Source organism: Balaenoptera physalus (assembly GCF_965194825.1).
Source record: "Balaenoptera physalus genome assembly, chromosome: 19".
NCBI classification, from domain to species: domain Eukaryota; kingdom Metazoa; phylum Chordata; class Mammalia; order Artiodactyla; family Balaenopteridae; genus Balaenoptera; species Balaenoptera physalus.
Window position 1 is genome coordinate 58,103,396 of NC_138900.1, and position 288,358 is coordinate 58,391,753.

The 288,358-nt window shown below is 44.6% G+C and overlaps 4 protein-coding genes and 1 long non-coding RNA gene across 8 annotated transcripts in view; 4 read left to right on the forward strand and 1 right to left on the reverse strand.

Moving 5' to 3' along the window:
* NUDT7 (nudix hydrolase 7) overlaps positions 1-175 on the forward strand; it is an 11,864-nt gene extending 11,689 nt beyond the window's left edge. For both annotated transcript variants that reach the window (XM_082439223.1, XM_082439224.1), the window contains exon 4: positions 1-175. This exon is cut by the window's left edge and continues 1,212 nt beyond it. The gene's annotated coding sequence lies outside the window, so the exon portion shown is untranslated.
* Positions 176-38,951: 38,776 nt separating this feature from the next.
* On the forward strand, positions 38,952-190,430 carry VAT1L (vesicle amine transport 1 like). Of its 2 annotated transcripts, XM_082439104.1 has the most exons (9): positions 38,953-39,302; positions 66,535-66,664; positions 71,041-71,256; positions 105,037-105,179; positions 112,856-112,959; positions 115,115-115,170; positions 118,793-118,987; positions 185,898-185,981; positions 187,873-190,430. In XM_082439104.1, exons 1-9 carry the CDS (start codon positions 39,076-39,078, stop codon positions 187,969-187,971), a joined length of 1,254 nt encoding a protein of 417 aa, XP_082295230.1. In that variant the 5' UTR covers positions 38,953-39,075; the 3' UTR covers positions 187,972-190,430. The 2 variants fall into 2 exon arrangements, with proteins under 2 accessions (XP_082295231.1, XP_082295230.1); XM_082439105.1 differs by lacking the exons at positions 185,898-185,981; positions 187,873-190,430 and adding an exon at positions 122,332-122,358 and having other exon boundaries at positions 38,952-39,302.
* A 30,327-nt stretch (positions 190,431-220,757) lies between these two features.
* Positions 220,758-238,584, forward strand: CLEC3A (C-type lectin domain family 3 member A). The gene is made up of 3 exons (XM_082439232.1): positions 220,758-224,635; positions 229,642-229,725; positions 231,389-238,584. Exons 1-3 carry the CDS (start codon positions 224,521-224,523, stop codon positions 231,778-231,780), a joined length of 591 nt encoding a protein of 196 aa, XP_082295358.1. The 5' UTR covers positions 220,758-224,520; the 3' UTR covers positions 231,781-238,584.
* Positions 238,585-262,357: 23,773 nt separating this feature from the next.
* The window catches only part of WWOX (WW domain containing oxidoreductase), a 969,100-nt gene continuing 943,099 nt past the window's right edge, over positions 262,358-288,358 (forward strand). Inside the window, exons 1-4 of one of the 2 annotated variants that reach the window (XM_082439107.1) lie at positions 262,358-262,788; positions 268,152-268,216; positions 271,079-271,136; positions 274,035-274,213. In XM_082439107.1, the coding sequence (XP_082295233.1) occupies positions 262,682-262,788; positions 268,152-268,216; positions 271,079-271,136; positions 274,035-274,213 (409 nt within the window). In that variant the 5' untranslated portion in view covers positions 262,358-262,681. The remainder of the gene's footprint in view (positions 262,789-268,151; positions 268,217-271,078; positions 271,137-274,034; positions 274,214-288,358) is intronic. The other variant, XM_082439106.1, reaches the window with a different exon arrangement.
* The window catches only part of LOC309649365, a 634,437-nt gene continuing 625,058 nt past the window's right edge, over positions 278,980-288,358 (reverse strand). Inside the window, exon 2 of the long non-coding RNA XR_014257060.1 lies at positions 278,980-281,224. This is a non-coding gene — a long non-coding RNA (uncharacterized lncRNA). The remainder of the gene's footprint in view (positions 281,225-288,358) is intronic.

A 288,358-nucleotide genomic window follows, 5' to 3' on the forward strand; every position in this document is an offset into this window, starting at 1 on the left:
CCAGCCTCGACTACACAGATGAAGACAATTCCTGCAGGAAAGTTAGAGCCAAAAGATGGTAAGAGCTTGGATCTCTGAATGACTCTGTGGAGCAAAGCAACCCACCATCCTGGACTGTTCACTTGGGACTGTTACTTGGGAGAAAAATAAAATTCTGTCATTTCTGCCACTGTAATTTGGGGTCACTTTGTTACAGCAGAGCTATAGCCCTAATAATACACCATAACACTTGAAAATGGTTGGATGGATATTCACCGAAACTTGAGGTGTTGCCAGCAATTAGAATTCAGGATGATCTGCATTTAACATATGAGCTCTGGGACATGCACAGGACAGCTTTGGGTGTTGGTGGGGTTTGGCAGTCATCATCCAAAATAACTGAAATGAAAGAATATGAGAGGCCTACAATCAGGAGAGATAACATTATCTGTCTTAATATGATAGCAGAAAAACACTGATTTCAAGCACAATCCCCAAATCAAAAGCCAAAGAGACAAACATTCTGAATCGCATGCCTTGAAATCTACCACATCTTACATGGGCATCACCATATATCATGCTTTAGAGTTAGCAGGGATTTCTTCATTTAATTATGGTATCAGCTGTCCTGCACCAGATCAGGGGCGAGGGGGGCGGGTCTTGAATAAAGCCACGTAACCTCAATTGTATGATGGCACTTTCCCATCTTCCTGAGTATTATTAGATTTTTAGAAAGCCAGACCATTTTTAATAAGACTGTGTTGTGGCTGAAGATGTGGTGCCCACAGTAAACTCATCAATCAGCCATGCAACTGTCCATTGCTGCTGAGTTTTGATTTTCCGAGAGCTGGCAGAGGAAAACATTTGATCTGCTGCTTTATACCCATAAATGTTGAAATGGCGCAAATCTGGCTCCAACCACGAAAGCAGATGGTGGGTGAGTTTCCCCATTAATATTCTGTAACTAGCCCTGCATGAACAGGCCTAAACTGTTTCCGAACAATTTTGGAGGCATTTGCAAATGTGTATTTACAATCTGACAGTGGTGTAATTGCCGGGTAGATGGTTGACCTCTCTGGCAGTGTGGAAAGCCACCTTTCTGAACTGTTGGTTTATGCGAACGCCACAGACCTGCCTGGTTTCTAAGAGGAAGTGGCCCAGCTGAAGTCTACACTCTGAATGACACCCATGGCCACCCACTTTAAGGGGCTTAGTGATGGAGGTGTTGCCCCCACCCCCCTTTCAGTGGTGTTAAATATCCTGTTACAGGGACAGACATCTAGGAAGTCTGGCTCAAATAAAAGAAGTTATTGGCAGAGTACTGACCTCACGGAATATGCAAAACCACTGAAAAAAATCAGTCTCAAGGAACACAGCGATGGGGATCAACCCCTACCTCAAAAGCAAGAGGATGTGAACCTTTACTTCTGCATCCTGTCGTTATTATGACAATAACCATCCTACTGAGTTTACTGATACAGAGGAAAACAACAGAAACAGTGCTTCAGTCCCTCATTCCTCAGAGGAAACTCCATTTGGCCTCGCTTGGGTAACCTGGCAGGTTTCCAGGAACCTACAGACATGGTCAAGGGCAGGGGTCAGAGTTGGGGCCACAATTGCATGTGTCTCCCTAAGTCCCCTGAGTCAGCAGGCTCTGGGTGGGAGCATTGCTGAAGATGGGGGGGGTGCTGGACAAACATGCCCAAACAGCTACTGTCTCTGGTCCCTAAAATTTGTAAGGTCTGTGGATTCTGCCAGCCAGGCATCTCAGTTCTGTCTCCTTCTTTGCATCCCGGCGGCCTTGGTAAGCAGGTGGTTAAGTCTGAGTCTAGAGTCAGGATGCCTAGATTTGAATCCCAGCTCCAGCATCTAAGGTCCATTCGGCGACCTTTAGCAAGTTACTCATTCTCTATAGGCCTTAGTTTCCTCTTCTGTAACATGGGATAGAGAAACTTTTTATTTTAGGGCTATTGATGGGATTAAAAGAGTTAGTACATGTGACCCCTTTACTTAAAGCACACCCAAATGCTCAGAATAATGCCTGGGAAACAGTAGCAGTATTACTGTTAGCTAGTAATTATGGCATTATTATAACTGTGACATTATATTATAACAATAATAATAAGCATTGCTATTTCTCTAGTTCTGAATATTATCATTTTCCTATACCAGAAGTTCCTGAATTTTCTTGGTTCACAATGAGTACCCTTGGCATCTCAGTAATTTTTTCACAGTGCATCCAGGCCAAAGGAAACACCTAATAATTTGGTTTGTTATGTTATTATAGACAAACAAGTTAACAAGTGTTTATGTCCTCCTAACTTGGTAGCCGTTTGAAAATACACTATATACTAGAAAAATACTATTTTCATTTCAATCTTAAAAAAACACAATTGCTTATTGATGGGATGTGTGCACCAACTGGTCACCCAAGTAAATGGAAAACTCAAACACAGTCACATAATGGGAATAAACACACAGTCACAGAGAGGAGGGACAAGATTTGGGACTCAGGGAAGCCATCCCAGAAGAAGTGGTGGTTGAGCTGAGCTTTGACGGAGAAGGAGATGCTACCCAGGTGAACGGGATGGTGGTGGTGATGACGGGGACTATTCTCATTAAGCACCGTTACATACCTGGCCCTTCACTTTGATTATTTCATTTAACCCTCCACCAACTGTCCGCAGTGAGTACTATGATAATTCCCATTTTTAGGTAGGAAAATTTGAGGATCAGAGAAGTTCAATATTTGCCCACGGTCACAGAGCCAACATCCAAATGCACAGGTATGAATTTCAAAGCCCATACTCTTTCTACTACACCCACTGACTCAACACAAGACTCATTTCCTAGGGACAGAGGCAAGAATAGAAGGTTAACTTTATGTTTCCCTTGAATTACCACGTGGGAAAGGGAAAGCAAGACTAAATAAATTGGGAGAGAGCAGAGTTTATTTTTGCCTTTGTCATGTCCTCCAGCTTATTCAGCTGGTGTTGCACACAGTGAAACGAGTGATTAGCTACGATGATTTTAATTAAAATGGAACATACCAATAAATAAATGAGAGTGCTGGCATCCTTGCTCATTTAACAACTCCCTTCACGGTGCCAGCTTTCCGGTTAAAGAAATGAGATGGGGCAACGTTCCTCCACCCTTTAGACAAGATGAATAAATACAATTCAAGTCCTTTTCTTGTTTCCAGTTGCTTTCTTACCTGAGACTAGCACAAAGTTTTGATAAAATTGCTGCGGTAATCAGCCCCTGGTCCAGCTGTCTTTGATGTGGCATATTGGGGTCCCTCCTAGGGGCTGTGTATAGACTCCATTCAGAAATCCTGATTGCCCTCCCAGCATCACTCAGCCACCTCCCTCTGCCTTCGCATGGTTGCACACCACTCAGACTTAAGAGTCAAGTCCTCTATGCCAGCTCCCCCAACCACCCCTATTTCATAGCTCGGACACTGCTTCCTCTCACCCCTTTGCGTACCTGTTTAATATATGTATGTCCTTCTGCTTATTCCAGCCATGACCCTGGAAGGAACAGATCCACAAACCATGAGACCCCCTCTGTCTGACTTGCCCTGGCCTCTGGTGAATGGACCAAGGATCCATGGTCAACCCAAAGGTAGCATCTAATTTGACGGCCAGTAATCTATGACTTGTGTGGTCTACTTAAATAGCTGAGCTAAGTCCATTAGATTTTCCAAAGAATGTGAACCATGCCAGAAGATGATAGATGCTCAGGAACTATTCTGACCCACATGCATGCTGAGGAGTAAGCCCGAGAAGTTAGAGTTTAAAGCTTAGTTGGACAATAATTGGTGGAAATGTCTTTGATGTAGGTAGTAGTTGTCATGTCAGAGATTCCACTAGAAACAACTGGAAGAAGAAGAACTATTTCCCGAAGCAACTTAAAGATCCTTTTTAAAGGTCTCGTATTCAAGTCCATAAATTTTTATTTTCTAGATGTAGCCTTGGTTTGATATTTCCTTGACTATAACTTCCCTCATTTTTCATTTTATATGTTTGAGCTTTTGTTCCTTACTTCATCATGATTGTCAATGGTACCTCTGCTTCCACTTTTTCTTTTTCACTTATTTCCCACGTGAAACTTGAAGTTTTTCTTCCGGTGATTTTGTTCTACCTTCTTAGTTCAATTCTGTTTCTTTATTAATTTGCGAACAGATTCTGCTCTGGGCTCATTTCATGTCCTTCCCCAGCCTGGAGTTTTTCTTCTAAATCTGCTACATCCCATGGATCCCATAAAGCATTCTGAGAAGTTGCCTACATTTTTTTTTTTCTGACTATAAATCCATATGGCTTAACATCAGACCAGATGATAAACTGAAGATAGTTTTGCTAGAACTCCTAACCTGTGTAAACATATACCGATCCTAGCCCTCTGTAGTGAATCGAATAGGGGCCCCCAAAAGACATATTCAAGTCCTACCCCCCAGTACCTGTGAAGGTGACTTTATTTGGAAATAGGGTGTTTGCAGATGTAATTAAGGATCTTGAAATGAGATCATCCTGGATTTAGGGGGGGCTGTAAATCCAATGACTAGTGTCCTTATAAGTGGCAGGAGAGAGAGATTTAAGACACACAGACACAGAGACACAGGGAAGAAGTGTCATGTGAAGATGTAGAAGAGATTGGAGTGATGCTGCCACAAGCCAAGGAACACCGGCAGCCACCAGAAGCTGGAAGAGACCAGGAAGCCTCCTTCCCTAAAGCCTTCAGGGGAAATGTGGCCCTGACCGTACCTTGGTTTTGGACTTCTGGCCTCCAGAATTATGACAGAATGCACTTCTGTTGTCTAAAACCACCAAGTTCATGGTCAATTGTTATATCAGCCCTAGAAAACTAAAACCTGCTGCTTCTGAAACCACCCCCCAGTTTGAGGGCTAGCTCTCCCCTCTGTCTCAGGAGTAACATAGAAAGAGCCAACTGTTCACTGCCCTGGATTGACACACAGCCTAAACTCAGTTAATCAGATTTATTCCCTCAGTAATTCCCTTGAGATTAGGACAAAGCAGGCAGAGTCTATGTGCCTGTTCCCTGGAGAGCAACCTTGGGTGTTCTCACAAACTAGCTCAGTTGCTAGACTATACATTCCCTGAAGGCAGGGGCATTCCCAGGGTCTGGTAGGGTCTGGCATGCAACATTTTCCAATGTTTCTTATCTCGGCAGCTCAACCCAGAAATCTAAGTTGCCTTTGACGCTCACCCTTACCCGCTACAGCAGACTCAGTCTGTGCCCCAACCATATCCCTTGGGCCCTACCATTGCCATGAGCTCCAGACCACTTCTAACAGCCAATTCGTACATCTCTGTTCTTGAAGACTTTTTCTAAATCCGTATCAGGCAGGTTGGGAGTGCCAGAAAATGAGTGTTCCCACATCAGCCTTCAACCAATGACGGGTGGAATTTGGTGTATCAATAGCCCAGCTTCTTTACCCCTTGAGTGGGATAATTCTGAGACATGATTCTTCCCTGGCTCCCAGAATGAACTAAGCCCTAGTCCCGTCGCTCACTACAGTAACTGGCTTAATACCTCCTTTGTTAGTGGCTGCCTTCCCTCCTTTGTCTCTTTTCTCCACCCCCATACCAATGTGCCCTGTATATTCCAATGTGTTGAGTCTTTGGCTCAGAGTTCATTTCTGGGTGAACCCAAACTAAGATCCTCCTATATCCAAACTTTCACCAAACTCTATTGAATTTACCTTCAGAATATCTGTCAAATCTAGTTCTTCCTATCTCTACTGACATTAGCTTAGTTTAAGCCATCACAGACTTGTGCAAAATATCTACTTAGGAATTACCATCGCTCTGCACCATTTTCCTGTACAGCCAGCGTTATTTTTTCAACCTTTCAATACGATCATATTTTCCTTGAGACAACTTGATGGTTCCTCATTGGTTTTTTTTTTAACATTTATTTTTATTGTATTTATTTATTATAATTTTTTAAAATTATTTTTGGCTGCATCAGGTCTTAGTTGTGGCATGCAGGATCTTTGTTGTGGCACGTGGGCTCTCTCACTGAGGCACGCAAGCTCAGTAGTTGTGGCGCGTGGGCTTAGTTGCCCCACGGCATGTGGGATCTTAGTTCCCCGACCAGGTATCGAACCTGCGTCCCCTGCATTGGAAGGCGGATTCTTTACCACTGGACCAGCGGAGAAGTGCCCTCATTGTTTTTGTGAGAAAGAGGAATGGAGCTTGTAAGCCCTGTGTTCTGGCTCCTGTGTGTTGTACCATGTGCCTCTTCCCTGCTCACCCCGCTCCTACCACACTTGCTTCAATTCATGGATGCCACAGGATTCTTGCACATGCTAACTGCTCAGTCTGGAATGATTTCCCATTTGCCTTTGCCTATTGTTAACTCTTACTCATCATTCAGATCTTAGCTTCTCAGGGAAGCCCCCTATGGCACCTTAACTAGGTATGTTTCCCTGGTTCTATGTTCTCTTGGTACCATATACCTCTCCTATAACTTCCATCACAGTTACAATATCATATCCCTTTGTCTGATTCTTTGATTGAGGCCTCTCTTCTCCTCTAGACTCTGAGCTCCATGACAACGAATCATGTCTCAACAGTGGTCCATCACTGCACTCAGAGCACTTGCTGCAATGCTTGGCAAAAAGGAGATGCTCCATAGATATTTATTCCATGAAAGAATGAAAGTAAATAAGTAAAAATGCAGCTATTTCTAATCAAATAGCCAATTCAGTAGGCCAAGGAAAAAATTCAGTCTCTTCCCAACTGTCTACCTGACAAAGGTTAACCTAAGGTGGCCCGATATCATTGTGAGTCATTTCCCATTTACTGTGTGAAGTATATTAAGTGCCCTACCATGAGTCGACATGAGTAGCTCCTACCTTTAACCAATTTTTGCCTTGTACCTTAGTTATTTCCATACCTAGCTGTCTGATGTACTTTCCTAAGAGCTACCAGAGGACAAGAATTAGAGCCTCTTCCTCCTTCTATCCCCAGTGCCTGGATATATTTGGGGCCCATGCCCCTTCAGATCTAGATAAACTTGACTGGAATCCCCATGGTAATTCCAATGCAAACTCAATTGTCTCCCAAGATTTATTCAAACCCTTGAGGGCTTACATTTCTTCTAATCACCTCTGGTTCAATTTCCAGCTTCAATAAATCTTAGGTCTGCATCCTATACCTTGAGGTTTTGCCCCACCTCCTTTACTGTAGTGTCAACCCAAATTCAGGATGGAGACCACTTCTTCTTGTTTTTCCCAAGATTGCCTTTTACATAAATCTCTGAGTGACTTTAGTTGGAGACATAGGGGTATCAGCCAGGTAAACATAAACTGCAGAGCTTATATTTGAATATCGTGTTTTCTTGTTCTTAAAAAGTCTTGTCCATTTCTGCCAAATCAGGTTTCAGGCTGACACTGTGTTTCTTAGTGCTCTCACTCTGGCCTTTGTCTTCTCTAGCTGCTCGCACCACCAATGAGGCACTCATTTTTTCTACAGGAGAGTTGAATCTACCTATTTGATTCCTTGCATCTCATGCCCACTAGGACTTGTCTTCCATATCCAATAAGCCTAGCAATGAATTTTCCTAAATAAGAAGACTTTATCTATACATGGTATATTAATTCCAATAACACCTTTTTCTCACTCCACTGGATCTTTTTCTTCCTTCCTTCCTTCCTTCCTCTCTTTCTTTTCTTTTCTTTTCTTTTCTTTTCTTTCTTTCTTGAAATGACTGGGTGACGTGAGGACAGCCTTATAGCCAAACCCATGGGCACTGGATTAAAAAAATCCATTTGTGCAAAACACATTTGATGTGTAAATGCATTGATCTTGTAAGGAGACAGATGAGCCTGGGAAATGGTGATGGGAGTGAATGATAAGGTGAGAAGGACTTGGAGTAAGAAGCTGCATTTGAGGAGTGGGCAAGCGGAGGATAGGGATGAACAATAAGGATCAGAGACTGAGACTTGGTTGCAAAGGGTGTAGGTGAAAGAGAGTTCGATGTGAAGAATTTATACTGAAGGAGTAGTAGGGATGACTTTTAGGAGAGAGGTGGTGAGAGGAACAACCTTGAAACAGAGACACCATTGGGTCACCAGCCAGGGGAAGTGAGCATTGGCCCTGGCACTGCCCATTAGTACACTGTGTGGTGGTGGGACAAATTGGGAGATTGGGATTGACATATATATACTACTATATAAAACAAATAACTCATGAGAACCTGCTGTATAGCACAGGGAACTCTACTCAAGAGCGGATATATGTATACGTATAACTGATTCACTACTGTACAGCAGAAAATAATACAACATTGTAAAGCAATTATACTCCAATAAAAATTAATTTAAAAAAAATACCATGTGACCTTAGACACATAAATCAATCTTTCTGAACCTCAGTTTCCTTATGTGTAAAGCAGACTTGAACTAGATGGTCTCTAAACAATGTCTACTTCTGAAATCTCGAGTTCTGGACTCTCTCCAACTCTATTTGAACACATACAGTTAATTAAGCAGTTTTGCTGAATGTTTTACAAAGGAAAAATCTGACTGAGAAAAAGAAAAGAACTGCTTTTTGTCTACTGTTTGAAGCTAGCAGCATGCAGAGAGTTCATTATGTGAAAATACCATTTGGGGAGATTAATTAAAAATTCTGACATTCAGAGCAGGGATTTGGGGCAGGAATGTACAAGTCCAGAACTCTGGGTAGAATTAGGCATCTAAACATTGCACCTTATTAGGTATATAGTCAGGAGTTAGGAGGGGGACATGTGGAAGCCAACATTCCAAACCCAAGTGCTGGTAGGCTTTATGCATTTTGCTTGAATTATTGCACGTTTAATAGGATTTAGCTACAGTGCCTCTGCTCAGCAATCTGTTTCCTTGGCAATGCAATCCTCAGAGGGGCAGAGGCCATATGGAAAACAGGGGTCATTTTGTAATTTAGTAAGTGAGGTGAAAGGAAGAGAATTTCATTCGATGGACATCTTTGTATTCCCTCTACACACACAGTAAGGGAAAGAGTGACCAGCACATGGTAGGTACTTAACAAATGGGATGCACTCATTATTATGAGAAAAAAATTCACCTTATGCATCATATTATAATAGATGCCCAAACATGCTCTTTTTCCAAAAAATGCTTGGCAGACACAATAACTATTCTCCATAGTTTCACTGGCTCTTTTCTTCCTACATCCCTCACATGCATTCCATCAGCAAGTCTTGTTCATTCTGTGTCCAATTCATATCCCAAGTTCATCCAGGTCTCCCTGGCACTGTGGCAGGTGGTCCAGTCATTATCACTTCTCACCTGGACCTACAACAGTCTCCTAATTTGTCTATTTTTGCCCCCTGCACTCCATCCTTCATGGAACATCTAGAGTGATCATTTGAAAACATGAGTAACATCATGTCACTTCTCGGCTTAATACCTTCTGGTACCTTCCAATTGTGCCTATAATAAATTGCAGGGCTTCCCTGGTGGCGCAGTGGTTGAGAACCTGCCTGCCAATGCAGGGGACACGGGTTCGAGCCCTGGTCTGGGAAGATCCCACATGCCGCGGAGCGACTAGGCCCGTGAGCCACAATTACTGAGCCTGCGCGTCTGGAGCCTGTGCTCCGCAACAGGAGAGGCCGCGATAGTGAGGGGCCCGCACACCGTGATGAAGAGTGGCCCCCGCTTGCCGCAACTGGAGAAAGCCCTTGCACAGAAACGAAGACCCAACACAGCCATAAATAAATAAATTAATTAATTAATTTAAAAAAAATTGCAAACTTCTTCCCTGGTTGACAAAACTGGCACATCCTGGACCCTCCTTACCTCTGACCCTTCTCATCCTGGGCCACTTTTCTGGCTTCCTTAGTGAGCTAAAATGTATATGGCCTTCCTTGTCTTCCTGAAACATGCCAAGCTCACTCCCACCACAGGGCTTTTGCACTAGCTGTCCCCTCTCCCTGGAATGGTCTTCACCCCTGGTCTTTGCATGGCTGGCATGAGTTTATCATCAATTCTCAGTATACTTGTCCTTTCCTGGGAGAGTCCCACCCTATTCCACTCTCTGTTACACACCCATATTTTAATTTTCTGCACACCATTTCTGTATCTGATATTTTTATATATTTATTTACTTGTTTTTTCCTCTCTCTCTCCCTCTCTTCAGAACATAAGCTCTGGGAGTGTGGGGACCTTTTATTACATTTTATTTTCTGCCAGGAACTCAATAACTATATCTTGAATAGATAAGTGAATTAATTTTGTCTAAAATTAATGGTCAAGTCATGTTGCCACAAAGAAGTAGGTCAGCACAATAATGAAATAATATCAGTGATTAGGGAAAAAGTCTGCCTGAGCACTTCAGTTTTTATTTTTAGTACTTTTTAAAATTGATAATTTGTTTCACTATATGACAACTTTATAACCATTTATGTGTCTTTAATTATGTTTCATAATTGTTAATTTTTTTTTCTTTTTAAAAAATATCTAATTTATTCCAGCTAAGTAGCCCAGCTCTACATTTGTATACATTAGGAAAAAATAAGGACACTCTAGACACCCAACAACTTGTGAACTGTTTAAATAAATTATGATAAATTATAGAAAAACATATCTAACTCCATTTTGTCAAATAATTTTGTCCATACCTCTCTATTTAGAAGGACGTTCACTGAGCTGTTTAAAATTCTCTTCTCAGAGAGGGGGGCTGGGATTATGACTATCCTTTAAAAGAAAAACTTTGAAAGGCTATAAAATATAAGGGCTTGGAATGTTTGAGTTGTAGGAGAGAGTGTTTCACTTAAAAAAAAAAAAAACCAATCCCTAAGTGAAAAAGAAAAAAGACAGGAAGTAAAAATTCAAATTCTGAAACCAAGATTTTCTATTCGCAAATTCAGCTGGGGTGCTCAGATAACGGTAATCCTCAGGACGTCTTTGCAGGCACTGGCTTAGCTGACCGGGCAACAGCACGACAGAACGCTGATGGCTTTGAGACCACTTCCCTTTTGTTCTCTCTCCTACTCCGTCCCTCTCACGCCCCACAGCATCACCCGTCTACACCCCAGCAGTGTGCTATATTCATGTGCCTGCACTGCAAATTGGCTACGTGTAAAACACTCAGAGAAGGTGGAGAAGGTTTTCTACATGTGGGCTGTGACGGCTCCTTCTCTTGGGCATCTGTTCTCATCTACTGAGTCACATGGGGTCTGAGCTCTGTCCAGGGAAAGTAAACTGGAACATGCCAGCAGTGGGAACCAGCAATGCACAGGCATGTCAGGGCTTGGTGGAACAGACCAAGTTGTCAGGAGAAGCTCAGGGCCCCTAGGAGAAAATCAACCTGCAAGAAAAAGAGTCTAGAATAACAGACTGAGACTGGGCAAAGAACCAGAGGTTTCTTTGGAATTTTTCGAAAGGGAAACATCACACAAGATGGACAGGGGTACGTGCGAATCCCCCGGCCACTTCAGCAGTGCCCGTGAGCATGCCTTCATGGAAGGGGTCTGAGGTTCTTGACACTTACTTGCCTTAAACAATGTTGATGTATCCCTATTACAAAACCATCCCCTAGACTGGTCCACCAAGATGGGGGAAAAAGTTTGTAATCATGCAAAATTTCAAGGCCACGTGACAATCACAAGCTTCCTGAATTGAAGATATGGGTTTACATTATGGTCAGATGTGGGTAATTATTTGAGAAAAAAAAAAAAAAGTGTCTGAGCCTTCACGTGCAGAAGACACTTGCTTCTCATTCCACAGATACTTTTTTTTTTAATATTTATTTATTTATTTGGTTGCACCAGGTCTTAGTTGTGGCAGGCAGGCTCCTTAGTTGCAGCTCCTGGGCTCCTTAGTTGTGGCATGTGAACTCTTAGTTGTGGCATGCATGTGGGATCTAGTTCCCTGACCAGGGATTGAACCCAGGCCCGCTGCATTGGGAGTGCGGAGTCTTATCCACTGCACCACCAGGGAAGTCCCCTACAGATTCTTAATATAAAACTAAGAGCAGGTCCTTTCGTGGGATCATAGATTTTGAAAACCTTCACTCCTCTGCCCACAATGATCAGGCAACTCTTCTCCTGTGGCCTCCTCTCCCACCCACTCCTCCTGGAAGGAGTTGAGTCTAAAAGGACGCAGATAATAGATGGAATGAATAGTTGTGTGTCTTTACAGCGCTTTCACGCTGCTTCTTGTTTAGCAGTCCTTACAATCCTATGTGTGAGACTGGACAGGTTACCCCTGTGGTACCCCAGGAGTATAAGGGTATTTGGTGATGTTCAGTGCTTGCCTAAGAACCCGAGGCTATTTACGTGAGGGTCTCCACAGCAGAGCCGATTCCCCAGTTCCACCTCCATCAGATTTCTCATGAAAGACAAAGGGAAGAGAAGTTGTGCCTCTCACCAGCGGGCTCTGTGGTAGCTACGCTTGTGATCTGCCCCGCATGTTTTCCTTTTGCCCTTGGCTATCGGTCATTAGTGAATGTGCCAGTTGCATCTGTCCATACAACTATTTTTTGCTTAAGCTGGTTTGAATCGGGTCTCTGTCTCTCATAACCAAAGGAAGCCTAACACCAAATGCATTAACGACCAACAGCTTTGTCTTGCCCCAGTCACTCCTTTTGAGGTTCCTGTCATAGAGCCCAGTGTTGCTTTGCTCCTGTTTGGGCAGCAAAGTTTCAGATATTTTAAAGGATATTATGGAAGTAGGGGGAAATACAATACTATTCAATCTTGTGCCCTGAGAATTCCAGGCAGTGTTACGTTCAGAAGATCCCTAGGAGTAACATTAAGAAAAAACACTAAGCAGATGACAGAGTGGAAACTGACTGCCAAAAATTCTATCCTTTTCTATCTCTACTGGAGGCAATCTGAGAAAATTTATTAATTTTGACTTCCAGCTAATAACATATCAGGAGATAAACTCACTGATGAACTTTTTCATTTGGAACAGAAGGCCATCGATGTTCAGAGGGCATGAGACACTGTTAACCCTTGTGCTCTGCTGGTAGGACCAGAAAGTTGTGCTTCTTGGACTAATCTCATCAAATAAATTCTCTTGGCCTCAGGGACAGACAAAAGTAAACAATGAGATTATCTTGATCTACTCACACTTTACAGTGAATTGTTCTGTATAAAATTTCCCTTCTCCAGCTCTCCACTTGAATCTTGGCTGTGCTATTAAGAGAAATGAACCATGCTGTCTATTATTTATTTCTCAAATTATCCTCAGTTACTCTAAGATTGATCAATAAAAATGAAATCATTAAGGGGCCAACATATTAAAAAAGCAATATCCAAAACAGTTGGATTATAGGATTCTGTTGTCAGATTTAAAGCCCAAAGGAAAGAATCCCCCCTCTCCCTACTAGCACTTCTATAAAAACAACTACTGCAAAGAGGATAAAAATGAATGGGACCAGCCCCAATTTTGGAGAACCTGGTAGCTGAAAGAATAAGGATTAGGTCCATATCATGATGCTTCTAACAATGATAGCAAAGAATCATAACTGCTATTACCACTTTTGAAGGCTTATTGCTACTGGGTTTTTTTTGTGGTGATCAAAATTTTATTTATTTATTTTTTAAATTGAAATTAGTTGATTTACAATGTTGTATTAGTTTCAGGTGTACAGCAAAGTGATTCATATATATATATTTTATATATATTAGTGTGTATATGTAATGTTCTAAAGCAGAGAATTACAAACTATGGCCCAAGGCCTGTTTCTGTCAATAAAGTTTTATTAGAACACAGCCACACCCATTCATTTACATATTGCCTGTGGCCACTATGGCTCTACATTGATAGAGTTGAGTATTGCCACAGAGACCTATAATCTACAAAGCCCCCAAATATTTACTCTCTGACCCTTTATAGAAAAAAGTTTGCTGAACCTGGTCTAATGCTCTTCTAGCATTTTCTTACACAACCCTCATAAAGACCATGAGGTAGGTTAATGCTATTTCCAGTCCCACTTTACAGATGAAGAAAAAGGCCCAGAGAGGATTAAGTAACTTCTTCAAGTAAAGCAGAGCTCCATCCACTTCTTTTTGTAAAACTTACATTCTTAATGAATCCACAGTGCTGTCTCCCTAATGCAAATAATACCATTGTCCTCCACTAGCGCCCTCTAGAATGTATAAAATCTGCTGCCCAGGCAAGAAAAAGTAGCCTTTGGCACAAGGCTCTAAATAGTAGATTGAGGGGGTGGGTGCAGGAGGAATTAGAGAGAAGGAGAAGGCCCTTTTGTATCATGCATTACATAAATATCAGTCAGCAGTCAATGATGTCACCACAAAATTAAAATTTCTCTGCTCAAATGTACTCTCTCCTTTCTCCTCTGAACCTCTGATGATCTGGAGTAATTTAGGAAAAATTCAAGGATTTCCCTTATGTTCTATGCCATAGAACAATACAAAAACAATGCAAAAAAAAAAGAAAAAAAGCTTGTTAATACAGGACTTGGCCATTCAGAACTTGGAGGAACTCTGTGGGAAAGTCACATGTTAGGTCATTCTCTTCCATCTGGGACTATAAAACCAAGAGCACATCAAGACCAGCCACAGACATCTTGGCTGTTTGAAGGAATCAGGCATTTTCATAATGGCTGGAGAATGATGGAGATTTATGTAGATTAGTTCTGATCATCACCACACCTACAGCATGGCTATAACCCTTCCTACATACAGGTGAGGAGACCCGCCCAAGCCACAGACCCGATGAGGGGTAAAGGACATGGTCTCCCTCTGTGGCCCCTGTTTGGCTCCCGATACCATTACTGTTCCATTCTAGTTCTGCATCTGTGCTTTCTTTTCCCATTTTAGCCCTGTTCCCATCCCTTGAGTTTGCCAAATGCCCTTGGCTTCTCGGATTTGACCCCTGGAGACAGCCCCCTTTAAGGGCTGGCCCACACTCAGTCCTCCACTGTCTCCTCTACCCACCAAACGGAAGAGGATGCCTTGTATTTCTCTACCCCTGATGCCCATGCTTTGCACCGGACTCTGCCCACTCAGCATCGGGACCGTCGCTTTACCTAAGAGGATGCCCTGGCAAAGGCTCTGGTCCCTTCACAGCCTGGGTCTTGGCAAATACAATTTTAATCCCTGTAATACGAATATATTTCACTGGGGGATTTGAGGACCTCCACTGTACATATATATTACCCATTACTGAGAAAAGGTGGTGGAGGAAAGGAGGGAAAAACCCTACTCGTTTTGGAGTTAGATACTTCTGGACCTATCACCTCTGACCCCATGTAGGTGTGGCCAAAGTCCTTTAATCCTGTAGGCCTTCATGCACTCATTCACCAAATGAGTGCATTAAGGTGTCTAGTCTGCAACATTGTTGGAAGTAATAGAGGCAATAAAAGTGAGCAGCTTCCAGACTGCCCACCAACAGGGGCACTGAGTGATAAATGGTAGCATCACACGCCCACCGGGGTCATCACGGCACACACTCCTGCCCATCAGATTTCGGTCTCCAGAGTTCTGTGCCCACAGCTACCTCTCCAAAACTCTTCATTCCGATCAGTCTAGTTTGTGTTCACCCCACGGCTCTCTAGTCCATTTCTACTCAAAGTGTGGTCCCTGGACAAGCAACGTGGTCCTCACTCAGGAGCCTGTGAGAAATGTAGAATTTCAGACCCTTCCCCAGACCTAGTGAATCAGAACCTGCATTGTAACTGTTCCCGGTGATTCTGGTACGTATTAAAATTTGAGCAGCACTGTTCTGTTTTGCTCTTCCCCTGTAATTATCATCTGTAAATTTTCTCCCATAATACATATTATCTGATGGATTAGATTCCTATTGCTGCTGTAACAAATTATCACAAATTCAGTGGCTTAAAACAACACCAATTTATTCTCTTGAGCTTCCGCAGGCTGGAAGCCCACAGGCAGCTTCCTGGGCTGAAACCAAAGTATGGGCAGGGCCGTGCTCCCTCCAGAGGCCCTCAGGTAGAATCTGCTCTGTTGCTTTTTCCAGCTTCTAGAACTGATTCCTTGGCTTATGGCTTCCTTCTCCATCTTCAAAACCTTCAGCAGCAACTTGCTTCAGCCTTCATATTGCCTTGTCTCTCTCCCTCTGCTGCCTCTTTATAAGGACATATGTGATTACATTTAAGACCCAGCCAGACAATCCAGGATTCCCTGGATTATAATTTGAAGATTCTTCACTTACTCACATATGCACAGTTCCTTTTGCCATATAAGGTGGTATTGACAGGTTGCAGGGGGTTAGGACATGGATATTTTGGAGGCCCATAATACATTCTATCATACCTGGGTCTCTCTTTTTTTGGCACTTAGTAGGTCTTTAATAAAAGTTGGTTGACATTTTTGTTCGTTTAGTGGATGTCATAATTAGTAGATGCCTGCCTGGAGATGCTTTCAGGGAGACAGGCAACTAAATAAATCGACTATAATTTATCATAACTGAGTATTTGGGAACATATCCCTCAGGTTCATATGTTTTCGATGGAAGAGGTAATTAACCTTGAAGCGTTCACAAAAGAGGTGAATGAGTCCTGAAAAATGAATAGAAATTCAGCGGGTGATCGAGACAGGGAGAGACATTCCAAGCAGAGGAAAAAAGCATGGAAACAAAACAACAAAGCCTGTTTAAGGAGCTGTAAGTATTAGGGGAATTAGAGTGTAAGTATAAAGCCAGAATCAGAAGATGAAGCAAAGGCAGTTGGTAAGGATCACATCAGGAAGGGTTTCGAATATCTCACCAAGGAAATCAGTGTCTCTCCTGTAGAGAACAGGCAATTATTAAAGGGTTAAAATCAGGAGACTGAGAAGATCAGAGCATCGTTGAAGAAAGATCATTCTGGTGAGAGTGTAGAGGCTATTTTGCAAAAGCTCGGCGCAATTAAATTAACTTTTCAGTTTATGGTAGGTGTTTGAATACATTTCTGCTCAACGTCCCTGCTATGCACCATCACGCTTGTCAACACACAATTTAAGTGAGGGAGAAATAGCACCACAGAGACAACATAATATAATGGAACGTGTGCTGACTCGACCACTGGAAGTTTCTCACGTGCTCAACCCTCATCCCTGACTCCTACTAACCTATTCCAGCCTCACACCACTCAACTGTACCCGGGGCTCAATGACTCGCTTGACGCCAGCAAACATCTGTCCCTCCTACTAGTTACATTAAGGATCAAAAGTGCTAAGTCCCTTTGTAAACATCAGTTCTTATTTCCCATTCTTGAAAAGCTCACTTTGCAAACAAGATGGACAAATTCAAAGCCCTTAGCTTTGTCCTTTCACAAAGAAAGCAAATAGGAAAGTTATGGTGTTCCTTCTTTCAAAAAAAAAAAAAGGGTCTGACACAACAGGGCATTTTGCCAAAAAAAATCCTGTTTCTTTCCAATAAAGGAAATGAAGCTGTCTGGTCACCTCGTTGACATGTGCCCTGCAAGGAGGGCTAGTCTCTTCCAGGGCCACTGGGGATGTCAGTGCTGGTCCCTGGATACCCATTCCCACTACCACTCACCCAGGAAAGACAGAATATTAGATACAAAGTGCTCCTGGGCTGGGAAAGTTTGTCCCTCTATTCACGCGACTTCTGTCTGCTCTCAGCTCTCCAAATGATCCCTGAGTCTTGAACACTAGAGGACAAAGTGGCAGAAGATGTGTGTGGCAGGTTGCTGTGAAGTGAGAAATATCAAAGTCCAATATCAGAAGGGAGATCTCTACAGAATCTTGAAGAACGGGCCACAGATGGACATACACCAGAAAGTCTGCCAATAGAGCCAGACGAGATGGGCGTGCACAGGAAGCACCGAACGAGACAATGCTTCGATCGTGCCCCGTGCTGTCCTCTCCCCGCCAGCCTCGTCCCCTGTAACGTCCATCCCCCGTAATGTCGGCTCCACGCGACCAGCTCACCCAAGTCCTGGCCATCCTTCAGTGCTGCCTCACCTCTGATGACACTAACATTTGATCTTTCTCTTTTTCCCTTTTTTCCTTTCTCTCTCTCTCTCTGTACCCACTTCTCTCTCTTTTGTTCCCATAGTACTTTTCCGGTACTTTAACTCAATTCAACAGAAACATAGGTTCCAAGATTGCAACACACTAAATTCCTTAATAAACATAACTGTATAAGAAAAAGAGTGTGGATGCAAATCTCACTCTGCCTCTTACCAGCTTTACAAGCATATCCCTTCACTACCATTCCACATAGGCCCTGATGGGATAAAACCTGGGATCTGGGGCCACGGTACTGGGTTTTAACCCTGCTTTTCGGAGTAACAGCACATAGCGTGTGGTGCATGTGGGCGAGACACCAACTAAGTCTCAGCGTCCACATCTGGAAGTGGAGGAAGTGCTAGCACCTGCTTCCCGGTGTAGCTTTGAGGATGGGTGCGTTTGTAGGACGTGCGTGATGACACAGTCGCCATCCCAGGGCTTCCCTGGTGGTACAGTTGTTGAGAGTCTGCCTGCTAATGCAGGGGACACGGGTTCAAGCCCTGGCCTGGGAAGATCCCACAGGCCATGGAGCACTAAGCCCATGCACCACGGCTGCTGAAGCCCGTGCGCCACAACTACTGAGCCCACGTGCCACAACTACTGAGCCTGTGTGCCACAACTACTGAAGCCCGCGCACCTAAAGCCCTGCTCTGCAACAGGAGTAGCCACCGCAATGAGAAGCCCGCGCACTGCAAGGAAGAGCAGCCCCCGCTCACCACAAGTAGAGAAAGCCCGCGCATAGCAACGAAGACCCAATGCAGCCAAAAATAAAATTAATTAATTAATTAATTTAAAAAATAAAATAAAATAAAAGGTATAAGATGAGTGACATTTAAGAACAGCAACGACAAAAAAAGCGCCATCCGAGGCTGTTTCAGCATCGGACTGTTGTGAGGGTGGAAGGAGAGGCGGTGCGGGAGGTCCCTAGGGCTGCCCGCGCACTAGGAGTGGCGTGTATCTGCGCTCCCTGTCCTGGGCTGGGAAAAGGGAAACGCTCATGCTTTCTTGTCCATTCTTGAGGGCCCCCCTGTGCCGTACAGTGTGCTTCGTGCATGGCAGCCTCCTGGCTAGCATTTGTGAGGAGCAGGTGAACCAAGATCAGGCCAGATCTAGTCTCCCAATGTGGGTTCCAGGAGGGGAGAAGGTACCACAAAGCGTCAACTAGTAGCTCGCTGAGGAATGTGCAGGAGATGTGAGGGCGGGGCACTGCAACCAGAGTTTGGCAGACGTTCCCTTCCCATCTCCCTGAATTCATTCATTCATTCATTCATTCATTCACTCACTAGCGAATGAGGCTACTCTTTCCTTCTCTGAGTTTACTAAACCCAAGGAGAAAATGCGTCTTCAGCATCTCCCTCTGAAACATCAACTTGGCCAGACTTAAAGGCCTTCACTGCAGCAATCCAAAAAACCAGAGTCACGAGGACGGACTGCTCTCGCCAGGCAGACTGCAGAGTGACGAGCAGGGCCAGAGCTGACGTGGCGTTTCCTCTGCACACGACGCAGCCAGGCCCATGGTCCTGTGGAAAAACACGGGGCACAGGGCCAGGTGCCTGCCCTCTGGTCCCAGATTTTCACCCACTCGCTGTGTGTCCGTGGGTGAGTCGCTTGACCTCTCCAGGTGGAGAACGATATGCGTGCTTCTTTATATGTAAATATGGCGCTACGATGAACAGACCCCCACTCTCAGTCCAGTCCTTTGCATTCCTGATCTCATTTCATCTTCACACCCACCCTGTGTGGCTGGAATTCCAACTAGAGTTGGTCTGACTCCAGACACTAGGCTTTTCAGCCCCGAGTGTTTCATAAAAGCCAGTCGGCTTGTGTACCATCTCTGTGGCTTTTGCCACCACCGTGTCCCACTTCTACTATTATTTTCAAACTGAAATACACTTATCTTAAAGGGAAAATATATTTCACTGCTGTGGAAGGAAAACCAATATCACTTGCCGCTGAGAGGAGATAAACTCAAATTGAGAAACAAAACAATGGTATAAAATTCCAGCCAGAAAGCAGTGTTTACTCGTCTGAGTCCAGGGCTCGTCAGAAAACAGAGGACAGCCTCAAATGGGGAAACTGGGGAGAGTTTAATGGGGAAACTGTTAAAAAAGATGTGCGCTGGGTTAAGGGAAACTAACAAGGGGCTGGAAAGAGTTGAGAGCAATTACTAGGGTGGGCTTCATAGACTTAGCCAATAAAAATACAAGATGTCCAGTTAAATTTGAATTTCAGAAAACAACAAACAAGTTTTTAATATAATTCTGTCTCGGGCATATTTTGTACCTACTTGCACTAAGATTATTTGTTGTTCTCTGAAATTCAAATGTAAGTGGACATCCTGTATTTTTCTGGCAACACTCCTCTAGGAGGGAAAGAGCAGGGGAAGAAGTGGTTATTGGAACACACAGGGAGAGCAAGATCTGTAAAAGAAGGGCTGCCTGGAGAGAGCTGTGGCCTTTGTCAGAAGAGCATAACCAAATGCGGCAGGGAAGGGGCTGGGGGAGAGTAAGGATGGGAACTGTCTCTCCTCCTCCAGGCTTCCCATCGCCTGCTGGTATTTCCCAGAACTAGAAACTAATAGTCAAGTAAGCCTGTTCCAATGGTTTCCATGAAGATCAGCCTCCCAGGGCACAGAACTTGGTAGAAAAAAAAAAAGGGAGAGTGGGTGTGGAGGGCAAATAGAAGATACTAGCACACCTCCAGCTATTTGAACCCAGAGTCTAATCTCTTTATTGTTAAAAGATTAGCAAGTGTTAGAAAAGTATCAAATACTTCTGCCACCCAACCTGCTACTTTCTACTTAACTTGCTCAAAAGGTCTGGAAAAAAAATGGGAAAATGGAAAAAATCCCTTTCTCATGAAGTGGCTAGTGTTATTTAGTGTCATGGCGACGGACCACCTAAAATTACCTTGTGTGTGTCCTACACCTCCGGAAACCTTGCTGTAGGTAAACCACCACTAGGGTCAAGTGAGGGAGGCACCCACCTCAGATGCACAATTTCGGGGGATGACAAAAAAGTAATCAAGGTAAATAATATTCTAATGCATGATCTCTAGAAATCACAATGAACACAAAAATCCATGATAACCAAAATGTCAATATTTTAATAAAGACCAGATCCACCCCTGCCTTTGCAAAACTCAGCCTCGCTTGCCCCACTCCAATCCGGGATTTGTAGGTGGGTGGGGTAGTCCTGGTACTTTTCACATCTAAGAGCCCTCTCATTCCCAAGACATTATTAGCATCTTATTTGCATTATTAGCATCTTATTTGAAGTTCCCAACCAATCCATGAGGGATCCAGAAAAAGGAAAGTCATTCTTGTTTTACAGTCGTAGAGTGGTGGTTTTAGTCTGAGACACCTGGGTTCGAGGCCTGCATCTGCTGTTTAGAAGTGTGTAATGTAGTACAATCTGCAAATCCACCTTCCTGGAGCCTCCAGGCCTTCATCTGCCCCACTGCCTTCCGCACTGTCCCCCCACTGCAGAGCCTACCCTGCACCCACTGAAAGGCACTTCAAGAACTTCGAAAGAGAAAGTCTCTGTTTTTGACTCTTCAATTCCTAAACTCATGAGTTTTAAACTCATTCCACTGTCATTCACCAGAAAAGGTTCCTACTGGTTGACTTATTTCCTTTCTTATTCATGAAAAAAGTTGAGGGAAGGTACTGAGGGTCAAAACAATCATTTTCCACCATATGCTCAGAGAAGGGAAAAAAAGGGGGGAGGGGAAAAAGCCAATTTTCAGACAGAAGCAAAGAGAAAACAGCCCCCAAGACTGAGCAAACGGCAGTCTGAGTTCCAAACGCCCTCCTTGTTCAGCTTCCCCATCTGCCCTTGGTGTCCTTCCAAACACCACCTCACTTTTTCAAGGTCACTGTTAAAGGTTTTCTTTTACTATGAAACCGCTTTCATAGTGAATCTAGTTAATTCACTTATAGCTCTTCTTGGAGTTTTCAGTGCTTCTCCGTTCTGGGGTGAATTTTCTCCGCTCCCGACCAACAGGTGAAATTGAATTATGTAATTCACAAAATATGCCAAATAAGTGTCCATTACTGCTTCATCTGCTTATTCAGAATCACTCCTGGAGATGTACAGATTTACTTGTACAGACTCTAAAGCATATACTATTTGAACTGCTCTGTACTTCTTGAGCTTCGAAGAGTGCAACAAAACACACCAAAGTGTATTTTTTCACTCTCTCAAAGACTGTGGTTTCTGTGATCATGAACTAATTGTGGGTTCAGTTACTGAGAAGTGTTACTCTTTAAAGAAGATGGTCTGGGGATTTGCAAGTCAGACATAGGCTACAATTCCAGTTTTGCCTCTTATTTTTTGTGCGGTCCTGGGCAAGAAATTTAGTCTCTTTGGATCTTATACATTTGAAATTTATAAAGTGGGAATAATATCTTCCTGCCAGGAGTTCTGTAAGAATCAAATAAGATAGTATATATGAAGGGGGAATGAATTTAGCTTCCATATACAGGATGTAAGAAATGTCACGTTTGTTTCTCGGAATGAAATGTGACCTACTAACAGCCTTCTGCATCTCAGCTATAAAGAAGTAAGTAAATAGAGGGAAAAAAATCTATGCCGATCCCCCACTCCACAAGGATGGCAGAGAGTAAACTAAAGGGACTCCCTCCAGCTTGTGAAGGCCCTAGAGCTCTTCCAAAGAGCAGAGCAGTCATTCAGGAGCCTCCGGGTCCTTACTGATACGCTCCCAAAGGAGGATTTTCTTATTGCTTCCAGGCATGGTGTGAGTATGGGGGCTTTGCCGAGGCTGAGGGTCCTGGTACCTGGGGCTTGGGCCCTTATGAGCTTCCTCCCCACAGCCACTTTCCTCTGATGTCTGTCACCTCCCTGGTGCACTGTGAGGGAGTGAGGTGTGGGTCCCCATCATTCCTGGAACCTGAGGCCCTCCCTCAGCCTTGGGAAAGGTTCTCCGCACCCATCCATGAGCTGGCGGCTTCCACGTCCCCCAAGCTTCTAACCCCAGCGCCCTCTCCTTCCCTTGGGGACTTTTCAACTCTATGCACAGGCCAGAGATGATACATTCACAGCTCACGGATGTGTTTTATTCTATTTTAAAATTTGAGTTTAGTGGTCAATATTTTAAAACTAGAGAAGAATAGTAATCTTCAAAAAAAAGGATAAAGCTTGATATATATTATTCTAAAGGTCTGTGAGTGAATAAGCTTTTAAATATCTTTCAGACTATTAAATATATCTTTATATTAAATACATCTCTGTATATCTTCCAAATTAGTATTGGCAATGGTGTTTTTCCAAGATGTCAGACTGCTGCTAATTTCAGGGCTTTTATTTAAATGTTTTCTAAATAAAGTCTTAATTAACAGCAACAAAAAAAACCAAAAAGCAAAAAATCAGGAAAGAATAAACCTTGGTATTTACACACAACGGATTACTAGGAAGCTGTAAAAAGAAATAAGGAAGATCCCTATGAACTGCTTACAGAGTGATTTCCAGGAGAGATTAGGGGCAAAGAGAAAGGTGCAAAAAGGCATATATAGAATGCTACCTTCTGTGTTAGAAGAGGAAAAAAAGAAAATGTACATAAATATGTGCTAATCTACCTCAAAAAGAAACACAAAGGAAAACCCAGAAAACGATGAACTTGGTTACCTTTAAGGAGTAGGCAGGAGAAACAGGGTGGAGGGGGTGCCGAAAGGAGAAACACTTGTCTGAGTATACCATCTTGTATTGTTCTGACTTTTGGAAGCATGTTAATGCTCCACATATTCAAAAAAAATACAGTTAAATCAACACGGATGAGAAAGGAAGAGTGAGCAGTGCGATCCAAGGTTAAACCCCTAACGTCAGTCGGTCACTCACACACTTCGGGTCAACGTGAGGTAAGGTGTGACATGTGCCCAGCAGTCCTTTCTCTGGGGTTTGAGTTATACCATCCAACCCATACCAGCCCTAGGGCCAATGGCTCCCCTAGATCTTCAATTTGGCCCAGCAACTGAGTAGAGATGGGACTTCTCATCCAAGCACTTGCGGCTATGCTTTAGCATCACCTATTTTGCAGTTAAAAGATTAAAAAATACTCTTCGCCTTTGGAAATTCTCTCTGTTCCTTCCCTCCACTGCCCTTGGTATCTCTAATGCTTTAGGTCTCCCCACCCACTTCCCATTCATTCACTCATTCATTCATTGCGTTTCTCCTGGGCCGGCTCTCCGGGGAGGAGCATGCAGGATCTTCTTGGACCTGGCTGGTGAAGTATCTCCAAGGCATCTGGGCTCTACACTGCCACGTGCAGCCTTTCCTCTGTGCTGTCCCAGAGGAGGCTGCCTCTTTCTGCACCTGGTGTCCTGTCACCAAATACTATCTACTTTCTTAGACTTGGTGTACTCTCTGCCCCAGGAAGTGGGGCAACAGGAGAAATAATCCTACCTTGAGGGTAAATAGTTGTTGGGTGTTCAAAATCTGATAGACTAAAATCTTGCCTCCTTTTTTTTTTTCCCTCTGAAAAGGAACGTTGGTCTCTCAAAGCCAATTTGAGGACAGAATTCTGGGAAATGAAAAGCAGGTGTAAGAGTACTCAGGAAGACCCTTTGGGATCTGGGTGACAGTGGGTGTGATGAATGTATGTGGATTTGGGAACCAGCCACCCTGGGTTGAACCCAGGGTTTCCATTTTCTAGTGGTGTACACCTCAGTTTCTTGTAAATGGGAGTAAAATTAAAATAAAAGCACTTTCTACCTCATAAGATATTGTGGCAATTAATGAAATGATGTATATAAAAACATCGAACACCACGTAGCCTTTCATTTACTTATTAAAAATTCCTTCTCCCGTCAAAAGAGCTGGAAGGGAAGATGTATGCTATATTTTTTTTCTTAGAACAAGTCATTTGAAAATGTTTAAGTATAAAAGCAATATATGTTAATTGTAGAAAAGTTAGAAAGTACAGCTATGCATAAAGAATAAAAATTTCAGCATATTCATAAAATCATCAACCGGAGATAATCATCATTAAGAACGTCCTTGACATTTCCACACCTTCTTAGTATCAAGTACATATGTACATGCATAGGCATCACTCATCTGGATGCTTCTTCAACCTGCTTAAAATATCCTTCCATTGATGGTATTTTCAAAAGTCCCATGGTTTTCGACTGTATGGCTATGGGAGAGAATCTCTTATCGTGACTCTTGTAGAAATTGAGATTTCCAAGTTTGTGGTATTATAATTAATGCTGCAGTGAAAATGCTTAGAGCGGAAATATTTGCATATGTCTTTAATAATTTTCTTAAAATCTCTTTCTAAAAAGGGAATTGCTGAATCAAAAGTTTACATCTTCTAAAGGCTTTTGTTTCACGTGCACTAATTCCCCTCTCAAGTGTTTGTACCACTTTACACCCCCAGAAACACTCCCTGTGGATCCTTTGCCTTATACCTAAAGTCACACCGGCTTGCGGCATTCAAAGACACACACACACACACACACACACACACACACACACACACTTCTCACACACTTTTCATGTTTACTGGCAAAAGAAAGGAAGTCAGCATTTAAATTTGTATTTAAATTAAACGCTTCCAGCTTACTCATTGGAACAATCTTAAATAAATCACTGCCCTGTCTAGATTGTCTGTCTTGGGCCTTTTCCATGAATAGGGATGGCCTTCTCACTTAAGCTGTGTTTATCTGAAAAATGACTTTCATTTCTGGGCATATGCTTTTCCATGAAATCCCAAGTTAATACCCAGATGCCCAAAAACACAGATGGAAAAGTCTTGGATAGATTATGCAGCCCATCTGTTTCCAGTACTCTTCTTAGGGGAATAATTTTATTTTTACATAATTAGAGAAAGTTGGTAAAGTAAATTTACCTGGGACCCTAGAATGTTTTACCAAAAATAATAAAACCTTCATTTTCCCCCCATAGATATTCTGGTGTGTTAACTGAAGTCATCCAAAGCTGCTGCTCAAGGGGTCTTGGTTTCCTTTGAGTTTTATTTCCAGGGCAAAGACTGTGGAAAGCCAAGTTACCCTTGAATGTTTCCCTTAAGCACTTTTTCCTCTAGAACATTCAGTATTCTTATAAATACTTTGGTCTGTCTTGGTTTTATACCATGGTTCTTTCTTCAAACCATAGCTGAGTTTCCCTGGGCTTCAAAACACCTTTTCTTAGACCCTCTTCCCACACCAAATGGCATTCTTCTCTGCTCTACCCTAGAAATTGCACTTCTCAAAAGCGCAAGAGCTAAGTGGCTCCTGCTAACTCAATGCCCCGACCTATTCATGTTTAAGAGCTTAAAACCTAATGTAAACTGTTTCCTCCCCCCGCCCTGACGCCACTTGACACCTCTTTCCCCTCCTTTAGTCAATAATTTAGCCTATAATTACCCACAAAGAAAGAAATAAGACATAACCCTTGCTTTCTAGGATGAGAGGTAGTAACAGGTGCAGAATTAAGACTACCTTGCCCTCATGTACTGAGCACTTCCCATTTCTCTATTTTGGGAACTTTAAAACATTTTTTTAAAATTCGACCACTTTGACAATCTTTTGGGATAACTTTTAGTGGACGGTGACCAGCTCACCTAGTTTTTCTTTAGCCTCTTTAAATGTGACATACTAATAAGAAAAGAAAAAAAAAAACTGTAGTGGACACTAGTCACCTTTTTTTGGCTACACAGCATCTGAACTTTCTTCCTGTGTCTGGGGAATACCCCAGCCTTGAACCTCGGAGGTAGGCAAACCCCGAATCCCACTCTAGAACCTGATGACACCAGATGTCTGCTTTGCCAGCTTCCTTCCCAATGAGGGTGCAGGCTCATGGTCCAAGCTCCACTAATCAGATTCACACCCGAACTGGGCTTTGAAGCAAGGTAGCAGAGAATTGATTCTGAGGATGGCTGGCTGGAGCAGTGGCAGGAAAGTCAAGATTTTAGCAGCAACAGGGTGACGGAGCAGCAGTGGCACCCGATGTCTGCTGCTGGTGGTGGCGGCACAAGCAAAGCGGTCCCATATTTACCAGAAATGGCAAGAGCAGTGTCCTCACGAGACAGGTTCCGTGGCCTGATTTCAGCGGGGCTCCCGGCTGCTTCCCAATTTCCATGATTCTACAGCCTCCCCAGGGACCCTGTGAGCTGCCCAACACCCTCCAATTAATTCCTTTCCTTTACATGTTAACTCAGTTTCAAGTAATAACCTTGACTGATAAAAGGACAATACAAAATAATGCACTTATGTCCTATGAAGACCAGATGACCTCATAGCTGCAGGGCTGACTTTTTGTAGCAGCGGGAATTTAGAAAAGTTGGGAGAAAATCTAGTTATCACAAGATGTAACTGCAATTCTGGATTCAAAACAACATGCTCGGGCTTCCCTGGTGGCGCAGTGGTTGAGAGTCTGCCTGCCAATGCAGGGGACGCGGGTTCGAGCCCTGGTCTGGGAAGATCCCACATGCCGCGGGGCAACTGGGCCCGTGAGCCACAACTACTGAGCCTGTGCGTCTGGAGCCTGTGCTCCGCAACAAGAGAGGCTGCGATAGTGAGAGGCCCGCGCACCGCGATGAGGAGTGGCCCCCGCTTGCCGCAACTAGAGAAAGCCCTCGCACAGAAACGAAGACCCAACACAGCCATAAATAAATAAATAAATAAATAAATAAATAAATAAATAAATAAAATTTAAAAGTATGTGTCAAAAAAAACAAAACAAAACAACATGCTCCTTGGAAGTCAGGATCACACTTGCATTACAAAGCTTGACTTTATCTGACCAAACCACACCACCCATCACACAGAGTTATTATTGTAATTTTGATTTATATGGCTTTTTACTGCTTAAAGATATAATATGTAAGCATGTTTGGCTTTTATGTAGTTGTTTATAAGAGCTATAAGCATAAGGATATTAGAGTTGGCTTGCATTCACATAAGTGGTAGGATGACAATAATAATTTAAATCAATATGCTACAGCAGCTGCCAGCACTGCACACCCCTCTGCCCTTAACACTTAGCTCTGCACTCCTAAAGCTGCTAGCAGTGAACACCTGCTACTCTCTGCCTGAGGGCTTTTGCTGTGGGAGCCTGCTTGGCCTGAAGGCAGGGCAGGTCAGCAGTTCTGAAAAGTTAATGCTTCTGAAAGCAGCTCCCAACAGATTACAGAAGGGGAATTCCTGGTGGATAAGTACCCTAGCTTCATCAATGACCGTCTGGAATGACTCAGAAGCACGTTCTACACTCTGCCCTCTATGATTCCCCGCTGGGGATGAGCCCCAGGTGCCACTTGATTGAAAATGTACACATTTCCTGTTTGCTCTCAATCCCTAACTCTCCCACTCCATTACCAGTGTTTCCTGGGATCTCCTCCCAAATAAACTGCTTGGATCAAATTCTAGTCTCAGGGTCTGCTTTAGGGGAAACCATAACCAAGACATCTTTACAGCAGCCAGCATTGTGCCTTGACCTGCATTTCAAGTGTGTTAGGAGCCAGCAGAGGTTGTATGCATTCACTCATACACCTGCCATACAATTAGATTGATTTCCCAGCTCAGTAGGCTAAGGAGACAGGAAGTTATTGGAAGAGTGATTGCCACCCAGAGAAGGGGCAGATGTAGCAGTTTTGGTGCAGTTCCTCTGGCCCCCAGAACCCTTAACAGGGGCACAGCTGCTGATGACATCATCCGCACCGCGTAGAAGTTTCGCTTTGCCACTGCGGGTGTATCCTCAGGTTCACACCGTCATTCCAGAAGAACCAGCCCTAACAATCTACACACGTTGTTGTTAAAGCAAACGGTGCAAACACTTGGCTCTCCTGGTTCCTGAAACTCAGCATCACCAAAGGCACAACCTCCTCTCTCGGGATCATGGGGAAAAGGGTCAGGGCCCAGGAGTCCCGCAACAATATCCCTGCTTCTACCTCTGCAGGATCGCAGAAAGCCCTTTCTCCCTAGTAATTTATCTCTTTGAGAAACCCTGCAGCGCGCTGGGGGAAGGAGGAATGATGTCACAGGCGGGCAGCCTGTGTAGTGGGTGAATCAGTACCTGGAGATGGGGTCAGAGTTGACATTAGCAATAATGTGCTGGGTGTATCACTGGAGACTCCAGGCTTCTTTACCTTCATTTACTCTCTGTCCCAACCCCCAGCCATCATTGCTTATCCTGGTCAAAGCATCTACCCTGCTCCACGCACCTCATCCTGCAGCCTGCCTCAATTCCACTGAGGGCATGATTGAATTAAATCCTTAATCTTAAAACAAAGAACCAAAACACTTTGCTCTTGACAACCAACTGGATAAGCAGGCTCGTGCGATGCCAAAACTCAAAGTCAATATCCGAGAGACTCTCTCTATTTGGAAAGGCATTGGTATATTAGATTAAAGCATGGCCTTTGATTTTTGCCTTAATAAAATATGAACGGTCTCTACAACAAAATTGCCCAGGATGATTCAGTAGCTTCTAAAATCAGCTACCAATTTATTCAAGTGTATGGAGTGAGACCTGCAGGAAACAGGCTTCTGTACTCATCAAAAGGACAAACAGTTTTCCAGGTTGGAAACATTCCCCCAGTGTGTGTTGTCATTTCAGTAGCTATCATTTCCCATCAATGTCGTCTCTGCAGAGACAGCCCGTGTGCCAGGCCACCGCCAACCTTGAGGACTGATGTGACCTCAGCCCCTGGGCTGGAAAGTCCCTTGAGCATCAATTAGTCCAAATATCTTCTTTTACCACCTGGAACAAGGACATTTCCAAGGTCACACAGGCGGCAAGTCAAAACCATGGACTTCCTCGCTCGCAGGATCTAAGGATTCATGGCTTAGAGCAGGATTTCTCGACTTCAGCAATATTGACATGAGGGGCTGAATAATTCTTTGTTGTGGTGGCAGTTCTGTGCCTTGTAGGATTTTCAGCAGCATCCCTACCCTCCACCCGTTAGATGTCTGTAGCACCACTTGTGACAACCAAAAATGTCTCTAGACGTTGCCAAATGTTCCCAGGGGGCCAAAATCATCCCTGGCTGAGAACTCCTAGCTTAGAGCAAAAACTGCAAATTGGTGCCACATGGGCTAAATATAGCTCACAGATAGGTTCTGTTCATCCTATGTAATATTTGTCAGGATTTTTTAAATTGGGGAGATTTCACATAAAAATCCAGACTTCGGGCTTCTCTTGAGCATTTGGAAGACCTGGCAACACTAAGCACACGTCCTCACATGGCAATGATAGACTGAAGTTGAGTTTAGAATGGCCATCTGCACCCCTGTTTGCCACAGTCTCCACTGCTCCCTATCGTGCCCCCCATCAGACCCACTTTATCTGTTTCATAATCTTTCTGGGTCCCAGTTTAGTGTTTAAGGCTTCTCAAAACTGTTTGCACTTTTCTGTTCTCTCAAGTACGCCTCTCAGCTCATTGAGGGCAGATCATGCTATTTTCTCTTTCTCTTTCCTCTACAGTGGCTATCCCTGAGCAGCCACTCAGAAACAGTTATCCATTGATTTGTCTAGAGCATCTTTTCCCAAACGACATCCTGCAGAATGCTAGTCTTCACGGGAAAACGGCTGGAAGTCAAGCAGTTTTGGGTGAAGCTGCATTCAGTATCTCCATTTAGAGAATCAAAAGATTTGCATGTCTCTAAAATGAACTACATTAAAGAAAGAGGCTTAACTGCACTACAGAGACACAAGAAAATTTAATCACAGAACTCCCTTTTACCCTAGCATCAACCAATATCCCAAGAAACTACTGTGTTATTGAATAAACTTTGTAAAAGGCTGGATTGGAACTCTCTACTTTATGAATTAAACACAGTTATTGAAATATTAAGTGCGATGGCAAAGGCAGCTACAAATGTGTAGCTGGAGAGTATTTCTTTAAGCATAGACATTTATTTGGATTACTTCTTTAAAATTTCTTCTAAGCATAGACATTTATTTGGATTATTTCTTATAAAGAGTATTTCTTCTAAGCATAGACATAAAGAGTATTTATAAAGAGTATTTCTTCTAAGCATGGACATTTATTTGGATTACTTCTTTAAAATTTCCCCCACAAATCTGTAAAATTGGTGTGATCAATATCCATATCTTACAGATTAGAAAATAAAGCAACAGAAAAGGAATTAGCCCAGATTTCACAGCTAGGAAGAGTTCAAGCCAGGACTGGAACACAGCCCATCCAATCCCACAGCCTATGCACCTATTCTCTATCTGCACTGTACTGCCTCCCTAGGACATTGTGTCATGTTGTTTATGTGTCTGTCTCCCTCTCAGGACATGTACCAAGCCTTACCCATGAAGGAAGCAGAGAGGAAATTACTGTCCATTCATCAACGGCTTTGGGTGGGAAATAATACTTGGAAGGATTTGGCATGGTATCTCATATAGTTTTCACATCCTGAAAATTAGGTCTTCTGATCCTTATTTAATGTGGGCAACTCTCTCAATCTCTTGGAGCCTAGAGGTCACATAGCTAGTAAACAGAACACTGGGATATGAACAAGTTCTGGAAACAAGGTATGTGTTCCTTCCACTTTGCTTATTGCCTTGTAAGAATACAGGAACTGGATGGATGGGTGGATGGATAGATTGATGGATGGTTGGATGGATGGATGGATGGATGGATGGATGGATGGATGGATATTATTTCTTGCCCACTTACTTTGTGTAAAGCACCCCACTAAACTTTGTGAAGAGGAGAGGCATACTAAAAGGAAAAGGGTAGGATGCTTGCTCCTGAAGAGATTTTCCCTATTTCCTGGGGTTTGATCCTTCTAATCTCAGAACAGGAAAGGCAAAATGTGCCCTTCTCATATTGAATATTTTCACTTTACATCGAGATCTTGTAGCTTCACACAGTCATCACTCTGAGAAAGCCCCAACCATCTGGATATGGGCCAATCAAATAATGATGGAAACAAAACCCTCAGGGGAATCAGCTCTTAGCCCAAACCAGAGACATCAGGGAAATAAGAGACTGAGTTAGCTGGAGGGTTAATTCATCCTGATTTGTAGTATGATGTTCTCAGCTTGTAAGAAAACGAATGGTTGGGATAGGGTCGGGGAGGGAATTCTCCCCCTTTCGGGTTTCTCTTGGACTCCATCTGAGGAGTAAATGCTTTGTTTACTTCTGAACCTAAATTTTTCATCCCTATCACATTACCATTATTCACAATGATCTACAGCAAAGTACTCTGGGGAAAACACAGCTCTCTGCAGCATTTGAAAGAAGCAGACGGCACCATTGCAGTGATGATGCACACGAGAAATCATGTAGCCTCACATTAGGTGGAAAACCCTTGATAAAATTCAGAGGGAGGGGTAAAATAAATCACTCAGAAATTACCTTTTAGCATGAACAAGGCTTCAAAAACATAAGCTACTTGATTGAAATTTTTTACTCACTCTTGTGCAGTATACTGTTCTCCTCACTTGGCTGATCGTGTATACCAAATAATACTAACTGATAAGACCATGTCTCCAGGGATAACAGCTACTTACGGATAAAAGAATAAGAGCAGGTGAAATGTTTCTAATTGTATTCATACGTGATTGGGCTCATAAAGAGCTAAAATGGTCTTCAGTGTCTCATGACTAGCATTTTTCGGTTATGGAAAGAGAATTATAAGTTTTCTTGTTAACTTTCATTATAAAATGACAGTCAAAGTCCTTTGAAGAGAAAAATCCAAAAGGGTGAAAAGCTCTCTTAAAGGAGTTATTGAGAGAGCAGGATTGAGTCACATGATTGAGATCCTTGGATAATGCTGCACTTTCAGATGTTATGAGGATTAACCTCCATTCTCCATAATATCATTCATTTATTAAAAGCCCTTCAGTGACATCTCTATATACCACATCCCAATATTATCTTTCCTATTCCCCATCAATTATCGAACCCTGACTCTCACCTCCAGCGTTGTCACTTAACTAAGAAAAAAACGACATTTCCCAGTTTCCTCTGAAGCAGGATATGGCCATGTGACTAGGCTCTGGCCAATAAGAGGTAAGTAGATGTAAATATTTTGGTGGTCTCCTCAGGTTTCCTTAAAAAGAAAGATGTGGGCCTTTCTCTCCCATCCCACACGTCTCGCTCCTGCTACCTGGAACATGGGTGTGAGGGCTGTATCTTGAACCATGAGAATGCAGGCCAATCCTTCATCTAGTTGAAGTACAAAGCTGGAAGGAACATTGATCCTGGTGACTTTGTGGAGACACCATACCATCCTTAAGTGTATTCTACTTTCTTTAAGCTACTTCTTATTTGGGGGTTTTTGTTATTCATAGCTGAATCTAATACTTTATCATCACTTTCATAGTGAAGCCTTCTCTGACCTTCCAGACAGCACCTTCTATTCCTTCTTTACAGTGCTTACCATACTATGATTCTTTTGGTTTCATATGTATAGCAGCGATTGTTTTTGTTCCACGTACACCTTCTTGGAACACACCATTGCCGTGCACAGTGACCCAATGGCTTTAAATCAAGACACCTGCAACTCTTTCAGGATAGCTTGGTCTAACGGCCAATTCCAAAACAATCCATGTACAGGGCAGATCAGAAAGGGTAGGTGGTTAGCAACCCCCAGAAAGAGCCCTCGACCAACAGGACTGGAGGATGGATAGGAGTTGATGGATGCTCCATTTACCTTGCTTCTTGATTAGGAGACCTTTGAGGTGTGTTCTACACTGTCATCTAGAGTTCTCCAGCAGGATTTAACCTGAGTTAATGACAGTGATAACCTGCTAGATAATGTACCTTGCACTGACTTCTTTCCCTTCCCTATATCAATTCCACAGACGCCTACTTCCTAGAATCACCACTCAAATAAGCCATTTGTACTCAAATATTTGAATTAAGAAAGATTTGCTTCTGGGGAACCCAACCTAAACCAATATATTTCTCCTTAGTTAGAATGCTAGCTCCATTGGGACTGAGAATGTTTGTCTTATTCACCATTCTATCTCCAGTACTTAGCAGTAGTACAAGGTCAGCACTCAAAAGGTGATGAACAGATATCAGTTCATTGTTTTTTCCTCTGACACATCTAGAGTTAACCGTCTATGACTGGTCCTACGATATATAAATAGGAAGTTTATTCTACCACCTTCAGGATGGGCTGCACACCTATCCAGTACTTCTCTGAAGATAATGCTGTATTTGTGTCAATCATGCTTCATTACCTTTTATTTATTTTTTTTTTTTATAGCTACTTTATTTATTTATTTATTTATTTTTTGGCTGTGTTGGGTCTTCGGTTCGCGCGAGGGCTTTCTCTAGTTACGGCAAGTGGGGGCCACTCTTCATCGCGGTGCGGGGACCGCTCTTCATCGCGGTGCGGGGACCGCTCTTCATCGCGGCGCACGGGCCTCTCACTATCGCGGCCCCTCCCGCTGCGGGGCACAGGCTCCAGACGCGCAGGCTCAGTAGTTGTGGCTCACGGGCCCAGCCGCTCCGCGGCACGCGGGATCTTCCCAGACCAGGGCTCGAACCCGCGTCCCCTGCACTAGCAGGCAGACTCTCAACCACTGCGCCACCAGGGAAGCCCTCATTACCTTTTAAATTACATCAACCCAAACTATAAGAAATTATAGCATACATCCTTGAATATGAGTTCTTGGATTTTACTGAGATCTTTCAGTGGCTATCAACTACTAACCATTCTTCATTACTGACCTTCTAAATTTTTCTCCTTCCTCTCAACCTATTCTATGGAATTTCTGAAACATATAACAGCTTATAAAACCATAGGCATTAGGCATAGTGGTTAAGAATCCACATTTTAGAGTCAAATGCCTCCCACTTCAAATCCCAGCTCTGCCACAGACTAAGTAGGTGACCTTGGGAAAGTTACTCAGTTTCTATTAAATTTTCTCCTGTGTCAAATAAGGATAATAGTACCTATGGCACAGGATTATTTTTAAGATTAAACAATGTATTATAATAAATGACTCTAACTGTTTTGAGGAAAATACAATAGAAGAAATCTTACTGAAGGATATAGTTTCAGACATTGACTGTTTGCTCCAGGTAACCTATTTCTCTGGAAAGTTACTGAACCATTCCAAGTTATTTAGAAAACCATTCTGAAATCATGCTAAGATTGTTTCCCATATATTCTTGCTCAAAGATCTCACCTCTTTTGTGTGACACTCCCCTAAGATGGCTAATACCTTGAGCAGTTCCTATTTTGACTGTCTATACTCCTCCCACGGGGACACACACCTGTTCCCACGGCATATACGAGCTAATAGAGCTGAGTTGTAATACTGTATTTCACCAACAGTGGCCGCTGTGTGACATTGCCCTACAACGTAAGATATTTCACCACTGAAGCTCTAAATGAGCTAATGCCCAGGGGATCAATTTTATAAATTGAAAATAGATTTATTATGCTTATTTGGAGAGATGCCTTGCCGCATGGCACTTGTCATATTCCACCAGACAGGAGAAGATTTGGGAATACTTAATGATCCAAATGGTGGTATATAAGACTCAGAGGAAGGTATTCCTCCCCGAGCAGCACAGATTGTGGTGTGTTTCCTCTTAGTTGTTGTCACAATCGGCTGCAAACCAATTATAATCTGGGGTTTGTAAACAGCCAGAAGATTCCCTTGGAGGAAGTAATTATATCCCTTTTAACATACTATAAGGCAAACACTTTCTCTTAAACATGCTGTGTGCTGAGTGCAAAGTAGATTAACTTTCTGTTGCTAAAGGAAAACCCTCAGAATCAAGGCAAGGGATCTTAGTGGGACAGAAATATTAGGAGGCCAATAAAGGGAAAAAGAACACCAAAAATGCCATGGAGTATTACCAATCAGGGGAAGGACTCATTTGACCCATCCAAATAAACATGCATGGTGACATGTCAAGAGCACCCACTTGGTGTCAGTTGTGTATCACACCACAGTCACTGTGTTCCTTTGAGCAGGATAATTCACCATGTTAAGACTCGGTTTCCTCTTCTGTAAAGTAGGAATAATGATGCTTACCTAATAAGGTTACTCTGAGAATCAAATTACAAAACATACCTAAAGTGTCTAGAAGAGTAGTCACCCCCAAAACAATACCACACCTTGCAGATGTTGTCAGCGCCAAGCCCATATCCCCTTTGAACACACCATTCCCTGTCTAAGGTGATGGCTTCCTACTGAGAGCGTCCTGACTGGGGCATCTCAGCCCAGGTACCTGGAGCAGGCTGGAAGTGCCAGGGAGTTAACAATTCCAGAAACAGCCTTTAGCTGTTCCATCAGCAGAAAACTTACTTTAAAAATACCCATTTCCTTACTCCCTGGGAGGGATAACTCTAAGGCTTGTTCCACACTGTCTCTGGGTTTGAGCCCCATTTGTCCCCGTGGTAACACACCCTACACTGGTTTCTATTGCTTCCCTGCTCATTTTCTGACTTCCTGATGGGAGCTTCCTGGGATTACCTCCAAAATAAACCACTGGCACTCAAATTCTTGTTTCAGGGACTTCCCTGGTGGTGCAGTGGTTAAGAATCCGCCTGCCAATGCAGGGGACACGGGTTCGAGCCCTGGTCCGGGAAGATCCCACATGCCGCGGAGCAACTAAGCCCGTGCACCACAGCTACTGAGCCTGCGCTCTAGAGCCCGCGAGCCACAGCTACTGAGCCCGCACGCTGCAACTACTGAAGCCCGCGCACCTAGAGCCTGTGCTTGGCAACAAGAGAAGCCACCGCAATGAGAAACACACACACCGCAATGAAGAGTAGCCCCCGCTCGCCGCAACTAGAGAAAGCCCGCGCATAGCAGCAAAGACCCAATGCAGCCAAAACTAAATGAATAAATAAATTTATGAAAAAACAATTTTTGTTTCAGGGTAGAATCCAGCCTCAACGTTATATCTCACAATGTCAACAGGCTTAATAGTTTGGACGATTGGGTTTACAATAAAATGTTTAATTCACTAGCCGAGCCTTGTCTATTCAGCTTCCTTCTAATCTCCTCTCTTCCACCCCACAGCCATTGCCTCAGTTGAGCCTCTTATTTACTGATTGATTTATTGATTTTTGTCTGTCTAGTCTCTAACTGATCTCCACGCTTCCAGTAACTCTATCCTCTAAACCATCACCCCCTTACTGCCAAAGTTGTTATCCTGAAATGCAGTCTGGTGATGCCATTCCCTTGTTTTCGTTTTTTAAGCCTTCAGTGATGCCCATTGCCTCCATGATTATGTCCTAAATGTTATAACACAGTATGTAAAAATCCTCAAAAGCTGGTGCCTACCAACCTTTCAGCCTAGTCTCCAGTGACTGCCAAACAGAGCCAATGCTCAGCTCACACAGACTAAGGCAGCGTCTTCCCAAAAGTCCTATCACCTGCCACCTTTCTACGTGTTTGAAGGTGCTTGAGATCACCTGCCTGAGGAATCTGGCTCATCTTCAAGGCCTGGCTCAAGCCCCCCGCTCTCTGAGGTCTTCTTCAACTGTACCCTCCTCCGGGTTCCCACGGTAGCATCTGCATTCACAAACTCATTCATTCATTCAACAAGCATTTCTCTGAGTATATTCTACTATGTACCAATCATGTGTTAACCTCCCAGGGAAACCATGCTGGATAAATAGCAGAAATAGCTCCTGCTCACATGAAGACCACAGCTGGAAAAGGGAAAGACATTAACAGGTAATCATATAAAAGTGTGTTACAAACTGTCATGAGAGTTTACCATACAGGACAGCCAACATACCCTGGGGTTGGGGAGCTTCTCACTAGGAATGGGGGTTTGAGTTGAGAGTGAAGTAAGAATTAACACAAGGGGGTGGGACATACATTCCAGGCTTGGGGACAACATCGGGTAGGAGGGAACCTAATACTCTTTTTGAGGAATAGAAGGCCAGGGCATTAAAGCAGAGAGGCCGAGGGAGAAGAGGCACTGACACTATTCATTGTGTCCTGTCGATTTGTTGACTGTGTCCTCCCTGCCTCACACTCTGAGAATGAGCTCCTCCAAGGTAAGGACCATGAGTTATGGAAAGTCATGTCCAGCCCAGCATTTAGCACAATGCAAATAAACAAAATTAATGTACCCATTTTATGGATGAGGAAGCTGAGGCTTGAAAGACTGAATGAGTCATCCAAGATCCCAAGGCTGGCTGTGGTTGCACAGTAACTAGAATATACACCTATCATTCCTCAACTGCATCTTTCCTTAAACTGCCGTAAGGCAATCCCCCAACTTTTTTCCTTAAAAAAAAAAAAATCTAAGATTTTCCCGTTAGCTCTTTTTCAAAGGCCTCGATAACAAAAGACAAAAAGCCAGTTATTGCTGCGCGCGCGTGTGCGCACACGTGTGTGTGTGTGTGTGTGTGTACACGACTGTGTTGTGGAGGGGTGCACACTGATCTGATCTTCTGGCGTGGGGGAGGTCAAATCAAGAACAGGACCGCTTTCTGGTACTGATTTCTTTTTGGAGCCTCTTTAACGGCCCCAAATGGTGCGGGTAGTGAGAATTAGCCATCAGAAGATGCTCCTGGCGATGCTGTAAGGAGCATCCGCGATAACCCTGGAGGTCCTGAGTGCGAAGACCCTGGATTTGGACTCCTCGGGGCAGCGAGAGGGATTTCTAGTTTCCAGCTTCCAGAACCTCTCCTCTCTTCTAGCTGGGACTGATGGTTTGGGAAAAAGCACCATTTCCAGTCTATCCCGCCCGCCCCCGCATGTCGGTGGGAGAGGAGGCAACCTTGGGGCGGGGAGGCGTCCTCCAGACCCAGACATTCATCTCTGTCCATTTCAAGGCGCCCAGCCCGCGCCGTATATAATGAAGTATTGCGCCCACAGCGGAGAACAAGGCGTCCTCTCTTCATGTTTAATTCACGAGTTTGGGGCAAATCTGGACTCTGGGTCTACGATCAAGAGCTTGATTTGACACTGGTTGAGAAACTGGAGTTGAGGCTTTGATCGGGCAGGGAACAGCGGTGGGGAGCGAGGTGGGGCGGACAGGGGCGCGGCTCTTGGGAGGATTACGGCGGAGGCTGTGGACCGCGGCGCTGCTCGCAGAGGCTGCAGCCATTGCACCGCTGAGCATCCCACATTCAACAGGAGGAACCCGCGGGAGAGGAGCCCCGAGCCCCCCGCGCCTCAGCCGCTGCAGCCCGTGCGCCCCGCGCCCGCGCGCGCCATGGCCAAGGAAGGCGTGGAGAAGGCGGAGGAGACGGAGCAAATGATCGAGAAGGAGGCAGTCAAGGAGCCGGCGGAGGGCGGCGGCGGCTCTCACCGCCTCGGGGACGCCCAGGAGATGCGCGCCGTGGTGCTGGCCGGCTTCGGGGGGCTCAACAAGCTGCGGGTCACCAGGAAGGCCATGCCCGAGCCGCAGGACGGCGAGCTCAAGATCCGCGTCAAAGCCTGGTCCAGTATCCGCGCCTTTCTCTTTTTCTCTCTTTGCGCGCTCAGCGCTCCGGGGAGCAGGTGGGGGGAGAGCCTCCGTGGACAACCCCCTCCGCGCCCTCACGCGGGTCTCAGAGCCTCCCCGGGGCCCTGGGCCAGCTGATGCTGGGGAGGGTGCTGAGAGGCGGCCCTCGCCCTCCCCAGGCCGGATCTCGGGGTGACCGGAGGAGCCTGTGAGAGGGGAAGGGTCGATGTGGCGCCCCGCGCTCAGGGTCTGGAAGACTGCGCGGCGGGAGCTCTCCGTGGGGTTACAGCTCAGCTGCCAGGAGAGGGGGTTTGACGATAACATGCTTAAAAAATAACCGTCGGCTTACGGTGTACGAGCTATCGTTTTTTAGAGTTTTATGTGTGCGATCTTATTTAATACTTCCTGGGACCCAGTGAGTTAGGTACCATCATTGTCCCCCCCATTACAGGTGCGGCAACCAGGGCTCGGAGAGTGATTTGCCCAAGATCATTCGGCCGCCACTAAGTGGCATGGCCAGGATTTGATATTGGATCTTTTCAGCCTCTATGCTATTGTCCTGGTGGGGCTGGGGACGAAGTGCGGGGCTGGGGAAATGCGTCCTTCCTCCTCACCGCTGCACTCCCGTCCTTGTGGTCTGATATGGGGAAAGGGACTGGGAAGCATCCTTAGGTACCCAGCATCTAAGCCCCGTGAGGGGTGAGGCCAAGACTGCTACTTCATCCCCCCTCTTTCCCCACAAGCATCTTCTGTGTTTCTCTGAAGAGGAAAAACACAAACAAAACAACTGAATCTTCTCCTAACTCCTGCTGCCATCTCAGGAGGAGCTCAGCAATCTGAGTGCCCTTCTATTCCCCACTCCTCCCCGGGGAACTTCAGACTGCCGCCTCCCTCCTCCCTTCCCCCTCCCCCCGCCCCCCGAACCGGTTGGGATTCCTCCTGGAGTGTCTAAGCCTCTCTTGTGCTGTTAGTATATGGTCATTTCCTTGGAATTCTGGGGAGGGAGGGCTCACCCAGAGGGCTCACTGGACCACCACTCTTGACTTGTCCATGCAGCGGCATGGGAGGCTTTTCAGGGTAAGCTGCTGTTAGCACAGTGAGATGGGCCCACCCCTTCCCATGGCGGTTTTTTAAAGCCCCCAACAGACACTGCTCCCTAAAAGCAGCAGCCAGCTCACCGGTTCCCAGGTTAGACCCCCAAACTCAGAATCTGGGAACAATCTGGAGGCAAGAAAAAGGCAAAGGAGCTTCCCCTCCCCTCTGCCGCTTTGAGAGCAGACGCGGGTTTCCTTCGCCAGACTGGGAGGAGGCTGGAGAGAGGCGGTCGCTGCTCTCTGGCTCACGCATCACGCATCACGTACGGGGCTGTTCATGCTTGACTCTAAACACGGGGGCCTCTCCCTGGGAAGTTCAGGGCAGGGGACAAGGCATCGGCCAGCTGGGGGATCCTATCCGGTTCTATTCTGTTAACTCTTGCTGAACCAAGCTGGCTGATCCCAGAAGGCAGAGCTTACCTCTGCCCTGCTCACCAATAAATTCCCAGTGCCCAGCGCAGAGCTTGACACCCAGTATATCCTGAATAAGCTCTTGCTGAATGACTAAGTTACTGCTGGATGAATGGATGGAGGAAAGACGCCTGGAGGGGGATTGTTGAGTCATTATTTTTCTTCACTTGCTGGTGGAAGAATGTCTATCTAGTAACATTAAAACTGTGTATTGATAATTCTCCTTCCTAAACCACCCATCAAAAATACTGTGTGTGTGTGTGTAATTTATGACCCTCCATTCAAATTGAGGACCGGGTTCTAGGACTCTTCGTCAGAGTGTATTTTCAGAGAGTGAAAATGTTGAAGCTACTTTTTAAGAGAAAAGATTGTCATCTGCAGGGCAAATAGGTCTGGGTTCTCCAGCCTTTTGCTTACTGCACAAATGCTGAGAGGATCTGAAGCGTTTGGAAATAATAAATGTCAAGATGAAGGCCGGGAGATTGATTTTCAAAGCCAGACACTGAAGCCTGTTCTTCACTGGAGCCGTGTACACACACACACACACACACACACACACACACACACACACACACACACACACACACACACACACACACACACACAATGGAATCACTGCAGATCCCCCACCCCAGTTGTTCAGAAAGCTAGCCAGCCATGGGGGGTGAGGGGGCGGATTTGGAATACAGTATTGCAAAGGCCCAGATTGATTTTCATTCCCCGAAGCTGGAAGCAGAGATAATCGGTTTTGCAAGGGGGGACTGGAATGGGTTTGTGAGCACTGCCCGCTGGGCCCTTCTTTCTCCACTAGGATAGGATTGGCTGGCCAAAGATGCTCATTGATTGTAAGTTTAGCCTTGGGAGCCAGGATGACTCATTCTGTAGTTTTATGAATCAGCTGATCGCCTCCTGGATGAAGGTTTCCCTCTTATCTGTTCTCCCTCTCTCTCTCTCTCCTTCTCTATTTTTAATGTAAACCTTTTATCATCAAATAGGATATGCTTTTTGCTAGAGAATAAAGCATAGTTTATCTGAACTAGTAGTATTCAGACCTGGAATGAGGGTCCAAGTTGGTTACTGTATACATTTTATGGAAATGGAAGAGAAGAGGCAGGGGAAATACATATTTTGTCTCATTTACCCCTCTCGTCTGTGGTCTAACGCAGTAGGTATTACAGCAGAGCAAACTGAGGCTTGGAGATGTTCAGTAATTTGCTAAAACATCACACAGGCGGTAGAGATAGGATTTGAATCCTGGTTTGTTTCTCCTTAAAGCTCTGCTGTTTTCCTTTTATTCTATTTTGTCTCCCTCTGTGGAAAAGCCACAAGATATGTAATTTACTTCTCCGGACCTTTGGCACATAAGCTGGCTTTCTTTCCTTTCTTCAGTGACTATGGCTCCTTTGATCTGTTTATGTCTGGCTTAAGGAAACATTCTCTGGCCATTCCCAGAGTACTATGACTTTCCCCCCAAAGTGGAGGCTTGATGGTCAAACGCGGCTCAGAAAGAACCACTGCGGGGTGCGCAGGGCGGGAGGGATAGCCCTGTTTTCCATCTAAATTGTTGCCAGAGCATCAACTTTAATGGGGAATCTGTTTCATCTACCATTCAGTGAACCATTTACACAGCAAGCGATTTAACTGGCTGAAGGGAAAAAGCGCCTGGCCTTTGGAGAAAGATGTATCCGTGTAGCCACGGTGAGCATCTCTCTTAACTTCTCCACGATTTTTGTGCCTCTACTGCAAAATGGGGATACTAAGATGAACTTCATGGTGTTGAGAGGATCAGATGCAGGAAAGAGGCCCAAAGTTGGCACTAAGTAAACGGTAGTTGTTGTGACTGTTGTCATATCTATGCCTGTATGACATTTTTCCTGGAGACTTGATGACTTGGAGGTGTATAATATAAGCAGTGTTATATCACATCTGCTTAGGGATGAAGAGTGAGACCTTCCTAGACATGAGTCCCAGCTCAGCCACCTGCTAACTGGCTATCCTAGGACTGGTCCCCTGGAGGCAGAGCCTGGGACAGGGATGCTTTTTGAAGTGGTTGATGTAAGAGGTGCTCTCGGGAGACTGGGAGCAAGGGAAGCAGGATGGGGCTGGGGAAGTAGCCAAGCAAGAGCTGGGTCTCAGCTGGATCCCACCAGGGGTTCTGGAGCATGAGTTGTACCATAGAGTCAATCTGACCTTGTAGCAATGGGGGAAGCCTTATGGCCCCCACACCCCCCAGCCCCTGTCATCAGTCGGTTCTGGGCTCTGGGCTGCTTTCCACGTGGGGACGTGGAGCCTCTGTTCCCCGTGGAAGAGGGGACGGGGACTGCCCTGACCCCTGAGCAGCCAGCTCTCCCAGCAGCCGGAGGATGGGTGCACCGCCCAGTAAAAGGGATCTGAGTGAGGCACAGCCAGCGCCCTCTACACTGGCTGACCTTGACCGTGTCGCCCACTGCTCTGAACTTCAGCTTCCTGCTCTATAAAATGGAGATAATAACAGCACCTCCCTTCAGAGTGCTGTGAGGGGGTTTCTGCTGAGTCACACTGAGCCCACGGTGCATCAGGACCTTTATGGTGATGCGTGGCGCAGAGCAAGTGATCAATGAATGCTAGACATTATTATTATTACCATAAACTATTATTCTTGGTTTCCATAGATACCTTTTATAGTCTATCATTCAGGCCAGCACTCTTTGGAGAGTGAAAGGGGGACACTGCTAATAATTAGTCTGGGATAGCAGGGACAAACTGGAACCGTTCTGGACAAACTGGAACCGCTCTGGACAAACTGGAACCGCTCTGCACAAACTGGAACCGTTCTGGACAAACTGGAACCGTTCTGGACAAACTGGAACCGTTCTGCACAAACTGGAACCGTTCTGGACAAACTGGAACCGTTCTGCACAAACTGGAACCGTTCTGGACAAACTGGAACCGTTCTGGGCAAAAACTGGAACCGTTCTGGACAAACTGGAACCGTTCTGGACAAACTGGAACCGCTCTGGACAAACTGGAACCGTTCTGGACAAACTGGAACCGTTCTGGGCAAACTGGAACCGTTCTGGACAAACTGGAACCGTTCTGGGCAAACTGGAACCATTCTGGGCAAACTGGAACCGTTCTGGGCAAACTGGAACCGTTCTGGACAAACTGGAACCGTTCTGGGCAAACTGGAACCGTTCTGGGCAAACCAGGGTTTGTGGTCTCCCCCGCCCTGCCCCCCGCAGGTGTTAAGGGTCCGATCTATGCCTTTGCTGCCAGCAGTCTTGTAACAGTGGAGGTTCTTTTGCACAGGAGCTGGTGGGATTTGAGGCTGAGGGTCTCCAGACTGGGCTGCAGGAATGTATTTAAGTGGCCATTAAGAAGCTGGTCTGTTTTGTGGCTCAAATTGGCTTGTGGTGGAAAGGCACTAATGGACTGGGGACATTTATTTTCCCAGACTGATTTACAGCAAGAGGCCACATGAAACTGCTGGAGTGAGACCAACTGGATGAAAAATAGTTGCAGCCATCAGCCAATGGCTCCATTGGCTGATCTGAAAATGGGCCGAGGGCAGGCCACGCTAGAGGAAAGCCAACAGATTGGTAGGATCCTAATATATCATGAGGGTAAAGTGCACTGGAGATGGGGAGGGAACTCATATCTATTGGGCACTTGTTAGGAGCCAGCAACTGAACTGCCTGCTATACACTCTTTGTTTCATTTTATCCTAATGGCAGCTCAACAAGGTCAATGTTATGATCTCCATTTTAATAATGGGGAAACTGACATTCAGAGACAAGTTAAGATCACAAACTGTTAAGTGGATGAGCAGTATAAAAATCCAAGTCTGTCTTGTTCCTGGACTCTTTACATGTGGGAGTCTGATTATCAGAGAGACACAGTGACAAAGGCACAATGGACAGAGAGACAATGAAAGCCAAGAGACAGAGAGAGCCAGACAGACACAAAGACCGGAATCGGAAATACAGAGAAAGAACCATGGATGCATTTGACTGATTTGAAGTATAGCTAATAAGACTCAAAATTGCATGGTGCCATCTTGTCTCCCAAAGTGGCCATTGTGCTTCTGAACCACATTCACTTTCCATTTCTGTCCATTTCTGTGGTCTGGGATGCTTTTGGGATCCACCTAGGATCACATTGCTATGGCTGTTGGCCCAGAATACCCGTGCTGATTCGATATAATCATCACTCAAGACACTGAGTTCCTTCCTCTGCCCCTGTGGCCTCCATTGGGCTATGGCTACATTGGCAACTTGAGTGCAGGATGTCTCCAAACAACACAGCATTAAAGTGTCCCTGACAAGGCCAATCCAATGAAATACGGCCAATATGATCTTCCCTGAGTTTATTCAAATAAACAAATGGAGTGTATGAGGTTAAGTGACACAGATGTTTGTAAAACTGAGAAATTCCTTGGAGGGTCTCAAGACCCAAGCCCGGAGCCACTGTGGCACAGAGACTGGAATAAAGTGTTCTGAGTCGCTCTGTGTTGGATGGGGCCATGAGGATTTGATAGGAAACGATGGCTCTGCTGAGTCACACTGAGCCCCGTTTGGTGACGAGAAGGCAGAGATGCTGCTTCTGGGGTCTTTCTTATTCATCGAAGTTTGCGTTTTCCCATTATCTGTGTCCTCCCTGGCGAGGGCTGGTGATGGTGACAATGTGTGCTCTTGATCCAATAATGGAATGGACTTCCTGTCTCCCCAGCAATTCGAGGAAGAAAGGAAGCCCGGGATCAGTGTTTCTTCTATTTCATTCAAAAAGGAAATGTAGAACATCTTATAGGACATCCGACATAGAGCAGGTTCCCATAAACAGCTGCCTGATCTTAATTAGACAGAAGCCAAGGGCAGTGGCTCATGATGGGCAAAGGGAGTGATGACTGATACTCCAGCTCGCTCTACCCTCCACCGGCAGCATCTTTGCAGCAATAAAGCCTATCATCCTTGCCATTTTTCATCTGCCGCTCACCCATGAGTTTATCACCTTTACTTGCTAAGAAAAAGGGACTCAGAGATGAAGTGGAAAGAGTGAGAAGCTACAACAGATCTGAGTTCTCACCCTAACCCTTCCTCACCATGGCTGTGTGATGGCAGGCAGACAGCGCTTTCGCCTTGTCCGTATCCTCACGCTGGTAATAACACCCTCTTTTTGGTATTGTTATGAAGACTGGCTGAGAGGCTGTGAAAGTCCTCACTGCTCCTTGCACATAGTGGGCACTCAGTAAAAGTTATCTTCCTTCCTCTGTTACCGGGGCTGCAGAAGACAGAACTGGGACATGACCCCATCCTCCCGTTCCCTGTCCTGATAATCTCCCACCAAACTACGTGGGCAGCAGGGAGTAGGGTGCTGGCTTTTGAGTCTTATGCCCAGGGTTGGGAATGGATTTGGACTGACGTACTGCTACCCTAACACCAGCTCTGCGCACACTTATTTGGGGGTAGCAGCACGGATTTCTCTGATAGGTGGGTGTGCAAAACAGCCCAGCCTCTGGAGTTTGGTTCACACTCATCCAGAAGAACCCAAAATCCCATGACCCTTGGGCAAATCACTGACATTCAGTGCCAACAACAAAGCTCACCCAGACATGGGGAATAGCGCCCCCGTGACCCCAAGTTCCTGCCACTTCTTATTCTTCATAGGGATCTTTTTTGGCATCTTGGCATTTGTCATAGAAGAAAACGTTTAATTAGAAACAAGAAGACGCTCTTCCTAGGAAAGGGCAGTGGGCGTGTAATCTCAAATTAGTTTGATTCCTCTGTGTGTGATCTCACACAGAACATCGGTTGGAGCCATGGTATTAAAATGAGTAAATGTAATGTTTGAAGGCCCAAGAGACAAAATAGATGCTCCAGTGAAAGGGGCTGTTTCATCTTTAAATGTGATATTTTCTTGATGACAGCCTGCAGTGAGCTTCTGTCCTCAGTCTCCTTCCGTCAGTGACCCTTGATCCCTCAGCCTAAGCCTCTTCCCCAGCACTGTCCTGGGGGCAGGAACATGCGAGTCAGTGGTTCCCCAAACAGAACCCCCTTGGCAAGTTAAAGCACTGGCTCCTCTTACTCCTGACTTCTCCAAACACCTGTAGTCCCCAGAGCCCATTGCAGGGTAATTATCTTCTGTGAAAAGAATGATAGTGATTCATTTCTTGGGCTGGCACTGACGAAACACCCAAACTGGATGGGAGGCAGGATGCTTTTGGTCATAAAAGAGTTAATGTTTGAAGTGAAACAGATGTGGATTCAAGTTCTGAATCTGATCATTTTAGCAATCTCTATAAACTTGGGGAAATGACTTACTCATTTGAAACCTCAGTTTGCTTATCTGTAATATGAGTATAATTATAGTCCTTATGGGATAATTTTGTGTGTGTCAGGATCAAAAGAGAGATCATGTCTAAAGTATTTAGCAATGATGTTGGTATATTTAATATTTGTTGAATGAATGAAGTCCTTGTCGTACAGTGTATGTTTAATATATATTAATGGTGTGGTAAGGAGGAGATGCAAAAAAATAGGACATTAGAAAGTCCCTCCATGTGTCATAAAGGTTTCTGAATGGAGTCCCTATTCAGATTCCACATGTCTTCCCCAAAGGGTACAAGACCCTAACATCAAAAGTAGCCTGGACAGAATGTGCCACCATGGCATGACGTAAACAAGAAGATCCAGATGAATTCCTGAAGGAGCAAGAGAGGAGATGGAACCAAAATGTATCAGGCTCCTACTGTGTTCCAGAGGCTGGGCCAAGCTTAGGGATCTTCAAAAAGAAGACCAGTCACTTTTGCTCTGACCTCTCTTTCCTTCATTTCAGCCTTGGTGACTGTCATGATGAACTTGTCCCTGGACTTCTAGGCTCTCCCCTTTCCTGACCCTTCCATCTTTTATCTTCTCTCTCCTCATCTGTTAGCTTCATGTGCTCCTACTGCAATGAGCTGCCTTCTTGAGACTTGGAAAGATGGCGGCCTTTCGCCCCAGCTGCCTTCTGCAAGTTTAGCAAGCCCCAATGCAAAGAGAACTTTGTTCTCCCAATTTTCATATATCACGGAAGGAATCTGATTGGCCCTTCATGAATCACATCCCAGCCCCTGGATGTCCCTCTCTCTGTTTGGCCCAAGGGAGTGAGGTGCTGTGATTGGCCACATTTGTGCCCCATTCTGTCCTATTCTGACCTAGAAGAATGGAGCCTCGTGATTGACAGCCCCACCAGGAGCTCATGAAGCGTGTGTGTGTGTGTGTGTGTGTGTGTGTGTGTGTGTGTGTGTGTGTGTGTGTGTGTGTGTGTGTGTGTGTGTGTGTTCGGGGTGGGGGTGGGGTAGATACTCTAAATGGAACGGACGGCAGTTATCAGACGGCACAGGTAAGACACACACTGGACTGATCAAAACGGCAGTCATCATGGGGGACAGGAGAGGCGTCTTCACCCAGGAAAAGTGAAGAATCAGGCAGGGGGCTGGAGAAGGCAGCTCCATTCTCTGTCTTGGGACTTTACATCTCTCAGCACCAAGTTACTGAATCGTATTAAATAACATATATAATATTTTCAACTTTGAGGCCCATCATCTTTTAAATCTCTGGTCGTCTTGGACATTCCAGAAACTCTCTCTGTTCTCATTTAAGTGATGAACACCAAGCCTGGGGCTTGGGTAACAGTAGGTGCTCAATCAGTGTTTGGGGGAATGAGTGAATATATTGGGTTGGCCAAAAAGTTCATTCGGGTTTTTCCGTACCATCTTATGGCAAAGCCCAAACAAACCTTTTGGCCAGCCCAATGTTACCGACTTTCCCCAAATTGTTAGTGTACATTTTGGCAGAAGCGGCAGTGTCACTTGTAAATGTGATGTTCCTAACACAAACAGTGGCCCGTCCACGCTAGTGTGCCTTCAGCCTCCCCTCTGCCATCTCAGCTTTCTCTGACAAAAGTCTACATCTCTCCAGCACGCAGGTCTTTGAGTGGGGACTTGAAAGAATACCAAAGGAGCTATGTTTTTGGAGAGTTTTACTTCTCCTTGACACAGTCTGTTCTCTTGAAACTAGAGATCACTTTTTTTTTTAAAAAAATTTATTTATTTATTTATTTTTGGCTGCGTTGGGTCTTCACTGCTGCACACGGGCTCTCTCTAGTTGAAGCGAGCGGGGGCTACTCTTCGTTGCGGTGCGCGGGCTTCTCATTGCGGTGGCTTCTCTTGTGGCGGAGCATGGGCTCTAGGTGTGCGGGCTTCAGTAGTTGTGGCACATGGGCTCAGAAGTTGTGGCGCACGGGCTTAGTTGCTCCGCGGCATGTGGGATCTTCCCAGATCAGAGCTCAAACCCGTGTCCCCTGCATTGGCAGGCGGATTCTCAACCACTGCACCACCAGGGAAGCCCCTAGATATCACTTTTTGAACCCTCTAATAACTACTTTCCCGAGGCTGGGAAATGTGGGCCTCTGACTTCTCAAGATGCTCTATAATTTCCTCCGTATTGCCATGCGGCTCCATCGGGGACCGGAGGCTAGGGCTCTCGGAGAGAACCCGGTGTGCTGCTTCTGATGATGGTTATTCCAAGAGCACTTGAACTCAAGTGTTCCTGCGATGCTTGTACACCTGGGGACGCCAGGCCCTGCCAGCCTGGGTGTTCAAACAATATTTCACTAAACTAAACATATGGTGGTAATCCTTGTGTAAGATACACACACATCAAATCATGCTGTACACCTTAAATTAATATAGTGTGTCAATTACAGCTCAATAAAACTGGAAAGTAAATGAATAAATATTTCAAGCTATTGGGGAAAAAAAAAAGCCCCTTTTAAAACAGTATGTTGGGCTTCCCTGGTGGCACAGTGGTTAAGAATCCGCCTGCCAATGCAGGGGACACGGGTTCGAGCCCTGGTCCGGGAAGATCCCACATGCCGCGGAGCAACTAAGCCCGTGTGCCACAGCTACTGAGCCTGCGCTCTGGAGCCCATGAGCCACAACTACAGAAGCCTGCACGCCTAGAGCCCGTGCTCCGCAACAAGAGAAGCCACTGCAATGAGAAACCTGCGCAGTGCAACGAAGAGTAGACCCCACTCGCCGCAAGTAGAGAAAACCTGTGAGCAGCAACGAAGACCCAATGCAGCCAAAAATAAATAAATAAAATAAATTAAAAACAAAAAAACAAAAAAACCCCAGTATGTCCATGACTCTGTTCCTACCTTCCTTTGTAGGTATCAGGCCCCCCACCTTCAACACCTCCCAGATAGTTGCAAGGGTTTCTTAGGGGGTGTAGCTTGGATGCTCAGAAACACAGTTCTGGCTCCCCATTGATTGTGACCCTCTCCTGCTGCTCTGTGCTGCTCCTCCCAAAAGTCCAAAGCCACCCAGCATGTTTCCCCATTTCTTCTCCATCCCAGGTGGAGCCTGGCCCTCTGCTTAGGCTGTGGTCCCCTTTCCACCCAATACAGGTTATAAAGCAGCATATGCTACCTTCTGTATTAATCCTCCTTCTGTTTGGAGCTAATGACACTCTTGTCATTAATTATTTATCATCATTATTATCATAATGACCTTTACTGAGTGATTTCTGTGTGCCATGGGCACCTTTAGGTCCTTTAGAAATTTCTATGATACCAAACATTTTCCAGATGAAGGGAAAGGATCAGAGAAATAAGGGAACTTGCTAAAGATCACACATCTCATAAGACAAAGAGAGCTGGGATTTCAGCCAGGGTTTGCTGAAATCAAACTTCACTCCCACTCTTCACTGCTCAGTCCTAGACACAAGCCCCTGAAGTTGAAGGGCAATCTTCACTGCTCAGTCCTAGACACAAGCCCCTGAAGTTGAAGGGCAATCTTCACTGCTCAGTCCTAGACACAAGCCCCTGAAGTTGAAGGGCAATCTTCACTGCTCAGTCCTAGACACAAGCCCCTGAAGTTGAAGGGCAATCTTCACTGCTCAGTCCTAGACACAAGCCCCTGAAGTTGAAGGGCAATCTGAGTTGGACCAAACACCACATTCAGAGTCAAACCTTCCTCTTGCGTTGCCACAGGCTTCCTCATCTAGGCTTCTGTTCTCCAACTCAGATTACCCTTAGGATGAGTTTTTCTCTTTCCCCCAGAAGGCTTATCTACTCTTCATCCAAATAGATACATAGTGGGGCTCAGACACTCTAAATTCTACAGTAAACTCTGATGAAACTTTCAAACTGCACTCTACAAAGCCTCCTCCCCTTCCTCCCAATGCAGACATACCTGCTTCTTAAAATAGACAATCCATCAAGTAACAGACTTGAAAAAATAAAAAATAAAAAGATCCCTGTCTAAGATCAGAAAGAATTGCTTTTCACTTATCTATGCTACACATAGTTCAATCAGCTAATGGGGAGCTATTAAACCCATTGTTCCTATGATTGGTCTGAATGATTTCGTAATTGGATTCTCTGTATCCTCCAGCTAAACTGAATAAAATTGTTCCAACTGGGGACCTTGTAATAAACTCTGACTCAACGTTTCTGCAGCCAGAACCCAGGATGCGTAATACAGCTAAAAACATGCCCACCTTCCCAAAGACAGCCCTTTCTGCTTTCAGATCCTGGAGAACATTTCTGTCTGACCGCAGAGGAGACGTCCCATGCCCCTGGGACTGCTCCTTCGTAGGAAATAAATAGCAAAGGCAATTTGCACCCCCTTACCCACTGAGTCCACATCTCTGCCCTCAGCCAACAGCGTTTATGGGACACTTGACTTCTTCTTTTTGCTCTTTTAACATTTTTTGTTCCTTTTCCTATTCTTTTTTCCTTTTGTATCCTAGATTTAGCTGGCATGATTCACCCTTGAATAGAAACCCAGTTTCCAATATAACTGAGAAGCACTGTCAAATTCTGTTGAGTCCTTTAGAAAACACCAAAGCTGGATTCATCCATGCAATGGAGAAAAACTTCTCGAAAAACTTCCCTTCCCATTTAGATCCCCTCAATGCCTCCTGCTCCCTCCAGACTCTCCCTGTGCTCTTTAAACTCTCCCAGATTCTCAGCCCCTGCCCTTGCTCTCTCTGGTCTTTTGCATCTATCTTTGCTCACCTTTCACATCTATTCTTTTATCCTCCAGGATAAATATTTGCTCTTCCCAAAGCACATCAGTCAAGCAGGTCTTTGTACTTCTCAGCTTTCCCCTTGCTACACGATAAGGCTGCCAACCAATAATTCCCTCTAGCAGAAGGAAGGAAAGAGCTTGAATCACTCCTCGGTATTTTCCTACGTACACCTTCAGTGGAGGAATCATCGTTGGCAAGGCTAGAATATACCCTGGGCTAAGCAGAGAACGTGGAAAAAATGGATTTGAAGGCAAACTCTCTGCCTTGGAATTGCGCAGAGTCCATGAGGAAGACAGCAGGGTAGTGACTGTGCTACTGCCTCCTTCTGAGGCTAATTCATTTTTTTTTTTGAAGTAGAGTTGACTTACAACGTTGTGTTAGTTTCTGATGTACAGCAAAGTGATTCAGTTTTACATATACATATTATTTTTCATTCTTTTCCTTTATGGTTTATTACAGGATATTGATATAGTTCCCTGAGCTATATGGTAGGACCTTGTTATTTATCTATTTCATATACAGTAGTTTGTATCTGCTAATTCCAAACTCCTAATTTATCCCTCCCCCACCCCCTTTCCCCTTTGGTAACCACAAGTCTGTTCTCTATGTCTGTGAGTCTGTTTCTGTTTCGTTAATAAGTTCATTTGTGTCATATTTTAGATTCCACATATAAGTGATATCATATGGTATTTGTCTTTCTCTTTCTGACTTACTTCACTTAGTGTGATAATCTCCAGGTCCATCCGTGTTGCTGCAAATGGCATTATTTCATTCTTTTTTATGGCTGAGTGATATTCCATTGTATGTATATACCATATCCTCTTTATCTATTCCTCTGTTGACGGACATTTAGGTTGCTTCCATGTCTTGGCTGTTGTAAATAGTGCTGCTATGAACATTGGGGTGCGTGTATCTTTTTGAATTTGAGTTTTCATCTTTTCTGGGTATATGCCCAGGAGTGGGATTGCTGGATCATATGGTAGTTCTATTTTTAGTTTTTTAAGGAACCTCCATACTGTTTTTCCATAGTGGCTGCACCAATTTACATTCCCACCAACAGTGTAGGAGGGTTCCCTTCTCTCCACACCCTCTCCAGCATTTGCTATTTGTAGACTTTTTAATGATGGCCATTCTGACTGGTGTGAGGTGGTACCTCATGGTAGGTTTGATTCACATTTCTCTAATAAAGGCTAATTAAATTTAAATACTAATTAAGTAAAATTAAAAGTTCAGTTCCTCACCCACACTAGCCACGCTTCAAGTGTTCAGTAACCACACGTGGCTAGTGGCTGCCATGTTGGACAGAGCAGACGCAGAACATTTCCATCACTGCAGAATATTCTTTGGACAATGTTGCTCTAGTCTACCTTATTCGTTTCCCCCTTGAAACAACTGTTTTAGGAAGCATAGTTTTTATCAGCAGCAATGACTTAGGAGACAGCTGTCATGTTACAGCAAAAATGGACTGTTTCTCTGGGAACCCTGCCCCTCTGGGGCTCCAGTGAGAAGTCAAGCCGTAAGCGCTTTGCACTGTCTCATAATGCTTTCTCCCCTCATGGAGAGGTGGGATGAGGCTGGAGAGCTTGGGAGAATGGAAGCAAAGGGCGCAGCCATGCCTAAGTGACACTTAGCTGTGGAACCTCCATGACTCCTGCAAAGTGAGTTAGTAACAGCCCTCCCTGTGCTAGTTGTGACCCGTCTCCCACTGCCTGTTGGGGAATTGTCATACTGTGAAGTCATTTATTTCGTTGATCTCTGAACTCTTGGGAACCAGAGGTGTCACTGTCACTGTTGTAACATTAGTCCTGAGCCAAGTCCCAAATCATGGAAGGTCTGTTGAATTTAAATTAAATTAGTTTGAATGTTCTACACAACCAGTCACTGCCAGGCACCTGTTTGAAGTCAATGACTCCGTCAACATCTAACCTGGACCACAGAGATTTTAACCTTTTCAAGAATGTTCTTAGGAATAAATACCTGCTGTGTCCCCAGGAGAGGCTGAGAGTAAATAAATAACTCCAGGTCCGGAAATCAAGGGGTCAGTCTTGGCATCAAGGAGAGCTTGTTTTGGACCCACTCATGCCATGCTTTTCTGTTTCTGTTGAAAATGGCTCTTGATATTTAGATTCTCAGTGTATCTCCTTGGTCATTTTGTTCCATGTTTGAAATACTACCGATGTGTTTTGAATACTAATGTGGATGTATGATCGGAATATATTTCCTGTCTCTGAGGAACAACAGACCTGTACCACTATAGCTCAGTCTGTATTGCCCTCACAATTCAGGTCCTATGTTGTAGATAAAGGGATCTGGGCTGGGCAACAACAGCATTATTTACTTAGTAAGTAAAGCGGTAGATTATGAAAAACATCAGATGTGTCAGAGAACTGCATGCTTCGTATCTAAAAATAATGGTTAAACAAGGTAAGCAGGATCGTGTGGAGCCAGACACGAAGGGGACCGCTGTCAGGAGCCATGGCCAGCGACGGGCGAGAAGGGAGTCTGAGCAACCAGAACACACGCTTTTTTCTTTCTTATCTTCTTTATATTTTATTCTCTCTGGGGACTGAAGGAAAACGGTGTACTTGTAACCAGAAAGTTTTCTGGGTTTTTTGTGGAGGTTTTTGTTGCTGTTGTTGGTTGGTTGGTTTTTAAGTAGAGGGATCATATTTTTAAACCAGGAGGTTCATTTTAGAATTCGGGCTCTTAACTCTATCCCATGCTATGTTTTAGCATCAAACATGACAGTCTGTTTGGAAAATGTGGTGGAGTCGAACATTTTTGAGTTGAAAATTTCTCTCCTGTCTCTTCCGCTTACATGTCATTTCAAATTATTTAGTCAATGTGAATGTCAGTTTTCAGTTATTTATTCTTGGTTGAGGATTTGAAGAGTAGTCTACACACTAGCTGACGAAGATCTCAGCAGAAGCAAAACTCTTTGTTCAGAGGTTACTCCCTCTTTTCTATAGTTTTTTTGTTATTTTTGCATTCCTTTTTTATTACAGCATAGTTGATGTACAGTACTGCGCAAGTTTCAGGTGTGTAACATAGTCATTCACAAGTTTTTAAAGTTATGCTCTATTTCTAGTTATTATAAACTATTGGCTATATTCCCTGGGTTGTAGCTTATTTATTTTATACATGGTAGTTTTTACCTCTTAATTCCCCAACCTTTTTTTGCCCCTCCCCCTTGCCTCTCCCCACTGGTAACCACTAGATTGTTCTCGGCATCTGTCATAACACACTCTTTCCAACTTCTGATAGAGCTCAGGCGGCTTCTGTCTCCTAAGGTCCATCCAGGACAATTCTAGCTGTTCCCCAATGAAAGGTGCCATTTGAGATGTGCATGAAAGTTCTCCTTGTTCTGACAAAGAGTGTTTATTCTTCCATAGAAGATTTGTATCAGCCTATTTTCACAGTCTTGAGATCATAAAATAGGTACTTAAAGCCAAAAAGAAAGGAAAAAGAAAAAAAAAGAATTGGGAGCAAGAATTTTCTGAGATCAATGCCTATGGTCCTAGATGTTTTCAAGTTATCAGCTGCAGTGAAGAAACAAAAATGAAAACTTCCATTCTGGGAACATGAGGGAATGACTCAAACGTGTACTTCTTTGGCCCGTGTACTTCTTTGGCCCGATTTGGATTGGGAATTCAATGCTCTGATAAACATTGCAGCAACGAGACAAGAACAGAATGCGGAAGGGCACAGCTTCCGGGGCTGCTTTTGTTCAGAGCAACCCCTCACATGAGGAGCTTCTGGGAGAGGCCGCCATGGATGCTGGGTTGTGGATGTTCACCAAGCAGAGGGAATCCCAGACTTCCCATGTGGGATTTGACCATGTTCCCCCTGGTGTCCGGGTCTTCTCCAGCATCCTGTGATTCCTGCCTTCTTGCAGACACCTAGAAAGCCCCAAGCTACGATTTTTCATGGATTTCCCCAAGCAATTTACCAACCTTGCATGTATATTTTTTCATAGTGAAAATTGTCTATTAAACCCTGTAAAAGGCTCTTTCTTTCCCCCAGCATCATTGAGATACACTTGACACTTAACATGGTGTAAGTTTAAAGTGCACAAGTGTAGAACTTTTGTAAATTGCAGAATGATTACCACTGTCCTATTAGCTGCCTCCATCCTATCACTTTGCTACCATTTCTTTTTTGTAATGAGATATTTAAGATCAACTCCTGCATGTGTTTTGATGGTTCATCCACCTTTACCTTTCTCTTTTTTCTTAGTTTGTCTCCTCCTTAACGCTTTGATCTCTACAAATCTTCCCTTTCCCTTTCCTCTCATTCTTTCGGGTCCCAATTTAAAGATCTCATCCTCCTTTCTGCCTTCCCAGCATTGGTTATAAGAACCCCTAGACCTTTCCTCTTCAGGGACCACTGTACAAAGGACACCTCCATAAATACTCACCATCAGTGACCACTGCTCTGTGCCTGTAGGGGAATAAAACCCAATAAAGGAAGATCACAACACCCCTCTTGTAGTGGATACTGGGGCACACTACCCAGAACCCTCTTTTAGGACTGAGGTGCTCATTCCCCCAGCTACAGGGAGTGATGGCTGCTGCGGGTTCGCAGCTGCGTTCCTCCTGAGGAATTGCCCTCAGCAGAGGGAAGCATCCTTGCCCAAGATCAGATCCCCTCCCTGGGGGCGGCTCTTATCCTATGACCAGTGGATGCAAGGGTAAAAAGTTCAGTCACCTTGCCTTGATTCATCATAACTAGAGGGACCATCCTAGCTCCAGAACTTTCCATGGATAAATTGAGTCCTTTTTACTACTACATCAGTGTTTCAACCTCTCCATCTACTCAATCCAGTTCCCCTCACCCCCATACAGGTGTTCCCTGGAGAACTCCCTATAAACCCTCTGGCATGCAAACCTCAGTCTCAGAGTCTGCTTCCCAGGGGGCCTGACCTATGACACCTTCTTTGTGTGTTGATGATGTTGATGGTGGTGGTGGTGATGGTGGTGATGACGATGATAGCAGCTCACACTTATTGAGCACTTACGGTATGTGAGGCACTCTGCTTTACACGTACTGTCACGTGCTATCCACACCAACCCCCGAAAGGGTGAGGGTATTACTAACCCATTTTTGAGATGAGGAAACTTAGGTTCAGGGAGATGAAGCTACCCACTTGAGGAGGAGCCAGAAAGCAAAAGCTAAGCATTTAAATTTAGCTTTGGTGACTGCAGAGGGTATCAGCAAAGCTAACAATTCTTTGGGAAAGCCTTTCCGGGGGTCACTGTTTTGACTCCATGGTTACCTTGTCTGTGAGCCCATCTCCTGGTGACCGGGCGAGCTCTCTAGCTACACTTCTGTAAAACCACTCATCACGCCACATTGTGAGCAGTTTTCATGATTCTGTTTCCCCATGAGAAATTGAGCCCCCTGTTAACTGTGGATATCCAATACTAAGTGTCTGCTCAGGATATAGTAAGTGCTCAATGTGACAGATGAGTCGAGAAGTCCCCTCTTTGTAACTGGGAAAATTGAGTGATGCTCTCTCAGAAGAAAAGCAAAGGGCAGTAGCCTCTGGAGACATCACTTGCCTTCATCCCTTGGCTTTGTAAATGTCGATGCGCCTCCGTTTTGTTCTCTGTGAAATGTAGGTAATGTTGTGTATCTCTTTGCCTTGTTATGGTTGTTGGAAAAATTAAATATCACACTTATAAAACACTTAACACCATGCCTGATACACAGCAAGCACCACATAAATGTTATCTACTACAATGACCCGCCACCAGTAAGTCCTTTTCTCCCCATGCCCCATCACTTGAGGAATTAGAATGGGGATTTCTAGAGATCTACTAGCTTCTTGGCCACCCCCCCCAACCATCACAAAGCCCTATATGAGAACCCATCTTAGAAAGGGTCCATCTCTTCTTGAACAGTCTTCTTTGTGGGAACAGCTGATTTGGGGCTACTGAGAGCAATTTTTCTCAGTGCTGACGGCATGTGAGAATGTGTGCCTGGGTGAAACAGACTCTCAGAGCTGGAGCCAGGATGTACACGTTAAGATACATATATCACCACGATGATCCTGACATGCATCCAGAAAATGATTATACTTGAAACTTGGTCAGGCTGCACCCACGTGGTCCGCAATTATTGCCGCTGGGGGAGGGTACTGACTGCCATCGCTCACAAAGAGTGAGGCTCATGATCTTAATACAGTATTTGTTTAACATGAATTCAAAGTATCTTGGAGATGTTTCAGAGAATCATAGAGGTCATGATTTAAAGAAACTTAAAAAATGTCAGCTGGTCCTATGTCTTGAATTCCCTCCATGACATCTTTTGTGATCTTCACAAACACCCTTAGTAACCTGGAACCTGACAGCCTATCCAACATTTTTTTTAAAATGACTAACTTTAATAAACAAAATTACTCTGTCAAAATCTTCTAAAAGTTTCTGAATGCTTACTCTCAATTTCTGTACACATCTTCTCCCGACCGACAGCGACTAGTTCAAACACTGGCATCCGTGCATGGACCACGTTTTGATTAGCTTTCATGTAGTGCAGACTGGAGCAGTGATGATGTAGAAGAGATGGGAGAATTGCTGGAGTGGTGTTTGGAGTAGCGAGAAGAGATGAGATGAGGTGCGCAGTGGAGGGATTGACTTTGCTATCCAATATTTTAATAAGCAATTTAGACATAAAAATCAATGGCATGATAACTTCATTTTCAGAGGACACAAATCCAGGAGGAAAAGCCAATTTTTTTGGATGAAAGAATTAGGATCCAAGAAAGAGCCAGACAAATCAGAATGATGAATCTAATCTAATAAGACCACATTTAACAAGAGTAAATATAATTCTTTGGACTAGGATCAAAAAATTCAACTGCCCTAGAGGACGAGAGAGCTTTTCATTTTCTTACCTATTTAATCATCATCTATTAATTTTTACCTTGTCTCATTCCAAAGACAGCCTGAACTAGCTTAAAAAGAAATAGATACACAGCAGCGATTCTCTAAGTGTGCTTCCCAAACCAGGAGCAGCATCACCCAGAAATCTGTTAGAAATGCAAATTCCGGGGCTTCCCTGGTGGCGCAGTGGTTAGGAATCCGCCTGCCAATGCAGGGGACACGGGTTCGAGCCCTGGTCCGGGAAGATCCCACATGCCGCAGAGCAGCTAAGCCCATGCACCACAACTACTGAGCCTGCGCTCTAGAGCCCGCGACCCACAGCTACTGAGCCCTCGTGCCTCAACTACGGAAGTCCGCGCCCCTAGAGCCTGTGCTCTGCAACAAGAGAAGCCGCTGCAATGAGAAGCCCGTGCACTGCAACGAAGAGTGGCCCCTGCTTGCCGCAACTAGAGAAAGCCCACGTGCAGCAATGAAGACCCAACACAGCCAAGTAAATTAATTAATTAATTTAAAAAAAAAGAAAGAAAGAAATGCAAATTCTTGGACCTCCCCCGTAGACCTACTTAGTCAGGAACGCAGGGATGGGGCCCAGCAATCTGTGTGTTTACAAGTACTCCTGCGAATTCTGATGCACAATCAAGTTTGAGATCGAATCTAATAGAGTTTAAGATATTTTTTAATGGAAACTCCAAAGCATTCAGAAAGTTAAGATGAAGTTGAGTGTCAGGATAACATAGAGAATGAATGCCAGAAAGCTCTGCAGTGTGCAGGGAGGGGTGCTGCAAATTTGGTTCAGAGCTTCCTAGTAGCCAATGCAAAGAAAGAAATATAATCAGTTTCTGCACTGCACTCGGTCTGTAAGAGCCACACAAACAACCTTTGTGCTGAAATTTGAGGAAAAATTCTCTGTCTTCATAAAGAAGAGAATGTATATTTTAACAAATATTATGTCCAACAATATCCCTTCAGTAAGTAAAACAGTGGGTTTCTGAAGGTTGTTTCTTTGGCCATGTATCTCCCAATTGAACCAATGATGGGGCAAGATTAGGGATTTCTATTGAGTGTGAAATCGAAATATATGATTGGGCTCTATTGAGCTGCATCAGTAAAGAAGTAGTCTTCCGGAAGAGGAAGATTTTCATCACACAATTCTTTGTGTAATGGTCTGAGTGTTTGGATTCCTGTGGTCAATGCTGAGGATACTGATGATCTGAGGGAGGGACAAGATGGCAAGAGATCTAAAATCTTTTCCCATGAGCCACCCCTGCCTTCCTTTCACCTGGAAAATAAAAGGGGACCCTCTCCATATCTACTTGCCTCTTCTTTGCTAAATCCTTCACTGGGCCAATTTTATCTCAAATTGGAAAATTAACAAACTATAGCTGGGCTGATTCTTCTGTCATCCACTTAGTGGTGTCCTTTAAGAAATAATTTATAAGCTTTTGCACAGCAAAGGAAACCATGAACAAAACGAAAAGACAACCTATAGACTGGGAGAAAATATTTGCAAATGATGCAACCGACGAGGGATTGATTTCCAAAATATACCAACAGCTCATACAGCCCAGTATCAAAAAAACAAACAACCCAATCAAAACATGGGCAGAAGACCTAAATAGACATTTCGCCAAAGACGACACACAGGTGACCAACAGGCACATGAAAAGATGCTTAACATCGCTTATTAGTAACAAAATGCAAATCAAACCCACAATGAGGTATCACCTCACACTGGTCAGAATGGCACCATTAAAAAGTTTACAAACAATAAATGCTGGTATAGAGAAAAGGGAACCCTCCTACACTGTTGGTGGGAATGTAAATTGGGGCAGCCACTATGGAGAACAGTATGGAAGTTCCTCAAAAAACTAAAAACAGAGTTGCCATATGATCCTGCAACCCCACTCTTGGGCATATATCCAGACAAAGCTATAATTCGAGAAGATACATGAACCCCTATGTTCATAGCAGCACTGTTTACAATAGCCAAGACATGGAAGCAACCTAAATGTCCATCAACAGATGAATGGATAAAGAAGATACATATATACATATATATGTATACACATATACACACATACAATGGAATACTACTCAGCCATAAAAAAGAATGAAATCATGCCATTTGCAGCAACATGGATGGACCTAGAGATTATCATACTAAGTGAAGTAAGTCAGTAAGAGAAAGACAAATACCATATGATATCACTTATATGTGGAATCTAAAAAAAATGATACAACTGAACTTATTTATAAAACAGAAATAGACTCACTAACACAGAAAACAAACTTATGGTTACCAAAGGGGAAAGGGTGATGGAGGGATAAATTTAGGGATTTAGGATTAACAAAGACACACTACTGTATATAAAATAAACAAGGACCTACCTATAATGGAAACGAATCTGAAAAAGAATATATATATGTATATGTATAACTGAATCACTTTACTGTCTACCTGAAACACTGTAAATCAACTATCCTTCAATAAAAAAAGAAATAACTTATGTCTTCTTTGATATTATTAGCATATCCAACGGAAATGAACAGAGCCCAAGCCAGAGCTTTGGGGACAAGAATACACAGCAGCCTGCCATGGTTTGTAGGTAACAGAATGACAGCCTAGTGGTCAGAAACTCAAACTGTGAAGCCATATCAAAAGGGCTTGTACCCCAGTTCTGGTACCTACAATAGGGCCTTGGACAAGGTACTACATCTTCTTTAGGCTTAACCATCCTCCTGAACAAAATGGAGATGAAAATGGTCCATACCTTAATACCTAACCTGTAGCGTCATCATCAAGTGAGCAACATTTGTTGAGTCTAGTAGAACATAAAATGAAAATAGCTAGACATCTCTCATGAGACTTTACAGGGTTGACATCCATCACTTCATAGATAATAGAAAACAAAGTACAGACGCCAAGGCTAGCTTGCCTTCCTTCAGCTTCTAGATAGAATCTGAGCATCCCAAGTCAGTGTCTTTTACCAAGACCACCAAGTATCTCTTCCTCTCTACCTCAGCTTGGATTTTGATAATATTTTAAGCAGAGCCCACAGGATAAAGAACCATCAAGCAAACAGAGTATGAGAGCTGGGGTGGGGCCGGTGGGGGGAGTGGGCTTCAAAGACCGAGCCAAGGTCCCGCAGCTCACTGATGGCAGTGTAGGAAGCGGAACCCATGCACCCTACGTCTGTTTCCTTCCACCATTTTTCTCTTAGTTTTCTTGCCCCTGAATCTTGAAATTATTGATTTTAGTAACACTGAATTTACTTGCGTTGCAGATTTCATGGTGTCGTGGGATATACAATAAGCAAGGAGCTTGAAGATCTTGATTCAAGTCTCAGCTCTGCCATGGACTAACTGTGTTGTCTTTGACAAGTCAGCTTTCTTATTTGAGGCTCAACATTCACATCTATCTAATGGGAATAATAATATCTGCACTTCTTGCCTTTCTAGGATTGTTACAAGGTTTAATGAGATGTGTATAAAAGCACATTATAAACTGCACTATGCTATGCAAATGAAAGTTATTTTTTAAAGAGACTGCCTCCAAATTTCCCTGTACCTCCTCATTCTGTGTTTTGAGTTTTTCAGGGTCCCTTTCTCATACCTCGGCCTTCATTCCTTCAGGGTGCTAAGTCTCAGTAATAACCCTTTAAGCCTATTATTTGACTAATAATTTAGTGTGGGAGGGAAACAAAACAGCCTTATTTTTATAATTATACCAATATTTGAGAAACATAGGATTACTTAGAAGACCATTACATCAAGCACTTTGCAGCACTGTTTCTTTTTGCAATGCTCTCAAATGTTTAAGAGGCATGGAAAAATTAGGTAAGACAGACATTTGACAATTACCCCTGATGTGGGCCTGAGTCATCAGGCACAGTCATTGCTACCCCCTCAAAATTTCCAGGTGAAAATCAAATTATCTTAGCGAATACTGGACACTATAATTATGATGATGTATGGCTTGATGTGCCCCTGTGTTTTCTTGTTGTGTTGGGGAAAAAAGTGTTTGACAGACCCAAGTTTAAGTTCATGGGTTCACCATTCACTGTCTGTGTGGCCTTGGGCAAAGGACTTATTATCTCGAAACAATGTTACTGGTTTTGTTTGAAAAAAGAAAAAAAATGAGGTCAGTAATGGCTGTCCTGGTGGGTGATTTAGGGTTATTGATTACGGTATTTGTTTTAATTTGTATTTTGGTTTCATGAGACAGAGACCACACACATAACCCAACAAAGAGCCCTATTGTAAAGACATGCGTGAAGTATCAAAGGAACTCTTGGATATTTGAGGGCAGGAGGCATGTGGGGCTGGGTTTCACCACATGTAGAGACTGAACCCTTGCATCCTTGATAACTCAGCAGTGAGGTTTGTATAACTCACCCTGGTATAGCCTGTTAGGTTGGCTCTGTGACCCAGCTCAGTTCTATTTTTTTTGACATCCTTTCTGGTACTAAGTTTTTCTCTTGATGCATGTTTCCCAACTCATAGTTTTTGAGAGAGCATCCAGTTCTTGGGCCAGCTCATTTATTTTATACTGAATGGGCTCCTGCTTAGATTATGAATGGCCACTCCTCCAACACTGGGTCCACCACTGGGGCAATCAGCGGGCAGAGAGATAAGAAGTCATCAACATGGTCCCTTGGATGTGCCCCTTCGTCAAGGGCAGTGGGTGAAGTTCCCTTAAAGACGGAGTAGGGCGTCATCTGTGAGGGCTCAGTTTCTAGACTTGGCTTGGACTCGGATCCTGACTTTGACAGTTTCTAAAGATGAGACCTTACATAAGTAACTTAATCCTGTTGAGTCTAAGTTTCCTCATCTAAAAAATGGATATGATAGTTCACACCTCGTAGGAGTGTCATTGAGTCTTAAATAACAAAAGGGAAGTGTTTAGCACAGTTTCTGCCACGAATTGAACCCTCTGTAAATGCTGGATAGGTCCATAGCAGGAGGAGGTGTGTGGGCAGGCACCATGAAACAGGTCTGATGCGTCACATAAGGGTACTTCATTAACAACTGGTCACCTCCTCTGTGTGTTGAGATGACCAACACTGACCCATCCCCTGTCCCCTGGGATACACCTCCTTCATGTTCCTGTCCTCAAGTTGGTTGGCATTCTCCACGATCCTGACAGAATCACTGCATGCCTCACTGACAAAATGGGATGCTACAGGATTTTATAAGGTCTGTCTTAGCCCTTCTCGCTGGAATCAAGTAGCTGGCTCCCCGTTTACAATCACTGGGCCCACTTCACGCTGGATGGAGATTGAAGGCCGCCTTATTGAGCAGCGTAACAGGCGTCTAGGACGAAGCCTCCTCCAGGGGGCTGGAACGTTTACAGCACTGTCAAGTCATTTCTTCTGGCATTTTTCCATCAGGGTCTTGGGAAATCCTAAGTTTTCACACAGAGGATATAACACAGTGCACTGAAATATGCGTGAAATGAGATGGAGTGTTTGACTTGGGACGTAGAAATTCCTTTTATTGTTATACAGCGACGCTTCATTTATTTGATTGTGTCGGAAAATGGGCTATTTCACAGAAGTGAAGCTTATAGATACCTAAAGTTTTCCCACTTCAGCTCTGAAACTATTTTTAACTCTTGTTTAATGGGAATCTTCCTAAAATGTATCTCAATCTCACACGTCAGCCTTCTTCTTAACAGAAGATGCAGATATTATTATTGAATACTTACTATGTACTTGGCACCATTCTTAATGCTTAACTCTTATTAACAACCCTGTGGCATGGGTGCTACCATAGCCCCCATTTCACGGATAAGGAAATTGAGGCTTAGAGAGGTTGAGTAACTGACCCAAGGTTACCAGGGAGAAGTCATGGAATTGAGATTTGTGCCCAGATCTCTCCGAGCTCTTAAAAAACTGGCCACATCATTGGAGAACATTTTGGTTAATAAATGACCCTAAGAACTGTTAACCACCAAAGCAGGACCTCTGGAAGTCTACACATACATTTCAGGAATGTGTTCATGACTCTGAGCATCCCTTGGCTGCTTTTTAAAAGGAGTTAAGGGACTTCTCTGGCGGCGCAGTGGTTAAGAATCCACCTGCCTATGCGGGGGAAACAGGTTCGAGCCCTGGTCCAGGAAGATCCCACATGCCGCGGAGCAACTAAGCCCGCGAGCCACAACTACTGAGCCTGCGCGTCTGGAGCCTGTGCTCTGCAACAAGAGAAGCCACCGCAATGAGAAGCCTGCGCAAGACAATGAAGAATAGCCCCTGCTCCCCTCAAGTACAGAAACCCTGCACACAGCAAGGAAGACCCAACGCAGCCAAAAATAAATAAATTAATTTAAAAAAAAAAGGAGTTAGTACTCAAACTGGCAGCACATTTTTTTGGATATTCATGAATATTCCTTCATTCAGTGGATGTTGCTTGAGTCCCTACTGTGTGCTGTGGGCATAATGTATGCCAGGTATTCTGGAAGCAAAGAAATATGAGGCATGCAGCTGCCTTCAGAAAAGGCACATGTTAGAGATACTTCAATGGGGCAATATGTGAATCTTGCCTCATTTGTGTCCAGAAAAACCTAGAGAAAGGGATGACTCTTGAACCCATCTTTCAAGGAAGTCACCCTCCTTGCCCTTATCCATTCCTTATGGGTGAGACTGATGAGTAGAGACCAGGGGATGTAGGCAGAGTTAGATGCTTCCTTGGCTCCAAAGAGGCCAAGGAAGAAATGGGCCATCTGTGTTTAAGAAAGAGTTCGTCTCTTACTTGAAAAAGAAGCTGTGGCCGGACGCTGATGGGCCTTGGGCCAGACCGAGGAGTTTGGTTTCTATAACCCGTGTCTTTCTTAGATGGCAGCTTATGAAAACAGGCAGTACGTTAGAACCACAGCTGGTGGGAAAAAATACATGTTGAGTGAGATATGTGTTCCCACTTGATTAGTTCATGGGTGTTAAATGCAATTCCCAATTGTAGCTCTTTAAAAATCCCACAGTTCGGAGCATTGGTAGCATCATTAGAATCAAGTGTGTGGTTTTCCAAGGCAATGACTTTGATATATTTTAATGATAACTTTATTTAAAAAGTAATATGTTTGTAGAAAATACCTAATGACTTCTCTCAGGCAGAGATAACTAAAGTTTTTGAAATGAACCCTCCAGTCTTCCCATACCCGTTGGTCCATCACGTTGACCTATCTTCTTCGAGTCACCCTCCTGCAGCTGGACCCAATGTGGTCTCTTAATGGCTCATAGTCACCATTATGGGTACCGTTTATGGCTTGGCGCTCGTGTAAGTCGATGGGATGGTTGAGGTGTGACGACTGTTTTGAGACCTTTTAGGTTAGGTCTTTTTCTCTTTGTTTCTCATAGAATGGCAGATGGCCATTGTGTCTGGCTGCTTTCCATGTGTCTTCTTATAACCTCTTCCTAGTATATTTTTTACCCTTGATTAACTGCTAGAACAGCTAATGACCAGGCTGGTTAATACATACTTTTAAAATAAGAGTAAGGAGGCTCTGAGTGGGAGCAAAGGGACTCTCTTTTGAATTAGAGCGTGAACTCTGCAATTGCCATCTGAAGGGCCGGGAAAGCATTAGTTGTCTAGAAAGATCATTGCTTTACTTTATTGGTGACATCTAGCTAAGTAACATTACTATTAGGCATGTTTCGTCAGAAAATTTAAAAAGAAAGGAGAGAGGTATTGGGGAGCGGGGGGAGGGAGGGAATGGGAAGGAAAGAAAAGTCAAGCCAGTGCTTTCTTTTGGATCTCATTGTGAATTTCTTTTTTCACGTTTGCTGTTCACAGTGGTTTAAACTTCATTGACTTGATGGTGCGACAAGGGAATATCGACAACCCTCCCAAGACCCCCCTGGTGCCAGGATTTGAATGTTCTGGGATTGTTGAAGCTCTGGGGGACAGCGTTAAAGGATTCGAGGTAATGTTTTGACTTCTGACTGAAAGGATGATATCTATCTGGAATCCATTAAGATAATAAAAGAGTATGCAAAATATGTTTGAAATAATCTATAACGTGTCTTATTGTTATTGTCTCATTATTTGGGTTTATTAACAGTGGTTATAAATGGGAGGACTTTCCAAATGTCTCATGCGTTTCTCATGTACCGTCTTGTTGCTCCTGGCAACAGTCTGGTGAAGGGGCCAGGGGAAACCTTAGCATCCCCTTTATTCATTTTATTTTATAGTGTTATTAATAAGATTAAAATTAATACAGCTATGAATTTGGCCTTGGATTAACTAAGTGTACATCCCTCCTCTCTCTATCCGTGGCTCTCATTTCCCCATCACTTCGGGCTCAAAAGTCAATTACAAAACGCAAAAGTTGGGGAGAAGTAGCCTCTGTATTTTATAATTGGGTTCCTTTAAATATCTACTTAGCTGATGCATCTAAGTGACCATTTATAAATCGTTATTTCAGACACTGTGAAAGTGGCATTTTTGGATGAAGATTTTAAAGCCAAAGGGGAGGGGTAACTGACAATGAGACAGAATTGGCTATGGGTTGGCGGCTTGGGGAGTAGGGCAGGGGATAAAAAGGGTTATTATATTATTCTGACTACTTTTGTACATGTTCAAAATTCCCCATAATAAAAATTTTTTAATCGCTGAAAAGATGTATGACCCTTCCTACCATTATCATGCAAATCAAGTAGGATCTTGTCTATAAAAACTGAAAAACTATGGGCAAAAAAAAAACTATGGCACAAAATTGCAGTAGTTTGGAGCAAGAAAAAACAGTGGAAATCAGCCATAAGAGCTCTCGCTCGACTTTAAGTGCTTCCCATGGAGAGATGAAGGGACCTCACATTTGAGAATCTACCATAACTAGAAACATGGGGAAGTTACTGCTTTTCAGCCTGCAAGGTAAATACTGTTATTACCCCCTTAGAGATGACGTTCAGAGGGTTCAGTAATTTCCATGAGGTCAGAAAGATAATAAGTAGCAGCTGAAGCTGGACGCAAATCACCAGAGCCTTTTTACTCTTCCTACAATCCCACGCTCTTCACCCCTGCTCCCCGCCTGCAACTGTTGCGATAGTTAAGACAGGAAGAAAATCCTATAGAAGGTGAGCCAGGACGCCCCTGGAATTGATTTTGAGCCTGTTGCTCAGCTCTCAGTGCCTCGGAGCCTCAAGATACTTTGAAAAGATCAATACGCTCCCGATTCATTACGATGAATGTCTGGAAATCTCATCCCGCTCGTCCGCCTTTTCGTCGGTGGTTTCCAGATGACATGGCAGAAAAACGCTGAAAGAGAAGTAAATGCGCTTTTTCTTTTCTTTCCTGTGACTTTACATTTTCTGTCCCCAGGTGAGCAATCTAACCTCACCCGGCAGCACCGTCTCCCCCTGAAAGTGCTGCACGTAAGCACTATGGTCTGCTCTTCGCTCCTCCACGTGGTCCCAAAGGAAAAGATCCTACCGTTCGCGCTATTCATCTTGAGCGCTGGATAAATAACCCATCATTTTAGACTGTAACAGCAGATAAGGATGTTGCTTGCCTTAGTTTAGGGAGGAATCACTGTGCTTGATTGTATGTATTGTTTCCCTTATATGTGCTCTTTCTTCTGCTAGCTAGCCCTGACTTGCTGTCGTCAAACCGATCCATCACCCCCTCCACCCTCCTCCAGCACTTTCAGCTGCACAAACAAATAAAAGTAGCCACCTACAGCTTTCCAGTCAGGGTGTGATTTGGGAGAAAACCAATACTAATAGGCCCTCTATAATTTTGACTTAAAATTTTCAATCATGTTGGAGATGGAATTCCACACAGCAACACACTGAATAGCTCTCTTGGCTTGATGGATTGCAAGAGAGCCTTGAAAAGTTGTTGCCAGAGGCTCAGCAGTAAAGGAAGAATTTGGGCTCAGTCGCCCAGGACTAATTTCGTTTTTTTAAACAGAATCAAGTAATGAGGTGAATCGGATGTTAAAAAAAAAAAAAAAGGTTCCCCACCGCTGGACTCTGAGACTGGGGCTGCAGATCTGATGGCTGATCCTCTTTTTGTCATTCTGACAGTGAAACAAGAAGTCTGGAGCAGTCAACCCTGCTGGGCTGGCTATGACCATCACTGTCAAGGTGGTCTGTGATGGCACGACCATCACTGTCAAGGTGGCTGAAATACTCTTGTCATACACTCTGTTGACACCGGAGACCATCAGCTACTCTGTGGTGTTATGGATCTTTGGGCTTGCATGATTCTGTGCAGAACAGGATGCCAGTGTTGGACCCTAGAGACCCTCTGGTCCACGCTAGGGCATCTGAGATGATATTCCTGACATCATCATTTGGTTTTTAACGCTTCCAGAGACTGGGACACTCACTGCCAATGAGACAGCCTCTCCTATCCATCAGTTTCTTCATTAGACAGCTGTTCCTCTGCTTCATGAAACTCAGTGGGTCAATATTTAGCTTTTGATCATTCAACTGTGAATTCCATGAGATCAGGAACCAATCTGTTCTTTTTAAGAGTTAGCATTAATTGTTCTTTCCTCGTCTTACATGCACCGTGCCAAGTGGATTGCATGCATATTATGTCATTTAATCTCCATAAGGACCTGTTCCTAATATTATACCCATTTAAAAGCTGAGAAAACTGAGATTTAAAGAGTTAGACTAATATTCCCAGACTTGGTAGGTTCCCCTGTTGTACACCCTTATATAACTTTATGTCTTCTTTGTAGCACTTAGGTGTAATGAATTAACTATTTGTATCTGGAGTCAGCCTACCTAGATTCACATCCCAGTACAGCTACTCTTTGGCTACATGACTTTGGGCATGTGCTTTAATCTCTCTTTGCCTCATTTTAAATGTCTGTAAAACCTATGATCATTCATCTGTAATATGGGGCTGTAACAAAACCCATCTCATAGGAGGCTTTTGTTGTTGTTTTTGAGCAGGGGTGAAAGAGAAATCCTAAACTAGAAAGAAAATAAAACAGTAGAGTCCATCATAAAAATATATATACACTAAAACACACATATATGAAAGCCGTTAATTTACTGAGAAATCACTATGACCACAGCAATTTGAATATTGCATTTAAAAGTTATAGTATAAGCAACTAACATCAAATAGCAGAATGGTTCAATTGAACTAGCACTTGGCAGCTCATGTAAGCTATCAGTGATAGTTTACTTTGTATTTCCCTTTAATAATGATATGCTATGAAAAAAACTTAGCATATGATTATAACCACTTTAAAGGGAAGACTGCTTTTTTTCTTTTTTTTGAATGGTGTCTGGCTATGTAAACCACTGATAAAAAAACCACAGTATTCAGCCCTGCCTCATCTAATCATGAGGTAAAGCATGTGACAGCCTTAGGACAATGTCTGCCATACAATACGTGTGCAATAAACGTTAGTTGTTATTCCTCACACCCGATGGCATTCTCCTATTTCACTCTAAGCCTGGTTGCTCTTGTTCAATCTCCTGCACTTAGATTTACATGGCTCCTCTGATGGACCATGTTTCACATCCGATGTAATCGGTAATCCACTGATGCAAATACCACAGTGAACTAACCTGGCAGGGAATCTATATGGGGTGGGAGAGAATAGCCGAGAGTAGATTTGACTCCTAACCCCTTTGACCTTCCCAGTTCCCCAACAGGGAGATTAGATGAGAGGCTGAATCAGTAATACGACCGTCCCACACTAACTTTCCACGGCATGTGACGTGATGCACGTTGTATCGATATATTTATGCTCCAGAAGAGGGGTAGAGTCCCTGGCTTCCATGGCCCCTGGGAAGCTGGCACAGATGGACTTCAAGAGCATCCACAGGGACTTCCCTGGTGCTCCAGGGGTTAAGAATCCACCTTCCAGGGCAGGGGACACCGGTTCGATCCCTGGTCGGGGAACTAAGATCCCACATGCCACAGGGCAACTAAGCCCACGTGCGGCAACTACTGAGCCTGTGCACTCTGGAGCCCACTCGCCACAACTAGAAGAGAGAAGGCTGCGTGCCACAACTAGAGAGAAGCCCACGCGCCACAATGAAGAGCTCGCGTGCTGCAATGAAAGATCCTGCCTGCCGCAACTAAGACTCGACACAGCCAATAAATAAATAAATAAATGAAAAAAATGGTCTCTCATTTAAAAAAAAAAAAAAAGTGTCCACAAATGCCTTGAAAGGCAGGTGAGGTGAGGGTGTGCATATTTGAGGGTTTTGGGTTTCTTTTTTTTCTGGGAAGGACTCTATAGTTTTCATCAGATTCTTAAGAATATTTGAGAAATCTTTCAGAAAAGATTAAGAAACCTCCACTAACTCTGTGCTTCCCTATTCCCAGATCGGGGACCGTGTCATGGCATTTGTCAATTACAATGCCTGGGCAGAGGTGGTCTGCACACCAGTGGAATTCGTCTACAAGATCCCAGATGACATGAGCTTCTCCGAGGCTGCTGCATTCCCTGTGAACTTTGTCACAGCCTACATGATGCTCTTTGAAGTTGCCAACCTGCGAGAAGGGATGTCTGTGCTCGTACACTCTGCTGGCGGCGGCGTGGTAAGTGGGCTGCTTGTGAGTCCTCCTCCCCAAGGTCAGAATGGAGGAAGTGGAGTGACACCCAGTTGATGATGAGATTCCTGTGTGAGCTGTGCCCATTCGTAGGGATGATTGCTATGGTTCCGGTGAAGCTCACACGGATGGTGGAATTCGTACAGATGATTGCGTTGTGGGGTAGGATGAGCCTCAGAAATGGTTTCCCTGGAGTTTGGAAAGGTCTCCAAGATGGCGTGTTAGGACTCAGTGTGTCTCAGAGATGGATTCTGTAGAGAAGCACTCTCATTCTTGGTATCTCAGTGAGCAGTTATGTCAATCACTGTGAGACGCTTCATAAGTCATGTACTACTAACATTATCTGAAACACCAAAATGGCGGATGATTTACTTTTTCAGTAAGTTGCCACGAATTCGTGATACTTCCCATAGTAATGGCATCCTTATTCATTTGTGTTCTGATATATTTTCTTGAGTGGGAGAGAGGTAGACAGAGATTGTCCTAGCACAATAGGAATTACACTTTAACCCAAGTCTACCCATGAGAGTGGTTGCCTATGTGAATGTCATCTGTAAGGTGTGTTTTTGACAAGGGGGGAAATAATGGAAACTAAAATCGCTGCTCTGGAGCTAAGGGATGGCAGAGATTTCTTCCATGGTTTGGATGGGTCTCAGTACCAGTCACTCCATATGTATTGCACAGCTGCCCCATGGCAAGTGCTGTGTTCCCATCATGGTCTACTGGGGTTGGAGGAGAACTCTTAGAGAGTAGGAGACATTACTCATTAATTCAACCATTATGTATCGAATACATACTATGTCTTGGACTTTATGGGGATAGAGATTAAAAAGAGAAGGTCCAGATACACCCTCCAGTATCTGGTGTGAGAGGTTCTTGGTGTTGGGAATTCTGTGGTTTGATGAACTCAGATATGAACTCTTAGGTTAGGTGTATCTTGAAGATGTTTTCACTGGAGGTTCTACTAACATTGATTTTTTTTTTTTTTTTATCTTGGCTTTCTACAACTACCAAAACCCTACATAGTGTAAAGCACATTTCTGGTTTTCCTTTCCAAGAAGACAAGCTCACATACAAAAATGTGAAGGCAAAGACGTGAAACTTTAGGAATGCTTTAAGAGGAGTCTCGTCAATCACTTTAGCAAATTTGCCAATGTCTTTTGACCATGAGTAAAGATACAATAAAAGTTAAAATATCCCTCGGAAAAGAAATGGATTTTGGTGCCAGTGAATCTATTAACAGCAAGCAAGCCATTTAGAATGCTGGCATTTAGGAGCTCGGTGTGCTCAGCATACAAAGCGTGAGAGGCCTGTTTTCATGTTATCGACGTAAGCGCCAGGCTTTACAATGGGGCTGGACTCAGTTCTGCTGAGAGTCTATGTTGAAACATTGGCACTGATGACGTTTCGTTTCATGTTTTGATTTTTTTTGTTTGTTTGAGTTTGTTCTTGGAACCAAGAGAAATGCATCAGGGACATGGGTCTCACAAAAGAGAAAAACAGTCTTGGAAAATAACAAAAGTTCTTATCATGCCTTGTTCTAAGCTCACAGACACTACAACAGTAAGAAATAAAATGTGAAATGGATGAAGGAACTGGGGAAAAGGGACAATGAGGGTAGGTAACTAAGCTGGTGCAAGTATTGCAGGCTTTGATGTGCTAAAGCTTTGTTGAAGGCTCTTGCTTCCTAACAGTGAGTTGTGCAAAGAGAAAAATGATCAGTCACGTGCACTAACGTTGATTTGATGGAAATAAACCAGTTATTAGGAAAACCATAACTAGAACTGGGTTTTAAGACTGGGGGAATCCTACTCTGTGGTTTCTCATAAGAAATGTATGCTGACAAGCAATGAACATCCATCAACAAAATGGTTATAATAAATGCAATTTCTGTGATGCTTTTTCTTATGGTGTGCTTGTAATGTAGTCTAATAGCACCGAAGTAATGCAACATTTAGCAAAAGCAAATACCCTAGGCCAAAAAGGATGTGGTCTGGCTTAATCCATGGACAGTTGAAGGGTGTGGTTGGACTGCCCAGCTCTCAGGTGGGTGGGTCTCCTTAAATAACGTTTTTCCAACCAAGATTTGCTAGGTGGTATGCCAGCACGGAATTCAAGGTTTCCGTGAGAGGAAAGTTTTTTGGCCAAGTGCATAACCATGTATGTGAATGCTCAAGCAAGCTGAGGTGGAGTTGACACTGTCTTACAAAACCCAACAAGTTCTAAAGGGAGTCCAGACCATTTCACCTCCCCATGGTGGAAAGACCAGCGAGTCGCCCCCGGGCAGAACTAGACTCCTCCCAAGAAGACAACCAGCCACGGCTCTCATGATGGGGGGAGCTCCCTCGGGAGTACTTTTGATGCATTATCTGTGATACCCTGGAGAGGTGTGGAGCTGCTTCCCATCACTGTTGGATAAGTCTGGTGCAGTTGCTGTGGTAGGCAGGATGATTCCCTTCCCCACACACACACCCCTCAGACATCTATGTCCTAATCCCTTACATGGCAAAAGGAATTGTGCAGATGTGATTAAGGAAAGGACCTTGAGATGGAGAGACCATCCTGGATTATCCAGGTGGGTCCGATGTACCCACAAGGGTCCTAAAAGATGGAAGAGGGAGGGAGAAGAGTCAGAAAGAGATTCAGAGGTGTTATACTGCTGGCTTTAATGATGGAGGAAGAGACCATAAGCCAAGACATGTGGGCAGTCTCTACATGCTGAAAGAGATAAGGAAAGGGATTCTCCCCTGGAGCTTCCAGAAGAAACACAGCCCTGCTAAAACCTTGATTTTAGCCGAGTGAAACCCATTTTGGGGAATTCCCTGGCGGTCCAGTGGTTAGGACTCTGCGATTCCACTGCAGGGGGCCTGGGTGGAACTGGTCAGGGAACTAAGATTCCACAAGCCACGTAGCGTGGCCAGAAAACAAAAAAACAAACAAACAAAAAAACCATTTTGGACTTCTGATCTCCAGAATTGTAATATAATACATCTGTATATACAGATTACATTCTTACTTATCCTATTACAGTATAAAACTCTAATAGAATAAATTGGCTTTGTTTATTTGCTTTTAGCCATGGACTCGGTGGTAATTTGTTGCAGCAGCAATAGAAAACGAATACAGCCACTTTCTCTGGGCTGCCTCCCTTCCCAGTGTGGAAAGCCCACAGAGGCCTGAAGAAAACACAAGTAACAAGGAACAGAACCCTAATTCACATCCTAATCTGGCTGATTCTAAAATCTATTCTCTTTCCACTTGACAACCCAATCATCCATTCCTTCATTTATTCATTCATTCAACATATATCTGTTCATCTTCTACCTTAGTGCCAACTACAGACATTTCAAAGAGCCAAAAGACTATGGCCTGGGTACATGTTTCCTAATTTGATGATGATGACAAAGAAAGTTCAACCTAATTAGGATAAAGTTTCCTAAACTGAGTTCGTATAAAGTGTGCAGTTGTAATGGCACCAAGACTTCTGTCTGATTTTTATCAAAGGCTGTGATGGGAAATGTGCAGATAGGAAGTGAGAAATGCCAGCCTAAACTGTAATATGGAAGGAAACTTTAATATATTACAGGAAAATAATTCAGTCCAGAGCCAGTCACTTTCTCATTGGAATTGCCCAAGTGTCAACACTGCTCTTTCACATCTCTGAAGACACTGTTGATTTCCTCTGACAGTAGCACGGCCAGATGGTGTAAGACAATAACGCCACTAATGAAATCTTTAGAACCTGGTTGAAGATTCCTTACAATCTCATAAAGGAAAAGTAAGAAAATACATAAGCAAGTGGGGCTCTTGTCGGGGACTTCCATAGAGGGTTTTGCTGCCAACCCCATTAACAAGTTACCACGACTTTGAGCATCTTAACTGGGGGTGTGCTCCATTTCTGGAGAATAACCTTACTGTTACTGTGTGGATATTTGCATCCATGTCTGACATTTGATGCTTTCCGGGCTTTCAGAGCCCTTTGACCTTTTTCGTCATCTCATCTGAACAGAGAGAACAGAGATGGGCCACAGATCTTGGAAAGGAAAGCAGAATTTAACTTTCAGACAGAGTTAAATGGCTACCACTCAATTATTAAATTCTATTCATTATGGATGGGGCATTTCCCAGTGTCATTCAAATCACTTCCAAGGAGATACCACAGAGGGAGGGCCAGAATCTACAGGGGCGCATCACGAGCGCCCCCCCCGACCCTATATAAGGGCTCATGCGTTGGGGGTCCTCCCTGAATGGCTTAACCATACATCATTAACCATACACCATTCTAACACGAAACTGGGAAAGCATGGGGTGAGCAGGAATCCTTAGTGTGCTGGAGGAATGGGACATATTGGAGAGTCATTCCATGTCAGCAGAAAAGACACGGCCATCTGCAAAATCACTATAGGAGAACAGTTTGTTGAAAACAGAACCATTGCGATCATGAACAGCACCAACATCTACCCAGCTACTCAAGTCAGCGACCCCCAAATCATGGTTAAGTCTCCTTCAAGATGCCTCATGTTTGAAATCCTGTGATTCATTCCTGCCACATCATAAATGCAGTAAACATTTGTGAATCAAAAGCTGTTGCAAGCCATTTTTTTATGTTCTGGAAAAGTTATTTGCTGAGCTAAGGAGGGCCCCATCATTGAGTTAATCTCAGAAAAAAACTCATTCCTAGGGATCTTGTAAATTTCAGTCTAGTAAGCAATCTTTGGCAGTCTAGCTCATGCCGTCCCACATTCTGAATATTCTTCTGAGTTTTCTGTCTGCATCCAGTGTGCATTATTAATTGAACGTGGCCTCCTTTTCATGGCCCTGGGGCTGTCTCCCCACCCCCCATCATCCCATGGTACAGCTATGCTCAGTCTGTACCCTCCAGCACTCCAAATAGAGGGTGCATGCATGAGATCTCAGAGCTGGAAGGAGACAAAGACACCAAGTTTTGTTGCACACTAGCTGTTGAAAACATTATTCATCTAGCCCTCATAACAACCCTCCCCGTGGGAGAGTACGTGGCAGTGAAGAGTTCAGATCACGAGCTCTAGAGCCAGACTCCCTGGGCTTAATCCCAGCTCCATCTTCCCAACCCCTCTAAGGCTCTACTTCCTCATTTGTAAAGTGGGGTGACATCAGGGCTAGCCTCAGGTGGCACTTGTGTACTTGGAGCAGTGCTTGCACATGATAAACACCCAGCTAAAATGAGCTATTGTAATTTCCCAGATTCAGAATTTCAGTGTTGTTCCCAAGCCTGCAACGTCCATTAGGAGAAAAGATCAAATGTGAACTTAAACTCCAGGGCCAGGAACTCCCAATCCAGTGCTCTTGAGACTACCCCACAGCAGTGGCCTCGGAATCGTCTGCACCTCCCCTCCTGTCTTCTGCCCGCCCCACCCCGTGCCCTGGACCAGAGAGTCTTCACTATAGCAAGACCTCCTGGTTCCCAGGGGCCTGCAACGCTAGGAAACAGAACCTCTGAAAATTTAAAGAGGACAAAGTGCCTCTGTCGTATCCTTCATGAATAATCCAAGAGACGAGGATTAACTGCCTCTCGGCATCAGCAGGAAGGGCTGTGGCCTGGGGACTCCCTGGAATGGTTAAGACCCTTATTCCATAACTGCTCACCCCAGGAAACAGGCCCTCACCCTCCTAAATGTCAAAGATGCTGCAGAGACGTGTCATGGACCAAGGCCCCACCTCCCTGCTTCCAGAAACCTCTGATGCTGGCAGCCAGTGCCTGACTCCTCACAAGTCAGCAATATGCCTTAGGTTAAGAAAAAATATATCTAAAAACATTTCTTCCAAGCTAGGTCTCTGTCCGCAAAAGCCCCACGTGATCTTTATTCTAGTTGCTTTTAACTCCTTTACAGTAAGTCATGACTGAGCCAAAGAAACTATCTTTATTACAAATATTATAAAGGTTAAATTAGGCCTCTGAGACAGGATTCATTCGCTCAATATTTGTTGAACATATGTATCAGCTCATGAGGGAATAAAAACTAAAATAGATGGAGTCCAGTAATTTCCATACACTGTCTGTGAGGTAGATACTATTACATCCCCCTTTTAACAGAGGAAACTGACACACGGAGAGGTTAAGTTACTTGCTTCAGGTCACACAACCATGGAGAGGATGAACTGGCGTGTGAACTTGGGTCCCTTTGAATACAGAGCCCATGTTTTTAAGTACTGGGAGGCCATGCTCAGAGAAACCGTGCTTCTGCTTAGAATGGAGTGGAATGGATTCCATGCTATGGGTTTGGTTGGTGAGTTTCCTTCCCTAGGAGCTGAGGACAACCTGGGGTTACTCAGGAGAGCTGAGCTATCTTCAGGAGGAGGGGAGCATCTTCTGTTGACAAGACCATCCTTTCAAAGAATCAGGCAGATTTAGTGCTGAAGCTGCCCTTGACGTTAACTATCCAGCTGGAAATAAGCCCTAGGTTGCCATGTCCATGAAGGCGGGGATGGTGCGATCTCTTCGTCCCTGTATCCTGAGCACAGAGCCCACTGCCCAGCACACTGGGGTTACCTGATAAATATTTGTAGAGGAAATGGAGGAAGAAAGGGGCCAAAAGGCAGCATTCAAGTTAATTTTGAAGACAGTGTAGAACTTAAGGACCCAGATTCCAAAGTCAGAGCTGGTTTTCATCCTAGCTTCTCTATTTTCCAGGTGACAGACCTTGAACAAGTACTTTAACTTCATTGGCTCTTGTTTCTTCATCTGTTAAAAACGGGTATAATACCTATCTCAGTTTTTGTATGGTGTTCTAAAAGAGGATTATGGGGACTTCCCTGGTGGTGCAGTGGTTAAGAATCCACCTGCCAATGCAGGGGACAAGGGTTCGAGCCCTGGTCCAGGAAGATCCCACATGCCACAGAGCAACTAAGCCCATGGGCCATAAAACTACTGAGCCTGGGCTCTAAAGCCCGCGAGCCACAACTACTGAGCACGCACGCCTAGAGCCCATGCTCCGCAACAAGAGAAGCCACCTCAATGAGAAGCCCACGCACCATAATGAAGAGTAGCCCCCGCTCACCGCAACTAGAGAAAGCCCGCGCATAGCAACAAAGACCCAACGCAGCCAAAAATAAATAAATTAATTAATTTTTAAAAAAAGAGGATTATGGAATGGGCTTTGCAAGCTAGCTGCCATAGAGGAAACTCAAGTGTCAGCTGCTGTTATTACTATTACTATTATCATCATATTATTATCTATCTGGTTAGAAAATATTACTCAGTGCCACTCTGGCACTTATAGCCAGAAGCAAGAGAGCAGCAAATAGGACAGTCAATTGGCGGCTGGCTGTTGGAACTTGGAGCAAGAGGCAGATAAAGCCGATCTCAGCATCCTTTGTTTATCTTCCCTGACAGGAGGCTGCACAATGATCTCATGAATTAGTGGGGTTGTCACATAAGCCCCTTTTCAAACATCACTTCCCTAAAACACCTAAGACATAATTAGACTTCAAGAAGATTTACCTCCATAGTTCCAGGTCTTGGACATGCGCCAGGAACTCCAAATACACAGACTAGACTTTGCTGAGTTTATACAACCCCAGGGGCCCGCCCGCTTCCCCAGCAACACACCCAAAAGGCCACAGTTGCTTTTCAGAATATTACTGCCCATATTAGGGTGAAAAAAAATCAGCTCAGCTGGGAGAGAATGAGATGTGTAGCAAGCAGCAGCCTCGTCTGTTCTCATGGGTACCCACCAGGTATGGGTACCCACCAGCCATGGTCCTGGGTACTCTACCCACCCTGCTGGCCACTGGTCCCTCTGATGGTGTCCATCCTGCAGCTCACAGCTCACTCCACGAGAAACTCAACAGAATCCCCCACTCATCCCCTGCTCTAAATGTGCTCAGGCCCCTCAGCGGTATGACCTGATACACAGATGAACATTCAACCCCACCTTTCCTCACATGACCTGGAGTCCTCCTCCCACCCCGCCCCCCCATTCTTCCCACCCACCCCCACCAAACTTGGTCATGATTCCCCTCCCTCCCCACCCCCAGCCCCTGTCTCTGTCTCTCATCTCTCTCATCTCTCTGCTTGGCTCTCTTTCTATCTCTTTGTCTATCTTTCTGCCTGTTTCTCTGTCTGTATCTCTATCTCTTGCTCCTTTTTCTCTTCCTCTGTACCTTTCTGTCTCTGTTCTTCCCTCTCTCTTCTTTCTCTCCTTCCTCCCTTGCTTTTATCTTTTTTCTCTTTCCTTCCGTCTTTCCTTCTTCCTTCCTTCCTTTCTCTTTTTCTCTCTCCCCGCCTTCGCCCTCCCTTCCTTCCTTCCTTCCTCCTTCCTTCCTCCCTCCTTCCTTTCTTCCCTCCCTCCCTCCCTCCCTCCCTATCTCTCTTTCTTTCTTCATCTATCTAGTAGCAGCCCTGAGGATAACTTCATTAGTCTCTGGGTATATAAGAATGAGCAACATAGGCCTGATCCCACCATCCTGAAGCCTGCAGTCTTGTGAATATAATACATATTTACCAGGGACACATGAATCATCGATGACAGTGGTGACAGGTACTAAGGGAGGAGGAGATGGTGCTGAGACCATAGCACATGGGACCTAAGCACCTGGTCTAGGGAATCAGAGATGACTGTACTAGGAACTAAACTTAGAACTGGTATTTCAGGATGAGGAGGAGCTGAGGGGGTGAAAGAGTGAAGGGAGGAGGGGAAGGAGGCTATGAGAATGGGCAATAATGTGGAATTATTAGGGAGCTGCCTTGCTCAAGGTTTTCTGGGTACATTCAAGAAACTGACCAGAGTGTGGCAAGAGAGGAGAAGAATAGAGGAAAAAGGGGCAGTGAGGGACTGGGAGATGGAGACCCACACAGCAGCCATGCTGACAATTTTATCCTTATTCTTATCCTAAAAGCCACGCGGAGTCAGAAGAGGGTTCTGAGCAGAGATTTAACTCATGGTTGACATTTTTATAAGATCCTGTGTTGCTGAAGGGTGAATAGATTGGAGCAGGTCAGTGTGGAAGCTGGGTGATTGAGGGATGGCTGTGTTCCAGAGTGTCCTTCAACTTCTCTCATTAGAGCAATTACAGTCCTGGATGCCTGAATGCCAGATATTCAGGCATCCAGGACTCTATCCTTTGGTCTGACAGCATCACAGTGCAACCCTGGATAAGCCCTTTCCCATCTTGTGCCTTAGGTTTTTCTGTAAAATAAGGTAGACCAGATGTTTCTTCTGTAAAATGAGATAGAGTCAATATTTCTTCAGTAAAATGAGATAGACCCAATGGTTTCTAAGGCCCTGTCCACCTTCCTTGGTGATCCTGTGCTTTCTTGAGATGCTGCCAATCTTTATCTCCTAGATGAAAACCTCCTTACCTATCACTCTCCTCACCAGCACCAACTCCCCCCACCATTCGCCCCCACCATGAGAGTCAAGAGAGTCAAGAGAGATAGTTAACCATTGTTAAGCATTCAGTCTTTGGAACAGACTTCCTGAGTTTGAATCCTGATTTCTCTGGCTTATTACTCAGCTGTGCTTTCGTTTCCTCATGTATAATATAGTTATTATGCTTATCTCATAGTATTAGGAGGCTTGAATGAATCAATATGTGTAAAACATTTAAACAGTGCCTGAACCTAGTAAGTACTCAAAAAATGTTACCTAATAAAACTAGTGGATGCTGTGATGTGCCATCTAGTACGCCCTTCAGGACTGAGGTACTCATTTCCCCGAGATGGCAGGAGCATTGGCTACTGATGACTGATGGCTGTAACCCTCCCCAGTAATAGTCCTCAGCGGAAGGGAGCTGCCTTGCTCAAGGTTTTCTGCCCCTTGCTGGGGCAGCCCCCATCTAATCACTGCTGAATGCACGGCTACAGAAGCCCAGTCCCCTTGCCTCAATAGAGAGAGCTCTGAAGGGCTAGCCCATCTTTGGAGCTCCTTATGGGACTGATTATTAGAGCATCTCTTGCAGCTGCACCATGGCTCTACTTCTCTCTCTGCCCAGTTCTGCTTCCCTCACTGCTTTGCAGATGCTGTTCCTGAGAGTACTTCCCAATAAACATTCCGCGTGCAGGTCCCCACTCAGAGTCCTTTTCCAGAGAACCTGGCCTATGACAATTATTGTGATGACCATTATGATTATCGTCATCATATCTGTAGCCCATGCAAACCTGCTTGCCTGGTCCATTGGTTGAATTTCCAATGACGGCCATCATTTAGACCTTGCTTCCCAGCCCTATGCTTAGTTCTGGGAGCTTATCTTCTTTTTTCTGAGAATCATTCCTGTTGTCTAGAACTCTGCTGAGTGCCCAGAAGAAGCTAATTAGTGCTAATGGGTTGAATAAGTGTGTGGACAAGGGAGCTGGTGAATACTTGCTTTTTCCTAAACCATTTGGGCTCCACTTGATATTAATAAACCCAGGATATATGCCAGACAAAACATCAGAATAACTTCACAATATGGCCCTGAGCTGGGTAAACTGGGCCCTGGGCTTTAGTCTCCTATGGTGGGGTTTGCTTTCAGTATCAAGAAGAGAGAAATAAAGCTATTCTGGGCTCAGCTTAAAGAAGAGAAGCTCAAATAAAAGATTAAAGGTGTATTTCTCTTTATTTGGACAAGCTACTAAACCCTCAGGACCTTGGTTTCTTCATCTTCATAATGAGGATGAAAGTGTTGATATGAATAGTCAGTGAGTTAATTCATATGGAACTGTGGTTTTTCCTGGGTCCCACCCCAGACCTACTATGGAATCAGAAACTCTGGGATGGAAGCCAACAATCTGTGTTTTAACAAGTCCACCAGGAGACTCCAACGCGTGGTCAAGTTTGAGAAGCAGTGAGGCAGAGATCTTCCAACAGAGCCTGACACTCAGAAGAAGTTCACTAGGAATTAGATATCATTGTCATTTGTGTGGTAGTGTTTTGTAATGGGTAATGCACATGAAATGTCACGCATTAAAGAATGTATTAGTATTCGTTTCAATCTTCTGTGTTAGTATATGTTAGTTTAGGTTTATTAGGGCACAGAGGCTTAGATTCCTTGAAATCCGAGCTTCAGCAACTTACTGGATGATCTTAACCAAGGTGCTTCGTCTAAGTCTCAATTTCCTTGTGTATAAAATTCACATCATAGCGAATGCTTTGTTAATGGTTTGAGTTAATGGTTAACTTAAATCCACATAGCGCACTCCAGGTTTGTGATTGCTCCAGGTTTGCGATTGCTCCTCCTAAGCTTGCTGTGTAGATAACGAGATAACAGAATCCTTAACACAATGCCAGCTCCAAGTGACAGCGCAGTAAATGGTGCCGGTGATCCTGTGCAAATCATGCCCTACCTCAGAGAGAAGAAGTAATGGAATAATTATCCTGTACGCATTTTTGTGTTTGCTAATAAAAGCAGATGTGCAACCCAGCTTATTGTATAAGGAGGAGGGAGGTCCTCATAAAATGGTACCCATCTGTGTCACACGGGAATGAATGGTTATTTTCAAAATCTCACAGCTGTGAACTCTTCCACTTTTGAGCTTTTCTCATGCCCAGCCTCTCGGGCTGCGTGCCCAGCTGGTGGAAGGGCTGACTTCTTGATAGAGGAGGAAGTTTGTGGTCCGAGAATGTCAGGAACACACTTCAGTGTACAAGGACAAGAAAAACAACCCACAAGGAGTCCTTGGACACTAAGGATGCTATTTATCCTCCTCGGTTTCATTGCTTACTTTGTATCCGTAAAATCTGTCTGGCATTCATATCCTGTTCCTCCACCTGGAGCAGGCATTCAGTTTTGTGTGCGTCAGAAAACATACGGATGGGAGGTTCTGACCAAATACACAGCCACTTAGGAAGGAATATGTCTACTCACGTGGTTAGGTTACGTTAGCACTCTGGCCTTGGCAGACGTGGGTTCAAATCCTGGCCCTGCTATTTGCTGATTGTATAACCTGGGGCACATTTCTTAACTTTTCCAAGTCTCATTTTTCTCATTTGTAAAATGAGAAAACTCATTTAATGTATACGAGTAGTCAACACAGCACATGACACCCACTTCGCTATTTTTAATTGTACTACCGGCAATGATGTTAGACCGTCCAGCATGGATTTAAGGAGACAGATATTCGAATTACATAGGCACTCTTGTTTTTGCACTTTTTTTCTGCCCTGTCCATCCTCAGGTTAAACTGGGTTTACGATAACTTCAGTCTCAAACCTGGAGTGAGCTACATGGATTTAAAAGTTAACCATTAACTCAAAGCCCTCCTGCACGACAATGACATATTTCCCCGAGCACTTCTAAATGCTCATATGTAGCTCTGACGTCAGTCGGCGGCACCCCTTTTATTCCCTCCTTGCGGATCCACTGCACGTGACAGACTGTCACCCCCACCAACGGTGGTGGTCTTGGGGGCAGTGGAGGGACACACGGTTGCCCCCTGTTCTCTCTGATAAATGTCTGGGCCACGCTCAGGCTGTGTCAGGTGTACAGGGATGCCATGAATGTCAGAGAGCTGACAGAAGGTTCCATCGGGCCGTCAGCCTGTCTCCTGAACACCCTGCTTTTTAGAGCTGGAGCTTCATTGTTCTGACAAGGAGATGACTTGCTTGGTGACTGGAAGAGCCTGGAGGCTGCTTCCTTGGGAGGTAACAGTCTTGGGCTCAGCCTAGGGTTGGGATGTGGTGTCAAAATAAGAGTCCCAAGTAATTCAAGGACAAGTCTGGACTCCACTTTTTTGGAAAGCAGTAGTGGTACCCAAGACTGTCCATCGGGGGACGCTATCAAGGGCTTTCAAAATCAGGCTGGTCACTCTTTTCCAAGGGGAGACTTTGAAAACTCTTCCTGGGGCTGAATAAACCTGAGGGTCTGTTGACATAGAGCAAGATATACAGATGCCCATTCTGTGGAGACAAAGATGCATAAGGGCAGTTCTTGCCTCGGGAAGACTCCTCACTCTCTGGAGGAGACAGATAAGCAACTGCATACGTGAACTAGAGTTTGGAGTCTGCACTAATAAAAGCAATGGAAGCATTTGGGAGAAAGAGGGGTTAATTCTTTATGGGGGAGGGATGATATGTCAGCAGAATTCTTACGGACAAATCGGAGTTTTCCAGGTTGCCAGGAAACACGGCACAAAAGCCCAAGGGAAGCATGGAGTTGCAAGTACTGGGGTAGGTAATGACAAGTGAGGAAGGAAGACAGGGCTCCATCATGTGGTCCCTGATCCGCCTGTGTGTGATGCTGGCTTCACGAGACTCTTCCCCTTTCCGTCCTCTCGGCACAACTATTTGAATTTTATTCATAACTCTTTGAACAGATAAAACTGATGGATGAATGAGGTCTAAGATAATACCTAGCAGCAATTTTTTAAAAATTTAATTGTAAAATTCCAATTTTTCAAATTTTGTGCAATATATATATATATATATATGGATTTAAGCATGGGAATGTATGTGTGGCTTAATTTTTTAAAAACATGGTGCCAAGTACCTTGCTCTCTCATTATTTTACGTGTGCTTACAACAACTCCGTGTAGTATATACCATTATCATCAACCTATTTTGAGATTCAGGACATGGAGCCTTGTGGAAGTGAAGCTCATAATCCAAAGCCACGTGGCTGGCAAAGATGGAGACAGAATTCACGCCCAGATGGGTCTTCCTCAAAGCCCGTGTTTCAAAGCACGAAGGCAGGTCAGGAAACGAGGAAGGAGACAGCGGGAGACATCTGCTCAGGGTTTCTGCCCACTCAGCTATTTTTGGAACACTGACGCGACCTTGCTACAAGCTGTCTTTTTCAACGGTGTATGGGGTCACACTGGCCGCTGAGAAGCCAGCTGGGCAGTGGAAGGGCAGCAGTGAAGCCTGTGGCGCGGTGGCGGGCAGGGGAGGTGGTGGTGCTATGCACCCAGCCAGCTTAGACGGGTGGGTACGCTCCTCCCCCTTCTCCGGAGCCGTACCACAAGGTCAATCCCAGTAGGGTTGCCAGATTTAGCAAAATACAGATTTTATCTGGCAACCCTTCCTTCCCAGGGGCCCCCGAGCTCTCCCACAAAAAATTCTAAACCTTTCAGGGAACTAATTACACTAGTGAGGCTGAACTCCTGGATTTGAGATGATTAAGAGATGCATCTAGGCAGGAATGCATTAAGGAGGGCAAATATTTTAAGCCCCAAGAGAAGTGACTGAAAGGAGCCCTGTTCTCTAGAGCCCATGGCCCGTGATGAGAAAGTGGCTACGTGCTCAGTGCCAAGACTGGGACTCCCCTTCCCAGGGCCAAGCAGAGGGCAGCTTTACCGCCACTAACCACCCCCCCGCCCCACCACCATGCTGCTCAGGGCTCTTCCCCAGCCCCGCAGCGCCAGGGCAAGGGAGGAGACAGGAGAGGAGACTTCCTCTGCCAGAAAGGACATGAGGCAGGTGGGGGACCCTATTCCTTCACCCAACAGACCTTTATTGAGCACGTACTATGTGCCAGGCAGCATGCTAGATGTCTAGAATACAGTGGCAAATAAGGGAGATAGGCACATAGCCAAAGATCAAGCAAATATATGCACATATAGACATATTATATATATACACACACAGACATACATATACATATATAGGTATATGCATATCTATTACACGATATATACGTGGAAAGGATCAAGATGCTATCATAGAGAATAAACAGGGAGGAAGACACACTGCAGATTGAATCATCAAAGATGACCTCACCGAGTGGGTAACATTTAAGCAGAAACAAGGTGGTAATTATGTGAAAAGCAAGAAAGAAGTCCATTGCAGGCTTTAGGAAACAGCGAACACCCGAGGCAGGAATTGCTGATGGTGTTAACTCATTGGAAGAGGATTATTCTTGTCTAATCAGAGTTGCCTCGCTGAGATCTAACCTGCTACCCACTAGGCTTTGCGGCAGACGCCCCTGCTGCCCAGCTATACCCACCCCCTCCATCCCCGAGGTCAGTGCATGGTCCCAGTTCCTGCCAGCGGGTTCCTGCAGCTCTCTGCCTGAGGTCATTTTTTCTGGTTTGCAACTTAGCCCTTGCTTGGGGCAAGGCGGAAGTGTCTGGGAGTTAACGCCCCCAGAAGCACCCTCAACAAGTGAGTGATAGGACTTGGGGGGATAAACACCTGAGCTTCCTCCCCCTAGGTGGGGGAATCATCAGGTGTGTTCTACATGGTTTCTCAGAAGGTCCCCGCTAGAGATGCGCTCCAGCTGGTCACTGAGGTGAGCCGTTTCCTTCCTCTCCTGACTTAACTACCATACTCCTTCATCTTACTTCCTGGGGTCAATTTCCAAATAAACCATATGCACACAACTCTTTATCCGAGGGTGTACTTTGGGGGAAGCCCAAACCTTCTGAACAAGTTATTCATGATCAGCCAAAGATGAACTCAAGCATCCCTCCCCATCATTTCCTGCCCACCCACCACTTCATCTCCAGCCATGCCCATCTGTCCATCTTCCCCTTGCAACCACGCACGTTTCAACCCCACAGCCTTTGCTAGCTCCTCTTATTTCTCCACCTGGAAAATTCCTATTCATCATTTAAATGTCACTTCCCTTTGGAAGCCTTTCTTGCCCTTTCATCTCTACACCCTCAACATTGTGAATATTTCCTAACCATTCAAAATAATGATGTTAAAGAATGGTTCACAATTGTATTACTGATAATGCCTTCACCAGACTGCATTCATCCATTCATCCATCCATCCAACCATCCACCCATCACCCACCTCCATATGCCAGACACTAGCATGGTACAATTGTCCTCGGGTCTTCCTGTCTAGCTCTTGAGGTCAGAGTGGGTCTTAGGCATCTCTCTGCTTCTAGCACATAGCACAGGGTCCATGTGGAGTGGGTGCTTGACAATTGTTTGATCAAATTAAATTGATGAACTTCACCTGTTCCAGGCAGACAGCATCTGTGCAATGATAATGAGGTTCTTAATTACACAGAGAAGGATACATTTATTAAGTATGTGGAATTAACAAATGAGTATGTTATCAAATTTGAACCACACGTAGACACCATTTCATTACTTAAGATACCTTGTAAGCTATTAAGTCAGGAACCACGTTTGATTTCCCAATACCAAAATGTATTCTTCAAAGCAAAAACGACCATCGGCAGGCTCTACTTTATCAGTCTGTGGACCACAAAGTCTGGAATTCCTGCTTTGCCTCCCAGATCTTCTCTTTAGAACTATACTAAGCTGTTTGACCTTATAATTTATACTGGTAGGGTTGCCATATAAAATACAGGATGTAACCCTACCTACTGGCAATGTCTTCTAAAGAAATAATCAAGGAGATAGTCAAACAGGCGGCCAGTCCATATTCAAACATTGAGCATCTACAGTCTGTCTAACAACGTGCTAGACACAAAATACTCAGTAGCAGATAAAACAGATTTAGACCCTGCCACCTGAATCTTACAGTCAAAGATCTACGCTCAAAGATGTTCAATGAAATATGGCATACAATAGTACAGCATTATAATTTCCTCTAAGATAGGGATTGGGTAAAAGGAATTATAGTATATCACACAATAGAATATTCCCCAACCATTCGAAATAATGATGTTAAAGAATGTTTCACAACACATGAACGTGCTCACAATGTAAGCTTAGAAAGAAAAAAAATAATCAGGGTACAGAGTGGTATATTTGGTGTGATTCCAGTTCTGTGGACAACCAAATATTGATCTACACGTGTCAGCAAACTACTGGAACAAAAGGAGCTGAAATATGTAGTGTCTATCTCTGAGATATGGCATGATGGTTGACATGCTTATCATTTTCTGTCTTTTCCCCATTTCATTCTTTACAAGGGACACGAACATGTGTTGCTTTATAGTAATGTATTTTTTAAAGAGCTTAGTAAAGATTAGAGTAGACCCTTCCACTGCAAAACGTGCGATTGCATTCTGTCATCTGTCGAGAGAGCTTACTAATGTGATCAGTTTGTGCTGTGCTTCAGGAAAGAATAGCTTCGGTCTTTTCCAGAGCTTTTTGGGAATGAGGAAGCGGTTAGGAAGCTCTGGGCCTGTGAGTGGTGTACCTGTATGAGCTCTTGCGTTGACTGCAACCTATAAATATTTAGTGGCCAAAAGCAGTGGGTGTTGGGGAGGAGGCAGGGAGCCAAAAGCCAAACTGTCCCCTGCTCCCTCTGTCCCCCAGGCTTCTCACGTGTAAACCTGCAGCCCTTGAATGGTGCTGCCCTAATGCTGGACCAGTGACACACCTGAGACCTTGGCGTTGACCCACCCATGTGTACAAGTTGACTTTTGCTACAACTGAGGATACATATCCTGCCTGTCCACCAGAGTGTGGACATGAGAGGGCTCTGAAATTCATCACAGCGCGCGATATGACTTGCTGTGAGTGAGAGGAGAAGCTTAAATTGAACCTGTTGCCTAAGGAAGATCTATTTACTGGGCCATGCAAGAAATTTGTCTCATGCATACATGTGAAAAGAGCCTGATCAGGCCACGTGAGTCAAGTGGTGAAACCAAGGGAACAGTGGAATGACCGTCACTGCCCTTATGGAGACTATGGATATTGCTATGCTGTGGTTGTGAACAGCCATGCCATCCTCCCTACCTTTTTAGTGTTATCTTGATCTTTTTGATCCATTCACGTATGCTACTCAAAATTCTGTTTTATGAAAGTAGGCTGCAAACACAGAAATATCTAGAACCGCTGGTGCTCAACTGGAGGGAGATGGTCCCACTTTACCACACTGAAGAGGATTTTCACCCTACAGGCCATTGTCCACTGGACAATAGTTTCATCTGCCAAAAAGAAGGGTTAAACAGATTGAATATGGTCGGGCTGGAAAAAAGAACACTCAAGATGCGGGAGCAATCTTGGAACTCTCAACAGAGTAGTAAAAAGGAGTATGAGACACACAAGTGTATTGTTTAGCGTGTCATACCTCCTAGGAGCAAAATCTACAGGGGGACCACCCAGAGCACAATACAAATAAACCCTTCAGAGCCATCATAGTTGCCCCCAAATAGAACGGGCTAACTTGGGAGGTAATGAACCTCTGTCTCCATTTCATTAGTTTTCATCCTGGAAATATACAGGAGGGAGCTGGGTTAGGCTTCCTACACCAGCTAGGAGGATGGAGCGAATGATTCAAGAAGATTTTTAGCTCTTAAAGTCTCCAAAGCTCCTCAGGTTGCTGCTTTCTTATCCCACCATGTGTCGCTGCCTGGTCGGAGACGCTGGAGAAATAGGAGACGAAGTCCTTAACTACCATACTAGCTGGTGCCAGACAGGATGCCCAGCCCCTTACAGGGTCCCAGGCTTCACTCCTCACCCCCACCTTGAGGAGGACACCAGTACCACACACGCATGAGAGATTAGGGTTCTGAGCGCTCACGGGACTTGCCCAATTCCAGACGGCTAGTGAGTGTGCTCAGGCGTACCCCACAGGTGACCTGTGTCCAGAACCTGTCACTTAGGATTCCTAGAACCCAGCACAGCATGTGGCACGAAGTAAATGTGCACAAACCACACTGATTTCTGTGCATGGCATTGATTTATGTCCATGGCACATACATTTTCACTGCATAGAACAATAAACATGTAAAATTTATGGGGCAGTGAAAAGGATACCACGAAAGGAACAGGGTATTTCCCTTACTGAGATGTGTCAAAGGAGGAAAAATAATGCGAAGAGATTTTCATTCATTCATTCATTCATTCATTCATTCCCACGTTTTATGAACACTTTCTGCATGCCTGTTGCTGTGCCGGGGGCTCCAGATAAAGAGGTGATTCAAGGCATGGTGTTGGAGCTGGTGCTGTCAGTGTCTAACCAAGGGAGATGGCTTGATAAACAATATTAAGAGCGAAATAACTGTGCACTTGTTGCCTTTACAAAGAAAGTCAGTGATCTTTGAAACGCAGGACAAAGATTTGGGAAGTGAGCTGCTCTTTAAAGAGAGCAGGTCTGAGGGCGGAGAGGTAGAAAAGGTCCAGCAGCCAGGGCTACACATCCCCGTGGGAATTCTCCTCTGGAGACGCCCCACTTCTGCTCCCTACAGGACTGAATATGAAGCATCCCGTGCCACCCTCCAGCTGCGATGGGCTCTGCACCACAGCCTGGTTCAGAACCTCAGCCGAGGGATCTGAAAGCACAGAAAGAGTCCAGATGTCTGATCCCTGAGAGCTGGCAGGGGGAGCAGGGATTTGAGAGTCTGAGTATTTTGAAGCCAGGGCAGGGGCTTTCCTATGAAGTTGTCGATCATATCCGAAGGGTGCTGAAAGCAAGGTCAGGCTCTTGGTTCTGTCAAGAGGCCTGATTAATGAGGCGCCTTCAACAAACAGGGACACTCAGAAAAGGGCACGAAGCCAGACCGCTGAGCTGTGAGAATCCTCATCCCAAGCAGGGAGACTTACTGCCTGCCAGGCGCCGTTACACGCTGGTTTCACAAGTCCCCACGGTCGTGGTGCAGACGATGCAGGAGATGGGCAAGCAAGTGAGCTTTCACCGCCTAAGCCCCTGCTTTGTGCTGGACCCCGTGCACAGCTTTCTCTCTCTCTGTCTGCTTAGCACATATAGGTAGGTACTGTCATCCCAACGTTAGAGATCAGGCCGTCAGTTGAGGATAATTGGGCTACGGCCCCCCAGGTGGTGAGTGGTAGATCAAGGGTCAACATCCAAGTCTCATGGATGCCTATACCTTTGCCCTCCTCTCCCAGCCACCCTATTTGTTCCTTTCCTTGACTTGATATTAGGGTGGCCACACAATAATAGGTGTGGGCACTCAATCTGCCGAGGGCGCTTCTACTTTATGCGTGTTGAGTGCGCAAAGTTAATAATAGCATCCCACCCCCCGCTCTCAAAGAATATCCCAATTTAGACGATAAATTATACGCTCAGCCTACCTAACAAGTTTTTGGTTGAAATAGATGCATTTATCAAAACCACAGCTCCAAAATGTGAGTACAAATTGTAATTTGGCTGGAAACGTGAATCCGGCATCCCACTGTGCAAAAGTAATCATCCAGGAAATGTATCCAGATTCACCGCATGGAAGGCAGCCAGCCTGGAAGTGGCTCTGACCCACCCTGATTTAGAGCCCTGAGAAGGGGACGTTGCCATCTGGTAACCTGGACTGGCTCCCTGGCCAGGATTCCGGCCACGGGGTTCCTGGAGTCCAGTTCTCAGGCAGTGTGGGAGGCTCTGGGCGCTGGCTTGTTCTGTGGCCCCCCGTGGTCCCTGTTGGAAAATAGTCCCGATGAAAGACACGGACTGAGTATGATTCCCACGAGGGCTGGTCAGCAGAGTTACCATGTGCAATTGGGCGGGCTGTACGCTGCACAAAAGCACTCAACCCCTGGGGCAAAAGCGAGGGATGCTGTTTTGTGTTCTTTTACGAGATGGTCAGTCAGATGCGGCCTCAGGAGGGGACAGAGGAAGGCTCAGGGAAACAAAGGGTGTTATACTCTCCAGCCCTAGAGGCAGGAGGCACACCACGTAGGGCCACCTGGGAAAGATACCAGGGTGCTCGGGTGGCAGAAGGCAGGAGTTGGGGGGGGTTACTTAGGCTCTGACCCTTATTGGGGTTTCTGTGGGAAAGGCAAGGCAGGGCAGGGCGGACAGCTGAGGACTGGCTATTCTGAATAATTTCAGTGGCGGTTGGGCTACAGGGACCGTCTCTACAAGCCTGGTACCCGGCCCTGGGAGGGATAAGGCAGAGGGGTGTTGCCTCCAGGAGTGAACGAACCAGATGCAGGAGGGAGGGCTCTGGATTAGTTAGCTTGTGCCTCAAAGATTGCCAGTCGCTGCCGGGGGGAGCCCTTTGTTACTGAATTGGTGAGCCCAGGGAGGGGCTGTCTCTCCCCAGCCAGAAAGGCTCTTAAGATGTCAAAACATCATATAATAGAGAGAAAACTTAAAATATTTACAATACACATGCCCACACTCTGGTTGCCAAGGCTCACAGCTGTGCCTGTGGGGAGGTAGGGGAGAGGGGAGTGGTGACCCTGAATTGAACCCTTCCACCTCGGCTCCCTGCCCCGCAGTTGACAATCCTTAAGTCCCAGAGCACCTGGGTTAAAGCTGCTTGACCTGGAACCAGGAGGCGGAAGTTCATAACACAGCATGCGCGTTCTTGAGGGTAAGAATTGCAGAAGGGCCCTAAAATTTACTGGGCTTCTGCTCTCTGCCTGGCACTGGACTGAGTACTCTAGTCTGTCAGCATGTGAACTTCAACATTTTGGCGTCCTTAGCCCTTTCTCCATTTTATAAATGAGACCACTGAGACGCAGAGAGGTGAAATATCTTTCCAAAGTCACACAGCCCATCCGTGGGGTAGCGACGTTTCCAATTCAGGTTTGCCCGACTCAAAAGATGCTCAACATCACGGACCATCAGGGAAATTCAAATCAAAACCACAATGAGATAGGACCTCACACCTGTTGGATGGTTATTGTCAAAAAGACAAAAGATAACGAGTGTTGGCAAGAAGGTGGAGAGGGGCTTCCCTGGTGGCACAGTGGTCAAGAATCCGCCTGCCAGTGCAAGCGACACAGGTTTGATCCCTGGTCTGGGAAGATCCCACATGCCACGGAGCAGCTAAGCCCATGCGCCACAGCTACTGAGCCTGTGCCCTAGAGCCTGCAAGCCACAACTACTGAGCCCGTGTGCCACAACTACGGAAGCCCGCGTGCCTAGAGCCCATGCTCCACAACAAGAGTAGCCACCACAATGAGAAGCCCGTGCACCACAATGAAGAGTAGCCCCCGCTCGCCGCAACTAGAGAAAGCCCATGCGTAGCAACGAAGACCCAACGCAGCCAAAAAGTAAATAAATAAATAAATAAAAATTAAAAAAATAAAGAAGATGGAGAAAAGGGAATCCTTGTACACTGTTGGTGGGAATGTAAATTGGTGTAGCCGCTGTGGAAAACGTATGGAGTTTCCTCAAAAAGTTAAAAATTTCACTACCATATGATCTAGCAATCGCACTTCTGGGTATACATAAATGAATTGAAATCAAGATCTTGAGGAGAGGGGCTTCCCTGGTGGCGCAGTGGTTGAGAATCTGCCTGCTAATGCAGGGGACACGGGTTCGAGCCCTGGTCTGGGAAGATCCCACATGCCGCGGAGTAACTAGGCCCGTGAGCCACAACTACTGAGCCTGCGCGTCTGGAGCCTGTGTTCCGCAACAAGAGAGGCCGCGATAGTGAGAGGCCCACGCACCGCGATGAAGAGTGGCCCCCACTTGCCACAACTAGAGAAAGCCCTCGCACAGAAACGAAGACCCAACACAGCCATAAATAAATAAATAAATAATATAAAATTTTAAAAAAAGCAAATAATTTAAAAAAAAAAAAAAGATCTTGAGGAGATATCTGCACCCCTATGTTCACTGCAGCATTACTCACAATAGCCAAGACATCGAAACAACCTAAATGTCCATTGACAAGCGAATGGCTGAACAGAATGTGGTATATAGGTGATGAAATATTCTGCCTTAAAAACAGAGAAGGAAACCCTGCCCTTTGCTACAACATGGAGGAACTTGGAGGACAGTACACTAAGTAAGATAAGCCAGACGCAGAAGAACAAACACTGCCTGATCCCACTTCCATCAGGAATCTAAAATAGTCAAACTCCATAGAAGCAGAGAGGAGGATGGTGGTTACAAGGGGCTGGGGGCAGGGTGGAGAATGGGGGAGGTGCTAGTCAAAGGGGCAGAGTTTAGTTATACAGGATGATTAAGTCCTCCAGATCCACTGTACAGTATAGTGCCCAGAGCTATCAATACTTACAAACTTATGAAGAGGGAAGATTTATGTCAAATTTCATCACCAAAAAATAAAAAAAAAAAGAGGGAAGGAAGAAACTTTAGAGGTGATGGTTGAGTTTATGGCGATGCATTCATGGGTGTATACTTAGCTTAAAACGCATCAAGATGTATTCACTGAGTACGTACAGCCTTTTTCTGTATCAGCCACACCTCGATCTTTATAGAAAGTCCATATTCTCCTCTCCCTGTATGTTGAGCTGTCTTGTGTGGGACCCCCAGAGATGCCGCGTTCTGTTCATATGAACAGGCCCTTCCTGTTCATATGAGCAACTCAAGGTATGAGGGCTGAAATGGTGGAAGGAGGGTCAAGACTCAGTTTTTCTACTCCTGTCTGTCCAAGGCTCTGTTGGGGCCAGGCTGCTCTGGCCTTCTGAAAGAGGGGTCCCCTACAGGCTATTTCCTAAGACCCCACCTGAGCTTCTCTCCCGCCCCTGTCTTGGAGCTGCCTCTCCAACAAAAATGCGCCATGTTGTCTGACCCTCACACATTCCATGCAGTGAAACCAGACTGTCTACCCTCTGGGCCAGAGCGGAAGGCGGAGTTGTCACCGGTCCGGCACCGCAGGAGGCCCCAGTGCTCACGGGACCATGTCCTAGGAGAAACTTTGGGAATGCGAAAGTCACCTCCCTCCTACCCTCTGTCCCAAAGCTGCCTGTCGTGCTCGGTGATGACCTGTCCTTAGGAAACCCAGCTGTGGTGAGACCAAGTGTTTTAGGCACCAAGTGGGGAGCTGGGCTCATGTTGGGCCGTGGGACTCATTCTGGCCAAATCCCTTCATGAACATGTCCCTCTGTCCCCCCAGGTGACCAGATTCTTGGAAGCAGGACTCTGCCAGTAGGTTGCACGGGTGGGAGGGGCAAAAGCAGGGCAGACGCTCAGCCCAGCCCAGCTTGGGAGCGCCTGCAAACTGCCTTAGGAGGACCCAGTACCACCATCTAACTGTAATTAGTCTCTGGGGGCTCTTTGAGAAATATATTTCTATGCCCAAACCTGATTCATCCCAACGTTCTTTCTATGTTCTTCCCTTAGTTATTACCCACATCTTTCCCTTCTCCCCACTCCGTGTCTATAGTGAAAGGGAAAAACAAGAAAATATTTACTCTTGGTGAGCACATACATTTCCCGCCCCCTCCCCATCATTGATGTAAAGTTGTAACTGCCCAAGGAATGTGGGGCAGACCTTGTCCGCATTCAAGCAAGGGATAAAGCAAAGAAGCTGCTGGACCTTCCTTCCAAGCCTCCCCTTCTAGAAAGGGCACACGTGCCCAGTCCCGGCCCTCAGTCGCCCTCGGACACCGTGAGTCCTCTTTGACTACCTTGCTCTTTGCTCATCAAACTTCTGTCATTTCTGCTACTTCATCCATTCAACACACAGCTACTGAGACCTACGTAGGGGGACCCACTGCTGTGGATAAAGGCAAATAAGATGTGGTCCTCCCCTTAAGGAGTTGACAGGCTAGTGGGAGACACAATAGAAAGAGATTTTTAAAAAGGAGGAGAGAGAGATGGAGAAGGAGGAAGAGGAGGGAAGAGGAGAGAGGAGAGAAGAACCACAGCACGGCGTGAAAGATGGTTGAGAAATGATATGTGTGGGTTTTAGGGCAAAGCAGGAGATATTAACTCCTCTGGGGATATCCAGGAAAGCTTCCTGGAAGAGGTGGCTTTGGAAGCCTGCTTATTGAGCACCTGCTCTGAGTCTTCTCTGGTGAAACATCACGTGTTACCTCCTTTGACCCACATTTGACCTCTTTGACCTTGTGGAGTAGACGTTATCATCCCTGACTTAGAGAAGAAGAATCTGCCACTCAGCCAGCTTACGTGGCAGCTCCAGGACATAAGTGGTCTGGGATCTGAGAGCTGTAGCTTGCTGTACAACCTCGGATGGGTCTCATTTCTATTTAATTGTTTTGGTGTCAGAACAGAGAACTTGGGCTTAGTGACAAGGAGACTCGGGTTTAAATCCCATCAGTTCCCGCTGCTAGTACTTAGCTTTTCTGAGCCTCGGTTTCCAATGACCAGCAGGATAACCTTGATCTTTCTGAGCCTTCATTTCTGAGCCTGTCTTCATGATGGGAGTATGATGTTGGCAGGATAAAATGAGATATATGTAAGGTGTCTGGCACAGTGCTTGACAAAGGGCAACTGGCCAGTAAGAGATGGTTCCCCTTCCTTCTCTCCTCTTAGTCTCCAGACCCTCTACTGTTCTGTAGCTTGGGGCAGTGGTTAAGATTGTGGACCCTAGAGCCAGGGGATGTTGTTTTAAATCTAGTTTCTGTTGTTGCTGTATGACTTTGGGCGGTTACATAACTCCTCTGTGCCTCAGTTCATTCTTCTGGAAAACAAGGATGACATAGTACCCTCTTCATGGAGGTCGGGATGCAGATCGAATGAGCTGGTGTTTGCAGAGCATGGAGGACCCTGCCCAGTACACAGGAAGTTCTGTGCAGATGACACTGGATAAATAAATCTGTACTCTGCACCACCTAGCCCTACTGCTTCTCACCTGAGAGCCTTTCACCACCTAGCCCTACTGCTTCTCACCTGAGAGCCTCTGCAGTGAGCTTGGTGCAGCCTGAGCAGAGGAGAAGTTTAAATATTCACCTTGCAGACAACTGATGGGCAGAGCTGTGAGCGGCTGGGAAACCTGGGTGTTCAGCAGCCTGGCCGAGGCCCTGGGAGCAGGGAGGCTGAACGTCTCCAGGCATCGAGAGCTTCAGACCCTGCTAATAGGGTGGGGGATTATTTTCTCTTCCTGCATCTCCGACTCACAGAAGACTGTTAGTCATACCCTCACCTACGGGATCCCACATACTAAACCCACAGGCTCTGAGGCCAACCTCGACGCAGAAAGGAGGAAGTGGATTATGGTCAAGGCCATAACTGACCAAATGAGAAGAAGGAAACTTTTAGAGCGCTGGCTCTCAGCAAGAGGCTGCACATTAGAATTACCCAGGGAGCTTATAAAGTATATACTAATAACCAGGCCCCACCCTGGTTTGAAATAAAACATGTGATATTAAGATATTCTGAGCATCCCAGGGGCCTCAGCCTCTGCATCACGGGGAGTGGAGTGGCGCCATGAAGGATGCACTGCATCAGTGGTTTCTCAGCTTGAGCTGCATCAGGATCTGCTGGAAGGCTTGGCTCCACCCCCAGAGGTTCTGATTCTTCAGGTCTGGGCTGGGGCCTGCGAACCTGCACGTCTAACAAGCCTCCAGAAGAGGTGACGCTGCTGGTGCTGGCAGCTCATACGGAGAAGCACTGAGCTGTATGATAGATAAAATCAATCAATGAAAGATATTATCTGCCAAGGCTTCCCCAAAAATGTGTCTACGGCTTTTTTGGATTAAAAAAAAAAAAATTCCACATTTACACCTTGAGCAATTGAAAAATGCCAGTCTCAATCAATCTTCACTTTTTTCCTCCTTCTCCCTCTCCTCCCTCAGTCACCGTCCCCTGAAGCTTCTCACTGTGGAGAGTCTCAGCACATGCATGTGACACAGAGTGTCATGCGTGGTTCAAGAGTTGTGCAGCGACAAACGAGATAAAGAGAAAGAGGAGCTGACTGATTCTGAGAGTGTGCTGGGGGAAAACATAGAATGTTCTTTGCTGCCTTTGATGGCGGGTCACACGGATCGGCCCACACAGCGGGATGTGAACTTCCCCCTCTTACAACAACTGAGTCAACTGAATTGTTGAGCAGGCAAATGACAGCACTGATCTGGGGAAAAGGAAAAATTTCTAAACCTGTGTCTGAATCCCAGCGTAGGAGTTTGTATTGTCATATGAAAAGCATAAGGAGGGCTCAGGTATCCAATGTACTAGATTTTGTGATAACATTCATTTCTCTCTCCTAGTCCAAGGGCCTCTCTGCCTTGATGAAGATGAAAAAGTAAACTGACAGTTCTTTGGAGGAAAACAACCTGACCTCACCATTTCCTCCAGGCATCTTCTCTAGATAGCCCCAAGCTCATTCTCTTACATTCTTTGACTGCTCGAATGGTTTGTGGTTTCCAGGAGCTGTTTAATGTGAAAACAGCTCTTGGGAGAGGTAAACCTAATCCTGTTTTATAAGTGATTTCGGAAATGGTCAAGTTCGCAATCGAAAATTCCATTTTTCACTAAATGTAGGATAATGTGTAAACTCTCATTCTCTTTGGGAGGCTTTTCAAAAAGATTTTCTTTAGACCAGCTAAGAACCAGCCCATGTGACCTAGAAAACATGGAACTGGAGCCACCACGGGGATCATCAAGTTCAAGTTCCCGTTTCATCTAGTCTCTCTCCCTAACGCATCGTCCACATGCACTTGAGTGCATGCCCCTTATTTTCCGCATATTTGCAAGACTGCAGCGCACCAATGGGGTCTTATCCCAGTGGTTCAGTGGTTGGAATTGGCGTTCTCGCCCTCTTGGTTTAGGTGTATGACTGTACTTTTAAGAGTATATTTATTTTCTAAATATCTGTTGTCTCTAGGGGAATGCAAGCTCCAAAATGACAGGGACTGTCTATAACTTGTTCACCTTTATCTTTCCAGGACCTCTCAGTGTCTACTCTATTTGCGGCAGTCATGAAATAGCCCTATAGTGATGGAATGAATGACAATGAAGTGACAGAGAGGCTGAGATGACACGGATGACTAGGAATCAACCAAGAGAAAAGACAAGGGAGAGGGCTGCAGGCATTGAGACCTGCATGTGTGCAAATGTCCTGTGGTGAGAGGGGGTAGCATTTTGGAAGGACTAAGCATTTTTCCATATGTTCAGTCCTTCCAAAGCTAGAGTTCTGGTATATGATGAGAAACAAGGCTGAGGAGGTAGAGAATATCTGTATCATAGAGGTCCTTTTTTTTTTTTTTTAATATTTATTTATTTATTTGGCTGCTCCGGGTCTTAGATGCAGCACGTGGGATCTTAGTTGTGGCATGCATGCAGGATCTAGTTCCCTGACCAGGGATGGAACCCAGGCCCCTGCATTGGGAACACGGAGTCCCAACCGCTGGAGCACTGGGGAAGTCCCACAGAGGCCCTTTTAAGCCATCCTTTCTTTGTCTCCTGTTTACTTGAGTCTCTGATGCTGAATTCTGAATCTCAGTGCCCTGATAGGAGCATCTATCCTAAATTCCCACTTAGTGGGTAACCAGAATTTCGACCAGTCTCAGTCCTAATTCCAGAGCAGTTGTGTTAAAACCTGCCAGTTAATGAGTACTGAGTATGTACCAGACAGTGTACTAAGTCTTTTATATAAATGTATCTGCTCCTCTAGTTGTTTGTCTACTGTGCCCAGCTTTTCTGGAATAGGATCTTGCTTTGAATTGCCAGTCTGTTGATAAGAGTCAAATTTCAGGGACCCCCCCCAAACAACTCCCTTCTAACTATTGGCCCTGGATTTCCTACTGTCTGTGCTCTGCTTGAGGGGACCCCAACAGCCCTGGAATTAGCACTGAGCTGGTTGAAATTTGTTCACCCATCTAAACCTGAGACAAAGCTATCTGGAGTGGATCAATGAAGCCTTCCACACTGATGTCAAGGACGCATGGTTTTCTCTAAGATTTCCATGTCAGCAACCTGAGTGCTTAGTGGGATGGACAAAAAGACTAATAGCAGAGTGGCTGTGGAGTCAGGAACAGCTGGTCTGACCCCAGGTTTATCACTTACAAGGTACATAACCTTGGACAGGTTCCTTTCCCTCTCTGAATCCCCATTTTCAGGTATAAAAGGGAAACAAAAAAAATGTATTCTAAAAGTGGTTAAAGGGTGTAAGGAAGCACTTTCGCCCAGTACCTGGCACACGGTGAGAGGCAGGAACCACAGACGCTGTTACTGCTGCACTGTTAGCCGCAGGGAAGGGAGGGAGAGGCTTGCTGCCGAGCTCTTACAGTCTGCAGAGGGAAGGGAAAATCAATTAAAAGCAAGTACATGCAAATCTCCATTTAGTGCTGTTGCTGGGAGACTGGATTGTCTTGTTCATTTTATGCTCTGGGTCTGCAGGTAAATTGCAGAATCCTTTTTATTGAAAATTCACTCCGTCTTCCACAAGTATTTACTGAGTCCATGCTATTTGCTAGGCACATGGGAGAAATGAGGATGCATTAGATGCTGATCTTGCATTCACCTTGGGACTTGGAGAACGGAGGGTACAGATTTTCTATAAATGTGAGGGACAGCACTTTTCTGCTTAAATACAGAATGCTGAGCATTATTTACTTTAGAAAATCATTGAGGATCTTGCAAGGGCCTCTCGTTGCCTGAGTGAATTATTTAAGAGCTAAAAGAGGGGGTAGGGATGCTGTAACTAGATACGCGCTGAACTTGGGTTTACTACCCATCATTATTTATATAATAATACAAGTTATGATATAATATTACATATACTACTTGTATATTATGCTAATTATATGTGCATGTATATTACATATGCACATATAATAATCATATTAATTTATTATTATCCTAATTATATAGTACGAATGGAATATTATATGCTAGGTATTACTTATTAGATATGCATATATAATACTAATTGTACATACATACATATAATGCATATCATAGGTTACTCTAATTATATATACATAATTGTTCTAATTATATATACAGTTGTCCCTCGGTACCCACAGGGTGGTGGTACCCAAGACCACCCCCTTCCCCCCACAGATACCAAAATCCAAGGATGCTCAAGTCCTTGGTGTAGTATTTACATACAACCTATGCACACCCTCCCGTATACTTTAAATCATCTCAAGATTACTTATAATACCTAATACAATGTAAATTCTACCTAAATAGTTGCCAGCATGTGGCAAATTAAAGTTTTGCTTTAGGGAACTTTCTGGAATTTTTTTTTTTCCTGAATATTTTCGAACCATGGTTGGTTGACTCCACGGATGCAGAATCCATGCATACGGAGGGCCAACTATAATTATAATATATAATACATTTATGTATTATATATCACGTATAATGTTCATATATATTACATAATAATTTAAATATGTAAGTAACCCAGTTACTTATATCATTTCATTTTACTACCACAAGTATCTTTCTCTTTAAAACGGAAATGGTAAAATTCTGCTTGGGCCAGAGACTAGATATGCTCATTAAACCTATGCTTTATTCCCACTCTGCAAAGCTAAAGAACGTAGAAATCTGCAAAATGACGAGGGGTTTCCCCATTACATCAAACCCCTCTCATTTCTCATGCATCTATTCAACAAGTTTTACCAAACACCTACTCTGCGCCAGGCTCTGGCCTGGGCACTGGGGTCTGGAGCCACATGCGGCACCGTCCCTGACCCCATGGAGCTCACAGATGGGTCAGGGAGCAGCCCCAGCAGGCCGTGGTGGCCACTGTCCTGGAGGAAGGTCAATTGGTGGCACAAGAAGAGGCAAGAGACTCTGCCTGGGATGCTGGGAAAGGTTTCTAGAAGATGATATGCCTCAGGGGGAGTGGCTGTGATCTGCAGAAGACACTGCAAGGCCAGGCCATGACAGGAAGGGGAAGGTGTGTGGGAAAACCAGCACTGATGCAAAATAGCATGAGATGTTCTGGAGAGTAGGTAGTGGATATGCTTCCACTGCTGATGTAACCATAATAATGTGCAGAAAAATCGTAATAGGAGTCCCAGTAGTAATGATAGCAAGTATTTATTAAACATTCACTAGTCCAAGCCCGTGGATGCATAATGTCATATAATCCCACAACAATCTTCGTGTCTATATAGTATTGTATATAATGCATACTAAGACAAGTGATCAGAGGAGCTGATACCTTACTCGAGGTCACTCAGCTGGTGAGGACAGCACATCAAGGTCTACCACATCGTACCCTAGTGACCTGGGCCCAGGTCCCTAACCTCCGTAAACCTCAGCTCCTTCCTCAGCGAAATAAGGTTGAAGGCTCATTCTGAGAGAGAATGCTATGGGATGAGGGTCATGGCCAATGTCAGTGATGGCTGACGTCTGTGTGTAGTTAGGGAGTGGATATTGGAAAAGTGGAGGGCAATCATGTTAGTGCGGCAGACTGGGTCAGATCCCAGAGGGCTGGCCTTGTGCGGTCAAGGAAAGGGTGTGCATTTCATTCTGAAGGCCATGACAGGCATTGGGAAGCTTTGAAACATATAATGAAATGCTCAGTGTTGTGTTTGAGAAAAATCACTCTGAAGTGCACGTGGAAACAGCCAGGCCGGTTAGAAAGGTGTTGTCATAATCCAGGGGAGGAAGTGACAGTCCCAAGAGATGTTGAGTGGAAACAACAAAGGTGCTAACTGGATGTGGGGCGAGGGAGGAAGAGGGGTCCAGGATGACCCCCTGATTCCTGGCTTTAGCGATGAGTGAGTGGTGCAGTTCCATCCACTGAGGCAGCAAATGCAGTGAGAGGAGTGTTATGGGTTGAATTGTGTCCCCCCACCCTCATCCAATTCATAAGGTGAAATCCTAAACCCCAGCACCTCAAAATAGGCCCTTATTTGGAGGTAGGGTCTTCACAGAGGTCAAGTTAAGTGAGGTCATGAGGGTGAGCGCTAATCCAATATAACTGGTGTCCTTACAAGAATGGGAAATATGGACACAGATTGGCATAGAGGAAAGACCAATGCGAAGAGACCCAGGGAGAAGACCACCACCTACAAGCCAGGGAGGGATGCCTGGATCAGATAGGTCCCTCCCTCACGGCCATGAGAAGGAGCCAACCCTGCTGATACCTTGATTTCAGACCTCTAGCCTCCAGAACTGTGAAACAATAAAGTTCTGTTTTTTAAGCTGCCCAGTTTGCGGTACTTTGTTCTGGCAGCCCTAGCAAGCTAATATGAGGAGTAACTCATTTGGAGATAGCCATGAGTTATGTTTTGGATGAGTTGAATTTGATGTGTGGTTTCTGGAGAGCCAGGTGAAGACAGATGCCAAAATGGTACTTCAGTACACAAGTCTGGGACTCGGTGGGACTGGAGATAGAGATTAAGGTGTATCAGGCAACTCTGCTGCTCCAGCATCTATAGCACAGTGTGATGAGGTAGCACATAGTAGGAATGTGAAAAGGAGTTGAGTGGATAAATGTCAGGCTTGCTTAAGGACAGAGGAGGGGCCACATGGCTATGAGAACCAGTTCTAAGCTCCCATGCCAGAACTAACAAGGTTGGCTCAAGCCCTGTCGAATTTTTGAGGATCGTCATGGTGGTTGCTGATATTTAGACTCACTAGGAAGGAGAGTCCCTTTTTTGTTCTTTAAAATCAGGGGATAAAAAATTTAACCAAATACCAAAGCTCTTCTTAGAATAGAGAACTGTAGCCTCTCTGGAGTCTCAGGTTCACGCCCGTGTTCTGAAACATTGACCTCCAAGTGAGCGTGTCAGTAATGTGCCTATTTTAGGTAGCAACTTAAAAGTCTGCTTAGCTTTAAATGCCAAAATAAGTAGACAGCATGCACGGCATAATAGAAAATGGCAGTAGCTGGAAGTCAGGAGACCTTGCTTTGAATCTCAGGTCTGCCTCTGAAGAACTGGGTTACCTTAACCTTTCAGAGTCCCCTCTCCCTGGTCTATAAAACAATAAGGAGGGGGTAATTGGATGATCTTCCAACTCTGACATTCTCTGATTCTCTCAATGTTGCCTCTAATAGCAAATGTTGGGAAAAAATCACATTTCCACAAATTGACCTTCTAACCTGATTGAGTCCACCAACATGAAGACATGTAAATAAAGTGAGAGGCTGTAATTCATATCACAGATGCCTTTGGTAGAATAATTTCCCTCCTTAATAATTTCTGCCTTCTTAAGATGGTAGATGGAACACTGGAAAGAGACAGTACTTGGTTTTAGGATGCATCTTAATTAGCAGCAAATTGGGTTTTACTGGAAGGTTTCTGAATGCACATGATCACAGTATTTTGTCCAATGACTTAAACTTCCAACGATATTGAAAAAGGATATGGGAAGATTAACCATTCCTAACTACATCTGTGATTTCTCTTGGACCATTCGAGATTTAAACCTCATGCACTGACATTTTCTTTATACGCCTGGACATCTCAGCCCTGGGTGTAATAAGCCAATAAGGGGTACAGATGATTAAGATTGATTACCTATTAAGTGTCGTGTTTTGTGCCAGGTGCTGGACCTGTGTTACTTGTTGCCTCATTTAACACCCCCTGTAGCAGATGCTGTCAGCCACACCATACCTTTTCTGCACTCAACGTGCTGAAGGTTGCTTACTTAGGGCTCCTGGCTGGCTGTGGAAGCACGTTTGGCCTCTGAGGACAAGTCAGACGTGCCTAAGAGTCACTGCTGCAGAAGCAACCCTCAACCGGTATCAGACAGAAATTTGGTGGATAAATACTCCAGCTTCCTCACTACTTGGTTTGGGTACCTCCGAGGCGTATTCTACACTTGCTCATGGAGTTCCTCAGAGGGACTGAGTTCCAGTTAGCGTGGTGGATACTGACTTGATAAACACACCCTTTATTGGCTGCCTTCTACCCTGGTATTTCCTGCGATCCTATTCCAGATAAAGGACTTACTCTCAAATCCTTGCCTCAGAATCTGCTTCTGGGAAATCCAAACTAAGACATCCTCCAAGATCCTAGGGAGTAGGTAGTATTAGTGCTAATTTATAAATGGAGAGCCTGAGGGTCAATGTGGTTAAATAACAGTTGTTATGTCTTGGTACTGGGGTTTTGCTGGCTTACCTTCCTCTGCACCAGTGGTTCTCAACCAGGGGAAATTTTGTCCCCAGGGGACATTTTGAAATGTCTAGAGACATTGTTGGCTGTCACAACTGGGGGTTTGCTGCTGGTACCTAGTAGGCAGAGGCCAGGGATCCTGCTAAACATCTCACAATGCACAGTTCAACCCCCTGCAACAAAGGCTAATCCAGCCAAAAAAGGTCAACAGCGGCAAGGCTGAGAAATCCTGCTCCACACCCAGTAAGACTAGCTGTTGGATGGTAGCTCTCTTGTGTGACTTGTCTGTTGTATTTCACTCCCAGGGCCAAGCTGTGGCTCAGCTGTGCTCCACTGTCCCCAATGTGACTGTCTTTGGAACAGCTTCTACTTTCAAGCATGAAGCCATCAAAGACTCCGTAACTCATCTCTTTGACAGAAATGCAGACTACGTGCAGGAAGTGAAAAGGTAAGATGTTTGCTATAGAGAGCACCAGGATGGTCCTTGCACTTCTCCCTTGAAGAACAGGAGCATTCATTTAGAGGAGGGCTAATAATAATCGTAATTGTAAACATATATATTACTAGTTCTGTGCTATTTCACACGTATTCACTCACTAATCCTCTCAACAACCTTATCATTACCCCCATTTTGGAGACGATAAACCCGAGGAACAGAGCAGTTAAGTAAGTTGCAAAGCTAAATTGTGAGAGCTGCTATAACACTACCTTAACACAGAGAAGTTTACTTCTCATTCATTCATGTAACAGCCCCAGGGAATGTGGACTCCAACCTGGGTGTGACTGAGAGCCACCAAAGGACCAAGGTGGTGACATGATCAGATTCGGGTTTGGAAGAGTCACTGGTGCTTCACAGAGAACGAATGGGAGGGGGCATCCGTCTGCTGGCTGTTGTGGTCTCCCCGGGGGACACATTGCTTTATAACATGATCCATATTCCACGTATGATCCTGACGGCCCCGTGCATGTCAACACAGGAAATCAGATGGAACACCCAGCTGCCGCCATGCTTTCAGATGATTTGTGTGTCTCACCCCCTGCTGATTCCCAGGCTCTGCTCCACTCACAGCTCCTGGGGGGATTCAGCGATGTCCCAGAGCCACTGGTTCTGTACTTTCATTCTCCAGCACAAAATCAGAAGGTACAAAGGAATTAAGTTGTCCGGGTAGCACAGCATCATAACAAAGAAACAATTTCCTCCAAATCACTGATTAAGATGAAAAATTGAAGGGTTGGAGGATGGGAGATCTGGTTGTTTGAAGTGATAGATTTAGACCAGATTAGGTGAAACTTGGGAAGTTTTTTGGAAAAGAGAGTCTTCTGACAGTCTGAATTCTCAAATTTTTAAAAAAATTTTGAGTGTCAAGATTTGCATGTCATTTAAGGTTGCCCCAGTATTTCCCATGTGATGTGAAAAGAAAGCTTTAAAGCTAGATATTGGAAATTTACCACCCGTTTCTCAGATGTCCAGAGATTGCAGGCATTTTTTTTTTTTAAGTTAAGTATAGTTGATTTACAATACTGTGTTAGTTTCAGGTATATAGCAAAGTGATTCAGTTATACATACATATATATATATATTTTTTTTTTTCAGATTATTTTCCATTATAGGTTATTACAAGATATTGAATAGAGTTCCCTGTGCTATACAGTAAATCCTTGTTGCTTATCCATTTTATGTATAGTAGTTTGTAAAGACTTCCAGAATATATCTTTGCCTACTTTTATAAACTTCCTTCCTTTAACTTGCATCTTTCAAGCTGTGGTCTGGAAAATGAACTACCACTTTCCCTTCAGCCATCTCTCCTTTCACCCTCTGAAGAGATATTTCTTCAAGCATCCTTTCCTCTGTTCCTGCACTGACCTGCTTAATAAACACCGAGTACCTAGCAGGTACTCTGCTAGGGCAGGAGATCCAGCAGAAACCACCTTGAGAATCACTGTCTTCATGGAGCCTGGAGTCTCGTTGGGGAAGAAGGGACAAGAGATATTTTTAAAATTCATTGATTTATACTTTCGATACGTGCTTTGGTGGAGAAATGCAAGGTGCTAGTGAAATAAACATAGGCAGATGGGGAAATCAGACATGTCATCCACCAACGAGTGAGATTTGGGCTGAGAATTGAGCGCTGAGAATTTGGCCAAAGGAAGAGCATTTCTGACCAAGGAGAATGGCATGTGCTAAGGCCCGGGGTCAGGAAAGACTTGGTCAATTCAAGAATCTGAAAGGAGACTAGTGCAGCTGGAGGATGTGGTCAGAGGATGTGTGAGGTAGCGGGAGAAGAGGATCAGGAGGTGGCAGCTCTTCTGAAGAAGTGACAGTCCATAACCAGGGAGCCTCTGCAGTCCCCATGTCCCAGGTAGCTACACCATCCCCTCATCCCCTCAGTGTCCTTGACCTGCTGCCTTTAGCCCCAGAATCAGTGACTTCTTCTGATGTCAGAAGAGTAGACGGTAACAGCATCTGAGACCCACCTGCCCACCACCTTCCTGCAAACGTGACCTCCAACAGTTCCTTCCTTACATTCTTAAGTAGATTCTGGGATTAGCCTAAAAATGACGGGGAAGCTGCAAATATGTTTGTACTCTCTGTCCCACGAATCCTACCCTCAGGATATAATCCGAAAGAAAATAAAAGCCACAGGTCCACGTTGCTTGCTGCAGACCCAGGCACTGCTTCTGCTTCATTGTAGGTGCTCAGGATGTGACGACAGGGTGAATTACAGCATTGTCTGTAAAAGCTAAAATTCAGAACCAGCCCCCACTATCAACAGAAGGGAAACGGTTCGGTAGATTACACTACACCCACACACTTGAGTATTATGCAGCCCCTTAAAAAATGATAATTATGAAGACTCTGTCAGAAAATGAAAAAAATACCTGTGGTAGCATATTGAGTGAAAAAAAGCAGAATGCCAAATTCCAGCTACACTGTGATCACAGCTTTGTATAAATTCTTGGCGTGTGAGGGAATAAAATGAAAGGGGAAAAAAAAATCCACCCACTGAGATGTGATAGGAGTGGAATGCTGAGTGATTTTTCTTCCTTTTCTCATCATGGATATTGTTTGTTACACTGTGCTGTGTGTAATCAACTAGAAAAAATAATAACATAAAATTTCTTGGGGTGAAAATTCTTTTATCCACCAGTCACTCAATAAGCTTCTTTTGAATATGTTTGCAGCCTAGAGCCAGGCATTATAAAGGGAATAGGGGAAAAAATATTTATAATACAGACATAACCTTTATGTCACTTCCCCCTTCTCTGTTCCGGAGGAGAGAGGAGAGGATGCTTGAAACCAAGTGGAAGAGTTAGAAGCCTTGAACTGTGTGCATCTGACTGTAAGGGCTTTAAACATAAAGAGGGAAGAAAGACCAGAGCGCACGCCAAGGTGGACAGCCCCAAACGCGTGCTTGAAGAGTGGGAACTATTTTAGTCGGTAGAGAGAGGTAGGGAGCAAGTCCCGGGCAAGGCGAGGGGGCACCGGGCTTTGTCTGTCTCCTCCCACTCTGCGGAGCACTTCAGTGAGATCATTGTAGGTGCATCCTGCAAGATGAAAATTCCTTATCTTATATAAAGAAACTGAGACCTAGTGGAAATTAACAAGAGTCTAGCCACCAGGAGAGAACAGAGAGAAAGCGATCAAGAAAGGATTCCTAGAAGTGGTACTGCTACGTGCATGTGGGAACCATCAACAGTAAACTTTTACCAAGCAGCCTATTGTGCGCCAGGTACAGTGCTGGGCACTCTGACGTCGCCTCATCCCTCTGTCATGAGCTTGGAGGTGATGGTTAAAGCTAAGGCACAGATGAGTTCTCAATAAAAAGGGATTCTGAACGAGAAGAAGTGTGTGGAGAGCCAAGGACCCAACTGGAAATGAAAGTTACAGTAAAAGGGAATTAATTTCTCGACAAAGTTGAAGGGCTGCTTACCCAGTAACGGCTCTATTGCAACTACCACCACTCAAGAGAAATTCTCCACTGATCTGAGTGGATGGGAAGCAAAGAGGCGGTATTCTCAATAAAGGAGCAAGGGGTTGGGGACCAAGGAAGGACAGACAGGAAAGTCTCGGATCAGCAATCCCAAAATATCTTGCTGCTGAATTTGGCCCAGAGAATCTCTGAGCTGGGGCTATTTCTGCTTGCTGTTTAAGTCTGCAGAGATTTATGAGACAGGGAGAAAGCAGAATAGGAACTGTTGCCTTTAACCCTCTGCCCTTACCCTGTCTGCTTTTATGTAATTACAATTACACATATGCAGGCGAGGCAGACACTCCCAGAAATTGGGGGGCGGGGGTGAGCTAAGAAATGAGGATGGCCTCTGTGCCTCTGATGGGCTACCTGCTCTGCTTGTGATATTCATGATTATTCCATTAAAAGATGCTGCTAAGGTGCTTTTCAGTGTAAGGATGACCAAGGGAGGACCTGACCCAAGCTTACTTGCGGGGCCTGGAGCAATTTAAGTAGACCCACTATCCAGTTCCGTCTGATCCACTGATTGAGCTAATAAGGACTGAAAAGGGGATGGAGCGCTTTTCAATTTTGCAGCTCTCACCTGAAGGGACATTGCTGGCCTCTAAAGGAGCAATGTCTGCTTAAAGGTTTGACTTCCTCAGGGCCCTGGGAGTGACACCTGCCTCTACCCAGCTTCTTTTCCACAGAATCCATCTCCTCCCCCTCTCTTGGCCCCCAGTTCACCACTGACCTTCTAAAGGATGCAGTGACAGCAATGGGGAGTGAATTTGTGGCTTATTTGACCCCTGTGCATGGCCAAACCCTGTCTTGCCTGATTCAGCTATAGAGATGCCAAGAGATGTGGGAGGAGCAGGTGGCCTGGATATGCAGGAGACCTGCAGTGTCTCCTTCCAGTGTAAAGCCCAGTGGAGCAACCCCCAGCTTTGCTCAGCCCTCGCTGGGAACTAGAAGTGGCAGTGGTGGTCACCCCTGGGCTGGCCACAGCCCACCCTATAAAACCCTATTCCATCTCTGGGGCCCTCACTTGGTTTCTGGATGTGATGGATCAAACCAGGGTCCGCCCATTTCCTGCAGTCACCTGACCCCACTGAGCCTCAGTTTCCTCATCCATCAAATGGGTATAACAAAGGTCCTGAGTCTCAGGGTTGGCATGAGGTGTCATGAGATGAGACTTAGGAAGGCTCAGAGCTGTGCCTGGCACACAGTAGGTGCTCCTGAATGTGGGACTTTAGGAATAGCTAGAAGGTCAGAGTGGTTAGTGGGAGGTGAGGATGGGGAAGTGGGCAGAGCTTATGGTCACCCATTGCTATGGGCCTGCCCTGCATTTCTGCGGAACCATAGTCCACAGGAGAGAGCAAGAGGCCGAGGCGGGGCAGCTAATGCAAGGAGATGTGATTGGCAGAGGAGAGAACGTGGACCCACAAGCACAATATGGGTATGAGGAGCATCAGGCAAGAAGTGAGGAGCAGAGAACGGGCGGGTCCATCGGGGGTTCCCTGGAAGGTGTGCACAGCCTCACATTTGGGAGGCTGCTCTTAAGCACGGGCGGCATCCTTCAGGCACGGGGAGAGATCTTAGGGAACTGAAGTTCACAGGGAGGACTTGATGGCCCAGGAGGGCTCACTTCCACACGAGGGAGCAAACTTGGCAAAAATGGATCTGGTCAAAGTGAGAAAAACAGGTGCAGAGCTACCCGGCCCATGATGCAAGGTGGGGACCTGATCAGCGGGTCTGCGGCCCAGCCCAGAGCCCCCCACAGAGTCTGTACTCAGACCTCCCGCCTGCCTCTCCAGCCTCACCATGCAGCAAGCTCCCTCGCATCTTCTTTACTCCAGTCTTCCTGCCTACCAGGCTCCTCCTGAATGGGGCTTTTGCACATACTGTTCCCTCCGCCTGGAACACTGTTCCCACCACTCCTTCCCTACCTACCTCCTCCAACTGCCACTCATCACTTCCCCAGGGACATCTTCTCTGGCAGCCCTGATTGGGCAAACCCTCAATTTAAACAGCTTCATAGTACCTTTGTGGCACTAGACCCCATTCACTCTCAATTTAATTTTTATTTGTTTAACTGTTGATTGATGTCTGCCTAATGTAACCTCTAAAAGGGGAGAAATCAAATCCGTGTGGGCTCACCATGATACCCCCGTGCCTAGTGTGGTGCCAGTGCTAAATATTTAAGGAACAAATTAATTACTACTGAAAAAAAAAAAAAAAAGGCTGCCTCGACCTCTGAGTAACTGGTTTAGACGAGGGGTTTCCCAAGTGTGCAGCTGGAATCAGCAGCATCAGCATCTGGTAACTTCTTAGAAATGCAGCTCCCTGGGCCCCACCCCAGACCAAGTACAGCAGAGCTAGGAGGAGAGGGAGACGGAGGGCAAACTGCAATTGTATCTTCATGGGCCCTCCAGGAGATTCTGACACACATGTAGGTTTGAGATCCACTGGCTTAACTCCCTGGTTATGAATTTACAGGTGGGACTTGAACGGACACACCCATGAGATAAGCACTCTATTGGGTGGGAAGCTAAGCTGATCACTTTGGAAGAGCCTTTGTAATGGGCTGGATTTTGGTTAAGACCTGAGGGCTTTTGAAGGGCACATTCATATCAAGACTCAGGTGCTCCCTTCAGCAGCACGTATACTAAAATTGGAATGATACAGAGAAGATTAGCATGACACAAGCATGCACAAGAATGGCACGCATATTCGTGAGGTGTTCCATATTAAAAAAAAAAAAAAAAAGACTCAGCTCTCAGGGGCATGGAGCAGTCAACTTAGTGTATGAACCCAGGAGATGCATGTGTAATTTCCTAGTTGGTGACACTCTGGACAAAGCCGTTGACGTCAGTTAGTGGCAGTTCCTGAACTTCGCTGGGGGATGAGGGTGGGGGTAGAAAAAGTGAGCGATGTGCTAAGACAAGGTAATCCTGCAAAGGCACAAGCCTGAGGAAGTGCCATTCTTGTCTGAGCAGAGCAGGGCCCAGCCAGAGTTGGGAACTCTGTGGGTAGGAACATATTCCCTACAATTCCCAGAGCCTTCGGGTTTTACCGCCCCTCCCGCATAATCTCTTTTAACCCAAGAAGCCCAGTAGATGTTTGTTAAGTACATGAGTGAGTGAATTAATAAATGTATAAATAAATGAATGGAAGAAGGGATCTTCTTCCTAATAGAGTACAAATGTGGATTCCCTCTGGAGCCCTCCGTCACTGTAGGAAAATCCTCTCTATTTAACCCCTTTCCTCTAGGAGTATGTTTATAGGTTGAACCTGGAGATTGGACAAATAGAAGTTTGCAAGTTAAATTAACGTGCCTTTATTGCTTCACTGAGGAGGGAGGTGGAGAGGGAAGAAAGCCAATCCCTGGTAGACCAGAAGCCCCATGAAGACAGGAAGCTTGATGGTTTTATCGCTCTTCAGCACCTTGGACAGAGCCTGGCACACACCCCAATTTCCACAAATACGAGCTGTTGATTGACTTACGGAGCAACTATTATGTGGCTGGCAATGGGCCAAGCACCACATCTGCCACCTCACTTCATTCTTAGCACAAAGAAACATGCTAGCTCCACTTTATTTTATTTTTTTAAAACTTTTAAAAAATATTTATTTATTTATTTTTATTGTTTTTTGGTTGCTCCAGGTCTTAGTTGAAGCACATGCTGGATCTTCATTGCAGCATGCAGGATCTTTAGTTGCGGCATGCAGACTTCTTAGTTGCAGCATGAGGACTTCTTAGCTGTGGCAGGCATGTGGGATCTAGTTCCCTGACCAGGGATCGAACCCGGGCCCCCTGCATTGGGAGTGCGGAGTCTTACCTACTGGACCACCAGGGAAGTCCCGCTAGCTCCACTTTACAAAGGAGAAAGCTGAGGCTCAGAGAAGTTGAGCGAGGTGGCTAGACCGACTGTGATGTGCTCTGCTGGCACCACCAGCCAGGTTCTTAGCTGTCTGCAGCTTTGTGCAATTCTTAGAGTTGGACTCAGGAGGATACATCCACCTCCCGGGCTTCTGCCCTATTTATTTCTACTCCCAGAGCTCTCTCTGTTCCTGATTCTGGCAGTAAACAGTATGACACAGGAAGGAAAAGGGATTGACAGCTTGGTCCCTGACAGGTTACAATATTTTACTTTGTCTTCTCCCCATTTAGAATCTCTGCTGAAGGAGTGGACATTGTTTTGGATTGCCTCTGTGGGGACAACACTGGAAAAGGTCTCGGCCTTCTCAAACCACTGGGAACCTACATTTTATATGGTGAGCCCTAAACAGAAGCAGGGGACATGCTCGGCGACAGGCAGCACCGCACGTGTGCTTACAAGGGCTCTGAAAAATGAGATGTGTTGATATGTTGGCATAATGAGATGGGGGTGGTGTTAATATTTTTATGTTTTCTATAGTATCGCTACTGTTTTCAATTATAAAAGTGCCTACTGCCCTATTACCCCATGAGCATTTCTCATTCTAAAAGAAATAAAGCAAGGCCAAGCCAAGGTAGTGACGAGATGGGACTCGACCCACAGAAGGTGGCACAGGTGGAAAATACTAATAGCTTCAAAGGAAGTTCCAAAAATGAAGCAATAAAACAGCCATAAGAGGATGGAGAAGAGTGGCTAGGATGTGGTGGTTTTAAAAGGGAGGAACTTCACTATTGGAGATGAAGTTGCAAGGTACAGAATCTCCTTCCTCTAAACTACTCCTGTATGTCCCAATCAAGACAGAAGCCCTGGATGGATAGAGCCCACGTCTGCCTCTACATTCATTTATATGCTCTTGGGTTTGGGAGGATTCATGAGAGACATCTGGGAGCAGGTTTTCTCCAGCAGAATGAGACCCCAGAGACTCCTCTCCCCCCTCTTCTTCTTCTCTTTGTCATAGGCAGGTAAACCAATTTAAACATTAGTCTCTGCAAAGAAAAAAGCATATCTGAAGCCAGGTGTCACATTCCAAAGCCAAATGATCTTGGAGTTCTCCAATGCTTGAGATTTTTGGCACTCTGTCCCAATGGAAGTAGAGTAGAAAATTGAGCCTTAGTTCTGCATAACTCAGAAAAAAACACTCATTTCCCTACTATTAGCTGAGAAGCTTATAAAAGAGATATCTGAGAGGTATAAGTAGTCAAGCATCATTTTGTCATCATCAGATCATTGTGACAGAAAGAGAAGGAAGAAACTTTCATTGCTGGAGTATTCTGGCATTATGAGTAGTGGCCATGTATTTGAAAGTCTTTAGTGGTGGATGCACAGTTTTTAAATTATTACTATTGATAAGAGAAGCTATAAATGTCAGTGTAGGGATATTGGCTATGACTAACACATGAGTCAAATACAGATGAGCATTTTATCCATCCTTATTCATTTACTGGTTCTATTTTTGCCCCAGTTCCATGACGTCATTTTGGTGTATACAACTCGATCATATCACGAGTATCTAATTTATTACATCAATTACTTGACTAAGTAATCAAATCCTAGTGCTGTGAAGCTTGTACCCCGTAAAAGTCACCCCATAAAAGGAGAAGCAGTGATTAACTGGCTACTAGTTTACCAAGGCCAAAGAACTAAGTTTAAGACATACATTGTTTTTTCATTTAACGGTTCTCTGAGAGGAACTTACTCCCAAATCTGTGGGGGGAAGGCAGGAAAGTCGCCGAAAAGGCACCACTAAGGTATAGTATCTCTTAACCCCCGCCCAACCCAGAACAGCAGAAAGGAGTTTTTCCTTTCTGTAAGAGCATGTTAGGGAATCTTTCCTAACTCGACTTCCTGTCTTAACTCTGAATATTGTTTGTTCCCATCAGCAAGGCTCCGTTCCCCACACCATTGGTCTCAAGTGGTTTTCACCTTTCTGCCCAGACCTCTTTGGAACTCACACATGGGTCACACCATTTCCTTGGCTTGTGAACCTATTTTCACCCTCATCTGCTCCTCTGTACCCCATCTTTCCATCCATCTAAATTCTAATTCAGCCCCGCCTCTCTCCACTACTTAAATGCCCAGCCAAGGTCAGCTCCCCAAGCCCCTCACTTGCCGAGGAATCAAATTCAAGCCATAAAGTAATATCACAAAGGAGTTCATTTCTCAGTCTCAGAGAATGGAACCAACAAGACATTTCAGCAACTCATCATTTTATTATAATGTTGGCTTAAATCACATTTTTGCCACGTGACCTGTTGTCCAAAGTAATGATAGTCACCTTGAGAAATGTTACTTCCTCTCTGATCCAGTGAAACTTAGTTAAAATTAAGTCAACTCGACGCCACCCACCCCCTCCAATTCCCTCATTTTTCCAAGGCTGACCTAAATTTCTTTTCAAGTTCTTGACAGTTCTGGGCCAGACAACTGCCATTCTTCCATGCAAACCAAGAGATGTTGATTTTCGTTAGCTTGATTTGGGAATCTTCCATTTGCAGGTTCATCCAACATGGTGACTGGAGAGACCAAGAGCTTCTTTAGCTTTGCAAAATCAGTAAGTATCCATGCATGTCTAAAGTACGCTGGTGGTGTGGTGCTTGGCATGTTGTAAGCTTCTCCATCCAAGGACATGGACCGAATAGCCTAAATCTTGTTTGTCCTTCATCTGCATCATTCATTTGCAAGAAAGCCTGCATTCTCAACCTGCTCACCACGCATGGACAGGACTGTGACTTGGGCCACTTTTGTCCAAATGAAGCAGAGAAATGAGAGTGCCCGAGAAACTCCAGAAAACTGTATTTTGATTTCAACAGAGATTGTTTAAGTGTTGGTATTTTTAATCACTGGTCAAGAATAAACTTAGCATTAGTGCACTTTACTTGGTCCATGGAGAGACCAGCCTTTCAGTTTGGCCACTTTCTGACCAGGTCTCTAGGACTACTTGAGATTTCTCCGTAGCCCCATCCTACTGGCTGGGAGAGACAATAGGACTTGACACTTTTCGCAAGCTCCTGGGGTGACTTTTTGACACAGGCGAGTGTGTGAACCACTAGCTTACGTGCTCATGCTCTGAACACAGTGGTTACTGTGTCTGCAGTTGAGAAGCTGCATCCCTGGGCACTCACCCCACCACGAAGCTCTTCAGGTCTACATTCCCACCTGGAGCCACACTTACTAGAATTAAACTAATCTGGGCTTGAACTTCCATTCTGACGCCTGTCCCCGCCACAGGGGGTCGCCATGTCTCATCAGAGCTTGCCTTCGTCCTCTCTCCTCTCAGCCTCCTCAGCAGCCAGTGAGGCACTGATGGATTCACTCGCTTTGCAAGCACCTTCTGAGCACCTACTATTTGTGGTGCTGTGCCAGGCACCAGGATACCACAGCGAATGAGACAGGTGCATTTGAGGCCCTTGGGACTCTTGCATTCTAGTGAAGGAGATGATGAAATAAGTAACACATATTAATAAGATGATTGTAAATAGTCATAAAATCTCGGAAAGGGATGAAAACAGGGTGCTGAAGTAGAAGACAGCAGAATGGGGTGGAAGCACTGTGAATAGGGCAGTCAGACAAAGCCAGGGAAAGGGGTTTAGAATTTACTCTTGTGGCACTGTGGGATATCCATATGCCCCCAAAGGGCCAACACTGGCTGCCAAAGGCTTCATCTCCAAACACTCCCTGATTCTGGAATGATTAGTACTCCCTGCCCTGTGAGATTAGAATTAAAGGGCCTCGGTTTGCATTTGAGCTTTGAAGTTCAGGTCAAGGTTATCGCAACTTCGGGATAAACAGGGGAGCAAGGATGGAGTCTAATGAAGGATGCTGTCTGGAGCGTGTCCCCTGAAGACAGGCTTTGTATCACTCGCAGCTGTTTTGTTGCTGTGGCTGTAATTAACACGATGCTGACGGCCTGCTGTAGGGAACCAAATTGGCCCCAAATTACATACAATTGTAAGAAGTGTTTTCCCTTTCTCCCCTACATGCACAATCACAACACACAGCGCTAATGAAATAATTGCAGTGTGCCCACGTTCAGTGAAGGCACTCGTGAAGGCAGCCAAGATGGAGGGTACGATTCTCCTGCTCAAAGCAAGGGCGCCGACTACCAGAAGCCTTTATAGTTGGAGGTCAAGAATGAAGACTGTTCCCTTTCAGAGGCCGGGTTCAATACTAGTTGTTCAGTTAGAAGCAAACTGAAGGTAGGGCATGCTGAGGAGTGGGATGATGACCTTGTTCTGGAAGGTTCTAGAAAGGCATTTTCTTCTATACATTGGAGAAAGGCTTAGAAATTAAAGGCATATTTGGAATCATACAGGAATTTCTCACTCAGCTATCTTAATGATGTTCCCCCTTAAAACTCTTACGGAGCTTGTGTTCACATGCCATTTGCTTTTAGATCCTAACGATGACGATAATAGCAAATGAAGTCAACATTTCGAGAGCAGTCTGACTCCAAATCCAGAGCTCTTACTCTCTCGATCCAAAATCTCTCTCCAACTTAAGGTGATAAAAATATTTCGTACGTATAGAGCACATACTATGCACCAGACGCTGAGCTAAGTACTTTGTATGTATCAACACATTTATTCCCCATGACGACCCCATGAGGTACAGTAGGGAAACTGAACACAGAGAGGTTAAGTGATTTGCTTAAAGTTGCACAGCTAGCGAGTGACAGAACTGGGATTCAAAACCAGGCATTCAGCTCTAGAACACAAACACAACTGTGCAGCAATTGCAGCTTCGGCAAGCATTTCATTTCACAAACGCTTTGTGGAAGCGCTGCAGATACACTGTAAATCAAGTTACTAATCATTTCTCTACCTTTGCTTTTGTGGCAAGCAGCCCACCGCCAAATACAGATCTCTCCTAGAGCTGGCCCCCAGGCCCTTGGGGAGCGTACTTTGGTAAAAAATGTGCATGAACCTTGTCCCTGTTTACAACCTGTCTTTCTTACACTTATTTTCCAACAATCTGATTTCCCCACTTAAAAAAAACAAGATATTTTACTTTTTTGAGCTTCCTAAATCCTGGAAGGAGGCAGGATGTAAAAGAAACACACCGATAACATAACTATTATAAATGTTCCTAAGGGTCCATCACACTCCTCTTTGCCTTCTGTATTAAACTATTAAACATTTTGATCTCTTAGCACCCTCTAGAAGCTGGACCTTTTGGATTTCTAAATTCTAACCAGCACTAGAAGAAACACAATTAAATCAGAACAAAGCAGTTGGATCACCATTTCTGTAGTTTGTTAATGGATTATCTACTTATTTTCACGTCTGGAGTGGGAGATGAAAGACAGGAAGTAAGGGAGCCATATGTGCCAGGTGTGGGTATCCCGCTTAGGACTTCAGTGCTAGTGACAGCTGGGGCTGGATAATTCTGTTTCGAGGGCCTGTCCTATGTATTGTATATACTTAGCAACATCCCTGGCTTCTTCCCACTAGATGCCAGTTGATTCCCCCCTTGAGTTATAACAAAAAGCATCCCCAGACATTTACCAAATGTCCCTGGCGGGTAAAACCGCCCCCAGTTGAGAACCATCGATGTAGTTCCAACACTGTGGCTCCATCGCTCCGTTATGCCGTTCCTTCTTCCTATATTATGCTTCCTTCCTCTTCTTTATCTGATGCCTTCTGACCCACCTCTCCAGCCTTGCTGTTGCTCCCCCAAGGAAAGCTGCTCGCGCAGGCAGAGACATCACTCCCACCACGTCCCCCCACCCCTCCCCGCTGCCTTCACCAGCCCCATCACCACCACCGCCATCCACTAAGCCAAGCGCTTCACGCTAAATTCTCCAGGAAACCTCCTGCCACTGTATGTTGCTGAGAAAAACAAAGCACAGAGAATAACAGGGAGCAAATTGTAGAGCCAGGATTCAACTCCAGATCTGATGGGCCCAGCCGTGTGACTTAACATTCCGATCACAGGTGGTCTAGGAGTTGTTTTCGTAAAGGGCTGTGCCCCACCTACATCCCGAGCTCTTCTGGGAAGCACCACTGTGCACCTGTAGCAGTGTCCAGCCAAAGAGGTGCTGACAGAAACACACCAGCAAGAGCCACCACCTGGGCAGCTGGAATCCACCCACGTGCAGCCCCATTGTCTCCGTGCAACGCTACAAACATGGCCTGGCACTGATTGCCTGTAACCCACACCTTCTCTCTTTCCAGTGGTGGCAGGTTGAGAAGGTGAACCCTATCAAGCTATATGAAGAGAACAAAGTCATCGCTGGGTTTTCCCTTCTAAACCTGCTCTTCAAACAGGGCCGTGCTGGCCTCATTCGAGGAGTGGTGGACAAGCTCATTGGGCTCTACAACCAGAAAAAGGTCAAGCCTGTGGTGGACTCCCTGTGGGCCCTGGAGGAGGTAAGGATGATGTTTCTCCAGCAAATAATCTCTGTCTTTTTAGTCAGCTTTGGGCAGCCAGATCCGATCTTTTATTAAGTGATTTTTCTCCAGGTTTGTTTGCTTTAAATGAGGGTCCTAAAAGTCATTGTCCTGTAGTATAGAGTGCTTTGGATGTAAGAAGTACTTCAAGTTTCGTAGTGGTTCTCAAACCACGTGTGTCAACATGCCATTCATGCCATGAACCCTTCCCGGGTAGGTCACCAAATCTTGATGGGTGTGTTCGATTCACCTTGGTTACAAGAGAGCGTGTACATTGTGCAGCGTCAGCTATATCCTCACCATGTGGGTATGTGAGATCAAGGTCAGGGCGGACAATGGCTCAGAGTTGAAATGATTTGTGTGCCAAGCCCGGATGCTTGGAGCCCCTTCCAGACGTTGTTAGCTGTCACCCTGGGCACTGTAATTATTAATGAATTGTTGGATCTAGTGTTTGACTGAGTCTTTTTATTAACTGATCTGCCAAAAGTTCTAGTATTTGAAAGCATTCCTTGATCACAAAAAAAAATTAAGAGCCCCTCATGTCACCTTTAAGGATACTGAAGTGTGAACTGACCATATTGGTTCAGGGGAGATGTGCTAGGAAGAGGCAGCATCTAGAAAATTCTTCAGGACAAGGGAAGTTTTGGACATTTGGGAAGCCGGTCACGGTAGCTGCCCGTGAGGAGAAAATGAAGAAATGTGGTCCAGGTTTCAAGAGGCATTCCACTAAGAAATCTTCCTAGGTCAGGATGTCATGACCTTGTCTTCAGGGAGCCATGAAGCCCCTGAGAAAGATGTGGGCGTGTGTTTTTTGTTCGTTTGGCTGGTTTTTGCATTTTGCATGGGTGAGTGTCTTACAGTATAAGTACATTTTTGTACTTTGGGGAGTCACCGACACCTTTGAAAAACTTAACAAATATAAAACTCCATGGAACAGATAGTAGCTGTCATCCTGGCAAGAAAGCTGGTGTTATTTGCTTAATGGACTAGGTTGGCCAAAATCTAATGGCTTTCCTAAGCACAGAAATCCCCCCCAAAAAAGCTTTGTGGGAGTCACCATGTAATCCGAGAGGCCTGGTCCTGCATCCATGGATCAGGCCTATATATGCCTCTCTGACACAGCAATATCATGAATGATACTTTAAAAACTCGACCACCAAAAACCGTTTGTTTCTTATGGTAAAAGAAATACATGCTTATTATAGGAAATTCCTAAATTAGCCAAAAACATAAGGAGGAAATAAACTGCAAGTCCACATTCCAGAGATAGATAACATTGGTAATATTTTGGTTTGCTTCCTTCCAGTCTTTTTTCTACAGCATATGCTCACTGTAATTCAATTTGTTACTAAATCAAATCAGATAATCATACATTCCTTCTGTTGTGTCATTTCTAAGATGGTTAACCTATTGTTATACTTGAAAATGTTTTAATTTAATGGGTCAAAATGTTTTAATTTCATGGATCAAATGTTTTAATTCAATGGGTCAAACATTCATATGGTGTTCACTGTGGTATGTCAGTGGAATAGAGAAGGGCTGGACTGCAGAGTGGCTGGGTCTCAGAGGTCAGGGAGGAGAGAAAATTTGAGCTACTTGAGACCAGGGCTAAGAGATTAACTTGACCATGGAGGAAAGAAGGGGACTTAAGCTCACTGCCCAAAAGGGACCCAACGAATCTGGTAGCATTTAAGTGAGGGTTGACATCGAAGAGGGGTCTGGTTGGCCCAGTGGGTCCTTGGTTTAGTACTGGAAATCATTCCTTGGTTACAATGCAAGTGAATCGCCAAATATGGATTGAATATCTGTTACATGCCCAACAATGTGCAGGTGTTGGGGGTACAGTGGCAAATAGATGGCCAAGATCCCTGAGTTTCAAGGAGCTCACTTTCAGAGGGGTGGGGAGGGGCAGAAAATACTCAAGTGAACTAAAAATAAGTAGGGTATTCTCCAATTGCAGTAAGTTCTGGAAGGAGGTAAATTAGGGTATATGTTGGCGAGTAAGTGGAGGGGGGAGACAGTTTCCACAGAGCAATATTTTTCAACCTTTTTTTCATTATTGCCCCCTAAGGAGCTTTTTTAGACTTTTTTTTTCTTAATCAACCACCTCTATGAAATTTTAGTACCATAGATACATCAGCTATCTACCTACCTACCTATCATCTATCTGTTTATGTCCTGTATGTGTATTTGTGCTTTACACACATTAAAAGAGTAAGATTTTAAAAAATCCTCCAAGAATCCATTTTTACCCTTTTGGGGGTGGCCTTGCTCCCACTGAGAATGCATGCTGTAGAGTGGCTTTCGATAAGGAAGGCTAGGTGTTGTTTGAACTGGGACACGAAAGAGGAAAAAACTGGAAGAAGAGTATGCAAGGCAGAGAGACCCTCAAAAGCAAAGGGACAAGGGAAGATAGATGTTTAGCAGCATCTCTGGTCTCTACCCAGGAGATGCCTGCAGCACCTCCCACTGCCAGCTGTGACAACATAAAATGTTTCTAGACATTGTCAAATGTCCCCCAGGTGGGATGGGGAGAGAGGCAGAACCTTCCCTAGTTGAAAACCACTGCTTTAAAAGAAGCCATATCGGTTAAGACAGTCACCAGGAAAACAAAGGAATTATACAGGTCACTAGTCATTCACAGAGGAGAGAAAGAAGGCTGCTGCCATGTTGGCCAACAAAAGCACCCACAGCCACTCATCAGTAACACCCACCAACTTTCTGATGGTTCTCTTCTGTAATGTTTACAGACATCTTTTTAGAGCTGCAGGTGGGCCAAGCTTAGCTATTTATCAAGCCCACGCAGCTCTTCTGGGCTTGAAGAGAATAGAGCATGCTTATTACTTGCAAACCTCCAAAGGAGGACTATAATGATTTTCCCCCCTCCCCTTTGGTAAATGATTTCACAAAATTGCTTCTCAGGCCAGCTCTATAACTTCATCTATGGAATAGAAAGCCCATAGGGATTAAAAGAAAATTTTCTTGGGCTCTCTGAGAACTCAGACTAGAAGATTTAATAATATCAGAGATGATTAGAGTTTCTTTTTAGCCATCTGTCTTTGACTTTATTGTAAATGTAATACACAGGATGAGTGATATGCTGCAGCCTCAGGTTTGCTCCAGATACTAAATGTGCAGCTGTACATAAAGTTGGAAAAACAGTTCAGAGGTGGAAAAGGGACAAAAAATACTTACGTCTGTCAACCAAGCAGCAGACACATTATTGAGCACCTACTATGTGCTTGTACTATGTTAGGATGTCAAGTCTACAGAAGGGATTGGTCACTTGTTCCCTGACCCTTGCGTTTATGATTTCGTTTCAGAGACAACACTAAGACCTAGGAACAATTAGAGAAGAACTTCGTTTTCAATCATGGGGTGTTTGTTTCAAGTGTGACTGGATGTGAAAACAAGAGAGAATGATGTTAAGGAAGACTGAATGTTCAGAGATGGTTTTGAGAATGAGGTGGGTTTTGGTTGAGATTAGCAGGATATAAATTCTTAGGATGATGCTGGAGTTAAAAAGGTATTATCAGCAGGAGGGACAGTGTGAACAAAATCAGAGAAGCAGGAGTGAGTATGAGGTACATGGGGTAGAGAGGTCTGAACAAAGCAGAGGAACAGGAATAAAGGAAGAGAGGAAAGAAGGCTGGTTCAGTCAATGGAGTCAAATCTTGGGGGCCTTCACTGCCAGGCAGAGGAGTGTGAGTTCACATTCTGGGTGAGGGGATTGCTATTAGAGACTGTGGCCTAAGGAATATGACACCCTTTGATTTCCCAATTCCCAGAAGCCCATCCTAGTCCCAAGTATGTCGCTAGAAAGATACACACCTGAACTATCCAGTTGTGGCCTCTGATCAAAAATGCCTTTACCTGTCTGTTGTTTAATAGTGCACAGAGGGTTCTGTTATGAGCTGAATTGTGTCCCCTCTCAAACTCATATGTTGAAGCCCTAACCCCCAATACCACAGAATCTGACTATATTTAGAGATAGGGCCTTTAAAGAAGTAATTAAGTTAAAATGACGCCTTTGGGTAACCCTTATCCAATCTGATTGGTGTCCTTATAAGAAGAGAGACTAGGACAAAAAGAGGCACCGGGGATGTTTGCATAAAGACCATGTGAGGACAGAGTGAAAAGAGGGCCATCTGCAAGCCCAGGAGAGAGCCCCAGAATGAAACCAACCTCACTGACACCTTGATCTTGGACGTCTAGCCTCCAGGACTGTGAGAAAATAAATTTCTGTTATTTAAGTCTTCCAGTCTGTGGTATTTCGTTATGGCAGCCCTAGCAAATGGATACAGGGTTGCAGAGAGATCTTGGCAATTTTGAAATATTCTATTAAAGATACTTTACAACATAATTTACATAAAAGTCTGTGATTACACTCTCCAATTATGGTACCATTAGCCACATGTGGCTATTCAGATTTAATTAAGATTAAGTCAAATTAAAAATTCAGTTCCTTGGGTATACTAGCCACATTTCAAGTGGTCAGTAGCTGCATGTGGCTAGTGGCTGCCATATTGGACCATGCAGAGATGGAAGAATGTTCCCATCACTGCAGAAATTCTCCTAGAGCTGGTCTATGAGATGATGCCATCCTTCTGTTTGAAGGTAAATTTGTCTCCCCAGCAATCTGGCATGATTACCTTTAGTAAATTACGTTAATTATGCCCTTCCTTGTATATTTCTCTTTGCCTTGGCTGTAGTGAAGTTCACTGACCAAATGCAGTCACTTATTTAAGTGCTCCAATCCCTCATTATGTGTCCCCCACATTTTTCCTTTCATGTTAATAGTTGTGGCTTAATTATAATGTGTCTTTCATTCTATGACATCACAAAACCTATACAGAGATGGGTCTGCCTAAAAGAATAAATTAAGGAAAAATAATGTGGTGCTGAGCTTGATAGGGTCCCTTATCTGACACAGCAAGAGGTTGACTGGATAAAAGGCAGATTAATGTTGAAATAGAAACAGGGAGGATGGGATGACTCAAGAGAGAAGGATGGGTGGAGGTGTGATTTTCAGTTTTAAAGAAGCCACAGGCTTCACCTCCAACACCAGACTGAAAAGAAAGGATGAAGCCAAGCATCTGAAACATATACCCAAACCAAAACTAAGAGGCAAAGACTCGAGGAGAAACCGTGGAAAGTCCCACTTAATTATGGCAGTTGGCGACTGGCTCGCAGAGACCCTTTTTAAAGATTTAGAAGCTCCTTCAGGGGCAGAGTTGGGGGTAGGGAGAGTACTTAGAAGCATCACCCAGAAGTGGACAATGCATTTTGTATCATGTGTACTTTGGTTTGGTGGATGGACTGGGGGCAGGCAAGAGGTCGCTGCAGACTTTCAGACCTGGGTAGGCAAGCCCCAGACAAAAGTGGGGGAAGTGAATGGGTGGGAATGAGCAAATGTGAGTCATTGGAAAGGATGAAAATTGGATAGAAAGGACAAAGGAGATGCAAGATGACCAATGGTCTTTCGACCTGGGAAACCAGGACTGGGGGTGCCAACAGTGTGATTTGAGTTAGCTGTGATAGAAGCTGCCGTGAAAAAATTGATGAGCTCAGATGTGATTTTGGTTTAAGATGATGGTAGAACACGCAAGTGATATCCACGGTCAAGTCAAACCCACCATCACATGGAGGTGAGAGATGAAGGCTGGATAATTACAACTACTGCTGCTACTGACATTTCTAGAGGATTTACTACGTGGCAGGCATTGTTCTAAATGTTTTGCATGTATTAACTTACTTAAACTCTCCAACAACCCTAAGACCCAGCTACTATTACCCCCATCTTACAGGTCACAAAAGTGAGGCTTTGGGGAAGCTATACTTGCCCAAAGCCCCTGCTTATAATTGAATTTAATGGAAATTTGAACCCCAGGGAAGTGTGATGCATAGAAGTTATTGAGAAAACATGGCTATGAATAAACTCAACTGAACAAAAGGAGGAGCAACGTAATCATATCAGCAAACACTGAGCGTGGCCTGTTCATATGTGCCAAGCAGTTCTCCCAGCAAGCTCTTCCTATGAATTAACTCATTTAGCCCCCACAATAACCCCGAGGGGTGGGTACTGTTACTCTTCCTGAGATACAAATCAAGAAAGCGGACTTAGATGAAGTCAGCTGCCCCAGCTCACACAGCTGGTGCACGGCGAAGCTGGCATTCAGACCGTGGGCATTAACTTCTCTACTGCAGAAGGAAGAGGGGGAGGACAGAACCCTAGCATCCCCTACCATTCACACAGCAGGCAAAAGGTGAGGCGTCCCGGGCAGGGCAGTGGTAAAGGGACCACCATGACAGGTCGTTAAAGTCAGGGACCGCTGACAAATCAGTAAGTACAGAGCGGCAAAGCCTTTGAATTTGGCCCCGGGGTCATTGTTGACCTTTCAGAAAGCCTTTCAGCAGAATGATGAGGGCAGAAGTCTGAAGGCAGAGGGTCAGGAAGAGAATGCGTGGGTAGGACAGTCTGACAGCCAGCATAAGCCTCCCGTTTGGCACTGAGCAGAAAAAAGGGCTGGCAAATAGCCAGGCGGTGCTGGGTCCAAAGAAGGGCTGTTTAGAAAGTAGGTTAGGGGTTGCCTAGGGCTGGGGGCATTTCTGTTTAGAGAGATAAAAATGTTCTAAAATTAATGACAGTTGTATAACTCTGTGAATACACTAAAAACCATTGTGCTGTGCACTTTAAATGAATGGATTGTATGGTACGTAAATTGTATCTCAATAAATTATACACACACACAGAGAGGCAGAGAGAGAGAAGGGCTATTTAAGGTTGGGATAAGGGGACATGGGAGATGGGAAAGAGGTACAGCTTGGGAAGTCAGATTGCTGGCCTCAGTCCTTACTAATATTCTAGCTGCATGGCCTTATAAAGCCGCACATTCAGCCTGGTCCATCTTCCCAGTTTTCAGATAAGGAAACTGAGGCTGCAGAAGTAACCACTATGTTTGCTTTATGTCCCTTTTATTATTTTTTTTGCTGCATGTCCCCCTTTCAACATAATCACCCCTGGCTCGCACACATATTCCCAGTTTCCACGCACATTCTCCCAGCATGCCCTGCTCACGTGTTTTCTGCAATTCAGTCATGCCCCCAACCCTGCCATGCACCAGCGCTCACCGTGCTCTAACTATCCAACAGATCAAGCACACTGAGTCACAGCTCTGGGTCAGCATATTCATCTGCGGCAGGCTGAATAACAGCCCCCTCAAGATGTCCACATCCTAATCCCCAAAGTCTTCGAATATGTTACCTCATATAGCAAAAGGAACCTTGCAAATGTGATTAAATTAAGGATTTTACGAGGGGGAGATTACCCTGGACTATGTGGGTGGGGCTGATGTAATCACAAGAGTCCTTACAAGAGTGTCAGGAGAGCTAGGGTCAGAGGAGATGTGGCAAAGGAAGCAGAGGGAAGGTGATGTGATGCAGGACCACAAGCCAAGGAATGCAGGTAGTCTCTAGAAGCCGGAAAGGACAAGGAAGCAGAAGCCTCCAGAAGGAAACAGTCCTGTGGACACCTTGATTTTAACCCCGATAGGCCCATTTCAAGCTTCTGACCTGCAGGACTGTAAGAGCACATCTGCGATGTGTTAAGCTACTAAGTCTGTGGTACTTTGCCATAGCAGCGATTGGAAATTAATAGGCCGTCCATCCAACAAGGAGCAACCAGACAATCACACCAGTGGGAAGTGAGCCCCGGAGGAGGGTAGCTGGATGGGGGTGTGACCCACCCACGCATGCGCCACATCCCAGGGGAAGGCCTGGAAGCTGGAGAGAGATGGAGGTTGGAGCACCCAAGCCTCAAAAAACACGCATGAGCCTGAACACAGAGTGATGGGGAGGCCAGGAAGGCCGGCCTTGGGAGGAGGTGGGGTAGGTGGAAGCCCCCACCCATTGCCCACTGTTCCCATCCCTCCGGTCGCACTGGACCACTGTGGTTCTTCAGAAACCTGAGTCTGTTGCCTCCTCGCCTTTATCCGTGCTCTTATTTCCACCTCTCATGTCCTTCCCTCGTCCTTGTCCTCCTGCAAAATTCCTGCCCACCTGCCGAGACGTAGGGACGGTGTTGACTCTTCTGCCGTAACATCCCCGACATCCCCCAGTCTTGCTGTGACGCCCACCCCTGGTTAGGAACCCCTGCTTTCAGGTCCCAAGGGTTTGCCGCCCTCACTGACATGTTCACTGACAGTTACCTGTGAAAATGGAGAAGATAATTGTACCTTCCATCAGTTCGGAGGAACTAAAAGGTGCTGAACCCAAAGCTGACTGGATAGTATGAACTGGCAAGCTGCTCTTACAGCGCATTGCAAATGTGGCCGCCACGGAGTTGAGGTCTTTGGGGTCAGGGACCCTTAGGCAAGGTACCAAGCAAGGAGGACACAGGATGCTCTGGGCAGAAGGTCCCCAGGGCCTCAGGACAGGTACTTCCGTTCCTTGTTAAGAGGTCTGGGAGCTCAACTCTGAATACACGTCCGTTACGAAGGACATGATCACTCTTGCTTTCACACCTGTCATTTGGCTGAAAACACATCACAAAACTGGGTTTCCTTGTGAGCCAGGGACAGGGTCAGGGCAGACTGCTCTTGGCTGTGTTTTTACACGACCCAGATGAGATTCTGCTGCTTCCAAAGGCTGGAAATGGACATGTCTGTTTGCTTCTGTTTGCCTGCCTAGGTGTTGGAGGAATCACTTTTTATGTCTTATTTGCACGGTGGCATCAGAAGGACTGTTTTCAAATATTTTCCGAGGTATCTGTCCTGACGTGTTCATCACAGATTCTGGCCTATTCGCTAGGCCAGAGAAGAGGGATAAATAACTCTTCTGCAGGCCAAGATCATTTGAATAGGAGAACATAATTTAAATCAGAGAACACATGAATAAAGGTCATATTCCCAGCAGGGAAACACACTGTGGATGTTGCCTTCACTTTCACCTTCTGGAATCCATCCTCCTTCCGGAGCACCGCTTTCATCCATTGAAAATGCAGCTATTACCACGTTCCCTGTTATTGCAAAGCATTTTATGTTTATTGTGCCATCACTTGAGCCGATATGTGTTGAACCCTTGCAAACTGTAAAGCTCTCTGCCAATATGAGGCGTATGATAATAGGCTAGAGCAGCTCCAATCAGGTGGGATAAGCTTTGGAACAGGAAGCAAACACATTGGGTTTCTTAACCCTCCCACTTCTTGGCTGTTTGGCCTATAACACTTCATTTCTCTGAGTCTCCTTTTCCTCGCCTATAAAATAGGAGCAACTGACTCTATTTCCCGGAACAGTTGTATATTTGTTCCTAGGGCTGGTATAACAAACTATCCCAAACTGAATGGCTTTAAACAACAAACATTTATTGTCTCCCAGCTCCGGAAGCCAGAAGTCAGAAATCAAGGTGTCAACAGGGTTAGTTTCTTCTGAGGGTTGTTAGGGAGAATCTGTTTGAGGCCTCTCCCCCAGCTTCCAGTGGTTTGCTGGCCGTCTTCAGCAATCCTTGGCTCACAGAAGCATCACTGTCTCTCTCTGCCTCCGTTTTCACATGGTGTTCTGTGTGTGTGTGTGTGTGTGTGTGTGTGTGTCTGTCTGTCTGTCTCCAAATTTCCCCTTCCTCTAAGGACATCAGTCATATTGGATGAAGGCCCACCCTGCTCCAGTGTGAACTCAACTAACTTCAATGACCCTATTTCCAAACAAGGTCACATTCTGAGGTTCTGGGGGTTAGGACTTCAATATATGAATTCGCAGGGGGTGGGAGAGGACAGGACACGATTCAGTCCATAACAAATGGCGAGTCAGATAAGATCAAAAGGGAAAATATTTTGTGAGCTATAAGGGGCTGCAGAGACAAGATTCCCATAGGGCTTCAAAGGGCAGCCTCCGGAATCGTTCAAGCCCTCCAGTTATAGCTGTGAGTCCTTGGGAAAGGTACTTTGCTTCTTCTCTTCTTTCTCCATCTGTGAGATGGGATAACAGCAGTGCCTCCTCTATGGGTCGTTGTGAAAATGTCAGGGGCAATGCGGGGGGCGGGCACGACCGGGCCCATAGTAAAAGTCAGCCTCTGTCATCACTCTGAGGGGCGGGAGGGGTGGGCCCTGTCTTTCTATCCTCTGGCAGGTGGATGCCCCCAGGACACATTTCCTCCCTGATTTGCTGCTGTGTGATGCAGGCAGGCAGGCTAACTGGGGTCTTATGCTTCCCTTCCTTCCTGAAGGCGTCAGTAGGAGCTGCTTCATGGAACAGAAGCTTGGAGCAGCACAAACGATAAATACATGCTGCTGTTCAGATACTCTGAGCCTCCGCCCATCTCATCTCGGATTTCTATAAACTGTCAGCTGGTTTGGGGAGGCGCTGCCAGGAAAGTGCCGTGCTCTGGTTAGTCATTTAATAAACTCTAAATGAGCAGCTGCAGGTCCTGGACAAGTGACAAAGTAGTAGTGGCAGCTGAAGGTTGCTGTTTACACTGAGCCAGGCGCTGTCCTGAGCACTTCACGGGCACTGGCTCCTCTAGATTCATAGCCGGCCTGTCAGGAGCCATTATTTCCCCATTTTACAGATGGGGAGACTGAGGCTTGGAGAGAGGGCTAAGTGGCTTTGTGGATGAGGTCACATAGCCAAGAAGTGGTGGAGCCGAACCTTGACTCTCCGGCTGGCTCTCTCCTAAAGCTGAGCTCGTAACCAAGTCTCAGCCCCTCCGGGAACGGCGATGACTGTCCCAGGCCCTACACCCTGCTTGCCCCATCACCCTGATTGGAGGCATCCTGGGTCAGGAGGGAAGACTGGTGTTCGAAACCCCGGTGCATCTGTCCCTAACTTCTGTGAGTGCAGACAGGTGACTCTGAATCACAAGCCTTAGTTTTCTGCCTCTGTAAAATGGGGCAATGACCCTTGCTCTTCCTTCCATGTTAAAGTCTGGGGCAACCACGTGTCAGCTATAAACCGTGTGCTGTGTACAAATGTCTCAGAGTGGGCACTTAATACAATTTTCGTTTGTTTCTTCCTTTCCCCGTCTCTTCCCCAATGCGTGTCACTTTCATCACTCCCTGGCACACTCACACGCATTGTCAAACAGCACTTGGGTGAAGATGGGGCCGTGGTGAGTCAGCTGACAGCCTCAGCTGTCAGATGCTCACCTCAGCCCTCTGGGGTGGGTTTTACTCAGGTGAGGAGAGCTGATCCTTCTCCAAGACATGGGACTTAAAGGGCAGCACAAATTCCCTCGACTCCCAGGCCAGTACTTGAGTCTCACCTCCTCCCTCTCTGCCGGCCACAGTGGCTACAAATTATGAGCTAGTTGGGCTATTTTCATTGCACTTTTATTCTTGGCAAGTGAACATGTTCCAAACGATCATCTTTACCATCCAAGTCACTGTATCCAAGGCTGTGGTGGGAAGTGTAGAGGTGAGCTGCACCCACCCCCCATCGGCACAGCATTTTACTTGCCTTGTAGGAATTGAGCCCCACAGTAAACCCACAGAGACAGGCAGGTCAGGTGTTATGCCCATTATACAGATTTTTAAAAAGAGGGACTGAGCAAGGTAATTTGTACAAGGAGGTAGAACCAGGAATCCAAGCAAGGTTTCTTATTCTGGAGCTCATGTGTGTTTGTGAGTATGTGTGTTTGTACGTGTGCTTGTGAATATATGTGTCTTTGCGTGTATGTATGAGTAGGTGTGTGTGTTTGTATACATGTGTGTGTTTGTGTGTCTGCTGTGCTTATGTGTTTGTTTTGCCTATTTCCCCAGCATAATTTTTTCTTACAAGTAAAAGATTAAATGATATAAATATCACATGACCACAATATAAATTTAGAAAACAGAAAAAAAAAATAAAAATCACCCATAATTGTGCCACCCTAAACAGAACTACTGTTATTGCCTTAAGGTACCCCATTCCCGGCTTTATTCCTATACATCTTCTCCCCCTCCACCCCTGACAGCAGTAAGTGGCCCAGATTGGCTCCTGAGCCTGTGTGAGCACGTTAGGAGTATATTATGATGGTTGTTTAAGGAGGGATGTGGAACCACAACAAAATGGAGGAAGTGTTTGCTTTGGAACATTGTGGGGTTAGGGCTTCAACACAGGAATTTTGCAGGGACACAAACATTCAGTTCATAACACTCCCTAAATTCCCTAGAGAGACTTAGCTCATTCCTTCTTTTCTTTTCTTTCTAACTAATATAAAAACTGGGGGTAAAGAAGTGTGCTTCCAATAGTGTTTGGGCTGCCTATGGATACTTTCCTTGACCTGTTTTTTATTTAACTTCTTTTTTTCAATTTCTATGTAGTTGCACATAATAGTTTTTCAAAACCAGCTTGCATTTATTGAGCACCTACTATTTACCAAGCCCAGAGCTAGGCCCTGGCGGGACAGAAAAGCAAAGTACTCTCAAGGAGCACACCAGCTGCTGGTAGACATGTAAACAGACAATTAAAATATCGTGTTGCAAGCTCATTAACGGGCGGCACGTTCATAAGAAATACTGATGGCAAATGGCAGGAATTCAACTCTGCTCGAGTGGTCCTGTGGTTGTGAAAGACCCTTATAAACCACGCCCTCCTCATCACAGCTGTGGGCTTTACTTGTCCGCCTCTTGTTAGCACCTTGTAAGACAGCTGAATGCTTGGGTGCTCTAAATTTTGAAGTACAATAATTTCCTGATGGTTAAAAAAAGAAAGGGAGCGTTCAATGTGTTGGCAGATCTTCATTGACTTTAGAGAAGAAAAAACCTAAGGCAGGATCAGGACATAAGAAGTAAGAGCTAAAAGGAGGCGCCTGAAGTTTTGCTCACTGTCCTTCGTTTTGGCCAAGATTCTAACTTCATTTTCTGTGTTTAAAAATTTGACATGGTTTCTTCAGCTCTTCCTTGGAGGATGCTTCTGAGAGCAAATATGGAATAGTCCCTGCCACACCCACTGCGATCATTTTTCTGTTTGGATCCATATTTTTTTAAATTTTATTATCTTTGGCTGCTCTGAGTCTTCATTGCTGCACGCAGGCTTTCTCTACTTGCAGCGAGAGGGGGCTACTCTTCGTTACGGTGCGAGGGCTTCTCATTGAGGTGGCTTCTCTTATTGTGGAGCATGGGCTCTAGGCATGCGGGCTTCAGTAGTTGCAGTGCATGGGCTCAGTAGTTGCAGTGTGTGGACTCTAGAGCACAGGTTCAGTAGTTGTGGCACACGGGCTTAGTTGCTCTATGACATGTGGGATCTTCCCGGACCAGGGATTGAACCTGTGTCCCCTGAGTTGGCAGGCGGATTCTTAACCACTGCCCCACCAGGGAAGTCCCTGGATCCTTTTTTTTTTTTTTTTTTAAACATCTTCATTGGAGTATAATTGCTTTACAATGGTGTGTTAGTTTCTGCTTTATAACAAAGTGAATCAGTTACACATATACATATGTTCCCCGTATCTCTTCCCTCTCGCATCTCCCTCCCTCCCACCCTCCCTATCCCACCCCTCTAGGTGGTCACAAAGCACCGAGCTGATCTCCCTGTGCTATGCGGCTGCTTCCCACTAGCTAGCTATTTTACATTTGGTAGTGTATATATGTCCATGCCACTGTCTCACTTCGTCCCAGCTTACCCTTCCCCCTCCCCGTGTCCTCAAGTCCCTTCTCTACGTCTGTGCCTGGATCCATTTTTGTATTGTTTTTCTGCCCCGGGCTTCCACTTGGCTGCCATTTTTCAGTGTCCTCTGCTGCTTTATTATTTATCCACAAGTTGACTTCCTTCTTGTTTCCAGGCAGGCAGGCCTCCCCACATCATTATCCTCTGTTTATATCATTAGCTGCAGTTTAGGTTTGCTGTGTGACAGGATCATCCTCTACGCGCTGCAAACGTGACTCACTCGCTGTAACTTTCATCACCTATGTTTGTACTTCCTCTAAAGTGTTTATAAACTTATCACAGACCTGCAGTGTTAAGAAACATACCTTTTAAAAAATAGTCATAAAATTTGGTCAAAAGCAGTGGCTTCTGCTTCTCTCACTGACATTCTGAGCATTTTATTTGCTTTAGGAGGTTCAGGCTTAATATTTACTTATTTGCTACAGGTTTAATTTTTTACTTTTCCTTATCTGTTGTTTGAGTTTCTTCTCACCATCGCTCTGTGGTTTTTGGATGGCCTTGGCTCACATCAGGAATGTCCTTCCCCATCTTCTACCAACAATGAGTGCTGAAAGAATGATTTTTCCCAGTTGTGCTAAACTGTAAACCTTTGGAAAAAAATGCTCTCTGCATTCACTCTTCAAAAAGTTTATTGATACCTACTCTGTGCTAGAGGATGTTGTAAGATGAAGAAAATAATGTCCCACTGTCTCATTTTCCAGAGTCGGGAGGGAGAGAGGTCTGATGTATAAACCCATCAATTCCAGTGCAGTGCAGTTCCCATAGGGGCAAAGCATGACCAGGTCTGAGGGGAACCAGGTAAGACTTCCTTCAAAGAGGAGGTCGGTCACACTTAGCCTGCTTCCCCATCACGAGGCCACTTCCTGCTTGTTACTGTTATCTGAAGAGGAGAGTCATGTGAGTGACGGACAGACGTCAACAGACTCTGAGGATGTCTTGGGCTGAGATCCCTTCAAAGCAGAGCCTGGGATATAGGCTTGGGTGCAAGAATTTATGTGAGAAATGATCCCAGGGAGGAAAAGTAAAAGAGATGGAGAACACTCAGGACACGAAGAAAGGATTGTTATCAGACGCAGCTGTTGCTGTGATGAGTGCTTTCCAACTGTTTAATTCCAGGAACCTGAGGTGTTCCCATGGGAGCCACTCTTAGGAGGAGGAAAGGGAGGGTGAGCTGGCAAGACTGGCTTGACAGGCAGAGGCAACACACGGGCACGGAAAGACACACTGGCCCTGCGATGTGCGTTCACGTCCCACCTCCTCCACCACCAAGATGCGTGATCTTAAGCAAGTCACTGACTCTCTCGGAGCCTTCATCTCCTTACCTGCCTTAGTCAGACTGGCTGTCAATGGACTGCAGGAGAAGACACAGGTAGAAGGCTCGATTCTTGGGGAGACTTGGGAAATGCATCTCAGAACCGTCTTCCTGGGAAACCAAAGAAGGACGCATTGTCATTGACTTTCACTCCCCATTCGTCCAGGTGGCCCCACAGGTACCAAGTCCCCAGTGCATCAGGCTGTGCATGCACGAGGATGGGCTCCCCCGCTCACGCATCAAGGACACCGCAAGGTGAAGCCCAGGTACAGGCAGGGCCCAAGGCACATGCAGGGTAGTCAACGCCTGCATGGTACAGGTCCCAGCAGCAGTAGCTAGAGAATGAAGGGGACCCAGAAGATTTCAAGTGCTGTGCAAGAGGGGGCCAATCCAACGGGTGTAAAGTTTCTTTAGCGAAATGAGATATAGAGACCTGGAAAGTGGTAGGTCCTGCAACAGTTAGCACAGAAAGCTCCCCAAGTGGAGGTACACACAGCGGCGGGCTGGGAAAGGTTTAACAACTGGCCTTGGCAAAGAACGCCCTGATGGGTAGCATTTGCCGATTTCTGTGTTGTAAATACTCTCCATCAGGACCAGTATCAAGTTACCATCATGAGTGCACAGTTGGGAAGAGACACACACCATCAGCTGTCAGAGATACATTTTCTGGCACCTGTCTCTTGGGGCCAAGTTCCCGGGGTTGGCCAATGATAGGATACTGCTTGGAGGGTGGATTCCCTCAGGAACCCTCAGGCAGAGCGCTCATTTTTGCTGGTCTCCTGTGTAGAGAAACCCTGGCTCGGTGTCAGCTTGCCCAGCTCATGCAGTACAACTGGGGGAAACCATCTCAGAACATTTCAGAATATTTACTATGACACGGTATAAAAAAATCAATATCCAACCAACAAGGACCTACTGTATAGCGCAGGGAACTATGCACAATACTTTGTAATACCCTACAAGGGAAAAGAATCTGAAAAAGAAGATATATAGACATATATATATGTATAGTATAACTGAATCACTGTGCTGTACACCTGAAACTAACAACATTGTAAAGCAACTATGCTTCAATTTAAAATAAATAAATAAATAAATACATAAATATTTTTAAAAAGTCAATATCCAGGCAGCAGCTCCCTCCCTCAGCAACGCCAGGCCTCAGATCCATTTCTGCCTTGTTCTTTAGGCCTCTGTTAAGCTCTCCTTATTTGGACATCCACCCCCAGCTCACGTCCCTCCTGTGCTTCCAACACTGAGATATATTGTCTTTTGTTTTGTTTTTTGTTTTCAACATCTTTTTTGGAGTATAATTGCTTTACAATGGTGTGTTAGTTTCTGCTGTATAACAGAGTGAATCAGCTATACATATATATATATCCCCATATCTCTTCCCTCTTGAGTCTCCCTCCCATCCTCCCTATCCCACCCTTCTAGGTGGTCACAAAGCACCGAGCTGATCTCCTTGTGCTATGTGGCTGCTTCCCACTAGCTATCGATTTTACATTTGGTAGTGCATATATGTCCATGCCACTCTCTCACTTCATCCCAGCTTACCCTTCCACCTCCCCATGTCCTCAAGTCCATTCTCTACATCTGCATCTTTATTCCTGTCCTGCCCTTAGGTTCTTCAGAGCCTTTTTTTTTTTTTTAGATTCCATATATATGTGTTAGCATACGGTATTTGTTATTCTCTAACTTACTTCACTCTGTATAACAGTCTCTAGGTCCATCCACCTCACTACAAATAACTCAATTTCGTTTCTTTTTATGGCTGAGTAATATTCCATTGTATATATGTGCCACATCTTCTTTATCCATTCTTCTGTCGATGGACACTTAGGTTGCTTCCATGTCCTGGCTATTGTAAATAGAGCTCCTATGAACACTGGGGTACATGACTCTTTCTGAATTATGGTTTTTTCAGGGTATATGCCCAGTAGTGAGATTGCTGGGTCATATGGTAATTCTATTTTTAGTTTTTTAAGGAACCTCCATACTGTTCTCCATAGTGGCTGTATCAATTTACATTCCCACCAACAGTGCAAGAGGGTTCCCTTTTCTCCACACCCTCTCCAGCATTTACTGTCTGTAGGTTTTTTGATGATGGCCATGCTGACCAGTGTGAGGTGATACCTCATTGTAGTTTTGATTTGCATTTTGCTAAAGATTAGTGATGCTGAGCATCCTTTCATGTGTTTGTTGGCAATCTGTGTATCTTCTTTGGAGAAATGTCTATTTAGTTCTTCTGACAATTTTTGGATTGGGTTGTTTGTTTTTTTTGATATTGAGCTGCATGAGCTGCTTGTAAGTACTGGAGATTAATCATGTCAGTTGCTTCCTTTTTCAAATATTTTCTCCCATTCTGAGGGTTGTCTTTTCATCTTGTTTATGGTTTCCTTTGCTGTGCAAAAGCTTTGAAGTTTCATTAGGTCCCATTTGTTTATTTTTGTTTTTATTTCCATTTCTCTAGGAGGTGGCTCAAAAAGGATCTTGCTGTGATTTATGTCATAGAGTGTTCTGCCTATGTTTTCCTCTAAGAGTTTGATAGTGTCTGGACTTACATTTAGGTCTTTAATCCATTTGGAGTTTATTTTTGTGTATGGTGTTAGGGAGTGTTCTAATTTCATTCTTTTACATGTAGCTGTCCAGTTTTCCCAGGACCACTTATTGAAGAGGCTGTCTTTTCTCTATTGTATATTCTTGCCTTCTTTATCAAAAATAAGGTGACCATATGTGTGTGGGTTTATCTCTGGGCTTTCTATCCTGTTCCATTGATGTATATCTCTGTTTTTGTGCCAGTACCATATTGTCTTGATTACTGTAGCTTTGTAGTATAGTCTGAAGTCCGGGAGCCTGATTCCTCCAGTTCCGTTTTTCTTTCTCAAGATTGCCTTGGCTATTCCAGGTCTTTTGTGTTTCCATACAAATTGTGAAATTTTTTTGTTCTAGTTCTGTGAAAAATGCCATTGGTAGTTTGATAGGGATTACACTGAATCTGTAGGTTGCTTTGGGTAGTATAGTCGTTTTCACAATGTTGATTCTTCCAATCCAAGAATGTGGTATATCTATCCATCTGTTTGTATCATCTTCAATTTCTTTCATCAGTGTCTTATAGTTTTCTGCATACAGGTATTTTGTCTCCTTAGGTAGGTTTATTCCTAGGTTTATTCTTTCTGTTGCAGTGGTAAATGGGAGTGTTTCCTTAATTTCTCTTTCAGATTTTTCATCATTAGTGTATAGGAATGCAAGAGACTTCTGTGCATTAATTTTGTATCCTGCTACTTTACCAAATTCATTGATTAGCTCTAGTAGTTTTCTGGTAGCATCTGTAGGATTCTCTACGTATAGTATCATGTCATCTGCAAACAGTGACAGTTTTACTTCTTCTTTTCTGATTTGGATTCCTTTTATTTCTTTTTCTTCTCTGAGTGCTGTGGCTAAAACTTCCAAAACTATGTAGAATAACAGTGAAGAGAGTGGGCAACCTTGTATTGTTCCTGATATTAGAGGAAATGGTTTCAGTTTTTCACCATTGAGTATGATGCTTGCTGTGGGTTTGTCATATATGGCCTTTATTATGTTGAGGTAAGTTCCCTGTATGCCTACTTTCTGGAGGGTTTTTATCATAAATGGGTGTTGAATATTGTCGAAAGCTTTTTCTGCATCTATTGAGATAATCATATGGTTTTTATCCTTCAATATTTTAATATGGTGTATCACATTGATTGATTTGCATATATTGAAGAATCCTTGCATTCCTGGGATAAACCCCACTTGATCATGGTGTATGATCCTTTTAATATGCTGTTGGATTCTGTTTGCTAGTTTTTTTTTTTTAAACATCACTTATAAATTTATTTATTTATTTATTTTTTGACTATGTTGGGTCTTCGTCTCTGCGCGAGGGCCCTCTCCAGTTGTGGCAAGTGGGTGCCACTCTTCATCGCGGTGTGCGGGCCTCTCACTATCGTGGCCTCTCCCGTTGCGGAGCACAGGCTCCAGACGTGCAGGCTCAGTAGTTGTGGTTCACGGGCCCAGTTGCTCTGCGGCATGTGGGATCCTCCCAGACCAGGGCTTGAACCCACGTCCCCTGCATTAGCAGGCAGATTCTCAACCACTGCACCACCAGGGAAGCCCCCTGTTTGCTAGTATTTTGTTGAGGACTTTTGCATCTATGTTCATCAGTGATATTGGTCTGTAATTTTCTTTTTTTGTAGTATCTTTGTCTGGTTTTGGTATCAGGGTGATGGTGGCCTTGTAGAATGAGTTTGGGAGTGTTCCTCCCTCTGTTGTATTTTGGAAGAGTTTGAGAAGGATAGGTGTTAGCTCTTCTCTAAACGTTTGACAGAATTCGCCTGTGAAGCCACCTAGTCCTGGGCTTTTGTTTGTTGGAAGATTTTTCATCACAGTTTCAATTTCATTGCTTGTGATTGGTCTGTTTATATTTTTCTATTTCTTCCTGGTTCAGTCTTGGAAGGTTGTGCTTTTCTAAGAATTTGTCCATTTCTTCCAGGTTGTCCATTTTATTGGCATAAAGTTGCTTGTAGTAATCTCTCATGATCCTTTGTATTTCTGCAGTGTCGGTTATTATTTCTCCTTTTTCATTTCCAATTCTATTGATTTGAGTCTTCTCCCTTTTTTTGTTAATGAGTCTGGCTAATGGTTTATCAATTTTGTTTATCTTCTCAAAGAACCAGCTTTTAGTTTTACTGATCTTTGCTATCATTTGCTTCATTTCTTTTTCATTTATTTCTGATCTGATCTTTATGATTTCTTTCCTTCTGCTAACTTTGGAGGGTTTTTTGTTCTTCTTTCTCTAATTGCTTTAGGTGGAAGGTTAGGTTGTTTACTTGAGATGTTTCTTGTTTCTTGAGGTAGGATTGTATTGCTATAAACTTCCCTCTTAGAACTGCTTTTGCTGCATCCCATAGGTTTTGGGTCGTCATGTTTTCATTGTCATTTGTTTCTAGGTATTTTTATATTTCCTCTTTGATTTCTTCAGTGATCTCTTGGTTATTTAGTAGTGTATTCTTTAGCCTCCATGTGTTTGTATTTTTTACAGATTTTTTTTCCTGTAATTGATATCTAGTCTCATAGCGTTATGGTCAGAAAAGATACTTGATAGGATTTCAATTTTCTTAAATTTACCAAGGCTTGATTTGTGACCCAAGATATGATCAATCCTGGAGAATGTTCCGTGAGTGCTTGAGAAGAAAGTGTATTTTGTTGTTTTTGGATGGAATGTCCTATAAATTTCAATTAAGTCCATCCTGTTTAATGTATCATTTAAAGCTTGTGTTTCCTTATTTATTTTCATTTTGGATGATCTGCCCATTGGTGAAAGTGGGGTATTAAAGTCCCCTACTATGATTGTGTTACTGTCGATTTCCCCTTTCATGGCTGTTAGCATTTGCCTTATGTATGGAGGTGCTCCTATGTTGGGTGCATAATTATTTACAATTGTTATATCTTCTTGGATTGATCCCTTGATCATTATGTAGTGTCTTTCTTTGTCTCTTGTAATAGTCTTTATTTTAAAGTCTATTTTGTCTGATATGAGAATTGCTACTCCAGCTTTCTTTTGATTTCCATTTGCATGGAATATCTTTTTCCATCCCGTCACTTTCAGTCTGTATGTGTCCCTGGGTCTGAAGTGGGTCTCTTGTAGACAGCATATATATGGGTCTTGTTTTTGTATCCATTCAGCCAGTCTATGTCTTTTGGTTGCAGCATTTAATCCATTTACATTTAAGGTAATTATCGATATGTATGTTCCTATTACCATTTTCTTAATTGTTCTGGGTTTGTTATTGTAGATCTTTTCCTTCTCTTGTGTTTCCTGCCTAGAGAAGTTCCTTTAGCATTTCTTGTAAAGCTGGTTTGGTGGTGCTGAATTCTCTTAGCTTTTGCTTGTCTGTAAAGGTTTTAATTTCTCTGTCAAATCTGAATGAGATCCTTGCTGGGTAGAGTAATCTTGGTTGTAGGATTTTCCCTTTCATCACTTTAAATATGCCCTGCCACTCCCTTCTGGCTTGCAGAGTTTCTGCTGAAAGATCAGCTGTTAACCTTATGGGGATTCCCTTGTATGTTATTTGTTGCTTTTCTCTTGCTGCTTTTAATATTTTTTCTTTGTATTTAATTTTTGATAGTCTGATTAATATGTGTCTTGGTGTGTTTCTCCTTGGATTTATCCTGTATGGGACTCTCTGCGCTTCCTGGAATTGACTATTTTCTTTCTCATATTAGGAAGTTTTCAACCATAATCTCTTCGAATATTTTCTTAATCCCTTTTATTTTTCTCTTCTTCTCCTGGGACCCCTGTAGTTCGAATGTTGGTGCGGTTAATGTTGTCCCAGAGGTCTCTGAGACTGTCCTCAGTTCTTTTCATTCTTTTTTCTTTATTCTGCTCTGCAGTAGTTATTTCCACTATTTTATCTTCCAGGTCACTTATCCGTTCTTCTGCCTCAGTTATTCTGCTATTGATTCCTTCTAGAGAATTTTTTATTTCATTTACTGTGTTGTTCATCATTGTTTGTTTGCTCTTTAGTTCTTCTAGGTACCTGTTAAACGTTTCTTGTATTTTCTCCATTCTATTTCCAAGATTTTAGATCACCTTTACTATCATTACTCTAAATTCTTTTTCGGGTAGACTGACTATTTCCTCTTCATTTGTTTGGTCTGGTGGGTTTTTTACCTTGCTCCTTCATCTACTTTGTATTTCTCTGTCTTCTCGTTTTCCTTAACTTACTGTGTTTGGAGTCTCCTCTTTGCAGGCTGCAGGTTCGTAGTTCCCATTGTTTTTGGTGTCTGCTTCCAGTGGGTAAGGTTGGTTCAGTGGCTTATGTAGGCTTCCTGGTGGAGAGGACTGGTGCCTGTGTTCTGGTGGATGAGGCTGGATCGTGTCTTTCTGTTGGGCAGGACCATGTCTGGTGGTGTGTTTGGGGGTGTCTGTGACCTTATTATGATTTTAGGCAGCGTCTCTGCTAATGGGTGGGGTTGTGTTCCTGTCTTGCTAGTTGTTTGGCATAGGGTGTCCAGCACTGTAGCTTGCTGGTCGTTGAGAGGAGCTGGGTCTTAGCGTTGAGATGGAGATCTTTGGGAGAGCTTTGGCATTTGATATTATGTGGAGCTGATGGGAGGTCTCTGGTGGACCAATGTCCTGAACTCGGCTCTCCCACCTCAGAGGCTCAGGCCTGACACCCGGCCGGAGCACCAAGACCCTATCAGCCCCACGGCTGCTGGTCTTGCGGTCCCCTTGAGAAGTGGGGGCGCTGTCCCTCACCCTGGGCCATTCATCCACGTGAACCTACATTGTCTTTTTTTTTTTTTTCAAATTTTTTTTTTTAACACAAGCTTTATAATCTTGTATTTGTTTGTTTATTTCCATATTTATTTTTGGCTGTGCTGGGTCTTCATTCCTGTGTGAGGGCTTTCTCCAGCTGCGGCAAGCGGGGGCCACTCTTTACCACGGTGCACAGACCTCTTCACTATCGCGGCCTCTCCTGTTGCGGAGCACAGGCTCCAGATGCGCAGGCTCAGCAGTTGTGGCTCACGGGCCTAGCTGCTCCGCAGCATGTGGGATCCTCCCAGACCAGGGCTTGAACCCGTGTCCCCTGCATTAGCAGGCAGATTCTCAACCACTGTGACACCAGAGAAGCCCCTACATTGTCTTTTTATTGTCCAGATTCCCCACCAAACCCTAAGCTTCCCAAAGGCAGGGGCAGACATTGTGTTTAGCTGATATTCCTAGCATTGGATTTACTAGCCCAGGGCCTGAAACTTTATTAATCTTAACCCCTCTTCTCTTCTCTCCCTCGAGGAAGAGTGCTGAGTAGTGCTAAGTAGTGTATTTGCCCCAAGCTGGGCAGTTTAGTTCTATGGAAAGCTGTGATTCTCACCATCAATGATTAGAGTGTGGGCCTTGAATCATTGCTTAGTGCCTGTGTAGAGAGAATGGTAATAAAAGCATAAAGCTGCAATGAAAGATTGGGATAAGAGCTCAGACAACTATAGAAGAGCCATCATAAGGCTCTCCGTGATTAATTTCCAAGTGAAGGCCCAGATAATAGGAGCTGTTGGAGCTTGGAAAAAGCCAAGAACACTTGCAGAACCTGCAGGAGGAAGGGCGTTCATCTTCTGACAGTGATGCTCTTTTAATGGCTTAAAAGATGGAAAGGAAAGTAGAGCTGAGAGAGAATAAAGGGCAAACAGGAGGAGCTGGGCAAAGGATGCTAATAATAGTAATAATAACAGGGACTTCCCTGGTGGTCCAGTGGTAAAGAATCCACCTTCCAATGCAGGGGATGTGGGTTCGATCCCTGGTCGGGGAACTAAGATCCCACATGCCACAGGGCAACTAAGCCCGTGCGCCACAACTACTGAGCTCGCACACCTCAATGAGAGAGCCCGCCTGCCGCAAACTACAGAGCCACACACTCTGGACCCCATGCACCACAACTAGAGAGAGAAAACCCACACACCACAACTAGAGAGAAGCCCACGTGCCACAACAAAGAGCCCGCGCTGCAGTGAAAGATCCCGCACACCTCAAAGAAGACCCTGCACACCACAAGACCCAACGCAGCCAAAAAATAAATAAAATAAGCATTAAAAAAATAGTAATAATAATATATAATAATGATGATGATGATGATGATGAACACACTTTGAGCCTATACTACAAACTGGGACAGAGGAGTAAAGTAATTTGCCCAAGGTCACACAGTAAGACATGAAAACTAAGACAATCACTTCTTTTTAGAGAGTCTTTTTTTAAAATTAGGTGATGACAGTTCATTCTGAAATTGTCTATTACCTCCAATCCTTACCTCCTTCTGCGCTTCTTTTTCTCGCTTCTCTTCGAGAAAGAATTGTAAAGACTTCTTGAGCTACTAAGTATTGGGCACTCTACCTGTATTTTCTCATGCAATCTACTCACAACCAGTCCAGCTTTGGCAGTTCAGGAGACAAAGGCTTAGAAAGAGTCAGCGTCTTGCCTAAGATTACACATCTGCTTGTGCAGTGGAGGAGATGGGTTTGAACCCACATTACTGGGACTCTGCATCTTTCCGTGCCCGCATGCTGCTTCCTCCCATCAGCCCAGGCCTCCGCTCACCCTCCCCTCCTTCCTCCTGAGGGCGGCACCTACAGGAACACCTCAGGCTCTTGGAATAATACAACTGGAAAACTACATGAAGAATATGTCAACAATCCAACTGCTGGAGAGGGCAGACCTAGGAGATTCCTCTTCTGATGTCTTTTGGGAACCAAGAAGGACCATTAAGGTGAAATTCAGTTTGAGTTGGAATATTCTTCGCAAACATACGAATTCTTCCCATAGGAAAAACGAGGGTCCCTAAATCTCCACTCATCTCCCTGTATCTGAGATGTAGGCATGAATAGGAATTCTGCTTCAAGGAAAGGGAAAATGAAAAGCTGGGGACAGCAGCTGCTCTTTTCTCCTGAAGGGACATTTCAAAGATTTCCAGAAAAAGTTAAACATGGGCATCTCAGGGAGTGTTTCACAAACGCAAATACTAGTGGTTTTGGAAATTGAGCATGCAGTATCACTTCTTAAGAATACCCTAAGCATTCTGAGATCCTAAAGACTTTTAGGAGTCCTGCATTAAAGAAACCTCATTAATACTAGTTGAACTTCTATTTCCCAAAGTTGTTAGGCTATTACTGCTATTATTATCATCATTTTACATTATTTGAGTACATACTATCTGCAAGACATTGTGCAAAGAGCTTTACGTGCAATTTCACATTGAATCCTTACAAGATTATACGGTGCAATGACTGTCCCCACGATATAGATGATGAAACAGTCTTAGAGAAATTGAGTAACTTTCCCGGGGGCACATCGCTAATCGTTGGCATCTGAACCCAAACAGTCTGACTCCAAAGCCTTGCTTGTAACTATTACAGGCGCACGTTTACTATCATCCGATGGGACAGGACCCCAGAACTGGTTTGCAATGGCCAGCCAGTGTATAACCCAGCCTGACCCACCCAATAAGACCGATGTCCAAACCAGAATGCCAGTTTATTAAGTGACAGTGAGAAGCGTAAGCTCAGTCTCAGACATACAATACGTCTGGTTAGCCCGGTGTCTCTGTTGAGAAGAAAATAGGGGAATCCACTGCTAATCAGCCAAGATACTTGGTTATAAGAAGGAAGGAACCACGAGGTGACGGGCAGCTTCCACTACTTGACCCTTCTCCCCACTATCAGCCCAGGGACCAGACCCTCCCCTCCTCTGGCTCGGTGCCCTGAGCAGTTCAGCAACATTTACTGAGGAAATGTCCGATGGTGGCCTCATTTTCTCAAGCTCTTTGGTCATCTGTCCTTTAGAAAGCTAAAGCCACTCACTCACACAGCAAGTATTCAGAGAGCTTTGACTGCCACCCAGACCACACTCGACAATCTGAATTACAAAACAGTTGCAGTGGTGTGCTGGGGCTGGCTCCCACCAGCTCACAAGAGCCTATTGTTAAATGTTCAGGAATTCTGTGAGCCGGTCAATCAGCGAAACTATTATATGAAATATTAAAGTATATAAACTTACAATTTAAAAAATTCTATTGTAGACAAAGGTAATAAATACTTAAAACTCATCACTTCTTAATTATTTTACTACATTCAATTGTCAATGCTCTCGGGGTTATTTACGTTTATTTTATCTGTACAGGGAGAGCACTGCACAGTGATGTGCTGAGTGCATTGTTTCCTAACTGCCTGCAGCGACATCACTTGTGCAGCTTGAAAATCAGCCCTGGCTCGAGTATTGACACCACAGAAATCAGAGCTTGAGTTATCATTTTGTTGATTGTCCAAACTTAAGAAAGGAATGGAGAAAATGTGAATAATCCAGATTAAACTTTTAAAATGTGTCATGTCTAGTGCTGAATCAGAAAGAGGTTACAGACAATTGAGTACAAGTTTGTATGAGGGTGAGAAATAGTTTAGAGATTAATCAGAGATCAATCACATATCAGGATCAATAACAAATCTATTGGGTAGCGAGTAATTGGATTAAGGTACAACTCAATTTGTCAAATCATGACTGAATTGTGGCCACAGGTTGGCTACAGATAGGCCACCACAGGTGGGCAAAACTCAATGAAAGCGTTCTATGGGACTTAATTCACTATATGGATTTCATAAACAAAGAGTATTGCATATTTTATTATCACTTAAAAACTGGGGACTACGCATTCTTGATGTCAGTAAAGTTTATAATAAACGTATATATGTAGATATAGGCATACATTTTTTTCAGAGTTGGTTGTTAAACATTTACCAGCACACCACTAGCTGCGAGCAAGTTCCTATATAGGGACTTAAAGTCTATTTAGTGGTTAGAACAATGGCATGGATGAAAGAAGGATTAGGGGACAAGAAAATACATGACAGAGAAGTACACTGTTTAACGTTGGGCAGTGTCTCAAAAGGCCTGGGAAGAAGATGGGAGGGAACCGTGTAGGAGTCCTCAGGGACAACGTCTCAGAGGAGCTGGACTTGAGCGAGACCTTGAAGGACGTATAGAAGATGAGAGTGCAGAGCAGGGGTGAAAACAGCGTGAGCAAAGGCTTGGAGGCGGAAGAACATGCTGGTGGTGTCTCATCACTTTGTCAATTGCAAGACCAAGCCCCTGGGAGTGGATGAGCAGACAGAGAAGTAATAGCAAGGGGGGGTGGAAAAGATGAGATGCAGCCAATGGAGGGTCTCGTAAGCCATAAGCAGACCCTGAGACAGGGGATCAAGAGCAAGATATTTATTTGGGATCTAGAACAGCCAGTGGGAGAGGTGGGAAAGCAAGATCAGAAAGGAAAGGTAGTCACTGCATGGTGCCATATCCAGCCAGCAACACCGGTGGGTGATTGGAGGTTGACCCCATGGGGGAACTTTGAGAGGTAACAGGAAACGCCCACCTTAGTCATCCCCCCGAGGGACGAGGGGATCGGAATATTTAAGGATCAACTCCCAACGGTCGTTAGTTGAAAACTGTTCCGAGGGTGGGTGACATTAATACTCTGGCACTTCTGGCCCTCTGTGCGGGCAGTATCAGCGAGAGAAAGCCTCCGGACAGAGAAATGGGCCAGCATCACTGTGGGATCAGTAAGGATGAGGGGCTGAGAGCAGTGCAGCCACAGCGCCTGCTACCCCCAGAAGTCAGTTTGGGTTTGGTGAACCCAGCAATAGGGATTCACTGTGGGTCTTTGAGCAAAGATGCATTTTGGAAATGCTGCCTCCCCAAGAACTTTCCTTATGTTAGGGTCCCTGTGACTCCTACAACACGGTACAGAGAAAAACGCAAGGGGCTTGGGTTCAGAAGATCAGAGTTTACTTGGTGCCACTTAGTTGCTGTCTGACTATGAAACTCAGCAGGGTCTTGTCTCCTCCTCATCTGTGAAATGGGTATATTCCTATGTTCACCATAAGGTTGTTCTGAGAATTAAAGATACATGTTAGGGAGGTTTGTAAATTGGTATTTTAATATTGATTTCACATGTAGAAATTTCAAAGAAAGAAGTAAGAAAAACTCCTTTAGCAGAAGTTTGCCTTTTTTTAACCTATGCCTACAGGGATGCTTCTTATGACATATTGAATTTTGTTCTTTTTTGAAAGGCAGGCATATCTTCAAAGTGACCCCTGCCATTTCTCCACTTTGTTGTGGGCGTCCTGTGCAGAGAGCGCCCTCTGATTCGTGGTGATGGCATTTCTGGTGACATTAGTCATCACCGTTAACAGCGGGGCAGCAGCAGTTCTAACAGACGCTGTTTTGATAAAAAAATCATCTCTGTGTATTACTTCAGTGAACCAAAGTTTATTATTCATCCATCAGCACTTGAAGGATTTAGATAAGAGATATTCTGGAGTAATTTGTCTCCTTGGCCTAACGGAGCCTCGGAAAAATAACCCAACTCTCAAAGAGTCGCCTTGGAAGCCTCACTTCATTAACTGAGGACCAATTTGGAAGGAGGATGAGACGGAAATAAAGGAAGGGGTTAGAGGAAATCTAGGCTCATCTTCTAGTTAAGTGTTAAGATGGGAGGTGGAATCAGAAGGGGAGAAAAATTGAATGAGATGAAAAAGGGAGGGGTAAACCATCTTGAGCGCTAAGATACAGCTATTATGGGGAAAGGCATATCTGTGCTTTATAATTTCAGAGATATTACCTTTGATTAAAGTATTTCCTTTAACCGTATCACCTGTAATACTGGATAATAAAAATTGCTAAAGGAACTCGGGTGGGTCTCACTGCAGATTTAACAGTGATAATGAAATTCATCCCAAGGCAGTCCCAAAGACCCCTGTTCAACTTGAAATCATTGCATTGCAAAGAAGGCACTTTTCAATCCATCTCAGAGACTTAACCATGTTTTCTTTATGTTTTGCTTTGTTTGTAGTTTCCATTAATAGGCAGTTTATAAGGCTAGATATGAGAAAACTGAGGCTCAAAAAGATTGCTATAGGGTGGAGGGGGATTTGGATCCTTTTTCTCTAATCTGGGGGTCTTTCTACTCTGCTGCCTTGCTTTTTTGGTTCCAATGGATTTCTTGGAATTTAGGAGACATTATTACAGAAGTACACAAAGGAGTAATGAGGAAGGTATGTGGTTTGTTCTGCCTTTGAGTGGGAGACATGTGGGTTGCAAGGATTCTGAATTCCCAGACATCCCATTTTCATACTTGGGGGAGCCGCAGGAATGGAAATCAACTGAAGCCAGACCCTGAAGTTCTAGATCGACAGGCAGCCCCTTCCCATCATCCTAGGAGATGATCAATTATTTGCCACCCAACAAGGCAGGGAAATAAATAAAGAGCAGAGACAGAAGCCTGAATCTTTTCGATCAAAAAGACACACTTTGAAGAATTTCATGGCCCAGTAAGCATGTGAACAGGGAGTTTCAGGGATGCAAAGTGGAAGCATTAAGGAATTTGCTAATTGCCTGAAGAAGCTGGAAGGTTCTCTCGCTGACCCCACAGCAGCTGGCCCAGCAAGCTGTTTATTCTACGTTGTCTCAGAGACCAGGAAAAGGTGATACAGTGAGTCCAAGAAGCTTGTTGCTGATTCAGACACTTGGAAATGTTTTTCTCATTATATCCCAGTTAATGGTACTACCATCCACACAAGTGGCCATGGGGGAAATCTTTCCACCTCCGCAGACACCTATACAAACACGTATTTGGTCCATTCTTCCCGCTACACTTCTCTTGAATGTAGTACTTTCTCTTCACTCCGACTGCCAGTGCTATCATCCCACCTGCCATTTTCCCTCAGATAGACCCCTTCATTGGCCACCTGTCTCCCTGCCTCTGTCCCCTTGACCCCCACTCTCCCGTGGCCAACACGAGAATGTCAGGGCCAGATGCCTGCTGGGAGTTTAGGTGCTACCCATGGTGCACTTGGGCGACCGGAGCTGTGGGGAGGATGGAAAACCTCCTCTTCCGATTGTTTCTCAACATCCAGCTCCATCCCTGAAAATATAGGCTTAAAATGGGGAGGACGGACGTGTGTCCACCCTCCCAAGCTGACCGTGAGTGCGCCTCCCACAGGACGGCGAACAAGGTGCCTTGAACTTTCATTCCGTAAATGGTCTACTTGGTATGACCTCCAGTGCTTCCTTGTCTTCTGTCCACCCCACAGTCTCCTGGGTCACTATCCTCCCCTGATGCCCTACAGGGCCCTGGCTCCATCCTGGAGTAGCACCCCTGCATATCACCCCAGGCTCCACCCTGCTGAGTTGTCAAAGAGGCATGTTGCCTTGCACACTCTACAAAAGGGTCATCCACATTTCCTCTTACTGACATTGACACCCTCCCCAGAATACAACTGCAACATGTTACTATTCTAATAAGGTGCCTGTTTCTTTCTACTCTCTTATCCAGAGGCCACGCCACCCACAACACACACACACACACACACACACACACACACACACACACACACACCACCGTAGATGAGGAGGGGTAAGGAGGAAGGGCACAAGAAGAGAAAGAAAATCCTGTTCTACCAGGAATTCTTTCAGATGCAAACCAAACATCACCTCCTCCAGGGAGCCTTCCTTGTTTGCTCCCCAACAAGAGCCAACCATCCCACCGCCATGCTCCCAGGACCCCCTAGGTTTCCTCTGTCTTACCTCTCACCACACTCTACATAATTCCCACTTTGCTTGTCTCCAACTTTGAGCTTCTTGGAGCAGGAACCTTCCTTTAGTGATCTCTGGGTTCGAATTTATAGCAGAATATCTGGCCCAGGACAGGCTCCCAGTAAATGTTTGCTCAATGCAATAAGTGTGTGCTCTCTCTCTCTCTCTCTCTCTTGCTCTGTGTGTGTGTGTGTGTGTGTGTATGTGTATGTGTGTGTGTGTCTAGCATGGTTATTAGTTAAAATTTAAGTTCCTATCTACCTTCTTGTTTATTTAAGAGACACTTGGCTAGATAAACGATGCCGAGGCATCCATATCTCCTTTCACAGGACAGGCTGTGCCAACGGGGAAGGGAAAGAGCACTGAAACCAACCAGCCACTAGCGAAAAGTCCTCTTAGAGCTTCCAGATGAATGAATGTGTGTGTGTGTGTGTGTGTGTGTGTGTGTGTGTGTGTGTGTGTGTGTGTGTGTATGTGTGTCAGGATGCTTCGCCTGCAACCGGGGTAGGGTATACAGAGGGAAACAGAAAGCTGCCTGTGCTTCCCGATTTGCAAACCTAACCAGGCCCTTCGGCGATGGGTGTTGTACCTAGACCAGAATGTTGTTTTGATTAGAAAGGATGCTGGGCTGATTAGTTGAAACAAAACATTCTCTAATTAACAGAAATAGAGTCTGGAGCTGGGGTGGGAATTGTTCAGCAATGGCATTGCCAGGCAGGCAGTTTAAAATTAATTCAAGGTGCAGATATGTGTCCCCTAGAACACCCCCATTCCCTGCTTCACAGGCTGGGATGTGGGGAACAGGATGTGGGGCTACGTGAGTGTTCTTGGGGGGGTGTGAACCGCCTTCTCAGATCCCATTTCTTCAAGTGATAGCTCTTAGGTCGCATGAGCTAAAGGGAGCCTCTATGGGAAAAAGAGGAAAGACCACTGTGACCGGGAAAGAGAAAGGTATTATAAAATATCCCTTACTAGCGAAATCTCCTTGGCTCTTGGGTGTGCAGAGCGAGAGTTCAGAAAGCAAGAAATACCTGGAACTATTAAGGCAGGCTCAATATATGTCATTTATCTAAAAAGCAACCGTATCTGGATACAGCCGTTAAGTCCAGAAGAAAGGGCAAAGTGGTCACTGTTGGGACCACACAGAGGTGTCAAAAGCATACGCCTCATCAGGCAAGACCTAGTTCAGCTCCTGGGGACTTTTACTTCTCACACAGTTCTAACCGCTACACATCTTGGTCTACTGTGGGATCTGAAGTTTCAAAAGCTGTAGGAACCTGATGGAGGCAGGTCCTCTTAACTGCCAGAGTGATAGCCAGTAGCCCAGCAATGGGGCAGAAAAGAGCAGAGTAGACCTCCAAAGAGCGGCCCAAAGTTCTCCCTCAAACACAGCTGCCATTTATAGTAAGAACAAAGTAACTCCAGATACCTCATTAGTGCTTGAAAATCCCCACTGACTTATAGTTGAACACATTACCTGATAATCATAATGATGACCTTGTATTGTATCTTCTAAGATGACTAAATACTGTATCCAAATGTGTGTATTTGGTCCTCAGAAGACTATCTTCTTTGTATGTACTGCATGTATATAATATGTGTATATATGACTATATGTATATATAGTGTATATACACACATACAGACACACATACACACACATAGTGAATCCATCAGAAGTTAACACAAATATCCATCCTTCTAGATCAGCAGTGGCAAATAAATTTTTATCTCCTTTGTCAATTTCAGTGGGTTGCCAGTAGCTACCTGAAAATCTGTGTTAGGAAGTATTCTGAGGCCAAATCTTATCTTAGAAAAAAGAAAGGCTATTACTTAGAGGTGATAATGTGTGTCATGGGACTTGGGAGGGAAGCAAGCGGTGACAGGCTTTCTACTCTTTTCTGGTTGGAGCAAGTCAGAGCCCGAGAACACTGTAAATCAAAACCCTATTGCTCCAAGTCCTCATGGAATTGCTTTTACTCAACTGTGCTGACATTTTCCTATCTTGTACCCAGAGATATCGCAATAAGAAGAAATTCCACTGTATATCTCATAGGGGTGTTAGAAGAACTTGATCCATTCCACAGATTCCCCTTTACGAGGACACATGGGAGAAATACATCCAGTGGGAGATAGACCTGTGTTTCTCTTAAGAAACTGGTTGGCTCTCATCTTCTGGGGACCACGAATCCTGTAATGAATTATGTTTCCGCCTTACAGTGTCCGTGGGAGCTGGATGTGGGCTGTCCTGTAAACCTGTACGGGGCCTTTTCTCTGTTTTTACCTGCTCACCTTACCCCGACTTAATTTTATCTCTCTATTAATATTTTCCCTTTGTCCTAATTTGATCACTTTGAGACTTTCAGGCATATGCATTTTTCTAAGTCCCCTAAAATCCTAACTGAATAAATAATAATTAGGGAATCTTGGACACTTTAGAGAAACCTTTTTTTTAGATTAGCATCTACTGATACAAGTCGTGACTATCTGGAAAATTCAAGCGTGTGGAACACTGTATTTGCTAAAAAGAATAACACTGTGTGTGTGTGTGTGTGTGTGTGTGTGTGTTTGTGTGTGTGAAATACACATGGTTCTTATCACGTCTGGGAATTAAAAGGCACAGTCTTCAAGCTGAGCTACTCAGAGCCACAGAATTATAGTAATTACCAAGGCCAGTTCCATGAAGGCAGCAGAGCTAGACAGGTTTCAACGGAACAAAGAGAACCCGGGCCATTGTCAGAAATGCCGCTGCTTTTTAATGGCTGCAAGGGAACATTCTTCCGCCTTGGCCTCAGAATGAGAGGCGATTCATTCCTTAGGATGAAAAGACAGGCAGCTGCTGGAGGCTTGTCACAGCTGGGAGTGTCATCAAGAGAGTGGTGATGTGGCCTCTGCCGGCAGGGACCGTCATTACGTGGGAGAAGCAGGAAGGGATTCAGCCTCTCAAATAGGGGCCAAGAGGGAGAAGGGTGTCCATGTTTACGAAGTGCCTACTGTGCGCCAGGCACTGTTAGGCACTTTTTCGAAATTCTCATTCAACTTCCAGAAACACTTCCCTTGCGATGGGTGAGGAAGCTTAAGCACGAGCAGCCTTTTATCTTTTTGTAGTTGAAATTCTTTTAATAAACTTGGATTTCCAGTTGGATCAGAAAGATGAAGAAGGAGGAGGGGGAGGGGGAGGAAGAGGCAGAGAAGGGAAAGGGGAGGAGGAAGAGGAGGAGGAGGGGAAGAGGAAAAGGAGGAGGAGGAAGCAGCAGCAGTAGTAGATGCTTAATTTAGCACCGAGGGACCAAGCCCCTTGCTCACGGCCCCGTAGCTATGTAGCTACGATGAGGCAGAGCCAGGATGTCAGCGTAGCTTTATCCGGCCTCCCAGCCCATCCAGTTTGCGCGGTACCAGTGCCCTTCAAAGTGTGGTCTGTGAACCACCTGAGTTGGAATTCCTGGGAGCTTTGTAATGCAGATTCCCGGGCCCCAGCCCAGATCTATCAATTCGGAGCTTGAGTGATTTCTACATGCACTCAATCTTGAGAACGCCGCACCAGACCTGGTGGCCTCTCAAAGCCAGCACCGTCTTGTCACAGATGTGGGCTTTGGGAAGCTCCCCCAGCTCACGACGCCTTCCCCCAGCAGCACGGCCTGAAGACCCCCAGGACCTCAGCTTCCAGAGGGCAGTTCTGTGGTGAAGGGGCAGCTGGAAGTTTCACAGCCAGCAGGGCATCGGGGACTGGCTGGGGGGCTGAGAGCATCCACCAAAAGGAGCGACCTCAGGGGTCTGGAATCAGGTCTTCAAATCCTTGTGCCTGGGAGGATTAATTTTATCAAAATCAAGCAGACTTCCTCACTTGCCAGGCCTTCTCTGCTCTCTGTTCTGTAGAATTCCTTTGGCATTTTTCAGAAGCCAGCTTCCTGCCTGGTCACAGGGCTTTCTCCTCTGGGCCTCAATGTCCCGATGCGTAAAATGAGGTGGATGGGCAAGGACACCCACCAAGGCTCCTTTTTGCTCTAAGATTCTACCCAAGTTGGGGACGCAGCTTCTGAAAACACACTGCCTTCACTGAGAAAAAAAAAAAAAAAAAAGACGACTGCGGAGAAAACCGTTCAGGGCAGCTACTCTGAGCTTAGCGGCCACATGCTGGCCTGTGCTGGGCTTGTTTGTCAAGCTGGCCCTCTCGCCACCAGCCCTGACGTCTCCCTCCTGGTTGGCCCCCCTCCCACCTTCCCGTTTCTCAGCATGGGTGAGGGTGTCCATCTATGCAGCTATGAAACTGACACACCAGAGGCTGGAGCCCACCCTCTGACCAGCTGTGGGATATTGAGCACCTGACTCAACCTCTCTCAACCTCACTGTCTCCATTTGTGCATAAGACACATGTCCGCGGGGGGCCCCTCTTCCCCTTAACCAGGTGTATTGACACAGACCCCCAGCCAACCCTGTGGTCTGCCAAAGTCTGAAACTCTTCCTTCAATATTGGCTATTTCCTGGGGCTTAGGATCTGGTGGTCTTCCTTGTGACTGTGGGCAGGGTCCCTGTTTCACCTGGGATCACGCAGGCATCAACTCAGCACCTTCGCTGAGTCCCATAATACGCCCGCCATCCCCCGCACTGCCCCATCACACACAGGTGAAGCATTTTGAACTTTAGCAAATTTGCTTGCGATTCGGGGGCATTTGAGGATGGGAGTAGGGATCATATCAAAGGGCAAGAACCCTCAGCCTCTAAGCCGCCACCTGATTCCCCCTTCTTTCCATCTCCCCTCAACCTCCCTCCCGAGACTGTCACATTCTTCTCCCTCTGGCTGGCAGAGTAATTTCTTTTTTCCCCTTCGGACTTGGTATCAGCAAACACCTAAGCTCTGGACCAGGGAGAAGGCCAACTCGTTCTCTGTCCCTTTTCTTTTATTAAAGGATTTCTTTGCAAATACATTGCCCTCTTGCTGGAAGAGGAATTCTGGTGCATACAATTGTTCCTATCTAATCATTTACACTGAAGGTAAATATTCCAAGGCATGTGAGAGGATGGGTGGTCCTTTATGCACATAAAGCTCCTGGCACAGTGTCCAGTTCATAGGAGGTCCTTAGTTTAGTAGCCCATTTGCCCTCACGCGCCCCCCCACCACCAGTCGATGCTGACAACTCGGTGGATGGACTGGGGTGGGGCCGATGAGGCACTCAGGGTGCAAAAGTTAAGGAGATGTTCACTCTGTCTCGGGTTCACGTACATACAGCCTTGAGCATGAGTTCCTCTTTAAATCTTGACTTACCCTGGTCCTAGCCCTGGTTACAGCATTGTCTGCCTCTTACATGTTTATTTGAATCTGACAAGTGTGAATTTGATCCCAGCTTTATCAAATAGTTATTATTTGAACTTGGCCAAGTTGCTTGAGCTCTTGAGAAAGTCAGGCTCAGACCCCTTAATGTAAAGGCTTGTTGAGGGGATTAAAGGGGTCCATATATGCAGAGCGCTTCATTCAGTAAATGCTACTCTTCTCTGCCCAGACCTAATCTAAGAAAAAGGGACCATTTCAGCTTCCCAGGTTCTGGTGTTTTCTCTGCTTCATTTAATAAAATGAACTCAGCAGGAGATGAGACTAACCCATACCATTTTTCACAGTTTCCCTTCCTAAAATCAATTTTGCCTTTTCCCCATCACTGCGAATGATGTAAAGTCTAGAGGAGAGACTAAAGGAAATTGAAAGAACAAAATAGATTGTGGACTTAGGGAGTCATTGCTGGATCACAAGACAGTGCCCTCTGAGAAATCTTTAAAACAACATAAAAAGCCGGAAGCATCATCTTTCTTTAATTCCCTCACCCACCTCTTTCTTTGAAAGTCCTTGACCATGAAATTGACTAGATGCTTTATTTGGTCCTTTGATGATCAATGGTATGTGTTCATTTGATCCTTTCCTGCCAATGATTCATCATAAAAAAATAATGGAAAAAAAAATAGAACACTCAGAGATGTGGTGTTTGATTAAGCGCATGGAAATGTGGCCAGATTTTTTTTAAGTATCTCAGAATAAAAACTAAAGTTGGCTTCACAGCCCTCCCCAGCCCCTCCTCCCCCCATGCCCAATGGCTTCTCTGACTGTGCAATTTCCCAGCCTATAGCTCAGGCTGAGCCTTTGTTTTCAGCCCAGAGACACAGCCTTGTCTCATTCTTCCTGCAGTCTCCTCTGTGGGGGTACCTCTACCTCTACGTGTGACCTGGAAAGGGACTCTGCCTCCGTAGGTCACTCCAACATGGCTGCCCCTGAAGTTAGAGATCAACCAACCACTCTCTCCAGTGTTTTTAAGTCCTTTATACATTTACATATTCTACCTGTCTGCTTAGGAATGTCTTATTTATTTATTGAGAACTTAGTACCCATCACACGGTTTGGTGGGTTTTGCATATAGTGAGTTTTGCTATTGTTCCCATTTTACAGATGGAGAAACTGAGGCTCAGCAAGGTTCAATAACGTGATGAAGGTCGAACAGCTAGTAAGAGGTAGAACCAGGATCAAAACCAGTGAGTCCATCTCCAGAGGCTGCACTCTTTGCCACAAATCTGTGCTGTCTCCCTGCGGTTGCCCTAGATACACCCACAAATTCACATCAGGCCATCTGTCCTGATCTGCAGTTCAGAAGATAAAATTGCCAGCCATCAAGTTTTCAAAATTCTTTTCAAATTCTTAGCATTTCTGACCCGTGGTCCTGACTCCCTTTGTTCATGAAAATCAGAAGTCCTTTGGCCTCTAGTTCAGTCCTTCCCTTTACAGTGAGATGCCTCTTCTTTGCACTGTCAGAATAATGGAGTAAAATTTCATATCTCTGGTGTCTGTTTGGCTCAAGTGGAACACTGTCACAGCAGGACTTACTGGCAAAGCCATTTTAATGCTGAGTCCAGTCAGAGACCCCAGAGCTGGCCTCCCTTTGTGAAGGCTTGAGGACAGTGAGGCCTGACTCTGGACCATTCGTTACACTTGGGATGCCAGGGAAAGCATCATGTCTCTGGTCACCAGCCTCCCTTCTGACGAATAAATGTCAGATAATTCTCAATGACACAAGCTATATAATCGCCTAGCACAGTACTCGGCACTTATGAAAACTCACTGTTCACTCATCCCACTGCTGTCACTGCTGGTACTTCTCTCTTATTATTATTCCAACATGGATGAGACAGGACTCAGGGATGGAGAGAGGCTGTCTCTCAGCTTCTAAAAGCTCATCCATCGAGTGCTGAGACTTTTCGTAACACCACATTATGTGTGAGGCAAAAGTCACGTACAAATGTTCCGTAACTGACATCTCGGAAACCTGGAAAATCTTGGGTATTACATCCAACCTTTTCCCGTTAAAGCATTTGTACCTCACTCTCCCCATCATGGCAACGTGTGAAGAAATAGTTATGATCAAGGGAATAAGATTTGAAAGCAAGTCCCTCTTAAATGACTCGTTGGATATTACTCACCAAAATCAATTATAAAACCAATTGCACAAAACGTCTTATACTGATTGACAGAGGAGTCAGAAAAGTAAGAATTTTTTTTTTAATGAGTGTTTGGAACTTTCCAGGTTGCTGCACGAGGATACTCTGTTACTTTTAAGCTGCATGGTACTGACTTACTTTGAATGCTTTTTATTTGAGCTCTAAACTCTCTGGATGGATGGAATATGACATCCTTCTTTGTCTCCAGAAATCCCCTTCCCTCTCCTTCAATAATGAGTTGCTTGGCTCAGGGCCACCTAGACAATGGGGCACTCTCTTCCAGACAGGGATCATGAGTGAGGGAAGGAACAGCAACTTTTTTTCTACTTTGGTAGAAACCGGAGTTACACGATCACTCTGTGCGTGTGTTTTTAAGGCCATATATTTGTATTATTCCCTAAGGAGTTTCAAGACATGCTGAATTTCTGTCAGTGTTTAATACTTCATAAATAAAGGCCTTAGCAATTCTCAGCTCTAGCAAATCATGGATGTGTTCCAGAGAACACTTAAAATATAAAAGTAAATTTCAGATGGAAGAAAAGAGCCCCATTTTCCCAAGCAGTCAGCATATCTCAAACCACTGACATTTTCAGAACGGGGAGGGTGGCAGAGAGGGAATCAGAAGGGAACTCTGGTGGGATGGAGACCCCTTACAGAATGAAACAAAGGCCACCCTCACCCCTACCAAGCGCTTTCATACTTACAAGATGACGTGAGGTAGGGGTGTAATTACCCCCACTGTATAGTTCAGGAAGCCCTTAGAGCTTATGCAAATTATCTGAGAAGACCCAGCTGGTAAGTGATAGAACTGGGACTTCAAGTCAGCAGAATGAGTCCAAAACCTCCCTCCAAGCCACTGTCCTATCCAGCACAATGCACTCCGCTTCCTGCATGTCTTTCCAGAAAAAGCACTGTATTCCCAATGAACGTCCAGCCCACACCCATAGCCCATGCTCTTTATCCTTTCTGGAATGAACCACCAACATAGCCCCTCCTCCAACCGACATCTCTTATCCTTCTTGGCATGAGCCAGAGACACCTCCCTCCCTGCCAAGCCCAAATTCCTTATCTTCCTTGGAACGGATCACCAATACTAATACCCCGAGCTCCTATTTTTCATACTTCCTGGAATGAATCACTCCCCTAACCCCAGTCCCGTACTCCTCATCATTCTTGGAACGAGCCACCGAATTCTACCCCCAGCCTAGATTCGTGCTGTTTCGGTGCCATGCGTAGCCTCGGTGGCAGCCACTAGATTTTCCCCACTGTTAACCCCTGCTGGTGCTCTTGGGGGCCGCCTCCTTCTACCCCATTCACTGGTTCTGTGTCTCTGCACAGTGAGGGGCCAGCAGGAGTTGAGTCTGACCCTGTCCTTCGAATGCCTCTTTGCCATAGCACATGAGACAGGTTCGGGGTCGGGGGGGAGGTGTCATACAGACGACATTTTGCTGAATCACACTCAACCATGCACCCCTAATCCTGACCCAGTGTTCTAAATGGCTCCAGGGCTCTGGCCTCACTTGCATCTCAGGCTGAGTTCCCTGACACCCAATAATACCACGTACACGGCCTGGGTCACTCTGGTGCCTCAGTGATGTGATTGCCAGGGCATCAGAAGCCTGTACTGTTAAGCCAACCCTTCACTCTTGCTCCCAGGAGAACTACATCTTGTCTTGGCCTCCCCAGTGTCGCAGAGTTGTCCAAGGGAGCCTACAGGCGAGGGCTCGTCTCTCTCCTCCCCAGCGTGTTTGTCCTTCTAGAAGGAGCAGGTGGAGAAAGGAGGGCTAGTCTCCTGACACTTCGTTCTATCTGGCTTAACGACCCAACCTAAGACATAAGATTCAGCATAATTTATTGAGTACTTAGATGTGCCAAGCACTGTGCTAAGGATCTTCAATTCTATCTCACTTCAACCTCACAGCCTCACAGGGAGTGGATAATGGTTTTACCCGTTTTACAGATGAGGCTAAAAAGATTGGTCACTTGCTCAGGAACCCACAGCCAGTGCAGTTCAAACTGACGTCATTGTAGTCTAGAGGCCAGCGGCTTAATCCTTGTACTACATTGCCTCCCAGATCAGAATGATTGTCTCGTAAGAACATTCTTCTATTGGAGGGGGTGACTGGGCATTCAGCAGCTTAGCTTCGTACAAAATGACATCAGCACACACAGGATGACGGGATGTCAGAAGTGAAAGGTTCTGGGCTTTAACTATTTCAGTAGCTCCCTGTTTTAAAGAGAAGGAAACTGAGGCCCAGAGAGAGGAAGTAACTTGGCCAAGATCACACATTTTCTGTCTGGGAAACAAATGACAGTAGCCTATGCAGAATTAACTTTTACATCAGATTTTCCAACATGCATTCTATGGAAGAATCAGGCCTGGGAGATGTTAAAAGGTAGATAAGGGGAGGAAGGGGAAGGGTCCTGGGGTCAAATACTGTACTTGCTGGTGTGCAAAATTCACCAGTTATATGAGACCTATGCAATGTCATAAATTTTGTTCAAAATAGTAATTTTCACCATACTTTTTAGAAAGTGACTTCATAGCGGGAAAAATTTTATACATGCAAATGCAGAATGTTGTATAGTGGAATCCTAGTTGGAAATCGTAAAGTCTGGCTATGTAGTAATACCTTACAAACTCCTGAGGGGACATGGAAATCACCCAGCTATGTGAATGCTGGCACCTGGCAGGATTAGTAGCAATACATTTAAATTCAAAATATTAGGGAGGGAATTCCCTGGCAGTCCAGTGGTTGTGACGCCGCGCTTTCACTGAGGGCACCCAGGTTCCATCCCGTGTCAGGGAACTGGGATCGCCAAAGCTGCACCACCATGCAGCCCAAAAAAAAAAAAAAGAGAAAGAAATTAGGGAGAAAACCCAAGTTCTACACCTTAGCAGCTATGTGGACTTCAACTTGCTATTTCTGATAAGAAAACTTCTGATCGAATGTGGGGAAAAAATGTATCTTGACAGTGATGTTTTTAGGCTGCTTGTTTTACCAATAAGGGAGTTACCATATATTATTTTGCCTTGGGTTTCATTCATCCATTCATTCATTCATTCATTCATCCATACCTGGGCATTTAGTGCAAGGCAATTTTGGGATCCTTATTCTTTTGTTGCAAGATGGGGAGGAGAAATCAGGAAATGCATCCTGTAAGTTTGAAATAAAGTTTAAGAAACGCTAGGTTAAACAAAGTTCAACAGGTTTCTTTCCTGCAGGACTCCTTGTTTAGAGAATATACTGCACTGCCCTACTTATTTGACCATGGAAATGTTTTTCTTTGTAGCTCACTTAATGCAATTTCCTGAGGCACACTTGTTCCATGGAACACAGCTCGGGAAACTAACGTCTTTACAAACATATAGCTCTGTCTCTGTCACCAGACTGTCAAATCTTAGCCATGCAATAGTTCAAATTCAGGGGAAGAACAGGATGGTGCTTCATCATTTAGAACCCACAGTAGAAACAGAGAGTGTCCGGGGAGAAGAATGCCGCTTCCTACCACTGAAGCAATCGCTGACATGTCACGGCTCACACTGTTTGTGAACTCCCAGGCTCCTCTCTTGCTCTGCCCACACACCTGCATTCTTGTTTGCCTCCATGAATTCACAGAAATCCGAAGGGGAAAAACAAAGGGGGAGTCTTTCTTAACCAGGAGTGCTGAGCTAGCACACAGGAGAATGAATGTTAGGAGGGAAGCATGCTAGGACTCCACGCGGAGGGACAAAGCACTGGGATTCCAAGGACTTGGGGGATAGTCTCCCACACAAATCTCATTGGCTAAAACTGGTCACGTGGTCCCACCTAACTGCAAGGAGACTGGGAAATGTAGTTTTCCTGAGTGCCCAGGAAGGAGAGGAAAACCAGATGTGGGTAGCACAAGTGTCCCAACCTCAAGCCCCTAAGTTCTTGATAATTTCAGTGGCCAAGAGAAGACAAGGAAATTCGTGTGATAGAATACTTCAAGTATCACATCCTGCGGTTTCATTGTTCTGTCTCATTTGAACTTACAGTAAATTTGAAGTATATCTTAGTTCCTCTTTTATTGGTGAAACTGTAGCTCAGAATGGTGGAGTAACTTGCCCAAGGTTCTTCAGCTCATAAATGACAAAGCCAGAATCAAACCCATATCTAAACACTGTATCTTACAGGGCTGTTGTGAGGACTGATTAAACTAGATATCCACTCATTCATTCAAATATTTATTAAACACCTACCTGAGGAAGAGAGAAAGCAGTCTTATGCAGAGCTGGAGGAAGAAGAAACAGCAAGTGCAAAGGCCCTGAGGTGGGAACAGCCTGGGCACATTTGAAAAAACAGCAATAAGGCAAACATGGCTGGTGTAGGGGATTAAGAGAGGAAGCACTGTGGTCTGAATGTCTGTGTTCCCCTAGAATTCAAATGTTGAAACCTAACTCCCAAGGTGATGGCCTTAGGAGGTGATTAGGTCATGATGGCCTTAGGAGGTGATTAGGTCCTCATAATTGAGCCCTTATAAAAGGAGCCCTAAAAAGCTCCCTTGGGGGACTTCCCTCGTGGTTCAGTGGTTAAGAATCGGCCTGCCAATGCAGGGGACACGGGTTTGAGCCCTGGTCCAGGAAGATCCCACATTCCACGGAGCAACTAAGCCCGTGTGCCACAGCTACTGAGCCTGTGAGCCACAACTACTGAGCCCGCATGCCACAACTACTGAGCCCGCATCCCTAGAGCCTGTGCTCGGCAACAAGAGAAGCCACCGCAGTGAGAAGCCCGTGCACTGCCACAAAGAGTAGCCCCCGCTCGCCGCAACTAGAGAAAGCCTGCGTGCAGCATCAAAGACCCAACGCAGCCAAAAATAAATTAATTAATTAAAATTTTTTTTAAAAAAAGCTCCCTTGGGAATTCCCTGGTGGTCCAGTGGTTAGGACTCTGCGCTTCCACTGCAGGGGGGCACAAGTTCAATCCCTGGTTGGGGAAGTAAGATCTCACATGCTGCATGGCGTGGTCAAAAAAGCTCCCTTGTCCCTTCTACCATGTGAGGGCACATGAAAAAGTGTCTCTGAACCAGGAAGCAGGCCCCCACCAGACACTGCATCTGCCAGCACCATGATCTTGGACTCTGCAGCCTCCAAAACTGTGAGAATGAATTCTGCTGTTTATAAGCCAGCCAGTCTCTGGTGTTTTGGTTGTCACAGCCCAGAAGGACTAAGACAGGGAAGGAAGAGTACAGGAGGTCAGAGGAGCAGCGGACGGTGCACAGTCTGGGGTGGGAGGCACTGTAAGGAACCTGGGAGTTTTCTACCTCTGACAGGAAGGGAGCCACGGGGGTCCTTTGAGCAATGGACCGACATGGTCTGATTTCCTTGTTTTGAAAAATCCTTCTGGCTCCTTTGTGCAGAAGAGATGGTTCTGAGAAAAGGGGCGTAAGAGTAGAATCCACCAGACTTTCTGGTAGGTTGGAGGTAAAGAGCGGGAGAAGAGAATCAAGAAAAACTCCTAGATTTTTGGCCTGAAAAACAGATGAATAGTGGTTGTCGTAGATAAATAATGGTGCCCAAACACGTCCACGTCCTAATCCCTGAAACCTGTGAATATGTTATTTTATATGACAAAAGGGACTTTACAGAGGTGACTAAGTTAAAGATCTTGAGATGGGGAGATTTTCCCGATTCATCCAGGTAGTCCAATGTAATCACAAGGGTCCTTGTAAGAGGGAGCAGGAGGGTCAGAGTCAGAGAGATCTGAAGGTGCTGCTGGCTTTGAAGATGGAGGAAGGGGCCACGAACCAAGGAATGCAGCTGGAAGCCAAAGAAACAGATTCTCCCCTAGAGCATCCAGAAGGAAGAGAGCCCTGCTGACACCTGACTTTAGCGCAGTGAGAGCCATTTTGGACTTCCGACCTCCAGAGCTGTAAGATGATACACCTGTACTGGTTTTAGCCACTAAGTTTGTGGTAGTCGGCCTAAGAAGCAGCAAGAGGAAATGAATGCAGTGGTATGTGGAACAGTCTTTTGAAAACCAAAACACTAAACAGTAACTACAATGAAAAATTAGGGATTACAGCGGAGCGGACAGAGGGAGACAGGATGGGTTTATGGTTCAACTGTAATATGAAAAGTACTTGAGTGTGTGGTACCTTAGAGTTTCAAAGCCAAGCAGGAGGTACCAATTATGGCAGGTCCTGCATCAGACGATGGAGGTGTAAGGATGAGTAAGAGGCAGGTCTCCAGGTCTGATGGAAAAACTCACAGGCTGGGGAACAGTTTCATGGCAGCTTAACAACCCGCATCTTATGCTACCTCCAAAAGTGACTCCGATCTAGTTTTCATTTCTGAGTGAGAGAAAAATGCATCAAGATGCTCTGTTCCCTTATGGTCCCAGGGAACATTTCTTCAGGCAAATTTTTTTTCTCTCTTACTTCCACCTCACCGAATGTAGTTTATTTCACTTGGTTCTTACTTTCAGTTGAAACCAGCCAACTGATTCACAAGAGTGTAGGGCATCTCTGAAAAAATAATCAGTTTCATTCAACAAGTGAAATTTCTTTTTGATTGTGGGACATGTCTCTTCATCTAACCTGATGTAATTCTAAAGTGATAACTGAGATTTTTATGGAATGTTATTAAGAAATGTCATCACTGCTTATTACAGATAATGAAATAAATTGGCAGTGCAGGTAACAGAACTGATATTCTATAGAATTACAACTGTTTGGGAAATCAAGGGAAGGCCACCTCTTCGGGGCATCAGGAATTTTTTTTAACACTTTCCAATCAGAAGGAACCTTGTACCCAGTCCTTCCTCCACTGTCCGTTCAATAATGTTTAAGAGAAAACTCTACCCTTACCCCAAATCTCAGAGAGAGAGAGAGAGGCAGAGAGAGAGGGAGACAATGAGGATCAGAAAGGGAAGTGGGAAATGATACAAATGAACTTACTTACTAAACAGAAATAGACCCACAGACATAGAAAACAAATTTATGGTTACCAAAGAGGAACAGAGCGCAGGGAGGGATAAATTAGGAGTTTGGGATTAACATATACACTCTACTATATATAAAATAGAGAAACAGCAAGGACCTACTATATAGCACAGGGAACTACACACAAAATTTTGTAATAACTGATAAGGGAAGAGAATCTGAAAAAGAATGTGTGTGTGTGTATATAAATAAGTGAATCACTGTGCTGTACACCTGAAACTAACACATTGTAAATCAACTCTACTCCAATTTAAAAATAAATTAAATTAAATTAAAATAAATAAAGTAACTTTTTTAAAAAAAAGAAAGATTAAGTAGGAAGCATGGGAAAGAGGGTTAGACTTACTGGATCGTGTCTCCTGCCATTATTGCTAGAGACAGAATTGCTCAGTAAAATCAATACTGGTTGTAAAGTTAAAGTGAAGTAATACCTGTTTGCATGGCTGTTGAGACTTGTAATGTGATGATGTGTCTAGAGTGCCTGTCACTGTCTAAAGCATAGTAGATGCCTCTACTATGAAATGAAAATATTCATTTCATTCTCCAGAGCAGCCTGCCTCCCTCTCTCTTTCTGACACCTCCTGACTTCCTCCTCCAAGGGTCAGTGACATATGCCTGGGTGAGGGGAAAGCAGGCAGGGAGAAAGTGGGAGATGAGATAAGGTTGTAGGGAGATCAGAGCACCGATGGCTTGTCTTACAAACTCCCTGGGCTGCTGCGGGAAAGACCTAGTGGGTACAGTGGGCGCTTCCAAGCTCTGGACCTTCCTGGTTATCGCAATATACTGAGACTTAAGGTTAAAGAACACTTGTATTTCTGTAGCCAAATTCCCTCTATACCTCTGGAGCGACATACAGCCCATGTTAGAGATGAAGAAACCGAGGCTCAGAGGGGCTTCATGATTTGCCCAGGATTGCAAAGTCCAGTAAGAGGAGGCTGAATCTTCCCAAATCACCACGCAAGCAGCTCTTTCTGCCACATCGTACCTGCCCCCTACCTTCAGGTAAAAGCCAACAGCAAAGGGAAGGAGCCAAGTCCAGAGACCTGGAGAAAAGACCTCTTGGACCAGGCGAGTTGGGTCTCTAGAGATTTACACAAACTGAAGAGACAAGTCGAAGCCCCTACCAGGTGAGGATTCAAAAGAGGCTGTTAAGCTGGAGGTGTAAAGAGAGCTGACAATTACCCAAGAAAATGCTCCCAAAGATGTGAGACAGAACTAGTCTTCTGGAGGAAGATGCTAAGTCATTGAAAGTTTAGGGACTGGGAAAATGTGCAGTATTCCCACCGTGGCTGATTTCAAGCAACCAACAGGACATCAGTGAACTGAGATTGGGGAAGAAACGCACACAGTCAGGTTTCCTGGACCAGCAGGAGCTGGCTCCAGCACACACTGGATTCAGCTCCCTCTTACAGCTGCTTTTGGATTATGTGCAAGGCACCAGACCAGGCAGTTTCTCATGCCAGCTCATGCAAGTCCCCAAGGCTATAGCTGCTGCTAAGAATTATCACCATTTTGCAGATAAGCAACTTTGGGGCAGCAAGGTGACAGGATACACCCAAGGTCATACAGCTGGTGAGGGATGGAGTTGGGATCTGAACCCGGTTCTCAGCACGGGCACGCTCCCTCATCACGGGAGCAGGCCCCCCTCCCCAGGGCATCATCCCCCAGCACAAGGTGTGTGGCTCCCTTTCTTCTGCCTCTTGAAACTCTGTCCGTCTAGCCCATCTCATCTTATCTCTCTAGATACACAACTTCTGCCCCAAGCCTATCCATGTAGGACTCAAGGAAAAAAGAAAAGACAGAAACAAAAACATTTTCTCCACCACATCTTTCATAAGGTCCTCATTCAGCCCTCAGAAAGCCCCAGTCATCTCCCTGTTGGCCATGACATTGAACATCCTGCTTCAGTAGGGTGAAGAGGAGGAGGGGAACCTCTTCTCTATTGAATTCCTGCTATATGCCTGGCTTTGTGCTGGTGGCTTTACCACATTGTCTCATTTTATCCTCACAACCACTCCATGAGGTGGGCACTTATGCCACTTTACAGATGAGAAAACTGAGGCACTGAGAGGTTGAGTGACCTGTGGAAGGTCACCCAGCTTGGAAGTGACGAGACTGGGATTGGAGCTCCAGTGCCCACTACGTCTCCATTAAACTAGCTCTGCCCCAGGGCCCCGCACAATCCCAGACACACTGAATTCAGAATTAATCTTCTGTGTCAAGCTACAGGGCAGGAGGGCAGCAGAGGAGGCCACTGACCTCATAAAGGCTGGGCCTTTTGGGGCAGTGTGGCTCCACAATGACCACTGACAAAGCTACCCCAGGATTTATTCATCGTCCTGCAGTCCTAGAGAGATTCCTTGGATTTCCATCCGAGGAGGAGTGGTATAGCCCCTGGGAGTTGTAAACAAACCTCACACTCTCCACGCAGTTACGGATCATCTTCTTGGGGTGCCAGCAGTGCATGCTTCACCCCCCGATATAGCCCCCGCTCTTCTGCATGTGTGTTTATCTATTTGGCCCTCTCTGCTCCCCAACAGTGAGCTCCTAAGGCCAGGAGGAGGTGGTGTACATAGTGGCTTCTATGTCACTATGTCATCCTGCCTGGATGTGAAGCCTCCACGTGACTTCAATCTTCCAGGAACAGTGGAACAAGCCTCCTTTTCAAGTCAAAAAAAACACTTGGATTTTAATCCAAACTTTGTCACTTATTAGCTGTGTGACCTTAGGCAAGTCACTTCACCTCTCACTGCTAATTTCCTGCTTGGTGTACTTCATTCTCTACCACTGCAGCGTTACCGTGAAACTAAGAGAGGAAGTCATGAAGGATGAGTAAATACTGGAGCAGATTATGTCCGAGCCTTACGTTAAGTCTTATTTACGTGTTACAACCAATTCTCAACTCGTTCAATAATTAAGTAAAAATTACATCGGCACGCTTGGGCCAGACAGTGAAGGACATCAGCGCCCTCTACAGGTCAGAGTGGCAATGGCAGCAGTGACCTGTGACATCTTCGAAGGGGGGATAATTCTTTGGGGGAACAGAAGTCTTGCATCCACAGCCCTCTTTCTCCCCTTCTCCAATTAGTCACCCTCCTAGCTTAGGGGGATCAAGTTAAGGGGGGCCCCAGGATGACTTACAGGCTCCCCTCCAGTCCCCCGTTTCGAACGCCTACCTCTAAGGCAGTGGTTCTCAGCTGGGAGAGAGTTTGTCCTCCGGGGACTGTTGGCAGTGCTGGAGGCATTTTGGGCCCTCACAGCTGGGAGGACACGACTGGCATCTAGTGAGCAGAGGGCTGGAACGGTACTAAACGTCCCACAATACACAGGACAGCCCCACGCAACAAAGAATCACCCGGCCCAGAATGTTACTAGTGCCGAGGTCAAAAACCCCGCTATAAGGCATTAGGGAGCTGTGTCACTCTGGAAGCTCTGTTTATTCTACTGGAATCCTAGAGAAATCCCTTCAGTTCCCATCCTGAGAAGGAATGGCTTAGCCTCCGGGCACTGGAACTAAATCTTACGCTCCCCAGGCAGGGTTGGAGACCATCTTCCTGGGATCACAAGGGCACTCCCTTCATCTCCCCACAATAGCTCCCACTGCACTTTCTCCTGGTGACTGCCTCCCATGTGACATTCAAAGACACCTCCCAGCAAGGCAGCCCCATGGAGCAGCACTGAGTTTCTGGAAGAGCAAAACCAATCACTCAGGGCATGAAGTATTTCTCTTTACCTCTGCAGTCCCAGGTGTGGACAGACACACTGATGGACACACTCCTTCAGTAGTGATTCCAGGATGATTGATGGTTGGCTGACTGTTTTGTTTGGGATGGACGGAGGCACCTTGTCTTGCTTACAGTTTCTCAGCATTTATATGTCATGTACTCATCCTTTTATCTTTTTAAGAATCTGCTCGGTATGGGGTCCAATGTTAAGTGTTAGAAATGAAATATTCGCCTAACATTCTTTGTCATGCTTAGGGGACAGGGCCACTGTGCTGTCACAGTTGGGAAGGAAGCAGGCTCTAGAGACACATAGACGCTAGCTGGGCTCGAATCCCAGCTACGCTGCCTTCTTGCTGCATGATGCTGGGAAAGCTGCTCGACCTCTCTTAGCTTCAGTTTTCTCATCCTTAAAAACTGCACTGATGCCTCATTCTCAGACTTGTTAGAAGCACTAAATGGTCATGACAGAACAGATTTTAAGTCTCCTGGTTTCCATCTTTATATCCTAGCTCTTCTACTTTTTTTAGCTGTGTCACCTTAAGCATATTAAGTTCTAGGATTCTCAATTTCATCCTCTGTAAAGTAGAAATAATGACCCACCATGTACAAAGTCGATGTGAAGATTAAGGGAGATGATGCCTGGAAACCAGTTAGCCCATTACTGCTGGCATGTCGTAAGTACTCAATAGACGTAACCATTATAATCATTACTATCTATGACTATTATATTGCCTACAGTAATCAGAGCTCAAAGAGCTGTTTTCATCCACATTATTATTTAGATCTCTTTCAGTTGCTTAAATAGCTGTGGGTGGCTGAGAGGCATGTATACCCACCTCTTCTTTGTGCCAAGACTGCAGACTGATGAGCTGCAGGAGGGGAAAACAACGCAGGCAGATGGGTCCTCCATGGGGGCAGGTTTCTCATAATCCCACCTGCACACATGCAGTGATAAACTGAACGCTCTCCCAAGCTTTCTTCATCCACGTGATAATTTCTTGAAAACCTGCGTGGAATCCCAAGCAATGAAAACTGATGAGCCTAATTACAGACTCCACGTCGTACAGAGGCCTGTCTGCTGTGTTTCATACGGATGATCTGGGCTGAGTCAAGGTCTGTTCAGAGTGCTCAATTATGGAACATCCAGAGGCGAACAGACCTAGTCTGTCAAATCCATGGGGGCCAAGACGCTGTATCATTTGGTTTTGCGGTTCCTGCAGTGCCTAGAATTGTTTTGATGATAGAAGAGTCCAAAAAATAGTGTAATAAGTGGCTTCTGGGACCTGTATTTGGTGAGACTATTGACTCATTCACTTGGAAACATGGCTGATTCGAGATTGTGGAACTTTTTTAAAAATTATTTTCTTCCACATACAGATGGCCAATAGGCAGATGAAAAGATGCTCAACATCACTAATTATTAGAGAAGTGCAAATCAAAACTACAATGACCTCACATCAGTCAGAATGGCCATCATTAAAAAGTCTACAAGTAACAAATGCTGGAGAGGGTGTGGAGAAAAGGGAACTCTCCTACACTGTTGGTGGGAATGTAAATTGCTGCATCCACTATGGAGAACAGTATGGAGGTTCCTTAAAAAAGTAGAAATAGGGTTACGATATGATCCAGCAATCCCACCCCTAGGAATATATCTGGACAAAACTATAATTAGAAAAGATACATGCACCCCAATGTTCACTGCAGCACTATGTACAATAGCCAAGTCACGGAAACAAACCAGTTGTCCATTGACAGATGAATGGATAAAGAAGATGTGGTATATATATATATACAGCAACATGGACGGACCTAGAGATTATCATACTAAGTAAAGTAAGTCAGAAAGAGAAAGATAAATACCATATGATATCCCTTATATGTGGAATCTAAAATATGATACAAATGAACTTATCTACGAAATAGAAACAGAATCACAGACATAGAGAACAGACTTGTGGTTGTCAAGGGCGGGGTAGGGGAGGGATAAATTAGAAGGTTGGGATTAACAGATACACCCTACTATATATAAAATAGATAAACAGCAAGGGCCTACAGTATAGCACAGGGAACTATATTCAATATCCTGTAATAAACCATAATGGAAAAGAATATGAAAAAGTATATATATATATACATATATATATAACTGAATCACTTTTCTGTACACTGGAAACTAACACAACGTGGTAAATCTACTATACTTCAATAAAAAATAAATTTAAAAAAAGCACTAAAACCATTAAAAAAATTTTATTCCAATAGGAAAAATGTCATATTCAATGGAGACATTTAAAAATATACCCCTTCAAAGAAAAAAGAATAAAGGCAGAAAAAACCGTCTATATCCCATCACCCAACAATAACCCTTGTATATATTTTGTGGGTATTTTTCCTTCCAAAATTTTCTTTTTGTGCATTTGGGGGTTTGTTTTGATTTTCTTTTGTTCGGCGGTTTGACATTTTTTACAAGTTATAATCACACAGTAAAAAATTTTGCAGACTGCTTTCTTTTCCCCTCTGATAGACTCTTTCAGCATTTTTAACTCTCATGGTCACATATTATTCCAACAAATGAGTAGATCAGGGTTTACTCAACTGTTCCCCTGCTCCTGGACATCTAGGTTATTTTTTATTTTTATTGTTATAGCTGCAATGAATATTTTGGATATAAAGCTTTTTCTCTTATTATTCCAAATGTAGCATTATTTCCTTAGGATATATTCTCAAAAGTGGAATTGCTAGGTCAGAGAATTTTAAAGACATTACAAGGTGTCTTAAAGACCGTGTAAAGACTCTGCAAGCATTTCCTACACTGCTTGGTGTGGATGTGACTTCAGTTTTGTGTTAGTGTGGGTGAATTGCCAGCCACCTCCCCAACTTCTACCAAACTCTTGGTCTGCTATGGGGACCTTCCCAGATCCACCCTCCCCTATGACTCGAGGGGTCTGACTGTAGTCCGAAAGCTGTTCCTCGGGGATCAGTCAGTGTGACCACCCTGTGAACCCGAGTGGCCCCTCCACTCTGTCGCGGACGTGCGGCCCTGTCAGCTGAGGCAGTGGGCCCCTGAGCAGGAAAGGAAAGTGGCTGGAAGACAAAACCTCCCTCAACCGTTGACTTTTTTACCCTGTGTATTGAGCCTGGTTTTCCGTCTCATCGCCGTGGCAACGCAACCTCAAGGCTAATAGATACTCCTTGGTGCTCAGAGGGAAAAACTCAGCTGACAGACAAGCGAGGAAGATGCAGGAAGGAAAAGGTTAGCCCCCATGTCCCTCTGTGCCTCGGCAAACGGGCAGAGATAATTAAGAACTCGACTTTAGAATCACACAGACGCTGACAGAAGGAAGGTTCCAGACCTAGCAAAGTCACCTGTTTGCAACGCTAATTAAAATGGACGAAGATATATCAAATTACCTCAGATCTCCTCTCTGCTTGATGGAGAATCTTTCAAAACATAGGTCTTTTTAGAGGATCTTTCTCCCCTTTGGGGAATTACATGGCTTTCAAACAGCCTGAAATGATCTCAAAGGCCAGGTGGGATGGACAGCCTACTGAGATATCCTACCATCAAATTTGTCAATTCCACCTCACAGCCTCCCTAATTCCCATTTCTCCTCGTCCCCTGCCCCACCTGCCGGCATCCCTCTCAGGCCATCTTCTCAAGACACACCTCCGATCAGGTCCAAGTGAAGACGTCTCCAAGCCCCACCTCCAGCCCCCAGCCGGGGGCTCGGCACAGCGTCCCCTCACTAACTCTCAAGGTCCCTGCGTGAGCCATCCTTCCCCTTTCAGGACTCTGTACATGCATTTTCTCTTCCTGGAAAAGGCCTCCCACCCTTAAAGCCCCGAGCAAATGCCATTTTTCTCTAAACTGAGTCATTTCCTGCCCCTGGGCTTGCATGCCTCTTGATTCACACCTAGAATATAGCTCTTCTCAGGCTCTCCTGGACGGAGTGCATGGATGGCGCCCTCACCTCGGCAGCCTGGGGGCTCGTCTGGGGAAGGGGCCGTGTGCGATCATCTCCCTGAATGCCGCCTGGCCTGCGGTAGGCGTTCAGTATTGGAATTTATTACCCTTGCAAAGCTGGGTGATTTGCTGAAAAGGATACATTATTCTATCTGGGGAAATGGGGTAAGACCTTGACCTTCTCCAGCACCAAGCTTCTAAGGAGCCCAAACCCCTCATTTATAACATCAGTATCCAACATATACAGTTGAGCATTTGGGTACTGAAACTGTTGTTATAGTTATTGTTTGGGGGAACAAAGTCAAAGATCATATTTTATAACCTTTTTGGGAAATTCCAAACATATTCAAAAGTAGCAAATACTGACGCACCTCCCACCCCCACCAGCCATGTACCCATCAAGGCAGCCTCCACAATGATGAACATTTGGCCAATTTGTTTCCTTTGGTGCCTCCCCTCCTCCACTATTTTTCTGGAGTATTTAAAGGCAAATCCCAGACATGATGTCATTTCATCCGCTAATATTTCATAATCAGTCTAGGTGAAAATCCTAGCTCTTCTACCTACTATGTGATCTTGGGCAGATTAATTAACCCTCCTGATCCTTGCATTCTATATATCTAAAATGAGGATAATTACGGCACATCCATCATAGGGTTATAACGAGGAGCAAATGGACTATTCTACAAAGAACACTTGACACTCGGCATTTGTCCAGCTTGTGTGCTAAGTGGTCGGTGTTAGCCATTAAAATCACTATAATTATCATTATCCTTACTGAATTTATAGCACAGTCCCAAGCATATGGGACATGAAAGACATACAGCTGTATCGATCACTAATCATAGCTCTGGCAGTAGAAGGAGAGCAGACTGGAGAAAAAGCCTCAGAGACCAAATAGGAGGCTGGAAAAATCATCCTGGAGGGAGGTGATGGGGCCTTGAGCTAGACAGTGATGGAGAGTGGAGATAGGACACACAGGGAGATGAGAACAAAGACCTCTGACTGACTAGCTGCAGCAGGGGAGGTGCCTGCTGCAATTAAAGGTCAAGTTTAGATTTTGATGGCCTGGAGAGAGTAAGTTAAGGGAGATGAGAAGCTGTGAGATAATGAGTTTCCTCTTAAGAGGCTTTGTCCTTGCAGTACTGATGGGGCATCCTTTAATGGGGCAACATCTGATGGGGCTTCCTCTGATGGGACAAGCTCTGATGGGGCTTCCTCTGATGCGACATCCTGGGAAAGACACTTGGCACAGGAGCCCACTGATTATGACAGCACACGGCTTCTCCGTTTTACCTTGCAGTTATTTACACCTCCCTGTGAAAGGCTCCAGACGTCCGCCCTGAGGAGCTTCCTCCTACTCCTGCTCCGTAACCTCCCTTCACTAGCGTGATGATCAAAGCGGAGTGGGTGCTTTACCCACCATTGCTTTTAAAACTTACTCTGCATGAACACATGCTCACTGTGGACATTTTAAAAAACACAGACCATATGATGTCACATATGTGGAATCTAAACTGTCAAACTCACAGAAGCAGAGAGTAGAAGGGTGGTTACCAGGGGCTGGGGGGAGGGGGATGGGATGTGACAGTCAAAGGGAACAAAGTTTTGTGCAAGATAAGTAAGTTCTGGAGATCTGCTATACAGCATAGTACCCATAGCTAACAATACTGTATAGTGTACTTAACATTTGCTAAGAGGGTAGAGCTTATGTTAAGTGTTCTTACCTCAAAAAGTAACTATAATAAAAAGGGTGAGAGAAAACTTTGGGAGGTGATGGATATGTTTATGGCCTTGATGGTGGTGATGGTTTCATGGGGGTATGCTTATCCCCAAACTCATTCAGCTGTAACCATTAATTACATACAGCTTTTTACATACCAATTACACCTTAATAAAGTGGTTTTAAAAATAAACAGAAAAAACAGAAAAAGTATAATGGAGAAAATGAAAACTAGCCTTACCACAGATATACCCAGGGTAGTTGGGTTGATACAAGCTCTTGTTTATTCTTTATATTAATATATATTCTACAGAGGTGTGATCACACTGAATGTACAATTACTTTTTCTCCTTATCACATCGGTAAGAAATGGGATGAGGTGACCTTTCAGAGATATCCTGCAATTCCCTCAACCATCCTACTCCTGATGGACATGTTTTTGTTTTTGTTTTAGATTTTTTTTCTTTTTTAATTTATTTTTGGCTGAGTTGGGTCTTCGTTGCTGCGCGCGGGCTTTCTCTCTAGTTGCGGCGAGCGGGGGATACTCTTTGTTGCAGTGCGCAGGCTTCTCACTCCGGTGGCTTCTCTTGTCGCGGAGCACGGGCTCTAGCGCATGGGCTTCAGTAGTTGTGGCTCGTGGGCTCTAGACCGCAGGCTCAGTAGTTGTGGATCGTGGGCTCTAGAGCGCAGGCTCAGTAGTTGTGGCACACGGGCTTAGTTGCTCCGTGGCATATGGGATCTTCCCAGACCAGGGCTCAAACCTGTGTCCCCTGCATTGGCAGGCGGATTCTTAACCCCTGCGCCACCAGGGAAACCCTGAGGGATATGTTTTGTTCCAACTTTTTCCTTTTAAATATCAAATAAGAAATATTAACTATTCAATTAGTGAATGGTTTACCCATAAAGCTTTATTCACTTGCCTTAATTTTGCTCCTTTTAAAAGGCTGCTGCTACCAATAAAAATAAGGAAAGAATCAATTATTTATTCTCCCTTTCTTATATGAGATGTTTATCACTCCTAATCAACTAATAGATGAAGGGACGTGTCTCTTTAAAAAATTATGGCAGCTAATAAATGAACACAGAGTGTTAGAATCAGAATATCACCATTTCACAACCCCAAATAAATTAATGGGTCTAGGCACTGATTATCAGGAAAAGAGGGTCAACCAGCCATTGTGTGTCTCCCAGAGGACACAACAGTACCTACAGTCTCAGTCTGATCAAACCTCCTACCAGCTTGGAGGAAATACAGAGCACAGGGGCCGTGCTGGACAACACCAGCTATCTGCAATCCACAGAATCCAGACAGTGGGAAGGAAACCACCACCAAACAACCCGGACTCTTCAACTTGCAAGGAAAAGCAGCAAAAACACAGAAGAAGTAGATTTAAAAGGACTTGTCCATTTTTTAAATGGGCAACACAAAACTACGGTGCCTAGGGTAGTACAGTCAGGTGAAAAACTAAAAGAAACACAAGGAAGTGATCACTCTGAAAGTCGGGATAGAAGTGGTAATAGTTGGAGGAGGGGAGGGAGTTGAGGTTGGCACAGAATACATGGTGGGGGGAGGCTTTGGGGATGTCCAACAAAGTTCTATTTCTTGACCTGAGCGCTTACAAACTATGTATTTGTTTTGTGTGGCTGTGTGTGTGTTTTATTTCATAATCAAAATAGTTTAAAAAGAAAAAAAAGTTAAAGGTGTACTACCTGTCTCGGGTTAAATAGTACCCCTCCCAATTCACGTCCTTCCCCGAAACTTGGAATGTGCATGTATTTGGAAATAGCGTCACTGCAGATGTATTTCAACATTACAATGTTGCAGAGAGTTAAATTCTTATGAGGGCATACTGGAATAGGATAAGCCCTCAGTCCAATATGACTGGTGTCCGTATAAGAAAAGAAGAGACACAGAAACACACGGAAGAATGGCAGGTGAAGACAGAGGCAGAGACTGGAGTGCTGTGACTACAAGCCAAGGATACCAAGCACTGCCAACAACCCGCAGAAGCTAGGAGAGAAGCACGGAAAAGATTGTTCCTCAGAGCCTTTGGTAGGAACCCATCCTTCTGACACCTTGACTTTGGACATTTAGCCTCCAGAACTGTGCAAGAATAAACTTCTATTATTTGAAGCCACCTGGCTGGTTGTCCTTTGTTACTGCAGCCCTAGGAAACCAATACAATACCCAAACATTACCACGCGTTCATAATTTTTTAAAAAATGAAAACAGTGATTAGTTTTGCTGTAGACCGGGTGTGATTTTTCAGGGTAGGATTTCCAGGTTCTTGTCCATATGCAAACTGTTATTTACTTGGTTGTAGTGATAGCCAGATACAGTTTAATCTCTGGGCTCTCTCTTCACCTGACAGGTTTGCAATTTAATTCAAGGATACGCATCACCACCAGCCATTGGGTCACACTACATCCTGACGTTTCCTTTGCCAAAATGAAACCAGCCTTCCACTGCATTTCCAGCATGTAACTCTGCTTCTAATTTTTTCTGCTCACATCACACTCAGATCAGGCTCATTGCACCGTGGGCCGTGGGTCGCCTGAGTAACACGCTGATTTGCACTTCTGCACACACATCCTGTGACCCCACTTCCACAGAGATCTTCCCCTCGAACCATAAGCAGATGAAACTCCGTGAGCAACAGGGACTCAAGAAGAAAAGGGAGAATATTTGTATGTATCCCTGATTGACAGTCTGACAAATTCCCACTCACCCCACAGGGTTGGTGCAAGGAAAGGAGATCAAGCACAGAAGTGCTTTGCTCGGTGACAGCACCTGCTCAGCATTCATCATAAGTCAGCTGCTGTGATGAGGATGAGCACGGTCCCCACCGCCCCATGGACGTACCACCTCTGCCTTGTCCTTTACAGTTACCTGATTTTTAGATTCAGCTCTTTTCTTGAGACTCTTACCTTCTCCTAATATAACCTACGGGCAGGTGATGACTCTTAAATCACTACGGTCCAAAACCTATAGCCCTCCCCTTCCTTCCTGTCTAAGTGGGGGGATCCACAAGAAACCCCCCTTCCAAGTGGTGGAGAACCAGCTTTCTACAAGAGCTCTTTGTTTGTAAATGCCTCTTATGCAATCACTCTTTTATTTCACTCGTTACTTTAGAGCAACCACAGTCCCCAAACAACTTGTCCCAGGCATACCTGCTTCTGTTGGCCACCTCTAATTTTGCACCCTGGGTACCCCAGCACTCACCTAAATGACAGCTATGTCTAGATGACATCGTCAATGTTATCTCAATTCCCTTAGGTAGTAAAATGCCCCCAAACACCTGCAAACAAGCCCTTTCTCTTGAAGCCTAAGGAAAGGGCCTTCTAAACTGTACTTTCTGAAATGTTAGCAGGTCTGGCTGTCATCCCTTTGAAAAGATGAGACCTTTCAAGATTTTGAAGGGTCTTTGGCCTCCTTACAGTTCTAACCCTTTTCCATAACTCTCACATTTGACCGTTCCAGGGGAAAACTTTCAGGTGCCGTGGAATGGAATCGTTATCCATCTGGGAAGGAATAAAACCAGTACTATCTGGAAGCAAAGGGGTTACATCATTAGTAAGGAACTAGAGTCCTCCAAGCAGAAATAAGAGGTTCTCTAACTGGTTGGAGGATTTTGCTAAACGATTTGAAGCAAGAACCAGGTGACACTATATCTTGTAAGTCCTGCCATTGTCATGTGGGATTTCAGGAGTGGCAGGAACTCGTTATGATGTAACCCATTTCCAGCAGACTTGAGGATCTTAAGTAATTCAAGAGGATTTTCAAAGCGTAATCACCAGCGTCACCCTCAGTGCTCTGGTGGCCATCAATGACTCATTCTCTGCATAGAGTAATATTTCCTTAGACTATTTCTATGTCTTTCTCTTTGGCTGAGTGACAAACTTCTCCCTGACCTTCAAGTCTCAGTCTAATAGTTCCTTTCTGCCAAGAGTTTCCCCCAGGTTTTCATCCTTCTCCCAACCCTAACTGCTTCCTCTTCTATGCCCATCACACTTCAAACATCTCTCTTACAGATTGTACAGCAGATATTTTTCCACAGGGGACAGAAACTGTCTCATGCATATTTTATCCTCCTCCCCAGACCTCACTTATGTGTTGGAATAAGCATCCACAAGTGTCCACTTCAGTTCTACTCCACCATCCAAATTCGACACTGGGGAACATTGTTAAATAAGATCAAACAAACATTGGAGGCAAGTCACTAGATTTTTTTTCATCTTTTGCTTTAGTTTGGAATACAGCTGGACAAGAATATATAGTTTGGCTTGATTATGGACTGTACATTTCTGCACAACACTTCTGGCTTTTAACTCCATGTTTATTTCATTTGAACTCCTAATGACCATGATGCATATTTGGTCTTCAGCGTCAGGGCCGTCCAAGTTCCCAGGGAAAAAGGACCGGTTATTTCATCCCAATTCTACTGTCTTGCTTTTTTGCCTTCCCTCTTCCTCATTCTCAGAGCATTCTTTACCTCTTCTAAGCGGGTACTCCTACCACTGGCCCCTTAAAAAATCCTCTTGGATCATCCACATTGGCCATTCTGTGGCGCCAGAACTGGGATGGGGCAAGAGAGATGACTAGGGTGCAAAATTTAAGGAGGCGCTCACTCTCAGGTGCTGAACCACCACTCGAATGACCCTGGGAGTGAGCGCCTCCTTAAATGCCCCGCCCTTCTCCACGCCCTGCATTACTGCAAAGACCCACTTGCAACTAATCCAAAAAGTTGTGTTTGAATCTTCTCTCTGCCTTCCCAGTGGATCAATCCATGGTCTCTGACATTTTATTCTTTCAGTCACTCCACTCCACGTAGGTCAAAATCTCGGGGCTCACTCTCTCTAGACTCTCGCAGCTACCTGACAGAACACAAATTCCGGATTTCAAGTCTACCTGCAATGAACGTGTTACTTTTCAACACCCACTTTGGATTTTAAGCAATCACCGATCCCTCGCAAAGATGGACGTCATTAATGTGAGTCATCTTCCAGAGAAGAGTTTGGTAGATGTGTTTCTTAATTAGGGTATTACTCATTTCTTCTTTTTCAAAGCTTTTAATTTATCATCTAATAGGCACAGTGATCCGTGGAATAATCCATCTTGATTTTTTTCCTCTTTCAGATGGCTAGGCTTATTACTATTCATAGCACAAGCCAAATGCTTTGGTTATTAAGTGGTATCATTTGTACCCTAATGAATTTACGTCTTTCACACCATTGAAAAGGAAATGGGATATCGTGAAACGTTAAATGAAACCCCAAACAAAGACGGAGCAATGTTAACCCTCATTGCTCAAGTGTGAAGGAATTGACCACTCAGAAGGTGACTGGATAGCGTAGATTTGTAGGATCCGCTGTGGGCAACCACACCCTTGCAGACTCTTTGGAATGTAGTACCATTGGCCCCAGGCAACCTTCCCAGCATCTTGTCCCAGGTTCACTTTTGTTCTCTGTCCTCATGCCCTCTAGCCTCTTTGCAGTCTCTGCTTTCATACTCAGCTCCCTCTGCTTCGAATGGTCCTCTCTCCCTTCTTTTCCTAGTTATGTTCTACTCATCCTTTAAAATCCAGCTCAATTATCACTTCTTTAGAGGAGTTTTTCTTGATCTTCCCAACCAGGTCAATTGCCCTATCCACGTTCTCATAACACCATCTTGGAATTATCCAATGGCAATCTTACATTCACGTGAGTCACTTTGATTGTTTAAGTCTGTGTCTCTGTAAGACCATAAGTTTCATGAACGCAGAGGATCTTGTAGGTGTTTGCTCACCATCATTTTCCCAGACTTCCAGAAAACCACCTCTCCTAAATCCACTGCAGAAAGAAATAAGAATGACCACAACTAGTGTTCCTCTGTGAACATGGTCTGAGCCAGTCACATTTTCCCCAGGGGTCATGCTTGAACACCAACTTAAATGCTACTGGACTTGGTTGAAGCACCAACCAATGGTACAAGATCAACTCTGATGGGTTGCGGTCCATTGGGGCGAAATAAACAAATCAGGAACACATTTTTAGACTGTGAAACTCTTTATGATGATTAGCCTATTTAATAAGCGAAACTGTGATTCCCTCAGGGCAGAGAGAGCACGTCTGTTTCAATCATTACTCCGCACACAACTCCTAGAAAAGGGCTTTGGCGCTGTTGGATGAGGGACAGACAGAATGAATGGATGGATAGAAGAGTTATCATCATTTAAGATAGTAAGAGGATGAGGGGCAAAGAGGTGAAGTGGCTTGCTGGAATGGCATTAGTGACCCAAAGCAGAGCCTAGGAATCAGGGACGTTCCCACTGCCTCTTGCCCCCACCTGCTTGGGACGGTTTATCAAGGTGCCTCCCAGGGACAAGAAGTGCCAGAAAACACTGAGATGGCCTCTGTGCTCAGGAGCTTGGCCTCCTGAAGTGTTTGAATGACATGACTCAAATTTCCTCCTGCTGTCTGGATGGGAAACCAGCTCCGGAAGAGATGGACTGACTGTGGCCAGAATCCCTAGTCCCGGGAAATCCAGCCCCTGGCCAGCCACGCAGCTGGCACTGGCGTCTCAGACTGGGTGTGGGGGACCATGACCCTGATGACGAACAGACTCCACCGGGCCATCCAGGCAGCACCAAGCAGGCCACCAAGATACAGCTACCTGGGCCAGGGGCACTGGGACCAGGGACAGACCTGGCAGAAACCTCTGGGCATGGCTCAGCCACGTGAGTCTCACTCTCCCCTGAAATCAACGTCCTCGTTCATTCACTCATTCATTCCGGAGGCTGTCATATGCCAAACACGCCTTTGCGCTGGGGTCCCTGAGGTTGGTGCCATTTTCCTGCCATCTATGGCTGCACTCTCCAATACGGTAGACCTGAGCACTTGAAGTGTGGCTGGTCTAAATTGAGACCCGCTCGAAGTGTAAAATACATCACGGATTCCAAAACCTTAGTACCAAAAAAAGAATATAAAATATTTCATTCATACTTTTTATTGTATTGAGCATATACTGAAATGATATTTGGGATGGATCTGGTTAAAGAAAACATATTTTTAAAATGAATCTCAGAAGCTTCTTTTTACACTTCTTACTGTGACTAATTAGAGAAATGTTAGTTTCATCCATGGTTCACTTCATATTTCTATTGGACAGCAACGTACAGGAGAGGCTGATGGGCAAGTTCTAAGCTGGGGGTGAGGGTGACGTTACTAGCTGGTCCAGGTGCCGAGGGAGCCCAAAGGACACTTAGCCCAGACTGTGAGGGGCGGGGGTGGGCGGTGAGAGCAGCTTCCTAGAAGAGTTCACATCTAAATCAACAGACAAATCTGAGTTCGTTCCAGGACCAGGGCACTGTGGGAAGGAACTGGGTTTATATATCGGCACAAAGCTGAGAAGTCCAGATGTGTCTCCAGTGATGGGAGTGAGGGGGGTAGACAAGGGGAAGAGGAAGCAGCAAAGCCAGAAAGGGTAAAAGACATCAGATCCCAGAAACGGAGTCCAGGGATGTCTGGCAGAATTACAACGTGAGCCACATGCAAAGTTTTAAATTTTGTAGTAGCCACAGGCAGAAAAGTAGGAACAGGTGAAATTAATTTTAATTATATGTTTTCTTTAACCCAGGATATTAAAAATGCTATCGTTTCGATATTTAATCAATGTCAAGGAGAGAGTCTGCATTCTTTTTCATTATGATTGTCTTTGAAGTGTGCTGTGTATTTCACACTCCCAGCACACCACAGTTTGGACCAGCCACAGTTCAACTGCTCAGTGCCACATGCGGCTAGTGGCGACTGTATTAGGCAATGCCACGTCCACTAGACTTTTCTCTTGAATGCAATGGGGAGAGGTTCTAAGCAGAAGAGTGCCTTAGACAAATCTCCCTGGCAGCCATAAGGGAGACCAGTAGCTTTCTGGAGGCTGTCACCACCATCTTCTGTACCCTGTCACCTACCCAGGCGCCTCAGTTCATAAACTGATAACTTGGGAGCAAAATCTCTCTTTGCAGACTTTACCCTTTGATGACGTTATTGGAGGGAAGTTTTGGGGTGCAGGCAGCAGAGCCCCATCTTGGGCTTTTCCAGAGTCCTGAAAAGGGCAAACTTTCCCTCTCTCAATTCCTACGCGGTTCCCACACCATTCAGAAGGCGACCTGCGACAGATCCCTGTGATTTTTCATCCTTGGGTTTCTCCTCTGTTGAAACTCTGATGCCTATACTCACCTAAGAGGCTTGAGGTGCAGATAAAATGAAGCAAGATATGTAAAATGCCTTACGCTGTGCTTCATAAAGAATTGATCAAAAAATAGTAGTTTCTTTCCCTCTGAGAGTTGTCATAAAAGACTCTTCACGTCCCCAAGAGCAGCCCAAGAGGATGTAAACTCAAACAGCATGACTGCGGATCAGATTCCTAATCCTTTCTCCAACCCCCATATAAGGAACTTCAAGGAGTCAGTCCCTTTCAGAAAGAAATGTCCCCAAAATATGCAGATTACAGACAGCCCAGCTGGGAACTTTTTTCTAGCACCATAGTCAGCTTTAACTGGTAAGAAAACAGCTTTTCTGTTTCCCTGGGCTCTACCTTATTGGAGAAGCAGTTTAAAAACTGTTCCTAATCTCCAAGGAGTTTCCAGGTGCTTAATGACTTGCCAGGGTAATAAACAACTGAATTCTGGGAAACCATTATGTGAGAATCAAAGGAAGCAGCATGATCTGGGCAGAACTGGGAAAAAGCGTTGGTTTCTGAAGTCTGCCAAAGCTGAGTTTGAAGCACATTTCTGTCGCCAATAGTCATGTAGTCTTTGGACAAATTGCTTATGTCTTTGAGAACCAAGGTACTTATCTGTAAAATGGGTATAATATGTATCTTGCAAGATAAGAATTATACATTCAAGGTAACAACGTATTAATTATCTATCACTGCCTGACAAATTGTCCCTAAGACTTATTGGCTGAAACCAACTTATGATCTCAGTTTCTGTGGGTGAGGAATCTGGGTAGGGCTTAGCTGGGTCCTTTGGCTCAGGGTCTTTCCCAAGGCTGCAATCAAGGGTCGGCCCAGGCTGTGATCTCATTTCAAGGCTCAGTTGGGTAAGGATCTGCTTCCAAGCTCTCCTGTTGGCTGTTGGCAGGATCCAGGGCCTCACAGGCTTTGGACTGACGGTGTCAGTTCCTCACAGGCTGCCGGCTGGAGTTCTCCCTCCATTCCTTGCCATGTGGGCTTCTCCACAGGGCAGCACACAACACGGCAATCTGTGTCATCAGAAGAAGGCGGCAACCATAGCACAGGGAGATCCGCTCGGTGCTTTGTGACCACCTAGAGGGGTGGGATGGGGAGGGTGGGAGGGAGACGCAAGAGGGAGGAGATATGGGGATATATGTATACGTATAGCTGATTCACTTTGATATACAGCAGAAACTAACACACCATTGTAAAGCAATTATACTCCAATAAAGACATTAAAAAAATAAAACAAATAAAAACACGTCAGACTTTAAAAAAAAAAAAAGAGCAAGAAGGCAAGAAGAGTCAGAGAAAGAGAGAGACTGGAAGACAGAAGTCACAGTCTTTTTTTTTTAAACTGGTAAGAAACTGATTTTTTGACGATGGCCATTCTGACCGGTGTGAGGTGATACCTCATTGTAGTTTAGTTTTGTTTGGGTTTTTTTAAAAAATTATTTATTTATTTTTATTTTTGGCTGCGTTGGGTCTTCGTTGCTGTGCGCGGGCTTTCTCTAGTTGTGGCGAGCGGGGGCTGCTCTTCGTTGCAGTGTGAGGGCTTCTCATTGCGGAGGCTTCTCTTGTTGCGAAGCATGGGCTCTTGGTGCGTGGGCTTCAGTAGTTGTGACACGTGGGCTCAATAGTTGTGGCTCGCGGGCTCCAGAGCGCAGGCTCAGTAGTTGTGGTGCACGCACGGGCTTAGTTGCTCCGTGGCATGTGGGATCTTCCCAGACCAGGGCTCGAACCTGTGTCCCCTGCACTGGCAGGCGGATTCTTAACCACTGCGCCACCAGGGCAGTCCCCTCACTGTAGTTTTGATTTGCATTTCTCTAATGATTAGTGATGTTGAGCATCCTTTCATGTGTTTGTTGGCAATCTGTTTATCTTCTTTGGAGAAATGTCTATTTAGGTCTTCTGCCCATTTTTGGATTGAGTTGTTTGTTTTTTTGATATTGAGCTGCATGAGCTGCTAGTATATTTTGGAGATTAATCCTTTGTCAGTTGCTTCGTTTGCAAATATTTTCTCCCATTCTGAGGGTTGTCTTTTCGTCTTGGAAGTGACATTGTGTCACTTTTGCTGTATTCGGTTGGTTACAAGCAAGTAGCTGGGTCCAGCTCACATTTAAGGGGAGGGGACTACACAGGGCTGTGAGTCCCAGGAGGTGGTTGGGAGCTGTTTTACAAGCTGTCTGTCACGATATTTAAAGATTCTCAGTAAATAGTAGCTGTTGTTAAGACTGAATACAAAAGCACTTGGAAAGCAACATTCATCACACAAATAGGAGAAATCTCCTGGATTATGTATTAGGGTGAGGAAATTCAACAATCACATGACACTGTCAGTCTATAAAAGAGGTTGATTCTAACCAATGCTCACTTATCCAAAGACTGCATTTAAAGATACATTTAGGGACTTCCCTGGTGGTGCAGTCGTCAAGACTCCACGTTCCCAATGCAGGGGGCCTGGGTTCATTCCCTGGTTGGGGAATTAGATCCCACATGCTTGCAGCAACTAAGAGTTCGCATGCCGCAACTAAGGAGCCCACGTGCTGCAACTAAGGAGCCTGCCTGCCGCAACTAAGACCCAGCGCAACCAAATAAATAATAAATACGTATTTTTAAAAATTAAAAAAATAAAGATACATTTAAGTTATATCAAACAGCAGTTTGATAATATGTTACCAGATGACAATGTTTGGACATTAGAATTAAAAAGTACCCATTCCCCCTACATAATGTTTTATCATATATCCAAATCCCTTTCTAGTTATTTTAGAATGCCCATGTTTTTATGGGGATGTAAGTAAAAATATGCACCTCGATTTTCTCATTTAACAATATTATAAAGACATTTAATCCTGCTGTACATTATTTATAATTAGCACTTTAACAGCTACAAAACATTTCCATTCAGTAGATAAATGTCAGAGCCATGGTTTACTTAACCATTCCCTTATTCTGTGACATATAAGTTGCTTCAATGTTTTGCCATTGAAAGCAATCGAGTATCTTTTGTGTGGTAAGTTTTTTCCCCATAATTTGAATTGTGTCTTTAGGATAAAGTCCCAGAAAAGCAATTTGAATATGCACATTTTAATGGCTCCATCAAGTTTTTATTCAAATGGGAAAATGGCTTTGGTTTTTATATAAGCAAACACTGCTCCATCAGCCCCAGACTGAGTTCCTCAAAGGTAGACACCCTAGCTTACTTTAAAAAAAATTTTTTTTAAACCATAGCATCTATAATTCGACTGTACTTCAATAAAAAATAAATTTAAAGAAAGCAATCTGACTCTGTAAAAGATGACACAACTAAATCTATCTGCATAACAATAATTGAATGGGAGAAACTTGCCAACTAAAAGAAAATACTTTCAGATATAGTTTAAAAAAACTAAATGGACTTCCCTGGTGGTGCAGTGGTTAAAAATCCGCCTGCCAATGCAGGGAACACGGGTTCGAACCCTGGTCCGGGAAGATCCTACATGCCGCGGAGCAGCTAAGCCCATGTGCCACAACTACTGAAGCCCGCACACCTAGAGCCCATGCTCCGCAACAAGACAAGCCATCACAGTGAGAAGCCCGCGCACCGCAATGAAGAGTAGCCAGCCCCTGGTCGCCGCAACTAGAGAAAGCCCACGCACAGCAACAAAGACCCAACGCAGCCATAAGTAAATAAATATATTTATAAAAAAAAAAAAAACAACTAAATGAAAACATATGCTATCAATAAAAGATATGCCTAAAATAAACCATAGCATCTAGCCTATAAGCAACATGTAGTGAATATTTGTGCACTGAATGAATGCATGAACAAAAATACTTAAAAATCTGAGACTTAAGGAAAAATATTTCAACTAGATCTATCGCTTTTTTTAAAATCAAGAGATGTTGCATTTCCATTTAGATTTCACTAAGAGATGTGGAGGACTTACCCACGCCAAGCCCTGGCATTCTGTTGCCCTTTCCTTATTTTATTTTATCCTCACAGCACCCCCTAGAGTTCATTTTCCATACAACAACACAATGAAATGCTCAAAGGCTACATCAGATTACATCACACACCTGCTTTTTTCAGAGGGTCCCAGGAGGCGTCTATGTATTGATATTTGTCTGACAAGCTCCCATCACTTGAAAAGAAACAGAAGGTCCTCTTCACTGGGGAGAATACTAGTTCTGGGGAAAACTCTGCTTAGGTGGAAACAAAATTTCCACTCAATAACCAGGAACCATGGGAATTTTCCTGAATGTAGTTCAGCCTCGGTGATGTGTCATTTTAGCCAAACTACGAATCAGAGTTATATAACATTTAGGTAAGCAGGGCACAAATGACCCTTGAAAAATAATTTATTTGGTCAAAATTTACTCTGGCTAATGTTCCTGGCCCCTCGGCAGCATGTAACTCTTGGCGTTCTATAGGACCCTCCTCCCCCAGCCTTTTTTTTTTTTTTTTTTAAAGAAATGTTCATCTTTTTATTTCCGGAGCTATCACTCTCACTTTTCAGACTCCGGAAACCGAGTCGCTTGCATAAGAGCAGAGAGTGTGAGTGACAACCAGAATTTATCTGCACGCGTTTTTGGAAACCATTGCTAGTTTAGCTGCTAAACTTGAACCGCAGCGCCCTCTGGTGGACAGCGGGTGGTTTGGCTTTTCCAGGCCCTCTTGTCACCTGAGCGACATCTCATCTAACTGGCGCTTTCTCTCCCTGTCTCTCAGGTGAAGGAGGCCATGCAGCGGATCCACGACCGAGGGAACATCGGCAAGTTAATTCTGGATGTAGAAAAGACCCCGACTCCACTGGTGAGTCAAAAGCAGAGGGATCCGTTCAGTTCAACACCAGAAGGTTTATCCGGTGCAGGCACAGGTGGGATGGAGGGAAGTACAGGAAGCCCTCTGCTGGGCTGGGGCTGGCGCGGGGAGACCAGAGGAAATGAAACGAATGTGCAAGTGAGGGATTAGTCACAAATGGGATGAACGCTAATAAAGAAAGGGAAACGCTTTGGTGAAAACGTTTCAAGAACAATCTGAGGGCAGTCAGGAGAGGACAAGACCACACCCGTGTCTATTACACCTGCTCACTCTTGGCTGCACAAGTGGGAAGAATTCCTGGTAAAATTTAATAAATTCACATTCAGATACCCAACAGAATGATGCCAACTGCCTCCGAAATGCCTCCTGATGGTCCCATGGCTTTTGTTTTCTCTTACCAGGACAATACCCTTACACGCAGGGACCCCACCAGGAGTAGAGCATGTCACACTCACATCCCAGACACTCTTGCAAGGGTCCCTTGAGGGGCTCTGCAGTGTGGCGGTCGACACACAGACTGCCACCAGACTGCACAGATCCAGAGGTGGGGCAGGTGGACATCGGTCAACAAGCCCTACATAGAAATGGGACACTGCAGCTATGGATCCGGGCCACAAAGAAGGGCTCGCAGTAGGGGGTCTGTTCCCGTTAGGGAAGTCTGGGAAGGCTTCCTTGAGGAAGCGGGCTGAGCACAAAAGGAAAAGCAGGCATTGAGTAGGCAGGAGGGTGGAGGGACGGCATTGCATGTGCTATGGCTGAGAGGGAAGTCCAGCTCCAGACCAGCCATGTGGTATGGGCGGCGGGGGGGGGCGGCGCTGAGATTCAGGAGATGATTCCTGTTTGTAAGAATAAGTGGGGAGAGCAGAGGTTCAGGTGATTCAAGGGAAATTACCTAGCTCAGGGTCTAGGAACAAGAAAAGAAATCTGAGGCACCGTTCACGAAGGGGGCTGTAAATGGACAGGACTAGGATGTTTCTGAGCATCTGTCATGTGCTCAGCAATTTGCCAGATGCTTCAAATACATCATTTCCCTTTGTTTCACTTGGCTCCCATGACAACTTTATAAGGCAGGTGGGTTTATCCTCGTCCTAACGATGGAGGAAATGGAGGCTCAGAGAGGTGTGACAAGTGTGCCAGGTACTAGCAATGACAAGAAGGTAGGTGGGTAGGTAGATAGATGGTAGATGGATGGATAGACAGGACCAGAAAGAGTCCACATCTTCACAGAAAGGACGTTCCCACGGGGGAATATAGACAACAAAGTGGATAAACCCACATTTGTTAATAGTGTTCTTCTGGCTCGTAGGAAGTGACAGCATCAGGATTTGAACCCTGGCCGGTGGGTGCAGTGGACGGCGTCAATGCCCACCCACGCCCCCGGCACTCATGATTCCCCTGCATGCCGGCGCTGTCCTCCTGCTGGCCGCTGCCCCTCTCTGCCTGACAGCCTCCTCTGGCCATGGCAGAGGCTTGGGTTATGCACAAAATCAGCACTCCCTGGCTTCTCCCCTGCTCATGTGTCCCCCACTGCCCCCCAGTGGTCCCCAGCAGGACCGAGCCCAGTTGCCATGGCAGGACCTAAGTATTAACATACCCCGTGCCAGCTTCCTCGCCTTTTCTGTCTCCTTTCCTCACTCTGACCCACTGTGCTGCCTGGGATCATCTCCCCAATTCCAAATACTTGCAGTCACATCCTTTCTCAGAGTCTGCCTCTTAGGGCGCCCAACACGAGTCACCTGGTACCACACTGCCTTCCTGAGGAATCAGGTGACCCTAGCGTTCAGCCCTCGGAGAACTCTTTCCCAAGGGCCTTCATCAGATGCTCGAAGAAGGCAGGGGACAGACTGCGGAACCCTCTAAAAAGTCCTCCGTTGAATTACAGATGGCCAATGACAGCACAGAGACCAGCGAGGCGGGCGAAGAGGAGGAGGACCACGAGGGTGACGGTGAGAACAAGGAGAGGATGCCGTTCATCCAGTAGCCCGGGACGCAGGCAGGAGGACGTGAGGGATGTTCTGGAGAAGAGGAGCCGGCTGAGAAAACCCTTCTGTGCCCCAGTGAACAAATGCTGTAGTCCAGTGTGTGTTGTGTTTGTCTGCTGTCAGCTGAGCTAAAAAGCTGTTGATCACTGTTGTTTTTGAAATTAAGTGCCAATCCCATTCCATGCAGTATTACGTCCTTCCCCCATCTGTGTGTTACACTCTCCCCACTGCCCTGTTTCAAAACCGTCCGTCTTTGGGTCCTTCTCGACAGTTCTAGAACAGCTTTGCAAATTGATATAAGCCCACAGGTCCATTGCTTAAGAGACCAGACATGGGCAAAGACAAGTTTGGATTGAAAGGTGTTATATCACAGAGCACTGTCCTAGGATTCTTCAGGCCAATGACACTTTTTGCTGCCAGCCGCCCATGCTTCCGACAAGACCACTTGCCAATTTGGCTGGCAGAAAGAGGGTAGGCCAGGAGATGTTTTCACAAGCCTGTAAGTTTAGGATCTCTCCAAGTTGTCCTTTCCTACTTCCCATTGAAGAGGCAACCTCCTTACATTCATTCAGGTGTTTCACGGTCAAAAGGTTAAACCAACCTCCCCTCACCCTCTGATGCTTGATTCCTTCACTGGTTCTTAACCATACACATAGGGAAACAGATGTGGATTTTTCAGGATAGAAGATGGGTCAACAGCCACAGTATGAGGACCAGCCACAGAGATCCCTCCTCTGAAACCGCATCTCACGAGCAAAATCCTCCCCCCGCCATATGTATTTAATTTTAAGAAAACTCACCAGGTGTGGGACTATTTCAAAGTCATTACTGAGACTCACCTATGTTTGCACACTTGCCATTGGCATTACCTATTTTGCTCTTTTCATTTCCTGGTACTGAATAACAGCCTTTACCTTGGATCCCCCAAGAAAGATCTCCTTTGTAGACCATATTTGGGGGAAAAAAATCAATGAGTATCTTTCTTCTTGCCAAAGCGTGTTCCAACGTGTCACAAACTCTAGCGATACAAAAGTCGATGTTTAGTACCTGATGCCAAATATGTGTTCCTCTCCTCTGAAATATAAAATTATGGTGCAGACTCTTTGCAAGGCCCTGCTTTTTGGAAATCCGGTACCAAATTACTTGACTGCACACCCTTGATTAATCTTCCAGCTCCCAGACTCCTAAGAAGCCCACCCCCCGCCCCACCCCACTTGACGCGGCTTGAGGTGAACAGTTCCTCTGGAGGGAGGACGAGAGACTCAGTATCTCCACGGGGCGGGGAGGGGGTGCTCCTCCCCACCTCCTCCCAGTCCTGTTGGCCCAGAGGGCGGACTCCATCGCTCACAGACCAAACCGGAGACACAAGGAGCCCACAGGGTTAGCACCCCAACTCACTTGCGTTCCGGAAGACTTCCGAGGGCTCCTGCATTGCCCGACCTCTCCACCAACGAGCCTTAGGGTACACCCCACACTTCCCCCAAGTGATGGCAATGAATGCATTTCAGCAACTACCTGTTTTATTCCCTAAGTCCATTTGTAACAAATGTCACCTCATTAATCATGTTCTTTTTTTCCTAAGCTTGTGATGATGACTTATTTATGCCAAATATTTATCTGAAGGAAGTGTCTCCTCATTGTGAATGTACATGTAAGCTATGAAGATGAGAAAAGGTGGTGCCATCTGATGAGCAAAGGGATGAGAGCATCTCAAAAGAAGACATCAACTTCTCTTCTCCGGGTCATTTAGAAAGATAACGTAGAGGTTGTATCCCCCCAACATGTTTGCTAAATGCAGTACTATTGGTCATGTTTTTCCCATAACCAAGCCCTCAATGAGGTCTTAAGAGGAACCGTTACCCAAGTGACATTCCTGGCGAGCTGGCCAGAGATGGCATTTTTTAGGGCTGGGGGAGCAGAGACCCACTGGCCATATCAGGCCTCTTATTTGCCAGGCGAGACGGAACTCTCCATTCAGAATCCAAATGGCCTTTGTTATGTCCAGAGGATTAGCATGAAAAGACATTCTTCCCCAGATCTGTGTTTTCAACTATAAGGTTTAGACAATAATCACAAATTATGCTGGTTAGTTAAATAAAACCCTTTTGTCTCCTTGGGATACAGAATGAGAAGAGAAAACTAGTGTTTGACCAATAAGACCAACTTATGCCATGAAGAATAGGGAAAAAAATTAAAGTATCAAAATCAACTGTTTAACACACTCTCATTCGAAGCATCTTCTTTGCTGTCACTTGACTGTTTTTCTGAAGGAAGTGTACAGAACGTCTCAGGTTGCCTTAAAGGAACTGTGAAGGCTTCTCAGTAATTTACGTTTGATCGGAGGGAACTGAAACATTGTCTAACGTATTTGTGGCTTTAGAGCTTCTGTTATATTGTGCCTACAAAGCAAATTATGTTTACATAAAAAAATATAAATAAAGTATTCAGCATAGCATAACCTCGCCTGGCATGTGTTACTCCGCATACATAGTTGTTGCAAAAACGGCCCCACTATTAAAACACAAGGCATGGGTGAATGAAAAAGAAAATATAAAAAACATGTCATAGAAGAATTTTCAGATGAGAAACTAAAGGCTATATACAGAAAACAGGAGTCAAGATGAAATAAGCCTTTAAAAATACATTCAGCTTCCCTCAAGCAAGAAAATAAAACACCACTAAATAAAAGCATCATGTAATAATAGTAATGATAACAAGAATAATAATAATTATAATAGTATTTATGATACCTACTATATGCTATTAAAAGATATATATGAGTATATATATATATATTATATATATATGTGTGTGTGTGTGTGTGTATATATATATATATATATATATATATATATATATATATATATATATATATATATGTATGTATGTATACTCTCTTACCCTCCCAACAGCCCTGAGAGGTGGGGTTTACCATTACGCCCATCTTGTAGGTGACAAAACTGAAGACTGAGGTTCTGCACTAAGACCACACAGCTAGGCAGTGATGGAGCCAGGATCTGGAGCCAAGGTAGAATCCAAGCTCTTAACCGCCCCACCATGCTTCTTGGCTTAAATAAGGGTAAAATACAATACATTTCAATTACCATCCCTTCTCACTAGAAACTGTTCAGGGATTCTCTTTCCTCTGATTTCAAGGATGTTTATCCATTTGTTTTGCTTTGTAGCAAATAATATGCACATCAAGAAGCATTTTTTTGTCTGGCCCTCGATCCAAGTGTTCAGTGAAGTGCTAATTTCAAAACTCACACACCTCAACCATTTTCATTTTCATGATCCAACATCCTCAAGGTTATCTAAGAGATGCACAAAAGTGAATCTCCAAGGGCAAAGATTTCATGAAGGAGGAATTCATGATTAGGGAGGCTTGGCTGTATTTACTATATTTCTCAGCAGAAAGCCAAAAAAATTAGAGCTAGGTCCCATGTCAATAAAACACCACATACATAAACCTGAATTTACAAGGTAGAATGGTTAGTCAACTTGTCAGTGAAATTCTTACAAGATCACTGTGCAAAGGATTTTCTCATTATGTTCTCATTTAATGCTCATGTACTCCGTATAAGGCTCATGGCCTCACATAGCCAGTGGTGGTGTGCTGTCACATGTAAACACAGTCCAGCAAGAAAAACTGGAATCTAAACTAAAATCCACATCTTCCCTTATAACTCTGAGAGTGGGGAAGAGGTCTTGCAGTTGGGAACAAAATTCTTTTCAGCCATGTGGGTGAAGTTAGAGCAGAAATGGAGGGAAACCTTTCAAAAGCCATTTGGGGCAGAAGGAAACATTAGTGTGAAAGCAAGGAGGTGGGAACACTGAAGGGCGTATAGGAAGAAAGGAGAGTAGAACAGTAGGTGAAATACACTCACGTGGAAGTGGAGTGGAGCTGGAGAAAGGCATGATGGGAAGTCCCAACTGGGCATGGAGGTCTTTGAATGCCAAATGAATAATCTTGGATTTCCATGGGAGGGAACAAGGATGTGCAATGGTGCGACATGAAAGCTTGTGGGTGTGGCAGGTGATTACAAAGAGTAAATGTAGGGTTCAGTGGGAGGAGGGATATAAGATGAGCCTAAAGGGGGTGCAGAGATAGACGTCAAGTTCCTTGATTTCCTTTGCCCCGGTTTGGGTCCTCCAGAATCAGACACTGAAACAAGGATTTGAAAGTCAGCAGTACTGGGAGGTGATCCCAAGAAGCACGGATTGGGGACAGGGAACGTAAAACAGGAAGGGAAGAAGCCACTTCAGCATGTGTTGGTGAGTAGGTGACCACTGTGGGAGACCATGGAGTTGTCCCACTTGGTGAGGAAGGTGTATTTCTCCATTAAGTTCCAAGCATCATTGGATGAAAGTGACTCCTAACAAGCATGTTGATTCCCTGATGCTCTTCCATCTTGTACAGCAGGTCTAGAGGAAGGGCAGAAATGGAAACCAAGATATGTAACAAGGATTCAGAGAGGCAATGTTAGGGGGCAGAGTGGGGTGCAAAGTAGGGATGGGCCAACTCTGTGATGGAAGATGATGTCCAGGAAAGTGTTCATGGAGGAGGAGATGCCTGAGATGTCTTTTAAGCTGAGTGGGTGTTGTTCATGAGAATGAAAGCACACAGCATAGTGCCTGGTACCTAGTGAGCACGATAAACATTAGCTTCCTTTCCTTACTCCTGTTTGCCAGGGCTGGGAAAATGGGATGCTTAGGAAATACTTAGTAGCTTCCTTTTAAAAAACCAAACCAAACAAAACAAAACAAAACAGATAATATACAGACCTCAATACTTCAGTTCCAGGTTTGCTTGTGGGAAAAGAAATAAGTTGTTATGGACTAAATGTGTTCCTCCAAAATTCATAGGCTGAAACCCTCCCCCTCTCCCACATGAAGGCATTAGAAGGTGGGCCTTTGGGAGGTAATCAGGATTAGGTGAAGTCATGAGGGTGGCACCCTCATGAATGGGATTAGTGCCCTTATAAGGTCATGAGAGACAGCTTGCTTCTCTCTCTCTCTCTCCTGTGTGGATAAAAGGATATTGGCAGTCTGCCACCCAGAAGAGGCTCTCTCAAGAACTTGACCGCGCTGGCACTCTGATCTCGGAATTCCTGCCTCCAGACTGGGAAATAACGTTTTGTGGTTTATAAGCCACCCAGTCTATGATACTTTGTTAGAGCAGCCTAAACTGTCTAAGACATAAATGTTTTTGCATTCTCTGCCTTGAGCAGAATGAGCAGAGGTCCCATTACCAGCCAAGCAAAGATGCTGGGAAACATGCCCTATGGGTTATTCAAATTGGCTCCCAAACACCCAAACACGGGAGCGACTCAGACGGGTGAGTGAAACCCCAACATACCACGGGCATATGCACCCATGTGTGCAGAGACTGAGAGCACAACCTCTGGAGTCTGGCAAACTGGGAATCAAATTTGGGCAAATTGCTTGGCATTTGAGCTTTCCCATACTGAAATGCGGAGGATCATATTGTCTATGTCCTAGAATCATTATGAAAATCAAATGTGAAAGTGTGTAACCAGATTGAAACCATGACCCACAAGTTCCAGTCTAGAATTCAGATGGCAGATGCTTTCAAAACACGGTTTTTCATTCACATCAAACACTAATCAAATACCTAGTGTGTTCTCAACACAATAGTTTTAGTGTTTTAGAAATAAATACATAGTCTCTTCCAGCCATTCAGGAGTTTACCACTGAAGGCTGTAACAACAGTAAGTTTTATCTTGCATGCAAACGGCAATTCATCTGCAGAGCCTGCCTTGGTACTGAGAGCTGGTGTGGGCTGAGTGGTAAACAGTGCTGTATTTGATGAACAATGTCCATCAGGAGCAGGGGAAGGAAGTGGTCTGGGAGAAGAAACTATCTTTAGGCCCATTAGAGGGAAAGTGCAGGGTAGGTTCATGGAATGGTCCATTTAGCTGCTGCGTGCATCAAGAGAAGAGACAAAAGATTAATAAGACTGGATTATAGAAATCTACTAATACCCCTTCAAAGGTTCTGGATTTTGTACTAAAAGCAAAGGGATTAATCCAGGGATTACTGGAGAATGTGCTCAAGTAAGAGGAGACCATGGGAAATCTCCCCCAAATGAACATCATTATTTTACTTGGCCCAGTTTTGGGAGGCAAATCAGATGCAGGGGGCATGTTGGAATCACGGTTCTTCAGCTAGTCCCCCAAAGCCCATCCGTAGTCTATCTGGTCAAGTGGCCACTAAACTGGCATGAGTGGGAGAAAAAGAACACCTCTCCCTTCCAGGAGTGAAACAATGAGAGACTGGTGAGGCAGGCTTTTTCTGGAGAAATGGGGACATGTCCATGGGAGGCCCCCAGAAAGTAAATCACTACCTTCTGGAGCTGGGAGTCAAAACCAACATAGGACAGCGACGCATGGGGCATACTCACAAACACTCATGCTCAAAAACCTTGGAATCATTTTCAAAAACCTGTCCCAGCTTAGAGCTTGGAGATTTCCATAGAGTGAAATTGAGTCAAGGCAAAGCATGACAACAAAACTGACATTTACTGAGGATTTGCTATTTGCCAGGCATTTTACACATACTCTTACTGAATCAAAACAATACCCTGAAAAGTAGGTATCATCCCTGCTTACAGATTAAGGACATTAAATTCCAGAGAGGTTAGGTAGCCTGCTCATATTCACTCAGCTGCAAAGTAAAGTTCTGTCTAGAACCCAGGACTCCATATAATAGAAAGGTTTCTTCCCAGAAGCTGGGGAAGATAGGGGCTAGCAGTTCCAACCTAACATCTTCCTGGCGAGGTGTTCCCTCCTCTCCTCTCCTCTCTCCTCATCACCCCCTCCCGAGGACAAAGACCTTCCTCTCCGTTAGCTATGGTGTGAATCAAGGTACTCTCAGGAAGGCTCTGATTAGCCAGCTTGGGTCACATGTGCATCCATCAACCAATCATTGAAGCAGAGGGATGGCTATTCTGATTGGCCAGCCTGGGTCACGTGCCCACCCCTGTGACTGGTCATGGTAGGTGCAGGCAACCTGATTGATACCCCTACCTGAACCCCATCAGGTGACAGAGAGGTAGATCCCCACAGGACAGTACGCTGCACAGTTAAAACTGTGTCCACTGTAGATACAGTCTACTGAGTACTTATTGTGCACTGGACATTGGTTTTTTTGTTTGTCTGGTTTGGTTTGTTTGTTTCTTTTTCTTTTGTTTTTAGTTTTATTTTCTGAACACTGTGGGAGTCACCACTGACACCTCCCCACACTTTGTCTTGGTTCACCTGACACCAGAGTCCACGGCAGCTGTAGACAGCTCCTGGCAAGCTGACTGCTTCCCGCCTCCAGTACCACAGGGCACAAGTGTGCCAAGGTAACCCAGAACTACTGTGGCGGGGACTGGGGGCGGGTGCAGTAACACCCCGCAGGCAGCCTCAGCCGTGGAGGACGGGAGACGGTGGATAAATGCCCGGATTCCCTGTCCATGTTCCACACAGTATCTGAAGGGTCCCCTCAGTGGGGTCAAGCCCAAGGTGCCCACAGTGGTGACTTATTCATTAGCAAGTCCACTGGCTTTTCTTCCCTCCTTACCTCATTCTCCCTACACCCCCCCACTCCTGCTTCTTGAGATCACCTTCCAAATAAACTACCTGCACCCAAGTCCTCATCTGGGGGGGCTGCTTCAGGGGAACCCAAATGAAGACAGCATTCTGCATGTATTAACTTGTCAAAGACTCATAACAACCCTACGAAGTAAGTGATACTATCCTTACTTTACTGATGAAAAACGAAGCCAGGGATTTCCCTGTTGGTCCAGTGGTTAAGACTTGGCGTTTTTACTGCCAAGGGCCTGGGTTCAATCCCTGGTCACGGAAGTAAGATCCCACAAGCCACACAGTGCAGCCAAAAAAACAAACAAACAAAGAAAAATAAAAAGAATATATATATATATATATATATAAAAATATATATATATAAATATAAATGAAGCCAGAAAAGTAAACTACACATAGCAACTGAGTTTCCAGAATTTGGGCCCAGACATCAAGCTAAGCTCTCTCTAGTGCCCAAGTCACTGAAAATGCACAATATCACTTAACAAGTTGGAAAAAATTATTCAAAAGCTAAGCTAGCGTCAATTAAAATGACTTCTGGGGCCAGCCCTTCTTAGCTTTTCAAAAGCCTACCTAGGGAGTGAGAAGGGATTATTGCTGTTTTCCTGACTCTGGAGCCTTCTATCCAAGGCCAGCAGGATGGGGCCCAGCAACCCTGATGAGTTAAAGGACTGTGCTGTGAAGCAGGGGAAAGACCATCACACAATTGCAATAAAGTTGAACTCTTCATCCTTTGCAAAAACAAGCACAAATACCTATTTACTGAGCCCAGGCTCAGGCTCAGGTTGACTGCTGATGGTAAGAGCTGGTTTGTCTATTGTCTTTGGGGGCAGAAGTCGGAATATCCCAATGATCCTTCGAGATTAATCAATAAACAAGGCAGGAAGTCAATGTACCATCAAATTGACACTGAGTGTTTAATTATTAACTAGATGAATTAAGAGTATATCAAAAGCTCCCATTCTCACTCAGGATCTCTATCTCTGTCTATCTATCTATCTATCGACCTATCTATCTATCTATCTCTAGTAAGGTAAATAATATTAAGGTGACTCAATTAAATTCTACAAATATTTACTAAGCTTTGCCTATGTGCATGGCCCTGTTCTATGTATTGTGAAGGATTCAGAGACAAATACAGCCTGGCCACTGCTGGCAAAGAGCCCGCTGAGTGAGACAGGGACACCAATAGCCAGGAAAGGCTAGCAGCCTAAAAGGGAGAGATGCAGGGGGCTCTAGGGTGCAAAACTGGGAGAGGTGATATTTAGGCCAGGGCTAAGACAGTTTATATGGGATGGAAGTAAAGGGACACTCCAGGTTTTGCCTGCCAGTAATTGACTGCACCCTACTTGTAGCATGGTGGTCAAAATCAGGGACTCTGAAGACAGATGGCCTGAGTTTGAATCCTGACTCTTACAGTTGCATGACCTTGAACAAGTGATTTATTCTCTAGGCCTCTGTTGCCTCCTCTGTAAAAGGGGAATGATAACATTAAGATGATATCACGTTGTGGTATGTATTAAAGGAGTCAATAGGTGCAAAATGCAGTTGTCAGTGGCACCGAATTTTCCTTTGGGGAATGACGACGCCCTTTATATGTTGTGTTGCGGGTCCTGTGAATCAAGGTGCCCTGTTCTCAGACTTCCCTGGTGGCACAGTGGTTAAGAATCCACCTGCCCATGCAGGGGACATGGGTTTGAGCCCAGGTCTGTGAAAATCTCACACGCCACAGAGCAACTAAGCCCATGCGCCAAAACTACTGAGCCTGTGCTCTAGAGCCCGCGAGCCACAACTACTGAGCCCGCGTGCCACAACTGCTGAAGTCCACGCACCTAGAGCCCGTGCTCCGCAACAAGAGAAGCCACTGCAATGAGAAGCCCGTGCACCACAACTAAGAGCAGCCCCCGCTCACCGCAACTAGAGAAAGCCCGCGCACAGCAACGAAGACCCAACGCAGCCAAAAATAAACTTAAAGAAAAAAAAAAGAAAGGTGTCCTGTTCTCCTCTAGCCAATGGGATTCATGACTCAGGGAAGGCCAAATGGATGTTGTCCAAGTAAGTAATTTTTAAAAATATTTATTTATTTAACTTATTTTATTTATTTATTTTTGGCTGCGCTGGGTCTGAGTTGTGGCATGCAGGCTCTTTGTTGTGGCACACGGGCTTCTCTCTAGTTATGGCACACGGGTTTCTCTCTAGTTTGGCACGAGGGCTCTGTAGTTGTGGCGCGCGGGCTCCGGAGTGCTGGGCTCTGTAGTTTGCGGCACACGGGCTCTCTCGTTGAGGTGCGTGGGCTCAGTAGTTGTGGCATGTGTGCTTAGTTGCCCCACGGCATGTGGGATCTTAGTTCCCCGACCAGGGATCGAACCCGTGTCCCCTTGCACTGGACGGCAGATTCTTTACCACTGGACCACCAGGGAAGTCCCTCCAAGTAAGCAATTTGAAGCTTAAGAAGAGAGATGCAAACACAAAAAATGAATGGAGCCTGTTCATCCTGACAGTGGTGCCCGTGATTCCCTGTTACCCAGATCCCCAAAGCCACCCGTGTTTCCACTTTTTCCCAAGCCTAAGTCTTCAGACTTGTCTTGGATTCTGTGAGCAATCCCACACAAATAGCTTAAGCTAGCCAGACCTGATTTCTATTGCATGCAGCAACAGAATCCTACCTGATAAAAAGAGGGCTTTTGAACTGGGCCTTGAATAACCTGGTGGGTTGTAACTAAGGCAGCTCATCTTCTGATTGTATCCATGTATAAGCATCTTTACTTCCCAAAGGAAGGTCAGGACGCACAGCCTGGCAAAGGATTGATTTCACATCAGGGATAAGAGGCAGCAATAAGGGACAGAGTGTGCGTGTCCAAATGTAGGCACTTTGGAAACATTCCAAGTTCTTAATTGGGACACAATGGCCAACTATTTGAAGTACCAAAAAAAAAAAAAATAGAACCAACATACCCGATAATACAAGAGCAGTATTTCCCAAATTTCAGCTATTTGCATACCAACTTTTTCATGAGTTTTGTCAAACCTGGACCGTAAGTATCATTAATATTTTTCTTAATATTATTTATATATATCATTATATAATTAGTATTTTTATTTAAATAAAATCAATTTAAAAAATATAAATACATATTTTAAAAATTCAATTACTGGGGCTTCCCTGGTGGCGCAGTGGTTGAGAATCTGCCTGCCAATGCAGGGGACATGGGTTCGAGCCCTGGTGTGGGAGGATCCCACATGTCGCGGAGCAGCTGGGCCCATGAGCCACAACTACTGAGCCTGAGCGTCTGGAGCCTGTGCTCCGCAACAAGAGAGGCCGCAACAGTGAGAGGCCCGTGCACCGCGATGAAGAGTGGCCCCCGCTTGCTGCAACTGGAGAAAGCCCTCGCACAGAAACGAAGACCCAACACAGCCAAAATAAATAAATAAATAAATTTAAAATGCATTAAAAAAAAAATTCAATTACTACCATAAATGGAAAATCAATACCATTTGCCAAGAATAGAAAATAGAGAGTAGTCATAAACATTAATAAATGGAGCCAGGTTAGGGACTCCCACTGCCCACATATCAAGAGATTTGAGCTTCAAAATAAATAATGATAGTAATTCAATATAAACCATGAATAAAATAGAAATCTATGAGTCTACCAATAAATAATAGACAATTACAGTAGAATGCCAACAAATAAATACAAAAAAAAGATAGAGTTAGAAAAGTAACTAGTTGGTGAAAGTTTGATGAGAAACAGTTTATTTACCTAGTCTCAAAATATTTTCCCACAAATTACTTATTAATTACAAAGGGAAAAATGATAACTTTGTAGTTGAGAAACTTGGCAGGCAATACCTTAACCAAGTGATCAAAGGCATTCTCACCAATGTGGACAGATTGACAATAGGTGCTTCCTGACAGGATGGACTGAGAAGGACACAATATCACTTCTGTGATACTCCCAACAAAATATGCAAACTGAATTTATTTAGGAGGAAATATCAGACAAACCCAAACTGAAGAATGTTCTAAAAAAAGAAACAAATGTCCTGTTCTCTTCAAAACTGGCAAGAGAGTCAATGAAAGGCTGAAGAACTATTACAAGTTAAGAGACTAAGGAGATGATAAACAGAACAGCTAAAGACAGTGGGTGACCCTGCACTGGACTCTGGACCGGGTGGCAGTGGAGGAGGGGCCGTAAAGGACATTACGGGACTTTTGATGAAACTGAATACGAACTGCAGGTTAGAGAATAGCATTGCATCAATATCGCATTGTCTCGTTTTATTTGTCTGATAATTGTATTGTATCTATGTAAAAGAGTGTCGTGGTTCTTAGGAAAAACACACTTAAAGACTTAGGTGTAAAGGGGAATGATGTCTCTAAAATTCTCTCCAATGGTTCCAAAAAAATATGCAGAGAGAAAAAAAATTATAAAGTCGATGGGGCAAAATGTAACCAGTAGGTGAATCTGGGTCATGGGTAGAAAGTAGTTCCTTACACTATTTTTGCAACTTTTTTTTTTTTTTGGCCATGCCTCAGGGCTTGTGGGATCTTAGTTCCCCAACCAGGGATCAAACCCAGGCCCTTGGTAGTAAAAGTGCTGAGTCCTAACCACTGGATGGCCAAGGAATTCCCACACTATGTTTGTAACTTTTCTCTAGTTGGAAATTATATCAAAATAAAAATTCACCAAAAGAACAATACAAAATTAATATAATAAAATATATTAATAGAGTCTGGTCAAAAACTATTGCCCACTGAAATCTCTGAGCTTGAGGCCAGTTTCTTGTTAATAAAAAAAGATTAGCAAGTTTTCGAAAGATTTTCTGACATACCGACATGAAATTCAAACTGTCTCCTGAACACCATCATCAAGATTGAAAGCGAGTTGGCAAGGGGGTAGCCGTCTTGCTGTGTCATCCAATGTTCTTTAATGTACGTGCCCCAGTGCTATGAATACCAAACTTCAGGGGAGCCTGCTCTCAGCAAACAGGGTTTGTAGAAGCTGTGATCTGTCGGGGAGGCTGGAGGCCGGCGTGGTCAGACTTTCTGGCAAGTGCTTGGCTGAGAAGCCACACCACTGCAGGTAACCGAATGCCCTGGTTTTGCCTGTTAAGAAATCCACTGTGCTCACACAGCTGTGAAACAGATCTCGCTTCTGGGTGGTGACAATATTTTCTACAGCCAGTCATTTCTATTTAAATGCTGGCTAAAGCCAGCTTCAACAATGAATCATCAACAGAAGTTTTGTTTCCTCCACACCAGGAAACTCAGATGGAAACAGAAACCATCAGCCACTTCGACAGCCCATTTCTCACTGCCAAGCACCTGCAGTCCCTAAACAAGACAGAATCCCCCAAACGGCCCCCCAAGATGGCCCCACCACTCTGAAGGGGCTAAATTTTAGAGGTACCGAAGAGTGCCAGAAAGGAAACCACAGTGATCCCCATCAAAGTTTTGACTGTGGTGCTGGGAAGAGTCTTAGGGATTCTCAACATCGTCCCCAATAATACTTACCATTTTCCACAAGGCAGACTCCACTAAGCGCTCTGCATGGATCATTTCGTTTAACCCTCTCACTACATGCTCTCATTTTACAGATGAAGAAGGTGAGGCTAAAAGAAGTTCAGTAACTCGCCCTGGTGCCATGGCCAGCCACGCGCTGTCAGAATTCAGACCCAAGCCAGGTCACCTCCCAGAGTCCGTGGGCTCAACCACCGTCAACCAATAAGCTAAGCTGTCCCTCAGGGAACAAAAGAGGCACCTTGCTGGTGGGTTGCCAGCTAACATACAGGATGCCCAGGTAAATCTGAATTTTAGACAATGAATAACTTTTTATCTGCTGAATCTGGAAAGCCTAAATCTGGTAGGACTCAAACCCCCAACCCCTGGCTCAGAAGACACGTGGCTTCACTATTAGGTCACAGGCCTCAGCTACACCAGTGGGATCTGGATCTGCTGGAATCTTTCACAAACGTCTACACGCCCAATTCCCTTCCATTCACTTCAGAACTTTTTGGAGGGTGGTAAGGGGGGTGATATGTGAGTTCTAGAAAGATGCCAAAGAATCCTACAGATAATGATTATTTAAAAAAAAAACTCAGGGTCACCTGTGGGCTGAACCCAGAGTCCTGGGTCTGGTGAGTGAGACAGAGATGCCTGAAGGCCTCAGGTCAAGACCTGGATCGGGCTTTGTCAGCTGGGTGACCTCCGGGCTGTCATTCTCCCTTCCTGACCCTTGACCTCTCATACCCAGAGTGCAAGCCTCAGCCCAGGCAGGGCGTTCTCAAAGTGCGGCCCCCAGGCTGCCTGAACCAGAATCACCCAGAGAACTTGTCAGATGGGTAGATTATTGGTCCCTACAGGCCACCTGAACCAGAAATCTTAGAGGAAGAGCCAGGAAAACTGCATTTTAGTAAGATCTCCAGGGGATTCTGAGGCAGCCTGCAGTTGAAAACCAACTGGACTAATGAACTTTGGAAACATTATGCTAGTTGAAAGAAGCCAAACACAAAAGGCCACATGTTGGACAATTCCATTCACATGAAATTTCCGGAATAGACTAATCTATAGAAACAAAAAGTAGATTAGGGTATGGGAGGTGGGGGAAGGAATAAGGAGTGACTACTTTTTTTTTTTTTTTTTAGCAGCTTAAAATAATAGCCATGTGTCATCACACAGTCTGTCAGTCAAAATCCACGCTGGCTAATCTAGGTTCTTTATTCAAGGCCTCACTGGAGATGTCAGGCCAGCGGGGTTCTCTTTTGGAGGCTCTGGGGAAAAATCCACTTCCCAGCTCTTTCGTGTTGTTGGCAGAATTCCTTGAGGCTGTGTCACCCGATGTCCTGTCTTCTGGCTGGCTGTGGGCTGGGAGGGCCCTCAGCTCACAGAGGCTGCTCTCAGGTACTTGCAAATGGGCCGCCTCCATCTTCACAGCCAGCAACAGACACTCTCCCTCATGTGGCATGGATGGGGTTTCCTTTGGGGAGAATGAAAATGTTCTGGAATTTGACAGTGGTGATGGTTGAACAGCCGTGTGAACGTGCTAAAAACCACTGAGCTGTTCTTTTAAATGGCAAATTTTATGACATGTGAATTACATTCAATTTAGAAATATACTAAATTTTAAATGGTAATTTTAAAAAGCAACTGGACTAGGGGATCCTAGATCAGCGTTCTCCAGAGTGTGCCCCCCCGGAATTCTCTGTTAAAAGCCTCCATGGGAACTAAAAACCCCTCCCAGAAGGTCACAGGGCAGCTACTAGAGGAGAAAGGTTATGTCATTAGAAGGAAGAACATCTTTAGCCCAGCAGTGCCTGTACCTCCCTTCACCCTAAGGAACACATGAACAAATATGGATGAAATGGCCAAATGTAGGTGGATACACACATGGCACTGCATTTCCTCAGTTCACAGTCAACCATCAGGTGGGTGTACAGACCTGGGGAGGGGGGCCCTGCACTAACGCCACAGCCCCCAGCCGGGGAAGTGGTCTCCTGCACTGAATCACCTACCAATACCTGCATCTCGTAATCGTAACTGCATTATGGGCATCTGTCTCTTCTTTTTCAAACAAAACGTATCTACTTCAGGACAAGAGCTGTACATTTCCCACCCTATTTTACCAAGTCAGGCAGAGAATTTAGCCTCAGTCAGTAAATATGTGCAGATTCATTGTCTAATTGAAGATCAAGTTCAAAGGTAAGAGGTGCTTGCCTCACAGACACACAGCTCCAGGGCAGGACAGGCCCATGTGTTAGGACAGAAGAAGAAAGCATGGAATAACAGAAGAGGTCAAATCTGGGTTCAAACTCTGGCTTCATGTGGACTGAGTTCCAGTCGTGTGCCGGGCACTACACCAGGTGCGGGTATGGTGGGTCTAACCCTCAACTTTTCTGATGCTCTGAGTGTTTGGTCTAGAATCTGCTTCTTAAGCTGTGTGATGTGACCTTGGGGAATTTGCAGAATGTCTCCGTATTAGTTCTCTATTGCTGCCTAAAAAATCACCACAACTTTAGGAGTTTAAAGCAACATACTTGTATAATCTCCTAGTTTCTGTGGGTCAGGAATCTGGACGTGGCTTATACGGACGGGTCCTTTGCACAGGAGGTAATCAAGGTATCAGCAGGTGGTCTTCCCTGCTGTCCCCAGCGCCCTCTACCTCGCTCATGTGCTCACAGGCCCTCTCACAGCACAGCAGCCCATTTCTTCAAGGTCAATACAACAATCTCTCTAGCTTCAAGGAAGGCCTGGACCCTCTTTTATAGACTTGACTGATTAGGCCAGGCCCACCCAGGATAATCTCCCATTTAACTCAGAATCAACTGCTCAGGGACCCGAACTACATCTGCAAAATCTCTTCACCTTTGTCATATTCTATTAATTGAAAGCAAGTCACAGGCTCTTCCCACATTCAAGTAGAGGAGATTATACATGAGTGTGGAGACCAGGGGGTGGGAATCATGGGGGGAGGTTTGGGGGGAATCATTACTTAGAATTGTGCCTATTCTCTAAGTATCAGTTCCATTATCTGCAAAATGGGAAAAACATCATTCATCTTGTAGTACTGTTGAGAGAATTAAATGAGAAATCCTATATAATGAGCATCCCCTTAGGAAGAATAGCAAGTGCTGACCCTGATTCTCCTTGGGCAGGTGATGGAAACAGTTGAACGACCCACTCTATTGCAGTGAATAAGGGTATGGCTCTAGAGTCAGACCACATGGATTCCAGAAATCCTGGCCCTGCCACTAATTTATTACCTGTGAGTCCTCGGATCCGTCTTGCCATAACTTCATGTAACCACACCACTTTCCTTATATGTAGAATGCCGATGAAAATAGCCGCCAGCCCTTTGAGTTGTCATGAGAATTAAATGGGTTCATGTACATAAAGCACTTAGTTCAGTGCTTGGCTCACAGGACGGGCTCAAACAGCATCCACTCCTGAGCATAGCTGGACCATTTCAGCCTCAACAAGGGAAGGAAATCGCAACAGAGTGTGGGGACAAGTACACATTTCACAAACTTTAAACTTCACAGCAAAAAAAACTTGTTCTAAGATGTCCTTGAACTTGGACTCTGGAGTGTTTCCCAATGACATATGCTAATGTGAAAAACAGGTCGTATGGCCTGTATTGTAGATTTCCTACCCTTTGGCTTCAGAAGGTGAGGATTTGACTTTGCAGTGCTGCAGATCAACACTGGGGCTGACCCAAGCCAGATTTCTCCAGGGGAGCTTGGAGGACATTTGGTTGTAAAGAAGCCAGGAGATATTTGTTACATAAAAACACAGATTATGTCTCTCTCTGGGGCTAGGCATCCTATTTGCTTTTATGAAGCTTTTCGGTTAAAGAAAAAAAAAACTGCTAAATTTTAGTACCTAGATGGGGAGCAGGGAGCAAGACTTAAGGTAGTAAAATACCAACTCCTAACAGCAGCTCTCTCTGATCTACATTACAGAGGATTTCTACTTCCTGTTATTTATTTTTCTACTCTGTGGATTTAATGTGCATCATTGTGCATGGAATCCAGAAACAAATAACCTGTGTGTGTGTGTGCATATGTGTGTGTGAAGCTGGAGGTGGCTGCAGCATCTCTGGACCTCTGAGAGTGCTGGTGGGAGCCCCAGAAAGCCTCCCGAGAAAGCCTAAGGGAGTGGTTCTCACGTTTCAGTTATACATGAGAACCACAAGGAGCTTATTAAAAGCCGATGCAGTTGCAGACTAAAATACTTCCAGGAATTCCAATTTAGAGTCTGGTGGTCCCTGAGAATGTGTATTTTTAAACGTGCCAACCCCAGGTGATTCTGCTACATTTTAAAAAAACCTTGCTTGGGAGCCGGGCTCCTCCTGCAATGGAAGCAAGCTCTGAGGCTGGACCCTCCAGTGTCATTTCACCATCAGGAAGCCCTGTGAACACCTGGCTCTGTAGGTCAGGGGTGCGGGATCTCTCAGGTGTGGTGGCTGGGAGGGAGTGCAGGAAAAGAAGAAGGAAAGCTTGGCACTTCTGTTTTTGAGACTGTCCATATGTGAAAGAATGTAAGAAATGCTACATTTACAAAAATATACAGATCTATAGTTGCATGAATTTTTTCAGTCCTATCTATGAATTTCTATGACAATGGAAATACATGCCTTTGAAGATAAGGTGAAAATCTAAGTGCAAGATCTTTTGTGAAAGAGGCCTCCTCCATCTCTCCCCACTCCCTACCCCACAACAAGCTTTAGCCTAGGGTCCTCAAGGAAGCCTCCCAGTCAGTCCCCAACCTCCGCCCCACCCAGAGCAATCAGCACCGGAGCTTGGACTTGGCATGATGCTCCTGCCACCTAGTGGTCAGTCAAAGACATGCAGCTAATTTATCTCAACCTCCACTTGGCTCTGATTCATTGATCCAGAATCCCTTTGTCAGGCACCTATAGTGTTGTAGGACCTTGCTAGGCTCTGGAGGTAAGTAAGATTCTGTCTTGTAGAGCTGGGAGGAACCCTAGAAATCATTTCCTTCGGTCATTCCCAATGGTGAAACTGAAGCCTAGGAAGCAGGGGAGTGTCTTACACAAGATCCCGTGTCAACTCCTCTTATAACACATCTCAAACACTCTTTTCCTCTACACAATAGGTGGTGTAAATCAGAAACACCTGTGCAGCTTTTTCACAATACACCTGTCCAGGGAGGGGCCCAATCCTGGAGTTTCATATTCAGAAAGCCTAGCATGGGCTCCCTCATGGTGAATATATTTTTTAAACTCCACAGATAATAATTTCTTACGTGTACACACACACACACACCAAGTTGAAAACAACACTTTTAAATCACGAGGCTCTCACCCAGTTTTTTGTGTGATGATGATCATTATTTATGTGGCACTTTACGGTTTATAAACTCCCTTCAAATTGATTATAGCCTTTGATCATCACACAAGGTGCAAAGATAATCTCCATCTTGCAGATGATGAAATTGGGCTCAACAGGTTAATTCTCCAGGGTCACATAACTCATCAGTGATAAGGCGGAGCCCCAAATCCAGGTCCTGACCGATTCCAAATCCCATAGTTTTATGCTATATTAGGCTGCCCCGGACAGCTGGTTGGACAATAGGATGCATGAAGCCAAGACTGGAAGACTGGTCCTTGTCTAGGCCAGTTATTAACTGACATACTTAAATTTTTTATTTAGTAAATATTTTGGGAACCCACAAAGTGCAAAGCATAGGGAAGGAACAGTTTTAGAGATGAACAAGGCATGACCCCCGCCTTCAAGGTCCTTAGGGTCCCCTGGAATCACCGTCATGTATATCTCCGATTAGTCCCAGCCTTTCCCCCATAATACACAAACACCCACCCACAGTGATGTTCTGGCCAGCTAGCTTTCCAGAAGTTTTTTAAAGTTCTAATTTGTAGCTGCTGATTTCTGTAACTAATACCAACATGGTCAATTTCATGCTATCAAGAGTTTGATGGTAAGCTTGCAAAATTTCCAAATTTGAAAATGCATTCTGGGGTGCTGTTAGGAAGTGATTCCTGCATATATTAGGGCCATACATATAACGCATTACCACCCAGCATCACAATAGTATGGTATTACTTTCCAATTACTGCTATAAAAAATTACCACAAATTTAGCATCTTAAAACAACACACATATATTATCGTATAGTTCTGGAGGTCAGAAAGTTCGAAAATGAGTATTAGGGCCCCAAATCAAGGTGTCAGCAGGGCTGCATGCCTTCCGGAAGCTGCCCATATTCCTGAGCCTGTGGTCTCTCCCAGCCACGGCATCACTCAGGCTTCGGCTTCCGTCATCACATCGCCTTCCTTCTAACTCTGACCCTTCCCTTCCTTCTAACTCTGACCCTCTTTATAAACACCCTAGTGATTACATTGGATCCACCCAGATAATCCAGGACACTCTCTCTGTCTCAATGTCCTTAACATTACCACAGCTGGAAAGTCTCTTCTGCCATGACACCTGACACATCCACAGTTTGCAGGGATTAGAACATGGGCATCTTTGAGGGGCCATTATTCTATCTACCACAAACACTTTGATGAAAGAATGTACAAGATCCCGGAAGAAACAGCACTTATTTAGCACATTCTGCGCTTTAGGCACTGGAGAAGCAAAGATGCTATAAAAGGGCAGAGTCCCCACTCTCAAGATGCTTGCTCTGGGAAGAGCCAGGTAAACCACCAGCTGGCACAGAAACATCCTAGAGAGCTGTGATCTTGCTGCTGGTCTCCAAGTAGCACTAGCCGTATTTACCGAGGTCTACAACTATTCTCAGAAACAGGTTCACATATGAACCATACACAAAGGCCAATAAGGGACAGGTACTATGTTCGTTTCAAAGACGAGGAAGCTGGGATTCAAAATGGTGAAGTGTCTGCCTAAGGTCAGACAGTTTCTAAACAGTGCAGCCAAGACAAGAGACAGTTAACCTCAAAAACTCACCCCAGGGTCTTACCCCTTTCCATGATTAGGGGTCCAGGGAAAGAGCCCGATAATAGGATCCTGGGCTTCTACAACCTACATATATGTCCCATCTACAAAATGGAGATGTATCAGTCAGGACTCTCCCTGCTGCCAAAAACTCAAGCCAGCTTAAGAGAAAAACAAACAAACAAACTGGGGGATAAGGACCATCTCATTGACTTATACAGTTTACAAACTCCAAGTTTATAAGAATGAAGCTCCAAGAAGGCAGCAACACTTTTTTTTTCTCTTTGCACTTTGGTATTCCCCAGTATGGTGCATTGTGCCTGGCATACAAAGTAGGTACTTGTGGCAGACACACTCACTCGTGACCCCCAATGAGTCAAACCCTTGTATAACCCCTTCCCCTTGAGTGGGACTTGTTTCCAACCAGTGGAATGTGGCAAATGTGATGACATCATTCCCTAGATTAGGTTAGCAAACTGCAGCAAGAGATTCCCCTTTGCTGGCTTAGAAGAAGTAGCTACCATGCCGAGAGAAGGCCTGTGAGTAGACCACATGCCTGGGAGCTGTGGGTGGCCTCTGGGAGCTGAGAGTGGCCTCTGGCTCATAGTTAGCACTAAAATGGGGCCGTGGTCCTATAGCTCCGAGGAAGTGAATTTTGCCAATAATCTGAATGAGCTTGGAAGATGATTCATCACCAGTCAAGCCTCCAGCTGAGCACACAGCCCAGATGATACCTTGACTGCAGCCTTGCGAGACCCTGAGCAGAGGACTAGCCAAGCCCAGGCTCCTGACCCACAGAAACTGAGATAAACTTAGGTTGATAATAAACAAGCCTCTAAGTTTGTGGTCACTTGTTCCACAGCAATAGGAAACTAAAACAGTATTCAGTAAATATTTACGGAAAACTGCAGAGATGAGAGAGAGAAGTAGAAAGGAAAGGAAATAAGAGAGAGAAACAGTTAAGTAGGCAGGTCAGTCTGGAAGATATTTGACTTTAGTCCCGAATCCAGGACCTCAAAAGATGTAAGACTTTTCACTCGTGTGTGTGTGTGTGTGTGTGTGTGTGTGTGTGTGTGTGTGTGTGTGTGTGTGTGTGTGTAGTAGCAGGGCAGGATGGGGTGGAGGAGGAAGAACAGCATGTGAATCTTTGTCTGCCACTGACTGTCTCTTTAGTAATCTCAGCAGGGGGAAATCGGCCTTGCCAAGAATTCTGGTGTTAAGCCCCAGAGAGAACTCTAGCTTGGCCTGGAGATAAGATTTTCTGGTTGGTCATATCTGGTTAACTGATCCAATTCTGGAATACAGGAATGGGAGCTGTTCATCTCCTCCCAAACCACAAAGAATTTGTTTCTTACAACAGAGGTTTTGTAACTAAGAGGATAAATGCATGCCGGGCAGGAAAAATATCTGTCTATGTCCATCATGGGGGATAATAAATTATATCTCACAGGTAATTGTGAGCATTATTTGAGAACACATGTAATAGTTCTCAAAATAGTGGGCATCAAGAAACATTAGAATTTAAGTTCTGCGTGGGCAGAGGTTTTGTCTGTGTGGTTTACTGTGGTATCCTTGCACCTAGAACACTTCCCAGCAGACAGCAGGACCCAACCAATGCTTAACAAATGGACAAATCTGAAATAGGTATCCAGACAAGTGCCATATTCCAGTCAAAACTAATCAGTGGTCTCCCCCATTCTCTGTCCAGCAAACCAGGTGTGACGTGTGTCAACTTCCCACCCCCTCTATCTATTCTCCCTGACTTGACAAGCCTTGGGGGAAGTGGCATTACTATTCCAGAGGAAACAGTAAGGAGCATGAATCCTAAGTTATGAAGATGAGCCTCAATTATATCACTAAACTCAGGTCCTGTTTCCAGGAGAGTCCAATTAATATTTAATCAAGCCCTGTCACTTAAATAAAGGAAAGGAGAAATCCAATTCCCCTGTCGTGGGACTTCTCATTCATAGTGGAACATTCCACTTGCTAAATATCCAACATCTTGCTTCATTAAACACTCATGCCCAGCAAGTCAACTGAACATCCCTGGGACAGATTTACAAATAAAAGTCAGTGGAAAACTGAAAAATCTTACCTCTTACAATGATTTCTACTGTTCAGAAATAGCAAAAAAAAAAAAGAACAAGAGAGGCAGAGTTGGGGAAGAGAATGAACTTCTTGGAGTCATGAGTGCCAGACCCTGCATCCTTGGGCACGACCCATGAGATGTGTGGTCTAACAAGAGATACATGTGTCATTAAGTAACAAACTACCCACGTTACATCGATTAGTGTTCCAAAGAGAAAGAACCCAATGTTGTACACCCAGAAAGTTTAAAAGAAGGTTCTGACACAGTCAGAGAAGTCCTTCCTGAAAAGATGGAAATCTGAGAGATAAATAGGATTTTAGCAGGTAGAATTTGTGGCAAACCCCATTGGTTGCCTATCCAAAAGCCATCACCCCTTCCCTTTTCCTTGCTAACAGAACCCTTGTTTTGTCCAAGAATCTTGCAGAGTGCCCTTCATGTCAGAGAAAGTAGGCTCGGCCCCTGTCTAGGGATGACCCTTGGTCCCGTCTCCTCTGGCCAATGAAACATTAGCGGGAAATCTGCAAGGGGATGCCTAAGAGCAAGTTTCCTTCCCTGCTAAAAGGGAGCATGTGAAGACCATCTTTCCATCCCACAAAGCCCCCCTCCTCACCCCCCCCCACCGCCCCCACTGCTTTCAAAGTGATGCTGTAACTCACAGACATAGAGAACAAGCTAGTGGTTACCCAGGGTCGGTGGGGGGCTACTAGGGTCGGGGGGGAGTGGAAGGTACAAACTCTTGGGCGTAAGATAGGCTCAAGGATGTACTGTACAACATGGGGAACATAACCAATATTTTGTAATAACTGTAAATGAAAAATAACCTTTAAAATTGTATAAAAATAACAAAAATGAAAATAATTTTTTTTACAAAGTGGTCTGTAAAGATGTGATGCTTGGAGCCACTATAGCCATCTTATACCTGGGGAGGAGGCCCAGAGATCTGCAAAGACACTGAACTGATACCCAAATGTTGAGCCCCTGAGCCCATGCCGGAACTGTCTCCCTCTAGATGTCCTAATGTGAGAAGAACACCCCCATTTGTTCAAGACACTGTTCCTTATAGCAGAAATACAACTGTAACTAGAACCAGCCTCTAACTGATGCAGATTGGTAGCAAGACTGTCAGAACTTTTGAAAGGAGTTTTGTATCTATTTATAGGTACAAGTCACGCCAAAACTTAAGGATCTTACATAATAACCATTTCATTTACTCACAGTTCTGTGGGTCTAATGCTGTGTAACAAAGTACCCCAAAATTCAGCAACTCAAAAAAAGAACACGCGTTTAGTAACTCAGGTAGTTTCTGTGAGTGAGGAATGTGGGGGCAGTTTAGCTGGGTGGTTCTGGGGATTCTGGACCTCTTCACAGGGCTGGCTGAACGTCTTCATGACATGACAGCTGGCTTCTCCCAGAGCAAGAAACCCAAGAGAGAGAAGGGGAAGGTGGAATGTCTTTTATGACCAAATCTTGGAAGGCGCACGTCACCATTTCCAGAACACCCTCCCGGTGACACAGGTCACGGCACCCCTGCTCACGGGTGGGAGGGGGCTACACAAGTGTGTGAAGTGAGGACGCATCACCGGGAGCCGTCCTGAAGACTGGCCACCATCCTCCACCTTCTCAATCTATTACCAGGCAGGGTCCAAAGCAGAGAAGCAAAGCCATTAATTAGGAGATACACATGTGTGCGCACACACACATATTAAAGGATTTATTACCAGGATTCAACCTCATGCAATTGCGGAAACTGGTTACACAGTCTCTGTTAATAAGGCTGTCATCTTCATGTCTGAGGCTGGAGCTTGAGGTCCACAGGGCTGGCCATGCGGAAGGGAAGATGGAAGTAAGTGGAAGAGAAGGAGGACCAGCTAGACGCCATGGGCATGACCCGGAATCCCTATCGATCTCTCACTGCCTCCTACCTGGGTGATGTGGGTGTCTGGCAGGGAAAGCTGGTGCCCCATCATATCCCAAAACATGCAGGGAAGGGAATTCTGGGAAACACGGCTGAGCCAGGCTGAGCTGACCTCTTCCAAAGCCACTGCAGTTGGTAACCCTCTAAGGAATAGTGACGAGGACTGGGCACAAAGAAGCATTTGTGGGGCTGGGAATGTTCTGCTGGTTTTATCTAGGTACTAGCAGCACAGTCATATTTAATTTTTATGAAGAACCATAAAGCTGTATACTTATAATTTGGGCATCTGTCTGTAAGTATGTTATACTTCAATAAAATGTTTACATTTAAAATACTGATACATGTTTTATGCAGAAGACTTAGGAAACCAAAGAGGAAAAAAAACAATCTCAGCACCCACAAGTAACCATTATTTTGACCTATCCCTAATCTATGCAGATATATACATGCATCTCTCAACCTGTTACTACCCAGCCCATAAGTTCTGTTTTATAACTGCTATTCCCCCTTCAAAAATATACTATGGGAATTTTCCATGCAGATCAATATTCTTTTTTTTTTAATTTATTTATTTTAGTTTTGGCTGCATTCGGTCTTCGTTGCTGCGTGCAGGCTTTTCTCTAGTTGTGGTGAGCGGGGGCTACTCTTCGTCTCAGTGAGCGGGCTTCTCATTGCAGTGGCTTCTCTTCTTGCGGCGCACAGGCTCTAGGCGCGTAGGCTTCAGTAGTTGTGGCTCGCGGGCTCAGCAGTTGTGGCTCACGGGCTGTAGAGCACGGGATCAGTAGTTGTGCCACCTGGGCTCAGTAGTTGTGTTTGCGGGCTCTAGAGCACAGGTTCAGTAGCTGTGGTGCACGGGATTTGTTGCTCCGCGGCATGTGGGATCCTCCCGGACCAGGGCTTGAACCCGTGTCCCCTGCTTTGGCAGGCGGATTCTTAACCACTGCGCCACCAGGGAAGCCCGATCAATATTCTTCTACGGCAGAATTTTAATGATGGCTAAAAAGTCCAATAGATTAATCCCCTTTGAGTAATCCTCTTTCAATTTTTGGTCATTAGAAAAAATTGTTTTGTTTACTCCTTCTAAACTACTGCGAATAGACCTAAGCCAGAGACTGTTTGCTCCTTTATTTCCAATAAGGGATACTCAAGGCAAGTACTGGGTTTTTCAACAACAATCCCAGCTACCTGGTATATATTTTGGAGGATGGCCTAGTTACCTTGGGCAGAAATAAATTATAGAAGGAAGCAGGCATGGTGAATGTGGGTCTTTCAAAGACATCAGCCTGTCCCCTGGACTTGCTGTCTCCACACCCAGGCAGCCAAGCTCTGGGAATATTTCCTGTTTGGTTTCCACTGGGAGGAACCCTTCAGCAAGAAACGGCATCCAATGCAAACCGGATGGCCCCTCTGTCCCTCAGGCGAAAGCAGAAGCTGAAAAGGACTCCTGAGATGAAAACTAGATGCTCATAAAGCACTAACTCCTTCACTGTTTACCAGACATTCAAAATGGACATGCGAGTGCTTTCCTGAAAGGAAAGAAAAGCTGCTTCAGAGTCTGAAGCCCTAAAGGCTTCAGACTCTGAGAAAAAGACCAGCATTTTCTAGATGCCCACACAAACCTTCATTATACCCGCCATCTTGCTCCCTAATCTGAACGACCTCTCCACACCTCTGAGAAAAAATATAAAATTGAAATCTGCCTCTTGCAGATTCTTTTTCCCAGTGGGAGAATGGGCGCATCCCTTTAAAATAGAGTTATGCAGGATGATGGCATTTGGGGCATTATTAGATGATATTATGGTCAGACAGCAGAGAAATACCTGAATCCTGCCTTGGCCCACCCAACCCTCCTCCCCCATGCATGAGGGACAGTGGTGAATGGACACAAGAACCAACTTAGTGCAGAGCCTGTGTCTTAAACTCCACTACAGAGTACTCCACAGTGTACTGGACTGGAACACAGAAACTTGCCCCAAATTTAGCAACCTCTGTATCTTCCTTTGCCTAGACTCATATCTCAGCACTTTACCACCATGAGAAGGAATGCTCATGGGAAGAGGCAAAAAGAAAGAGCTAGCCATTTCCATGTGGGACCCTTCCAAGAATCAGTGACCCTGACTGCTGATGCACACGGCCCATTCTGTACCCTAAAACTGACCCAGTCCAACCACAGTTCCCTCCTCCCGGGAAGGAGACAAACTAAAACCTTCTCCTCTTTCCCATGGGATATAATTAGCACTATGTATCAAGAGTATTAAAATATTCATTCCCTTTGGCCCAGTGATATTATCATTTATCATTGTTTACTATGGATTAAACATTGTGCTAAGTAAGTGCTTTAAGTGTTAACGTATTTAAGCCCGCATAATAACCCTGTATTTTAAGTACTACTATTTTTAAGTACTACTATTTGTCCCCTGTTTTTTGGGGTTTTTTTTGGCCTCATGGCATATGTGATCTTAGTTCCCCAACCAGGGATCGAACCCATGCCCCTTGCATTGGAAGCATGGAGTCTTAACCACTGAACCGCCAGGGAAGTCCCTGTCCCCTGTTTTAAAGATGGGGAAACCAAGGCTTGGAAAGGCTCAGAAAACTGCCCATGACCTGAGAGCTGGTGGCAGAGCCTAGCTGCGATCCCAGGCAATCAGGCTCCAGTATGTGTTGTTAAGCATTAAACTCTGCTGCATTTCAGTAAAACCACTTATAGAATTGTGTGTCCTAAGACAAGAATTGAGTATAGAAAAAAGATTAACACACAAAGATGTTCATCTCATCATTATTTACAATAAAGGAAAAATTGGAAATTAAAACAACTGAAGAAGATTTAGTTAAAGTAGGGTATATGAAATATTATGTATCCATTAAAACAACGTGTAACAACAACTCGGGTTGCTGGGTTGTTGCAGACCTACCCGAGGCTTCTATCAATACGTGATACGGAGAGCAGGGTTTCTCTGAGCCGTCAGGCAGCCTCCTCCTGCCCCTATAATATTAGGGGAGAATCAGGAGACCAGGTTCCTGCAGAGGCTCTGAGACAACTCACTAAATGGACAACTAGCCTCTCTCTGACAGATAAAAGCTTCAGCCCAGGGTTAGAACCACTCAACGTTACCGTCTATTTAATAAGAAATGTTAGCACTTGCTATGGGGAAGGCACCGTTCTAAGCATTTTGTGTGTAGTCACTAATTTATCGCTACCTAAGAGGTAGACACTGCTGTTACATCTTCTCTTGCAGCAGACACACACAACTGAAAAGTCAAAGCCAGGATGCAAACCAAGGCCCTCTGGCTCCACAGTCTTCGGCCTTAACCAGCACCCCACACAGCCATTCCAGCACAGAGCCTGCGGTGGCAGCCACGTCCTGCCCACCAGCCTGTGGGCACGGGTGTGTGTGGCCCTGCGGCCAGCACATTCCTGCACTGAGAGTGAGGTCCATGCAAGATCGTGGGTCTGGATCCCGGTGGCACAGGGGATGGGGGCAAAGCAGGGCCCGGGGTGGGAGGCTGCGGAGGGAGGGACAGGTCCCCCACCCTCTTGCACACAAACACCTCTTACCCATCTGACCCAGCGCACTGGCACAGACCTAGAGGTGGAGGGTATGTAGAAAATCTCTGTACCTTTCGGTTCATTTTGCTGTGAACTTAAAACTATTCTTTAAAAAAAAAAGTCTATTAAAAAAATTAACTTCTTAATCTCATTTTACTGCAATCCACCTTCAATGTCTAATGCATTACAGAAATTGCTTCAAGTCATTTTCTAACTCCCAAGACAATTGTGTATTTTAGTCTTTTTTCCTGTTTTACTTCTTTGACCAGTTCTTTCTCTCTCCTTCCTAACAAACTTTCTCTTAGATTTTTTTAAATGTTTGTTGACTCGGTAAAGGGAAATGCAGGTTTTCTCTGGCCTTTGTGGCCACTGAAGCCCTTTCCTGTCTCTTCCCACCCCTTCAATATCCAGGACCCCATGGATTTGTCTCTGATTCTCCTCTTTTAACCATCAAAGTATCCTGGATTCACCCCCATCATCAGTTTCCCACTATTAACCGTCATTGATTCTCTACTAACAAATAATTGATTCTCTCATGGAACTCTCTTTTTCTACCTCATTCAAGTATCCAGCCATTATTTTCAATCACCGACGAGGCAGACACAGCTGAGTGTACCATGAAAACCTTAGGACCAATGTGTCCAGCATCAGACTGGTTCCAACCCCTCCATCCTCTCCATCTGCTGCTCTCTTCCTCTTTCTCATTATTAATCAGAAGCAAAAGAAGTATAAATAATGCCTTGTACATACAATTCATCCACCTATTTGGTTCCTTTTCCTACTCTTTCTGAGAAACAGATCTCATGGACACAGTTTCCTCAGTTTACCCATTTAGGGTTTCAGCCTCAGGAAGCACATGCTGGAAAGGTGACCAAAAGGCCATCCTTTTTATGTCATCTCAACCAAAAGGAAGAGCTTGACTGTTTACTCCAGCCCACTCAGGGGGAACATAAGGTGACTGGAATTCTCTCACTAAATTTCCACCAGTAAGATGGTCATGGATTTAAAGTTGGAAAATTAGTTAATACCCAGAAAGGCAGACCTTCTCAAAGGTTCACTCTGCAACCTACTGTCATCTTGCTGGGAGCACAGGCAGAGTCACAAGCCTCTGAATTAGGAGTAAGAACAAAGACCTCACTGTTGTCACCTGGAGGTTGAACTCTATTTCCACCAAGTCCAACCTTCGGAGGCCCACAGGGAGGAATTGTGAAGGCTTTCCCGCTATGGACTGACCTTGTTCTCAGTGGACGGGAGGTAAATACTGACTTATTTGTAGTCTCAAACTATCTTGGCAGGAGGGCCAGGCACAACTCACAATAAATTTGAAACATCGGTACACCTAGGAAAAACAGACCAACAGAATGTTTGCCTTCCATGAAAAATGCACTGTTTGATATAGCGAGTGCTTGGAGGATGGGGCGGAGGGGGTAGTCAGATCGGGGCAGGATGGGCGAAGTCAATAAGAGCTGGGACAATATTATAATGATGATGGTGATAATGATGAATAATTTACTCATAGTAGGTCCACATAGGAAAACTCTCTTCTGTATCAGCCACTATATTGATCGCTTTTAGGGCACCTTTTTAATCTTCCCAATCACGCTGGCAGATAGTCATCATGGTCCCCAATGTACAGGTACATGAGGATCAGAGAGGTTAATGAGCTTGCCCAAACCACAGAGCTGGCAGACGAGCGAGCCCCGATTCACCCCCAGGTCTGGATGATGTCATTTGTGCACTTTCCACGACCGCATGTTGCTGTGGGAAGCAAGGACATAGTGAGGTGTCTGATTGTTCGGGCCAAGGATGCAGTGGTCTCAGCCACTGTCTGAGAGGCCCCACACGAAGGCAGGGTGGGATGGAGCCCGAAGAACACTTGGTCCCAGAAGAGGGGAGGGAGCTGGTTCCAGAGGAGATCACACACTAGCCACTGGCTCAGAGGAGTAACTCCCACAGGCCTGGAGCAGAGCGGAGGGACTCAGGCGGAAGCGGATGTAATCAATGTCAGGGGGAACGCAAGGAACTTGGAGCGATGGCGGAATAGTGTCAAATGGGCAAGACAGACACAGCAACCTCAGGGGGGACTTCATGAATTAAACTGGGGCTGGAGCCGTTCCTTACAGGTTTCCAAGAAAGAAAGCTGGTCACAGTAGATGGGAGAAGACATGGAGAAGGAGGAAAGAACGCCAGGACTTTCTAGCAGTAGAACCGGCTACCTTGCTGGGTAGTGAGTTCTCCGTCATGAGAAGGATTCAAAGTAGCTTTGACAGGGAAACCACATCAGAGACTTAAGTATCAAGTTCAAATGGATGACTGCATGTCTCTCCTAAACTTGAGGTTCCACTGCCCTGACTTTACCGGAAATTTTCACACTGACCTCCTAGGGCTTCCACACGGAGCCCCAAAGCCCTCTTCACTGCCAGGTGGACCTCATCCCTCAGCTGAGCCCTGAGTGGGAGACGCCAGTCTGATGGAAGCTTAGAAGCTGAGGATTCTAAGAAAAGCCACTTCACTCTCTACGGTTGGGTCTCATCTTCTACAAAACAGGGATAACAGCGCCTTCCTTACTATCAATATATTTAGATTAAAAATCTCAGCACAGTAGTTCAGACAAGATTAAATGAATCTAAATCACTAATCTAAATCACTTTACTCTAAACCCTCTTGATTGGATCATTTCATGTAATACACATTTATAAGTGTCCACTCAACAGCAGCCACTTTTTAGGCACCAAAATTGTGCAATCCAACACGGCGGCCACTAGCCACAAGTGGCTAGTGAACACTTCCATCAGAGAGCGCTGGTCTAGGAAATCAGAAGAGACCAGGACAAGAGCCGTGTCCAAGATAATGAATGTGGGGGAGACAAATACAAAATAAGTATAAAGTGTGTCGAAGTTCTGTAATGGAAGTATATTCAGTGCAAGTACAAATGGGACCAAATCTGTGGGGTTGGGGTCAGGGCAGGGATGATGTGTCATGCATCTATATCATGGTAGTGAGGGAAGCCCTTTGATTGATCAGCTATTGTGACAAGATGTGGCTTGCATGTTTTATACACACGCTCTAGTTTTCTCAACCATTCCGCAAGACAGACGAAGAAACCACGGTTCAGAGAGTTGACAAAGTCTGGCTGTTGTCATATAACTAATAAGTGACAGATCTGAAGTTTTTGTTTTGTTTTTGTTTTTGTTTTCTTTTCTTTTGGCAGCGCCGTGTGGCACATGGGATCAAACCCGTGTCCCCTGCATCGGAAGCGTGGAATCTTAACCACTGGACCCCCCAGGGAAGTCCCAGATCTGAAGTTTTAACCCCGAAACTATCGGCACCCTTACTCTTTACCTCTATTCAATACTGCCCCATCTTAGCAGAGTCTTTATGGTCTCAAAACCTGTCCCCAGCCTTCTCTTCAAATTCATCGTCCACCAGTCACAGCTACAGGTAGGAGTCCCAAGTAGAAAGAAGGCAACTTGCACATTTACCACCACCAATCTTCCCTCCAAACATTTCAACATTGCTCGTGCTATTTCCAAGTTCATTCCTATCACTTCCCCTGAATGCTTCCCCAGAACCTCTGAACACAGCCTTCAAATGTGTCCCGCCTTTAGTATTAACAGACAAACAGCCACGAGACCAGATGAATGTGTCTGTTAGAATTTGACACTCTGGAAAACAGCCTGGAGCAACTTTAAAATAGCAACTGGTGGAATAAACACACCAATGACTCTGGGTGGCCAGGGGACGTGTTGTAAACAGCAATTTAATAAAGAAAGTAAAACCCTGGTGACTTTTAAAATCCTCACCAGACACTTTTGGATTAAAGGCAATATTTTTATAGCTCCTATTCCCTGGCTATAAATGTGGGCTTCTTTTTAAATAGCCCTTTCAGAAGCCCAGGTCCAGCCCAGGGGACAAGCTGGTGACATCATGCGGCTCCACAAAAAAGGAATTGTTCCATCTCCAAGAAAACTGAGTGAGGCCTGCCTTCCCCAAGGACCAGGTGGGGAAAGGGCCATCTGCCCTCCTTATCTTTGATGTGTGTGTGGCTCATGATGTGTTTTCTTCAGATCGCTGCCATTTCTCTTCGGGCTTTTACTGTTGAGGTTTTGGGGGTGGGGGTCCACCCAAAGCGGGTAGGCCATGTCCAGCGTCAATCAGCATTTGAGACAGGGACAAAAATCCTCACCTTGAGAATATTCTCAGATTCATCTCTACCCCCTGACTCCCATCCCTCCTCTTCTAGCCAATCAGGCGGACATTGAGTTTCCAGTGCTTTCCCCTGAAGGAGGAGGCCTTGCACTGGGAATCTCTCCAGGAGGAAAGGAAAGTTCCCATCCCTGTCTGGCCTCAGGGCCAAGCACCTACAACTTCCCCAGCTCTGAGAGGGATGATTTCTTAGCATGACTCCAGGTGTTATTCATCCAAATGAGCCTCGGGCTCTTTACTCTTCCATGAGTTGAGATGCTGTTTCCTGGGTCAAGTGCCTTGTTGCTGGAACCTCAGAGGGGAGGTGGGAAGGAAAGGAAGCAAAGCAAAACTTCCCTGCCCTGCATGAGTAAATATTTTATTGAGCAAATACTACGTGCCAAGTACTATACTACATGCAAAGTCGAGCTAATCTGACACAGCCCCTGCCCTCTGGGAGCTTACAGCCTAGCCGGAGAGACTGACATCCAGCAAGTAAATCAAATAAAAACATTTAAAAATAAGTAACAAATTGTGATAAGGGCTGTAAAGGAAGCAGAGTACTTTGATGGAGAAAACAGAGCAGGACCTTCCTAGATTATGCAGTTAGAGAAGATATGTCTGAGAAGGCGATCTTTGAGTTCAGACCTGGAGGGTAAGCCGTACACTAAACGGCACTAATTTGGGCACACACCAAGTTTAAGAAGGGGCGGGCTATAGTGACAGAAAAGAAGCATGTGAAAAGCACAGTGGGGGTGGATGGAGAGATGTGAAGATGAGTCAAACCTGATAAAACTTCTCCACAACTGGAGAAAGCCACCAGGAAGAAGCAGGTAAGGTCTCACCAGGTAAGAGGGCCTTGGACATCTTGGGAAGAAGTCTGGGCTGGGAGTTCCCTGGCGGTCCAGTGGTTAGGACTCAGTGCTTTCGCTGCCGAGGGCCCAGGCTCGATCCCTGGTTGGGGAACTAAGATCCCACGAGCCGCGTGGCCCAGCCAAAAAAAAAAAAAAATGGAAGAAGAAGTCTGGGCTTCATTTTAAGTACAATGGAAAGATTTGGAGGGTTTTACACAGGACAGGGACAATCACATCAGTGACACGTGGATCTTTCCCATGAGTTGGGCAGGAGCCCAACTCCATCTCAAGGATGAGATGGGTTAGGATGAGAGCTCTTGGTGACGCAACACGGGACGATGGCAGGAGAGAGGGCAGAGGTATGTGGAGGTAGAGTCCACAGCAGCATTGGCTGCTGACAAGGTTGTGGAGAGGGGTGTTGAGGGCAAAGGTGGGTGCCAAAGGCTCCAAACGGCCCCCAGCTTTTAGAACTGGCCCACTGAGTGGATGATGGAACACTGACTACGATGGGGAAGGCTCAGGACGAACGGGGCTTTTTAAAGTTCACTGGGGAATTCCCTGGCGGCCCAGTGTTAAGAAGACTCAGGGCTTTCACTGTGGTGGCCTGGGTTCAATCCCTGATCGGGGAACTAAGATTCCGTAAGCCGCGCCATGCGGCCAAAACAAAAAAAACATATTCATGGGACATTAACAGGGGAAGAATCCAGAATTGAATTTAAAGCATCACGAGTTTGAGATGTCTTTTGAAATGCAATTGGAAGCATCACACGGGCAACTGGAGCTGTGAGTCTGAAGGAGGAGATCCAAGTCAAGAGGTAAGTGTGGTAGAGTCCCAGACAGAGAATTTGAAGCCTTGAGAAGGAATAAGGCCACCTAAGGAGAGCGTGTAGAAGATTAGAGAATCCGGGAGGGAGTCCTAAGGAGGACCAGGCAATAGCAGTGAGAAAGAGGTGAATACTCAATTATTTAATTAAAACAAAAAATGTGGGCTTTAGTGAAATTGTCCTATATGCTACTGTAATGGTGGACACATGACATTACATTTATTTGCCCAAATCCACAGAGCCATCCAACACAAACAGTGAACCCTAATATAAGCTATAGACTTCAGTTAATAATAATATATCAATATTCATTCATCAATTATAACAAATACACCACACACATGCAAGATGGTAACAATAAGAGAAACTGGGGGGCAGGGAGTGAAGAGGAGGTTTATGGGAGCTCTCAGTACTCTCGGCTCAGTTTTTCTACAAATCTACAACTGGTCTAGATACAAATGAACTTACTTACAAAACAGAAATAGACTCACAAACATAGAAAACAAACTTACGGTTACCAAAGGGGAAAGGGGGGATGGGGGCGATAAATTAGGAGTTTGGGGTTAACATACACACACTACTATTTATAAAATAGGTAAACAACAAGAGCCTACTGTATAGCACAGGGAACTCTACTCAGTACTTGTGATAACCTATAATGGAAAAGAATCTGAAGAAATATATATATGTATAACTGAGCCACTTTGCTGTACACTCGAAACTAAAACAGCATTGCAAATTAATTATACTTCAATTAAAAGAAGAGGTCGCTGATAAAAAATAAACCTGGATTTATTTATGGAAAAAAATAAAACTGCTCTAAAAAACAGTTTATTAATTTAGAAAGAAGAAAGCATGGGCTTTCAGATATGGCAAACAGAAAACAATCAAAAGAAGTGTCAGAGGCTTTCCTGGAAAGAGAAAAGAGCTTAAAACAGTATAGATTTATTTTGAAGAAAAAAGACCATGTTCTTATAAGCCTAGTTTGAACATAGCACAGATCAAAGATCTAAGAGGAATCATTAGCTTTCCACCACTGTTCTATAACTTGAAATCTCAGAGTAAAGGATCTGAGAAGCTGGCAGAAAGCTTTTTGGATCAATCACAAGATAACTGTAAAACACTGATCCTTTTCCATTTTCAAATCAAAGCACATGTTTCCCAGATCAATAGAGTCAATCAGAACTAGATTTTAAATTCTACTCCCACCCTTGGGACCTGAGTGACACTAAACAAATCCACTTAATTTTTCTGAGGCTCAGTTTCAATCATCTATAAAATGGAGAGAATGCAAAAAAGAGTAGGTATATGTGTAACTGATTCACTTTGCTGTACAGGAGAAACTAACACAGCGTTGTAAATCAACTATACTTCAATAAAAATTTTTTTTTAAAAATGGAGAGAATGCATATCCCGTAGGCTTGTAAAGACCTGTAAAGACCAGAAATATCTGCCATTACCATACTACTATAATTTATGGTAAGGATATTCAGATGTTATTACTATTATCATCATCACTATAATTATTAACCACTGGACATTGTGCTAAGTGCTTATAGTCAGTGTCTCATTTCATCTTTCCAACAGCCCTGTAAAGTCAGTATCCCTAGTCCCATTATTAAGATGAGAAAAGACTCAGAGAGGTTCAGCGACTTGCCCAAGATCCCACAGCTGCCAAACAGATGAAAGTAGGATGTGAACCTAGCTCAGCTGGTTTCCACAGCGCTCTCAAATGCCTACACGTAGATTGCCCACATCGGTACAAGGAGTTTACAAGTAAAATCTTTATTTTTTATTTCACACTTACATCTCTACATGATGTTAGACTTTCCTACATCAGTGGTCTTCCTTTGATGTCAGTACATAGGTAGTCTACAAAGTGGCTTTAGCAGGAAGGAAATGAAAATGGATTAGACTCATTTTACTCACTAAGATTCGGAAGGAATCAATCACCCCTTGATTCTTCCTGTATTCTCTCAACAAAAAAGAGAAAATGGGTTTGGTCCTTCAGACCTTCCAAAATCTGCAAACCCTGGCCTCCATCTGCACCTGGTCACCCAATAGTGATATGAACGGAGTCAGTTAGGGCAGAGGCCTTTCCCAGAGTCTAACTCACTCCATCTTGGTCGCACCCATGGAGGTCCCTTGCTTATGTCACAAAAAGCCTGCCTGGTTCTCAGTATTTTTCCTTAAAGCCCATTGTTCGGGTAAGAATAATTATACCAAGTCTTTCATTATATTTCTCCATTATTTCTGTACTTCCTTTGAAAGTGTTTTTTAGGTGTTTGGAATAATTTCAAAGAAAAAAGTGTTGGTTGGTGGAGATATGCAAGATAACAATAGTTGATATTTTACATTAATTCTTATGGAAAAAATTCACCGTCTTTCTTTTCTTTTCTTTCTAAGGTGTGTTTTCCCAAGAATCTAGTTCTTGGTGAATCTACAAAATCCTAATAGAAGGCCTCATACTTGATCATGGACTATCCCCTTCGACCGCCTTCATTACTCCCTGCAAGCAAACCCTTCCCAAGTTCCACATGACCTGTGTAGTCACGTGAGTGTGAATAGACACAGGTGGTGCTCTGGCATCACACATGCACGCACGCACGCACACAATAACTTTGCTAGATTTGTGTGTGGGTCATTGAATACATTTCCCAGAATATTAAGTGAACTTCAGACCTCCAAACCAAAGACTTAAATATTGGGGTCTTCACGGAGAGACCCCATGCTTCCTGGACTTTAAATTTAAAAAAAAAAAAAGAAAAGAAAAAAAGACAAAAACGAAACTCTTAGTCCCTTAATAAACTCTGATATGCTCTGAAAAGGCAAGTCAAGTAGGAAAAATTTTCCTAGCAGGAAAAATTTTTTTAAAGCCTAAACAAGACATGAAAACAGGGGCCACCTTATGCTGCAGCCAGCAGAGGCATTCAAACATTCCGTCAGCAGGATTCCAGCCGACCTGCACAGTGCGCTTTTATAAAGGTGGCCCCAGGCATTTCAGGGCAAGATGTGGCTGTGAAGTCTACCTGCCCCTTTGTACTTCAGAGGAGCCAGCACAGTGGCTGTCAGACTTGCCTGAGAGCCATGGCAAAGAATGGACTTGTAATTTACATCCTGGTTATCACCTTACTCCTGGACCAGACCACCAGCCACACATCCAAGTTCAAAGCCAAGAAGCACAGCAAACGCCGAGTGAAAGGTAACGGGGTTTCTCTGTCCAGCAAAACCCTAGGCTTGCTCAGGGTGGGGAGGAGCTGGACAATATTCATTTCCAAACTCTTCCAGGAGACCAGCTCTGGTGACGGTATCGTGGCTTCATGTGGATATGGCATTTTCAGGGGACTGAGGGACCTCTTAATTTTCTGGGACAGCTTGATATTTAAAGGAATCAAATGGTAGGCTGTATTGTATATCTGTATTGTATTCTGTATTGTATATCCTTTGTCAGGTGAGCTTAGGCATGAGAATGTTCTTTGGAGGGTGATAACCTGGATACAACATCAGGTATTTGGAATGAGGGATCAAGTAGAAGAGACTGATTAACAGGGTATACCATTTCACTCGTAGATACTGTATGATGTTCACATATATCTGTAAGATAACTATAATCTTATTAAATGTGCAGTAGAGGATAGAGCTATTGGTAATGTGACTTCCGTTTCATCATTAGTTATCATGTAGGTATATTTTCATATCCCTGGCAATATAAGGACAGTCTATACTATAATATATATTTAAGATTTAAATGTCATAGAGAAGTTGAAACTCCTTCACTTAAAAATATTTCAACTAACAAAGTCATACAGCATTTGAAGACATTTTAATGCAAAACAATCTCCAAGCAAACCCAAATTTGGGGTGGCTTGAATTGGGTTAAGAGATTAAAAAAAAAAAAAATCCTGCAAGGAACAATGATGATGGCAATGTATTTGCAATATGCTAAGACCAAATCAAAAGGAAAAGCATCAAGAAAAGTGTGGGGTGATGTTTTATCTCATCCTGAGTCATTTTCATATCACGATATTAAAAGGTAAATATTAGGACACTATTTCCTTATCAATTTCACTTCATTACTAACAAAACATACCAAAAATACAAACAACATTAAAGTCTTGATTTAACACAACACGAATGGCTGGTGTGTAAAAGGGAGCTTATCTTCTGCCCTGTTTTTAAGATTACACAGTGCCCTTTTCCAGGAATATTTATTTATACACTTTAGGTCTGATGCAAAGTTTCTTAAGTGGAATCTTTTTTCCTTATAAAATATTACACTTCTCTGTTACTTCTTTTAATGATAGATTAAAATATTTCTCATGAGTGATGAAGACAGGAAAAGGAGGGAGAGAAGACGTGGCATATCTTTGTTGCCAGCATTTCTTTACCATAAAGAAGGACTAGCAAAGTGGTGACCACCCAGTAAGGATGCAGGGAGGTGTTTGAATATGTGAGTGTGTGTGTTTGTGCGCTGTGTGGGTGTTTCTCAGTTGTAGTTCAGCTTATTATGCGCTACCCTCCAAGACACGCACACAAGCACACACACATGCTTTTGTTTGTTTTTTAACAGACTGGGTCCACATTTTAAATATCATCCTCCCAAAGCGGTTTTGCTCATTTTTGCCATGAGATCCGAGAAAGTAGATTCTACAGAAAGTGAAACCATTAGCCTAAACTTGTTAAACATTTCTTTCCCCAACACATTTAAAAAATATTTTAAGTACCTGGAAAGAATACCAAAGTTTATGAAATCAAAAGCGAAAGCCATTTTTTCTTTCTTGATCCTTTCCACAGAATTACCCGCTATTAACTGTTAGGAGATAGTATCCCCAGAGTTTTCTTTAACATCAGATTAAAAACTGATACTTTTGGGCTTCCCTGGTGGTGCAGTGGTTAAGAATCCACCTGCTAATGCAGGGGACACGGGTTCGAGCCCTGGTCCGGGAAGATCCCACATCAAAAAACAAAAAACTGATCCTTTTAACAAAATAAGAGTTGGCTATCCAAAGTACTTGGCAGACAAATTAATTGACTTTATCTATTTAATCTTGGATAACCTTAAATATAAGGCATACCTCAGCCCTTTTAACAGCTGCATAATATTCCCTTATGGATGGATCATGACTTATTTAATCTGTTCTCTCTTGGTGAACTTTTGTGTTCATCAAATCCATCCCTTTATGATCCAATGCCTCAGTGAACTGCTTTGTACACAGATATTGATCCCCATGCTAGAATACTGTGATGATACACTTCTAGAAGTAAAACTGTAGGTTAATTACACTGTCTCTCAAAATGGTAGCATGAACCCATGCTCTCATCTTCAGCGTATGATAGCACCCATTCACACCTTGACAACCTGACATCCTATCATCAGGTTAAGCTGTGCCAGCCTAACAAAACCCAAAAACCTTCTTTTAATTTGCATCTCTTTGATGGTTAACAAAGTTGAGGTATTTTTCATACGTTTACTGGTCATTTATTCCAGGAATTATTTTTGCATTCCTACTCCGTACCTACTTTTGGAGAACAACAATAATAAAATGAAAGGGAGCTTTTTTTAAAAACTCGAAATGGCAGTTGAGTGATTTAGCTCCAAAACCAAGTTTTCCCTGCTATTTACTTCATAGGTCTCAACAAGTTAGGTGGAGCAATGCAAATTATGTTGTAGTCATGAATCAAAAATAAATTTTTTTATTGTGAAATAGCTGTTCCCTGTATTCATTGTCAACAAAACACATCCACATTTCTCACCAAGGACGGAAGCAGAAGCCAAGCCACCTGGATAACGACTTCCATAGTGATCTCCCAAGAGCCTAATATTAATTCATGTGTCTTCATGTTAATTACAATGTTTACAGCTTCCCTATGGAGGCCCTTTATTTAAATAGCGTGGAGCAGGAAGCCACGAGGGACTGGGGGTGACATCTGTATGGTTTACAACTTGTAACTTGGGAGAAAACATCATCAGTCTTTGCAAGTCTGGCCTCCGACAGGCGATGGCTGTGCATCCTGAATGTACCCTTACATTTATTCTGGATTCTACGGTCCCGTTGAGGAAACCCTTGCGTTATTGTCCTTCTCAGCTGAGCTACTGGACGCTTGGAGAATTGATGTCCATCCCTGGATACCCCAGAAGGCATTTCCTAACCCAAATTTGGAAACACCTGGCTTGCAAAGCATATGTTTAAGGGGAAAACGAGGGACTTCCCTGGCGGTCCGGTGGTTAAGACTCCCCACTTCCACTGCAGGGGGCACAGGTTCGATCCCTGGTCAGGGAACTAAGATCCTGCTTGCAGTGCGGTGTGGCCAAAAAAAGAAAAGGGGTGGGAGGGTAAAGTGAATCAGCATATTTGGATTTGGTACTGTCCTGAAAAACCCAGGATAGAACACAGATTCCCTGTGTGGTATCCCCACAAAAAGGCAGTTAGGAACAGCCATATCAAGCTTTAAGCATCTTAGCTATTCGAGGCCACGTACTAGGGACCAACCAGGTAAAGGTGATCACTGCGCAGAAGCAGATGGGAGGGGTGGGAAGAGAACAGACTCGACGTCAGCGAGATTCAAATCCCAACTCTGCCCCTTACTAGCTGGGTGACCTTTGACAGGTTAATTCAGATTTCTGTGCCTCTCTTTCTCCTTTTGTGAAATGATAGTGTCCATCTCATAGTAATACCGAAAGAATTAAGCTCCCAGTGCACAGTATATGGTGGCTTTTAATATTTATTAAGATTTATTATAATTCCTGCCTTTGAAGAGCTCACAAGCTGTCAATTTCTAAGTCCCCATCAGGTCTGGATTTTTTATTTAGTCAAGGTTGCTAATTTTCTACTACTTACTTATACCCAAGGTTGGTAGAGGACAGCCACGAAGATTAACCTCATCCAGGGACATTCAAAACTAAGTAAATTGCTAATCCCTAATACAGAGCATTTTTAGAGGGCTTTTTGTCACTGCCTTTCCCTGCTTCTCTATGAAAATCACTTAACCCTGCTAGGAGCCACTATACCTGGAACATCAGTTGAGTAGGGATATTGGGGACAGGGGACTTGGGGACCCAATTAAGTCTGAGTGTGAGTTCTACCACTTATCTGCCAATTTAGCTCATTGAGTTCATTCTCATTCTTCAATGGGAATCTAATTTTCCTCCATTTATAACTATTTTTGAAGAGTAAATGAAAATAACACAAAAGTATTTTGTATGCCATAAAGTGTTTGTTCACTCAGCAAACATTATGAGACTGATTATCTGCCAAGCATCATGTTAAACATCAGGAATACCATGGACAACCAGAGAGATGAAATTAAGCAAGTAAAGCAAGATGATTATAGATTGGAGAAAGTGTGCGGAAGAAAAATAAAGGTTCAAGGAAAGAGATCAGCCAGAGGGATGCTAATGTAGAGAGGATGAGCAGAGAGTCTTCTCAGAAGAGGAAGAGGCAGGACAGGAATGAAGACGCAGACGTAGAGAATGGACTTGAGGACACGGGGAGGGGGAAGGGTAAGCTGGGACGAAGTGAGAGAGTGGCATGGACATATATACACTACCAAATGTAAAATAGATAGCTAGTGGGAAGCAGCCACATAGCACACGGAGATCAGCTCAGTGCTTTGTGACCACCTAGAGGGGTGGGATAGGGAGGGTGGGAGGGAGACGCAAGAGGGAGGAGATATGGGGATATATGTGTTTGTATAGCTGATTCACTTTGTTATACAGCAGAAACTAACACACCATTGTAGAGCAATTATACTCCAATAAACATGTTAAAAAAAAAAAAAAAAAAGGAGAGGAGAACTTTAAGCTTGATAAGGAGGTGGACAAGACCTGGGCAAGAGTGTTCCAGGCAGAAGGAACACAAAAGAAGCATCCTGAGATGAGACAGCTTGCTCTAGGATGCATCCGATATCAACAAGTCTGAAGTCTGGTGATGGAGGGCGAGTCCCACAGGGTGGGGCTGGAGAGACAGACAGCAGCCCCATCCCCCAGAAGGACCTTCTAATATTACCCCCACCAAGCCCTTATACATCTTCCTGGCTAACTTATTTTCATGCATTATTTTCCATGTACACTGGGCTCAGTTTCATCAAAATCACCCTCGCCCTAGATTCTAGATTCCAAAGCTTTATTTTATTTTGTTTTATTTTTATCTTATTTTAATCATATGCTTTTCATTCCTCCTACCCCGCCCTACCCTAAAATATTCTCAGAAAAGGATGGAGACCTGAAGATTCAAGTGGAAAAGCTCTGGAGAGAAGTCAATGCCCTGAAGGAAATGCAAGCCCTGCAGACAGGTGAGATCCCATCTCATCTCAAACGAGATAGGAAAAGAAATTGTGATTTGTCAGCAATTCAAACCATATAGAGAGTACATGTTGAGTTGTAAGCGACATTTTTTTTAAAGAGACATTGACAAGCCAGAGATGTGTCCAGGAGAAAGGATCTAAAAGCTGGGGAGATGATTGTTTGGGGAAATCAGCTTGATTTTCCACTCCCTACTCCTGTAAATGGGTGGTATAGAAATAAAACCAGGCATTTCAATAATACATTTTAAAAGTCCGTCCATAATTCTTCTTTAATGGGCAATGAAAGAAAACTGAAGAAGTGTTAACTAGCTAAAATAATCAGCATTATTTAGATGTTTACTAAGTGCCCATTGGGAGATCGCCGAGGTTGAACTAAACACGGGATCAGAGGACTCACGCCCGACAAGTAGGGCAACACGTGCAGAGAAGACCAGTGGTTAGAGCCACAGCTTGCCAACAGGGGGCAGCATCCAGTGTTCCTTTTCACGGAGTAGCGCTCCTGGCAGCCTATGCAGCTGTACACACTGCTGTCCGGGAGCTACTCTGCTGGCTCCCAGGTCAAGGAAATGAGAGCCACACTAGGTAAGTTCAGGAACATCCCTGGCTTGTAAGGTTCACACCCTCAGGAATGAATACTCTCATAGCAACTCCAAAAGCAGAGCTTTGAGGGTCTCACAAGAGAACTGCCCAATTATAAGACTTACCACCTTCAAGGAAGACTGAAGTTACAGCTTTTCCATCAAATATTTATAACTCCCAGGCCAGCTGTATGTTACTGATCCTGAGTCATTTTTACCATAAGCAACGTTGCCTAGTAACACTGGTGACAGGGCCCTTTATCAGGTTCCCAGGGGAACAGAATTATAAAGTTAAAGGACGGCCAAATGCGTTTGTAGAAGGGGAAAGAGTTTTGTTAACCCTCCAACCACAGCTGGGGACTATAATAATACTTTACAAACATTAACACATTAATCCTCCAACAATTTATGAGATAGATGCTGCTATGATTATCCTCATTTTACAGATGAGGAAACTGAGGCACAGAGAAATTAAATAATTTTTCCAAAGCTTACACAGCTAGTAAATGTCAGAACTGACACCTAAGTCCAGGCACTACAGCCCTGCAGCCTGACTCTCCAATGCTATGCCTTGAAACTATCTTTCTATTTGTTTTATCCTGGGTAAGATAAACAATATTACCAGGGCTCAGTTATCTGCATAAGAAAAGCCCTATCTCTCCACATGCAAACTCAGACTTTTGTTTTTGTTTGTTTTTTAATAATTGTGGCACACCAACCAGTTCCAAAAGTCCCAAGGAAATTCAGCACATAATGGAGCTACACAAACTAGCGAACATGTGTATATCCAAGCAGCAGGAGGCTTAAGGCCAGGGTTTAAGGGTGGGGCAGACCTGGGTTTCCGTAGTTGTGATCTTATGTGACAGGTAAGTCACCTTTTTATAGGCTAAGTTGTTAATAAGTAACAACTTCTTTAAGCTTCACTATCCTGATATGTAAAGATGGGCGTAATAAAATCCCACTTCATGGGATGGTTGTGATTATGACATGACATTATTGCTACTGGCCAGATCCAGTCCTGGATTATTATACTCCAAAAGCATCTTAATATGTCAAATTTCACATCTTTACAGTCTGTCTCCGAGGCACAAAATTTCACAAGAAGTGCTACCTTGCTTTGGAAGGCTTGAAGCACTTCCACGAAGCCAACGAAGACTGCATTTCCAAGGGAGGGACGCTGGTTGTCCCCAGAAGCTCCGATGAAATCAACGCCGTCAGGGACTATGGAAAAAGGAGCCTGCCGGGGGTCAATGACTTTTGGCTGGGCATCAACGACATGGTCACAGAAGGCAAGTTTGTCGATATCAATGGAGTCGCCATCTCCTTCCTCAACTGGGACCATGCACAGCCTAATGGTGGCAAGCGGGAAAACTGTGTCCTCTTCTCACAGTCAGCTCAGGGCAAGTGGAGTGACGAGGTCTGTCGTAGCAGCAAGAGGTACATATGTGAGTTCACCATCCCCTAATAGACCCTTCTTGAATGTGTCTTCCAAGCAAGATCGGTCATGATTTATAGGCTGACGGATCCCAAGAATAAGTCAAAAGTGTCCTCCCTCATGGGACTCTGTGCCCATAGGAATACAAGAGTCAGCCAATTTTGCTACCACATTGTATTGTGATTTTGCCCTCCCTGGGGTATGGGGGAGCAGAAAATAATGATCTAACCATGTACACACTGTTAAAGTGGCTTCTGCAAAATGGGCTATCAGACCTTTCTCACTCCTGGTCCCTCTTACTTATATAGACCAGGTTAGTGTTAAAACTACAATAGCCAGAAAAGCAAGCTTAGACTACCTGGAAGATTTTCTCTGAAAAGTTTAGTATATATTTGATTGATGAGGTGCTACATAATCCAAAAACTTTTCAGTCTGATGTTCAATCTGTTCCATCCTAATGATAGTATCTTATTAGTCCATCACCCTTTCTTTGAGTTGCAGCATCCCCTGGTGGGACTAGTATCTTCTCTGTCACATCAAAACATGAACGTTTCAGACAGGTTCTGATTTAATTCCGTTTTCTTCAAAACCATCCTACTCCCCCCAGCCCTCCAGCCATATACACATCTTTTTTTTTTTTTTTGGAAGTTCCAAGTAAAGATCTGGAAGGAAATATTAAGGCAGTATCAGTAACCGTAAGACAGAACAGAGTAGCAGATTGTATAGAAAAAGAAAGTTTTAAAAAGTCTACTTTTTCCCTTCATTAACATCTTTACCTGCCTTTATGAAATCAAGGGTGGATATTACATGTTAGTTTCCTTTTTTTTTTAACATATTTTACATACTTATATATATTTAACAATCATATATTTAAGTCTATTATGAGCAATCTCTATTTGGAGGTTGAAAGCTGGATTTAAATAATATTATTTTGGAGTCACATGTCTATGTTATTTTTTATTATTCTGCTACTCCCACTAAATTGTTTCACTAGATTGTGTGAAGTAACATCATTGCTTAATATGAAATTACGAAGTTAAGACTTGGGGGAAATGGGCTTCTTACAAGCAAACAATTCTAAGTATATTCTGTTTTTCAAATAAATGTCTTTTTTTTTTTCCTTTAAATGCTGATTGTGTTTTGGGAACAAAATCCTTCTCTACAAACTTTAATTATGTATGCTTGGAATTAAGTTTTAGTTCTTTACATTGCACAATAATAAAGCCTGAATTGTGATCAATGTGGACGTATGTGGGTATTGATTACAGTTATTTAAACTATGTTGGTTTATATCAGACTTGGCGAAATTCAGGGGGAAATAGCCTGGATTTAATCAAACCGGTGATTTAGCTGTACTACAAGGATAGTTTTACTTGACAATAAAGAAATAAAGTCCATGAAATTCCCTGGTGGTCCAGTGGTTAGGATTCAGCGCTTTCACTGCCGGGGCGTGGGTTCCATCCCTGGTCAGGAAACTAAGATCCCACAAGCCGCACAGCGTGGCCAAAAAAAAGAAGTCCAGGGGGAGGAGGAGACTTAAAAAAAAAATTTGTATCTGCAATTGTTTTTGGTGGACGCTGGCCAACTTCCTAAGCCAACACAACCACAGTCTCCTTAAAGATAATGACAATAATGAGATTCATAGATAGTAATGAGTAGCATATTCCAGACACTGTGCTCAATTTTACATAATTCTCATTTATCTTTGGAACAACCTAGGGATTTAGGCTCTAGAATTATTTCATTTCACAGAAGAATAAACTGAAGAAGAGAGGTGTGGTAATTTGCCCTAAATCACCCCCAGGATTAGTGAAGTTGTGACCAGAAGCCAACAAGTTGACTCAGATTCTACGTCCTTAGCAACTCAGAAGGAGCTGTGACAAGGTCAAGCCTGTTCGAACCGGCAATGGAAGCGGACTCTAATCCATCTCCCTGTTCCCTCGTCTGGGGTAACAGTTCGGGCCAACACCTGACCTTGATGAGGCATCCAGTCTGAATCTGCTTCGAAAGGGTTAAAGACAGACAACTCCGGTTCACACAAGTCAGTGTCAGAGTTTGGGTACCTAGGAGATGGTGATAGATAAGGCCATCTTCCCCCAAATGCCCCAACCAGAAAGCTCAAGAGAAGAAGCTTAATTCAAAGGAACAGAGGAAGGTTAGTTAGTGAGGGCAAATCAAGATGAGTCAGCAAGACAAGGGGCAGATGGATGGGAGACAGAGCAAGATTGGAAGGAGTAGATTAAGAGATTATCTGGTTTGCCCAGGGTCAGACTCATGACCTTGACTTTACTACTTAGCCAACATATCAACCAGAAGCCACACCCACTCCTTGGAAGCTGCCTGGACTATAGCATAGAGAATTGTGAAACTTGGTAGAAAGAGTGCCATGAGCAATTAGCAATGTCTCACAAGTTCATGGTAGGAGGACACCAACATTTATACCACATACTTGTCATTCGTAGGATAAACCCCTGGCTTCCTGCGGTTATATTTAAAGTAGTCAAGTCCCTACAAGATTTACCAAAAAGCTGATTCTAATCTCTAAAGAAATGTTTCTCAAGCATTCCTGTGCTTAAAAATCTCATGGGAACCTTATCAACTTGCAGACCCCATAGATCTGGACTGAGGCCCCAGATTCTTCATTTCCTTTTTTTTTGTTTGTTTTAATATATATATATATATTATTTATTTATTAATTTATGGCTGCGTTGGGTCTTCATTGCTGTGCGCGGGCTTTCTCTAGTTGCTGCGAGCAGGGGCTACTCTTTGTTGCAGTGTCTGGGCTTCAGTAGTTGTGGTTCGCCACCAGGGAAGCCCCCCAGATTCTTCATTTCTAATAGCATCTAGTGCAAGCCAACAGGGCTGGACCACACACCACAGTCTGAGAGCAAGTGTCTAAAGCTGTAGCTACTTGCCCAGAGACAGTCTCTGCTGATTCCAGCAGTTTTGTTTCCCTTTAACTCAAGTCAAGGGTAGGATCTACAATTCATCTGTGTGAAGAACAATACTAAGAGCAATTTCTCTACCCATCACAGATGCTTCCATCCATATCATTAAATGAGGTACAAAGTAAAAATCAATTAGTTAAAGGAAACAATAGTTGAGATTCAAATTAGGGATTCGAAGGAGAACATATCTCAAGGTTCAATGTGTCCTTTCTCTTCTCTAACAATGCTGAATAACATTTCTGAAATTAAAATTAAGATAGAAACTCTTCCTTGTTCTCACATTAGTGAGAACTTCCATAATCGTCACCAAATAAACACATCTAACGAATGAAGAAGCCAACCAATTTTAGCTACTTAAGTAACTCATTTAATCTGTTGTAAGAGATTCAAAGGGTACCTACTAACTATAAAGCATCGTGCTAGGTAATATGGAAGGACAGAAAGGAAGTAAGTTATGGTATCTGCACTCAAGGATATTAAAACCTAGCTCACAGGAGGAGAGCAAGACTCTCCACTGGAGTCTGAGAAGAAAATACTTAGCAGCTCTAATTACATATGAAAGTTGTGAATGTACAGATTATTACTATCTAGTTTAACCTAAACTGAAACCCACAAAATGGGCACGGATTTAAATAAATTCCTGGAAATAAACACCAAATTGAATATACACTAATAAAAAAAAAAAATTGTGCACACACTCAAACAAGCATAGCTGACTTCTACTGGTTCAGGGAGACATACAGAGCCCAGGCAAACCCAATCAGAATCTTTCCCAGTGGTTGCCAATGGACACTGGGAGTAATGAAACTCTTTTTTTTTTTTTGCCGGAGACACTAAATTGGGACAAAGTGAATTTAGGGCTCTGATAGAATACTTCCCTTCCAGTTGGATGCAATGTGCAGAATGAATTATAACAAATATAAGCAGTGATGAGCAATGATAGGGCAGGAAGGGAAAAGGGAGAGGGGGAGAGAGAGAAAGAGAGAGAGAAAGGGAGGAAATGTGTGTGTGTGTGTCTGTGTGTCTGTGTGTGTTTTCACATAATGCTGAGTTTATCATAATGCTGGTTTTTATTTCTGTAAATTCTATGAGCATTTGAGCTAGTTGGAGTTTGTGTATCAGCCAGGATAGCCTAGGTTACGACCTCACAGAGCTTATATCTAGATAGGCAAACATACAATAAACAAAGAAAAAACAAGATCATTTCAGGAAATATGACAAAATGGCATAACAAATGACACAATTAAAATGACAAAAGAAGAAAATAAAACAAGGAGATGAAAGATGGAGTGACTAGAGAAAGTGATGCCAGACAGGGTGAACAACTCTTTTAATACACCCCTCTCTCCAGTGAAAGAGAGAATGGAAAAGAAAGTGACCTAGGAATCATCAGGGCAAAAGTCCAAGAGAGACCCTGAGAGAAGTGACTTACCCCAAATCTCCCAGAAATCTGGGGACAGGGCAGGGACTGGAATTCAATTTCCTGTCTCCCAATGCAGAGGCTGTATCTTGCCAGCCCAGTTCAAGGTCATTTAAGGTCAAGGGACTTGGAGTCAGAAGACCTAGACTCCACACTTACTACATGTGTGATTTTAGGCAAGAATAAACTTCTGGGCCCCCACTTCCTCATCTATCAGTAGAAATGACAATCATCCACAGAACTGTGAGTTGAAATTTGAAAATACAATTTCTGAGCAAGCAAACACTCTGGATACGACAACTTTTAAAAAGAACAGTTTTGTTCCGTAAAATAACCAAAACATCTCATGATAGAAAAATTTGCAGAGTAAGAAAATACATTTAGAAGTTATCCTGCATCTTGGTCTTTTTTCACTCATTTATCCAGTTAATATTTATTAAGCACATGTATCCAGCAGCATCTAATTTTACCACCACCCATGCAAAGTTGTAGAGGTTATATCATTAGGCAATGTTATATCCTGCTTTATTTTACTTAACCATTTTCCTAGCTTTTCCATAATGTACCTTCTATGGTTCCATAATATGCCAATGTGTTATTAATCGAGCACATATATGACTGCAATTTTTAATACATTTACAAATGGAATTTTACTTAAACATCTAAATATAAATATATAGTCTTTATATAAATAAATGGAAATTTTGCTTTTCATTTTTCTCCTGTAAATAATGTTGTAATGAACATTTTGTGGCAATTTTCTTTCTTTTTGACCGTAAATTTTTCTCCCCTATTAAGACAGAGTTCCAGGGAATTCCCTGGTGGTCCCATGTTTAAGACTCCGTGCTTCCACTGCAGAGGACTCGGGTTGGATCCCTGGTCGGGGCACTAAGATCCCCGCATACCACACGGAGTGGCAAAAAGAAGAAAAAAAAAATTTCCAGAAGTGGAATTATTAAATCAAAGGGTAGGAATAACTTTAGCCACTTTGCATCATGGTGCGAAGTTGCTTTCCAAATAGATCGTGTAAACTGAAGAGGCAGCATGCCCTGTGATGCCACTAACTTTGGAGTCAGTTGGTCCTGCGTTTGAATACCAGCACCCATGCGCTATGACCTGGAAGAAGTCATTTTACCTCGCTGAATACCTTCCCAATTTGTAAATACACAATAAAAGTAAAGCAATAATGTGAAGGGGTTCATCGTATTTACCTTAGAAAATTGTTAGGATTAAAAATAAACAGAATTAGGGGACTTCCCTGGTAGGCCAGTGGTTAAGAATCCGCCTTCCAATGCAGGGGATGCGGGTTCGATCCCTGGTTGGGGAACTAGGATGCCACGTGCCACGGGGCAACTCAGCCCCATGCACCTCAACTAGAGAGCCTGCGTGCCCAAACTACAGAGCCCATGCGCTCTGGAGCCCGCAACTGAGACCCTGATACAGACAAAATAAATAAATAAATAAAAATTAATTAATTAATTAAAAAATAAACAGTTAATTTTTCTTTTTTGGTAATAGTGGATTTCAGAAACATTAATTATTCAATTAAGCTAAGAAAAAGAATGGGACTGTGGGGGTAAGAGAGGTGCTTGGAAGAAGCCTCACAAGTAGCAGGTAATGCTATTATGACATTTGGTATATGCATTTGGGTTACACAAATTCAAGCTGCGCTAAGAACTGGCAATAGAGACCAGCATTAAATAAAAAGTTACCCAAAATACATATAATTAAAAAACCAGGATGAACATATTTTAAAATAAAGTAGGTGAAAGCTTCCTTGGTGGTGCAGTGGTTAAGAATCCGCCTGCCAATTCAGGGGACACAGGTTCGATCCCCGGTGGGGGAAGATCCCACATGCCGCGGAGCAACTAAGCCTGTACGCCACAGCTACTGAGCCCGTGTGCCGCAACTACTGAAGCCCACGCGCCTGGAGCCCGTGCTCCGCAACAAGAGAAGCCACCTCAATGAGAAACCCGCCCACCGCAACGAAGAGTAGCCCCCGCTCGCCACAACTAGAGAACGCCCAGGCGCAGGAATGAAGACCCAATGCAGCCAAAAAAATAAAAATAAATAAAATAAAGTAGGTGTTACAACAAAGGAGTTTTAGAAAGTCTCACGAAGTGACATCATAAGGACAGATTCCAAGGTTGACTAGAGCCCTTAGCCTGATGAAGGGGTATACTTATCAGCACCCTCTTCTGGAACTTTTTCTGTGTTTGGGTTGCCTCCCTGCTGACATCCCTAAGAGCCTTGAGAGAGGCAACAAGAGCCTTGAGAGAGAGCCTTGAGAGAGGTGCATAGAGGACAGAGGGATGGGGCCCTGCGCTAGGGAGTGGCTGCAGCTAAGGATACGGGGAGACAGCCTGGGGAAGTCCTGGGGAAGAAGGTGCAGGGCGCCTGGGCACGCTGCTAGCCGTGCTGCTTCAGGTGGCGGTCAAAGGTGGCCTTGTATGGGCTGCGGCGAAGCGCCCACCGGCAGTACCCAGTACCGGAGGCGGGGGAGGGGGGGCGCCGGGAGGGCAGGACTGGCTGCAGCGCACGTCGCTGTCCACTCGGGCCGGGTGCTGAAGCTGACCAGGCAGGACGCACGCGCACCTGCAGCAGATTGCTCTGGACTTCCGAAGGGTCCGCTTCCTCCGGCCACTGCGAGTGGGCTTCGATAACAGGGAGGGCTGCTGGCCCAACCGCCAGGCCACTTTTTCATCTGGCTCGGCGTCTTCCAGGAGCACCTGCTCAGCTTCCTGGAGAGAAAGGGGCAGCGGTCTGGCTTCCGCCTTCTCTGGGCACCAAGCTGAGGAAGGGTCTGGGAAAATCGACTGCTCCCTGCCTTAGCCTCTCGATCCCCAACACCAACTGACCACAGGGATCTAGTGACAACTGATGGACAAGACCGCCTTCTCTCCTTGCCTTGTAATGGCAAAGCTAATTATCAAACCAGGTTTATGACAGGGAGCAAGCAACCCGCAAGCTGACTCAGTTTCCTCATCTGTAAAATGCAGATAATATTTCATAACATCTAGAAAATGGAATAATATTCCCACTTAATTAAAGTTCTTGTGATCATTTCATGAGACAGTGCAGGCAGAAAGGCATTGCACAGTCTGTTGCTCATAGGAGATGCTTAGAAAATGAAAATTACCATCAGCTGCAAACTGAGTTTCAAGAACTAGGGAGAGAAGGGCTCTCATCTTTTTAGAAGCAAGTGCTCAAAACTCAAATATCTGGTGGCTCTGAGAAAAGAAATTTCCTGAGTATTCAGAGAACAATGAGATGAAGATTAAAATGACAGAAGTTTTTTCCAAGGTGTAGATTTAGCCAGAATAAGCAACCAAAATCAGTCCTAGGGCTCCCCTTTGAAGAGTGAACACTCAATTTTAATATTTGTTGTCTTTTAGCATGATATCATTTGGGGGAAAAATGCCAGGGTACTATTTAACCTTATAACAGTATGGCTTTTTCACTAATAAAAACTTATATGGCAGGGACTTCCCTGGTGGTCCAGTGGTTAAGAATCCACCTTCCAATGCAGGGGACGCAGGTTCGATCCCTGGTCTGGGAACTAAGATCCCACATGCCACCAGGCAACTAAGCCTGCACACAGCAACTACTGAGCCCGTGTCCTCTAGAGCCGGCGCGTCACAACTAGAGAGAAGCCCGAGCACCGCAAGATCCCGAATGTCGCAACTAAGACCTGAGGCAGCCAAATAAATAACAAAGAAATAAATAAATAAATATTTTTAAAAAACTTATATGGCATGACAAGCCATGATTTTTTTAAAAAAATTCTTTGAGTCCCACTGTGTGATAACTCAAATATTTTATTTTGTTTTATTTTATTTCATTTCATTTTTTGGCTGCGCCGAGCAGCTTGCAGGATCTTAATTCCCTGACCAGGGACTGAACCCAGGGCCAATGTCAGTGAAAGCACCGAGTCCTAACCACTGGACTGCTAGGGAATTCCCCACTATGTCATTTTAGCCATGAGGAAATTAAGGCTCAAAGAGATGAAGTAATTTGTTAAGGCTACAAAGGTTGGAAGTTGCAGAGCCAGAATTAAAATCCCTATCTGGATGACGCCAGGGCCAGTGCTCTTCCTAACACTGCATGCTGCCACTCCCTTCCGGTGGTATGCCACAGATTAAAATTAATATTAACATGTGGCTATATTATCTAACTAATCTATTAGTACTATTAACATGTACCCTCAGATTTATGTAGATAAGTCCAGAGAGCAGGCTTTCAAGGTCAAGCATACAAGGAAATCAAGTAGGAGTAACTTACAACAGATTAATGTTGTTTATAGCTGTAACTGACAGAACTTTCACAGAAATCAAAAACACAACAGACTCTGGTCACATGAAATGCACAAATCATTTTGTCCACATAACACAAATATTTATTAAATTTACAACAGATCAGGCCCTGGTCTAGATTTTTAGACATGCAGCCATTACCAAAAACACATGATTGAAAGGGAATACATTAAACTGCTAATAGCTGTTACCTCTTGGTGACAGGATTTTATGTGTGAATTTTACTTTCTTCTTTGTTTTAGTTATTTTGCATGCTTTCTAAAATGAGCATCTATTAATAGACCCACAGACATACAAAACAAACTTATGGTTACCAAAGGGAAAAGGAGGGGAGGGATAAATTAGGAGTTTGGGATTAATATACACACACTACTATATATAAGATAAATAACCAACAAGGACCTACTATATAGCACAGGGAGCTATACTCAATATTTTGTAATAACCTATCAGGGAAAAGAATCTGAAAAAGAATATATATAAAGCTGAATCACTGTGCTGTACACCTGAAACTAACAAAATGTTGTAAATCAACTATACTTCAATAAAACACTTTTTAATTAAAAAATAAAATGAGCGTCTATTACTTTTTTTTTTGGCTGCTTTGGGTCTTCGTTGCTGCACGTGGGCTTCCTCTAGTTGCGGTGAGCGGGGGCTACTCTTTGTTGCAGTGCGTGGGCTTCTCATTGCGGTGGCTAGCTTCTCTTGGTGCAGAGCATGGGCTCTAGGCACGTGGGCTCAGTAGTTGAGGTACTCTGGCTCTAGAGCTCAGGCTCAGTAGTTGTGGTGCACGGGCTTAGTTGCTCCGCGGCATGTGGGATCTTCCCGGACCAGGGCTCAAACCCGCATCCCCTGCACTGGCAGGTGGATTCTTAACCACTGCGCCACCAGGGAAGCCCCTTTATTACATTTAAATTGAGAAAAAGTTTTATATATGCAAGTGGACTTCAATGGACCAATTTAATTTTGATACTTTGGTGCTTGTCAAACACATGCTACAATCACCCCTACTGACTCACTTGAAAGCTTAATATTTCAGTAACTGAGGTTTCCATTGATTTAAGTTGCAGCTTACTTTGTAGGAAAAACAAAAACTTTTAGCAGAGTGTGTCCACCAATTCAAAGGAAGGGGGTGGGGCAAAGAGAAAGAGAAAAATAGTCCTGTGAAGTAGAAACAAAGTCTTAAGAACTTTTTCATTTGCCAGTAACTTGGATCCGGTACCCAAAAACCAGCCTTCATCCCAAGTTCCAATGTAGGGAGTGGGTTATGACAGTGGAGACTCAGTCCTGGAAGAGTGGAGCAGAAAGCAACTCATGACAAATTTTGTAGGGAAATTCTGACCAGAAGCAACTTATACTTTCCTCCTTTCACTTCTTTTAAATATTTTCCACTAAGTTACTTTTTCCTAGCAATCCGTTCACAACAAAAGAATAAGAGCTCAGTCAAGAGATGTAAGTCAAGAAGTTATGGGGGACTTCCCTGGCAGTCCAGTGGTTAGGACTCCACTCTCTCACTGCTGAGGGCCAGGGTTCAATCCCTGGTTGGGGAACTAAGATCTCACAAGCTGTGCGCTGTGGCCAAAGGAAAAAGAGAGGGGAAATCCTCTTTTATGCTTAATTTACATTCTTCCTACTGTCTTTGTAGCCTAATCCTACCCCCCACCCCTACCCCACCCACTGTGGAAGGTTTCTGTTTCCTTTCTGTATTTTAGAGCATTAAGTGTTTTTATTGTTTTAGCATCTTAAAAGTCTCTTTTTGCTGAGAAAGTATGAGTGTGTGTGTGTGGTGTGTGGTGTGTGTGTGTAATGGGGTGAGATCTGTAGTACCAGTAATGTAGAATATGTGAAAAGGCTTAAGTTGCTCTTTTGCCAGCAGAAAAATCAAAGCTGATGGTCTGGTTAAGATTGGTAAGTTAGCAATAACCTAATGATAGTAAAGATTGTGTTGGAGTTAAATGTCTCTGTACAAATGCCAAGGGCACAAGCAGACATTTCCTGAGCTCTGTGGACATTTATTCAAGCATGTCTGGCTTGGTTGAACTAGAGCTTTTGGTATTTGTTGGTGATTTTCCATGTTAAGAAACTTCTTTTTCATCAGATGAATGTTATAGGGGTCAAAGGTCAAACAACTCATTAAAATTAACAGCAGCCCTGAATGAATGAATAACCGCCAGCAACTAGAGAGGGAAGTTATATCAGGTTGGCAGCTCTCTAAGCAAAAGAGCTCTGTCATTAGGGGATAAAACTTACTTGGCTGAACTGCCCAGAAATAAAAGATTTCTGTGGTTTAGCAGTTGTTAAGTTGGTGGCACAGAAAGAATAATCACTCTTGATATGAGATGCAGTGCAGTAAAGTAATTAAGGCTCTGAGGTCAGACAGACCTAGGTACCAATCAAGGTTCCTTACTTCCTAGTTAACTATCAAACTTGCCTGAGTTAACTGGGGCAAGTTAACTTCTGCAAGGCTCATTCTCTCATCTGTAGGTGGGAATTATAATAGTACCTGTCCCTCTGGGTTATTGTGAAAATTGAATAAGACACTGTCCATAGGTGCCTTAGCAGATGTCCTTAAGTATCCAATGGATGCCAGCTATTCTTATTCTTCTTTGCTTGTGTCATCCCATTGTGAGCCCATTCTCCCAACTGTAGAGAAGATGACCTCCCCTCCCACCCACCGCCCCCACACATACCCTACCCTAGGCATCTGCTGCAGTCTCCAAGGGGACCAAAGTATTAGTCAGGCCCCTGGAGACAATTCTCAGCTCCACTGTAGCCAGATTCTCAGATCCCAAATCCTGTGTGCTCACCCGCTATGACAAACACTGGAAAGTAGCCTAATGTAGGGGAAAAGAGGAGGAATTAGTCAACCTGAGTTCACCTAAGGAGCTCTACCAATGACTAACAGCCAGGTGAAATGAAGCAAATTTCTTAACTTCTCAGATACTAAGTTTCAGATATCTGTAAACACTGGGTATACTTGTACCAAGCTCATACTGTCGGAAGTTTAGATGGGATGAGATGTGAGGATGTGTAAAGCACATCCTTTGTGTGCGGCACAAAGGAAAGGTTTACTTAGCACCAGTTTGCTTCCTGGCACTGAGTTTTGGGGCAGCCCTATTCTGAGGGCTCCCAATCCAGATCGTGAACCTTTGGGGTACTCCTAGGATAATCCAATAAGTGGAAACATATGCAAAAGGTAGTCATTTTATTCCCACAAACATAGTATGTGTGCTTATTACACAGCAAATAATTGTGCAGTCATAGAGTGGTAGGCTTGAAAGTCTAGGACTAAAGAGGCAGCATGGGCATAAAGATGCTTTGGACATGTGTCAATATATGAGGGCAGGCTGAAAAGATAATGGGGAGGGGATATGTTGATTATTAAATTATCCGAGTGGCACTGATTGTCAGTCCCTTTCTCCCAGCTTCATTTTCCTTCCTAGAAAAAAGAAGGAAATCTGACTAGAGTATTCTTCCCAGATCTTTCAACTCTCAAAATTCTGCCCTTGACCTTTCCTTTCCAAGTCAATGGCGTGGGCTTGGGGGAGGGAGCAGAGAGCCTCTTCAGCCCTCTCTTCTCTCCCTCAGCCTCCTCTGATATTTCTTCCCCTAGATATGAACAGTCCCCCTCTCCCAGGCTTAAAGTTAAAAGGAATTTCCAGGGTCTTCCTTCACCATTCAGAGAATTCCTTAAGAAAGGAGTGAGGAAGGGCCCTACAGTATAAACAAGAACAAGTGCATCAATGGACTTTATTAAATATACTTTACTACTTGTTTTCTATGTGACCAAGGAGAAGTTCCTCAAAGTCTCTGAGCTTCAGTTTTCTGGTTTTAGTAACAACAAAAAAAGTCATCTGAGGGAATGGACAATAGCAACCTCAGAGTGCTGAGAGGTAAAAAGGATGATATATGTTTTTAATAGCCTGACACAAAGAAATTGCCCAATAAGTGTTCACTTCCGCTGCCTTTATTTTTATTTTATTTTTATTCTTATTCTTATTATTTTTTTTGGCCGCACAGCATAGCTTGTGGGATCTTAGTTCCCCAACCAGGGGTCAAACCTGGGCTCATGGCAGTGAAAGTGCCGCGTCCTAACAACTGGACCACCGCGGAATTCCCATCCGCTGCCTTTAATTTAAGCCTCAAAGGGACTGGAGGCCTATTGAGATTACAGATAAATCATTTTTTATATACCCTACAGACCTTGCACATAGCCTGGTATAATACATTATAGAAATATTTGCAGGATGGTTTAAAACACAAACAGATATTTTAAAACAGGGCAAAAGCTCTCAGCACGATGCCGAACTCTCAGACGAGCATAGAAGAACAGAGTTGGGCCATGAAGGTGTGGTCCAACTGCCAGATGCATGCTGTTATGATGGATCAAGATTGTCCATTTTGTCACCCACATGACACACCACAGTCCCTGGACTCATATTAAGTATCAACCCGGGACCAATTTTTAGCAAAATCAGGAAAAAACAGGAAGTGGACATGTGAGTGACAAAAGAGGAAAAAAAGAGAGTCTTGGTTTTGTTGTTGCTGTCTTCTAAACCAGTGGTCCTGTATTTTGTGGGGTTTACAAAGCCCATCAAGGAAGCATGAGCCCTTCTCCCAAAAAACACACGTATGCACATACACAGCCACTTGGTACACAGTGTCAGGGCCTCGTGAGCGCCACTTTAGAATCCTCTACTTCAATCTGTTTAGACTCTAAATCCAAATTTTGTAGCCATACCAGATGTTTGTCAAGCCATTATGAACATCTGGCAACGCATGTGCAAACAGTTAAATTGCATTGATTTCGGAGACTCAGCTGTGCCCTAAAAAGCAGCTTGAAGCTCTCAGAGTATAAGATTTGTACACTAGCCATGTTGACAATCTAGGAAAGTTCTTACTAAACTGCTCAGAAGATCCTTTGCACTTTACAGCTCAAGTACTGGGGAAGAGAGTTTAGAGATGTTTCTCCTGGCAGTGAGGTAAGCTGAAGCGCCAGGGAGGGTCATCAGAAAGACTCTACCCTGTGAGCCCAGGTCACCAGACAGAGTCCACCCTTCTCATTAAGCAGAGGTAAGACAGGGAAGCTTTAGGGACTTCCCTGGTGGCGCAATGGTTAAGAATCCACCTGCTAATGCAGGAGACACGGGTTCAAGCCCTGGTCCAGGAAGATCTCACATGCCGCGGAGCAGCTAAGCCCGTGCGCCACAACTACTGAGCCTGCGCTCTAGAGCTCGCGAGCTACAACTACTGAAGCCCGTGCGCCACAACTACTGAGCCTGCGCTCTAGAGCTCGCGAGGTACAACTACTGAAGCCCGTGTGCCACAACTACTGAAGCCCGCGCACTTAGAGTGTGCTCCGCAACAGGAGAAGCCACCGCAATGAGAAGCCCGCACACCGCAAAGAAGAGTAGCCCCCGTTCGCCGCAACTAGAGAAAGCCTGCATGCAGCAACGAAGACCCAACGCAGCCAAAAATAAATAAATAAATAAAATTAAGAAAAAAAAACAGCAGGAGGAATCCCCACAATGCCTTTTAGGTAGAATTTAATTATGAGCTTAGTGAGGACAAGGCCCTGTCTCTATCAGGTTGGAATATTTTTTTTTAAAAAAGGTCCTCAAAGTATTAAAAAGTATTCAGATCAGTTCAGACCATGTTAGGATTCTCAGATCACTGTAGGATTCTTAGTTAACATGATGTATTAAACACTGTGAGAAAACAATCTCAAATAATATTTTAATTTTTGAGTTAAATTGCTTTTTATAAAATAAATCAACTTACATTCTTAGGTCCAAACTATATGTTAACTGGATTGATTATGAAATCAAAATAATATTCGTACATTTTAATGTATGTGAAAAAAAACAGTCTCCACTCCAGTTAACAGGAAGGAGTGAGGCTGGCAGGGCTCCGATGTCACCCTTTGCCATTTACTGTCTGCATGGCCTAGGGTGAGTGGTAACAGCCTTGTAGTGGATGTGGTGGTGCAAACAGACGCCCCTCCGGGATGTAGGTACTCATCCCAGCTGCTGGAACTGTTGCTCACAGTTGCTCACAGATGAAGCCCTCCTGAGGAACTGCCCTTGACTAAAGGGAACTGCTTCACTCAAGTTTATGCCCTGTCCCGGGGCAGCCTACACTGATGATAAGACACAAAGACCTGGCCCCTTGCCTTAATTCTGGGGGAACATTTACATCTCAGAGAAACAGAGAAAGGATGTAAGTTTCCCCAAGAAGGGCTTTTGTTATTTAAATAGGTATCTTTTAATATCTGCAAGACTTCCGAGATGAACAGGGAAGGTTTTGGTATTGGTAAAATAACAGGTGGGCTTTGAATTTGTTTCTAGAGCCATATTTTTGTTCTTGTAAAAACTCGATTTGTATGACAAGTACAGTTGTTTTTAATTCCTCAGAGAACTGGGGTGCAACCTGAATGATACCATGTCAAGATGCTGACCCAGCCATTCAACTACATTACCCTCAATTTGCTGTTTCTTATCAGGAAGTAGATCTTCCGCTAAGATGGAAATCAAAAGATTCCTATGTTCTAGACTTAGAGCTGTTTGTCTTTGGAATGTTTTAGTAAATCCTTCCACAAAGGCTTCAGAATGTTTTTCTTTCTCTCCGGGTCATAGTTTCACTTTAGTTTAGCGGAGAAGGCCTTAAATAAGTTTCTATGAGTCGGAATATCAGCTTCCAATTTGGCCAACTTCTGACAAAGGGGAGCAGAATACACTACCCCAGAATGTGCCACTTTGGCGTGTGGGTCATTTTCAGCTAAGACGGATTAGAGCCCAGCAGACCCAAGAAGAGCTTTTTCCCTCCCTCTCAACTGCCTAAAAGAATTTAGATAGGGGGTCTGTACCAGAAAGAGAGCTATTGCCAAAGATAACTTTTTATATCAGCAAGACTTATCTGCATGGCAAGGCAAACATTAGTTTACCAAACATTTGTTCTTCTCATCTTCTTGTGAAATGTCTTCCTCCCCTCTGAAGCCCCAGACCCCTAACCCCTTCTCCTTAGCTAGGTATGTAAGCCTCGACTACCTGACTGCCAGGGAGTCTCATAATTTCATGGGACTTCCTTATGTACAAAATTTGTTTTTCTCCTGTTAATCCGTCTTATGTCAATTTAATTACTAGACCAGCCAAAGAACCTAGAAGGAAAGAAAGGAAAAGTTTTCCACCTCTACGTGACCATAGAGTTACTTTAAAAAAAAATCTTTCCAAATATGTTGTCAGGTTTCAGCCAGGACAACAGTAAATACTCCTGGCAATACTGAATAACCGCTTAGATATAAGAGACGTCCCCAAAGAGGGTGCAAAAGATACTGCCCTCCCAAGATCCAGAGTCACTCCCAAAGACAGCCAAAAGGAAGAGAGACTTAGACAATTCCCCTGAGAGGGGGCAACAGTCAGTAGGACCCCAGCCACAAGTGGGGTGCAACCCAGACTTCCGTCTGGCTATATCTGGGGGACCCCCAACCAGATGGTTGCCAAGCCAAGTTCTCAGGACACAAAATGAGACCAACAAGGAGGCAATAGCTGTCCTGGGAAAGAAACGAACGATAACCAGTGTTTTTCCTGCCAATCTGAATTCGGAAAGGAAGGAACAATGTGAAATTTTACCTTCCCCCCTCGACCAGGCACCACGGAGATAGATCTGCAAGAGCCAACTTCGGTAACAACTGTCACCCTTTGCCGGCTTCTGCCAGTTTTCCCAGGATGCTGTCTGCTGGATCTGGAGCGAGCGGACTGTCCCAGGGGGTCTCATCCTGGTCACCAGAAGCTGTAAAGGAGGTAAAGTTATTATCCCTCTGCCCTTTATAATGAGTGCCTGCTTGAGAACACCCTCTCTAGGGCACCTCATGAATGGATAAGCTTATCTAAGATGGTTACGGGACTCCACTGAGGCCACTGTGATTCACGATTACCTTTGGTGTGGTTAACCTACTAGTTCAGCCTTAAAACACGTTTATTCACGTGAGGGCTCACACTAGCTCCACTCCAGTTTAAATCAGACCCACTCCAGGTTCTAAATGGGACCCAGTCTGGCCCCAGACCCAATCCAATTTCTGGACCCAGTCAGCCTTCCAGCAGGTTTCCGGACCCAGGCCAGAAAAAGAAATGCTCAGATGGTCGGAAAGCTCATGAGGCAAGAGCTGCGGGTCCAGGATCCGGGACCGAGAGGACTTGCCCAGCACCTCCAGAGGCAGCGAGAAAACAGCCAGCTCCAGGGACTCAGCAGGTACCTTCCCTGGTTGCTCAGTGCTCCTGGGGGCTGTCGGGGGTCGCCTTTGGTTCCCTCTCTTGACACCAGAACTAAACCGGGGCATATTAAAATTTTTAAGAGTCTGTTTGAGCAAAAATCAATTTGAATTGGGCAGCACCAAATCAGAAGTGGTTGGGAGCTGGGGAGAGACTTTTACAGAGAAAAGGCAGAAGCAAAGTAAGACAAGTGTGATTGGCTATAGCTTAAAGTCTAGTTGGCTGTTTGTGATTGGTTGTCCTTAGCGTGTAGATTTCGTTCTCTTGAGGCGTTTGCAGGCTTAGATTATGGATGGCTTAGATAAGCCACATCAGTCTAATGGCTTCCCTGTTTAACTATAATTTAACCGCAGGAAGCAAAATGTTTTCCAGAGTTCTGTGAGTCATTCTAGCAAATATTGAACTTGAGAGGGGACCATGGGAAACCTCAAACCTGTAGCTGGTTGGGAAGAAGTGGGAGTAGCCTGGGCACCCCATTCATGGCTGGTGTCTGAAGTGGGCACAGTCTTGAGGAACTGAGCCCATAAGTTACGGGGTCTGCGTGAATTCTGGGTACTTAGTGTCAGAGTTGAGTTGAATTGTTCCAGTTGCTGTTGGAAACACCTCAGAGAGAAGCCTGCAGCTGTCAGGGCTGCCTAGCCCTCTTCCCCCTCTTCGAGGGTCCCCTATTCTCTGTCTGGATTGTTCGTCTTTGTCTGAGGCTCTTCCTTTTCTTCCCTGCTGGGTCTCAGGAGGAGGAAAGGTGGCATTCCAGATGACACGTGTGTGACCACACAGGCTGAGTTCTCTGAACTCCACTCATTTAACAGGAAAAAGAATCTTTCTAGCTTCAGTTCTGGAATAGAAAGTGATTCGCAAAACTGATACAACCCCAGGCACAGGGAGAAATGGGGATGTGAGTTCTTTTTTGTTGGCCAGTGAGGTTGCTATGGGCAAGATGTGTGCAGAGCCAGGCAGGTGGAGGGGGATATCCGCTGCCACCGACAATGAGACTGAGCAGCCGGGGCAGACCCCGCAGGGGCTCCTCTGGGGAGGGCAGCGTGACCCGTCAGCCTAAGCCTCTCGGAGCACACCCTGGTTTGCAGTTTGTGGTACTCAATTCTTTCAATCCTCATTCAGTACCACCTACCAGCAACACCCTGGAGCTGGACTGGTTTGAGCATCCAGCTCCTTCAAATCAGGTCCCACCCCTCTTCTTTCTCAGTGGATCCACACTTAAGATTTGGGCAGCTTTTCTTTTTTTTTTGTGCCTGTACCGTGCAGCATGTGGAATTTCCCTGACCAGGGGTCGAACCCGTGCCCCTGCAGTGGAAGCGCAGAGTGTTAACCACAGGACCACCAGGGAAGTCCAGCTTCTCCTTTTTAAATCCTCAAATCACAGAGGGTCTGAATACATTCCCTTTCTCAAGCAAAAGAGGCTACTATCTCCTTCCAAAAAAAAAGAGTTGTGCTGAAACAGCCAGAGACAATATGTAAGCACATGGGAGGAACTGAGTTCCAGTAAAATATTTTTTACAGAAACAGGTAGCTGGCAGATTTGACCTGCAGACTGGAGATTGCAGACCTAGGATCTACACAGAAGCCCAAATGACTGCCTTTGTGCCATTTTGAGTATTATTAAGGGATGTCTGGGGCTTCCTTCATTTTTACTTAATTTAATTGAACATGCTGCATATTTGTCATAATACCGCTCAGTTAAAATTCTATGTATCTACTGAATTCTGTTTTTCTCCCTCTGCCCTTATATGTCTGTTTGCTCTATTGCATGATTTGTACATTGGCACCAAAAAAAAAAAAAAAGATATTTACTTTCTTAGTCTCTCACTATTCGAGTTTATTAGCATCACAGTTCTAATATGACAAAAAGAAAAAGGGGGAATTGGCTATTCTTAATGATTGTCCTCCTTCTAGTAAGCAGATCCTATAAATGCATACTTGGAACTTCTCTGGGATCACTGGTAATCACATGAACGTAATAGGTTGCCATCAGGGGTAACCATATTTTAAAATTCCGTTCTGTGTAATTTCAGAATATAAAGAAGATCGCTCTTTGATGAGTACTTCTAGAAAATCTCTCTTAAAGCAAGTCAGTGCATAACTCAAACTTTTTAGGACCTTCTTTCTGTTCACAAACCATTTAAACATTTATCGAATTCTTAGCTAAGTCTTGTGCCCTGAAGTCCCTCAGAAGTGGGCCACAGGACTCCCCTGGTGGTGCAGTGGTTAAGAATCCGCCTGCCAATGCAGTGGACATAGGTTCGAGCCCTAGTCTAGGAAGATCCCACATGCCACGGAGCAACTAAGCCTGTGCGCCACTACTGAGCCTGAGCTCTGGAGACATAAGCCACAACTACTGAGCCCTCATGCCACAACTGCTGAGCCCATGTGCCACAACTACTGAGCCCGCGTCCCTAGAGCCCGTGCTCCACAACAAGACAAGCCACCGCAATGAGAAGCCTGAGCACCGCAACGAAGAGTAGCCCCTGCTCACCGCAACTAGGGAAAGCCCGTGCACAGCAACAAAGACCCAACACAGCCATAAATAAATAAATAAATAAATAAATAAATAAATAAATAAATTTATATTAAGAAAAATAGTGACAAAATGACTTAAAGAGAAAAAAAAAGAGGTGGGCCACATGCTCCGAGCTGTGATGGATTCTGGTGATTCTTTTTGCCAACGTGGGCTAGTATGTCTGTACTTCTGATGAATGTTGTGGAGATTGACTGAGAACAGGACCAAGAAAGCAGGTGCATTACAGCTATTTGATAAGCACTTGTTTGAAGCTTAGGGTAAATTGGAAGGACAGTTAGTCTTGGTCTCAGAAGCTCCCAGTGTTTGTCCTGAGCCTACCACAGCGTTATCACTGAATGGCTCAGGACAAGCCACGTCTTTCTCAGTCTCAATTGCCTCATCCCTCAAGTGGGCAAACAGGCCCAGATCTCAGATATTCCTCGAGCACCTGTTTTAACAATATATTCTACCCAAACTCTCAGAGTGGCCCTCTTCGATTACCTACTGAACGTCATCTGGGAACGGTGTTTCTCAACTTTTTTTTCCATTATCAACCCCCTAAGGGGTCTTTTCATACTTTTTTTTTCTTCCTGATTGCAACACCCCCTCCACTGTGTAACCTTCACCCAGTTTCCACCATGGTAATAACTTACCTAATTACAGTACCAAACTGTAATTACAGTTCAAACCAGAAAATTGAACAATGATCAAGTTTGCGTGGAGATGCCAAAAAACATACAAATTTTAAAATGTTGGCAGACTCCACATTTTCGATTTGCCAGACCCTAACCCCCAAAAACCGCTAAGCCTGGTTTCTGCCCCTGCAGCCTTATAGCCCCATACGGCGTCCAGGAGAAGAGTCCCTTCTGTACTTCTGGTTCAGGAGAAACGAAGAAGTAGGGGAAATGCTAGCCCTAACTGCAGTTCCTTATTCTTTGACTCAGAAACACTTATTCCTTTATTACATTCAAGGAACTGTAAGGGAAACAAAAGTTTATTTAAAAGTATCAGGGACTCCCTGGTGGCGCAGTGGTTAAGAATCCGCCTGCCAATCCACGGGACACGGGTTCGAGCCCTGGTCCGGGAAGATCCCACAGGCCGCAGAGCAACTAAGCCCGTGCGCCACAACTACTGAGCCTGCGTGCCACAACTACTGGGCCCATGTGCCAAAACTACTGAAGCCCATGCACCTAGAGCCCGTGCTCCACAACAAGAGAAGCCACCACCGAGAGAAGCCCACGCACGGCAACGAAGAGTAGCCCGCACTCGCTGCAACTAGAGAAAGCTTGCGCACAGCAACAAAGACCCAACACAGCCAAAAACTAAAATCAATCAATTAATTAATTAGAACAATATACATTAGAGTGGTTCCAGATAACGTCCACAGATGCTCCAGCCTCGAGGAGATGGAACATTGCTGCCACTCCTGAAGTGTGGGCTGCACACAGTGACTTCTTTCCAGAGAGGACAGTTTGGAAAGGGGGAGGGGAGGTAACTCTACAGTGGAGAAAACTGATGAGCAGTACCTCAGCCAGGTGATCAAGGTCAACATCAATGCTGATAAGTCATGGTGATAGTGGATACCTTTAATATGATGTGATGAGAATGGCACTGTGTCTCTCTAGTCTTTTTCCCAAACACTCATAACCCCAGACTAACCATGAGAAAAATAGCAGGGAAATCCCAATCGAGGGACATTCTGCAAAATATTTGGCCAGCATTCCTCAAAACCGTCAAGGTCACTGAAACAAGGAAAGTCAGTCTAAAGGATCTAAAGAGACATGATGACTAAGTGTAATGTGGTGTGCTCCATGGGTCACAGGACAGAGAAAGGACATTGGGGAACATTGAGGAAATATGAATAAACTCTGGACTTTCATTAATATTATATCAATATTGATTTGTTAATTGAAACAAATGTACCATAGTAACATAAGATGTTAACAGGGGAAATGGGGTGGTGGGTATATGAAAACTCTTCCCAATTTTTCTGTAAATCTAAAACTATTCTGTAATTAAAAGTTTATTTATAAATATCTAGAGTGGACTGGTTTCTAGGAAGATGTATGCTAAGGCAGTGGCCCTCAAACTTTAAAGTTCACCTGGCATCCTGTTAAAATTCAGATTCTGATTTGGGATGGGGCCTGAGACTTTGCATTTCTAATTATCTCCCCCTGACCATGCTGAATAGAGGCTATAAGCACCCTTCTTAAAATAAACACATCGTCAGAGGAACCATTTCAAATAAGACTCCTTCCCCTCTCATCTTTTGGCGGAGGTTGAGGAGTTGGCTCATTTTCTGCAGTTCTCTTGGAATATGCCCTTTTCCCCTTGTGAAATAAAATTCATATTTTATGGCAAGACAAGAAAAATTTAAACATAAAAATTCTTCTCGGGGCTTCCCTGGTGGCGCAGTGGTTGAGAATCTGCCTGCCGATGCAGGGGACACGGGTTCGAGCCCTGGTCTGGGAAGATCCCACGTGCCGCGGAGCAACTAGGCCCATGAGCCACAACTACTGAGCCTGTGCGTCTGGAGCCTGTGCTCCGCAACAAGAGAGGCCGCGACAGTGAGAGGCCCGCGCACCGCGATGAAGAGTGGCCCCCGCTCGCCGCAACCAGAGAAAGCCCTCGCACAGAAATGAAGACCCAACACATACCAAAAATAAATAAATAAATAAATAAATAAATTTTAAAAAAGAAAAAAATCATTTAAAAAAAAAATTCTTCTCTGCCCTTTGGCCTCCCTTCTCCCCCCCCAACTGTGCATTGTGTATCCACACTATGCATTGACCAAACCTCCCCCATCAGCAGGAATACCTGCTCAACCATAAACAGCAACATTCTCCTAGCATCAACAAGAAGACTCCTTAAAAGATAACATTCCTTCTTGATTTTGTAAATCTGTCAAGAATACGTCATTTCAGGACTTCCCTGGCGGTTCAGTGGTTAAGACTCCGTGCTTCCACTGCAGGGCGTGCGGGTTCGTTCCCACATGCCTCGCGGTACGGGCAAAAATAAAAACAAAACAAAACAAACAAACAAACAAAAAAAGTCATTTTGGGAATTCCCTGGCAGTCCAGTAGTTAGCGCTCTGCACTTTCACTGCCTGGGTTCAGTCCCTGGTCGGGGAACTAAGATAGATCCCGCAAGCCGCAAGCCTCGAAGTTCGGCCGGGGGGGAAAAAAAAAATACATAATTTAATGTACAGCCCTCTGTCTCAAATGACCCTAACTGTGTCTTGACTTCTAATGAGCAGAACAGTTCCCAGAGCTTTATGAGATGCTCTTCCCGGGTTATAATCATCCCGTTTGGCTTGAAGAAAATTTTCCAATTCTTTCTTAGATCGACTGATTAATTTTTCATCGACAGCTTCATGCTGCTGCCAGGTAACTGTGTACTACTCGGAATTTAGGTGTAGCTGGCACACCTTTGTAAGTCTGGGCAATTTTAAAACTTTAGAAATCGGGAATTCCCTGGCAGTCCAGTGGTTAGGACTCGGCGCTCTCACTGCCAGGGCCCAGGTTCAATCCCTGGTGGGGGAACTAAGATCCCGCAAGCCGCGCAGCCAAGGGAAAACAAAAAACAAAAAAAACACCTTCAGAAAAAAAGTGGAGAAATATGGTAAAAATAAACTCTGTATTGGTTGGTTACCTACTCCTGGACCAGTAGTAGATAATTAATTATCCTGATGATCCTAAAAGGTAACAGTTGTTAATCTTTTTTTTAACATATGGGACCATTTGGCTCAGAGGAAATAGGAAATTCGCCTACAAGGATGCACAACTAGACAAGGGGGTGGAGAGAGAGAGAAGGAGAGAGGAAGAGAGGTTGGAAGAAGACGGAGGGAGAAAAATTCAAATTTGCCCAATAACAACCAACTAAAGAACAAGTCAAAAGCGCAAAGAAAACACCAAGTCTTTTCTACTCCCCTAAACTCGCCTTGCCCTTATTTCACCTGCTGTAAATTAACATTTACCTTCTGTGGCAGAACTTCCTCAGAGCCGTTTGTAAACAGGTAGTTCATAGTTTCACACTATTCTAGTCACCACCTCCTGTCCTCGATTTCGATTTCCAAGATTTCAGTTACCCGCAGTCAAACTCAGTCCAAAAATACGAGACGGAAAATTCCAGAAATAAACATTTCGTAAGTTTTAAGTTGAGTGCCGTTCTGAGCAGCGTGATGAAACCTCGCACCGGCTCCCTCTGTCCTGGGTCGTGAATCATCCCTTTGTCCAGCATATGTGAAGCAGGAGGGAAGAGGGCAGGGCACAACCCTTAAAGAATGACATAGCCGGTGGAGGCGACAAAAACTGGTTAGAACCCACTAGGCCCAAGATGGCGGCAGATTCGACTCCCAGTGGACCTTGAGCCTCATTATATGCGCTCATTGTAATACATTAGCATATGCTAAATGACACGCCCACAGGCGCCACGACAGTTTCGAGGCCGACCGTAAAAGGCCAAAAAGTGGGCGGTGGCCCAATTCCTGGAAAGCCCCGCCCCTTCCCTAAGATAGTTGGAATAATCCTCCCACTCATTAGCCTATGAAATTACGCACGCAGCACAGAAAAAGTAACACACACCCCACCTCCCCGCGACCCGGGGCTTCTTGCCTTCTGAGAATGCGCACGCTCTGTGGCGTGTGCTTCTCCCAGGGCCGCTCTCGCCTTCTGAGATGAACCACATTCTGTCTATGGCGTGTGGATCTCTCTAAATAAATCCACTTCTGTTTTTTGTTGTTGTTGTTGTTTGTTTGTTTTTGGTCAGCCGAGTGGCATGTGGAATCCTAGTTCCCGACCAGGGATAGAACCCATGCCCCCTGCAGTGGCAGCACAGCGTCCCAACCACTGGACCACCAGGGAAGTCCCAATAAATCCACTTCTTATCTATCACTTTGGCTCTCACTGAATTCTTTCTCTGACTAGACATAAAAAATATGAGCTTCATTAAGTCCTGAGACCAGATGTATGATTTTAATCAAAAGACAGTGGATTCAAGTCCCAATTTGGGTTGTACGGTTTCATATCTATGCTGTACACGCTACCCACCCATTAGTACAGGAAAAAACAGTGTATACCGTAGGCCTTCTGTATCCATGGGCTCTGCATCCTTGGATTCACTCAACCTCAGATCCAAAATATTCCGGAAAAAAAAAATTCAGTAAAGTTCCAAAAAGCAAAACGAATTTGCCATGCACCAGCAACTGTTTACATAGCATTTACATTGTGCTTGCAATTATTTACATAGTATTTACATCATATTAGGTATTAAAAGTAATCTAGAGATGATGTAAAGTATACGGGATGATGTGAGTTGGTTATGTGCAAAAAAACACTACGCCATTTTATATGAGGGACTTGAGCATTTTGGGATTGGGGGGTGGGAATCCTGGACCAATCCCCAGTGGATACCAAGGCAGACTGTATAGGACTTGGTACTATATGCTGTTTCAGGCATCCACTGGAGGTCTTGGAATGTATCCCCCTCAAATAAGGGGTAGGGGACTACTATATTTCCTTGACAGTATTTAAAAGTCAGGTGTCCTCTCTCAGATTTTAGGAATAACCTGGAGGCAAAATACATCTCCCTCTGTAGTGCATCCCAATAAAGTACCCCCTCCAACCCCCTCCTTTCTATTTAGAGTTGAATAAAGCAATTGCCTGTAAATTACCTTGTACATACCCTAGGCCTGAGGGCAGGGAGCTCTCCCTTTCCCAGATTTCAGTTACGTACCTCTTAAAGTAATAGCCCCTTTTAAACCTCTCAGACACTCCCCGGAGATTCTGATCCCTTTAAATTGGAGCGGAGCCTGGGATCTGTGCACACCCTCACCCACTGTGATCCTTATGCTCCAGCAACTTGGGAATCACTTAGTCTCTTTAAAGGATCAGATTGATTCCTTAAGAACAGTAACTGCAACAGTGTAGCCCATATGTAAATGTACTGGCGTAATTTGCCCATCCCTAGTCATTCACAGCGCTCCTGATGATACCTGCTTCCAGTTCCAGGCTCCCGGGGCTGCCCTTGGTCAGCAGGTAGAATTCCAGTGAAGTCTGCTGCTAGGGCTGGGATCCCAGCTCTCACACGGTTTCTGACGGTCAGGAGTACAGGAGTGGCTTAGTAGGATGGCTCTGGCTCAGTGTCACTTATGGAGTTACATCAAGATGTCAGTCAAGACTGCAGGTCCCTGAAGGTTTGATCAGGGCTGAAGGATGTGCTTCTAAGGTGGTTCATTTGTGGCTTAGCAAGGAGATGCCGGCTACCGGCAGGATACCTCCGTTCTGCACACTGTGGGCCTCTCCACAGGGCTGCTTGAGCATCCTCATGTCTTTCTCATTCTGATTTACTTCACTTAGTGTGATAATCTCTAGCTGCATCCATGTTGCTGCAAATGGCACTATTTTATTCTTTTTTTATGGCTGCGTAATATTCCATTGTATATATATACCACACCTTCTTTATCCATTTCTCTGTTGGTGGACAGTTCGGTTGTTTCCATGTCTTGGCTATTGTGAATAGTGCTGCTATGAACATTGGGGTGCATGTATCTTTTCCAATTACAGTTTTTTCCAGATACGCGGCCAGGAGTAGGATTGCTGGGTCATATGGTATCTCTATTTTTAGTTTTTTGAGGAACCTCTGTACTGTTCTCCATAGCGGCTGCATCAATTTACATTCCCACCAACAGTGTAGGAGGGTTCCCTTTTCTCCACACCCTCTCCAGCATTTGTTCTTTGTAGACTTTTTTTTTTTTTTTTTTTTTTTTGCCATACCCCACGGCATGTGGAATCTTACTTCCCAGACCAAGGATCAAACCCATGTCCCCTACAGTGGAAACTTGGAGTGTTGACCACTGGATCGCCAGAGAAGTCCCTAGACTTTTTAATGATGGCCATTCCGACTGGTGTGAGGTGGGATCTCACTGTAGTTTTGATTTGCATTTCTCTCTCTCTTTTCTTTTTCTTTTTCTTTATGCCGCTCCCCCGACCCCCGGTATATTTACACGTGCATGTCTGGCAGGATCTGGGGTGAATCTTGGGCTCCAGAACCTGGAGTCTTTGGAAGAATTCATTTGCAAGATCGTGACAGGTGTGGCTCAGAGCGATGTCTTGGAAGCTTTGGCTGCTAAAATAAGACACTCTAAACAGGAGGTGGAAGATTTTATATAGAATGGACTCCTCATGGCAACGTGACTGTCCCCTGGAGGGGGATTCTTTCCCTGTAGGACAGAAAGGAGACAGTAATGAAGTCAAGCTGAAATAGAATTTTGTGAATGTCGGCAAGTTAGCAAGTATACCAGAAAGCTACATTGAAGCGTGGGGCCTTTACACATAAATTAAACGAATGAAGTCTCCAAACGGAAGGGTCTAATTTCCGGAAGTCGCTGCAATGGATGTGATGAGCTCACCATGGGAGAGTGCCTTACCGGTGGCCCAGGAGAAAAAATGAGCATTCGTACTCAGTCTCAAGGACTTTCAAAATGAAACAAAATCACTCTCTCCTAATGTTTCAGGCAATCAAGCTCCGTCTCTTTAAAGCCCATATGGCAGAAGGTGAAGCATGACCACATCTAGGTGTGTGTGCTGGGGGTGGGATACTATAGATGTTCATTATACTCATCTCTCAACTTTTCCGGATGTTTGAAAAATGTCATAATAAAACATGTTGGGGAAAAGGAAAAGAATAGAATACCAGAAAGTAAAAGAACAGATGTAATCTCATAGGAACCCCCCCCCCCGCTAGTATTTTAAGTGGAATATATTTAGCTTTATGAAAAATTCACTTCTTTTACCTATTTTTCTCACTTTCTCATGGAGAACTGAAAACCCCTGGGCATCTACCCGAGGACCAGCACTGGGGAGCTCTGTTCTGGAAAGGCAGCATGTGGGGCAATGGGTTGAGAGGATGAGTTTGGGGCAAGTGCCTTTGTTTGGGTTCTAGCCCAGATCCTGCTGGCTTTTGCTCACTGAGTGACCTGGGGCAAGCTGCTTCAATTCCTTGTGCCCCACTTTCCTCATCTGTAAAAACTGGGCCGATAATAATGGAATAAGGTGAGTGACTTGACCGCTGTCACACACAGCTTGTAAGTGACAGTAGCTGAGTTTGGTTCCCAAGATAAATGATAGGAAACCCTATCACCAAAACTCTCCCCGTCTCTGCATACCTATAGGTCTTGGTTGGAACTGCTTTCAGAACCCTCAAGCCATCGTTCTTTGTGTGCCTGTTGGTTTTATTCTAATTGACTGATTTCTGAATGCAGGAGGTGTTTCATTTTCCTTGGCTTTTCTTACAGACATAGCATATTTTTATTTTTCACTCATTGTGTGTTTGACTGAATAAGTGAAATACAAAAATGCCTTCTTACTAAGTCCACATTAACCAGGAGAGTTTTCCCTAAGAATCCTGTTCAATATTTTTGCTTATTGGTTATCTTACATGAGAAGTTTATCGGAAGAGCCAGGATGCTTCCAAGGTCTCATTAACATGTTGAGTTTGGCACCAAAACTTAATTTCCTAAGGAATGGTGGCTTAAGTTAAAGCAGGTTTGCAGAACTGTTGGGGAGTTTGTGTGTCTGAAGGGGGAGGAAATGACTACCATCCCGGTCGTGACAATGACCTAAAGAAATGTGGTCTCAGCAGTGTTACATTAAAACTTGTGCCCACTGCATGAGTGATGCCAAACTGCTTTCAGAAGAAAGTGATCAGTCTTTTGTTCATAAATTATCAGTTATTTCAGAAGTGATCAATCAAAAAGAAACGTTCAAATGTAGAAATCCCTGTCGGGAATTGGGCTTTAGCCTTAAAATTGTGGGTACGTAGCACCATCTGGTGTGTAGTTTTATAACCACATGTTGACATTTTTTTTTTTTTTTTTATTAACCTCCTATCTAATAATCAATGCAATTCAGTTGGCTTTACAGTAAGAAACCATTCTTTAGGCTTTCGTAAGCACATGTCGAGGACCTTGGCTCATTCCCAAACTTAAGACTCCTCAAACCCATAATAATCTTACAAGCTAAACGGGGTTCACCCTCTGATAGATCCAAAGTCAAAACTGCATCCAAGCTGAAGTCCAAGTGAAGCAGAAACTATGAATACAGGAAGCCAGTAAGGAAAGAGTAAAAAAAAAAAAAGGTAGCCCATGAACACAGAGCAGGAGCAAGAGACCATGAAACCCACGACAGAAAAAAAACAGGCCTGTCCTTGGGCTCCCGCAGGTCGTGACAACAATCTAATTTAGCTCATTTGCATCCTGATCATAAACTTTTGAGTGAGTCTCTGTTACTTGCAATCGAATAAGTGTAACTAAAACAATATTAGTTTCAGCGAAGCCAAAAGACTATAAATCCTAAAATCTGGCATGCTTACTCACACAAGTCCCCAAATGCCTGAAGGTCTTTCTTCTTTGACCTTCTGATAGAGGCCACAGGTAAGACGTAGGAAGAGAGGAATTAAATGAGGTCATCATAACCACTTGGGACCATGATTGGTGTCCAGGCCACCCAGCCAGACTTGTAAGCCCACGTCTCTCACCTGCGGATGGACTAGGAATTAGAGAGGCAGATCCCCTCAGATAATGCCAGAGAACTCAGCGGTTAGAACCAGCAGGATCTGAGTACCATCTTGTGAATCTCTGGCCAGAAATGGGCTCTTCAATGCCTTCAATAAATCTCAGCATTTGATTCACATGCTAGTAATTTCTTGATTTACCTTCAGTGTAGATCAGTGGTTCTTAACTGGGGGCATAATTGGCAACACCTGGAGACATTTTTGGTTGTTGCAGCTGCGGGACAGGGGACGCTACCGGATCTAGTGTGTAGAGGACGGAGAGGCTGCTAAACATCCTGCAGAGCACAGGACAGTCCCCCACAGCAAAGAATTACGTGGCCCCAAATGTCAGTAGTGTTGAAGTTGAGGAGCCCTGTGTCCATGGCAGGAGAAGCCTAGAGGAACTTTTAAAGTGGTAGGAAGAGCGGAGGGTTGAACAAGAAGTTGAGAATCCTGCCAAGGGGCGCACTACCCAGCTTGGGGAAGACACCATACTGTATCACCACCTGTGGAATGAGGCCAAGTCATAGGCAACAGGCGCCAGTTGAGGCTCTGGCGATAAATCTAAGGCTCCAAGATAAATCTAAGCAGTAGGTCCTTGAGAAGCAGAGCACAGGCTAAAGATAATCACTGGAGAAACTGAGGCTAAGCAGTTTGACTCTATTCATCCCCCTCTCCACCATTAGGGGATTTTGTACCCTAATTTCCTATTCATATCAAAGGAATAATTTGGCTTGGGTGACAGGGGCAAGGGGTTAAATTGGGATAAGAAGAAGGGCAGCAGATTAATAGTAGCTCACTTAAATGTACATGGATTTGGAAACAGGGGTGTGATAGATCTGAGTTGCGAGAGTGGGTCTGTTAAAACTGAAATATGGTTTCGTTAAGTTAGCTTTTGGTTGGGCAACTTCAAAGGAAAGCAAGTCTCTCCCCTAAAGAGCATGCAGAGCAGGAATCCCAAAGCAATATCAGTCTCAAGACTTGAAGAAAATAAAAAGCTACATCCCTTCTCTCCATCTTCCTCCCTTTGAAACACATAATTCCTCTACGGAGGCTTGCATTCTTCTGAAACCTAGACCAGAGGAATCACGGTCAGTAGATATCCCTGTAACGCTGAGCTAGGCAGCAAGTTCCGAGCAGGGAATGTTCTGGAAAATTCTATAAACGTTGGCCATTTAGTATCAACAGAACCATGCTGTGGCTAGAAGAAACTTCTCCAGGACTGGGCATCAGAAGGTGCAGGAATTTGTGTTTTTAATGTTTCCCACGGTTTACAGCGTTGAGTTTACATGCACAACAAAGTTTGTGAATCAGCCTGGGTCATGGAAAGCTCTGGAAGGTTTCTGAGCAGGAACATTCATTCTTCCTAATGCCCTAAAAAAAGGAGAGGCTATAGCCCAGAAAACCAGCATCTGCCTCCTTCCTTTCCGCGCCACGCTCTATCCCGGCAGGGTCTGGACTACATTTCCCAGGATGCCCAATTGCTGGAGCTCCTGCGGGATTGGCTAGAACAACGCGGAAGTGATTACGGGTCGCCCAGCAACGGGCGGAGTCCTGGACCGTGACTGGATGCCCACGCCCCCTTGCCTGCAGCCGGGAGGTGTCGAAGCTCGACTCCATCTCCAGAGCCACAAAGCTCTCAACCGGCTTTTACTTCCAGCCGAGCGGCCGTGCGAGCTCGTGGGTGCTTTCCCCGTAAGTCTTCTCAGGCCCCGCCTCCTTTTACTCCGGCAGCTGCGCAATTGCGGAGACTGGATTCACCTGCCGAGTTGGAGGAGGGGCTCCGGGCGGCACAGTGCGCAGGCGCGAGCGTTCGGGACTCGCGGCGCGCGGCGCTTGGTTGAAGCGGGAGTGAGTTCTGGGCGCGGAGACCCGGCAGCGGGCGAGCGAGCGGGTGACCGGGCGCCTCCTCTGCAGCCATGGCAGCCCTGCGCTACGCGGGCCTGGACGACACGGACAGCGAGGACGAGCTGCCCCCGGGCTGGGAGCAGAGAACCACCAAGGACGGCTGGGTTTACTATGCCAAGTAAGGGGGCCGCGGGGGGGCCGCCGGGTCTGGGACGCGGCTGGAACTCTGACCGCTCACCTGCCCGGGACTCCGCGCTGCCTTCGAATGCCACCTGCGCGGGGAGGGCCGCGAGCTCGCGCTCAGGCTTGGCCCGGGAGGGCGAAGTGGCAGTCATGGTTGAAAAGCTTCAGAGGGAAGGCTGCCGGGGTTCTGAGGACGGGCCATCCCCCTCTCTGGCCCTGGGTCCAGCGGGGGTCACCTGGCGGCGCTCAGGCGCGCCCTCTGCTGCCCAGTAGGCAGCGCTGCACGGTGCATGGATGGCAGACTGGCCTCATTCCCTTTCCCCCCCAAAATCAGAAAAAAATGCCTATGCCCCGCTCCTTTCTGGGGTGTCTGGGTTGACGACCTAGGAGTGTGTATTTTTAACAAGTGTCCTAGTATAACTATGTGTGTGTATATATATATGTATACGTATAAAATGGCTAATATAGCTTTACTGTAGTTTTCGGGAAAGTTTTGGAAACACCAGGAGACCCCCTCTCCCACCACTTACTGTGTGACCTTGGGCCATTGGAATAACTCTCAGTCACAGGTTTTTTATCTGCTAAATACGTTGGTTGGAGAGTTTTAGTTGAGGCCCTGTACGTAAAGGCTTAGCACAGGCCTAAACATACTCAGTGCTGGATAATTCTTAGCCTTTCCTGATTTCTGCAGCTGTGACAGCACCTTCTAGGCCTGATATTAGAATCACCTGGGGACCATCATAATTATAGATTTGGGGTCTCCACAGAGACGCTCGTGCAGCAGGAGCCCAACATAGGGATTCTTTATTTTTTAAGCTTTCCAGCTGAGGCAGGTTACGGCTTTGAGAAACATGGATGTAAATCAGTGATTTTCAACACCTGGGAAGCAAACTGTCTTTTCCTGGCTCCCACCTCCAGGGATTCTCATTTAATTTTCTTGCCCCGCCTCCCGCCCCTGGTGGTAGATTGTGAAATCTTCCCATGTGATTCTAATCTGCCCAAGGTTGTGAGCCTCTGCTGCCTTCCGTGGCTTGCTAGAAAGAAAAACAGGAGGAAACGACCTTGGTGAGTTCATTCAAGACACATTGGGAATGTATCCTGTGCCAGGCTCTTTGCTGGGCACTGGTTTTACTGAGATGAATAAGACCGCTCGTTGGGATTTCCCTGGCCGTCCAGTGGTTAAGACTCCGCATCCTCACTGCAGGGGGCCCAGGATCCATCCCGAGTCGGGGAACTAAGATCCCACATGTCACACGTCGCGGCAAAAAAAGAAAAAGTAAAAAAATAAGACCGCTTGTCACTTTCATGAGTGCCCAGTCTTATAGGGCAGAGCAACGTGTGGTGACGTGGTCCCCACGTAGTGTGTGTAGTGAGTGGCAGCCTGCCCAGCATGAGCTGTGTGGGTAGGTGGTGAGGTGCCTGGGGCAGTGGGCACCTGAGCTGTGCCTTAGAGCACAGGTAGAAGTGGGCAGGTCCAGGGGCAGGAGGGCAGCCCAGGTAGAAGAAACAGAGGCCCGGCCCGTGCGGTGCTGCAGGAACATGAAGATTGAGGTGGGAAGGGAGGACACAGTTGATTTATGGAGGCTTTTCTGTGCCTCCGAGGATCTGGGCTCTGTCCGCAGGACCCATGTGTCCACTGAAGGCTTGGAGCCAGGGAGTGACCTCGGGTTTGTGTCTTTAGAAGGATGATTTCCGCTCTGGAGAATTGAAGGGGCATTTCTAGCAGCAGGGAGCCAGGGGGCAGTTGGCGGGCTCCGGGCAACTCCTGAATGGGCATTTGCTGTTGCCTCAGCCTTTGCCTGAAGCGCTCTTTCATCCCTCAGAGCTGAGCTTAAATGTCACTGCCCACGAGAGCGTTCCCTTGCATCGGCCCTGCGCCTGCCTTCCACCACTTTGCTCTCCCTTGTCTGTAGTTTTCTACGCTCTACTCGGCCCTGTGTTGCTCTCTGTCCCTCCTCAGGTTGTCAACTTCGTGAGGGCCGGAACCTTTTCTCGTTCCCCTCTGTATCCCCCATGCTTAGCATCCTGGCGCCGTAAAGTAAATCCAGGGAACGAGTCAGTTAGCTCATCTAGGGAAGGTTTCCCGCGGGCCTCCCTGGGCAGGTGGCGTTCTAGGCCCTGGGAACGCGAAGATGCACACGGCCTGCCTCCTGGCTTCGGGGGCCTCCTCTGCTCCCCCTCTGGGTGGGGCCTGTCCCCGTCCTGGCCGCTGCCCCCAGAGCTCCCTGGCTTCCTTTCAGGTTTGCCTGGAGCCTCGCGTTCCGTCTGGAGGCTCCTTCGCCTTCGCTCACCCTGCCTCCTGCGCCTCACCTTGTGTCGGGTGGCCTTTCCCATCTGCTGCCTTCCTGGGTGGCATCCACCATCTGGGCTTGGGACTCTTCTTTCACTCGGTAAGACCTACACACCCCAGCCAGCTCTGCTGACAGCTTCCGGGGAGCCCACGGCCAGGGGACTCCGTGGCGCCTCTGCCGTCTCTGAAAAGTACGCCCCTCTCCGCCTCCCGCCCCCCCCCCCCCGCCCCCCACCGGTATCTGGCCCTGTTGTTTACACTGACTGTGGTGACAAGGCTTGGCGGGCTCGCAGCTGGGGGGTGGGAGTACCTCTCTCCAGACTCTCTCCTCTCCTACCGGCCTTCTGTTCTTTGGCGTGGGGTTGAAGGATGCCCCGACCCATCCTGACCCTGGGTCCCCAGCAGTCCCCCTTGATCTCTCCTGTCCTACCGGCCTTCTCTTCTTTGGCTTGGGGTTGAAGGGTGCCCTGACCCATCCTGACCCTGGGTCCCCAGCAGTCCCCCGTGATCTCTCCTGTCCTACCGGCCTTCTGTTCTTTGGCGTGGGGTTGAAGGATGCCCTGACCCATCCTGGCCCTGGGTCCCCAGCCGTCCCCCGTGATCTCTCCTGACCTGCAAGCATCCCGATCCTTCTTTTCACCCCTAATTCTAGAAGGTCACTTGTCCACTGGGGTCTGGGAAACTTGGCTGATAGGGTACCAGAAGATGGCCCTTGCAGTCCTTCCTTTTTCCCGTGATCTTCATCCCACTGCGGCAGGGTTGTGCCCAAGCGCAGAGGCTGTAGCTCCCAACCAGGCCTCTGGGGTCTCGTGGGAAACCCCCTCATAGTCTCACCCCTCTTCTCTTGTGTGGGTTCTGTCAGCCCCCCAGGCTCCCTCACACTCCCCAGGGTGCACTCAGACCTCAAAGACACACGTGTCACGTGGCTCAAGGCCCCCCAGGCTGGGCTCCCATGGAAGGGACATTCTTGCTGCTGAGGACAGACCTGTTACCAGAGAGAGCTGATGAGCCTTTCTCCCTTCCCTAGCATGGTCCGGAGAAGCTCCTCTGCCTTAACCAGGGGGTGGGGACCGAAGGACAAGGTCTCCGTGCTGGGGGCTGTGGCTGCCGTCGCCTGGGCCGTCCTGGGTCCTCCACTCCTGCCCCCCTTTTATTCTGAAGCCCGGGCCTCTTGGCAGCAGAGGGACGGCTGGCCTGCCCCGATGGGAGGCGGGTCCCTGTCCACAAGTGGCTCTGGGTCTCCCAGTTAACTTCAAGAAACTATGCTTAACGAAGAAAAGAAAAAAAAAACTTAGAGGAGCATACTTGAAAGTGATAGCCATGTAATGTGGTGTGAATTTAATTTTGATCCCTTTGTTTTAAATTAAGATCACTGTTAAGTATCTTCTTAAGTGACAAAAAGCTTACTGAAAGAAAAGAAAAAAGAGGGCTTCTGTTTAAAGGAGAATAAGATAATTTGGGGACATGTGTTGTAATTTTCTGTTCATTAAAAAGTCATTTTAGATTACAGTGAAAAAGGAACACCCTTTAATTAATTTTTATGTAAGTTTATTTAAAATAATCCTTTTCTGTCAAAGGCATGGTTCTTAGTTCTTCACATGTTACTCACTGAGTCCTCTGTGACCCCAAGAAGTAGGGCCATTATCATCCCCTTGGTACTGATGGGGAAACTGAGGCACAGGGAGGTTGAAAACCTTCTCCAGGGGATCCGAACTACCAAATGTAACCTGGTTCTTACTCCTGTTTGGGCTTCCTTTCTGCAGTCAGGGTTTGATGGTGGGGGATACACAAGTGGGATCCGGTCGTTGCTGATACCCTCTGTCCAGTGATCTAATTGCTCACCAGTCGCTGTGCCAGGTATGGTGTCTCTTGCCTTTCCAGCAGCTCTGTGAGGTGGATGTGCTCCTAGGGAGAGTGGCTCACCGGGTGCAGGAAGCGCGGGAGCTCAGGTCTTTGGCCTTTTGAGTCCAGTGTCCACTGTGTCCTTGTACTGGCCACCGATAGTTTGCAAAAACCCCGGAAGCCAGCAGTTCCTGGAAAGACCCTGCTTTTGACGTGCAATGTCTTACAGGAGCGTTCACCAGCTCTCTGTATTTATTCTCTTTAAAATCATGAATAGGGAAGGAATATTCTATCATCTGGTTGTCAGTGATTAAGTATTATTTTCTACTTTGGCCTGAGCATGTGAACTTTGAATGCCTCTTGAAACATGCAGCTGTTTCCTTGATTAGGTAATTTTATGTTTTTCTCCATACTGGATCACCTGTTGACAGGTGTCTCTAGTCTGTTATTGGCTCATGGTTTCATTGATAACTGTGTGTGCTCTTCCGAGATGAAATGCTGGTTTGGCACAGAAATCAGACTAGTTTGTATATTTGATTTGTTCAAAATAATAGAACTTTTGAGGGCTTTTTATGCCAAGTACTGTGTTCAACCCTTTGTATACAGTATCCTCGTAGCATTCTCCTCAGATGAATACTAGGATTATTTACGTTTTGCAGATGAGGAAATTGAGGCTCCAAAGCTGAGTGACTGACGTACGGAGCTGCCTTACCCTCTTGGATGAAATTAGGAATCAGTGCTTAAAAAACACTTTGAAATTAAATCTGTGGAAAGAATAAACATTTAAGAAGATTAAGGTTATATCTAAATGATATCTGCATATCAGCGTTATAAATTTGACTGAAATTTTTCAGTCTATCCTGGAATAAAACTAAAACGAAAACTAAAACAAGTAGAAAACAAAACACCTCTCTAGGTATTTTGAGTGATTCAGCGAGATTCCTAGAGTTTACCCCCAGTTGGGGTCAAGTCCTCTTCCTCTGGCTTCACCACCAGCTACAGGTTTTAGGGAGATTTTCCCAGTCTGCTGCTGCTTCCAACCTAGAGAGTTTGACCTGATGCAAACAGTAACATTTATAATCTGAATATTTCTTTCTGACTGTCTGACTTGAGTACTCTTGAGAGAGTATCACGTGGAGGAGAAAAAAAATATAATGCCATTGATTAATTTTTAGAAGTGTAACTTTTACTTACTACGTATTCTGTGGATTTTTTTTTTTTAACAGTCACACAGAAGAGAAGACTCAGTGGGAACATCCGAAAACTGGAAAAAGAAAGCGAATAGCAGGAGGTTTGTATGTTGTTGTCATAAAGCAGAGACCCTTGTATTTAAAGCATTAATCAGATGGGAAAACTGTCACAGGAGCTGGACTCTCCCTCTGGGGATTTTGTAGGATTCGGTAGAAGGAAGTGATGAGCTCTTGGGGTGGAGTGCTGAGGATGATTTCTTAAATAAGAAAGTATTAAAATAATAGGGCCTTGAATTCACAGTTCATTAGATTTTTCCGTAGTTGCACTGTTTGTAAAATTGGTCTTGGTTCCTATCCTGGAATTAAATATATCAGTGGTTGATAGAATTCCGTAAAGCTTGCGTTGACTTGTAGGTGCTTCTGAGTAAGTGTGTCATGCATGGAATAGAAGTGTAAGAAGGTCCCTGCTCTCAAGAGGTTGAGGGTCTATTTGAAAAGACAGCATGTGCCCTTGGGAAAAAAAAAGAAACCGCTCTATAATATGAATCTTCACAAGTCAGCATATGAATGGTATTGGGTGCCTGCTATAGTGTAGATACGTTCTGGGAATTCATTCAAGGGAGAATTCATGTTAATTGGAGCAACCAGTAAGGGTTTTGGGAAAAGCAGAAGCTGAATGGAGTGTTGAAGAATGATCAAGAATGAAATAGTATTTTATTTTATTTTATTTTTTTGGCCGCATGGCTTTCAGGATCTTAGTTCCCCGACTAGGGATTCAACCCCGGCCCAGCAGTGAACGTGTGAACTCCTAACCACTGGACTGCCAGGGAATTCCCAAGAATGAAATAGTCTTAAAAATAGAGTTGTCATATGATCCAGCAATCCTGCTCCTGGGCATATATCCAGAAAAAACCATAATTCAAAAAGATACACGCACTCCTATCTTCACAGCAGCACTATTCACAGTAGCCAAGACATGGAAGTAACTTAACTATCAATCAACAGATGAATGGATAAAGATGATGTGGTATTGGGTTGGCCATAAAGTTCCTTCGGTTTTTAAGTAAAAATAAGACATTTTTCATTTTCCCAAGAACTTTATTGAACAACGTATTCACTGTCTTGTTCCACTACCTTCTGCCATTTTTCAGGCAACTTCATAATTCCATCTTCCCAGAACTTTTTATCTTTTTGAGCAAAGAACTGTTGCAGGTGCCTTCTACAGTCTTCCAGGGAATGGAAATATTTTCCATTAAGAGAATTTTGTAAAGACCGAAACAAATGGAAATCCGAAGGTGCAATGTCTGGTGAATACGGCAGATGAATCAGAACTTCCCAGCCAAGCTGTAACATTTTTTGCCTGGTCATCAAAGAAACATGCAGTCTTGCGTTATCCTGATGGAAGATTATGCGTTTTCTGCTGACTAATTCCAAACGCTTTTGTCGAGTGCTGCTTTCAGTTGGTCTAACTGGGAGCAGTACGTGTTGGAATTAATCGTTGGTTTTCCAGAAGGAGCTCATGATAGAGGACTCCTTTCCAGTCCCACCATATACACAACATCACCTTCTTTGGATGAAGACTGGTCTTTGCTGTGGTTGGTGGTGGTTCATTTTGCTTGCCCCACGATTTCTTCCGTTACACATCATTGTACAGTATCCACTTTTCATTGCCCATCACAATTTGTTTTAAAAACAGAGTATTTTTCTTACGTTTAAGTAGAGAATCGCATACAGAAATACGGTCAAGAAGGTTTTTTTTCGCTTAACTTATGAGGAACCCAAACATCAAAGCGATTAACATAACCAAGCTGGTGCAAATGATTTTCAGCGCTTGATTTGGATATTTTGAGTATGTCGGCTATCTCCCACGTGGTATAATGTTGATTGTTCTCAGTGTCTCGATTTGATCACTATCAACTTCAACTGGTCTACCCGACCATGGAGCATCGTCCAGTGAGAAATCTCCAGCATGAAACTTCACAAACCACTTTTGACACGTTCCATCGTCACAGCACCTTCTCCATACACCGCACAAATCTTTTTTTGCGTTTCAGTTGCGTTTTTACCTTTCTTGAAATAATAAAGGATAATATGCTGAATATGTTGCTTTTTTTCTCCATCTTCAATATTAAAATGGCTACACAAAAATTCACCAATTTTGATAAGTTTTTTTTAAAAGGCATGCTCCTGTGACAGCTGTCACAATACAATCTAACAAAATTGTTTCGAATGAAGTTAGACAACTAAGCACTAACAGAGTCATCTTATGGAAAAAACCAAACTAATTTTTTGGCCAACCCAATACAAAGGAATGTTACTCAGCCATAAAAAGAATGAAATAATACCATTTGCAGCAACATGGATGGACCTAGAGATTATCATACTAAGTGAAGTAACTCAGAAAGAGAAAGACAAGTATCGTATGGTATCACTTATATGTGGAATCTAAAATATGCCATAAATGGACATATCTATGAAACAGGAACAGATTCACAGACATAGAGAACAGGCTTGTGGTTGCGACGGTGGGGGTGGGGGAGGGATGGATTGGGAGATTGGGTTTAGCTGATACAAACTATTATATATAGAATTGGTAAACAACATGGTCCTACTGTATAGCACAAGAAACTATATTCAATATCCTGTGATAAACCATAATGGAAAAGAATATGAAAAGGAATATATGTAAAACTGAGTCACTGCTGTACAGCCGAAATTAACACTGTAAATCAACTATACTTCAACAAAATTAAAAAAAAAAAAAGAATGAAATAGTCTTACTTCCAAGCAAGAGGCAGAATGTAGAGTCTGGCTGGGGTAATGGGCCTTCTGTACCTGCCATAGTTGGAGCACATGACCTGCTGATCTGGTGGGATAGGTCTGGGGCTGGAAGGGCAGGGGCTTCAGTTCACCCCCCCCCCCCCCGACCCCCACATAGACCTGTTGTCCTTCCTGTGTTTCAGATTTGCCCTATGGATGGGAACAAGAAACTGATGAGAATGGACAAGTGTTTTTTGTCGAGTAAGTGTCTGCAAAGAAACTTCTCAGCCATCTTGCTTTTTATTTAATTAATTAATTTATTTTTAATACATTTACTTATTTATTTTTGGTTGCATTGGGTCTTTGTTGCTGCACGCGGGGTTTCTCTAGTTGCGGCAAGCTGGCGCTACTCTTTGTTGCTGTGCGCAGGCTTCTCATTGTGTTGGCTTCTCTTGTTGTGGAGCACGGGCTCTAGTTGCACGGGCTTCAGTAGTTGTGGCTCACGGGCTCTAGAGTGCAGGCTCAGTAGTTGTGGCGCATGGGCTTAGTTGCTCTGCGGCATGTGGGATCTTCCCGGACCAGGGCTTGAACCCGTGTCACCTGCATTGGCAGGTAGATTCTTAACCACTGCGCCACAGGGAAGCCCCATCTTGCTTTTTAATAGGAATTTTTTTGTACAAGGAATATACATTGACTGTAGGAAAATATTATATAGTGTATAACTGTAATCCTATCAGCAGGACTAACTACTTTTTAGCAATTTTTGGATTTTTTTCTTCCAGTCTTTATAAGTGCTTAAAAAAAAAAAAGAAAATGTATTGCATGAACTGTTTGGTAAACTGTTTTTTCCACATAATTCTTATGAGCATTTTCTCACATCTTTATAAATTTTTCAAGACAATGATGTTTAACGGCTCTGTAGTAGTATTTTGTATATATATACTGTAATTTATCAAATTACCTACTGGGCTTTGATGTTGTTAAATTCCTGTGATCTGGCGTCTGTACAGGCAGACCTTGTCTTATTGCACTTTGAACATACTGCGTTTTTTACAGATTGAAGGTTTGTGGCAACTCCTCCTCAAGGGAGTCTTTTGGCTCCATTTTTCCAGTAGCAGTTGCTCAGTTTGTGTCTCTGTGTCACGTTTTGGTAATTTTCGCAATATTTGAAACCCTCCACTAGCAAAAAAGATGGTGGCTCACCGAAGCCTCAGGTGATGGTTAGCATTTTTTAGCAATCAAGTATTTGTTAATTAAGGTGTGTATATTTTTTTAGACATAATGCTGTTGCACACTTAATAGACCGTAGTGTAAACATAACTTCCATATGCACTGGGAAACCACACAATTTGTGTGACTCGGTTTATTGTGTGTGACACTGACTTTTTTTTTTTTAGTTTATTTATTTATTTATTTATTTATGGCTGCGTTGGGTCTTCGTTGCTGCACGCAGGCTTTCTCTAGTTGAGGCGAGCGGGGGCTACTCTTCGTTGCGGTGCGCAGGCTTCTCACTGCAGTGGCTTCTCTTGTTGCGGAGCATAGGCTCTAGGCGTGTGGGCTTCAGTAGTTGTGGCTCCCAGGCTCTACAGCGCGGGCTCAGTAGTTGTGGTGCGTGGGCTTAGTTGCTCCGCGGCATGTGGGATCTCCCCGGACCAGGGCTTGAACACGTGTCCCCTGCATTGGCAGGCGATTCTTAACCACTGCGCCACCAGGGAAGCCCGACACTGACTTTATTGCATTGGTCTGGAACTGACCCTGCAAGGCAGTATCTCCAAGGTATGCCTGTAATTATAAAGAATGTTTTGAGCATCCTCTTCTGTAAAACTATCTCTGGAATAAATTCCAATGACAAGCAGCAACAGTAACCACGCATCTAGCACTAGCATGAGCCAGGCATGTTCTAACCAACTTATACCTGTAGTATTAGCTCATTCAGTCCCTGCAATGCCCTAAGGGAGGCGAGCGCTAGGCTGCCTGGCCGTTCATTTCCCCGCTCTGATCCCGTTAGAGAGGTGTGCTGGTAAATGCTTAACAACCAGTCCCCTGGGGGGAAAAGCCCATATTTGTTTCCGTGGTGTAAATACTTCCACTATAGCTTATTTCCAGCTCTGTCCTCTGTAAGACACTGGAGTCAGAATGCTTATCTGGCATCTGTGGTTATAAGTAAAATGAAAGTTGGATTATTCTTGAGTCTTAGTATTTATGGGGTGAAGAGTATTGATTTTAAACTGTATATAATTTTACACACACATACACATGACAAATACATTTTTTTAATGTTTTTATTTATTTATGTTTTTGGCTGCACCGTGGGGCTTGCGAGATCTTAGTTCCCCGACTAGGGATTGAACCTGAGCCCTCGGCAGTGAAAGCGCTGAGTCCTAACCACTGGACTGCCAGGGAGTTCCCACAGATGCATTTTAAATCATGAAATCTTTCTTTCTGGAGAGTTCTTAATAGTTTTCAAGATATTTTGAGGTCTACCTCAAACCCCAAGATCACATTTAAAATGTAAAAAATAAACCTATTCTGTAAGGAGCAACCTGTTCGTCTGTATGAACAGGTTGTACTGACGTATTTTAATATATTGTTTATACGACCAGTATAGTTTAATATTCTTTCTACAAGATTTTGATCAACTCCAAATCAAAACTAGAGTGTGTGAGTACAGCCTTAAAATGAAAATTATTAGAATTTTAGTAGGCTGGTTTCATATTTACTGTCTTTTATCATTTTGAGTTTTCTACTTCTTTACCAATCTTCTTAGGCCCTTGCACATAAGAGATTTAATTGAAATCTACTGACAAGAGTGGCTGATGAATCTTATAGCCACATTTACATGAATTAAAAGAAAAAAACCCCAAAGCCTACTCCATGTTTGAGATCTGAGGGTACAAGGCAGTGCTTTGTATGTTACAGCCTATTTTACAGGCGGTTCTGAAGAAAAGGCTTCGATGGCTGTCTTTCTAGGCAGGAATGTAATCCTTCTGGAGGCCAGAAGATAGATTAAGTGGACCCCGGGTCTTTCCGGGGTTAAGAATAAGCCTTTTTAGTCCATGAAAAATGGGGTTTGCCTAGCCTAAACTATAAGATTATCTTGTAATTATAAACGCCTCTGTTCACTACTGTAGGTTCACTGCTTTCTCCTTTTCTTTGCAGCCACATAAATAAAAGAAGTACCTACTTGGACCCAAGACTGGCATTTACCGTGGACGATAATCCTACAAAGCCAACCACCAGACAGAGATACGACAGCAGCACAACTGCGATGGAAATCCTCCAGGGCCGGGATTTCAGTGGCAAAGTGGTCGTGGTTACCGGAGCGAATTCGGGAATAGGTAGGTTGTTAACTGACAGCGATGGTTGTTGTTATTATTACTTTCTTGTCACTGCTGTGATGAAATCCGCTTTAGTCTAACCATAAGGAAACTTTGTTTGGTGGTTCTCTAATTTAAAAGGTATTTATAGCCTTTTCAGCCTTTTCAGCTATCGTGTCATTAAAGTTCTGGGCCCTTTTTCAGGCCCAGCGTTTCCATGGAAGGAGGGCCGTGTCAGGGCCGACCTTGAATTCTCTGAAAGCTGAGGAAGATGGTGGCTATTTTGGTTCTTAAGGATGAGAGACAGCTGGCTCTGTCTAGGAGTTTCTGACCTGGTCTGCGTGGTGTGTGGACATAGTCCAGTTACCTGGGTTCTTCAGCCCAACGCTGACTGGTAATGGAATATCGGGAACAGTGGTGTGTCAGGGCTTTGGGACAAAGGACACTGCAGGTGCCCTTTGGTTACGGAGAATATGATTTTCCTTGGAGAACAGGATCTTATTTCTTTGCAGAGTCGGAGAATTAGTCCCTGTCTTTTTTTTTTTAAAAAGTTCTGTTTTATTTATTTATTTATTTATTTATTTATTTATGGCTGTGTTGGATCTTTGTTTCTGTGCAAGGGCTTTTTCTAGTTGCGGCAAGTGGGGGGCCACTCTTCATCGCGGTGTGTGGGCCTCTCACTATCGCGGCCTCTCCTGTTGTGGAGCACGGGCTCCAGATGCGCAGGCTCAGTAATTGTGGCTCACGGGCCCAGCTGCTCCGCGGCATGTGGGATCTTCCCAGTCCAGGGCTCGAACCCGTGTCCCCTGCATTGGCAGGCAGATTCTCAACCACTGCGCCACCAGGGAAGCCCAGTCCCTGTCTTAACCTCCTGGTTGCCCGCGTTTAACTGCGGTGACGGTCGTGAGGGAGGGGCTCCGGGGGTGGCCTCTCCTTAGCCTCATGGGCTGGTAGAGAAGCTGCGGCAAGGCAGATGCTCCTGCATTCACTCTCCAGATGATTTTATTCTTATTTTGCTTTGGTCCATTGACATGAATGTCTGAATCTGTAAGAACCAGCTGCCTTGAGTAAGGATATGCATCCCCAGGTTAATTTACAGAGACAGAACATGGAATTGCGTTCAGCTGTCTTCTAGCAAGTTCTCTCCTTTTCACCCTTCATGGCGCTCCCCCCTCACTGGCCTTCTCTCTCACCAGCTTCGTCTCCTTACCGGTTTGTGTATCCCCTGTACTTCTTTCTCTGTCTTGCTTAATTTTTGGTGACCTCTTCTTGAACTTCCAGAAGCATTCCCTGGTATCATCAGGGCAAGTATAGGAAGTGACATACATTCTTAGAGGATCAATTTTTATATAGTACAGGGTTGAAAATCTAACAAGCTACAGTCCCAGAGCAGAACTTCTGACTGTATCTGTCTATTAAGGCAAAGAAGCACATGGAATTTTTTTTTTTTTTAATTGAAAGGGATTTATTTAAAATCAACTCTCAGACCTCATCCTGGGCTCAGAATATGTTCAGTTCAGTTTTCTGAATCACATCGGGGTTAATTCTATTTAATTGTCATTGATAGGAAAAGCTGATGATGCTATATTAAAAATAACAGCTGGATCCTCAGTCATCCAGGAAACAGTATGTTGTGTTGATTGCGTCGACTACTGTTACGTGAGGGTGTGGACCAAGACAGTGTAGAATAATTAAGAAAAAATAAGGACTTAAGTAAAATACCTTTTTATTTAACACTCAGTTAACCAGAGAATTAACTAAAAGATCTCATTCCCTTAATCTCGTGGCTAGACAGTTTTTTCCTTTCACTAGTAAGATAAGTGACTACTGATGGTTTGTGCATAAGTGTTCAAACTTGGCTCTGTCTGACGTTAGATGGCAGGCCTTCTGAAGCTCTGCTGAAGATTTGCCACGTCAGGCCTATGACATCATAATCCAGGACTAAAGGCACTGGTCCAGAATATACAAAGAGCTATGTGTAGTTGGGTATTGAATCATGGTCGGAAGGGAGGAAGAGGTTCTGCAGCATTGAGAAGAAACGTGTCATTGGTCAGAGTGGACCTCGGGCCTCTCGGAGGCAAGCTCTGTGCCTCTTCACAGCTGCCACTTCCCCTTCCTGAGGTCCCTGATCTTTTTTGTGGGCCATGCAAGTAGGTGTCCGTGGTCCAGTCACGTGTGATGGTAAATTGTACAGCTCAGGCTGGAAGGGAGGTTGGGGGAGGTCTCAGAGCACGCCCCCCATCCCCATTTCCCCAGCTCGAACCTTCATTGTCTTCAGCTCTTCCTGGTCTCCCCGTGACCCCTCCAGTCTCGAGAAGCCCGAGTCTAGGGGAGTGCTGGAGATTTGTGTTCTTAATATTTGAAATAATATCAGACCGAGCATTCTAGGCAATCAAATCCTCGCAAAGAACTCTGGTGCTACAGCCATGGCATCAGGCTTAAAGAAAAGAGCCGAAGGCAAGCCCGTGGCTTTTCCGTCATCACTTAGGCAGCTTTTATATCCCACGCGGCTGCCTTAGAGAGTGTCCTTGTCCAAGTAGGCTATGCCTTCCAGATAAATGCCTTCCTTCTCCTGAACTATGAAACACGCCAATTTAGACATCGCTATCCCCACTCTGTTTCTGCCCCTTTCAAATGGAACAGCGGAGCGCAGAGTGAATCAGGCATCTTCACTTCCAACACTCCTCGGCGTTCAGGAGTCGTCTCCTCTTGAAGCTTGAATGGTGTTGGCCCGCACTTTTCCTCTTGCTGCTCAGGGGAGCCCAGTTCCTACGTGTGAACTGTCCAGTCTTGAGCCTCATGGATGTCTGTGCTCTTGGGAGCAGAGTGGGCTGTTACAAAACATACCGGTCTTTATTTTGAGAGTGGTGATTCCACAGCTAAAAACACAGGTAACCTAATTGGCTTTACAAAGGTTGGTTTACAAATCTGGTGTTCCCAGGGGTTCTTTTTGTTCGTGTTTTTGAATTCCCTGCAAGGCACCTCTCTGTTGGACTTGCCATTGGGAGGGAGCTCCCTGTTGTGGAAGGGGACACTCGGGCGGTGAGAGGGGACGCCTTCCCTGGTGGACGGCAGGGACGTGCCAAGACACTGCTCCCTTTGACGTGGCCTCTATGCAGATTCTCTCTTGTCGTCTGTGTTGGGTACCTCGCCCCCCTCCACCCCGGCTGTAAGTGATACAGAACTGTGTTTTGAACTTTGGATATTTTATGTTCCAAAGGCAATTGGAGGGACTCCTGCTTATTAATTCAGCTTACAAAGATCAGGGTGGTTCTGGTCGGTAGAAGGATTCGGAGGAAATGCCACAATAAAGTGTTTTGAATTCTTGGAAGTTTGTAGGCAGATACTGCGGTTGACTGGGTTCAGCTGTCCAGATGGGGAGTCGGCAAACTGCAGCCCGTGGGCTAAATCTGACTGCCTCCTGATCTTGCAAGGAAAGTTTTACTGGACCATGGCCACGCCTGTTTATTTCCGTTTTGTCTGTGGCTGTCTTCATGTGACTGGCAGAGTTGCATAAATACGGCAGAGACCCTGTGGCCTGCACAGCCTAAAATATTTACTGTCTGGCCCTTAATGGAAAACGTTTGCCTACCCCTGCATCAGATGGTCTAATCCCTTTCAAAATAAGATCACCCCAGCATGCTGTGAGTCAGCTACAAGTTAGGTAAAATTTAGATAAAGTGGATGCCCCAGGCCACAAGGAAGATGGTGGCAACACATTATACGTGTCTGTTGGGGATGCCCCGCCAATGCCTGTGCCTCCTGCCTCACCTCTGTCCCCAGCTTTAGGGAGCTGCAGGCCTTAGGACGTTGCCGCCTCTGAAACCGACACTCTTCTCTCATCGACCTTTGTTTAATGAGCGTTCTGAACCCTCAGAACTTTGTGTAGATTGAGCGCTGTAGCTTGTGGACCTCTCTCGGTGGAGCTCAGCCTCTCAGTGTCCAGGGGGAAGTCACCTGTGCACCCAGAGCTTCTGCCAGCCGACCACGAGGCCCGGAGTCCCGGTCCCGACGGCTAAGCAGTAGAGGCGAGGGAGGAGTTCATTTCTGTTTGTGCTCAGCGTAGCACTGGGCAGGAAGGGGCAGGTGTCCACGGCGACCTGGAGTTAGTGGCTCGGTGGCTCTGATTTGGTAATAAAAAACAGAAACAAAGAAAACGAATGGAAATGGCTTCAACATGGTGATCATTAAATATAGACCTTAATGCGAAGTCTCAGGAGAGGGGGTCTTGGAGGCTTCCTGTTGCGGAAGGTCCCAGAGCTGCTTCTCTAGACTCAGCCTGTCAAGTCGAGTGGATTTGGCTCTGCCTGTAAATAGCTCAGTACAAAATGCTGCCTTCTCAAATCTGAGGGCTGACACGTGCTCCTCAAAGGCCGGACCCTTCTAACGAGGGGTTACCTGAATGCCTAAATATAGGGCAGCGCCTGCCCTGCGCACTGCCCCTGGGAGCGGGGATGTTTGTTGGAAATCGCGCAGATGGTTGCAGGGAGCAGATTGATCATCATGGCACCTACAGAGTGAAATCCAGGTTCTGTCAAACAACCATTGAAAAAATATTAACAAGTATGCACAGCTTAGCTATTTTCAGTCTCCTGTTCACTGGCAATGATGAATGATAAAGCTTTCTTCCTAACTTCCAGTCTTAAACCAGTAGTGCTTAAAATTTGGTTTTTGAATCCCTTTCCGAATACAGTCAGGATGAAAAGTTTCTTCGACCATTTGAACTTTCATAACACTGGGCTGTTTCAAATGTTGTGACTTGAAATCTGGAATAGCCTGGCCTGGTTTCGATTTGTGAGTCAGAGGACCCGTTAACAAGAACAAAACCGTTTTTTTGCCTGAACAGATACAAGCTGGCCACCTTAGTATACACCAGGAAAATATATTTTGGGACTGACACTTTAATTTTCTATTGGTATTTATGTTATATATAATAAACCTCCCTAAGGTTCATTACAGGGATTCTAATAATGTGTGTACGTGTATACACACACTTATATACCAAAATTTATATACTTTGAGATATAAAAAGTATTTGCTCAAGCTATCAAAGTCAACCCCAGATTTGTTCTTGAAACAAAATGAAGGTATTGGATTTCCATGTGGGAATCCCGAAATATTATAGTTTAATGTTGAAATTGGTTGTTTTGGCTTAGAGAGCCTGTTTTTTAGAGGTTGAGGTCTTGTTGCAAAATCATGTGTTGAAATTACAGTGTGAAGTGGAGTTGCCATATTCTTTTATCCTACAAATCATCACCGCGATGAATTCATATCTGGTGTAGATTCCACCAGTTCTACAGTAATACAAGAGAAGTGCTTTTCTTCATGTAGAAAAGTGTATTCATTGTTAACATTTTAAACCCACACTTTGACAGTAATGAACCAGACTTTCTTCCTGTCCACCCTCAGATCTTCGTTTTCTTTTCCACACCTAGTGTTACTAAATTCTGCCTTCTAGCCTAAATCATGCCTTTGACTTTTTTTCCTCAGTTATTCCAAACGATCCCATAAATTCGAGGCCATAGGCCACCTTAGAGTCATTTTCTTGGTTAAAACTTACTCAAATGGGGTCATTACACTAGGGATTTTGAAATGCCTGATTACAGTTTCCTTTCCGGTTGTCAACAAGACTTAAACTAGTGGGATTTTGACATTTATCTTCTTTTTAAGGACCTGGTGCTCATTAAGTAGAGGAAAATTTTCTGGGATAATCTAAATAATCTTTTGGGAATTCAGACTCCCATTTTATTTATTAAAAAAAAATTATTTTTAGATTTTATTTTATTATTTTTTTATACAGCACGTTCTTATTAATTATTTTGTACATATTAGTGTATACATGTCAATCCCAGTCCCCCAACTCACGCTTTCCCACCTTGGTGTCTCTACATCTGTGTCTGTTTCTGCCTTGCAAACCGGTTCATCTGTACCATTTTTCTAGATTCCACATATATGCGTTAATATACTAAAATTAAAAAAAATTAAAAAAAATTTTTTATTTATTTTTTGGCTGCGTTGGGTCTTCGTTGCTGTGCACGGGCTTTCTCTAGTTGCGGTGAGCGGGGGCTACTCTTCCTTGCGGTGCGCGGGCTTCTCGTTGCAGTGGCTTCTCTTGTTGTGGAGCATGGGCTCTAGGCGCGTGAGCTTCAGTAGTTGTGGCTCACGGGCTCTAGAGTGCAGGCTCGGTAGTTGTGGCACACGGGCTTAGTTGCTCCGCGGCATGTGGGATCTTCCCGGACCAGGGCTTGAAGCCGTGTCCCCTGCATTGGCAGGCGGATTCTTAACCACTGTGCCACCAGGGAAGTCGCCAGACTCCCATTTTAAATTAAAAGCATTTGTGACCATTTCTCTTTTATGCTAAAATATACCCATATATAAGTAAAATGATTTTGAAATTATTTGTTCTGAGAAACTGTTGAGATTTTTGACAATACTGGAAAAAGTCCTTGAATAATATTACATAAAAATTGAGAATTAGTACCTTATGAATTAAACAACCTTTTTTACATTTAAATATTCTTAAACATTGAATATACATGGGAATCACATGATCAGAGTATTTGAGAAGCTATATATCTAAAGGAAGAGATCAATTGAAATATTCTAATGAGCCTCATCTCATAATTTGGTAATCACATCTAAAAAACTTATTTAAAAATGTATGTAGTAGCACAGGGAGATCAGCTTGGTGCTTTGTGACCACCGAGAGAGGTGGGATAGGGAGGATGGAGGGAGATGCAAGAGGGAGGAGATATGGGGATATATATATATATATATATATGTATAGCTGATTCACTTTGTTATACAGCAGAAACTAACACACCATTGTAAAGCAATTATACTCCAATAAAGATGTTGAAAAAAAAAAAAAAGGGCTTCCCTGGTGGCGCAGTGGTTAAGAATCCGCCTGCCAGTGCAGGGGACACGGGTTTGAGCCCTGGTCCGGGAAGATCCCACATGCCGCGGAGCAACTAATAAGCCCGTGTGCCACAACTGCTGAGCCTGCGCTCTAGAGCCCATGTGCCACAACTACTGAAGCCCGCGTGCCTAGAGCCCATGCTCCACAATAAGAGAAGCCACCGCAATGAGAAGCCCGCACACTGCAACGAACAGTAGCCCCCGCTCACCGCAACTAGAGAAAGCCTGTGTGCAGCAACGAAGACCCAACTCAGCCAAAAATGAATAAATAAAATAAATAAATTTATTTTAAAAAGTATGTAATATATAATAATATATAAATAACATGAGTACCTCATTAGATACCAACTGAAACATTTTTGTCACATGAGGTCAGTTGAATTTCATACTTGCATGTAGATTGAGATTTTAATTTATTTGTTATAGTGTCAGCATGCAAATGAGGCTCATACAAGCTGCTATTCATTGCCAAAGTGGTTCAAAAATCATAATTTAAAAATATTTCTGCCCTAATTGAGATTACGAGTGTTTTATCAGGTTTGAAAATTTGGCAGTTATTTTACTTAATACCCAATTTAAAAAATTTGATTTTTTGATTTTACGTAATATGGTGACATAGCAATTGTCAGGAGAGAAAGGGTCTTATGTATTTTATGTAAATTACCTAAAAGAGAACAGTCTTCATATATATTTATATTTTTCCTCCACTAGAGGGCTCTGTTGCCCTTTGATACAGTTAAACAAAAGCGGTAGCATCTCAATGCAGTTTTCTACCTCTCAGCCGGTCTTGCTTTCATTTTTGTTAAATAATGCCTTTTACTTTTCTAACGTATCTTTTAGGTCTTGTACTTCTTGGTGAAAGAGTTCAAACTGAAGACCGTTACTAGTGTCATGTTTGTTTCTTTCTTCCTTCTCTCCCTCCTCCCCCGCCTCCCGCCCCATTTTTTTTTCCTGGTATGAAATACCAAGGATGAAGAGGTCCATTTAATAAAAAGGTCCATTGTATTCAGGGAGCAGCCCGTTCTGCCAGACTACACAAGGGCATGTGTTTTCATGACATTATTGGTTTTGGGTGTGCTGGCCTATCAATAATGTGATTTTTCTTTTTCTAAGTGGAAATTGTTATATTTAAATATTAATGCCTCTGTTTAAGGTTCGTTTAGAAGGCCTTGGTGATCTTACAGTTTTTTCTTAGAACGTAGTGTTCCTCTGCCCCCCCAACCTACCCAGTGTTATATAATTTATTGTAATTAGATTGTTTAATAATGATATGTTTTTGCAATAGAAAAGAATGTGTCCTTTTGGGCTTAGTGTATGTTTCTTAACTAAGAGGCCATATTAAACCAAATACTTAATATGAAGCAAACAGCCAGTATCTGCACGTACAAGATCTTAAGGAGGGCAGTTTTCATTTTGGCTCTGTAACCAAAGTTTGAGGCAACCCATTAATTGTATGCTTCAGCTTTCAAACAGAAATTTGGCCCAGAAAAGGAAAACCGTTTTGGCTGTATAAAACTCCTTATTTTAAAATGGGGACAAAATGAATACACCATATTACATACTTTTATGCATTATATATTCTTCTTTTTCTCAGCAACTTACTTTTTTCTCTCTTTAAAATGAAAGAGCCAGCAAGCACCGTGAATATACTTTTGTAACAGTGCAAAAACTCCTTCACCAGAGTTAAAATATTTTGCTCGTTCGTTTACAGATGTGTTCTTTGTCTATCCAATAAAGATGGTTAAAACTAGATGGCTATTGTGGGAATTGTTCCAGACTTGGTAAGGAAAGGCGTGCCAACTGTTGGAACCCCCTTGACCATCGCTCATTTACAGTGACACAGCCCACGTCCTTTCTTCGTTTTCTGCAGTGTATACACAAAATGTTCAGATCCGAGTCCTCAGCCTTTTCCAGAATAACGTCGGGGGCAGTGGGGGTCAGTAGAAGGGCCTTCTTGCAGAGATCTCTTAAATTAAGTCTCCGATAGATTGATGGAAAGCAAATTCCAAACATCAGAGTTTCTTGCCTGCATGTATGATCTTCCTTTGGCTTAACACGTGACACTGCATTTCTTGAAGGGCTGGTCTTTATCTGCACCCCCCCCCCAGCCCCCCACCCCGCACATGAGCTAAATGGGAAGTGTCCTCCTGTTTAATGAGTTGTGTGACCGGGCTGGAATCTAATTGTTTGGAGTCTGTGTTACTTGTTTACCAGGCTGTGCTGCTTGGTTTTCTGGACCCTTCTTGTTAGAAACCACATTGAGATGGTGCTGTCTCTGCAGGCAAGTCAAGGTCTCCTCACTAGACTCCGAAAGGAAAACTAAGGCCGTGTGCTCCAGCAGGGGGTGGGGGGTGTGTGGAGAGTGCCGGTGTGTGTGAGATGGGGTGTGGGAGACTCCTTCCGGTGTTTTTAATATTCCTCCCTAGGGTAGGATGGGAGGACCAGCAAGGTGGGTGGAACCAGGCCTTTCACTGGGAACAAAGGATCCCCTGGAAAGAGGGACAGGATCAGAATCAAAGAACTTTCTTGTGTAGTTGTATGGAAACTGAAGTTAAAACGAATAACGTATTTTTCATTTTCACCCTTACCTCTGAAATGTACTTCATTATTCCAGATGACTATTTATTGATCTCTCTAATCTTGTCTCATGTTGATAGCTTTTTAGAATTTACGAATATTCTGTACCTTTTGTCTTATTTAATTCTCGCCACGGTGCTCACAGATACCCTGAAAGGGTATAGGGTGAAGGGGTATAGGTATAGGGTTAGGGTGAAAGCACAGAGAGGCGAGGTAACTTGCCCGAGGTCACACAGCTCTTGAGCGGTGGGTGCCTACAGAACTAGAGCAGAGAACTTCGGACTCCATGCCCGGGGCCCTCTCCCTTCTCCTTGCTGCTGCCTTGTTCCAAGGTATAGTGCTCAGTTCTGCCCAGGCTCTTCCCAAGCAGCTTAGCCAGTCTGTCTGAAATCAACACATTTATCTTAATGAATCTCTGAAAGCCTGCTCTGAGCCAGGCTGTGTGCTGAGTGTGGTGCCTGTTGGGAGGGGCGAGGCTGATGTGATTTCTGAACTGCTGGCTGATCGTGGTGGGTGATCGTGGATTAATGCACGGACACTTTCTCTCTCGAATTCCCCTTTGGTGTTATTTTAAAATAAATTTGGGGAAAGAATTATGGGGAATGGAAGCTGGCATTTGTCAAACTCACATAAATTCCAGGTGTTAGGCTAGAATTATTTATTATTGTTATAAAACATGTATTCCTTATGGAAAGCTTAGAAAATGCAGAAAAGTAAAAAGAAACATAAATGCAGATAAGGAAAAAAAATCACCCCAAATTATTACCAACCAGAATTAACTGTCAGTATATAGCATATATGATTCTCAGCATTTTCCCCATCCCTTCTATTGTGATTTTTCTATTTAACTGTGGTTATGAGCATCTTTGCCTGTCGTAGAATATTCTACCACAGCTTAAGTGGTTGCATAGCCTTGTATGGTTCTAACCATTCTCCCTCTGTGGCACATTTGGGTGGATTTCAGCTTTTTGATAGCCATGGAATGGAGATGAACATTTTGTAATTAAATGTTTGTACCCATTCATGACTATTCTGTAGTTTTATTTTCTGGAAGTGGAATTGCTGAGTCAGGGCATTTGTTTCCTAATCTTAAAATCTTGGTTTGTTTTGTCAAACCACACGCCTGGAAGCTTGTACCAGTTTAAACTCCCATTTGCCCTGCATCCTTGCCAGTCTTGGTATTTAGCGTTTTTTAAACAGTATCCCTTAAATTTGCATGTCTCTGATGATTCGATTGATCAGCTCTTCCTATGTTTGGCCATTTGTATTTATTCTTTCATGAATCGCCTTTCCATCCTACATGCGTAACTATTGGATATGTATCGATTGCTAATTGATTGCTTGATTCATGTGGCAAGATTTAATTTTCAAAATGTCCCTTTGTCTCAGAAGTTAATTTATCTCAAAGTGTCTATTACTTTAAGTACACATTCAGTCTTATGACCCACAGGCAATTCGTGAGAAGAAAGTTGGCCGCACTCCCCAGTCTGCTTCACTAAAAACTTCTAAGTCTATATCTTATCTCTTACACCAGCTACACATCACGGGCACCGCTGCTTCATACCTGCATTTAAGGAGGGGGCACCCCAGGAAACTCAAAATCGGCCGGCTTACAATGGAGGTTGAGTCCCAAGATAATGCAGTAGGCGACAATCAGTTCTTTGGGTTTTGCAGATTTCCCCCCAGATCTTCTATTAATGGTAGTAACCCCTCTTCAGAGCTTTTCTCTGCATTATCTCATTTGATGAGCCTGGCTCCCGCGTGGCAAAATTGTACCACTGCTGAAAATAGCTCTGCTGACAGGGGAAAGCTTGATAGGTAGTTCCTATCTGGAGAGGCAGCAGGGTGCAGGGGAAGGGATCAGGACTCAGGAAGCAGACGTGACCTAGTTTCCACACCTGGCCCAAACACCACCCATCGAGTGACTTGGGCCCAGTTCCTTTCCTTCTCTGAGTGCTTGTTTTGCATCTATGAAACATGGACACTATTTGTACTTTGCACGATTTTTTTTTATATATATACTTTTTTATTTAAAAAATTTTTAAAAAAATATTATTTATTTTTGGCTGTGTTGGGTCTTTATTGCTATAAGCGGGCTTTCTCTAGTTGCAGCGAATGGGGGCTACTCTTCATTCGTTGCGGTGCGCGGGCTTCTCATCGCAGTGGCTTCTCTTGTGGAGCACGGGCTCTAGGCGTGCGGGCTTCAGTAGTTGTGGCACGTGGGCTCAGTAGTTGTGGCGCATGGGCTTAGTTACTCCACGGCACGTGGGATCTTCCCGGACCAGGGCTCGAACCTGTGTCACCTGTATTGGCAGGCGGATTCTTTTTTTTTTTTTTTTTTTAACATCTTTATTGAAGTATAATTGCCTTACAGTGGTGTGTTAGCTTCTGCTTTATAACAAAGTTAATCAGTTATACATATACAATATGTTCCCATATCTCTTCCCTCTTGCATCTCCCTCCCTCCCACCCTCCCCAGCAGGCGGATTCTTAACCACTGTGCCACCAGGGAAGTCCCTGCACAGTTGTTAAAGATGGGAACTCCAGAACGCTCAGGGAACTGTCTGCCCCACACCGCAGGCAGTTAGTAAACTGTAGTCATTTCGGGAATGGGAGGCAAGAAGATCAAGTTACTGACATTACTTTGGTATTTTCCTAGCTTCCTGGTTCTTGGATCCTCAAAAGGCTGCCGTCATATCTGCGAGTTTGTCCTAAAACGACCTTTCTCAATAACTGTTTTAGGCGTCTACTTGTCTTTGGTATGAAAGGAAACATTTTAGATATTTTTTGGTTGGAGGTCAGATGGTAGCTGCATCCAGGAAAAAGAATCAAGTGAAAGAAAGAAAGGAAAAAAAAGGTTATTTTTCTTGCAGTCAAGGAGGAAAAAAAGATCTATTAAACTTGGGGGGAAGAAAGGAAGGAAAACTATTAAACCTTAAATGAATGCATCATAGTAACATCTTTATTCCAAGAGTCTGGCATCAGAGCTCTGGTTCACTTGAGTTTGTGATGGTTGATAGGACTGCCTGGAATATTAAGTATAAATGTCCAGCTTAGCTGTCCCATTCGCTTGAGACTACCGGAGAACATCTCAGTGTGTGAATAGAATTTTATCAGCACTTCAAAAGGTATGATGGGTTTTATTGGAGACCGCGGGAACATGATAGGAGGAGAATTGGCTGTGAGTCAGGTGGACGTTAACTTTTTTTTTTTTTTTTTAAAGTCTTTCAGATAGTGTTTCCTGAAGACTTTTTTTTTTTTTAATTTTTATTTATTTATTTATTTATTTATTTATTTATGGCTGTGTTGGGTCTTCGTTTCTGTGCGAGGGCCTTCTCTAGTTGTGGCAAGCGGGGGGCCACTCTTCATCGCGGTGCGCGGGCCTCTCACTATCGCGGCCTCTCACTATCGCGGCCTCTCTTGTTGCGGAGCACAGGCTCCAGACGCGCAGGCTCAGTAACTGTGGCTCAGTAATTGTGGCCCACGGGCCCAGCCGCTCCGCGGCATGTGGGATCCTCCCAGACCAGGGCTCGAACCCGTGTCCCCTGCATTGGCAGGCAGACTCTCAACCACTGCACCACCAGGGAAGCCCTGGACGTTAACTTTTGTGACCTAAGCCCTGTCACTTAGCGATCTTGAGCCTCTCTTTCCTCATCTGTAAAATCAAGAGACTCATACTTTGTCACCCACTCTTTATTTATTTATTTGATATCAGAGTATAGCTGATTTACAACATTGTGTTAGTTTCAGGTGTACAGCAAAGGGAATCAGTTATACTTATAAATATACATATATCTATTCTTTTTTAGATTCTTTTCCCATATAGGTTACTACAGAATATTGAGTAGAGTTCCGTGTGCTATACAGTAGGTCCTTACTAGTTATCTGTTCTATGTATAGTAGTGTGTATATGTCAATCCCAATCTCCTAATTTATCCCTGCCCCTTTCGCCTTTGGTAACCATAAGTTTTCTATATCTGTGACTCTATTCCTCTTTTGTAAATCAGTTCATTTGTACCATTTTTAGATTCCACAAGTAAGTGATATCCTATGACATTTGTCTTTCTCTGACTTCACTTTGTATGATAATCTCTAGTTGCATCTATCTTGCTGCAAATGGCATTATTTCATTCTTTTATGGCTGAGTAATATTCCATTGTATATATGTACCACATTTTCTTTATCCATTCCTCTGTCGATGGACATTTAGGTTGCTTCCATGTCTTGGCTGTTGTAAATGGTGTTGCAATGAACACTGGGGTGCTGTCACCCACTCTTTTGTCAGGATAAAATAAAACAACGTGCACATGCAGTAGTGAAGAGTCCAGTAGAATTTATGTCGTTGCATGCAGTTGGGGGAAAAAAATGACCTAACGGTTGTTAGAAAAGGCAGTCCTACAGGACGAGTCTTTCGGTTTGGAAGATGGAGGAGGAAGAGAGCAATTTAATTCCATGACAGATGGAATAAAATAGGGTCTCTTGCTCTTTTTTTGTTAGGACCTGCTGAGTGGTGTCAGCAAATATCTTCTCCAGGGTTCAGAAAGGTAACCAGACTTCAAGTACCTTTGTCGAGCCTTGGGCCCTCGATTTGGTGGTGATGACTAGGAAATTTTTTTTTTGTTTTTTGGCCACACCACGTGGCATGTGGGATCTTAGTTCCCCGACCAGGGA

Coding starts and splice junctions, on each gene's coding strand:
- VAT1L (XM_082439104.1), top strand. CDS start 39,076: ATGGCCAAGGAAGGCGTGGAGAAGGCGGAGGAGACGGAGCAAATGATC. Junction 39,303..66,534: donor AAGATCCGCGTCAAAGCCTG/GTCCAGTATCCG, acceptor TGCTGTTCACAG/TGGTTTAAACTTCATTGACT. Junction 105,180..112,855: donor TACGTGCAGGAAGTGAAAAG/GTAAGATGTTTG, acceptor CTCCCCATTTAG/AATCTCTGCTGAAGGAGTGG.
- CLEC3A (XM_082439232.1), top strand. CDS start 224,521: ATGGCAAAGAATGGACTTGTAATTTACATCCTGGTTATCACCTTACTC. Junction 224,636..229,641: donor CAGCAAACGCCGAGTGAAAG/GTAACGGGGTTT, acceptor AAATATTCTCAG/AAAAGGATGGAGACCTGAAG. Junction 229,726..231,388: donor AATGCAAGCCCTGCAGACAG/GTGAGATCCCAT, acceptor ACATCTTTACAG/TCTGTCTCCGAGGCACAAAA.